Below are 248954 nucleotides of genomic sequence, written 5' to 3'. Positions count from 1 at the left end.
TCTGCAGCCTCTTTTCAGTTGTTTTTCTGTGACATCTTTGGTTGCATTTTTTTACCATGTATTGAATAAACCAGTGAGTGGCTTCCCAGCAGACGCCGCCTGAACAGTGGTTAGGTCACTTTTTTTTTTTTTTAACAGTTTCACATCTTTGGAAACCTTAAGTACCGTATTTTTTGGACTATAAGGCGCACATAAAAGCCTATGATTTTCTCAGAAATCGAAAGTGCGCCTTATAGTCCGGTGCGCCTTGTATATGAATACGAGCGAGCAATATGCCTCCTGTTAAGAGACATGCTTACTCACCTAAACCGGTCGCTCCGGTGTTGGTTGATCAGATGGGCCGCGCTGTTCTCTGGGACCGGCGTCTCCTCCTTCGGCCATTTTGCTCCTCCTCTGTCTTCTGAAGCTTGTGTGCATGACGTGTCCATGTCATACACACTCGCTGGCACGGAGGTCCTGAGCAGGCGCACTACAATACCGTACTTTGATCTGCCCTGTGCACGGCAGATCAAAGTGCGCCTGCGCAGGACCTCCGTGCCGGCGAGTGTGTATGACGTGGACGCGTCATGCACACAGGCTTCAGAAGACAGAGGAGGAGCAAGATGGCCAAAAGAGGAGGCGCCAGTCCCGGAGAACAGCGCCGCCCATCTGGCCAACCAACACCGGAGCGACCGATTTAGGTGAGTAAAGTGTTTTTTATGTTCTACAGTGTGGCCTGCGCTCTTATATACAGCATGTTAGAATACTGTACATAAGAGCAGCGTCGGACTGGCTACCGGAGGAAACTCCAGTAATGCCAGTCCTGGATTCAGGTACCTGCAGTGCACTCCGGAGCTCTCACCTGAGCTCCGGCGTGCAGCCTAGACTGTACCGTGAGTGGCGAGTGATTGAATCACCGGCGATTGCGGTTCAGTTCATGACAGCTGCAGATATCCCGGGCAGATCACCGGTGCTCTCACCTGAACTCCGGATTGCATCCCGGCCTTTTCGCAGCTGTCATGAACTAAATGCGCTGCGGCTTATAATCCGGTGCGCCTCATATATGAATCTAGGCGTCTTAGCAGGCTCTCATTGCTAATGCGCCTTATAATCCGGAGCGCCTCATATATGAATCTAGGCGTCTTAGCAGGCTCTCATTGCTAATGCGCCTTATAATCCGGAGCGCCTTATAGTCTGAAAAATACGGTAGTTTAAAGAGGCTTAAAAGAACGAACACATGAAAGACAAGCTGTTTTTGTATAGAAATTTACATGTGCGTTCTTTTGAGCGTTTGTTGCACACTTTCTCAGGCAAGTTTAAACGTGCTCACCTGAAAAAGGCATTTTGTGGACAACCCTTAAATTACTAATTAGTCTTTTTTTTTACTTTACAGATTATATAGCGTATATATTAGTAATTTACTGGTTAATTATGCACACAGAATTCCTGTTTGTTCTTACAAGGACTCAAGAAAGACTACTGTATTTTAAAGCACCACTCCACTGTCTTGTTTTGTTTTCACCTCTGGAGTGATTCTTTAAACCTAACTCCCTTACCCCCGGTATTATACTAACCCTCCAGCGTCATCATCCTATTTCAGCTCTGGTCCCGCAGCACCATCTTGAGTCCATAAATTCTGACTGGCCGGAAGTCAGAACTTATGTAAGTATGTATCTCTTCTGCTTGGTTTTCATCCCTTTCCCTTTAGGACCCTCCGGAGTTCCACACCATTTCAGCTCGTGTTACAGTGTCCAGGGGCTGTAAAAAATGCACATTAGTAAAAAAACATTATGATTATGCTTACCAGTCCCGCGACGCATCCTGCAGACACGCTCAGCCTGGTGTTTCCTGGCCACTTCTGCTTCCGATCATTAACTTCGGTGGTATTCACTGCACTGCTCCTCGGCAGTTTTTGCCTTTTTCAGCTGTGTTCGTGGTGACGTCAGGGTTCACCCGAATCCATGAGCCATGGACTCGATTGAACTTTGACTGTCACTGTGCGAGTCTCATATCAGTATCACGCTGCACGGCGCACACTCTCCTGACAGGAGCGGGTTGGCTGCATGTTTTTCTGTGCAGCTGAGGCGCTCCTGTCAGGAGAGTGTGCGCTGTGCTGAGTGATACCAATGCAAGACTCGCAGAAGTCATACGCAAGCCTCAGCTGTGCACTCGGGTGAAGTCTCTGACAGCTCTCAGCTGAGTCTGTGTGAGCACACCTGTGTTTGTCTTCTCGCACAGATGTAGCAGAGCTCAAGATGCTCACCTGCCTTGGGACTACGCCAGAGATTTTTTTTGGTGGTAATAAAGATGGAGTCCTAAATGACTTCTCTTTTATTTCTAATGAAATATTTTTTTCTGTGTTGTTTTATTTTACTTTTAACATAACAGACAATCACAGACGCTGTCAAAGGGTGGGCGTCTGTGATTAGATGCTGGAGTAACCTGAAACCAGCCCATACATTCTAGCATCTAGAATATATAGGCAGATTCCAGGTTACTCCAACAGCCAGTCACAGATGTCCATTCTGTGTGACAGTGTCTATGATTGGCTGTTGGGTCTCTGTAGTGTAAAAATAAATAAATCATTTAAAAAATGATGTAGCGCTCCGCAGTGTTTTTGATTCTCAGCGCAGATAAAGTTGACGGCTATGGGCTGCCACCCCCATCTGCCTGGATTTACCTTGGCTAGCAATCAAAAGACAGGGAAGCCCATTATTTTTTTTTTAAATTATTTAAAAAAATAATTAAAAATAAAATGCGTGGGCTCCCACCCTATTTTGATCACCAGTCAGGTAAAACCAGGCAGCTGGGGGCTGGGATTCTCCGCATCCGCCCCAGGAAATGGCGCATTGTTTCTTAGCACCATTTCCAGGTGCTTTACCCGGCTGGTCCAGCAGCCCTGATGGCGGTGGCACACTGGGTAATAAAGGGGTTAATACCAGCTTTGTATTCTCAGCTGGTACTGAGCCCAAAATTCATGGTGTGACGCCAAATTTTATATGGCCACCACGAATTTCTAGTAAAACGGTAAAAAGAAAAACACAACACATAGAAACAAATTTTTTTATTAGAAATAAAACAAAAAAAACATTTAGAGACTCCATCTTTATTAAACAAAAATCCTTTGTCCGACGTAGTCCACAGGGAGAGCAATGTCAGCTCTGCTTCTTTGCTCTGTACAGACAAACGTCTGTCTATACAGAGCAAGAAGCAAGCTGACAGTGACAGTCAAATTTCAGAAATTTCAATCCATGCCTAAGCCATGGACTTGGGTGAATGCTGGCGTCACTGCGAACACTGCCGAAAACAGCCGAAGACTGCCGAGTGACAAGCAGTGCAGTGAATACCCCTGGAAATTAATGATCGGACCTGGTAGCAGAAGCAGCTGGGAGACAGCGGCTGAGCGGGTCTTCAGGACGTGTCATGGGATTGGTAAGTTTAATGACAATGTTTCTTATTAACTATCTTCTATCTTCTTTATTTTACAAACCCCCACCCCCACCCCATCCCATAACTGTAAAGTCCAAGTTCGGGGTTCAGACGCAAGTTTGTGTTATCTCAGAACCCGAACTTCACAAAAGGTTTGGGCGAGTCTCCCAAACACGAACATCGGGGGGTTCGCCCATCACTAGTAATGGATAAAATGGGAGACGCTAAAACCTCTCGTAGTTTAACAATTCAACAAAATGGACTATGGTATTCTGTGACGTTTTCCTGCCCATATGAAATTCATTATGGGGAGATAAGGTATGCACACCAGTGACTATGTAAGGGGAATACATGGAATAGCAGAAACTGCTGTGTGAATACTGACTTGAAAAATCCAATAGCTATATGAAGAGTGAAAATGTGAAAAATGGAATCTGCATTACTGCCATGAACATATGAATCAAGAGAAATTTAGCTACTGAATTGATCAATGCAATAGAACCCCAACACTACGCCAAAGTATTTCTCTACGTTGGGGTCCCTAGCTTGTGTGTGTCCTCTCATGCAGTTAAAAAACTTACCGTGTATGGGAAGCTGAGACCCAGGCTATTTATGCGTATTATATGGATTGGCAATAGGTGTGGTGGGGAGGGTTCACAAACGAAAAACTACTAACAATGACGAATAACGTTTGGAACACCATTCTAAGTCTGAACTGGGTGCAAAAAACCTAAAAAAACATCACTATGGGGAGATAAGGTATGCACACCAGTGACTATGTAAGGGGAATACATGGAATAGCAGAAACTGCTGTGTGAATACTGACTTGAAAAATCCAATAGCTATATGAAGAGTGAAAATGTGAAAAATGGAATCTGCATTACTGCCATGAACATATGAATCAAGAGAAATTTAGCTACTGAATTGATCAATGCAATAGAGCCCCAACACTACGCCAAAGTATTTCTCTATTTCTCAATTCAGTAGCTAAATTTCTCTTGATTCATATGTTCATGGCAGTAATGCAGATTCCATTTTTCACATTTTCACTCTTCATATAGCTATTGGATTTTTCAAGTCAGTATTCACACAGCAGTTTCTGCTATTCCATGTATTCCCCTTACATAGTCACTGGTGTGCATACCTTATCTCCCCATAGTGATGTTTTTTTAGGTTTTTTGCACCCAGTTCAGACTTAGAATGGTGTTCCAAACGTTATTCGTCATTGTTAGTAGTTTTTCGTTTGTGAACCCTCCCCACCACACCTATTGCCAATCCATATAATACGCATAAATAGCCTGGGTCTCAGCTTCCCATACACGGTAAGTTTTTTAACTGCATGAGAGGACACACACAAGCTAGGGACCCCAACGTAGAGAAATACTTTGGCGTAGTGTTGGGGTTCTATTGCATTGATCAATTCAGTAGCTAAATTTCTCTTGATTCATATGTTCATGGCAGTAATGCAGATTCCATTTTTCACATTTTCACTCTTCATATAGCTATTGGATTTTTCAAGTCAGTATTCACACAGCAGTTTCTGCTATTCCATGTATTCCCCTTCCATAGTCACTGGTGTGCATACCTTATCTCCCCATAGTGATGTTTTTTTAGGTTTTTTGCACCCAGTTCAGACTTAGAATGGTGTTCCAAACGTTATTCGTCATCATATGAAATTCATGGCCGCTTGGAGTGATCACAAGTCTCTGAGTGTAAAGCGTATGGGTAGAGTTTTAATAAATATAATAGTTTTGGGAGAATAGACATTTTAATTGCTGAAATACGTCCGAATAGGGAACCGAATGGGTAGAGACATCTATCTCCTCAGGGGGGACCAGATTTCTTTATCGAGTTGAGTATGAGGACATAAGATTAATACTGAAATATTTGAGAGAAATGTCCTCACAGTGATACTTAAAGTTTGTACGAAGTTGATTCAGTTGGGATTCTGGTATATTTATGGGATGACTTCTGTTTTATTTGTATTTGTTCTGTAACCTGACAAGACACCAACGTGCTGATAGAAAATTAGAAGGGTTAAATGTTTAACAAAAAAAATATATCTTTAAAAAAATTATGCTGATGAAAATAAGACACATAATTAATGTTATTATTTATTTTGTGTGATATACCGTTTTAAGGGCATAAATATTCAAAGTTTGAAAATTGCAAACTTTTCTAATATGTTGTAACATTTTTGATATTTTCATAAATAAACAAACAAAAATAATATCAGCCAAAATTTAGGCTACTTTCACACATCCAGTTTTGCTCTGCGGCACAATACGGCGCTCTGCAGAAAAAACGCAACAGTTTTTTTGCCGCCGGTTGCGGGTTTTTTTTGCATAGACTTACATTAGTGCCGCATTGTGCCGCATGGGCTTGCGTTCAGTCCGGTTTTTGCCGCATGCGGCAGATTTAGCCGATGCCGCGGCCGGATGGAACGTTGCCTGGAACGTTTTTTGCTCCGGCAAAAAAAAACGCATCGCGCCGCATCCGGCCGCTGTGGCGCATTTTTCAATGCATGCCTATGGACGCCGGATGCGGCGCGATGCGGAAAAAAACGCATCCGGCCGCCGCATGCGGTTTCTTCCACTGCACATGCTCAGTAGCATGCCGCAAGTGGCAAAAACCGGACGGGCCGCATGTAAAAAACTTATGCAAAGGATGCGGTGTTTTCGCCGCATCCGTTGCATAGGTTTCACAGCCGGATTGAGCCACACTGCTCAAATCGGATGTGTGAAAGTAGCCTTACTATGAAGAACATAAAGGTGTCACATAAAAACAAAAACAAAACAATCTCAGAATCACTGGGATATAGGCTATGTGCACACACTAAATCAACCAAGAAAATGTCCCAAAAAAAAGAAGACAGAAAAGCGATTCATGCTAAAATATGTAATTGATTAAAAACATTTTTTTTGTTAAAAAACAGAGATATAATGCTCCTGAGATGGACCCAAAACAATTTCCCAGATGTTTACACAGAAGTACGGTACTCAAAAGGGGGGATACAGGGAAATAATTGATATAATAATTCAAAGAATAAATATAATAAATACCTCACATAAATACGGTATATAAATACTTTAGTAATCAAAACATTATCTGAATATATTTATATATTTATGTGAGGTATTTATTATATTTATTCTATGAATTATTGTATCAATTATTTCCCTGTATCCCCCCCTTTTGAGTACTTCTGTGTAAACATCTGGCTAATTGTTTTGGGTCCTTCTCAGGAGCATTATATCTCTTTTTAACAATTTTTTTTTTTTTAAAATCAATAAAATATCCATATTTTACCATGAGTCGCTTTTCTGTCTCCTTTTTTGGGACATTTTCTTGGTGGATTTATCACTGATTCTAGTGTCATGCACATATACACGGGTATGCAGTTGATTAAATATGTGCAGAAGCTGCAGAAATTTTCTGCATCAAATCTGCACTTTCTGGCAGGAAAACGCACCAAAAACTTCATCTGATTTTGGTCCAGTTTTGGTGGTGGGGGGTTTTCTGTACATTTTTTAGTGAAGTCAATGGCTGGAAGGGCAAAAAATGCAGTAAAAAACACCCCCAACAATTGACATGCTGAAGATTTTTTTTTTTGCATCAAAATCTGCAATAAAACATTAAGGAAAATAAACCCACAACGTTGGCACCGCACTTCAGAAATCTCATAGACTTTGCTGGCTTCAGAAGAGGAATGCAGATTTTGAAGAAAAACAAAACAAAAACCTGCATCAAAGTATATAAAAACAAATCGCAGCGTGTGCACAAGGCCAAAATTTGACACTGGTCAGAATTCTAAAACTTGGCCTGTTCAGGAAGGTGAAAATAGGCTTGGGAGTGAAGAGGTTAAATCTAGCCTTTGTTTCATAAGCTAGGTTTGCATACAATGCGCTTTTACATGCACACGATACACACCCATTTAGAATCCCAGTTTTATTATTTTGGCTTTATTGAGATAAGGATAATAATAGTCCGTCGGCTTAATACGTGTGTTATGGATGTTAAAGACGTGTTAGTTTACAAGAAAAGGCTTTATTAATATCAAATACAGGAATTTATCACCTCTTCATAGTGATTGCACCCAGATAATTACCATTTCTCAGGATAGTGATTTACATATGAGCATACACTAGATATATACAGTACATATCCAGAAAGATAATCTGGTATGTAAAACATATTACCGTATGTTCTATGAAAGAGGTGCGACTTAAAATATAATATAATTACTGGAGGCAATGTGAATTAAACACAACATTTTGACAATAGTGATATTTTCTGTTGAAGGCAAATATTTGATCTGTCTGAATTAATCTCAAAAACATTCCTGGTCAAGATGCCAATTTTTGTATTGAAAAATTTGTGAACTTGCAGCATCTTGTCCTCACAACGTCAGGTGGATATCCATTTCTGAATAGTAAGGTATTAGTCCTTGGTAGATTGCATCCATATTATATTGGAAAGAAGAAAAAAAGTGAGAAGGCCAGATAGCTCCGATCGAGTCCATTTATAGATCAGTGATAAAGATGTAAAATAACGTTAGTTTATTGGATGTTGGCCATTCGGATAATGTGCATCCTTTATTCTGCCAACTTTAGTTTCGGCTCCTAGGTGGCACTTTAGGAACATTTCTGTAGTCGGAGGTTGAGCGTGATCTAGAATGTTGAAAGACAATGTTGTTTTGTTACACCAAAGAACAAAAGTTTAACCAAATATAATAAGGTTTTGTGATCACCAGCATCACAGCTTCTGTTTATACAAGAGCCATGACAGCTATAATAGATCCATTAATAGATCCAAGTAAATCTTGACTAAAAGAAGGCCTATCACCTGTGCAAGGCTGTCCTTTATACAATTTAGGAAAACAATAGGCAGCCAGACACTAATGATTTTACTAAAATGACTAAAAAATAAAATATAACAAGCACTTTCTAAAGAACACGACTTTATAGCAGAAGTCCGGTCCGAATTACTGGTCTCTGGGATCCCTACATGTTGAGTTGGGATCTCACAACCTTCATTTTGGCAGCATTTTGTGTCAATAAAAGACCGCTTTTTTAAAAGGGTTGTCCACTACTTAGACAACCTCTTCTCATGTTTCCCTGTTATAAAATAACAACACCTATACTCCCCTCCAGACCTTGTTCTGTTCCAGCTCTCCCAGGGCTCACGTATCATTGTTTTGTCACCTGATCCCTGCAGCCAATCAGCTCTGGCTTTGTTCTTCCCTCCTTCAGACAAATGAAATATCCAGAGAAAGAGCTGTACCTTCCCCATCTTTCCCCCGGATGTCTGATTTGTCAGAAGTAGGGAAGAACGAAGCCAGAGCATATTGGCTGCAGGGATCAGGTGACAAAACAATGAGCTCCGGGACAACAAATGCCTACACCACTGAAACGGAGCCAGCTCTGAAGGGGACTATAGGCGTTATTATTTTATAAGGGGGAAAGATGGTGACAGAGATGGGGTTGTCCAAGTAGTGGATAACCCCTTTAAATAACAGCAGCACTGCATGCATCATTAACACAGCCATTACCAATTCCTAACATTATTACAGCTTTTTGCTAACTGCTGTGTTAATGGTACATACAGCACTAGTTTAGTGAAAAGCAATAACATTTTGCAGTAACACAAATTTTGACAAAAAGGGTTGATGTGGAGGGTTCAGGCCTGATATTTAGTCCTGATTTCTGATGTAAAGTGGTATCTTTAGGCACTATTAAAGGCAATCTGTCAGCAGGATTTCTCACCTCAAGCTAGTTATATGTGCATTTAGCTCTTTCAAAGACAAGTCCAGCAATACCTTTAAATGACCTGTCTCTTCCTCCATTACTGAGAAATTATAGATCAAAAGCAGCTCGATCCCCTGCCCGGTGCGGTTTCATTGACAGCTCCATTGCCTGAGGTCACATAACAGGAAGAGGCAGCACTAGGCAAGAAATTGTCACGGCTGTCTCTCTGCATTATGAGACTAGTGACAGATTCAGGGCTAGAGAGTAATTTCCATGCAAGGCTTTCAATATTAAATGTATTTCCTTTCTTTTGGCAGTCTTAGGGTTAATGTCAGTTTTCCTTGCCAGCAGCCTTCTCATTACCTTTTCAGGTGTTTTCAGTTTGGACCACTTCCAGTCCCTATATACCCTCTGCACCCTGTAGAGGGTGCCGATTATACTGAATCCTCAGTCTGAGAAGAACTGGAAAGAAGGAGCTGTTGGAACTTTTTCTGTCTGTTGTGGTGTAGGCTGCAACCTGGTGCCTGACTGCAGCCAAATAGTTGGAGTTTATCCTTTGGTGATTCCGCTCTTTGTCTTCCTTCCCTGGCGTGTTGTTTTAATGAAGAGGTGGGACTATTGATTCATACCTGTCCACTCACTAGCCAGGACGTTTGTAGGGTTTCTCAGGGCTTCAAGTTCCTGCTCGGAGACAGGTGAGGAACCTGTAAAGGAACTGGCTAGGAGTTCAGGGTACAGTTGCAGGTAAGTGGAGGGGGTGTCCATCTTCCCTCTCACTAGCGCTAGAGCCCACCATTGTTAAAGTGCCCCTGCTGTACCCCTTGTTTGTCATGGTTAAACCACTGTTTGTTGCATATTTTGCCTCACGCCTGACCTTTCCCAAGTCTGTGTGATAGAAACAGAGCTGGAGTGACAGAGGCTTTAGACCTACAATTAGCTGTTCAGCCTCATTTGGATATCAATTAAAATGCTGATTTCTCAGTAAAGTAGAAATGGACTAGTGATATAAAAGTATGGCTGGACTTGTCCTGGAAAGAGCTACATGTGCAAATAAATAGGAGTATGAAATATTACTGACAGATTTCTTTTGTAATAAGTCATACTTAGTAAAATTATTAGTTTGCGACTGCTCATTATTTTATATTAATAAAGGAAAAAAAAGGGCTACCATAGGTGATAGGGCCTAATTAAATAATGGCTTTTTCCCACTTTTCAGGTTCTGATATTCTAAATTTCATGAATTTTGTTGCTAGAGTTTACTTTAAAAAATACTAGAAACTCAAATGCCAAATGGAACACCAGTGTGAACATATCATAAGAGTTACGGTTACTCTTAACAGCAAGAACGGTGCTGTACTTAATGTAGAATATTTCAAAACACCCAAACAAATTGGACTAACTCCATTATAAATACGGTAAATGGGGCCATTAGCATTTTTATCCATTTACAAATAGATCCAGCATAGCTGTCAATAAATGTGAAATGAAGCTGTGATGTTTACGTGAGATTAGACTATACAGTGGGTGCGGAAAGTATTCAGACCCCTTTACATTTTTCATTCTTTGTTTCATTGCAGCCATTTGGTAAATGCAAAAAAGTTCATTTTTTCCCTCATTAATGTACTCTCTGCACCCATCTTGATAGAAAAAAAAACAGAAATGCAGAAATTCTTGCAATTTTTTTAAACAAGAAAAACTGAAATTCACAGGGTCATAAGTATTCAGACCTTTTGCTCAGTATTGAGCAGAGGCACCCTTTTGAGCTAGTACAACCATGTGTCTTCTTGGGAATGATGCAACACGTTTTTCACACCTTGATTTGTGTTTCCTCTGCCATTTTTCCTTGCAGATCTTCTCCAGTTCTGTTAGGTTGGATGGTGAACGTTGGTGGACAGCCATTTTCAGGTCTCTCCAGAGATGCTCAATTGGGTTTAGGTCAGGGCTCTGGCTGGGCCAGTCAAGAATGGTCACAGAGTTGTTCTGAAGCCACTCCTTTGTTATTTTAGCTGTGTGCTTAAGGTCATTGTCTTGTTGGAAGGTGAACCTTTGGCCAAGTCTGAGGTCCAGAGCACTCTGGAAGAGATTTTCTACCAGGATATCTCTGTACTTGGCCACATTCATCTTTCCTTCAATTGCAACCAGTCGTCCTGTCCCTGCAGATGATGCTGTCACTATCATGTTTCTATCTTCTGTTGGGATTGTATTGGCAGGTGATGAGCAGTGCCTGGTTTTCTTCAGACATACCACTTAGAATGATCACAAAAAAGTTCTATCTTCGTCTTATCAGACCATAGAATCTTATTTCTCATAGTCTGGGGATCCTTTGTGTGTTTTTTTGCAAACTCTATGCTGGCTTTCATATGTTTTGCACTGAGGAGAGGCTTCCGTTGGGCCACTCTGGCATAAAAGCCCAACTGGTGTAGGGCTGCAGTGATAGCTGACTTTGTTGAACTTTCTCCCACCTCCCTACTGTATCTCTGGAGCTCAGCCACAGTGATCTTGGGGTTCTTCTTTACCTCCCTCACCAAGGCTCTTCTCCCATGATTGTGCAGTTTGGCTGGGTGGCCAGGTCTTGGAAGAGTTCTGGCGGTCCCAAACTTCTTCCATTTAAGGATTAAGGAGGCCAATGTGCTCTTAGGAACCTTGAGTACTGCAGAATTATTTTTTTTTGTAACCTTGGCCAGATCTGTGCCTTGCCACAATTCTGTCTCTGAGCTCCTTGGGCAGTTCACTTTACGTCATTCTCATTTGGTCTGACCTGCGCTGTGAGGTCTTATATAGACAGATGTGTACCTTTCCAAATCAAGTCCTAACAGTTTAATTAAACACAGCTGGACTCCAATGAAGGAGAAGAACCATCTCAAGGAGCACCACAAGGAAATGGACAGCATGTGACTTACATATGAGTATCTGAGTAAAAAGTCTGAAGTTTAACTTGTTTAATAAATTCACAAAAATTTCTACATTTCTGTTTTTTTCTGTGAAGATGGGATGCAGAATGTACATTAATGAGAAAAAAAATAACTTTTTTGAATTTACCAAATGTCTGCAATGAAACAAACAGTGAAAACTTTAAAGGGGTCTGAATACATTCCGTACCCACTGTAAGAAGGAAAAATAACTGACAATGAAACCTAAAGAAAAATATAAAATAAATATATATGATAGCAGCCAAGGTGTGTAAGTGTGCTGGTTTCTGTGTATGGCACTCATACTTGATACTAAATAAATCCAGATGTTTTTAAAATTTTGTTTCCATTTTCAATCATTTGCATATCATCATGTCTATCCTGTGTTTTCAATAAATCTACCACTTTTCCTTTTGGTCTTGTAATTTCTATATTGAGAAGTCTATATCTATATTTATTTAAATACCGTATATACTCGAGTATAAGCCGACCCGAGTATAAGCCGAAGCCCCTAATTTTACCACAAAAAACGTGGGAAAACCTATTGACTCGAGTATAAGCCTAGGGTGGGAAATGCAGCAGCTACGGGTTAATTTAAAAAATAAAAATAGATACTAATAAAATGTAATGTCCCCATCCTTGCTTGCCCCTTGTAGCAATGTATCCCATCCTTGCTTGCCCCTTATAGCAATGTACCCCATCCTTGCTTGCCCCTTGTAGCAATGTACCCCATCCTTGCTTGCCCCTTGTAGCAATGTACCCCATCCTTGCTTGCCCCTTGTAGCAATGTATCCCATCCTTGCTTGCCCCTTGTAGCAATGTACTCCATCCTTGCATGTCCCTTGTAGAAATGTACCCCATCCTTGCTTGCCCCTTGTAACAATGTACCCCATCCTTGCATGCCCCTTGTAGCAATTTACCCCATTTTTGCTCTTCTTAGACCAGGGTCACATTTGCGGGTAACTCTCATATCACCCGGCACGGCACACACTCTCCTGAGAGGAGCGGGTCGGCTGCATGTATTTCTGTGCAGCTGAGACGTTGGTGTCTGGAGAGTGTGCGCCGTGCGGGGTGATGTGATGCGAGTGTGGCGCCCCTGACCTGGTCAGGCACCACAGAGTATTGCACCCATGCGGGAGCAATGCTTCCAGGTAATCTCCAAAGGCCAGGATGAGGCGCACACACAAACATATAGTGATCAGGCCTCCCACATCACCAGAGGGGACCCTTGGGTAGCCAGAAGGGGTTAACTTTCAATTCCCAGCTAGGGGTGTGTTCAGGGGCTAGTTGCTAGGAAGCAGGGCAGAGAGAGAGAAAAGAGGGGAGTCGAGAGGAAGAAGTTGAAGTGTGTGGAAGGGAGCAGAGGAGCTCTCGTGTCAGACAGGTCCTGAGGAGTGCAGTAGCTGAAAGCGGGGGAGAAAGGAGTACCGTGGGTCGGCCTGAAAACCATCCAGAGAGAAGGGTGGCTGAGTACGGAGATCCCGGTATCCGAGCACACAAGGGGAACTAGGTCCCCAGTACAGGCAGCAGATCATCCAGAGCTGCTTAACCTACAGGTGGAGGGGGTACTTCATGCCCTCACCACGACTACACAGAGCTTGAGCCAAGCAGCAATCACCAGGCCCATAAGGGGACAGGGCCAGAAGCCATCCCACCAAGGCCACGCTGCCGGCAGACGAGCCAGAGAGAGGGGAGCAGGGTGGTAACAGCTTCCCTGGAGGGGTCCTACCACGCTTCAAGCAAAGGATCCTCCTAAAACAGAAAGAGTGCAAGGAAGGCGAGTGGACAGCTACCCTCAGAACGGCCTCCTGGAATTCCTGGTTCAACCTGGTTATCACAGTGTCGCCCGGGCATCTCACCGTGACCTCCAAACAGTGAGTAAACACGTTGAAAGACTTCTTGGACTGTGTTTGAGTCATTCTGCGACCTGTGGTCCCACACACATACACCGGGGCCTGGGGCTTGCCTCACTCTCAGGGGGCTAATATACTGACTGCACCCACCATCAGCCCCAGGCATCCCTTAATCTGCAGTGGCGGTCCCCGCTGACCGCAATACTGAGAGTGGCGTCACGACAATAAAAGAAGAAGGTTCCCTACCTGTGACCAGATCCAGCTGCGTGGAGTCCCTGAAGGTAATGCACCGACAGCGTTTGCGGGGCTCCACATCTGGCGTCACGAACAGGATAAGGACTAGACCTGTTCAGACAGGTGACCGTGTGCCTCAGAGGTCCGACCGCAAAAATTGAACCGCCGCCATCTTGCCATCTTCAAAAGCGCGCGCTGCAGCCTGCGCGAGGGAGAAGAGCACCGCCCACGAAGAGGTGTGGCCGCCCCAGAATCCCCACAATTCAGAGAGCGTTCTGACCCAGGAAGTGGAAAAGGGGGCGCGCAGATTTTTGAAGAAAAGTGGACGCTGCAGGAGGTAATGCCCCTGGTCAGGGCGACGCAGCCCAAGCGATGCCAGCCCCCGTCGCGCTGGACGCAGCAGCGCCTGGTGCCGGTGCCGCGGTCGCAGCCGCGCCGGCTGAAATCTCCCCCATAATGCCAGTTTCCTTGCTGTATGTCCCAGGAGCGCAATGGCTGCCCCAATACGCCGGTAAAATAGACACGCTGACCGGGTTTAAGAAGAAGATCAACACCCTGCTAGACATGCACGCGATGACTGGTAAGCAGAGGGCCGCTGTGGTGCTGGGACAATTGACTGAAGCAGCAGAATTGGAAGCTGAGTCCTGGACCAATGATGACCGGAGCTCTGTTGAGACCATCTTTGCCAAACTAGCAGCTGCTTTTGAACACCGCACCGAGGGAGAGCTGAGGACGGACTTCTATAACTGCCGGCAGAAGCCCCAAGATAGCATAAGAGCCTATGCCCTCAGGCTGCAGGCTGCACTACGGGCTCTCAAGCTGGTGGACCCTGTCAGTGATCAGGAAGGAAACCGGATGATGAAGGAACAATTCTTGCGGGGCCTGCGCTCTCCTGAGGATGGGAAGCAGATGAAGCTGTGGTCCCTGGAACACCCTGACGTGGACTTTGCCATTCTGAAAGACAGGGCAGTGAAAGCACTCCAACCTCCTGTGGACACAGACCCCGTCGCACCAGCATGGCCTGCCAGTTCCACGGCTGCAGGAGCGGAATCCTCCTCGCAGACCCTAATAACTGCAAAAGGACTCAACGCGCCAGCAGAGACCATAAGTACGCTATCCTCCCAGGTGCAACAGCTCACTAAGGACGTCGCACAAATCCTGAAAGCAATGCAGTTGCCCTCAGAGACCAAAGTCCCTCATCGGATCCTGCTAGCTGACAACCCAGAGGACGTCCCTTGGATGCGGAGGAGAAGAGGTCCCCCAACCCGAGGCAGGAGCAGTGATCGCTATGACTCATCTGGACAACCCATCTGTCGTCGTTGCCAGGAGGCGGGACACTATGCAAGGGCCTGTCCTTTAAACGAGCCAAACCTGGGGCCGGGGGCCAGTCCTCAGGATTAAGAAGATCAGGCCCAGGTCGCTGCTGTGATCAGTACGTGGGTGGACGTCCTGTCCTGTCCATCGTCCTGGACGGGATCCCTACCCCGGCATTATTGGACACCGGCTCTCAGGTCACCACGATCCCGTATGTCCTTTATCGGAGGTTTTGGTCGGACGACGATCTCCGACCACCGGACCCCTCCCTCACCATCTATGCTGCCAACGGACAGCCTATAGACCAGATCGGGGTCAAAGAGGTAACCATAAAGGTGGGAAGGCAGGAAATGAAGGGACAAGGACTGATTGTTGTGGACACTGATATTAGAGAAAGGAACCCGCAAATGATTTTAGGCACTAATGTCATAGAAAATTGCTTAGGGGAAGTGTTGTTGTTGCTTCACCAGATTGTTGAGGGTGCTGAGGGCAGGTCGCAAAGAGCCTTGCAAAAGGAGATCCGAATCATTCTGAGGAAGCAACAGGTAAAACAGACTGGCGGTGAGATTGGTAGTGTACGGGTGATGGATGCTAACCCCATTGTGATACCCCCACGGAGTGAAATGATGATGTGGTGTAGAGCAGCGGTAGGTCTCAGAGGACAGGATTACCAGGCTGTACTAGAGCCCACTCATTCAGACCACTGGCCCACGATTCTGACAGCCAGGGGGGTAGTTGATGTACACAAGGGACGAGTGCCTGTACGAGTGTTGAACTGTGGGGAGGAGGAAGCCAGACTACCAAGGTACGCTACCATAGCCAAACTGTTTACATGCTCAGATGACGCCATAACACCTGTAGGTCCCCTGACACAAGCTGACTCAAAAGAGGGTGAGACCTCCCAAAAGCAGTTAGAGGATTGGTGCCAGAAACTACACGTGGGGACTGACTCTACACCCGACTACCAGAAACATGGGGTTTACAGGGTCGTGCAGGAATACGAGCAGGTCTTTAGTAAGAACCCACTAGACTTTGGTAGGATCAAAGGGGTGCAACATCACATACCCACAGGCAGTCATCCTCCCATTAAGGAAAGACATAGGCCTATTCCACCAGCCCATTACCAGCGCACAAAGGACATGCTGAAGGACATGAAGGAGGCAGGCGTCATAAGGGACAGTTGTAGCCCCTGGGCGGCTCCCCTGGTCCTGGTAAGAAAGAAGGATGGCACGATGAGGATGTGTGTGGATTACAGACGGATAAATCAGATAACACACAAGGATGCCTACCCTTTGCCAAGGATAGAGGAATCCCTCGCTGCCTTGAAAGCCTCTAACTACTTTTCTACCCTAGATCTTACTAGTGGCTACTGGCAAGTATCTGTAGCAGAAGAAGATCGGGAGAAGACGGCCTTCACCACCCCAATGGGCCTCTGTGAGTTCAACAGCATGCCATTTGGACTCTGCAATGCCCCCGGGACCTTCCAGAGGCTTATGGAATGCTGCCTAGGGCACCTCAACTTTGAAACCGTCCTGCTCTACCTGGATGATGTCATCGTGTACTCCAAGACCTACGAGGACCACCTGAAACACCTGGCTGAAGTGTTTGAAGCACTATCCCGATATGGAATGAAGCTGAAACCATCCAAGTGCCATTTACTGAAGCCAAAGGTCCAGTACCTAGGTCACGTGGTCAGTGCAGAAGGAGTAGCACCGGACCCGGAAAAGGTCACAGTCATTCAGGAATGGCCCACACCTACTACCGTCCGGGAGGTACGTCAGTTCCTTGGCTTGGTAGGCTACTACAGAAGGTTCATCAAGGGCTACACGAAAATGGCAGCGCCTTTGCAAGAGCTCCTGGTAGGCCACCCAAAGAAGAAAGGAAAGATCTCCGGCCCGCCATTTCACTGGGGAGAAGCAGAAGAACACTCCTTCAGACAAATGAAAGGGGCCTTGACGGGTGAAGAGATCCTAGCCTACCCTGACTACGGTCTGCCATTCGTACTGTACACCGATGCCAGTAATGTGGGACTGGGAGCAGTGCTTTCACAGGTGCAGGGAGGCAAAGAGCGTGTGATTGCTTACGCCAGCAGGAAGCTCAGGCCTACTGAAAGAAACCCAGAGAATTATAGCTCCTTCAAGCTAGAGTTCCTGGCCATGGTATGGGCTATCACAGAGCGGTTCAAGCACTACCTGGCAGCCACCAAATTCACTGTCTTCACGGACAACAACCCCCTGACCCACTTGGATACTGCTAAATTGGGTGCCATGGAGCAGCGTTGGGTAGCCCGACTGGCGAATTATGACTTTACTGTCAAGTATCGAGCTGGCCGCAAGAACGGCAATGCAGATGCTCTGTCCAGGATGCCTCACCTAGCAGACGAGGGTGAAGATGAAGATGATCTTGAAGAGATTGAGCTGCCAGCGTTCCATCGCCATGGAGCAAAACAGTGTCGGCAGTCGCGTGCCAACCGCCAAGAGGTGACCCTGAACCCACTACCTCACTACAACTGGAAGGAGACCCAGGAAAATGATCCAGCGGTAGGCTTGGTAAAGAAACTGATCAGCCAGCCTGGCGCCAGCCTTGACAAAGGAGCCCCACCTGAGGCACAGTACCTATGGAAGGAGAGGGGTCGATTATTCATCTATCAAGACAAACTTTACAGGAGCATCATTGACCCGAGGACGCATGAGAAGGTGTGGCAAGTGATTGTACCACAGAAGGATACGAGGATGGTGCTAGAAGCCTATCACAATGGTGCAGGCCACTTTGGTTGGAAGAAACTGGAGGCCCTACTTAAAGTAAGATTCTACTGGGTGGGTATGAGATCCGCCCTAGAGAAGTGGTGTCGAAACTGCGGGCCCTGCAATCTTAGAAGAAAAGACCAGCACAGCCAGAGAGCACCACTCCAGCCAATCCAAACTAAACGGCCTCTGGAGATCGTGGCCCTGGACCATGTAAAGTTGGCACCCAGCAGACAAGGCTACAACTACGCTCTCACTATGGTTGACCACTACTCCAGATTCCTGGTGGTAGTACCAGTCAAGGACTTGACAGGTCAAACTGCAGCCAAAGCTTTCCAAACACACTTCTGTCGACCACATGGCTATCCAGATCAAGTGCTCACTGACCAAGGACCAGCCTTTGAAGCTGAGGTGTTTAAGGAGTTTTGTAACCTATACGGCTGCCAGAAGATCCGTACTACGCCTTACCATCCCCAGACCAATGGCATGTGTGAGAAGATGAACCACATCATTCTCGACCTTCTGAAGACGCTCCCACTAGAAGAACGAAGTCAGTGGCCGGAAAAGCTGCCCGATCTAGTGGACATGTATAACAACATCCCTGTGAGTTCCACGAACTGCACACCGGCATACCTGATGAGGGCCAGACCAGGGAGATTGCCAGTAGATCTGGAAATGGGAGTTGAGACCCCTGAAGACCATCTACAAGGTGCTGATTGGGATTCCAACCGCCAAGCCCAATACAAGAAAGTACAAGAGTGTGTGGAGCGAAGCCTGACTCAGCAGCGTGAGAAACAAGAAAAGGCCTACAATCGAAAAGCACCTGCTGTTCCTTTGATGCCAGGAGATATAGTTCTCAAGAGAAAGAGAAGACATCATAAACTTGACAATCACTGGGAAGAAGAACCCTATACTGTGTTACCATCGACGCTTAGCAATGAAAAGACATGCCGTATCATCAAGGATGGAGGAAAAACAACAGCTGTCGTTTCTAGAGATCGCCTAAAGAAATGTCCTGAACAACTAAGAATCCCTGAAGAAAGTCCCAACCCTTTGCCAGTTCAAGAACCAAAAGAAAAAATGATCCATACTGTACTTGGAGATTTTCCAGCAAGTTGGCCTCAATACAATGGAGCAGTAGTTATTCCGGTTATTACATTCCCTCAATCGGGAGAAGTAAGAGACCCAGAAGAACCTGTTCAGAACCTGGAAGAGCCAAATGTAGCTGAAGCAGAAGACCATGCACTGGCATCAATACCTAGCACACCAATTATTCACATTGAGACACATACATCGGGTGGGAGGACACAACCTCAGACAGATGACAGTATGGTACTGCGTAGATCAACCCGCAGCAACTTTGGTCAGCTCCCATTACGCTATAGAGAAAGTACAGTTTAGTTCAAAGTGACGGTATGAAATGTAATGTTTAACCTGTTATAGTTAAGTAACGTTTAAGCGAAATGTGCCCACAAGGACTATTGTGAGACCTCCTTAAAATGTTAGACCACTGGTTATGAACTGGCTTTAACCACAAACTTTGCATTGTAAAAAGTTGCCTCCTGGGTATCAACCACAGAGTCTGCCTGTTGAGGGGCATGGCTCTGCACCAACAAGGGGGCACGCCTGTTTATGGGGCCTGCCCTCCAACACTCGGAAGCGGGTACGCCTGTTTATGGGGCCTACCTTACACCACTCTCCTCAGGAGAGGAAGATTGGAGGAAAGGTCTGGGGAATGTGATGGCCCAGCCCTGGTCACCAAAAGGACCGGCGACCTACCTCCTGGAGGTTTTTGGGTGGGGTTCGGACATGTGGGTGGTTGGTGGTGGAATGGTACCTGGCATGTTTAAATGTAAATAATTGCCCCTGTGTGGGAAAAATTTGTATTTACCTTTTTTCTTTCTCTTGTCTTTGCAGCCCGAGGACGTGCTGATGATAACTAAGGGGGAATGTGGCGCCCCTGACCTGGTCAGGCACCACAGAGTATTGCACCCATGCGGGAGCAATGCTTCCAGGTAATCTCCAAAGGCCAGGATGAGGCGCACACACAAACATATAGTGATCAGGCCTCCCACATCACCAGAGGGGACCCTTGGGTAGCCAGAAGGGGTTAACTTTCAATTCCCAGCTAGGGGTGTGTTCAGGGGCTAGTTGCTAGGAAGCAGGGCAGAGAGAGAGAAAAGAGGGGAGTCGAGAGGAAGAAGTTGAAGTGTGTGGAAGGGAGCAGAGGAGCTCTCGTGTCAGACAGGTCCTGAGGAGTGCAGTAGCTGAAAGCGGGGGAGAAAGGAGTACCGTGGGTCGGCCTGAAAACCATCCAGAGAGAAGGGTGGCTGAGTACGGAGATCCCGGTATCCGAGCACACAAGGGGAACTAGGTCCCCAGTACAGGCAGCAGATCATCCAGAGCTGCTTAACCTACAGGTGGAGGGGGTACTTCATGCCCTCACCACGACTACACAGAGCTTGAGCCAAGCAGCAATCACCAGGCCCATAAGGGGACAGGGCCAGAAGCCATCCCACCAAGGCCACGCTGCCGGCAGACGAGCCAGAGAGAGGGGAGCAGGGTGGTAACAGCTTCCCTGGAGGGGTCCTACCACGCTTCAAGCAAAGGATCCTCCTAAAACAGAAAGAGTGCAAGGAAGGCGAGTGGACAGCTACCCTCAGAACGGCCTCCTGGAATTCCTGGTTCAACCTGGTTATCACAGTGTCGCCCGGGCATCTCACCGTGACCTCCAAACAGTGAGTAAACACGTTGAAAGACTTCTTGGACTGTGTTTGAGTCATTCTGCGACCTGTGGTCCCACACACATACACCGGGGCCTGGGGCTTGCCTCACTCTCAGGGGGCTAATATACTGACTGCACCCACCATCAGCCCCAGGCATCCCTTAATCTGCAGTGGCGGTCCCCGCTGACCGCAATACTGAGAGTGGCGTCACGACAATAAAAGAAGAAGGTTCCCTACCTGTGACCAGATCCAGCTGCGTGGAGTCCCTGAAGGTAATGCACCGACACAGCGTTTGCGGGGCTCCACACGAGACTCCGGCCTTACCTGTTCTTGCTGACCACTGGCACACAGACCCTCTCTGTGATTGCTGCGGGTGCACGGAGCCATCACTGGCATCTGACATCATCGCTTTGCTGCAGTTGACTGCTTTGTGGCCACAAAGCAGTCAACTGCAGTAAAGCGATGATGGCAGACGGCAGGGTAGATGCTAGATGGGCTCCTTCCTGGTATGATGCATCGATTACGAAGGGGGTCTGTGTGCCTGTGGTCAGGAAGAAGCCGGTAAGGGACAGCGCAGGAACAAAGGACAGGTGAGAATTTTGTGGTGCTTTTTTTTTTTTTTTTTTTAACCTCACTCGTGTATAAGCCAAGGCGTTTTCAGCATTAAAAATGGTCTGAAAAACTCGGCTTATACTCTAGTATATACGGTATATTAAATTTATATGTACTGTATTACTGTATTATATATTGTACTGTATTTATATGTATATTCATTTCTAATTTTTTTTAGCTCCTTTCTTTCTATATACTAAATTTCCATGTATTCCTATATTTTATAAAACTTATCTTTATGTAAAGGTTTCAATTCACTTCAGTGATAAGTTATTTTTGAAATGCCTTAGTGTAACCCAATCTGCAATTTACATTTTTATTTTGTTCACACGATTATAAAGTTATTACCAAGTTTTACAATTTAGCATATTAGACGTAAGACGGATGCAGGTCCCATTGCAAGGATCCATGTCTATCTTCTAAGCATGTCCTGATCACACACCGATGTTACAAGAGAACTGACCAGTGAGGCGCCATTCACTCCGTTAACATCTCTACAACTAAAGGCTGCTTTACACGGTACGACCGATTGTGCAATTTCACAATCGATCGTACCTGCCCCCGTCCTTTTTGCGTCACGGGCAAATCGCTGCCCGTGTCGCACAAAGTCAGTAACCCCCGTCACACATACTTACCTCTCGTGCGACCACGCTGTGGGCGGCGAACGTCCACTTCCTGGAGTGGGAGGGACGTTCGGCGTCACAGCGACGTCACACGGCCGCCGGCCAATGGAAGCGGAGGGGCGGAGATGAGCGGGACGTAAACATCCCGCCCACCTCCTTCCTTCACATAGCCGTCGGCGGCCGCATGACGCAGGTGAGCTGCTGTTCATCGTTCCCGGGGTGTCACACGGAGAGACGTGTGCTACCCCGGAAACGATGAACAACTAAATTAAACGATATTATGGAACCTAGCGAGCAGTACACGACTCACGATTTGTGAGCGATACTGCGTCGCTAGGAGGTGTCACACAGGCCGGCATCGCCAGCGATGCCGGATGTGCGTCACAAAAACCGTGACCCCGACTACCTATCGCACGATAGATTGTCTGGTGTAAAGCAGCCTTAAGTGCGTATGCCAGAAGATGTGCCATCAATGTAAAAGATCACAATAACTATTTAATAGTAAAACTCATATAATTAACTTGTAATGGGTCCCTCTTTCATAGGCTCCTTATAAAAGAAAATCTGCAATAGATATCTTGTTTAGCCAAAAAATACTGTATATTTGGCCATGCAGAGCAATTATTCATGTCACGTGAGCTACACAAAAAAAGGTGGCTGGAACTCAAGACCACTGCAAACCCTTTTCTTTTTAATAATCGGGGACCAACGATTTATTGTCCAGAATTACCTAGTGCTTCTGTTTTGTATTCTGGGTGGTCTTGGTGGGGGGGTGTCTTCTGGCAAGGAATGCCTAGGCTTGTATCGCTGAGGATATTCTGGTGGCTCAGTATCCTATATCAATGGGGGGAAAAAATTATTATTTCATTTCAAGTCTCAACAGGGGTTAGGTGTGTAGCATACAGAGATATACAGTATATATAATATATACGTATATATACACATTGTAATATAATATCAAGTGCCTTGCGAAAGGCTCCGTGATCTTTTGGTTTTCTTTCCAATGCGAAGCAAACAACAAATAGCATGAAATAACTAAAAACGTCAGTGCATAACTATTCTTTACTTTGTATAGCCTCCTTTTGTGGCAATTACAGCTGCATGTCGCTTTGGATAAGTCTCTATGAGCTTTCCACATCTTGCCACCAGGATTTTTGCGCCCAAGCTCCTTCAGGTTAGATGGCTTCCTCTGATGAACAGCAATCTTCAAGTCTGACCACAGATTCTCCATTGGATTAAGGTGTGGGCTGTGACTGGGCCACTTCAATGCATTTACACTTTTCCCCATAACTCAAATGTTGCTTTAGTAGTATGCTATGGGTCATTGTCTTATTGGAAGGTGAACCTCTATCCCAGTCTCAAATCTCTGACAATGGGGAGATAAGGTATGCACACCAGTGACTATGTAAGGGGTGCTTCACACATAGCGAGATCGCTACCGAAATCGCTGCTACGGCACGGTTTTGGTGACGCAACAGTGACCTCATTAGCGATCTCGCTGTGTGTGACACTGAGCAGCGATCTGGCCCCTGCTGTGAGATCGCTGCTCGTTACACACAGCCCTGGTTCGTTTTCTTCAAAGGCGCTCTCCCGCTGTGACACACAGATCGCTGTGTGTGACAGCGAGAGAGCGACGAAATGAAGCGAGCAGGGAGCAGGAGCCGGCATCTGGCAGCCTGCGGTAAGCTGTAACCAGGGCAAACATCGGGTAACCAAGGTGGTTACCCGATATTTACCTTAGTTACCAGCCTCCGCAGCTCTCACGCTGCCTGTGCTGCCGGCTCCGGCTCTTTGCACATGTAGCTGCAGTACACATCGGGTTAATTAACCCGATGTGTACTGTAGCTAGGAGAGCAAGGAGCCAGCGCTAAGCAGTGTGTGCTGCTCCCTGCTCTCTGCACATGTAGCTGCAGTACACATCGGGTTAATTAACCTGATGTGTACTGTAGCTAGGAGAGCAAAGAGCCAGCGCTAAGCAGTGTGCGCGGCTCCCTGCTCTCGCGGTTATGATCGCTGCTTCGGCTGCTGTGTTTGACAGCTAAGCAGCGATCATAACAGCGACTTACAAGGTCGCTGTTACGTCACAGAAAATGGTGACGTAACAGCGATCTCGTTGTCGCTGTCGCTTAGTGTGAACCAGCCCTAAGGGGAATACATGAAATAGCAGAAACTGCTGTGTGAATACTGACTTGAAAAATGGTGTTCCAAACGTTATTCCTTATTTGTTAGTAGTTTTTCGTTTGTGAACCCTCCCCAACCACACCTATTGCCAATCCACATGATACGCATAAATAGCCTGGGTCTCAGCTTCCCATACACGGTAAGTTTTTTAACTGCATGAGAGGACACACACAAGCTAGGGACCCCAACGTAGAGAAATACTTTGGCGTAGTGTTGGGGCTCTATTGCATTGATCAATTCAGTAGCTACATTTCTCTTTATTCATATGTTCATGGCAGTAATGCAGATTCCATTTTTCACATTTTCACTCTTACATATAGCTATTGGATTTTTCAAGTCAGTATTCACACAGCAGTTTCTGCTATTTCATGTATTCCCCTTACATAGTCACTGGTGTGCATACCTTATCTCCCCATAGTGATGTTTTTTTAGGTTTTTGCACCCAGTTCAGACTTAGAATGGTGTTCCAAACGTTATTCCTTATTTGTTAGTAGTTTTTCGTTTGTGAACCCTCCCCAACCACACCTATTGCCAATCCATATCATACGCATAAATAGCCTGGGTCTCAGCTTCCCATACACGGTAAGTTTTTTAACTGCATGAGAGGACACACACAAGCTAGGGACCCCAACGTAGAGAAATACTTTGGCGTAGTGTTGGGGCTCTATTGCATTGATCAATTCAGTAGCTAAATTTCTCTTGATTCATATGTTCATGGCAGTAATGCAGATTCCATTTTTCACATTTCATTCTTACATATAGCTATTGGATTTTTCATGTCAGTATTCACACAGCAGTTTCTGCTATTTCATGTATTCCCCTTACATAGTCACTGGTGTGCATACCTTATCTCCCCATAGTGATGTTTTTTTAGGTTTTTGCACCCAGTTCAGACTTAGAATGGTGTTCCAAACGTTATTCCTTATTTTTCAAATCTCTGACAGACTGAAACAGATTTTGCTCAAGAATATCCCTGTATTTCACACCATCCATCTTATCTTCCACTCAGACCATTTTCTTTGTCCCCGCTCTTGAAAGCGATAAGCGGTGCTGTTACTAGTGTCACTGCTCATCACAGTAATAAGCGATGATGTTACTGACATCCCCGATCATCACAGTCGCCAGGTCTTGTAGAGTGCAGCGGGAACCGAGAGTGGCTGCTGCTCTAAGCCTATAGAGCCTAATTCTAAGCGGCAATTTGAGGCTCCATAGCCTTTGATCTACGTAATTGAGGAATGTCGTGGGACCCACTGGACTACGTCAGATCTGGGAATTTTCTTGCTAATAAATTTGTAAATGAGGGAACCTCCTTTTTATTTCTTTTTTTTATGTTTTTTACAGGTTTCCATTTGCAGACTACGTTGGATTCACTGGAATATGTTTGGCCTGCTCGGGATTTTTTTTTTAGTAAATTAGTAAACCAGGGAAAGAGTCAAGGAGTGTTTTTTAACAAAATATGTTTGAGTGTGATGTTTTGTTTTTTTTACTTACTGGGTTAGTAATGGGGGTGTCTGTTAGACACTTCTCCATTACTAACACAAGGGGATTGATGCCAGCTGTTACTACGCAGTTTAGATGAACCACGACTACTATTACCCTAATTGCCAATACACCAGGGCAATTGGGAAGAGCCCAAGGGTCAGATCTCGCGGGCGACAGCTTCCACAGCAAAGACACCGGCAGTGGACTTTTCCCGTTCCATGCGGACTAGTCAACACACGAGACTCCAAACTAGAGTGCAGGAGGAAGGGCCCCTGTTCTGTTCACCGGTGTGCGGGACCCGAGCACACCCCTCCGGAGGCTACCGGTATCCGGCACTTGGTTTACAACTGGACTCTGTGTGAATTATTCAACAACCGTGAGTACACCGGTATCATCCGGTCCAGCCTGCAGACTGTGTCTCAGCACTCTACTCCACTTACACCTGGGCCCCGGGACAACACTTCCCCTACCCGTGGAGGGGATACCATCCTGGTGCTCCACTCCATCAGCCCTGGGTGTCCCATACCAAGGCAGCGGCGGTGTCACCAACTATCACCGCAACCCACGGGTGGCGTCACTGACAAACTCTCCCCTGTAAATAACCCCTTTATTCAGTTGTCGGCGACGGGCTGCTGCAAGTGCCCCGGATCCGGCTGCCACTCGAGTTACAGCCACGATCCCGGATCCGAGCGTTTCGAGTAGCTTCCTCCTGGCCATGGCCTGCTTCCCCACCCGCGTTAGACAGAGTTAATCTTCCAGACAACTGGCAAAGATGTAGTAGATTTTATCCAAACTACACCAAGAAAGCTTGAAAGGGTATGTTCACACACATTTTAGATTAGGATTATATTTGTGTGAAAACCCCACACTTTAAAAAAAATAAAGAAAAAAAAAAATCAGAGAGTTTGTTTTTGTTTTTTTTTGTATTGGGGCAAAAATGACTCAAAAATTGCCATGATGATTCTTTTTCTACACGGAGAAATCATCGTTGAATTAGACAGCACAAGGGGAATGAGAAATGTTTTGACATTGAAATTTTTAGGGGTTTATTCAAGAGTATTTGAAGACGTGCACCATCACAAATATTAACAAGTTTTAGCTCATCATTAGGATACATCATCAATGAAGCACTTTGATCTACGGTGACACCCTCATATTCTTACCTTGCACACGGCCAATCCTGTGTAGGGATATGCTAAAAATGCCATTAGGAATACCTCTTTAAGATTTTAACAACCTTCCAAAATGATGTCCACCAAAATAGATTCTAGTGTAATCTGTTTTCCTATAGTTCTAATTACCTCATTGTCTCCTTCCATGCCACTACTCATGCTCTGAGTGCTTCGGGTACTGGATCGGTTGCTTGCGCTACCTAAGTTGTATAAAATATTGAAGACAATGAGAAAGCAAGAAAAATATTGCAGATCTTATAGTGTTTTTAGCTGGAAACTAAGACATAAACCAAAAGTATAGACAAGAAAATGCCTTGTAGTAGATCTTTTCCCTGTGTTTTAAAGGGAATCTGTCACCCCCTTTGACCGTTTTAAGCTATTACTATGGGCATTCAGGTAATAGGATTTTGAAAGTAATCTTATCTGTATGCCTCATAGTAGATGCCTTGTTCCACAAATATTACTTTAGATCGCTATACGCAAATTAGCCTACCAGGCTACTGGGCGTTGTGCTTCGGCTACTGGGCAGTTGCTTCCCTGTAAGAAATTCCCACCTCTGTGCTGCATCATCCTTCCTGTCACCTCTCAGCGTCACAGTGACAGCGTCACAGCTGGCAATTCTCGCGCGTGCGCAGTAAAGTGTTCTTCAGCCTGCATTCATTCACCCCCCATTGAATGTACTGCCCATGCACTGGAGAGCCACCTCCACTTCCGTTATCAGTGCGCTGTTCTAAGTTGTCCTTCCAACTTCCTGCCTGTGGGCGGGTAGACAGGCATACACACTCACACATACCTGGGCGATTTTGAAGGCAGGAAGTCAGGAGGACAACTTAGAACAATGCACCAATAATGTGAGTGGAGGGGACTCACCAACGCATGTGCAGTAGGTTCAATTGGGGGGTGAATGAACACAGGCTGAAGAACACTCTACTGTGCACGTGCAGAATTTGCCAGCTGTGACTGTGATGCTGAGAGGAGGTGACAGGAAGGATAATGCAGCACGGAGGCGAGGATTTCTTACAGGAAAGCAACCACCCAGTGGCCGAAGCACAACACCCAGAAGCCTGGGAGGCTAATTTGCATATGGCGATCAATAGTAATATTTGTGGAACAAGGAATCTACTATGAGGCATACAGGTAAGATTACTTTCACCATCTTATTACCTGTATGCCCATAGTAATAACTTCAAAGAGGCAAAGGGGTGACAGATTCCCTTTAGGCCCTGTGCACACACTGCGGTTTTTTTCTGTGGTTTTGCCGTGGTTTTTGCTGAAGAAGAGGTGCGGTTTTTGTTCATAACCATTCTGCAGTCCTTCTCCAGCAAAATCTATGAGAAAACCAAAATGCTGTGCGCACAATGCATTTTTGTTCCTATAGGTTTTGCTGCAGAATTTCTGCAGCAAAAAGAATGAGCATGTCACTTCTTTTCCGCATGCACCTGCAGTTTTTGCCATAGATAATGGTAAAAAAACTGCAGTGACCAACCCGCGGAAAAAACGCTGCAAAACCGTGTGCGCTGTTTTACCACGGTTTTTGCCACGGGTGCGGAATTCTGCCAGAGGCGCACATGGTCTTAAAGATGAAAAAGTGTTTGCACAGAATTAATGAGCCCAGCCTATAGGTCTATATAATTACACATGCACAGATATGAAGGATTTATCTAGAAAAAAAGGCATTAAAGAGTAAACATTTCAAGTATAAAGACTATTTACCATAGTGCAAAAATACAGTAACACTTTAGTTTTAGTCACATGTTTTACTGAGGAGGAATCTGTCATTGTGGAGGAATTCTATGAGCTGACTGTTCCCGTATACTGTTAAGGGCTACCTACTCGCAGTGCTGGAGGTGCTATCCGTCTTCCAGTTTCCACGTTTGATTTCCATTTTTGTTGGAAGTACAGGAGAGGAAGAGGTTGAGTTGTAAATACCAAATTCATACTTTACTTCTACATTCTGTCCACGTTGAATGGGCTTCGTGATATCTAAATCTAAGGGAAAAAATGTATATAATATGATAAAGTAACATTTACTTTTTATTTGCTTGTTAATGTGAATGGTTAGAATCTATTTAGATTTGTATTGAATAAACTACACTATAATTCCACGTGCACACGCTCAGTATTTGGTTAGTATTTTACATCCGTATTTGTAACCAAAACCAGGAGTGGAAAAACCAGAGGAAAAGTATAACAGAAACACGGGCACCACTTCTGTATTTTCTGTCCATTCCTGGTTTTGGCTTATAAATACTGAGGTAGAAACTTTACCATATACTCAACATGTGAATGAGGCCTAAGGATTTATTCTGAATTAGGCCACGTGCACACGTTAAGTATTTGGTGAGTTTTTACCTCAGTATTTATAAGGCTGAGTTCACATGTCCTGTAATCATCCTCTAGAACAGCTCCTGAAGAGATCCATTGGCAAAAAGATGTCTCCCCGATCCAGTTTTTAATATGTGAGTCTATGTTAATGGATTGCTATTTACCTTGCATTTGAAATGGATCTTGTATGAAACAAATGGATATATTACAAAGAATAACGGATACCCTTTAACCCCTTCATGACCTTGGACATACATATACGTCCTAGAAAGGGAGTATTTACAGACCTATAACGTATATGTACGTCCTGGCAATCGCACAGGCGACTGGGGCGTCCGCTTTCCCAACAGCCGAGCCCCGGGTCTCAGAGTTAAGGATGCTGCCCGCACCATCCCTGACTGTCTAACTCCCTAAATTTCACGATCGATATCGATTGTTGCACTTGGAGGATTGGGAGAGGGATCACGCTCCCTCTTCCCTCTGATCGGTGCCCTGGTGATGTAATCGTGAGGGACCAATCGTCACCATGGTGACCCAAGGTCGCCATGATGACCTTCAGGTCATCAGACCATGGGAAACCTCAGTGATCATGCCTGCAGCATGACCACTGAAGCTTCTTATAGTGCTGCTCTGATAGCTGTACTGTATTGCAATGATTAAGCATTGCAGTACAGTGCAGCTGCGATCATTGCACTGTAAGGTAATGTCCCATATGGGAACTAAGTAAATAAAATCATAAAAAAATGTAAAAATAAAAAAATTCATAAAATAAAGAATAAAAAAAATAAAAAATTATTCCAATAAATACTTACCATATATACTCGAGTAAAAGCTGACCCGAGTATAAGCTAAGGCACCTCATTTTACCACAAAAAACTGGGAAATGTTACTGACTCGAGTATAAGCCTAGGGTGGGAGATGCATCAGCTACTGGTAAATTTAAAAAATGAAAATAGATACCAATAAAAAGTAATGTGCCCATCCTTGTCCCCTTTAGTAATGTGCCCATATTTTCCTTGTAGTAAAATCCACATATTGTCCCTGTAGTAATATGCCTATATTGTCCCCTGTAGTAATGTGCCTATATTGTGCCTTGTAGCAATGTGCCCATATTGTCCCTTGTAGTAATGTGCCCATATTGTCCCTTGTAGTAATGTGCCCATATTGTCTCCTGTAGTAATGTGCCCGTATTGGCTCTTGTAGTATGTGCCCATATTGTCCCCTGCAGTAAAGTGCCCATAATGTGTCCTGCAGTAATGTGCCCACATTGTGCCCTGTAGTAATGTGCCCACATTGTGCCCTGTAGTAATGTGCCCATCCTTTAGTATTGTCTTCATTCCAGTCCCTTCTTGTCCCCTATTATGCCGTTTACACACACAAAAAAAATGATTCAACGCATTCAACTGAAGTAAAACGCTGGCGACAAAAGCGGCGGCCCCCTGCACCGGCGGCAATCATCGAGGGGTCTATGTGCCTGCGGTCCGCAAGAAGCAGGTAAGAGGACACCACGGGAAAAGACAGGTGAGAATAATTATTTTGTGGGACCCTCACTCGAGTGTAAGCTGAGGGGGGAGTTTTCAGCATAAAGAAATGTGCTGAAAAACGTAGCAAAATGTCTTTTCATCACACAGCTGGAAAAAAAAAGTGGAATAAAACGCGATACAAAACTCATATATAAATAAAAATGCTGCAAAAACTAAAACGAAATATATAAATGTGGTATCGCTGTAATCGTACTGACCCAAAGAATAAACCTCTTATCGCGTTCACAACATGGTGAAAGGCGTAAAAAAACAAACATAAATCAATTCCTCAATTGCTGTTTCTTCTTGATACTGATTCACAAAAAGCGGAAATAAAAAGCAACCAAAAGGTATTATGTGGCCCAAAAATGGTACCAATAAAAATTCCAACTCATCCCACAAAAAACAAGCCGTCACATGACTGTTGGCAGAAAAATTAAAAAAAAACTATAGCTTCAAAATTCAATGATCAAAAAATCTTAATTTTGTAAAAAAAAAACAAACAAAACATTTTTAGCGTGATAGTAGATAAACCTAAAAAACCCCAATATAAACCTAATATCGCTGTAATCGTACTGACCAGAGGAATAAAGGCGCCTAATCATTTATACCGCACCGTGAACGGCATAAAAATCCAAATGCCCCCCTCCCTTCTGAGCACTACAATGTGCCTAAACCACAGTTAGCATCCACATGTTTGGCACTGTTGCAGTGAGGAGAGCCCACTTAAATGTATGGGGTGCAGGTTTACAGAAGCGCAAGCTGGGCACAATGTACGAGCACTACAATATACTGGGCATGACAAGGACTTATTTGCAATTTTTAATTTTGCCACATTTACTGCATTTGACACCATACAGTAGGTGTTTTCCAGAGAGTAAATCATCCCTGTATCCACAGATTAATTGTCAGAGGGGTGTAATTTCCAAAATTCGGTCACTTGAGGGGATTTCTTCAGTTTTGGCACTTAAATGCCCTGTAAATGAAGTCCGCAAACTATTCTAGGAAAATCCATGCTCCAAAAATCAAATGACGCTTCTTCCCTCCCGAGCCCTGCGGTGTGGTCAAACGGTACTATACAGTCACATGTGGGGTATTTCCATTTTCAGGAGAAATTGTGTAACACATTATGGGGCATTTTTTACCTATTCCTCTTGTGAAAATTGGAAATCTAGGGTTAAAACAACATTTTAGTGGTAAAAATGAACTTTTAACTTTTTTTGTTCACCGCCCAATAATATAAAATTTTGTGACACACCTGTAGTGTCAATATGTTCACTGAACCTCTGGATGAATTAATTGATTAGGCCAGTTTGTAAAGTTGGGTCACTTCTGGGGGGTTTCTGCTGTTATGGTACCTCAGGGGCTCTGCCAATGTGACATGGCACCTACAAAGCATTACAATCAAATCTGAACTAAAATATGGCTCTTGTTCCCTTCTTCACTTTGTACTGTGCCTCAGAAGTAGTGTTTGAGGAGATATGGAGTATTGGCATACTCAGAAGAAATTGCATAACAAATTGAATGGTCTGTTATCTCCTGTTACCCTTATGAAATTGAAAAATTTGGAGTTAAAGCAACATTTGTGTAGCTAAAAATGTATTTTTTCATTTTCATGGCTTAAAGTTATAAAATTCTGTGAAGCACCTGGGTATTCAAGGTGCTCACAAAACATCTAGATAAATTATATGAAGGGTCTAATTTCCTAAATTGCGTCACTTGTGGGGGAGCTCCATTGCTTAGGTACCTCAGGGGCTCTGCCAATGTAACATGGCAAATAAAAACCATTCCAACTAAATTTGAACTCAAATATGGCGCTCCTTCACTTGTTCATTTTACACTGTGCATCAAAAGTAGTTTTTGATCACATATGGGGTACTGGCATGCTAAGGAGAAATTGCACAACAAATTGTATGGTGCATTTTCGCCTTTTACCCTTGTAAAAATGAAAGATTTGGGGTTAAAGCAACATTTTTGTGGTAAAAATGTTTTTTTCAATTTTCACGGCTCAATGTTATGAAATTCTGTGAAGCCTCGGGGGGGTTCAAGTTGCTCACCAAACATCTATATATATTTCTTGAGGGGTTTAGTTTCAAAAATGGGGTCACTTGTGGGGGAGCTCCGCTGTTTGAGCATTTACAGACAATTGTGCACTGTAAAATTCAAATGGCGCTCCTTCCCTTCCGAACCCTGTTGTGCGCCCAAAAAATAATTTTCCACCACATATGGGGTATCGGTGCATTTTCTTTTGTTATCCTTGTCAAAAGGCAAAATTTGGGGTTAAAGTAACATTTTTATTGGAAGTAGTAAAATTTTCATTTTTTCCTTCCACTTTGCTTTAATTGCTGTGAAGCTCCTAAATGGTTAATAAGCTTCTTGGATGTGGCTTTCACCAGTTTGAGAAAAGTTTACTTTTGGGTATTTTCTGTCACCTCGGCCTCGCAAAGTCACTTCAAATGTGATGTGGTCCCAAAAAAAAAAATGTTTTTGTCAATTCTGTTGAGAAAATTAGAAATCGCTGATAAACTTTGAACACTTCTAACTTCCTAACAAAATAAAATTATGTTTCAAAATTGTGCTGATGTAGAGTAAACAAGTGGGAAATGTTATATAATAACTATTTTATGTGATATATTTTTCTGGTTTAATGGTGTAAAGATTCAAAATTTGAAAATTGTGAACACTTTTGCAAAATGTCCAATTTTTCCACAAGTAAACACAAAAAATATCGTCCTATATTTACCACTAACATGACGCCCAATATGTCATGAAAAAACATCTCAATCACTGGGATCCCTTGAAGCGTTCCAGAGTTATAATCGCAAAGTGACCCTGGTCAGAATTGAAAAAATTGGACCGGTCATGAAGGTGAAAAAAGGCTGGGTCGTAAAGGGGTTAAAGGAAATCTGGTAGCAGATTTTTGATAACTCATCTGAGAGCAGCATGATGTAGGCTGATAGTCTCTGAATCCAACTATGTATCACTTAGTTTACTGAATGCAGTGATTCTAGCACGCACAATGTTTTTAGATTTAGCATGTAGCAGGCCTGAGAAAGCTGCCCCCGCCCACATCAGGCTCTGCATGTACAATGTCTTCAAACAGTGAGCTGCTTATCACGGGGGGGATGTCAGCTGCTGTAGCTGATGTAGGCCAAACAGTGCTAAAACAATCATTGCAGGTAAACAACAGCACGGAGCATGATATGAGACACATCACTGAAATCTGTGTGTTAACCCTTACAGCATGATATTTTTGGATTACATAGCAAACTATTGGGTTAGTTCCTTGACATCTGAAACACAATTACCTGTAGTTTTTCCTATTTTATTTTCATTACGTCTTCGGTTTATACTATCGCGTAACTTTTTTAAGTTTTCCTAAAAGAAAATAAGAATAAATGTTATTTTTTTCCTTCTAGCTTTATATTACATACAACAGAAATATGGAGATTACAATTACAACCCCACAACATAAGCTTTCAATGCTGCTTCTGTCCTCAGTAAAAGTGCTTCATACCTAAAGTATCATTTATGTAATGCTTACTGACTGAGCAATCAACAAAACCCTCCCGGTAGGCTGCTTCTGCCTATCCTCTTAGATACCAGCCATGGATATCATGACTTATCCATGTACTTGTAGATGATAACACATTGTATGTCATTCCTTATAGATATTTTCATAAAAGTAAGTGCACCTGCTACATGGGACATAAAGTCTGTATAAGCAGGCTGCCAAAATAAACCTTCACTTGCAATGAACTATTTAGGTAAGACTTTGGGAATATAGTAGACTGGAAGTTTAGCTTTTGAGCATCTCTTAAAGGGAATCTGTCACCAGGTTTTTGCTACCTATTCTGATAGCAGCATAATGTAGGGGCAAACCCCCTGATTTCCAGAGCTGGGCGTTGGCTGTTTCACAACCACTGTTCCTCAGTCCTGCAGGAGTTAATTCCTGCTGACCTGGGTAATTCTGCTGAGAGCTCAGGTTGCTAATTACCAATCACAGCCTTTTCCTTCCTATATAAGACCCGCAACACACATCCGTTTAATTTGTACGTGTGTGGTACGTATTTGCACGTACCGGAGACACGTACACACGGAGACCCATGTTGTTCTATGGTAGATGGCACACACACGTAAAATCGCACGGAACGTGTGTCCGTGAGGTAAGTACGTGTGTGCGCTTTTCTACACGGACAACATGTCCGTTTTTGGCCGGCAGCACGCAGGCACGGACCGGCTTTAGTCTATGTCCGTGTTCAGCACGTTTCGTGCGTGTGCGTTTTTACACTAGCGATCTTATTTTTTGGTTTTTTTTTTAATTAAATTCAGTATACTTACCTTTTTTTCTGCTGTTCTCAGTCATACTTACATTGGCGCTCGGTTTTTTTCTTCCCCCAGCTCATACCGCTCCCAGATCACAAGCGCGGCGAGGAACAGCTGTGCAGAGAATGCGCGGCAGCAATTACTTTGAATATGCCGGCCGCTCATTAATCAATCTCGTATTCCCTGCTTTCCCCACCCACAGACGCCTGTGATTGGTTGCAGCTGAGCTGTCACTGAGGTTACTCGCGGCCAACGCTGAATACAGCTGATCGCGCTATTGCCTTCATTAGCTGCGTGGAGGTGACAGGAGCGGCGGTGTCTTCTGCAGCTCCGGTCACCTCCATGCAGTAGAGCTGGAAGCGACGCTGGAGCATCCTGGATTACGCCGGACATGAAGGGCTTTTTCGGGCTTATTAAAGTGGTGAACCAGGGTATATGTTTGTGTTTTTTATTTCTAATAAAGGATTTTTTCGGGTGTGTGTGTGTTTATTTACTGTCACATACAGATTAATCATGGAAGGTATCTCGGGGAGACGCCTGACATGATTAATCTAGGACTTATTGGCAGCTATGAGCTGCCAATAACTCCTTATTACCCCGATTTGCCAACGCACCAGGGCAAATCGGGAAGAGCCGGGTACAGTCCCAGAACTGTCGCATATAATGTATGCGGCAATTCTGGGCGGCTGCTGACTGATATTGTTAGGCTGGGGGGCTCCCCATAACGTGGGGCTCCCCATCCTAAGAATACCAGCCTTCAGCCATATGGCTTTATCTAGCTGGTATTAAAATGGGGGGGGACCGCACACCGGTTTTTTTAATTATTTATTTATTTCTTTTACTGCACAGTATAGACACGCCCACCGGCTGCTGTGATTGGGTGCAGTGAGACAGCTGTCACTCAGCATGGGGGGCGTGTCTGACTGCAACCAATCACAGGCGTCTGTGGGTGGGGAAAGTAGGGAATACGAGATTGATTAATGAGCGGCCGGCATATTCAAAGTAATTGTTGCCGCGTATTCTCTGCACAGCTGTTCCTCGCCGCGCTGGTGATCGGGGAGCAGTAAGTATGAGAGAGGGCTGCTCACTTCAGTCACTCGGGGGATTAGCGGTCACTGGTGAATCCTTCACAGGTGACCGCTAATCAGTACGCGGCACACAGACAGAGCCGCGGCATGACAATGAAGTCAGGTGAAGTTCACCCAAGTTCATTCTCATCGCGCAACTCTGTCTGCTGTCAGCCGACATGTATCAACGACATTGTGCAACACACAAACCGACATTCCACACGGACATTCCACGTACACATACACGGGCATTTTACACACAAACACGGACATTTTACACGTACACACGGCTCGCATACGTCATGACACGGATGCCATACGTACCGGAGAAACGCCCCAAAAAAACGGAACACGGACCCGAAAAAACGGACCGTCTCACAAGCACTTTTTTTTGCGTACGTGTGTTTTAGGCCTAAGGTACTGAATCCTGGTGCTCAGTGCCGATAATAGCTCCAGCTTGTGCAGCGATTTTCGTCTTATTGTAGTGATGCAATATTTTGATGATCAGTGGTGTGCTACACTGTGTGGTGCAGAAGTTTCCCAGTTGTTAGTTTACGTCCTCTCTTTTACATTAGTTTCCTTGTGCATGCTTTGTGGCTCCTTTGTGTTTGTTTGCCATGTGAATGCGTTTTGGTTCTTCCCCTCTTCATATTTAGTTGTGGGGTTTGTGACTATGGTCCTGGCTTACCCCTGGGGGCAGGGGAGTTACACCAGGGCTTGAACAGGAGTCAGGGTCATGTTGGTGGCTCAGATGTCGCTACCATCAAGCGTACCTCTGAGTTAAGGGACAGCGCAGGGTCCCCAGTCTGAGGGCCAGCCTAGGTGTCCATGTCTAGTCATTCCATTCCCATGACAACCTGCTGCAATGTGGTCCTCCATATTTTAGAGCTCTGTGTCAGGCCCCCTTCACACGTTCCTGAAAACCACGCACGTGTTTCACGGACACGTCAAAGGTGCGTTTTACCCTCTGTTAGCCGTGTTTATGGCTATGTGTGTTCTCCGTGTGTTATCTGTGATAACACACGGAGAACGAGAACTTTCAACTCACCTGTCCCTGGCGTCGCTGTCCGTGGTGCTGAACTTCGGTCTCCAGCCCTGCTGACTCCCCGCTGCTGCCGCTTCCGGCCGCAGTGAAGTGAATATTAAATGAGCATAATGAGCGGCGGTCAGCAGCAAGTGACAGCAGCGCAGAGACAGGAGGGCTGGAGAAGGTGACTATAAAGATTTATTTTTTTCTCTGACACGTGAGTTTTCTCCGGCGCGTGTCACACGGGGCCGCATCCACACTACATCCGTGTGGTCCGTATGCGGGCCGTGTGACACCCGTGCTGCCGGAGAAAAACGGACATGCCTTCGTATGGAGCACACGGGCACACGTGTGCTCCACATGGAGGCAAGGGCCAATGGCTGAACAAGTGCGTGCACATAAACCCATCGATTTTAATGGGTTTACGTGTGCCTGTGTCTCCGGTACATGCGGGCACGGACCTAGCACGTACCGGAGACACGTGCGTGTGAAGGGGGCCTGATGCTGTGGATTGTCATCTTTCTGCCTATGCACAGTGTGCACAAACAGCTGCCAATCAGTGGTGTGGGCAGGGTTATACAGAGCTCAGCATTCAGAGAACTGGTAGATCTGCAGCAGAGAAAACAGTGAGTTATCAAAAATACACAGTTCATAAAATTATACATCACTGGAATCAGGATCTCTGCCCTACATCATGCTTCTCTCAGGTGGGGTAGCAAATACCTGGTGAAAGATTCCCTTTAAAATATAATTCTACCTTTTATATGTTATGTAATGTATATTTACGGTAAATACATGTATTCATTATGTTAATTAATTTTACTTTTGTATGAGAAAGACCCTAATTATACAAGTTAGCTGTCTCTCAGAACAAAATAAACTATATTGCAAGTTCTACCGAGGAGAGGTATCTAGCCTATAAATCATTGTGTGACACTTGAACCCACTGTCTTTGCAGCCAATTTTCGCTTTTATATTTGCATTTTTACCACCTCTTTATCTAAAGGGCGCTTTACATGCTGCAACATCACTAGCGATCGCACACGCCCCTGTTGTTTGTGCGTCACGTGCAAATCGTTGCCCGTGGCGAACAATATTGCTTGGACGCGTCGCACATACTTACCTTTCTAGCGACGTCACTGTGGGTGGCGAACAACCTCTTTTTTAAGGGGGAGGTTCGTGCGTCGTCACAGCGACGTCACACAGCGGCCCGCCAATAGAAGTGGAGGGGCGGAGACGAGCCACATTAACGACACACCCACCTCGTATTTTTGATCGTTAGAGGACGCTCGTACGTGTCACACGCAACGACGTCGCTAACAAGGCCGGATGTGTTTCACGAATTCTGTGACCCCAACGACATCTCGTTAGCGATGTCGTTGCGTGTAAAGTGGCCTTAAAGGCTACGAGCGTCCGCTAACGATCAAAAATACTCACCTAATCGTTGACACGTCGTTCATTTACAAAATATCGTTGCTGGTGCTGGACGCAGGTTGTTCGTCGTTCCTGAGGCAGCAGACATCGCTACGTGTGACACCCTGGGAACGACTAACAACAGCATTCCTGCGTCCTCCGGCAACAAGGTGGGCGTGTCGTTAATGCGGCTGGTCTCCGCCCCTCCGCTTCTATTGGCAGGTCGCTGTTTGACATCACTGTGACGGCGCACGATCCTCCCCCTTAAAAAAGAGGTTGTTCGCTGCCCACAGCGACGTCGCTAGTAAGGTAAGTATGGGTGACGTGTCCTAGCGATATTGTTCAGCATGGGCAATGATTTGCCCATGACGCACAAACGACGGGGGCGGGTGCTATCGCTAGCGACATCGCTAGCGATGTCGCAGTGTGTAAAGCGCCCTTTAGAGTAATGACTTTTTTATTTTTTGGTTAATGTAGTTGTAAAATTCAGAAGTTTGTAAAATAAAAAAGTTGGTTTGTGTAGTTATTTTCCATCAAAAGAGCTATGTTTGCATGCGGTATGCGGTCACAATTCTGTCGTTTTGGTTTTAGTTCATTTTATATAATTTACTGGATGGGTTAATTAACCATACTGTATTTTGATAGACCATACTTTTGTAGATGTGGCAATACCAAATATTTAATTTTTGGGTTCCTTTTTTTAATGGGAGAAATGAAGCAGTGATTCAAATTTCAATCTCTATCTTTTTTATATACATGTTTTGTTTTTGTTTTCTTAGGAGTATTGAACCTGTGATAATCTGATCGATAAGGAGTACCAAGAACTTATCGCTACTCTCCTATCAGTTACCAGAGACAGATTTGAGCAATGTAACACAGCCATCATCTACCACGTGTGGATGGAGCTCAGATGCTGAGCCCCCTCTACACAGACCCCACCTCTTACACACACATATCAATTTCTACTAAATCGTTAACAAGCATTGCAACATGATGAGGAATAAATTCCAAAAAACTCATCTATGCCCCTTTAATATGTTTGTGTTTCTGGTACGAGTGACATTTGTTTTTACATGTACCGTAAACACGAACACACGTAGACCCATTAAAATCAATGTGTCTCTTTGCACATGTCCGTTTTTCTCTGGTAGCACGGGTGTCACACGGCCCGCACACTGATGTGATCCATGTGACATCAGTGTGAAATGTACCAGAGAAAACATGAGTCTTTGAAATTAAATGATTTGCTATACTCACCTGATTCCATCGCTACTGTCTTCCGTGCTGCTGTCACTTGCTTCCAGGCCCGCTCATTATGCTCATGAATATTCACTGCACCGCGGACCCTGAAGCAGCAGCAGCACCAGGGACAGGTAAGTATACCAGCTCATGCTGTCCATGTGATATGTGGATGTTCCACGGATAGCACACTGACAGTACATGCTGAACACACACACATGGACACAGGCACCCACATGCGCACCTACACCACGGACCATGCAAAACGCGGGTGTTTTGCACGGACATGTGAAAGAGGCCTTGCTCGTATTTGTGAGTTTTCTTCATTCTCTGAGAAAAATAGTCTACCTGTCAGACTCCATACTAAGCAAGTTTCTTTAAGGTGAACTAATACCTCCCTTGTAAGACAATAAAAATGTCACAACACTGTCTATATGCTTTATCAGAGTTTTTGAATATCATATAAGACAAAGCCACTACAAAAACACTTTGGGCCGATCCATTAAGATTGGAGTAGCGCAAGCGCACACTACACAAGTCTTGGTGGAGTAGAAGAGACACTGAATTCATTCTGAGCGATGAGTGCGTCTAGTCAGGCACTGGAGTAGCATTTCTGGGGTAAATAACACTGCTATTTTCATGAATCGGGTGGATGTGACCATGCCCAGTGCCCCTCTGGCTCTTACTCCCATGTTGGCTATGCTGATCCAAAGTGACATGAAAACGCCAAATACCGAAGATTTTTCGTGTTCCACAAAAATATTGTGACTTTACAATGCTTTATGCCACTTTTGTAGTTTTTATTTTCCAGGGGACCTAGCACAGCAGATGTAGCTTCCACTGATAACAGCTCATTCTATGCGTTAGAAAAGCTAGACCTGCTGAACATGTTACAAGCTTTATTTTAATAAAAGATTATCTTTGTCAATACCGGGAACAATAAACACTATAATATATCAAATTAGTTCTTATTGGTTTAGTTCCCAACTGCTGGTATAAAAGGAAGGGTTCAGATGATTCGGGTGGTAGATATATATATTTTGACACTTTATATACCCCCAAACTATACCCCCACACAGAATGTATAAACTTACATACTGCATAGATTGCATTCTGTATTTATTGAGGTTAATAATCTCTGTTTTAAATAATTTATCTCTTGCAGTAGCTGACATTGAAGCAGCAGAGGATTATGGAAAAGTAGAGCCTTGCAGGCAATTCTCTAAAATAAATACATTACATTATGTACCTTGATGAGAAATGTAAAGGCTATGGATACCTTTGACATGGCAGCATGATTTTACATATGTTAAGATCACTTAATATGCAGTTTTAAGTCTGCTCCTTGTTTCAAACCTTTTCTTATGGGAGAATCCTTCTCAGTAGTATAGAATGGTTGTGAGGTCTGGGTATATCCAGGGTGCTGCCAGGATTAAAGTAATAAATTGGAGAACACGGGCATGTGTGTTATGATCCCGAACCATGGAAGATCACAATAGATCATTGGCAAAAAGGTGACAAGAGCATTGGCAACTAATCTGGCTGCCATCCCCTTACTAACTATCAACACTAGAAGTAGCTGAGAGGTGAACTAACATCCTATGCACCGTGAACCCAGCCGGAGAACTAGCTATCCTAAAGGAAGGAAGGATGAATAGCTCTCTGCCTCAGAAATAGACCGCAAAGGTATAGCAAGCCCCCCACATTCAAAGACTACAGTGATATAGGAAAACACAATACACAGATGGATGATAGGATTAGCAAAGGTGAAGCCCCATTGACTAAATAGGAAAGGATAGGAAAGGGGCTGATGGTGGCCAGAGAAAAACCCTACAAAAATCCAAATACCTGATAGTACAAAAAGTCCTCAGATCGCATGATCTGAACTCCGTCCTATATCAGGCGCTCTTGTCAAACCAATGAACAGAAAGCAGGAACAATTACAAATTCAAGAAGCAACAAACACATGGACGTATAGGAGCAATACTCCAAACATAGCTGCAGGGAGCTTCCCAGCTAAGCACAGTGAGGGAAGATTCCTGCAAGCTAATGAACTGACAATAACCACAGTAAATGACAAACCCAGATAAGAACAAAAGAACAAAACAACATAAGAAAGAACCAAGCACTTATCTGGGGTAGATGTGGTCTGGAGCAAGATGAGAAGGCTGGTAAACTAAAGAACAAATGACAACCGGCTGAGCCTGCTAGCACACCAAGGTTTAAATAGGCAGAGAGTTAGCAATGCAAACGCCCATTGCTCCAGCACACCTGGTCTCTGTCCAAACCATTCCTGGCCACAAGAGGGAGCCTCACAGCAGCTAAAGCATAACTGACATTCACAACACATGTGGGTGACTCTTTATTCAAATAAACTTTTCCCACTTGTGTGTTTGACTTTTTTAAAGCTATATTTGCTGGGTTAGTTTAGACACCTCTCCATTACTAACCCCTGTGCTTGATGTCAGCTATCAATTCACAGCTGACAACAGTCACTAGGACAATTGGGAAGAGCCGGGTAAAGTGCCAAAATTGGCGCATCTAACGGGTGTGCCACTTCCGGAGCGGCTGTAGGCTGCCATCTTCAGGTTGGGAGGGGCCAAATAAGCATGGCCTTTCCTACCCTGATAATACCAATAGAGATCAGTAGACTTTTGGAAGTTCGGTTCGGTGGATTACAGACGGACTTTCTTAAAGTTCAGTTCTGGAGTCCGATTGAGCTGAACTTCACTGTCACTGTCAGTCACTGATTGGCAGTCTGGGTCTCCATCCACATGCAGCCAGCCATAAATGAAATATTTCCGGGGGTGGGCAGCCATTATCTGTGTGGTGCACACTATATATGATCACGCTGTTAAACCCAGTGCAAGCCGGTCAAAGACTGCAAACGGCTCGCACTGGGCCGCGCACTGAGCAACTCCAAGCACAGCGCTGGGTATTTTTGATACCCAGCCAAGGTAAAACAAATTGCTGAGGGTTGGAGCCTGCAGCTCTCTCTTTTACCTGTGCTGGTTATCAAAAACAGATAGTAGCCTATGACTTATTTTTGTCATTATTTCATATCCACATGTTTGCAGGGAAACTGCCCCATTTTGCTTCCTTTTGCAGCCCCCTAGTCCTTACTACGACCAATTAACAGCACAGACGTTTGGGTCTCTATTGACTTACATGGGGTTTGGAGTCAAGTATGGGTACCGAACCAAATTTTTAACTAAAGCTCGACTAAACCTGGAGAACCTAAAGTTCCATGGCTCCGCTCATCTCTAATAAAAACATATTTTTCTTTTAATACTTATTTTTTCTCATAACTATATTGGAAAAGCCTCAAATTACTATTCAATTGTATATTGGAGTGAGTCCAAAATTAAAGCTTCATTTTAATGGCTGAAGGAAATACATTCTATCCATATTTTTCTAATCCAAATTAGCTGGTATTTTTCCTGTCCCAGATAAGTGATTTCGCTTTCCTCTATATGGTATAATGCAGAGTACTTGCCTGCTGGAATTTGAATGAGTCCGATCTTCTCTTTTGATTCATCTGCCATTCTTTAAACTCCAGTACAGCTTCCTCCACACTTTTAACTCCTAGTTTCACATGATTTTGTAATGTGATTAATTCTCGCTGGCCTGGGGTTTTCATCCCAACAAATGGGTCATAGACGCTCGACTGCTGCCGGTCTCTTGTCAGACTGCCACGTGCTTCTTGAAATATAAAAAACATTATAGAACTGTTAAAGAAAAAATATTATTATATGGTTTAAGAAATATATCTCTGTGGGATAGAAGTTTGATTTACTCCTTTTACTAAAGAAAAAGCAGCTTTTATTGTAGTATACGTCAGGTATCACGTGAGTTGTGTTTTTTTCCATTGCATGTCTTGTTTCAGACGTCAGTGATTCTGGGACGTTTGTGCTTTTATTTTTATACGTACCAGAATCACTGACACACGCAGACCCATTATAATCAATGGCGAACACGCGTGTCCGTGATTGCCGCACAGAGACAAGTCCGTTTTTTTCTGGCATCACTGATGTCCCATGGACCACACTATGGTGTGATCCATGAAACACGTACCAGAAAAACACGGACATTTAAAATAATAAACATTTTCAGCTCACCTTTCCAGCGACGCTCGGTGCAGCCTGTGCTCTCTGCAGCTTCCTGGCCGGCTCATGCATATTCATGAATGTAGCCAGAGCCGACCCGGAAGTAGCTGCAGAGAGCGATGGGCGGATGCTACAGAACTTTAGACTTCAGCACCATGGACAGCAGGAGCGGGGACAGGTGAGCATACGTCCATATGCAATCACGGAGTACGGATCACTTATCACGGATTGCACATGGACAACCACCGTGTGTCGTGAATCACGGAACACGGAGGGACATAGGCGTTTTTTACATGTCAGTAAAGAACATCTGTGTTTTTTACTGACGTGTGAAACAGGCCTTAGTGTGGTTTTTTTTTACGTGTTTTTATGGCATTTTTTTCACCGGCAGTTTTTGTTAATTTTTATGTCATGTTTTAAATAAAACTGCTTTGTTTTGGAAACTTCATGTTACTTGAATTTGATAAAACGTGATAAAAATTTGATAGTCATTTACAAGCATTTTTAGGGCATTTCCACGCTAAAAACACATTTGTTTATCTGCAGTTTATGGGGAAAACCCGCAAATGAAAAACACTTACCGCAAAAGAAATTTATATTTTGCAGATTTAAAAAAAAAAAAAAAAACAAAAACAGTTTACGCGGAGTAAAAAAACACAGTATGCATAAGAGGGATATAAATCCCATCCACTTTGTAGGATATATAGCGAAAATACTCACTTTGGCAACTCAGCCTAGGTGGTCCTGATGGCGCTTTCACAACAGAATTAGTCATTTTTCTAGCAAATAAAATTTAGAAAAACCTGACTGAACTGTCTTCGGTTTAGGTCAGTTGCAGAACAAAATACATCTTACAAAAGTATGAATCCCATTATAGAAACCAAAAGAGCGGTGGAAGGCAAAATATTTATATACATCAATAGTCATGTACAAATTAAAACATTTATTAAACCTCTTTAAGGACTGGGTGATTTTTCAGTTTAGCCCTTTTTTTCCCCTTATTCCAAGAGCCATAACTTTTTTTATTTTTCTTCCACTATAGCTGTGTGAGAGTTTGTTTTTTTGAGGTGGAGGAGTTGTAGTTTTGAATAACACTATCCATTTTATTATATGAGGTAATGGTAAGTAGGAAAAAAATTTGATATGTGGCAAAATCGCTAGAAAACGTGAAATTCTACAATTGTTATTTTGTAGTTTTAGCTCACAGCTTTTATTTTACCATAAAACTGACCAGGCAGTGTGATTCTCCCGGTCAGTACGATTACGTAGATACCAATCATGTATAGTTTTTGTTTTACTCAAAGAGTGAAAAACAATTCTGACGTTTTAAAGTCCAGCATTGAGGTCCCACGCAGGCGTACTCCAATACTTTGATCTGCCCTGCTCAGGGCAGATCAAAGTGCGCCTGCACAGGACATCAATGCCGGATAGTGTGCATGACATAGGACGTGTCATGCACCGCAGTTTCAGAAGAAGGAGGACAAAGATGGCCGAAAGAGGAGGCAGTGGACTCAGAGAACGGAGACACCCAATTGACCAGTCTGCACCACAACGACCGTTAGGTGAGTATTATAAAGTGATTTTTACGCTCTACACAGCGGCCTGGGCTCCTATATACAGCATGTTAGAATGCTGTATATAAGAGCCCACTGGTGGTGGCCACAGCTTATAGGTCCCAAATCTGCTGACAGGTTCTCTTTAATAGTCCCATTAGGGGACCTGAACCTAGAATAGTCTGACCACTTATACTGTATACGGAATGCCCCAGAATTGCTGTATATAGCAGAAATCACAGTCTTCTATAAATGCTGGCCACGGGCTGACGTTCATAGGCGCACTATGACATGACAGACTATGAGATGACAGACGTTCGTCCAGAATCTGACTAAACTGTTTCCGGCAAGTGCAAGTGTAACCTGCAAGGGCAGAAACATTCTGTCCAAGAGCCTGGATATCACATACTCAGTCATGTGATCCCCATTCCTGGCTCTGACACCGGAGAATCCTCACAGCGCACAGTGCCTGCAATATGAGGATTCACAAGTCCGCAGCCACATAGAGTGACACATGGGGGAACTGCAGACTTGTGGATTTAGACCGGACAAACTCTCTAAGGACATGAGTCTGTATTTGCTTCATTACACTGATAATGACTCTGACATTATCTAATAGGTATTGAATCTATGGTAGACCTGGGGCCTCTTTTTAAGGTCCCTGACCACTATGATAACCCATCCAAACTCTGCTCCCCTGGATGAAAGCATGTCAGACTGCAATGGTTGCTTTTGAAAGGTTAAAAGGCTGATATCAAAGTTTACAGCTGAAGTCCGGCTGGATATTGAAGAGGGGCCAAACGTCAAGATATTTCATTGTATTGCAACAAAGGTGAAATTAGAAAGTATCTCTGTTCAGATTCATCAATGGATTTATCATGGAGCAATTTGCAAAAACTCCAAATTAAGGCCTTGCAGATGTTCAGTTATTTTACCAACAGGTTAGAATATTTTGGAGTTAAAAGCTATGAATTTTAAGCTATTGCATCTTTACTTAAAGGGAACACACATTTGAAAGCTGGTAAAAAGTATAATGCATCAAGGTATTCAGCAGATTACACAATGGGCTCATGCTATCAAAAGGTGGCAGTGTTGCCTGTAGGAATCACAGATCACTTTCATTTCTATTTCTGGCTGGTTGTTTTGAACATCATTGGAACCTTTTGCAAGACCAGTTTTTATGCAAGAGGCCAAATGTAATTTCAAAATGTCCAGAATTGCTGTTTAACGGGAATGTGTCATCAGCAAATGACTTATTATTTAAATCATTTTTTTTGTTAATATTAAGTTAGTAATCTTACAATTTTCTATTTTACAGTCATACTTCCTGTCTTTTCATGAAGAGTTTACAGGAGTTTTATTATTAGAGGCAGTGTTACAATCAATGACAGATACCAAATAGTGATGACTGAGCTAGCGTGCTCGATGCTCGATTGAGCATCGGGGAGTATGCTTGTTCTTACTTGGCCAAGTGCTGAGGGTGCTTGAGCACCATGCGCATGTTTTGCGGCTGTTAAGGTGGCTTTACACGCTACGAGATCGCTAAAGCAATCTCGTTGGGATCACGGAATTTGTGACGCACATCCGGCCGCGTTGTCGTTGTGTGTGACACCTATGAGCGATTTTGAATCATAGCAAAAACGTTCAAAATCGCTAATCGGTGACATGCCCCCCTATTCCCAATTATCGTTGCTGCTGCAGTAACAATGTTGTTCCTCGTTTCTGCGGCAGCACACATCGCTACTGTTACGTCCGGGTGGTGGAAGCACTGGACCGTACACCGATGTCCCCTGAAGAGGCAGCCAGGCCGGTCACCCCGCCAGAGGGTCCTGATGCACGGCAGCCGAAGCACTATAGGTAGCTGGACAGTCCGTAGAGGAAAGGTGGATGATGCTGAACCCACGGAGTTCTGGACGGTAGTCCGGGTGACGAGGCTCAGGGTCCGAGGCCGGGTTGTAGGGTCAGGCGGAATCCGGAACCTGCTGAGCGATGGAACGGGTCACCGAACGGAGCCAGGGACTGGAGACTGGCGGAGCTGCAGAGGTGGTGGGGCATCCGCCGAAGTCACCGTCAGGGTCCAGGGATGGACTTGGTTTGGAGCGACTGGCGTGGCAGGACAGGCTCTACGAGACAGGACAGGGTTAATGCAAGGTAAAGCACAAGGCAAAGCAACACGGGGACCTGAACACTAGCTTGCTAAACACGTAGAACAGGCCCCGCCCACCAGGAAAGAGAAACCTTATATACCCTGTACCTGTCTATGCAATATCCTCTTTCTGGGTGCTGGCCCTTTAAGAAAGGGTCAATGACCGCGCGCGCGCCCTAATGCGCATGCGCGAGGCCCGTGTGCCAGAAGCCAGTCCAGGAAGCGGTGAGGAGGAAGCAGGAGCGCCCGACTGGGAGTTCCACGTCGCAGAGGAGCGCCGGGAGCGGGGAGCTGGACGCATGGAGGCTGCAGGCGGGGACGAGGAGGCCGGGACCGGAGTGGTGAGCAGGGGACGCCGCCGGGGAGTGGGCCACGGGGACCGGAGAACGGGACCAGGGGACCGGGAAGCGTGACAGTACCCCCTCCCCCACGCCCCCCCCCCTGCAAGCGGGACAGGAAGGCACGAATCAGAGGAGTGCCAACATTCTCCCGGGGCTCCCAGGACCGATCCTCGGGACCATAACCCGCCCAGTCTACCAGGAAGTATTGCCGACCTCGCACGGTCTTCATGGCCACGATATCCCTTACCGCATAGATGTCATCGTCAGCAATAGGAGGGGGAGCAGTACCGACCTCAGCGGAGAAGGGACCAAGGACAACAGGCTTGAGCAAGGAGACATGGAAAGAGTTGGGTATCCGCATCGTGGCCAGAAGCTGCAGTTTGTAGGAGACTGCATTGATCCTGCTGATGATCTTAAACGGCCCGATGTAGCGAGGACCCAACTTGTACGAGGGTAACTTCAATCGGACATATCTGGATGCAAGCCAGACCAGATCACCTGGGGAGAAACACGGGGGATCCAGGCGCCTCTTGTCCGCATGTCTCTTCATCCGCAATGAAGCACGTTCTAGGGACGACTTGACAGAGTTCCATATGGCTGAAAAGTCCCGAACCAGAGAATCTGCTGCGGGGACGTCGGAAGCCGAGGATACTGGCAACGGGACAGAAGGCTGCAGTCCGTAAACGACCTGGAAGGGAGAGCTGGAGGTGGACTCACTGATGTGCTGGTTATGGGAGAACTCAGCCCAAGGTAGGAGCGTGGACCAATCGTCATGATGGATGTTGACGTAGTGGCGCAGGAAGGAGGTCAGGATCTGATTGACCCGTTCCACTTGGCCATTCGACTGAGGATGGTAGGCCGAAGAAAAGTCCAAGGACACTCCCAGATGTTTGCAGAGAGCCCTCCAGAAGCGCGAGGTAAACTGAGTTCCTCTGTCAGACACAATGTGTGCGGGGAAGCCATGCAAGCGGAATATGTGCTGTATGAAGGAGTCAGCTAGCTCCTGGGCAGAGGGCAGCCCTGCCATGGGAACGAAGTGGGCCATCTTTGAGAAGCGATCCACCACAACCCATATGACCGTGTGTCCGGAGGATATGGGTAAGTCCGTAATGAAGTCCATTGCGATATGTTGCCACGGAACGGAAGGAATGGGCAAAGGCAGAAGACGTCCATAGGGTAGGTGCTTGGGTGTCTTGTTCCGGGCACAGGATGGACAGGCTGAGACGAAGGTTGCGACGTCTTTACGGAGGGACGGCCACCAGTAGTGACGGACAATCGTACTCCAAGTCTTCTTCTGACCAGCATGGCCGGCGATCTTAGAAGCATGGCCCCAGTGCAGGACTCTCTGTCTGTCAGTATCTGAGACATAGGTTTTCCCAGGGGGTATCTGCGTTAGAGCGACAGGAGTCACACGGAATGACTTTACTGGGGTTGATGATGGGCTGGAACGTCTCCTCCTCCAACTCCACAGGCACGAAGGATCTGGACAGAGCGTCTGCCCGCACGTTCTTATCCGCAGGCCGGAAATGGAGTTGGAAATCAAATCGAGCAAAGAACAGGGACCAGCGGGATTGTCGTGGATTCAGTCTTTGGGCAGACCGCAGGTACTCCAGATTCTTGTGGTCCGTGTATATGATTACAGGGTATACAGCTCCCTCCAAGAGGTAGCGCCATTCCTCCAAGGCCAGCTTCACGGCCAGTAGCTCCCGATCCCCAATGGTGTAGTTGCGTTCGGGTGCCGAAAAGCTCTTGGAGAAGAATCCACAAGTGACCATCTTTCCGGAGGGGGAGTTCTGCATCAACACTGCCCCGGCTCCTGAGGAGGAGGCATCCACCTCTAAGGTGAACTGTCGGTTCAATTCAGGGCGATGGAGAACCGGGGAAGAAGCAAATGCCTGTTTCAAGGAGCAGAACGCGGCATCGGCCGCCGGGGACCAGTCCTTAGGATTAGCTCCTTTCTTAGTCAAGGCAGAGAGAGGTGCAGTCAAGGCAGAGAAATGCGGGATGAATTGACGGTAGTAGTTCGCAAAGCCGAGAAAGCATTGGATAGCCTTCAGTCCGGAAGGAGGAGGCCAGTTGATGATGGCAGACACTTTCTCTGGGTCCATCTGCAGGCCAGTGTCCGAGATTACATAACCCAGGAAGGGAAGAGACGACTTTTCAAAGATGCATTTCTCGTACTTGGCGTACAGACGATTCTCTCTAAGCCTCTGGAGGACTAGCTGCACGTTCTCTCGGTGGGTTTGTAGATCCGGAGAGAAGACCAGGATGTCGTCCATATACACCACCACACAGACATAGAGGAGATCTCTGAACACGTCGTTCACCAGTTCTTGGAAGACTGCCGGAGCATTACACAGACCAAAGGGCATGACACAATACTCGTAGTGCCCATCCCGAGTGTTGAATGCGGTTTTCCATTCGTCTCCAGAGCGAATGCGAACCAGGTTATAGGCCCCACGGAGGTCCAACTTGGTGAATACACGGGCTCCTCGGAGCCGATCGAATAGTTCGGGGATAAGCGGCAGAGGGTATTTATTCTTTACGGTGATCTGGTTTAATCCCCGGTAGTCAATGCAAGGGCGCAGGTCACCTTCCTTCTTTTTGACGAAGAAAAACCCTGCTCCGGCAAGGGACGAGGACCTCCGAATGAACCCCTTAGCTAGGCTCTCGGTGATATCGGCAGACATAGCTCGTGTTTCAGCAGGGGACAAGGGGTATATCCGTCCTCGAGGAGGCGTAGTTCCTGTCAGTAACTCGATGGCACAGTCGTAGGGACGATGAGGCGGTAGTACCTCTGACTCCTTTTTATCAAACACGTCCGTGAAGGACCAGTAGGCAGAAGGCAGTCCTGGTAGAGACTCTGGAACCGGAGGGTGTCGGACGGGCTGGATGGATTTCAGACATCTCTCGTGACACGAGGAGCTCCATCGGGTGATTTCACCTGTACTCCAGCTGACCGATGGTTCGTGTGTCCGTAACCATGGAAGTCCCAGCAGGATCTGATGAGACATGCGCGGGAGGACGTAGAAGGTGATCTTCTCGGTGTGCAGAGCACCGATCCGTACTTCCACAGGCTTGGTGATCAGTGAGACGGTGTCAGAGAGGGGTTTCCCATCAACAGAGGCGATCACCAGCGGTTTTTCTAGTGGAAGGACAGGCACCTGGTACTTATCCACCGTGGCCTGCTGGATGAAGTTGCCTGCTGCTCCGGAATCGAGGTACGCCTCTGCCGTGAACCGGGTCTCTTCTGTAGTGACTTGAATAGTCCAGGTAACGGAGTCTGAGAGAGTCCCAGCACCTAGGGTGGCCTCTCCTACCAAGCCTAGGCTTTGGAGTTTCCCGGCTTCTCGGGACAAGAGCGTAGCAGGTGTGTGCCATCACCGCAGTAGAAGCAGAGACCCTTTGCTAGTCGTTCTGCTCGGCGTTGTTCTGACTGCTTCAGGCGGTCAATCTGCATGGGCTCGGAGGTAGACACGCCAGGTGACGCCAACTGGGGAGCGATGAACTTCTGTGGTGGGGAGGAGTGCCGTATCGGACGCCTCTCGCGGGACACTTCTTTGGATCGTTCCTAGAAGCGAAGATCCACTCGAGTCGCTAGGGCAATCAGGGCATCCAGGGTGGACGGCACGTCACGACCAGCCAGCTCATCTTTAATACGACCCGAGAGTCCCTCCCAGAAGGCGGCGGTTAGGGCCTCATTGTTCCACCCGAGTTCCGAAGCCAAGGTGCGAAAACGAATGGCATATTGGCCCACCGTCAGAGTCCCCTGACGTAGCCGGAGGAGAGATGAGGCAGACGCGGAGGCGCGTCCGGGCTCGTCAAAGGTGCCACGAAATGCCTGCAGGAATTCCTGGATGTTGGTGGTTACCGGATCCTCCTTCTCCCACAAGGGGTTCATCCAGGCCAGTGCCTCTCCCTCTAGATGGGACATCATGAACGCGACCTTGGCTTGGTCAGAGGCAAAAAGGTGCAGCAGCAGCTTGAAATGGAGAGAGCATTGGTTGATGAATCCCCTGCAGGTCTTGGGATCTCCGGCGTATCGGGGTGGTGAGGCCAAACGAAGTTTGGAAGTATCCGAGGAGGCTGCCACGGGAGCTGTGGCCGTGGATTGTACAGTGGAAACCTGAGATGCCAAGGATGTGGCCGTCGCTTGTAGCGTGTTCAGGCGGGTATCCACAGAAGACATGAAGTTCAGCATGCGGGTCTGGGTCTCGCGCTGGCGTGTGAGTTCTTGCTGCAAGGCCGCTAGTGCTTCGGCGGGATCCATGGCCTGTTCTAGCTGTTACGTCCGGGTGGTGGAAGCACTGGACCGTACACCGATGTCCCCTGAGGAGGCAGCCAGGCCGGTCACCCCGCCAGAGGGTCCTGATGCACGGCAGCCGAAGCACTATAGGTAGCTGGACAGTCCGTAGAGGAGCAGGAAAGGTGGATGATGCTGAACCCACGGAGTTCTGGACGGTAGTCCGGGTGACGAGGCTCAGGGTCCGAGGCCGGGTTGTAGGGTCAGGCGGAATCCGGAACCTGCTGAGCGATGGAACGGGTCACCGAACGGAGCCAGGGACTGGAGACTGGCGGAGCTGCAGAGGTGGTGGGGCATCCGCCGAAGTCACCGTCAGGGTCCAGGGATGGACTTGGTTCGGAGCGACTGGCGTGGCAGGACAGGCTCTACGAGACAGGACAGGGTTAATGCAAGGTAAAGCACAAGGCAAAGCAACACGGGGACCTGAACACTAGCTTGCTAAACACGTAGAACAGGCCCCGCCCACCAGGAAAGAGAAACCTTATATACCCTGTACCTGTCTATGCAATATCCTGTTTCTGGGTGCTGGCCCTTTAAGAAAGGGTCAATGACCGCGCGCGCGCCCTAATGCGCATGCGCGAGGCCCGTGTGCCAGAAGCCAGTCCAGGAAGCGGTGAGGAGGAAGCAGGAGCGCCCGGCTGGGAGTCCCACATCGCAGAGGAGCGCCGGGAGTGGGGAGCTGGACGCATGGAGGCTGCAGGCGGGGACGAGGAGGCCGGGACTGGAGTGGTGAGCAGGGGACGCCGCCGGGGAGCGGGGAGCAGGCCACAGGGACCGGAGAATGGGACCAGGGGACCGGAAAGCGTGACAGCTACGTGTGACACCGCAGGAACGAGGAAGCTCTCCTTACCTGCGTCCCGCCAGCAATGAGGAAGGAAGGAGGTGGGCGGGATGTTCGTCCCGCTCATCTCCACCTCTCCGCTTTGATTGGGCGGTCACTTAGTGACGTCGCTGTGATGCTGAACGAACCGCCCCCTTAGAAAGGAGGCGGTTTGCCGGTTACAGCGACGTCGCAGAGCAGGTATGTGCGTGTGACGATGCCGTAGCGATAATGTTCGCTACGGCAGCGATCACCACATATCGGCCGTACGATAGGGGCGGGTGCTATCACGCTCGACATCGCAAGCATCAGCTAGCGATGTTGCAGCATGTAAAGCGGCCTTTAGACGGTTAATCATCATGTGAGGGTTGTAAGCCTCAATGGGGACCGTTTCGCTAATGTATGTAAAGTGCTGTGTAATTAATGGCGCTATATAAATGAATAAATATTATTACCATATTTTTTGGATTTTAAGACGTACTTTTCCTCCCAAACATTTTGGAGGAAAATGAGGGGTGAGTCTTAAAATCCGAATACAGCTTATCGGGATGTGGAAAATTGGCGCGGGAGGCTGTCTGTGCGGGCAGCCGCTGTGTGGGTGGCTCTCTGTGCGTCTGTCTGTGCGGCCGGCCGGGTGCCTCTCTGTGCGGGCGGCCAGGTGCTTCTCTGTGCGGGCGGCCAGCTGCCTCTCTGTGCGGGCGGCCTGCTGCCTCTCTGTGCGGGCGGCCTGCTGCCTCGCTGTGTGGGCGTGTGGCCAGCTGGTTGTGCGAGCTGTGGTGGCTGGCAGCGGAAGCTTCGGTGGCTGTGCAGCGGGTGTCCCAGATGCTCTGTCGGCAGTCCAGGCTTTAAATGATGGCGCCGGGAGTCAGTGCGTGCACAGATGGAGCTCTCAGCTGAGAGCTACATCTGCACACGAGCCGCTCCGGGCGCCATTTCTTTGAAGCCTGGACCACTAACAGAGCATCTGGGACACCCGCTGCAGCGGCCTGCTCCACACAGCTACAGCAGCTTCCGCTGCCAGCACAGACCCACCACTGCCAGCACAGACCCCACCGCTGCCAGCACAGACCCCACCAGGATCGCCCCTGCCTCCTGTGACACCACTCCACCACCGCTGCCGTCCCCCCTTCGGTAAGACAACTCCGGAATATAAGACGGACCCATTTTTTTTACCTTTTTTTCTCTAAATTTGGGGTGCGTCTTATAATTCGGTGCGTATTATAACACGAAATATACTGTATGTTATATTAGACCTGCGGGTGCAATGCTCGGCACATTATCACCTGGAAGCAGTTCTGGGAGAGTTGATCTAGGAGGCAGAGCTTAGATTAGAGCAGGCATTTGGGCAGGGTTTGTACACTTCCACCCTTTAATGCCGTTTATGTGGCACTAAAGGGTGTTTATAGCCTAATTTAACCTAATAAATAAATAAACTATTTTAAAACATGGCACAGTGGCAATTGGAATAATATTTTTAGGGCTTGATGTTAGCTGTGTAATTTCAACTGACATCAAGCCCAGGGGTTAGTAATTGAGAGGTGTCTAGCACACTAACCCAGTAATTCCCCCCAAAAAAACACAGACACAGCAAGAAATAGTTTATTTGAATAAAGACTCCCCCATACTATCCCTCGTTCACCAATTTATTATCAAAAATAATCCCACAAAGCTAAACAGTCTTAGTCCCCAATCCCTGAATGCAGCTCCAGCGACTGAATAGCAGTAGGGTACAGCTATTCATAGAAACCAGGTAGCCACGACAACTCATCAGGATAGCTGGGTCTCACGGAGTGCAGTGTTGAGCTGGCGGCACTGATGAGAGTTTTTGTCACTTCCCTGCGCCTGTGATTAGCTGTTCTTTACTGCTATTCATAGTCACTGGAGATGCATTCATGGAATGTGGATTAAGGTGGAGGAGCTTTGTGGGAACATTTTTGATAAGAAATTGGTGAACGAGAGATAAGGCCCCGTTACACGCAACGACATCGCTAACGAGATGTCATTGTGGTCATGGAATTCGTGACGCACATCCGGCCTCGTTAGCGATGTCGTTGCGTGTGACACGTACGAGCGACCGCTAACGATGCAAAATACTTACCAAATCGTTGGTTGTTGACACGTCCATTTCCCAAATGTCGTTGCTCGTTTAGGACGCAGGTTGTTCGTTATTTCTGGGGCAGCACACATCGCTACGTGTGACACCCCAGGAACGACGAACAACACTGTACCTGCGTCCTCCGGCAACGAGATGGGCGTGACTTTCATGCGACTGCTGTCTGCCCCTCCGCTTCTATTGGACGCCTGCCATGTGACGTCGCTGTGACGCCGCACGAACCGCCCCCTTAGAAAAGAGGCTGTTCACCAGGCACAGCGACGTCGCTAAGAAGGTAAGTACGTGTAACGGGTACTAGCGATATTGTGCGCCACGGGCAGCGATTTGCCCTTGACGCACAAACGACGGGGGCGGGTGCTTTCACGAGCGACATCGCTAGCGATGTCTCTGCATGTAAAGCCCCCTATAGAGCGGAGGAGCCTTTATTCAAATAAACAATTTTTTCCTGTGTGTGTGGTTACTAACATCAGTGCTTTATGCCAGCTGGCATTACACAATTGACAACAACCGCCAAAAATATTACCCCTATTCCCACTGCCCCAGGGCAATTGGGAAGATCTGGGCAATACGCCAAAATTGGCGAGCCTAATGAGATGTGCCACTTCTGGGGCAGCTTTGGGCTGGTATTTTTAGGTTGGGAAGGACAAATAACCTTGGATATTCCCAGCCTGATATTATAGGGGGGACCCCATGTCATTTTTTATTTCCCAGCAGCGACCTGGCAGTCAGAGATGCATCCAGGTATTTTCCCCATGCTGTTTCCATCAATTTCAGCATTTTTTCCAGCCTCCCTAACATTCCTGGGGGGTCTTCTGGAAGAATGCTGGCATTTCCCATTGACTTCCATCATGCTCATTACTAAAATTATTATTATTATTATTATTATTATTTATTTATAGAGCACCATTAATTCCATGGTGCTGTACATGAGAAGGGGGGTTACATACAAAATACGTATACAAGTTACAGTAGACAGACTAGTACAGAGGGAAGAGGGCCCTACCCTTGCGGGCTTACATTCTATAGGATTATGGGGAGGAGACAATAGGTGGGGTGTAGGTCAGGCGGCGGCTCCGCACGGTAGTCGGGCGGCAGCTCCGCACGGTGGTCGGGCGGCAGCTCCGCACGGTGGTCGGGCGGCAGCTCCGCACGGTGGTCGGGCGGCAGCTCCGCACGGTGGTCGGGCGGCAGCTCCGCACGGTGGTCGGGCGGCAGCTCCGCACGGTGGTCGGGCGGCAGCTCCGCACGGTGGTCGGGCGGCAGCGAGTTCATTGTAGATTGTAGGCATTTCTGAACAGGTGCGATTTCAGGTTCCGTTTGAAGTTTGCAAGGGTAGGGGATAGTCTGACGTGTTGAGGCAGCGAGTTCCAGGAGACTGGGGATGCTCGGGAGAAGTCTTGGAGTCGGTTGCGTGAGGAGCGAATGAGAGCGGAGGAGAGGAGGAGATCTTGGGAGGACCGGAGGTGACGTGTTGGAGTGTAGTGGGAGAGTAGTTCGGAGATGTACGGAGGGGAAAGATTATGCACAGCTTTGTAGGTCAGTGTTAGAAGTTTGAATTGGATACGGTGGAGGATTGGAAGCCAGTGGAGGGACATGCAGAGGGGAGAAGCGGGGTGGTATTGAGGAGAGAGGTGGATAAGTCGGGCAGCAGAGTTAAGGATGGACTGGAGAGGGGCGAGCGTGTTGGCAGGGAGGCCACAGAGGAGGATGTTACAGTAGTCGAGGCGGGAGATTATGAGGGCATGCACTAGCATTTTAGTAGATTGCAAATTGAGGAAAGGGCGGATTCTGGAAATATTTTTGAGTTGAAGACGGCAGGAGGTGGTGAGGGATTGGATGTGTGGTATGAAGGATAAGGCAGAGTCAAAGGTCACTCCGAGGCAGCGAACTTTGGGTACTGGCGAGAGCGTGGTGTTATTTATTGTAATAGATAGATCAGGTGGAGAGTGTAGGTGAGACGGAGGAAAGATGATTAGTTCAGTTTTGGCCACATTGAGCTTTAGGAAGCAAGAGGAGAAGAAGGAGGATATAGCAGATAGACATTTCGGGATTTTGGACAGCAGAGATGTGGCATCTGGGACAGAGAGGTAGATCTGGGTGTCGTCGGCATATAGGTGGTATTGGAAGCCATGGGACTTTATGAGTTGTCCCAGGCCAAATGTGTAGATAGAGAAAAGTAGGGGTCCTAGGACAGAGCCTTGAGGGACGCCAACAGAGAGATGGTGGGATGAAGAGGTTGTGTGGGAGTGGGAGACACTGAAAGTGCGATTTGAGAGGTATGAAGAGATCCAAGAGAGGGCAAGATCTCTGACACCAAGGGAAGAGAGGGTCTGTAATAGGAGGGAGTGGTCAACGGTATCGAAGGCTGAGGACAGGTCTAGGAGTAGGAGTATAGAGAAGTGCTTGTTCGCTTTGGCAGTAAGCAAGTCATTTGTGATTTTAGTCAGGGCAGTTTCGGTAGAGTGATGTGGACGGAAGCCGGACTGTAGGTTGTCAAAGAGAGCGTTAGAGGAGAGGTGGGAGGAAAGTTCAGCATGGACATGCTGTTCCAGGAGTTTTGAGGCAAGTGGGAGTAGTGATATGGGGCGATAGCTGGTAGTAGAGGTTGGATCGAGGGAAGGTTTCTTTAGGATAGGTGTGACTGTTGCATGTTTAAAGGCAGAGGGGAAGGTTCCAGTCGTTAAAGATAGGTTGAAGAGGTGGGTTAAGGCTGGAATAAGGATGGTGGTGAGGTTGGGAAGGAGGTGGGATGGCATGGGGTCAAGTGCGCAGGTGGTGAGGTGTGCTTTTGAGAGAAGACGTGCAAGCTCTCCTTCGGTGATGGTGGGGAGGAAGTTTATGGGAGAGGGGCAGTGGTCAGCTACATGAAGGGGTTGTGGTGGCTGAGCAGAGAAGACTTGCCTTATTAGGTCGATTTTTTCTTGGAAATAGGTGGCAAAGTCTTCTGCAGAAATGAGGGAGGTTGGAGGGGGCAGTGGCGGGCGAAGGAGGGAGTTGAAAGTGTTGAATAACTGTTTGGGGTTGTGTGTTAGAGAGGATATGAGGTTTCTGAAGTAATCGTGTTTAGCGGAGGTGAGGACTGAACGAAATGTGTGAATTGCATTTTTGAATGTGGTGAAAATCAAACCTGCCTGAGCGTCAGACCTGCTCGATTCAAACATTAAAGTTCTCACTCATCATTAGTACCAATTATATACACAGTTATTAAAACAGGATCCATCAGCCACATTAGGTCATTTCACATCTCCTCCTCCCTTCACAATCAACTTTGCAATTGCTCATTTGTTGAGTCAACACAAAAGATAGATGTACAGTCTGTGCATGGAGGCCAATGTACATGTGTTTCCTGTTACAACAAAAAATTAGTAAAAAAAATCGTCAGTAGCCAGTGTAAAAATTACAAGATATCTATTTTTTTCTTTTTAATAAAAATTGTGATATGGGAAAAAAATGCCAAAATTAAGAAAATATTTTTTAAACAAAAAAACTGATTTAAACAATGATCATTTCTGATGGTACATTTCAATTAAATTATCTAATAAAAGACCAATGTAGTGAAGAAACCATTCCTCACTTACTTTTAATGGCGTGCTGCTCTATTATTAATTTAAGGAACTAACTATAATTTTAAGTTCTGCTTCTGCTTCTGAACATCCATAAAGTGCTCATCCAAAGCCTATAAATCCCCGTGTTATATATATACATTATGAGTTGTAAATCATTCTCATTCACAAATACACTCACCTTTCGAAGGATCTGAAGACTCCACATAAACGTTCTCTTCCCTGGTTGGTCTTATACAAACTAGAATAGAAAAGAAAGAATTTTAATGATTGCCTTTATTTTTTAAAAGGAACACTCCAGGGAAAAAAACCCCGACACATTGCAGGGTCTTTAGGAGTGATGCCTAGTTCTAGCTTAGATATTTTTGTAGTCAATACCCCTCTGGCCCTGCACTAGGCAAAACCCACAGGTATCAGTATTTCTGCATATCTGGGAACATTTTGTACATTGTTTCTCAAACGATATACATTAACCATGTGTTATTACTTTCTGAAAACCATTGGTTTTCCAATATTTGTTTCCTAAAAATGTGCAATGTTCAAAGTAGTAGCCCAATTATCTGGCAAAAATATCCCATGATACTTTGACTTCAAATTCTACAGTTTTTAGAAGACAAAAATCACCAATGTGATTGATCACCTATGGTGCAAATGATGATAAATTCTATTCCTCCTTTTGTCTACCGCCAAAATGATTGATATTTCTACAGCCTGACATTACCGGAGCATTCTATAGATTCCCTTCTAGATACACCACGGCTGGGGAGATACAGGTATGACTGAAAGTGTTGACATCATTTAAATTGTTCCAGTAAATGGCATATTTGTCCCTGAAAATTATTATTATTTTGTCTTGTTTTGTGATACACATTTTTATTTCCTTTGTGTGTATTGAAACAAAACACTGAAAAAAGGCAGATTGGACATAATTTCACACAAACTCCCCAAAATGGGCCAGATATTGGCAGCTTTCCAAAATTGTGGGTGGACAACTTTGTTTCAGGCAAGAAATCCTCGTTCAAACTCATCTATCGCAAGTAACAGACATGGGCAATCTGAAAATCACACCTGAAACCAAGTAAAAAGGGGAGAAGTTGACTTAATCTTTGCATTGTGTGTCTGTATGGGCCACACTAAGTATGGAGAACAGAAAGAGGAGAATAGAACTGCCCGAGGACTTGAGAAACAAAATTGTTGAAAAATATCAACAATTTGAAAGTTACAAGTCCATCTCCAGAGAGATGCTCCTTGATGTTTCTCTTTCCACAGTGCTTACAGCAAAGATGGAACCACAGCTGTATATTGCCCAGGCCAAAAGACTACTACTCCAGCAGGATACAGCTAAACCCCCACTAAGGGGAGGCATCACAGGTGCAGGAGGAGCAAATCACACACACTTCCAAACATGGAGGAGACGATTGCTAGATGGTAAAACTACACACTGATGGCTTGCATAGAGCCCTGTTCACACTAGAAGATGCACAGTCACAAACCCGCAGCCTATTAGGCAACGGCAATACTATTAGATCAGGCGGCGTGCCAAGCCATACCCCAAATGCGTACTACATAGGGATAGGAACTCTAATAGCAAGGCCTAACAGAAAGGGGCCTGGCTATATCCTGTAAATAAAAATATGAGGTTTTTTGTTAGCATTATGGACATAAGATGGAAGCCTACAACCCTCGTCATGGGAACCTCATGCTTGTAGGTCCGTACAGAATAAATAATATAAAAAAGCAAAAAAGAGGAATAAATATCATTACTTACAGCAAAGATGCAACTGCAGCTGTATATTGCCCAGGCCAAAAGACTACTACTCCAGCAGGATACAGCTAAACTTCCACTAAGTGGAGGCATCACAGGTGCAGGAGGAGCAAATCACACACAGTGTGCAACATAATCAAGAAGTTAAAAACCCTATATATATATATAGAGAGATAGATATATATATATATATATATATATATATATATATATATATACCGTAGTTGCCAGGAAACCAAAGAGGACCACAAGTGAAGAATATGGTGTAGTTGTATGACCCCAAACATACTTCAAGAAGAAGCGAAAAATGGAAAATGAAAGCTCTAAAGAGATCTGAAGTGGCAGCAATGAGTCCAGATATAAATCCCATTAAACACCTGTGGAGAAATCATAAAATTGCTGTTGGGAGCAGGTGCCCTTCAATTATGAGAGACCTGGAGCAGTTTGCAAAAGAACAGTGGTCCAAAATTCCAATTGAGATATACAGTATAAGAAGCTTGTTCATAGTTATAAGAAGCGATTGATTACAGTTATTTATTCCAAAGGGTGGGCTACCAAATAATCTGTTGAGAGTGCCAACATTTCTATTCAGCCAATTTTTGGAGTTTTATGTGAAATTATGTCCAATTTGCCTTTTTTTCTTTTTTTTTGTGTTGTTCCAATAAACACAAAGGAAGTAAAACAAAACATGTGTGATTGCAATACTTTTCTGGAAGAAATGCTTCATTTTCTGGAACAATTTCAAGGGTGCCAGCACTTTTGACCATGACTGTATGTGTGTATGCATTATACATTTTCTTTCTCCACCTAGCCACATTTGTCGGCAATTAGGTATTCTTTTGCTATATTATTTTTTGCCATTGATGTTATATTTTTTGTTGTCTTTTGCCCTTTATTTTGCAGTGGCCATATCTATATTAACACAGTTATTATGATATTTGAATATATATTGCATTATTTAGTATCTAGGTAGTGACGGTAGGTCTAGCTTAGGGCTTCTTGTCATGGTTTGCCCTGATGCTGTGGTCCTTGGTTCAAATCCCACCAAGGACAACATCTGCCAAGAACTTGTTTCTCCCTGTGTTTGTTGCACTTTCGCAGCGTGTGACACCAATGAGCGATGATCAACGAGCGCAAAAACGTGAAAAATCATTGCTCGTTGACACGTCGTTCATTTCCTTAATATCGTTTCTGCTGCAGGTACGATGTTGTTCGTCGTTCCTGCGGCATCACACATCGCTATGTGTGACACCGCAGGAACGACGGTCATCTCCTTACCTGCGTCCACCGGCAATGAGGAAGAAAGGATGTGGGCGGCATGTTCCAGCTGCTCATCTCTGCCCCTCCTCTGCTATTGGACGGCTGCCGCTGTGACGCTGCACGAACCGCCTTCTTAGAAAGGAGGCGGATCGCTAGCCAGAGCGACATCACAGAGAAGGTAAGTCCGTGTGACGGGTGTAATCAATGTTGTGCGCCACGGGCAGCGATTTGCCCCGTGACGCACAACCGACGGGGGCGGGTACGCTCACTAGCGATATCGGTACCGATATTGCAGCGTGTAAAGTACCCTTTACTCTGGTTTACGCTCTCATTCCAAAGGCATACTCATAGGGACAAGGAATTCTAGCAATGTCTGTTAGGCCCCCTTCACACGTCCGTGAAAAACACGCACGTGTGTTACGGGCCGTTTTTCGGGTCCGTGTCCCGTTTTTGTGTCCGTTTTTATGGTCCGTGTGGCACCTGTGTGAATTGCGTATGCTAGCCGTGTTTGTGTGCAGAACGTCCGTGTGTGCGTGTGGAATTAACGTGTATGTGTACGTGGAATGTCCGTGTGGAATGTCCGTGTGTGTGATGCACAATGTCGTTTATAAATGTCGGCTGACGGCAGACAGAGTTGCGCGATGAGAATGAACTCGGGTGAACTTCACCCGACTTCATCCTCATACCGCGGCTCTGTCTGTGTCGAGTACTGATTAGCGGTCACCTGTGAAGGATTCACCGGTGACCGCTAATCCCCCGAGTGACTGAAGTTTCCCCCCCTCTCTCATACTCACCGTTCCTCGATCTCCGGCGCAGCGCTGCACGGCATTCACACGGCTGCGGCGGCTTTTACTATTTTGAAAAAGCCGGCCGCTCATTAAACAATCTCGTATTCCCTGCTTTCCCCGCCCACCGGCGCCTATGATTGGTTGCAGTGAGACACGCCCCCACGCTGAGTGACAGGTTTCACACTGCACCCAACCACAGCAGCCGGTGGGCGTGTCTATACTGTGCAGTAAAATAAATAAATAAATAATTAAAAAAAAACGGCGTGCGGTTCCCCCCAATTTTAATGCCAGCCAGATAAAGCCATACGGCTGAAGGCTGGTATTCTCAGGATGGGGAGCTCCACGTTATGGGGAGCCCCCCACCCTAACAATATCAGTCAGCAGCCGCCCAGAATTGCCGCATACATTATATGCGACAGTTCTGGGGCTGTACCCGGCTCTTCCCGATTTGCCCTGGTGCTTTGGCAAATCGGGGTAATAAGGAGTTATTGGCAGCCCATAGCTGCCAATAAGTCCTAGATTAATCATGTCAGGCGTCTATGAGACACCCTCCATGATTAATCTGTAAATTACAGTAAATAAACACACACACACCAGAAAAAATCCTTTATTAGAAATAAAAACACACACATATACCCTGGTTCACCACTTTAATCAGCCCCGAAAAAGCCCTCCATGTCCGGCGTACTCCAGGATGGTCCAGCGTCGCATCCAGCGCTGCTGCATGGAGGTGACAGGAGCTGCAGCAGACACAGCCGCTCCGGTCACCTCCACACAGCAACTGAAGACAGCCGCGCGATCAGCTGCTGTCACTGAGGTTACCCGCTGTCACTGGATCCAGTGACAGCGGGTAACCTCAGTCACAGCTCAGCTGATCGCACGGCTGTCTTCATTAGCTGCGTGGAGGTGACCGGAGCGGCTGTGTCTGCTGCAGCTCCTGTCACCTCCATGCAGCAGCGCTGGATGCGACGCTGGACCATCCTGGAGTACGCCGGACATGGAGGGCTTTTTCGGGGCTGATTAAAGTGGTGAACCAGGGTATATGTGTGTGTTTTTATTTCTAATAAAGGATTTTTTCTGGTGTGTGTGTGTTTATTTACTGTAATTTACAGATTAATCATGGAGGGTGTCTCATAGACGCCTGACATGATTAATCTAGGACTTATTGGCAGCTATGGGCTGCCAATAACTCCTTATTACCCCGATTTGCCAAAGCACCAGGGCAAATCGGGAAGAGCCGGGTACAGTCCCAGAACTGTCGCATCTAATGTATGCGGCAATTCTGGGCGGCTGTTGGCTGATATTGTTAGGGTGGGGGGCTCCCCATAACGTGGAGCTCCCCATCCTGAGAATACCAGCCTTCAGCCGTATGGCTTTATCTGGCTGGCATTAAAATTGGGGGAACCGCACGCCGTTTTTTTTTAATTATTTATTTATTTATTTTACTGCACAGTATAGACACGCCCACCGGCTGCTGTGATTGGGTGCAGTGTGACACCTGTCACTCAGCGTGGGGGCGTGTCTCACTGCAACCAATCATAGGCGCCGGTGGGCGGGGAAAGCAGGGAATAGGAGATTGTTTAATGAGCGGCCGGCTTTTTCAAAATAGTAAAAGCCGCCGCAGCCGTGTGAATGCCGTGCAGCGCTGCGCCGGAGATCGGGGAACGGTAAGTATGAGAGAGGGGGGAAACTGACCGACAGACTGTGAGAGAGGGACAGACAGACAGAGAGACCGACAGAGAGACAGAGAGACTGACCGACGGACTCAGGGAGATGACCGACATACACAGAAATAGAAAGAATAGCCGACATCACTAGAAATAAAAACACCAAACGGACACGGACTATAGGTAGATGCATACATGTTTACTAACGTGTGTGCACATACCCATAGACTTTCATTGTGTCCACGTGTGTGTGCTCCGTGCAGATAACGGACATGCATCCGTGCAAAACGCAAACACATACGGATCACGGACACGCACACACGAACATAATGAAATAACGGACGTGTGACCACAATCATAGATTAACATTGGTGCACGTTTGGCCGTGTCTCCGGTATATATACGGAAACGGAACAAACACGCACGTGTATCACGGACGTGTGAAGGGGGCCTTAAAGGAATTATAGCAATGTCATGTCCCTAAACACCATCAACCTGCAGATATAGGGTTAGTCTGCAGGTTAATAATGTTACAATGCTGTCTGGGGTTTTACTGAAAGGGTGGCTACCAGGAGAAAATAAGCTTTATTCCTCCTGGGAGCAACTGTCTTTCAGTCATAAAGGCATGCCTGCAGCTTCTACACTCTCCGCACAGTACACAGTGAGCAGCAGTTGTAAGAACCACCCCTGCACTTTGATTGACAGCATGGTCTGCAGTGCAACTGTGAGGGAAGAGCTGTCAATCGGAGAGCCAGGGTACCCTTACAGTCACATCTCACTGTGTACTGAGCAATGACTACCCGCTCCAGGCATGCCTTTATGATGAAAACCGGCAGCTACTGGGATGGATAAAGTTCATTTCATCCTGGTAGCTGTGCTTTCAGTAAGGCATCTGACAGCATTGAAATGCTATTAAGATTAGAGGGTGCTTTACACGCTACGACATCGCTAACGATATATCGTCGGGGTCACGTCGTTAATGAGGCACATCCGGCGCCGTTAGCGACATCGCAGCATGTGACACCAATGAGCGACGATCAACGTGCACAAAAACATGAAAAATCATTACTCGTTGACACGTCGTTCATTTCCTTAATATCGTTGCTGCTGCAGGTACGATGTTCGTTGTTCCTGCGGCAGCATACATCGCTGTGTGTGACACCGCAGGAGCGACTAACATCTCCTTACCTGCGTCCACCGGTAATGAGAAAGGAAGGAGGTCGGCGGCGTGCTCCGGCAGCTCATCTCCGCCCCTCCTCTGCTATTGGACGGCTGCCGTGTGATGTCGCTGTGACGCCACACGAACCGCCCCCTTAGAATGGAGGCGGATCGCCGGCCAGAGCGACGTCGCAGGGAGGGTAAGTCCGTGTGACGGGTGTAAGCGATGTTGTGCGCCACGGGCAGCGTTTTGCCCGTGTCACACAACCGATGGGGGCGATATTGGTACCGATATCGCAACGTGTAAAGTACCCTTAACACTATATCTGCAGTTTAATAGCATTTGGTTATATGACACGTTTCCTATAAGTTCTGGTGCTTTTTATGTGCTTTAGTACAACATTGCTGAATGTGAATCTGTGATTTATTAAAGGGAATCTGTCACCAGGTTTTTGCTGCCCCATCTGAGAGCAGCATGATGTAGTAAAAGAGACACTGATTCCAGGGATGTGTCACTTAGTTTACTGGGTGCTGCAAATGTGACACAATCAGAATTCTTAGATGTAGCAGAACTCAAAAAACTAAAGGCCACGTCTCACTAAGCGACATCGCTAGCGACATTGCTGCTGAGTCACGTTTTTTGTGACGCAACAGCGATCTTGCTAGCGATGTCACTGTGTGGGACATCCAGCAACAACCTGGCCCCTGCTTTGAGGTCACCGGTCGTTGCTGAATGTCCTGGACCATTTTCTGGTCGTTGCTCTCCCACTGTGAAGCACACATCGCTGTGTTTGACAGCGAGAGAGCAACGATCTGAATGTGCAGGGAGCAGGGAGCCGGCTTCTATGGACGCTGGTAACCATGGTACACATTGGGTAACCAAGCAAAGGCTTATCTTGGTTACTCGATATTTACCTTGGTTACCAGCGTCCATAGCTTCTTGAAGCCGGCTCGCTGCTCTCTGCACACGTAGCCAAGGTAAACATCGGGTAACTATAAGCAAAGCGCTCTGCTTAGTAACCAGATGTGTACTATGGTTACCAAGCACAGCGTCATTACACGGGTCGCTGGTGGCTGATCTCTGATCGCTGTGGAGATCTGCCTGCACAGCTCACCAGCGACCATGTAGCGACGCTCCAGCGATCCCTGCCAGGTCAGATCGCTGGTGGGATCCCTGGAGCGTCACTAAGTGTGATGGTACCTTAACTCCATCGACACCACAGATCTCTGTGTACTATTGACAGTGAGATGCTAATCAGAGGAAGGGCATGGTTGGTCTAGCAGTCCTGGGAGCTGTGATAATCACCTGGTGATAAAACATTAATTTTAAGTAAACTACAGTACACAGTCTGATAAGTGATAGATCGCTGAATTTAATGTTTTTTTAACTTCTACCTTATGCTGTCCTCAGATTACATAATAAAAAATGTAGAAAAATTCCCTTTTAAGAAATGTTTTGCACTCTTTATATAAAGTTAAAACCAGAAGTTTACATACACTTTCTAAAAAGACACATCTGCAGGTTTTTCTCACTCTGACATGAAATCAGAATAAACCTTTCCTATTTTAGGTCAATTAGGAAAAAAAATATATATTTGCCAAATGACAGAATAATGAGAGAGAATGTTTTAAGGCATTTTTATTAGTTTCTGCAAAGTCAAAAGTTTACATACATTTCATTAGTAGTTGGTTCCATTGTCCTTACACTGTATGACTTTGGTCAAACGTTTTGGATCTCCTTCACCAAGCTTCAAACAATAGTTGGTAGGAATTTGGACTAATTCCTCCTGACAGACTTGGTGTAACTGAGCCATGTTTGTAGGTCACTTTGCTCTCATCAGCCTTTTCAGCTTTGCTCATAAATTTTCAAAAAAATTGAGATAAGGGTTTTCTGATGGCCACTCCAAAACATTGACTTTGTTATCCTTAATCCACTTTATAACTAGTTTGGCAGTATGCTTTGGGTCATTGTCCATTTGGAGAGATCCATTTCCACCCAAGCTTTAAGTTCCTGGTTGATGTCTTGAGATATTGCTTCAGTATTGCCCCATAATCTTCTTTCCTCATGTTGCCATCTATTTTGTGAAGTGCACCAGTCCCTCCTGCAGCAACACAACCCTACACATGATGCTGCCACCCCCGTGTTTCACAGTTGGGATGGTGTTCTTAGGCTTCTTGTAACGCCTGCCTGGATCAACAGACTCAGGTGGGATGTAATGGACAGACTAGATGGAAGCCACTCACCAAGCAGGACCCCCAGAACCCTGAAACCCTTTAACCCCTATACAGGGATTTGGAATTACACAGGGCCCTGGAGATCACTACCTGTGGAAGGCTGCAGTCCAATGAGAGTAGTCGTCAGGCAGGGTCAAACCAGGAATAGCAGAACAGGGACAGAATCGGCAGACAAGGACGTAATCAGAAAACGTAGCAGAGGTCAAATCCAGATCGGGCAGCGAGGTACAAAAACAGCAGGCAGAAGGGTAGTCAGAAAACACGCAGAAGTCAGCACACAGGAATCACAAAACAGAATAGGGCAGACCAGGAGCCAGGAAATCAGAACTATCTCTGGCAGAGGTGAGCAGACAGGAGGGGAGCTAAGAAGGGTGTGGTGTCTTCCCATTGGCTGTAGCTGAACGCTGGCAACTTCAGCTGGAAGACACACGCCACCCGCAGTCAGCCAGTGGTACTGCAGATCCCAAGATAACCCAGCCCAGTGGATGATCAGAGCCTGCGCCCACCGGTGCCACTGGCATCGACTCCTCTCCAATCACCAGCACCGTTCACGGCAGGAACATGGCGTTGCCTGGCGATCGGAGCAGAAGTCGCTGGAGCGGACCTCGGTGGTGACGTAACACTTCTCTCTTTTTCCTCCAAATGTAATGATGGTCATTATGGCCAAACAGTTCAATATTATTTTCGACAGACAACAGGACATGTGTCCAAAAATGAAGGTCTTTGTTCCTGTGTGCATTTGCAAACATTGATCTGGCTTTTTATGTCTTTTTTGGAGTAATTTCTTCTTCCTGGCATAGTGGCCTTTCTGCCAATGTTGATATAGTACTCATTTCACTGTGAATAATGGCACAAGCTTGCCAGCTTCAGCCAGCATCTTCACAAGGTCTCTTGCTTTTGTCTTTGTTTTGTCACTGGCTAGTGAAATGGCCATTGGCCATTGGGAGACATTAGCCCCACCAATGTAATAATAAACAGGCAGAGAAAGGTAGGCAGACAGGGGGATACGACACAACACAAACTTGATAGCTGCAAAAGCACGACTCCAACAACTGGAAAGGCAGTAGAAGTCCAGGAGCTCCTAGAGATGTGCAGTCACGTAGGACAGGGCCAGGTCCATGTTTTTGTGGGCCCTGGGCGAAAGAGTCTCAGTGGGCCCCATCCATAAATAGACATGCACAGATACATACACATACAGGCGTACATTCACATACCGTATTTTTCGGACTATAAGACGCACCTGACCATAAGATGCACCCTGGTTTTAGAGGAGGAAAATAGGAAAATAAAATTTTAACAAAAAAATGTGGTCATGACACACTGTTATGGGGCGAGGATCTGCTGCTGACACTATTATGGGGGTAATGTCACCAAATTCTCTACTAAGGTACCCCATTCTGTTAACGATCCTCCTGCCTTGTATATGATCCTGCTCATATACCCCCATCCTGCTCATATACCCCCATCCATCCTGCTATATACCCCCCATCCTACTCATATACCCCCATCCATCCTGCTATATACCCCCATCCTGCTCATATACCCCCATCCATCCTGCTATATACCCCCCATCCTGGTCATATACCCCTATCCATCCTGCTCATGTAGCATACAGCCCCATATAGCACAGTACAGGCCCAGATAGTATTAGGCACCTTCATGTAGTATACAGCCCGTATATAGCACAGTGCAGACCCACATAGCATTAGGCACCTTCATGTAGTATACAGCCCCATATAGCACAGTGCAGAGCCAGATAGCATTAGGCACCTTCATGTAGAATACAGCCCCATGGTCGTCTGGCCACAGTGATGAAATACATACACACTTCTCTTCGTTCCCCCGCTGCTCCGGTCTCCTCGGCGCGTCCACTGCTGTCACTCGATCTGACCTCACTGCAGGCACGCAGTGATGACGTCACCGCGCTCCGCTGCAGTCCTGTCAGAGCACGGACACTCCAGACACAGTGGGGAGAATGATGAGAGAGGGAGTGCACCGCTCCGTCTCTCATCATTGCTTTCCATTGTATCGGCAACTGCAATGCCGATACAATTGAAAGCGCGATCCTCGGCGGGGGAGAGGCCGGTGACAGTACGGCCACCGGGCCCACCTGAGTAGCAGTGCCCCACTCCTCCTCCCACCGCGAGTGGGCCCCCCCGGCAGCCCAGGGCCACGGCATTTGACTGGGTTTGCCAGGTGCTGACGCTGGCCTTGACCTTGGTGGTCAGTAACATAAGATTCTATTTCCGGCGGAAGCTCAAGGATGGATGCGGCTACTTAAAGAAGATAAGAGGGGTAACACACCAGTTGAAACACTCCATATAAGAGGCTAGGGAGCTCAGGTATCAGCTTGATGTGAGTCCAGGAGGTGTCCCCTCACCTCTCTCACTAGCTGCAGGGCCCACCGTTGTAATAGTGCTCCATTGTCCCTCTTGTTTGTTGTGTGTTGTGAAGTACACCAGACTTCCGTGGGTCTGAGCGCAGATGTCACGCAGTGTATTTAGACACAGACTACTCTGAGCGTGACATTACAGTATTTGTGGCCCAATAATGACTGAAGCTCAGATCACAGGACCGTCACACATCTTTCAACCGCGAAAGATACTTGTGATCAAAAATGCGTACGAAAAAGTACACATACAAGGAGTACTATATTCAAATATATATATTTTTTTATTATTTTATTTTGCAAAAAGTCAAATATACAAGCAAACATATAAAAACACAATCATGTAACATGAAAATGACGGTATTTTGCGGGGGACTCCTATAAGATGGGAGTAATCAAGTGTCCAGCATTAAATGTCTAGATGGTAGTTATAAACGACCATCATATATAATATGGTGTGACAGTAAGTATCAATAGGTGGAATAGTCCAAATTATGACATCATGTGCCTTTGGGCGATTCATCAGGTATTAGTGACCAGAATAATAAAGGATTGTAGTATCCTACCTATAGAAACGCACATAAGCACAGTGAGTGATATCAGAAGTAAAGACTAGTTGAATGAACTGCAGCATATTCAGAACAAGTCATCAGGTACTGATAGGTAGTAAAAGGATTAAGTATCTACACAAACAAGTGGTGTCAGAGGTAAAGACTAGTTCAATACACTGCAGCATGTTTAGGGCGAGTCATCAGATACCAATAGGTAGTAAAAGGATTAAGTATCCTGCATAAGGTGACTCACCCATAGAAGAAAAATCAGATGGTCAGAATGCTGGGCACAATGACAGATAAGCCGACCCGTCCTGTACGCGCGTATCGCGTAGGCAGCTTCTTCAGCAGAATAGGGAAGGTCAAGATACTCGTGACATACTCTTAAGGGTGCTTTACACGCTGCGATAGCTAGCAATGTCATGCGCGATAGCACCCGCCCCTGTCGTTCGTGCGACATTTGGTGATCGCTGCCATATCGAACATTATCGCTACGGCAGCGTCGCACGCACATACCTTTTCAGCGACGTCGCTGTGACCGCCAAACAATCCCTCTTTCAAGGGGAGGTGCGTTCGGCATCATAGCGACGTCACTGCGGCTTCACTAAGCGGCCGCCCAATAGCAGAGGAGGGGCGGAGATGAGCAGCCGCAATATGCCGCCCACCTCCTTCCTTCCTCATTGCCAGTGGACGCAGGTAAGGAGATGTTCGTCGTTCCTGCGGTGTCTCACATAGCGATGTGTGATGCCGCAGGAACGATGAACGACATCGTACCTGCAGCAGCAACGATATTATGAAAAGGAGCGACGTGTCAACGATCAACGATTTTTTCTGTTTTTGCAATTGTTGATCGTCGCTCCTTGGTGTCACACGCTGCGATGTCGCTACCGGCGCCGGATGTGCGTCACTAACGGTGTGACCCCGACTATATATCGTTAGCGATGTCACAGCGTGTAAAGCATCCTTTAGTGTATGTAAACTTTTCACTTTGCAGAAAGTAATAAAAATGCCTTAAAACATTCTCTCTCTCATTACTCTGCATTTGGCAAATATAAATAATTTTGGTTCCTAATTGACCTAAAACGGGAAAGGTTTTTTCTGATTTCATGTCAGATAGTGAGAAAAACCTGCAGATGGGTCTTTTTAGATAGTATATGTAAACTTCTGGGTTCAACTGTACTTGCATGTCCACAACTTTGTTCATACAACCTCTATTTCTGATGATTCCTCTTGTTATCATTTATAGTGAAACTAATTATAATAAGAGCTATACATTCTCAATGAAGATCAGAGGCTTTTTCTGAACGTTTGAACTTAAAAAAAATTCAGCAGTTCAAAAAATACACGCATGTCCTAATTCTTAAGAAAAATGTATTTTTTTAAAAAAAATAAATGTATAGTATTTGACAGTAAATATTAAGCAATATAACTGTTATGGCTTAAATAGGAATACTGCTTTAACTTTATACTGTAGCATATGTTATGTTAAGGCCCAGTCAGACACAACGACTTACCAGCAATCCCAAAAACGATGCAACCTGGGTGGCACGGTGGCTCAGTGGTTAGCACTGCAGCCTTGCAGCGCTGGGGTCCTGGGTTCAAATCCTACCAAGGACACCATCTGCAAGGAGTTTGTATGTTCTCCCCGTGTTTGCGTGGGTTTCCTCCGGGCACTCCGGTTTCCTCCCACACTCCAAAGACATACAGATAGGGACTCTAGATTGTGAGCCCCAATGGGGACAGTGTTGCCAATGTATGTAAAGCGCTGTGGAATTAATAGCGCTATATAAATGAATAAAATTAATTAATTAATTAACCTGATAGGGATCGCAGGTAAGTCGCTGGGAGGTCGCAGGTGAGATGTCACACAGTCAGATCTTACCAGCGATGCAGGAACAATACAGGTCGCAGTAGCGACCTGTATAACGATCTCAGCAGTCACTGTGACCCTGTCACACAGTGTCAAACACAGTGATGCGTCCTGCCCAGCAGAACATCGCCTTTGAAGAAAATGGCCTGGACCATTCTGCAACGACTAGCGATCTCAAAGCAGGGGCCTGATCGCTGGTAGGTGTTACACATAACAAAATCACTAACGGGATCGCTACTGCGTCACAGAAACTGAGACTATGTGTGACGGTACCTTTACTGTCTGCATTGCAAACAATGGGAGGGGGATTTGTGAATATCAGCAGCATTTGCGGTGCCTGTTATGTGAAATAGTCCCCTGGCTACTTATTCTGGAGCAAAGGTAGCATGCCACTGTAGAACATTGCTTTGTATCCATTTTTATGACATGTCAAGCTAGCCTCATTATCTCTACATACACTCTGGTTGTTTAAGCTGCTTTCTCTACTAATAGGATTAAAGGGGGCTTTACACGGTACAATATCGTTAATGTTTTGTCGTCGGGGTCACGTTGTTAGTGACGCACATCCGGCGTCATTAACGATATCGCAGCGTGTGACACTGACCAGCGACCTTAAACGACCTCAAAAATGGTGAAAATCGTTCACCATGGAGAGGTCGTCCCAAACTCAAAAATCGGTAAGGGTTGTTTATCCAGGTGGTTCATCGCTCATGCGGCAGCACACATCGCTATGTGTGACACCGCAGGAGCGAGGAACGTCTCCTTACCTGCCGCCGGCCACAATGAGGAAGGAAGAAGGTGGGCGGGATGTTACGTCCTGCTCATCTCCGCCCCTCCGCTTTGATTGGCCGGCCACTTAGTGACGTTGCGGTGACGTCGCTGTGATGCCGAACGTCCCTCCCTCTTGAAGGAGGGATTGTTCGGCAGTCACAGCTACGACGACGACCAGGTAAATATGTGTGACGCTGCCGTAGCGATAATGTTCGCTACGGCAGTGATCACAAACAATCGCATGCGCGACGGGGGCGGGTACTTACACCCTCGCTATCGCTACAAATTGCTAGCGATATCGCTACCGTGTAAAGCCCCCTTAAGTTTAAGTATTCTTAAAATTGCCTGTTCTTGTCAGTGAACTTATTAGTTGTGTGTGCTCTTCTTTATCACAAGCAAAGAGAATGATAAGGAAAAGATCGAAAGTTTCTTTTAAAGTAAACAAACATTTTCATGCTTCTCTTTTTTGTAAAGTAGGCAAATAAAAATTGCCAGTTTTGTATTAAAATGAGGAAGTGTGTGTGTGAATATAAGCTTTCGCTGTCACTAACCTTGCCTATGCTTTTTGGGAAGTATGTGGAATTACTTTTTATACCATTATTTTCACATTTTTCATTTATAATGTATAGAAGTATAAGCAGGAGACATTTGTAGTGGATCATACATGTAACTGATTTAAAGTGTACATGTCCTCTTAAACAAATCTAGAGTAAAAGCATGGTCTGTGATCTTATTACATTGCTTTAGCTACAAATACCTCTAATTTGGTATGTCCAGGAACGGTCCTGGTTGACTTGCCATTCATTCTTTTTCAGTGGGTGGTTCCTCTTTACAGAAGAGAATGGCATCACATAGTCGGAACCGGCCAGCAGCTCTCTTGACAGGAGCATGTCAGCTGCATAGAAATACATGCAGCTGACATCCTCCTGTCAGAAGATCCATCCACCAGTCTGGGTGTTGCAATGTGACCTCCAGCTTTATTCTGCATATATACATTGAACAATACCTCCTCACCTATCCTGTTTACTTGGTGTACAGGTACAGGTACTGAAAATTACACCCAGTATATAGGACAGTACTGTCTCAATACTGTTAAGTATCTATCTATCTATACATACATACACTGCACAGTACCACTTTTCCTGTCCTGTATACTGGCTGTAATTCTCAGTATTGATTATTCTGTATATACAGTATACACACTGCACTGTACCACTTCTCCTGTCCTATATACTGGGTGTAATTTTCAGTACCTGTATTATTCTGTATATATACTACACAGTACCACTTCTCCTGTCCTGTATACTGGGTGTAAAGGGGGCTTTACACGCAGTGACATCGCTAGCGATGTCGCTGGTGAAAGCACCCGCCCCCGTCGGTTGTGCGTCACGGGCAAATCGCTGCCCGTAGCGCACGACATTGTTAGGACCCGTCACACGGGACTTACCTGCCTAGCAACGTCGCTTTCTAAGGGGGCAGTTCGTGTGGCGTCACAGCGGCGTCACTAAGCAAGCGCCCAATAGAAGCGGAGGGGCGTAGATGAGCTGGTGTAACATCCCGCCCACCTCATTCCTTCCTCATTGTGGGTGGCCGCAGGTACGGTGATGTTCCTCGTTCCTGCGGTGTCACACGTAGCGATGTGTGCTGCCGCAGGAACATCGAACAACCAGCGTCCTGCAACGGCAACGATTTTATGAAAATGAACGACGTGTCAACGATCAACGATAAGGTGAGTATTTTTGATCGTTAACACTCACTCGGAGCTGTTACACACAACGATGTCGCTAACGACGCCGGATGTGTGTCACGGAATACGTGACCCCGGCGATATATCGTTAGATACGTTGTTGCGTGTAACGGGGCCTTAATTCTCAGTATCTGTATTATTCTGTATATATACACTGCACAGTACCACTTCTGTCTTGTATACTGGGTGTAATCCTCAGGATCTGTATTATTCTGTATATATAAACTGCACAGTACCACGTTCCCTGTCCTGCTGTCGTAGAAATAACATTGGATTTCAGAAAGATGATTATTGGTTAATTATTCTTTACATTCTTATGGTCAAATAAAAATATATTTTGAAAAACCAAATGGGTTATCACACACTTGGAAGTTATCCCCTATCTTCTGGATACGGGATAACCTTCCAGTTGCTGGGAATCTGACCAATGGGACCTGCCAAGGAATGTAGCCCTGAAGAGCACCATGTAAATGGAGCTGTGGTTGATCATGCGCACTGATGCACCATTCACGCTTGGAACTTCAAATATCTCCTTTAAGGCCCCCTTCACACGTCCGTGAAACACGTGCGTGTTTGTTCCGTTTCCGTATATACCGGAGACACGGACAAACATGCACCAATGTTAATCTATGATTGTGGTCACACGTGCATTATTTCATTATGTCCGTGTGTGCGTGTCCGTGATCCGTATGTGTTTGCGTTTTGCACGGATGCATGTCCGTTATCTGCACGGAGCACGCACACGTGGACACAATGAAAGTCTATGGGTATGTGCACACACGTTAGTAAACACGTATGCATCTACCTATAGTCCGTGTCCGTTTGGTGTTTTTATTTCTAGTGATGTCGGCTATTCTTTCTATTTCTGTGTATGTCGGTCAATGTCCCTGAGTCCGTCGGTCGGTCTCTGTCTCTCTGTCGGTCTCTCTGTCTGTCTGTCCCTCTCTCACAGTGTGTCGGTCAGTTTCCCCCCCTCTCTCATACTCACCGTTCCCCAATCCCCGGCGCGGCGCTGCACGGCATTCACACTGCTGCGGCGGCTTTTACTATTTTGAAAAAGCCGGCCGCTCATTAAACAATCTCGTATTCCCTGCTTTACCCGCCCAGAGGCGCCTATGATTGGTTGCAGTGAGACACGCCCCCACGGTGAGTGACAGGTGTCTCACTGCACCCAATCACAGCAGCCGGTGGGCGTGTCTATACTGTGCAGTAAAATAAATAAATAATTAAAAAAAACGGCGTGCGGTCCCCCCCAATTTCAATACCAGCCAGATAAAGCCATACGGCTGAAGGCTGGTATTCTCAGGATGGGGAGCTCCACGTTATGGGGAGCCCCCCACCCTAACAATATCAGTCAGCAGCCGCCCAGAATTGCCGCATACATTAGATGCGACAGTTCTGGAACTGTACCCGGCTCTTCCCGATTTGCCCTGGTGCGTTGGCAAATCGGGGTAATAAGGAGATAATGGCAGCCCATAGCTGCCAATAAGTCCTAGATTAATCATGTCAGGCGTCTCCCCGAGATACCTTCCATGATTAATCTGTAAATTACAGTAAATAAACACACACACACCAGAAAAATCCTTTATTAGAAATGAAAAACACAAACATATACCCTGGTTCAACAATTTAATCAGCCCGAAAAAGCCCTCCATGTCCGGCGTCACCCAGGGAAGTCCAGCGTCGCTTCCAGCTCTGCTGCATGGAGGTGACAGGAGCTGCAGCACACACCGCCGCTCCTGTCAGCTCCATGCAGCAACTGAGGTGAGTATCGCGATCAGCTGAGCTGTCACTGAGGTTACCCGCGGCCACCGCTGGATCCAGTGACAGCGGGTAACCTCAGTGACAGCTCAGCTGATCGCGCGGCACTCTTCATTTGCTGCGTGGAGGTGACAGGAGCGGCGGTGTCTTCTGCTGCTCCGGTCACCTTCATGCAGCAGAGCTGGAAGCGACGCTGGACCATCCTGGATGACGCCGGACATGGAGGGCTTTTTCGGGCTGATTAAATTGTTGAACCAGGGTATATGTTTGTGTTTTTTATTTCTAATAAAGGATTTTTTCTGGTGTGTGTGTGTTTATTTACTGTAATTTACAGATTAATCATGGAAGGTATCTCGTGGAGACGCCTGACATGATTAATCTAGGATTTAGTGGCAGCTATGGGCTGCCATTAACTCCTTATTACCCCGATTTGCCAACGCACCAGGGCAAATCGGGAAGAGCCGGGTACAGTCCCAGAACTGTCGCATCTAATGTATGCGGCAATTCTGGGCGGCTGCTGACTGATATTGTTAGGGTGGGGGGCTCCCCATAATGTGGAGCTCCCCATCCTGAGAATACCAGCCTTCAGCCGTATGGCTTTATCTGGCTGGCAATAAAATTGGGGGGGACCGCACGCCGTTTTTTTTAATTATTTATTTATTTATTTTACTGCACAGTATAGACACGCCCACCGGCTGCTGTGATTGGGTGCAGTGAGACACCTGTCACTCACCGTGGGGGCGTGTCTCACTGCAACCAATCATAGGCGCCGGTGGGCGGGGAAAGCAGGGAATACGAGATTGCTTAATGAGCGGCCGGCTTTTTCAAAATAGTAAAAGCCGCCGCAGCAGTGTGAATGCCGTGCAGCGCCGCGCCGGGGATCGAGGAACGGTGAGTATGAGAGAGGGGGGGAAACTTCAGTCACTCGGGGGATTAGCAGTCACCGGTGAATCCTTCACAGGTGACCGCTAATCAGTACTCGACACAGACAGAGCCGCGGTATGAGGATGAAGTCGGGTGAAGTTCACCCGAGTTCATTCTCATCGCGCAACTCTGTCTGCTGTCAGCCGACATTTATAAACGACATTGTGCATCACACACACGGACATTCCACGTACACATACACGTTAATTCCACACGCACACACGGACGTTCTACACACAAACACGGCTAGCATACGCAATTCACACAGATGCCACACGGACCATAAAAACGGACACAAAAACGGGACACGGACCCGAAAAACGGCCCGTAACACACGTGCGTGTTTTTCACGGACGTGTGAAGGGGACCTAAGAGAGTTGTGAGGGGCATGACAAAATAAAGCAAAATTCACTGATCAGGGGTGATGGGTGTTATAGTATGTGGGCTGGGGGGGTTTGTATGACAGGGCTGCTTTTTTGTCTCAGTCCACCCCTGCTCCCAAGCCACAGATTGGGGTTTGCTGCTATAGACAATGGCACAGTGTGGATTGCCATCAACTGGGTCAAGGCAAATATTTTGTGCCCTCTAACCCATGTACCAGTAGAACGCTTTGAATCCTTTCCCCAGTCCAGTATTGGATCCCCTATCCCCAATGCACATGTACTGATGTAATCATAGCTTGCCTTTTAATGCGTTTACAATTTTTTGCTTTTTGCTGAAATCTGAAAGTTATATACTGTTATCTTTTAACTTTTTTAATTACATTTTTCTGCTTTTTTATGTTACACATTTATTACCCTAACCCTAGAACCATCAGTAACCTAGCCCTAACCCTAAAGCGGGCTTTACACGCTGCGATCTCGCTAGCGATCATACACACCCCCGTCGGTTGTGCATCACAGGCAAACCGCTGCCCGTGCTGCAGAACCTCGCTTAACCCCGTCACACGCACTTACCTGTCCTGCTACGTCGCTTTGGCCGGCGAACCGCTTCCTTTCTAAGGGGGCGGTTTGTGCGGCGTCACAGCGATGTCACACAGCAGGCGTCCAATAGAAGCGGAGGGGCGGAGATGAGCGGGACGTAACATCCTGCCCACCTCCTTCCTTCCACATTGCCGGTGGCGGCAGGTAAGGAGATGTTCGTCGCTCCTGCGGTGTGACACACAGCGATGTGTGCTGCCGCAGGAACGACGAACAACATCGCTAATAAGCAGAAAACGATTTTTGGATTCAGGACGACCTCTCCGCGGCAAACGATTTTGACCGCTTTTGCGATCGTTTAAGGTCGCTCATAAGTGTCACACACTGCGATATCGTTAATGACGCCGGATGTGCGTCACAAACAACGTGACCCTGACGATAATTCATTAACGATATTGTAGCGTGTAAAGCCCGCTTAAGGCTGTGTCTCCGTGATGAGTATTTTTTTCCAGATTTTAACACTAAATTTTTGCTGCATCACAAACGCGCCATCTTATAATTCCAACAAAGTGGATGGTATTTAAAGAAATCTCACGTTAACTGCGCCTTTTTTTTACGCTGTGTAAACTGACCTGCGGTGCTTGTTTCAAATCTGCAACTTGACAATTTTTCTTGCGAGTATGCTGAGTTCTAGGTTCAAATTTTCCTCATACAATTGCATTAAATGCACAAATCCGCAAATAAAAAAACACATGTGGTTTTTGAGCTTTTCCGCTGCAGAAATGCACTATAAACGCATGTAATCCGCACATGACATTTTGTCAAGGACACATGTGAGGAAGCATCAAAAACAATGCAGCTTAAGGCTACTTTCACACTTGCGTTGGATGGCTTCCGTAGCATTGCGTTGTGTGACGGATGCAACGGATGCGTTGCATATAGTGGCACAACGGATGCTACGGATCGTACAAAACAACGGAAAGCTTTTTTTTTTATTTATTTTTTTTTCTTCTTTACACTTTTACTGGCAGCAGACTATTGTGAACGATAGCTGATCGCTCTCAATAGCCGGCTGCTGGGCGCTCAGCTGAGCGCTCTCACATGTCGGCGGCCGGGCACTCAACTGAGCGCTCTCACATGCCGGCGGCCGGTCGATCAGCTGAGCGCTCTCACATGCCGGCGGCCGGGCGCTCAGCTGATCGTTCGGCCGCCGAGAATGTGTGCGGGGGGCGGAGTGAGGAGTGGGTGGAGCCGAGCGGGCCATGGCGCTGAAGACAGGTGAGTATGCGTGTGTGTATGTATATGTGTGTGTGTGTGTGTGTGTGTGTACATACATGCGGAGTGGAGTGTGGGAGGGGGCGGAGCCAAGCGGGAAAGTGTTGGGCTCCCTGCACACGTAGCGAGGATAAATATCGGCAAAGCACTTTGCTTGGTTACCCGATATTTACCTTGGTTACGGGTGCAGGGAGCCAGAGAGAGCATGCGCAGTGAAATCCTACTGATTGCGCTGCTCAAAAAAAGTTACATGCTGCTTTCCTCCCGCCGGCGCAGTGTCAAAATAACGACGCTGCATCGTACAGCTGATGCAACGCTGACACTTGCGTTACAGTGTGCAAGTCTATGGAGAATAGCGCAGTGCGTTAACGGACTGCGCTATTCTCCATAGTGACGGACTCCGTTGAACGCAAGTGTGAAAGTACCCTTATTCAAAACCTGATGTACCAAAAAGATATAAATAACGCAGTGTGAAAAACACAAGTAAAGAAATGCACTCAAAGTAACCTAATTTCCTCAATAAGTGTAGAAATTCTGCAGAAAATCTGCAACATCAAAAACTCTTGCCTAGCTCGTGAAATGTCTCTAGCCCCAGCCCTAATTATATCCATAGCTTTATTCCTAATTCTAACCTTAGACTTAGCCCTAACTCTATTCCTAATGCTCTAGCCTAGATTCTTAGTCCTAAATCTAACCTTAGCCCTAACTCTATCTCGGGATGGCAAAAGTAAGTAACAAAAATTAAAGTTTATTATAATGTTATTGATTGTTTCTCGAATTAGGTCTCTGTCTATTCTGTCACAAACTTTCAAATGAGAGGGAAGGCAGGGAGCTCCGAGAGAGCACAATGCGGTCTTTATCATTTCAGTCACTGCATGTGCAGAGCGCATCAATGGAGGTGAATTTTTCATCGGGTGCTGCACTCTAGTTAGGCAACAACTGGAATGACAAAGCTCACTTTATCATATCGAGAGCTTTGTCATCAGCCGCTGTCTATTGTAAGATGGTGATCGGCCTCATTGTGAATGGTAGGTGTGTACCAAGGAAGTGGTGTACACCTGAAAGTCCGACCTGGTACAAGTAGGGCCACATTTTGCTAAAATGTTCATTGGGACAGGTTTACAGGTAACCAGAGACATGGGTAGGTCTGGTTACCTACATACCCCTGCCCATGGGTGTGTCTGAGGTGTCACTCCTGACATGTAATATGGAGTCTGTTGTTTGGCCCATGTCAGAGTGTGTGAGATTGCAGCCAGTTTTAAAAGTGCTGGGCTGTGGGAAGGAGCCTTTTTGAGAAGTGCCTTGTAGACAGTGGCAAGAGTCAGTGTGTAGAGGCTGCCATACCTGCGCGGACTATACGGACCAAAAATCCCAGTGTCTGAGGAGCAACTTCTAAAAGAGGAAAAGAGGCTGCTAGACTCTGAATAGAGGTGAGGAAGCCTCTCCGAAGGGACTCTTTGAAAGAGAGTGTTCGCATTAGCTGAACGGGGTCAGTGGGATTCTCCTGAGGAAAGTGATATCCAAACCTGTGCCGTTGTACCGTGTGTGTCACAGACTGTCATCCGTGTGTGATATGCACTACAAATGCAGTTTAGGCTGTGTCTTTTAATAAACTGATGAACTTTTAAAAGAACTGTGTTCCTTTAGGCTACCTTGGAGCGAGTGAGTACCCCCCTAATGATGAAGAGAGTAAACTGTGTGTTACGTCACACTATGCAGAGTGCACCATACAGTGACAAACTCATCTTGACTTCTCCATTCTACACAGAAATCTGTAACACTGACAGACTTCAAAGCAAATCTTGACTCTTATAGTAAACTAGCTCACCATCCACCCGGTGGGAACTCACTATGCCCCAATAAGAGATAGCAGCTGGGGCAAAGAGCACAATTTTGCACACACCACCCCCTAAAATTTGGGGCCTGGGTCAACCACTCCAGTGGTCTCCCCTTCACTATGCCACTGATTTTAAAAGTTGAAAATTTATTTTCCTTTCCAAGGATGCACTGAGCCTATGAGCATCCAATTTCTTGCCTGCCTTAACTGAAACCTGCCCCGCTCTATTATGTCTACAGTATGTGGTTTGAAAAGACAGGAGAACAAGAGCAGAGGCACAAACACCCTTCCCTATATCCTGTAATCTATCCGCTACAGACAGACAGTTAGCAGAAGCAAGACACCTTGTGCCTGGCACCTTGGAGTAATCTTTTGGGGGTAAGAGAACTCTGCAGTGTTCAGAATACTATCTCTCAAAGTCGAAAAGTTTTTTCAAACTACTGTGAATATTTGAAAGGAATTTGTCGCAAAAAAATAATGTTATGAAATATTAAACTATTGTTTTTTTGTATTTAGTTTTACACTGTTTAGACTGTGCAATGATAATTGGCATAGATCACACATTTCTAAAATACTGTAACAATAATTGGCTGGAAAAAATAAAGGAAAAACCAAAAGATTAATTAATATTTTTTTTTTCTCACTTATGTTCATAACTTGTTCCGCCATTAAATCGGTGTTAATACAGTACATATTTACCAACATTAGTTAATGTAGAAATAAAATAACCTTAAACTGCAATTTAAACTTACACTGTGCAATGTACGGCTTTGTATCTAGTAGTTGCGTCGGTCTTGGAACAGGTACAGGAGGACGATTATTTGCTGCTCCTGAGTATTTTTCTGTATCATGAACGATTTGATAAAATGATTCCCCAACACATGTGTCATATAAATCTTTTCCTTCACCATCATCATCAAAATCATATTCACCAGCTGCACTGCTTCCTGGAGACAAATAATATGCAAAAAATAGAAAAAACTACTTAACACAAGATTAATATCTTACTACTTTCCGAACTTAATACATAGGTTCAATTAGTCTACTACCCTGTCTCTACTGAACATATAAAGATAATTCATGTTATACTGTGCTAGCACTTGTAACAGATCTCTAAACTTGCACCCATATCTGTCACAATGACTTTGGGATATCGGAGAACCGGGGGCCTCTCAGTAGTCCCTCAAACTAGGGGACCCTATGCTATCCCTAATCTTAGGGATACTCCTAAGGATGGTGATGCCTGAGTCTCCTTCCTGGCCCTGCTTCTGACCAGTCCCAGGGAGGGACGGAACAGGAGTGTGTAGAAATCCCACAGATAAAGACAGACAAGGGAAAACCAAAACTCTATCACACAGCAAGCACACACAAAGGTAAAAATAATAAGATATTCAGGAGGAAAAACAAGAGCAGGAAGGAAGCACGAAACAACAGGGGTACACTCCACAACCGCTCCAAGCAATAGGCACAAATTAAGTACAACTTTCACCATAGAGTCTGGGACACCACACTTCACAGACCAACTATAGCTGGCATAAATAGGAATAGCATAAATAGGAAGAAAGCAGATGTGATAGGTCTCTCCACAACAGTAATTAAAGGAACACGCAGACTAGCAGAGATTAACTCTTGCTAGCCTGTCTATGAATCAGCACACAGCAGGTCGACATCTATGTCTGGCTGTGATGATCCCAGACACCAGAGAAACCAATGTGCAGAGTGTCAGAATTTGCAATCTGAACAGAGCACAATGCCGCAATGACAGTCGGTGAAGTTTGTACAAAACTCTGAGTCACAGTATCTTAGCTTGCTGGGCATGATGGATTGACACAATGGTCAAGGGTTGGAATTCTGGGATTTACTGCAGTCAAAGCTGCATTTATAGGTGTAACGCCTGCCTGGATCAACAGACTCAGATGGGATGTAATGGACAGGCTAGAGGGAAGCCACTCAACAAGCAGGACCCCCAGAACCCTGAAACCCTTTAACCGCTATACAGGGATTTGGAATTACACAGGGCCCTGGAGATCACTACCTGTGGAAGGCTGAGAGTAGTCGTCAGGCAGGGTCAAACCAGGAATAGCAGAACAGGGACAGAATTGGCAGGCAAAGACGTAATCAGAAAACGTAGCAGATGTCAAATCCGGATCGGGCAGCAAGGTACAAAAACAGCAGGCAGAAGGGTAGTCAGAAAACATGCAGAAGTCAACACATAGGAATCACTAAACAGAATAGGCGGACCAGGAGCCAGGAAATCAGAACTATCTCTGGCAGAGGTCAGCAGACAGGAGGGGAACTAAGAAGGGTGTGGTGTCTTCCCATTGGCTGTAGCTGAATGCTGGCAACTTCAGCTGGAAGACACATGCCACCCACAGTCAGCCAGCAGTACTGCAGATCCCAAGATAACCCAGTCCAGTGGATGATTGGAGCCTGCGCCCACTGGTGCCGCCGGCATCGACTCCTCTCCCATCACCAGCACCATCAACGGCAGGAACACGGCGTCGCCTGGCGATTGGAGCAGAAGTCGCTGGAGCGGACACCGGTGGTGATGTAACAATAAGTAAGGGGACCTATGCCTTAACAAGGGGCCATCCATGGGAATATATAGAAAATAAAGAAAACTGCATACTTACATTTTCTGACATATTTCAACAATATATGGAGTCATAACAGAAAACAAAAACCTGAAACTCTATAAGTTAAAGGGTCAACCCCAGTTATCCTCTATCCATAACTGGGAAACCCAGCAATTTCAAGAATAGGTATCTAAAATGGAGTGGAGGTGTGCATGATCCCCTTACGCTCCATGGACTGTATTTGGAAAAGCCCGAGAAAACAGCACATAACACTTTACTATTTATGAATCTGGAGCCTTGACTTCTGGGAAGATGTACTTATTATTTCATATTACTGATGATAAGGAAGTAGATAGCAATAGGTAAAGTTAAAAAAAATTACAACTTACCTTCTAGGATTCTGCGTATCATTGAGTCTTTCTCACTAGGAACTTGGCTAACTGATGATAGAGCACCTTTAACTTGGGTCATATCAATATCTATAAGGATTTAAAAGAATAATAATCAGTTATTGTTTCCTTTGTTTTGTCGTCATTTCTTCTCCTTTGATTCTATTCTATACCATAACACATTTAAAAATAAGTCTAATATTATATAATGTATATATGTATGTGTGAGTTTCACAGCATATTGTTTAATCCATAACATGAAAATAAGGTCAAAATTATAACTTTCATTATAAAATCTTCAGTTTTTCTTAAATTAGTTGATGCAAAAATGAATTAATTCTCTTATAAAATACTAGATATAATAGTTTTGAAATGACCTTTGTGATTTTTAAATACAGCGCCAAGTCTTCTAGAGGTGATATTAACAAGTTTGGAACAAATTGCAGCATCTCTCTTTTTTCCATTTTTCCAAGAGCAACCTCTTTTAGAGTCTGGATTCTGGATGGAGAGTGATGACAAACTGTCTCTTCAGAATTTTCCATAGATCTACCAAGGGCACAGAGTGATGGCAGCATCTTCTCTAGAGCAGGATATCAGTGAATTCATTAAGAAATGTAGCTCCCAGACACCAGGAGCACTCATGCAGCCCGACATAGAACGTTGCCACCACCATGTTTCACTGTAGGTGCCATACTGTCCAATTATAAGTGTGCTTTTTTTGTGTAGGGACTTTAGCAGAACCTTTCTTTGCGGACGACATCCATGCATGCCATTCCTCTGCAGAGTGTGCTGAATTGTGTTATGGTAATCACTCACTTTATTAATAGTCATTAAAATCTACAACCTTTGTGCAAAATATTTCAAAAGGGAAAAATAAAGGGAGGAGAGTAAGATGCTCGCCCTTTACAATAGCCCTCCCTCCTGTCCACTACCTACCGCGGGGGTCGGCACCCTGATACCTGCGAAAAATGGCGCCCCCACTCAGCGGTGGCTGTCCCTGATATGACCCTCAATGAACCCTCAGCAAAGTGATGAAGAATAGATAGGGTTAAAAACTCATACACGGGGTACAAACATTCACAGTGGACAGAAAAAATGGAACAGCTGCACATGAACCTCAGGTTTTAGACCAACATCAAATATCACTGGTAGTTCTAGGGGCAATAGTACAGACCGATGGACAAATCCAATGTACTGAGTATAAGGTACCACTTGTGCCTCCAAGAGCAAAAGTACAATGGATATGTGGCCCTATATAGCCCCAAACACCCTTGGATACCACAAATCAATTATATACATCTGATATCCAAGACCACTCCTTGGTACGCCTAATAAGTGAAAGACAGAATGTGGTGTATAGTGAAAAAACAATGTGCAAGCTTATGAGCAGGTTCTGGCCTCAGATGCCATCATACTAAACAGCCAGTCTGCCCATATAAAGAATAAATCATACCAAGTGTGATATCATGAATCAACCAGTATTGGTCATACAGGTTAGTCAATGACTTATCTGTAAGGTGGGTTCATGTGCGCTTCCCAGATTAGCCCCAATAACGCCTCAACGCGTTTCTCCAGACTTGGATCATCAGGAGGCTTGATGTAAGGCTTGCCAGTTGGTTTCAGGACAGCATGCGAAGAGATTATGTATATATATATATATATATATATATATATATATATATATATATATACTAGAAGGTGGCCCGATTCTACGCATCGGGTATTCTAGAATTTACGTATTGTGTAGTTCATGTATGATTTTTGTTATATATATATATAGATGTTGTTGTGTGTAGTTACCAAGTGTTTGTGTAGGCGCTGTACATGTTCTGGGTGTTGTCTGGGTGTGATGGGGGGTGAGAGCGGTGTTGTTTGTGTGTTGCGTTGTTTGTGGAGCGCTGTGTGTCTGTAGCGTTGTGTGTGTGTTGCGCAGTTTGTGTGTGTGTGGTGTGTTTTGGGGGGAGGTATGTTTTGTGCAATGTGCGTGTTGTGCGGTATGTGCATATATTTGTGTGTGCAGCGTTGTCTGTGTGTGTGGGTGTCTGTGTAGGGCAGTTGTTTGTGGTTCCCAGTGTGTGTGTGTGGTGTGGTGTGTTGTGCAGTGCGCGCACGCGCGTATGTGTGTGTGTGTGTTGGGGGGAGGTGTGCACTTCCCATCGTGCTCCATCCCCCATGCAGCGCACTCCCCATCGTGCTCCATCCCGTATGCTGCGCACCCCCCATCGTGCTCCATCTCCCATCCTGCGCACTCCCAAACGTGCTCCATCCGCTATGCTGCGCACTCCCAAACGTGCTCCATCCGCCATGCTGCGCACTCCCAAACGTGCTCCATCCGCCATGCTGCGCACTCCCTATCGTGCTCCATCCCCCATGCTGCGCACTCCCAAACGTGCTCCATCCGCCATGCTGCGCACTCCCCATCGTGCTCCATCTCCCATGCTGCGCACTCCCAAACGTGCTCCAATCCGCCATGCTGCGCACTCCCAAACGTGCTCCATCCGCCATGCTGAGCACTCCCAAACGTGCTCCATCCGCCATACTCCGCACTCCCCATCGTGCTCCATCCCCCATGCAGCGCACTCCCCATCGTGCTCCATCCCCTATGCTGCGCACCCCCCATCGTGCTCCATCTCCCATGCTGCGCACTCCGAAACGTGCTCCATCAGCCATGCTGCGCACTCCCAAACGTGGTCCATCCGCCATGCTGCGCACTCCCAAACGTGCTCCATCCGCCATACTCCGCACTCCCCATCGTGCTGCATCCCCCATGCTGCGCACTCCCAAACGTGCTCCATCCGCCATGCTGCGCACTCCCAAACGTGCTCCATCCCCTATGCTGCGCACCCCCCATCGTGCTCCATCTCCCATCCTGCGCACTCCCAAACGTGCTCCATTCGCCATGCTGCGCACTCCCAAACGTGCTCCATTCGCCATGCTGTGCACTCCCAAACGTGCTCCATCCGCCATGCTGCGCACTCCCAAACGTGCTCCATCCGCCATGCTGCGCACTCCCCATCGTGCTCCATCCCCCATGCTGCGCACTCCCAAACGTGCTCCATCCGCCATGCTGCGGACTCCCCATCGTGCTCCATCTCCCATGCTGCGCACTCCCTAACGTGCTCCATCCGCCATACTCCGCACTCCCCATCGTGCTGCATCCCCCATGCTGCGCACTCCCAAACGTGCTCCATCCGCCATACTCCGCACTCCCCATCGTGCTGCATCCCCCATGCTGCGCACTCCCAAACGTGCTCCATCCGCCATGCTGCGCATTTCCAAACGTGCTCCATCCGCCATGCTGCGCACTCCCAAACGTGGTCCATCCGCCATGCTGCGCACTCCCAAACGTGCTCCATCCGCCATACTCCGCACTCCCCATCGTGCTGCATCCCCCATGCTGCGCACTCCCAAACGTGCTCCATCCGCCATACTCCGCACTCCCCATCGTGCTGCATCCCCCATGCTGCGCACTCCCAAACGTGCTCCATCCGCCATGCTGCGCATTTCCAAACGTGCTCCATCCGCCATGCTGCGCACTCCCAAACGTGCTCCATCCGCCATGCTGCGCACTCCCAAACGTGCTCCATCCGCCATGCTGCGCACTCCCAAACGTGCTCCATCCGCCATGCTGCGCACTCCCAAACGTGCTCCATCCGCCATGCTGCGCACTGCCAAACGTGCTCCATCCGCCATGCTGCGCACTCCCAAAGGTGCTCCATCCGCCATGCTGCGCACTCCCAAACGTGCTCCATCCGCCATGCTGCGCACTCCCAAACGTGCTCCATCCGCCATGCTGCGCACTCCCAAAGGTGCTCCATCCGCCATGCTGCGCACTCCCAAACGTGCTCCATCCGCCATGCTGCGCCAGCATCAGCCTCTCTACCTGCAGCATCAGCCTCTCTCCTCCCAGCATCAGCCTCTCTGTCCCCAGCATCAGCCTCTCTGTCCCCAGCCTCCATATCCCAGCCTTCCCCAGGATCAGCCTCTCTCCTCTCAGCCTCCTCCAGCACGCCGTGCTCCTCTGCCGACACTCACAGATCCGATCGCATACACTCACACACACCCACACACACCCACCCGATCGCATACACTCACACCCACCCGATCGCATACACTCACACACACCCGATCGCATACACTCACACACACCCGATCGCATACACTCACACACACCCGATCGCATACACTCACACACACCCGATCGCATACACTCACACACACCCGATCGCATACACTCACACACAAAGACACACAGACACTGACGTATATTGCACATACGCGCTGATACTCACAACATCCGGGGATATCACATGCTTCTTGCCATGTGATCCCCCGGCAGGTCCTGGAAGCTCACAACAGCACAGTATCGCCGCCGAGAAGCAAGCGATATCCCAGGATGTTGTGAGTATTTGGATGCGATGTGATGTGTGAGGTGTGTGTGAGTGTGATCTGATTTGTGTGTATGTGTGTGTGTGTGTGCTGTTATGTGTGTGTATGTTCCGCAGCTGCAGGACCTTGATGTGTGGATGCGATGTGATGTGTGTGTGATGTGTGTGTGAGAGTGAGTGGGAGCCGGTGTACACTGGTAACTATGATACACATCGGGTAACTAAGGGACCTTAGTTACCCGATGTTTATAATGGTTACCAGCTTTCACGGCCTCCGTCAAGATCCCAGCATCGCAAGGTTATGTCTGGCGCTGCCGGGATCCTGACGGAGCCGGTGTAGAAGCAAGCGATATCCCAGCATGTTGTGATGTGTGAGGTGTGTGTGAGAGTGAGTGTGAGAGTGAGTGTGATCTGATGTGTGTGTGTGTACTCACCTGGGAATCGGGGCTCCGTGTCAGTTGGGCCAGAGCGAGCGTGCATTGCGTGAGGGGGGCGGGGCCTGCAGAGAGCCGGGGCGAGAGGCCAATCCGTGTGGGGGGGCGGGGCCATGGCGAGCCCAGCGGCCAATCAGCTTTGTGTCACCGTAAGGACACAATTTCGGAGCATGACAGACAGACAGACAGATAGACAGACAGACAGAGAATAAGGCAATTATATATATAGATATATATATATACACACACACATATACATACATACATGCATATACATACATACATACATATATATATATATATATATATATATATATACACTGTAAACAAAGCAAGCTATCAGTCACTGATTCACTGATGGGACCTCCTACTAGACTTAAAATCCCATAAACGGCAGAGGTTTAAATGATTAGAACTTAGGTTATACTGAATCTTTTCTCACAATATTCTATCAATCTACTCAGCTCCCCCTGCTCTAAAACATGGTGTTTGCAAGCTGGACTGTATTTTCATGGTGACAAGTTCCCCTTAACAGGATGCACTTATTTAGCAGCTATTATATAGTCCAAAATATAGAATGAAGAGCTAGATTTAAGAGATAAAGGGATTAACCAAACCATTTACCAAACTAATAGCAAGAACTGTGGGTCCTCGTTATGCTCCCAAAAAGAAATGGAGCAGACTGACCACAGACATCTAGAGATCTAAGGAGGGCAACATCTAATTATGTACAGATCCATCACTAAGTATCTAGACTAACAGCTAATCAGTTATACCTGGTATAGAACTTAGGGTACGAGTCCTACACCTCAACAATAGCAATAATTGTCATTACCCTGTATAATTGACGTGTTGATTTTATCCGGAGGTCGACATTCACAGCAATACATTTCTCCGTTATTTTTTATAGTTATCTATATTCTGAGGCTTATCACTTCTTTATTTTTCCACATATAGAGCAGTGAGGGGATCTTTGTGGGACAATCTGTAGTTTTTACTTGTGCCACTTTTGGGTAGATAAAACTTTTTTATCACTTTTATTCCATTTGTTTGTAGGAATGATGGACAGAAAACAGAAATTGTGCCATTGTTTATTGTATATTTTTTTAAGTTGTTCACCACACGGGATAAATTATGATTTAGCTTCATAGTATGTGTCGATATGATTATAGTCATGCCCAATTTACAAGTGAATCTTGTTGACTGCAGTGTATTATCCCAGCCTCTAAAGGCCCCGTCACACTAAGCAACATCGCTAGCAACATCGCTGGTAACGAACAACTTTTGTGACGTTGCTAGCGATGTTGCTGTGTGTGACATCCAGCAACAACCTGGCCCCTGCTGTGAGGTCGTTGGTTGTTGCTGAATGTCCTGGGCCATTTTTTAGTTGTTGCTGTCCCGCTGTGAAGCACAGATCGCTGTGTGTGACAGCGAGACAGCAACAACTAATGTGCAGTGAGCAGGGAGCCGGCTTCTGCTGAGGCTGGTAACTAATGTAAACATCGGGTAACCAAGAAGCCCTGTCCTTGGTTACCCGATATTTACCTTTGATACCAGCCTCCTCCGCTCTCACTGCCTGTGCTGCCGGCTCCAGCTCTGTGCACATGTAGCTGCAGCACACATCAGGTAATTAACCCGATGTGTGCTGTAACTAGGAGAGCAAGGAGCCAGCACTAAGCAGTGTGCGCTGCTCCCTGCTCTGTGCACATTTAGCTGCAGCACACATCAGGCAATTAACCCGATGTGTGCTGTAACTAGGAGAGCAGGGAGCCAGCGCTAAGCATTGTGCGCTGCTCCCTGCTCTGTGCACATTTAGCTGCAGCACACATCGGGTTAATTAACCTGATGTGTGCTGTAACTAGGAGACTGGGGGCTGGTCACTGGTTGCTGGTGAGCTCACCAGCAACTCGTGTAGCCACGCTCCAGCGATCCCTGCCAGGTCAGGTTGCTGGTGGGATCGCTGGAGCGTCGCAGTGTGACAGCTCACCAGCAACCTCCTAGCAACTTACCAGCGATCCCTATCGTTGTTGGGATCGCTGGTAAGTTGCTTAGTGTGACTGGACCTTAAGTGTGCAGCAGGATCAGATAGACTTTGGTCTGTGCAGATGTAGAGGCCTTGGTTAGGCCTTTGGTTACCCTAGGAACTTATTGCTCCCTGCGACTCAGATGGGGTAACAAAGGGAGATCCCTTCCACTGTCAAAACACCTTGCATAATGGAATTGATATTGACAGTGGCATGTAAGAAGTTACTCCAGACGCAGGCATGCTCCCTGTTGTGTCCTTGATTGTAGATGGAGGGAACAGGGTACTTTACACACTGCGACATCGCTAGCGATCTCGTTAGCGATGTGAAATTCTAGATCGCAAGTGCGATCTTTTGAGATCGCACATGCGTAAAATGACCTATGTGCGATCTCTAAAGATCGCACTTACGATCTAGAATTTCACATCGCTAACGAGATCGCTAGCGATGTCGCAGTGTGTAAAGTACCCTTAAAGGATCCCTGGGATCACAATCTGGGAGAAGATAGGACTGCTTTTTATGTCTAATTGTAAACCAGCATGTCCCATTAGCTTGTGAATAGACAGTGCAGATGTGAAGCCCCGCCGGTACTGTATCGGTGCATACCTTCAGGGACTCCACGTAGCTGGATCTGGTCACAGGTAGGGAATCTTCGGTTTTGATCGTGACGCCACTCTCAGATTTGCGGTCAGAGGGGACCGCCACTGCAGATTAGGAGGCACCTGGGGCCGATGGTGGGTGCAGTCGGGTGTAGTAGCCTCCTGAGAGTGAGGCAAGCCCCAGGGCCCTTTGTAAAGCTGTAGTACCACAAGTCGCAGAATGACCACACACAGGCAGAGTGTCTTTCAGGGTTTTTACTCACTTCAGGTGGCAGGGTGAGTAACCCGGGCGTAGCTGGGATGAACCAGGTGGGAACCAGGTATCCTTCCGGCTGACTGTATGAGGGTGACTACAAACTCGCCTTCCTTAGCCCTTGGTGGTTTGGGGTGACCCCGACTTTGAGTCCCTATGGGGGTCACCCAGGGAAGATGCTCCAAGCCTCTCTCCCCTTCTTGTTTTGCCGTGTGCTTGTTCCCCGGGCCAGGCCACTCCAGCCTCTTGCCTCCTGTGACCTATGGGCCCTACTTGCGGTTACGTGGCTGCGGCTTTTAGTTGTTGTGGTGTGGGCTGTAAGAGCCCCACACCGGCAGGTTTAGCAGGGAAAGGTGAATCTATCCTCGCTTCGGGATCTGCCGCCCGGTTGGGCCTGGTGCTCTCTAGAAGTCTCCGTACTTCCCACTCCGTGCACTCTCTAGCTGAAGCTGGCTTTCAGGCAGCACTTCTAGTTGACCGTTCTCCCCCGTCTGTAGTCACTGCGCGGGCGCTGTTAGACAGCATCAGCCCCACAGGTCTGCTCCTCACTGAGCCCTCTGGAGTTCTCCTCTAACTGACTCACTGCTCCTCCTCTCCTGTTCTTGCCTACGCCACCTAGCAACCAGACTCTCCACCACACCCCTTGAGAGGAGATGGAGGCTTTTAACCCCCTACCACTGTTCCAGTGGAGGTATAGGCTTTGCCCCCTCCTGGGATCCCCAGGGGTCCTCTCATGGGTACATGTGTGAGACCTGATCACTATGCGCCTGTGTTCCACACCCCTGTCAGCCTTCTGGATTACCTGTATTGTACTGTCCCCAGCATGGGTGCAGTACACAGTGGTGCCTGACCAGGTCAGGGGCGCCACATTCCCCCTTAGTTATCACCAGCACGTCCTCGGGCTGCAAGACAACATTTTAAAATGCATAAAACATTAAAACATGTAAAACATTTTTAAAACCACCAGGTATCAGACATCACCACCCTCCACCCACAAGTCCGTTAACCCACCCAAAACCCTCTCAGGAGGTAGGTCACCGGTCCTGTTGGTAACCAGGTCTGGGCCATCCGTTTCTCCAGACCTTTCCTCCAATCTTCCTCTCCCGTTGGCCGCGACTTCAGCCACTTCTGGCAGGATGTAGAGGCGGCTTACATGGGCTGGTGGTTTCAGGGTATACCTGGCCTGGTGGATCCGCGCCGTCAGCCTCTTCTGGCAGGATGCAGAGGCGGCCTCCACAGTTGGTGCTGACCAGGTACCCTCTTTGTGGTGGTGAGCCAAGGCCCCATAAACAGGCGTGCTCTCTGGTCGCAGGTGAGCCAAGGCCCTTTTCTACGGACGGGCCCCCTGGTTGCAGACGAGCCAAGCCCCTAAACAGGCTGGCCCTGGTGGTGGTGCCACTGGTGTAACTATTTACACTGCGAGAGTTTGTGGCTATAGCAAGTTCATAGCCTTAAGTTTATTTCTCACAATAGTTTTTGTGGGCGCATTTCTTTAACGTTGCAAACAAAACTTTTCAAAACTGGTCAAAACAGTAACTTCTTACTTTACTCTACTTTACTTTTTACTCCTCTTTTTCACTAGGGCGAGGGCACGTTGGGCACTGGCACCTGTGACTTTCTTGCTCTTTGTCTCTTTCTTCATCTGTGGTTGCCTCATCTATAGGTTCTGTGTCTTTCCTTTCTTGGTCTGCATCTGATTCCTTTTCTGTATCTGTTTCTTTATCTCTGTCTTGTCTTTCTTGTCTTTCTTGTCTTTCTTGTCTTTCTTGTCTTTCTTGTCTTTCTTGTGGCATGGGATGGCTGTAGGGTTTGTTGGGACATAGCGTTACGCCCAGAGCATACAATCCTCTTTCGCCTTGATGCAGGGTGAACTGAACGGAATCTCCCATCTTTAGATTTCTGCAAGGGTGTCCTCTTGGCAGATGAGCGTTCACATCTCTGCGGTTTACAAATATCCCTTCTTTTATTCCTGGTGCTACAATGAAGCCATAACCACTTTTCAAGTTGAAATCTTCCACTACGCCATAACACAGGGGTCCTCTAGCCTGGGCTTTGGACTCTCTCAACAAACGCTTCTCCTTTAGGTCTCTGGCGGTGACTGCTCTCTGTTCAGGAGACTGTGGTGCTGGAGCAAACTGTGTTCTTCTGCGCCGTGTCTTGCGGGCTGGATCCATGCCTGTGGGCTCCCAGGTGAAGCTCTTAGGCAGCTCTTCTTCTGCAGAGGGGGTCAGGTCCTCCTCGTCCCAGCGGGAGTATGGCAGCATTTCCGGCTCTGAATACACATCTGCTACTGGTGACACTGGAGTCGGAGTCAACCCTTCTGCTTCCTGGCCTCCTCTCCCCCTTAGTTCTTCCTGGCACTCCAGCTGTGGCAGTGCCGGGGATGGCTGCTCTTCGGCCGGCCCAGGTGAGGGACTCCTTGGTGTAGCTGCTGCAGGAGTTAGCAGGAGACTCTTTGGGGTATGCGGAGGGGGTATGTACTGGCTCACCAACCATTGTGGAAATTTGGCCTCCAGGTCAGCCTTCATCTGCCAATATGCAGGGTCTTCACCCACCGTGGGCTGCCTATCAGGGACCTCTGTGGACCGGGGAGCGGTATCTGCTCTGGCCTTACAGGCCGGGGTAAATGCTGAGGTAGTCTTTTCTTGGCGGGCCGCGCCTTGGATGGCGGCGGCCTGGTCTTGGCGGGCCGCGCCCTGTATGGCGGCGGCCTGGTCTTGGCGGGCCGCGCCCTGTATGGCGGCGGCCTGGTCTTGGCGGGCCGCGCCCGGGATGGCGGCGGCCTGGATCAGTGTCGCTGTTGCAGGAGGCTCTGTGCAGGCTGGGCTGGACGTCGCTGCAGCAGTCTGGGCTTGGCGGGCCGCGCCCTGTATGGCGGCGGCCTGGTCTTGGCGGGCCGCGCCCAGGATGGCGGCGGCCTGGTCCTGGCGGGCCGGGCAGGGCATCGCTGCAGGGACTGGGTCTTGATGGGCCGAGCAGGGCATCGCTGCAGCCGCTGGGGCTTGGAGGGCCGCACCTGGCGTGGCTGCGGCCTGCTTCAGCGTCGCCGCATCGGACGCCTCTTCAGGGACCGCGGACGTGGCAGCAGGGGTCGGGGCACTTGCGCGGGCCGGGGCATCATTCGACTCACCCGTTGTTGGTAGCACTGGGGTCTGCGTCGTCGCCGTCCCGCCTGACACCCGGCATGCAGCTCTCCCTTCATAGGCCCGAACCGCCGCGGTCAGCTCCTGCAGTTCCATCCGTTCCTCCCGAATCTGCTCCACGACCCGGGTCTCCAGCCGGTTGCAAAACTGGGCCAGCTCTCGGTACCACCAGGCAGCGGAGCCTGGTTCTGGGTTCCTGCGGTCAGACGCCATTTCTTCTGCGCCGTCTTCTGCACGGTCTCCCAGCAGTGGACTCTTCGCTGCCTCCTGTAACAAGCTGTCCAGTTTCTGCTCTGCCTCTTTCAGCAGCTCCTCTCCCAGCAGCAGGCTTGTGGCTCCCTTTCTGTTCCGCCGTTTCTCGACGCTTCCACTCTCATAGCTGGCAAGGTCAGAACTCTGCAGGGGATCTCTGGGTAGCCACACCTCTTCGTGGGCGGTAACTTCTTCCAGCGCGGGCTGCTGTTGTTTTTCAGCGCGCTTTTCATGGTGGCAATATGGCGGCGCTTCCAATTTTTCAAGCGGACCGCCCAGGCACATGGTCACCTGTCTGAACAGGTCTAGTCCTTATCCTGTTCGTGACGCCAGATGTGAAGCCCCGCCGGTACTGTATCGGTGCATACCTTCAGGGACTCCACGTAGCTGGATCTGGTCACAGGTAGGGAATCTTCGGTTTTGATCGTGACGCCACTCTCAGATTTGCGGTCAGAGGGGACCGCCACTGCAGATTAGGAGGCACCTGGGGCCGATGGTGGGTGCAGTCGGGTGTAGTAGCCTCCTGAGAGTGAGGCAAGCCCCAGGGCCCTTTGTAAAGCTGTAGTACCACAAGTCGCAGAATGACCACACACAGGCAGAGTGTCTTTCAGGGTTTTTACTCACTTCAGGTGGCAGGGTGAGTAACCCGGGCGTAGCTGGGATGAACCAGGTGGGAACCAGGTATCCTTCCGGCTGACTGTATGAGGGTGACTACAAACTCGCCTTCCTTAGCCCTTGGTGGTTTGGGGTGACCCCGACTTTGAGTCCCTATGGGGGTCACCCAGGGAAGATGCTCCAAGCCTCTCTCCCCTTCTTGTTTTGCCGTGTGCTTGTTCCCCGGGCCAGGCCACTCCAGCCTCTTGCCTCCTGTGACCTATGGGCCCTACTTGCGGTTACGTGGCTGCGGCTTTTAGTTGTTGTGGTGTGGGCTGTAAGAGCCCCACACCGGCAGGTTTAGCAGGGAAAGGTGAATCTATCCTCGCTTCGGGATCTGCCGCCCGGTTGGGCCTGTTGCTCTCTAGAAGTCTCCGTACTTCCCACTCCGTGCACTCTCTAGCTGAAGCTGGCTTTCAGGCAGCACTTCTAGTTGACCGTTCTCCCCCGTCTGTAGTCACTGCGCGGGCGCTGTTAGACAGCATCAGCCCCACAGGTCTGCTCCTCACTGAGCCCTCTGGAGTTCTCCTCTAACTGACTCACTGCTCCTCCTCTCCTGTTCTTGCCTACGCCACCTAGCAACCAGACTCTCCACCACACCCCTTGAGAGGAGATGGAGGCTTTTAACCCCCTACCACTGTTCCAGTGGAGGTATAGGCTTTGCCCCCTCCTGGGATCCCCAGGGGTCCTCTCATGGGTACATGTGTGAGACCTGATCACTATGCGCCTGTGTTCCACACCCCTGTCAGCCTTCTGGATTACCTGTATTGTACTGTCCCCAGCATGGGTGCAGTACACAGTGGTGCCTGACCAGGTCAGGGGCGCCACACAATGGCAGGAAGCAGTGATAGACACAGACAGAAGGGGGCCCTGCGCATTCCAATAGCTCATCATAAAGCCCACTTCCACCTGCTATGAAGGTAGAAGTGGGTTCCCTTACCTTGTGGGCCCCTGTGTGGCTGCACAGGTTGCACTGATGTTATGTCCGCCTATCGCGTGAACGGGTTAGCCTATAAATACCACAATTTAATAACTAAAAACTTCATTATTTGTTAAGAATGCTAAAAATCACTCAGCGCTTGCAAGTTCTTTTTTATAGAGGTTCTAATCGCTGCTCTGAAGCTGCCACTCAATGTTGCAAATGGAAAGTTGCATCAACTTGCAGCATTGGAGAGTGCACTGTTCAGACCAGCAGCGCAACAATGCTGCAGGTCCAAAATGCCAACCATGTCAGAGTTTACTGTCCATCAGAAGGAAGCCGGGAGGCAGGGGAGTGTTTTGCTCTTGTAAATAGATACAGTGCCTTGTGAAAGTATTCGGCTCCCTTGAATTTTTCAACCTTTTCCCACACTTCAGGCTTCAAACAGAAAGATAAAAATTTTAATGTTATGGTGAAGAATCAACAAGTGGGACACAATTGTGAAGGTGAACGAAATTTATTGCTTATTTTAAACGTTTTTAAAAAATAATTAACTGAAAAGTGCAATATTTTAATGGTCCCGTATTTGGCTCCATCCATCTTTCCATCAATTTTAACCATCTTCCCTGTCCCTGCTGAAAAAAGCAGGCCCAAACCATGATGCTACCATCACCATGTTTGACAGTGGGGATGGTGTGCCCAAATAGTTCGATTTTGGTTTCATCTGACCAGAGCACCTTCTTCCACATGTTTGGTGTGTCTCCCAGGTGGCTTGTGGCAAACTTTAAACAACACTTTTTATGGATATCTTTGAGAAATGTCTCTCCTTGCCACTCTTCCATAAAGGCCAGATTTGTACAGTGTAAGACTGATTGTTGTCCTATGGACAGACTCTCCCACCTCAGCTGTAGATCTCTGCAGTTCATCCAGAGTGATCATGGGCCTCTTGGCTGCATCTCTGATCAGTCTTCTCCTTGTTTGAGATGAAAGTTTGGATGGGCGGCCAGGTCTTTGTAGATTTGCAATGGTATGATACCCCTTCCATTTCAATATGAGCGCTTGCACAGTGCTTCTTGGGATGTTTAAAGTTTTGGAAATCTTTTTGTAACCAAATCCGGCTTTAAACTTCTCCACAACAGTATCACGGACCTGCCTGTTGTGTTCCTTGGACTTCATGATGCTCTCTTCGCTTTAAACAGAACACTGAGACTGTCACAGAGCAGGTGCATTTATACGGAGACTTGATTACACACAGGTGGATTATATTTATCATCATCAGTAATTTAAGACAACATTGGATCATTCAGAGATCCTCAATGAACTTCTGGAGTGAGTTTGCTGCACTGAAAGTAAAGGGGATGAATAATATTGCACGCTCCACTTTTCAGTTATTTATTTTTTAAAAAAGTTTAAAATAAGCAAGAAATTTCATTCAACTTCACAATTGTGTCCCACTTGTTTTTGATTCTTCACCATAACATTAAAAATGTTATTGTTATGTTTGAAGCCTGAAATGTCGGAAAAGGTAGAAAAATTCAAGGGAGCCGAATACTTTCGCAAGGCACTGTAATAACAATCCTTTTTAGACACTAAAGATGTCTTAAAAATTTGGATTTTCAGCTTTTATAACAGATTTGCATATGAACATTCTTTCCTGCAACTGACAAAAAGGTAAAAAATGTTGTTGTGCTCGTCCTAAAGGAAGCTAGCGATGTCGCTGGTGAAAGCACCTGACCCCGTCGGTTGTGCGTGACGGGCAAATTGCTGCTCGTGGCGCACAACATCGCTAACACCCATCACACATAGTTACCTGCCTAGCCTATCTAAGGGGGCGGTTCGTGTGGCGTCACAGCGGCGTCACCAAGCGGCCGCTTAATAGAAGCGTAGGGGCAGAGATGAGCGGCCGTAACATCCCGCCCACCTCCTTCCTTCCTTCCTCATTGGCGGCGGTCGCAGGTACGATGTGGTTCCTCGCTCCTGTGCTGTCACACATAGCGATGTGCGATGAGGTTTCCTTCTCTATGATACCACCTACAACTCTTCTTTACATATCTCCTTCAGGTATTACTGTACTACGGTGCACAGCAAAAACACTGCTGATACACCACTAGGACCGTCCTCAAAACACAAAAATGGGACTTTGAAGAGCCCTTTGTGAATGGAGTGGAGGCTGAACATGCTCATCTCTGTGCCCTTCTTTTTCTATGGGATACTCAGCTACTCCCAGCAGTCTCTCAGGGAACAAATGGAGCAGAAGTCCTCATGCTCAGCCTCCAGTCCATTCGGATGGGGCTCTTTACAGCAGCATTCTTAGAATGGGCAAGAGTCCCAACGGTCAGGCCCCCCAGTGATCGGTAAATTATTCCTTATTGTATTGATATCGGATAACATCCAAACTTGGTATAACCCCTTAAAGGAAACCAGTCAGCAGGTTTTTGTTACCTTATCTGAAAGCAGCATGATGTAGGCAAAGAGATTGTGAATCTAAAGCTGTATCACTTAGATGCAGCCGTTCTGACACAGAGAAATATTTTATTTTTTATATGTAGAAGAGCTCTGGAAACTGCTTCCACTTACACCAGGCTTTCAGTGTACATTTCCATTGACAGAAGCTGCTAATCACAGAGGGTGGCAGAGTCGGACTACAACTCACATGCTGCTGAGACCCACTAATGGTAAAGCTAAGAGGCTTAAACTAACATTGCAGGTAAACAAAAGCAGACACTGAGATAAGAGATGGCTGGCTGGAAACTTCATATTAACTCTTACAGCATGCTGGCTTCAGATTGCATATCAAAAACATCCTGACAGAGTGCCTTTAATATAGAATCTGTCAGCAGGTTTTTGCTACCTCATCTGAGAGCAGCATGGTGTAGCTAAAGAGATCCTGAATCTAAAGATGTAGCACTTTGATTACTGGCTAACACATTTTTAGATTTAGTTATGTAGCAGAGCTTAGAGGGCTATTCTGTACACACCAGACTCTCAATGGAGATTGTACATTGCCAGTGAGGTGTCAATCGGAAGAGGGATGTGCTGTACTGCTGTGCGCATATAGTCTGAACAATGGTAAGGGCCCTGCTGCTTAAACAAATATAGAAAATAAATAACGGTTCGGACTGTGACAGCCACCCCTGATTTTTCTTTAACCCTTGCAGCATTCTGGCTTCAGCTTACATAGCAAAAATCTGCCCACAGATTCCCTTTAAATTCTATATATTAAAAAGTATAGAAACAGGTTTGACCATCTATGATTCATTGCCATTTTTTTTTATATATATATATATATATATGTTTTAAAATGCGAAAAGCACTTACAAGTTGAGTCAGTGTCACATGGACTCACAACACCTTTCATAGGTAGATATATCTCTGTATCTGGCTGCATCGTATACTTCATCAGCAGATCAGCAGACAAGTTTGCCATCGACTCATATGTATTGTCATCTTCATTATCATGCCTTAGTTCCTCCTTAATATGAGATCTCAACAAGTCTGCAGTTTCCTTTAATACATAAAAATAATTAAATATTAACATACAATAAATGACCTTATCAAATTGCTTGACATTGATATTTGCTTACAGAAGTTAGGCTTTATCACATCTGCAGCTTTTGTAAGGCAGGGAATACACAAGCGAACAATATTACTAACACTCCCACCCCGCCTTATCAGCCTTTATATATTTCCCTGCGGCTGATCATGTGCGGTCTACTCTTATGACTGCTACAGCCAATCGCTGGCTTTTCTGCTGCACATACTGTACATTAGTACGGAGAGCAGAAATAAAATTAAAAGATTTTTACCAAAAATGTAAAAATAACCACATTTTGGTACATCATGTTTGCATTCATAGTAACGGATGGTAAACCACCTCCTTCTTATTTATAGAACATGCTGATAAAGTGAAAGAATATTGTCAATTTCTGAGAATCTAACAAAAAGTGACAAAAATATTGTTAAACATAACATACTTTGGGTATTACTCAACAATCTAAGTGAGTATAAAATAATTATTTGATACAATGTATTTTATGTGAAAATCCCCTAAATGGGAATCACACGTGTAACATTTGTGACAGTATTTATTGCAGTTTTTGTTGCCAAAGTCAGGAGCAGTTTAACCCCTTAAAAGGAATATATCAGCAGGTTTTTACTATGTAATCTGAAGACAGCATGTTGTCAGGGCTAACATACAAATTTCAGAGACACATCTCTCGCACTATGTGCTGTTTACCTGAAATGTTTGTTTTAGCTTCAGGAGATTATCATTGCTAGACTAGGTCAACTAGTGTTTCGGTTAGTTCAGCTAATGATTAGCAGCATGCTTTCCATATACATTGTATATAGAGAGCCTGATGTGGACAGGGTGAACTTTCTCAGCTCTGCTGAATGCTATAGCTAAAAAGTATGATTGTGTCAGAACAGCTGTGCCCAGTAAAACAAGTGATACAGCAGTGGATTCAGGGTCTCTTTTCCTACATTATGCTGCTCTCAGATGAGGTAGCACAAACCTGCTGACAGATTCCCTTTAATGCTCCATGACATGCCATTATGTTACAGAGCGAGTCAGGGACTTTGGAGAGGCTTCAGAGGCAGAGCCCACTCAGATACTGGCAGTAATATATTATATAGTATATAACGCTAACATTTGCCTCTGTTAGGGTATGTGCGCACGTTGCTTTTTACCTGCTTTTTACCTGCTTTTTTGCTGCTTTTTCTTCTGCGCTGTTTAATGCCAAAATGGATGTGTTCTTCTATTCAAACAAAGTCTATGGGAATTTGGGTTTCTTGTTCACACTATGTTGTTCAAAATGCTGCCTTTTTGTGGCAGAACTTTGGTCAAAAACTCAGCTTTGCAGTGCAAAACCCAAATGGCAAAAACAATTGCCATGTTGCTTCTTTGAAAAGCTGAGTTTTTGACCAAAGTTCTGGCACAAAAAGGCAGCATTTTGAACAACATAGTGTGAACAAGAAACCCAAATTCCCATAGACTTTGCTTGAATAGAAGAACACATCCATTTTGGCATTAAACAGCGCAGAAGAAAAAGCAGCAAAAAAGCAGGTAAAAAGCAGGTAAAAAGCAACGTGCGCACATACCCTTAGGAGTGATTGGTGGTTGCTTCGAATGTTTCTGCTAACCTCCTAAATGCCACTGTCAATCACGGTCAGCAACATTCAAGTACCGCAATACAGTCCAGATATTAGTTCAGGCGCCCATCACCTCCCTCCCACCGACTTGATCGCAGGGAGCCGATGGATTGCTATTACAGCTGGAATATATAAACATAATACATAAACTACCCTTAAAACTATGAATTTTATTATCAAAGTTTAAAGAGGACACCAATATACCAAAATGTATCATACACATAAAAACACTAGTGCACAGGTATTGGGAGAGGGAATTAAAGATGACACCCTACAATAGAACCTCCCTCCTGTACACTACCTATCTGCAGAGGTCGACACCCTAATAGATACGAATTGCGCCCTCACTATCCGTCAACTATCCCTTATCTGCCCTAGCTCACCCTACCAAAAAAAGAGGAAAAAGTGCTTGTGCCTAACGATGTGCAAGAAGTGCTATTAAATGGGCAGAAAAATCATCAAGGGAAGTCGCTAATAGAAAAAACTCATCGTTTTGATGCTATGCATATGAGCCGCTGCCTCGACGCGTTTCCCCTAAGGTTTTGATGTTATGCGTATGAGCCCCTGCATCGGCGCGTTTCCCCTAAGGTTTTGATGTTATGCGTATGAGCCCCTGCATCGGCGCGTTTCCCCTAAGGTTTTGATGTTATGCGTATGAGCCCCTGCATCGGCGCGTTTCCCCTAAGGTTTTGATGTTATGCGTATGAGCCCCTGCATCGGCGCGTTTCCCCTAAGGTTTTGATGTTATGCGTATGAGCCCCTGCATCGGCGCGTTTCCCCTAAGGTTTTGATGTTATGCGTATGAGCCCCTGCATCGGCGCGTTTCCCCTAAGGTTTTGATGTTATGCGTATGAGCCCCTGCATCGGCGCGTTTCCCCTAAGGTTTTGATGTTATGCGTATGAGCCCCTGCATCGGCGCGTTTCCCCTAAGGTTTTGATGTTATGCGTATGAGCCCCTGCATCGGCGCGTTTCCCCTAAGGTTTTGATGTTATGCGTATGAGCCCCTGCATCGGCGCGTTTCCCCTAAGGTTTTGATGTTATGCGTATGAGCCCCTGCATCGGCGCGTTTCCCCTAAGGTTTTGATGTTATGCGTATGAGCCCCTGCATCGGCGCGTTTCCCCTAAGGTTTTGATGTTATGCGTATGAGCCCCTGTATTGGCGCGTTTCCCCTAAGGTTTTGATGTTATGCGTATGAGCCCCTGCATCGGCGCGTTTCCCCTAAGGTTTTGATGTTATGCGTATGAGCCCCTGCATCGGCGCGTTTCCCCTAAGGTTTTGATGTTATGCGTATGAGCCCCTGCATCGGCGCGTTTCCCCTAAGGTTTTGATGTTATGCGTATGAGCCCCTGCATCGGCGCGTTTCCCCTAAGGTTTTGATGTTATGCGTATGAGCCCCTGCATCGCCGCGTTTCCCCTAAGGTTTTGATGCTATGCGTATGAGCCCCTGCCTCGACGCAATTCCACTAAGGTTCATCAGGAGGCAGATCAAAATGCGTGCTATGTAGATACCATAATGGATACATGAAGGTTGGGAGCCAGTTGACGGACCATGCCTGTCATGTGATGTCGTCATCTCTACTGTATATTGCTGTATATAGTAGAAACGATCAAGAAGCAAGTTCAAGTATCCTAGGTACAAAAGTAGAGTAACAAAAAGTAGATAAAAAAACGCACAAAATTTCTCCCCAGTTAACAATAAAAAAATGTAAAATAAATAAAAATAAAAAATATACACATATCAGATATTGTTGCGTCGAGAAAAGTACAATCTATCAAAATTTTAAATTAATTAAACCAATCTGTAAACATTGTAATCAGAATAAAAAAATCAAAACACTAAAACTGTGCTTTTTTAGTCACCAGTAATGATAAAAAGGTCAATCATACTATAGTATGCAATCCAAAATTATATAAATCAAAATACCAGCTCGCCACACAAAAAAAATATATGTAATGATGAGTATAGGCATATTTATGAAGCTAAGAGTCTATATTCCCTGTTCTGATTTTCAGCAGACATCTCATTCTCATCAGAGGCAGGGTTATAATTCAAGATAACGCCTCTATACAGTGCCTTAAAAAGTATTCATACCCTGTGAACTTTACCACATTTTTTCATGTTACACCCACAAACTTTAATTAAATTTATTAGGATTTTATGTGATCTAACAACACAAACTAGCCAGTATATGTGAAGTGTAAAGGAAATAATACATGATTTTCTAAAAAGTTTAAAAATATAAATTTGAAAATTGTGATGTGCATTTTTATTCAGCCCCCGAGTCAGTACTTTGTGGGACCAACTTTCACTGCAATTACTGCTGCAAGTCTTTGGGCTATGTCTCTACCAGACATCTAGAGACTGAATTTTTTTGCCCATTCTTATATGCAAATTACTCTAGTGAGATTGGATATGAACATTCCTTTATGTAAACCATTCTATTATACCTCTGGCAGTATGTTTAGGGGTGTTGTCCTACTGGAAAGTGAATCTGCACCCCAAACTGAAGACCTTTTTTTGCAGCATCTAACAGGTTTTCCTCCATCTTCCCATTAAATCTGACCAACTTCCCTGTCCTTGCTAAAGAAAAACATTTCCGCAGCATGGTGCTGCCACCACCATGTTTGACGGTGTGCATGGCATTTTGCATTTGGCCCCAAAAGTTCTACTTTGGTCTCGTGATCAGCACACCTTCTACCACATGCCACGTAGGCAGAGTAGACCTGACTCAAGTAAAATTTCTGGCACAGCCCACAGAGGTGCACGCCACTCGTCAGATGTTACAGATTCATGAAGAGTTATGTACCTCTTTATGAATCAGGAGCATCTGACTCCAGCACGCCCCCTCATCAAGGCCGGCATGAACAATGCCGGTCTTGATGAATCAAGCGCAATGGGTTTACATCTGGTTGCCCCTAATAGTTATAACAATTGACAAGAGCCGGAGCAAACATAGGAGCTGCTTTGCTATACCTGGCAACGAGTGTTTCATATTTAATGAAGTTGCTCATTGTATGTGACAGCTGATCAGTTAGGCTATCAGGTGTCAGACCACCACGATCTGATATTGATGACCTATCCTAAAGATAAGTCATCAACATCTTTAACTAAACTTTTATATATTTTAAAGGTAACCTGACGGCTGTGGAAGCATGTATCAGGCGCTGGCTCTATTACCCCAGCCAGGTATGTTTGACTCTGAAACGCTGCGGTGTTGCAGAGAAACACATACTGTACTTTAATAGGTACCAGAGACCGAGCTGCACTGTAGACTATTAATATAGGCGGGTCCTGGCTGCCAGTGACTGATAGGTCTCTGATTTCATGCGTATATAAGCAGACACCTGTCAGTCCAGGGAAGCTGGGGGGAGGAGAAGCTGCCAGGACCCCCTGTATAACTAATCTACAGTGAAGTGTAACGCCTGCCTGGATCCACAGACTCAGATGAGCTGTAATGGGGAGGCTAGAGGGAAGCCACTCACCAAGCAGGACACCCAGAACCCTGAAACCCTTTAACCCCTATACAGGGATTTGGCATTACACAGGGCCCTGGAGATCACTACCTGTGAAGGCTGCAGTCCGATGAGAGTAGTAGTCAGGCAGGGTTAAACCAGGAATTGCGGAACAGGGACAGAATCGGCAGGCAATGACGTACTCAGCAAACGTAGCAGATGTCAAATCTGGATCGGGCAGCGAGGTACAAAAACAGTAGGCAGGAGGGTAGTCAGAAAACACACAGAAGTCAACACACAGGAATCACCAAACAGAATAGGACGTAACAGGAGCCAGGAAAATCAGAACTATCTCTGGCAGTGGTCATGTGACAGGAGGGGGAATAAGAAGGGTGTGGTGTCTTCCCATTGGCTGTAGCTGAACGCTGGCAACTTCAGCTGGAAGACACATGCTACCCACAGTCAGCCAGCGGTACTGCAGATCCCAAGCTAACCTAGCCCAGTGAATGATCAGAGCCTGCGCCCACCGGTGCCGCTGGCATCAACTCCTCTCCCATCACCAGCACCGTTCACGGCAGGAACACGGCGTCACCTGGCGATCGGAGCAGAAGTTGCTGGAGCAGACTCCGGCGGTGACGTAACATGAAGCCACTTACATGCAGTTCTCTTAATTAGGTAATTTGTAAAGTTTCATAACTTTCTATGCAGGAAATAATTCTCATAATATATAAAAGTTTTGTTACTCCTTAAAGATATTAATGACTTATGTTTAGGATAGGTCATCAATATCAGATCATTAGGTCTGACACCTGATAACCTAATCGATCACCTGTCGTCATCCAAATGAGCATTTACTGAATCAATAGTAACTGTGGTTTATGAAATCAATTTCAATCAATAGTCACCTGACTTATACACAGACAATACCCAAACAAATCACCGTCATAAATATACAATATATCCTCTTTCTGCACGTTCATATAACAGCCAACATAATCACTCATTACTAGCATCAGTAGCTTGTTATTTCATGACACTTCCTGATACATTGTAACCAGGTACTTAAACTCTTTGTTTGCCTGACTATAAAATGTGTGACATAATAATGTGCACTTGACGTTAGTAATGAGTTCTTTTGTTGATTACTATGTCAATATGTTCATTCAGTAGAAGATTAAATGAAACATTTCCCTTTTAGCAGCGACAGCACGCAAGAGAAATGTAATCATAGATTATGTGTCATGTTTCGGGTCCGCTCTGGTGACCTTTTGCTGCGTGGTCAGTATCCTTCCATGCTGAGCCACAGTTTGCCCAAATGCTGCGGGATGATTTATCTTTGCTTTTCCTCCTTTGGTTTGCTGTTGTCAGGTGTTTCCACTTGCTTGACCTGCAATCCAACAGTCCAGCAGCAGCTACAACTTCCACTGATGGCAGCAGGGGAGCCCCCAGTGTGACCTCAGGTGGCCTGACTGTTGGACTGCTGGTCATGCCCGTGTCCCGTAGTCCAGCAGTCAAGTCACCTGAGGTAACACCGTGGGAACGCGGATCTGACAGTGAACTAAGTGACCCCTTTGGCTGTCCGTGATTCCCGGAGCCCGCGAAAAGAGGACATGCAGCCTCTGAATGTAGCAGAGCGGAGGATCATCATGTGACTTTGTATGGATTACGTCAGATCTGCATGGGTATTTTGGGGGATAAAGGGGTGAAAGAGGGGGTGTGTATTTTATAACGTTTTTTTCGCTGTTTTGTTTTATTTCTTTTCCCTTACAGGATTACTAATGAGGGAGTCTCATACTCCTCCCATTACTAATCCAGGTCTTGATGGCAGCTGCCATTTTTTGACAAATCACACCTGTCATTAACCCCTTATATTATCCCGATTGCCATCACCCCTGAGCAAATGGGATGAGCCGGGTAAAGCACCAGGATTGACACATCTAATGTGATGTGCCAATTCTGGGCAGCTAAGGGTTGGTATGTTTAGGCTGTGGGGGGCCAATATCCATGGATCCTCCCATCCTGATAATACCAGCCCCCACTTGTCTGCTTTACCATGGTTGGTTATTTAAAGTGGGGGGGACCCTACGGCTTTTTTTAATTACTTATTTCAATAATTTTTTTAAAAAATGTCATAGGATCCCCTTTATTTTGATATCCAGCCATTGAAAAACTCACAGCTGGGGGCTGCAGCCTGTAGCTGTTGTTTTATGTGTGCTGGCTATTCAAAATATGGCAGGAGCCCGTGTCATTATTTTTACATTTCTTTCTTTCTTTTTACATTACCATACAGCAAACGGACTGAAACAAATCACAGATGCGAACACAGGGTGTGTATAGCAGTCTGCAACCAATCATAGACACTAACACAGAAGGTGGGCGAGGGAAACAATGAATATTGATGAACCTTAAATATTGGGCCCGGAAAAGAGTCTGACTACAATGTGAACCTCCAGGAAACACCAGTATGTATAACTATCCTGCTCTTACTACCATTTAATTGTTGCTCCCTAGCGCCCACTACAGCCATTTTACAGAAAATTCTCATCCCCAGTTACTTGTCTGGGGTTCAGTGTCCGGGACCAAGTTTGGGGTCAAGTTCTGCTACTGAATCTGATATTTTTTGTTAATCCGTGCTGGATTAGCGAACTCAAATATCCACAGGTTTGTGCATCACTAGTAACAACCCTTTCTCTGGTTCCTCAGGAGGTGCGTGAAACAACTTGATGGCCTTTCAGACAGACAGGTCCGAATTGTGGGTTTCAAGTTGTGCATCTAGGCATTTTCTAGTCTGTGCAGAAACCATTAGGGTGTTGGGTAGCTAGGGATACTAATCTGTACATGAACTAGTAGGATGTTGGTTTTGCTGCAATTTGATAGGCTTTATTAACCCTTGACCTATGTTGCAACACGTACGTTCATAACAATATGATAGCATAGATACCAGTCAAACAACAGACAGAGATCCTAAAGCCTGCTTTACACGCTACAAGACTACAAGATATCTTACGATGTGTTGGCGGGTTCACGTCGTAAGTGACGCACATCCGGGAATCGTAAGGTATGTTGTAGCGTGTGACAGCGACGTGCAATTGCGATTGAACGAAAAACCGTTCATCGCATGCACGTCATTCATTCCTGACGAATTGAACGTCAGATTGTTCATCGTACCCGGGGTAGCGCACATCGCAGTGTGTGACACCCCGGGAACGATGAACAGATCTCACCTGCCTCCTGCGGCTCCCGGCCCACAATGCGGAAGGAAGGAGGTGGGTGGGATGTTTACGTCCCACTCAGCTCCGCCCCTCCGCTTCTATTGGCCAGCTGCCGCGTGACGTCGATGTGACGCCAAACGTCCCTCCTACTCCAGGAAGTGGACGTTCGCCGCTCACATCGAAGTCGTATGGAAGGTAAGTATGTGTGATGGGGGTTAATCGTTTGTGCGGCACGTTCAACAAATTGAACGTGCTGCACATACGATGGGGGTGTTGCAAATCGCATACGATATCGTATGCGAAATTGCAACGTGTAAAGCGGGCTTTACATACAGCTTTTTAAACGATGTTACATTTGATACTGTATGGCGCCTATTCTACATTGCTATTACCATCAAAGCTAAAAAAGAAAAATAAAGAGATTATTATTATTATTTATTATTATAGCGCCATTTATTCCATGGCGCTTTACAAGTGAAAGAGGGTATACGTACAACAATCATTAACAGTACAAAACAGACTGGTATAGGAGGAGAGAGTAAAATTTATTAGCTGTAATCTTACTTAACTGATTATTCCCAACTGGGCAAGTTAGCACCTATCTGACCAGGGGGACTTTGCAGATCCTGAACTTACTTCATTTCTTGTCTATGGGACTGCTGGAGACAGCCAAGTAATATACTTGGCTCTAAGGCCCCCTTCACACGTCAGTGATTTTGGTATGTATGTTACTGTTTTTATACATACTAGAATCACGAACATGTGCAGACCCATTAAAATCAATGGGTCTGCGTACACATCAGTGATTTCTCACTGACGTGTCTCCATGCAGAGCACATGTGTGCCCGTATGTTCCATACGGACACAGGTCTGTTTTTTTCTGGCATCACTGATGTCCTATGGACCACACTATGGTGTGATCCATAATACACGTACCAGAAAAACAAGTACATTTAAAATAAAAAGCTTTTTAAACTCACCCGTCTCCAGCGACACTGTCTTTAGCTGCTGCTGTCTCTGCTTGCAGGACGGATAATTATGCTAATGCATATGCACTGCACAGCTGACCCAGAAGTAGCTGCAGAGGGGAGATAGCAACGGCCAGACACAGGATCCGGGGGATATCCGCACCACGGAGAGCAGCGGCATCGACAGGTGAGTATAAGTGCCTGATCTCCCAGTGTTATCACGGAAAGAACATGGAGATCACACGTCAGTGAAAAACGTGTGTTTTTCTCTGACGTGTGAAAGAGGCCTAAGCAGTTGTCCTATTTTAATGAATGAATGAATGAATGAATGAATGAATGAAGTGGTGGAGTTCCAAACTGTCTGAATTCCAACAGTCAGTAAATTGAGAATAACCATTAATTAATAGTAACAGAATCTATGGTAATAGTTATGGGATTTGGTAAGTGACTTTTCACACCGTACATTATGCATCAGACTATTACAGGACATCTGCCCTGGCAACATATGTATGTCCCAAACTGTGCACAAATTTAGAATTATTTTCAGTATTAAATAATAAATCAGTATCTACTTAGGAAAGAATAAATTATATTCATCTGACTCCTGCATAATAATGTCTCATCAATGCCAAGTTGTTAAAGTCATGCTGCATCCGCCATCTGATTTAGCTCGATAACTATAAATGCGACTTGACATTCTTAAAATTAATTAATAATTTAAAACCCCTTATGCTCAGAAGTAAAGGCTACTCACCACATATTCATCTATGAATTGCCGCAGGTCCATGTAGCCATATTTTTCTGCAATCTTGTTTGGAAAGTCGCCATTTTTATTAGCTACGCTGTAAGCTTGCAAAGCTCCAGGGCAAGTGAGTAGGAGAGCTGTCAAATTTTTTAAGCCATATTTTGCAGCAAAGTGCAAAAGTGTTGGCAATTCTTCATCTCGTTGGTCTGAGAAAAAAAAAAAGTTTGTTATTTTTTTTTATCTGTGGCAGTCTGTAGTCCACAAACAGCCTACTAGCTAATGGTTTGCTTTGGAGGACTAGGGACCAATGGTTCCCATTCAACTTATTTTGACATAACGTCTTTGGCCAACAACTATCTCTTTCGACTTCCTGATACATATGCAAGAGTGCATATGTAATTGTTCACTTACACTGCACAACCGCAGACACCGCTAACAAGCATTGAGAAATGAATATAGTATCAATTGATCCAGGTCCCTGAAACTAGCAAAACCCGAATGATTGTTAATACGATCGTTCTGACCCCATAAAGGTAGGAAAATTGGATTGTTAGTCAAATTGGGGACAGGAACTGAGGTGAATAGTGATCATTTTTGGACAAATCTGCAGATTATGCTTGTTATGTAAACAATGAGATAAATGAAACACAGCCTACATTGTCATAAAGCAGCGTGTGTTTCATTTGCATTGTACTGTATTTGGCCACAATAAAAGAAAAATCTTCCTGGTAAATTACGCAGTATATATATATATATATATATATATATATATATATATAGATATATATATATATATATATATATAGATATATAGATATATATATATATATATATATATATATATATATATATATATCTATATATCTAGATGTATATATATATATATATATATATACACAGTATATAAATATATATTTCTGAACTCTTCTGGCCTCTTCTTACTAGAGGGCAGTCAATTCTGGCACCTGAGATAAAACATTGATAGCAACCGATCTGACGACAGGGTGGAGTTCAAATGCAACAATCATTAGAAAATTACATATATTGCTATGAAGTGTCTGCTACAAAAGCTTTTATGCAGTATTAATCTGTGAAATCTTGAAAGTAGAAATGAGCTTTAAGATGTGATAAACACTACTACATGTAAATGTGTAGTTAAAGTTAAGTAAGAATTGACACTTGAAATTAATTTGCACACATCAAAATTCGGAATAAAATATATAATATTTTTTTTAAATAGTGCATAAAGATCATCATGCATATTGAACACCTCCATCTGTCATATAATCCATGCAGACACTAGCAATATTAAATGTCATATTGCTCTAAGCAGCGCTAGAAATTAATGTGGAAGAGAAAAAAGAAAGGGCTGTGAAATGTGCTCTCCTATCATTTCATGATTATATATATATATACATACATTTCATATAGTAACAGTACATGATGATACTGTAAGGATAACGGAAAAAAAGTGTCCAAGCTCAGATTAGCCTCTACGATGCCTGTAATTTATTATTCTAATTTCTACTAATTTAAGTTATAGATGTACATTTTATTCTATATGGATTTTTCAGTGTTTAGGTTACAATTTACTCTTTTATAATGCAAAACTACAGTCCACTTTAAAGGGGTTGTCCAGTACTGGACAGCGCCTTCTTAAAGGTAATCTGTCAGCAGATTTTTGCTATAGAATCTGAGGACAGCAGGAGATAAGGGTTAAAACACAGAATTCTACAATGTCTCACTTATCAAGTTCAAGCTATTGTTTACTTATAATTAGAGTTGAGCGCGGTTCGTGGTTCGAGGTTCTCCAGTTCTAAGCTCGAGTGATTTTGGGGGCTGTTCGAGATCGAACTAGAACTCGAGCTTTTTGCAAAAGCTCGATAGTTCTAGATACGTTCGAGAACGGTTCTAGCAGCAAAAAGCAGGGCTTTTTACAGCTACAGTGTGCAGGAGCCATCGCTGGCAGCCTGCCAGAAGCTGGTAACCAAGATAAACATCGGGTATCCAAGCAAAGCGCTTTGGTTAGTAACCCGATGTTTATCTTAGTTACGTGCAGGAAGCCCACACTTCCCCGCTCAGCTCGCTCTGCCCCCTCCTGCCCGCGGCATGTACACATACATACACACACACACACACACACACACGCACACACACACACACACACACACACACACACACACATGGTCCCGCTCGGCTTACCTGCGGTGATGAAGTCCCGCCATCCTGACCTCAGCGCTGTCACTGTCCTCCATGGCCGCCGCTTGTCACATCACCTTCTCTCGCTTCCGACCCGAGACTGACTAGCGGTGACGTCACGGGCCTCTCGCGATATTTGGCTGTGAAGGCGGCGGTCATTGAACTCAGTGACAGGGGCTGTCAGTGTGCTGGAGATCAGCGCAGGTAATGTACCTCGCTGACAGCAGCACTTGTCATCCCCTGCAGTGACCTGGGCTGACCCATTGATGTTAGCTCAGGTCACTGCACTGCTCTCCCAGCCAATGGGGAACATTCTGCTCTTCATTGACTGGGACAGTGTGGATCGTCATGGCAACCCCTTGGATTACACCAGACCTGGATTTGTTTTTCATTCTAATAAATTGGTTAAAGAGGGAATGTTTTGGGGAGTGTTTTTTCAAATAAAAATGTGGTTGTCGTCTATTTTTTTTTTATTACTGACTGGGTTGGTGATGTCGGGTATCTGATAGACGCCTGACCTCACCAACCCCAGGGCTTGATGCCAGGTGACATTACGCATCTGGTATTAACCCCATATATTACCCCGTTTGCCACCGCACCAGGGCGCGGGATGAGCTGGGGCGAAGCACCAGGATTGGCGCATCTAATGGATGCGCCACTTCTGGGGCGGCTGCGGCCTGCTATTTTTAGGCTGGGGAGAGTCCAATAACCATGGACCTCCCTAGTCTGAGAATATCAGGCCCCAGCTGTCTGCTTTACCTTGGCTGGTGATCCAATTTTGGGGGACCCCTACGTGTTTTTTTTTTTAATTATTTATTTAATTTAAAATAACAGCGTGGGGTGCCCTCAGTTTTGGATTACCAGCCAAGGTGAGGTTGCCAGCTGTGGTCTGCAGGCTGCAGCCGTCTGCTTTACCCTAGCTGGCTACAAAACTAGGGGGAACCCTACGTCATTTTTTTTTTTCATTTTTTTTGGCTAAATACAAAGCTAAGCACCCCTTAGTGCCACATGAAAGGCACCAAAGGGTGCTCCACTTTTTCTCCATTTTTTCTCCACTTTTTCTCCATTTTTTTTCTCCACTTTTTCTACATTTTTTTCTCCACTTTTTCTCCACTTTTTCTCCACCTTTTCTCCATTTTTTTCTCCATTTTTTCTCCACTTTTTCTACATTTTTTTCTCCACTTTTTCTCCACTTTTTCTCCACTTTTTTTCCACTTTTTCTCCATTTTTTTCTCCACTTTTTCTCCACTTTTTCTCCACTTTTTCTCCACTTTTTTCTCCACTTTTTCTACATTTTTTTCTCCACTTTTTCTCCACTTTTTCTCCACTTTTTCTCCACTTTTTCTCCACTTTTTTCTCCACTTTTTTTTCCACCTTTTCTCCACTTTTTCTCCATTTTTTTCTCCACTTTTTCTCCATTTTTTTCTCCACTTTTTCTCCACTTTTTCTCCACTTTTTCTCCACTTTTTTCTCCACTTTTTTCTCCACTTTTTCTCCATTTTTTTCTCCACTTTTTCTCCACTTTTTCTCCACTTTTTCTCCACTTTTTCTCCATTTTTTTCTCCACTTTTTCTCCACTTTTTCTCCACTTTTTCTCCACTTTTTCTCCATTTTTTTCTCCACTTTTTCTACATTTTTTTCTCCACTTATTCTCCACTTTTTCTCCACTTTTTCTCCACTTTTTCTCCATTTTTTTCTCCACTTTTTTTCCACCTTTTCTCCACTTTTTCTCCATTTTTTCTCCACTTTTTCTCCATTTTTTTCTCCACTTTTTCTCCACTTTTTCTCCACTTTTTTCTCCACTTTTTCTCCACTTTTTCTCCACTTTTTCTCCATTTTTTTCTCCACTTTTTCTCCACTTTTTCTCCACTTTTTCTCCATTTTTTTCTCCACTTTTTCTCCACTTTTTCTCCACTTTTTCTCCACTTTTTCTCCATTTTTTTCTCCACTTTTTCTCCACTTTTTCTCCACTTTTTCTCCATTTTTTTCTCCACTTTTTCTACATTTTTTTCTCCACTTATTCTCCACTTTTTCTCCATTTTTTTCTCCACTTTTTCTCCACTTTTTCTCTATTTATTCTCCACTTTTTCTCCACTTTTTCTCCATTTTTTTCTCCACTTTTTCTCCACTTTTTCTCTATTTATTCTCTACTTTTTCTCCACTTTTTCTCCATTTTTTTCTCCACTTTTTCTCCACTTTTTCTCTATTTATTCTCTACTTTTTCTCCACTTTTTCTCCATTTTTTTCTCCACTTTTTCTCCACTTATTCTCCACTTATTCTCCACTTTTTCTACATTTTTTCTCCACTTTTTCTCCACTTATTTTTTTTTCTCCACTTTTTCTACATTTTTTTCTCCACTTATTCTCCACTTTTTCTCCATTTTTTTCTCCACTTTTTCTACATTTATTCTCCACTTTTTCTCCATTTTTTTCTCCACTTTTTCTCAGCTTTTTCTCCACTTTTTCTCCATTTTTTTCTCCACCTTTTTCTCCACTTATTCTCCACTTTTTCTCCACTTTTTCTCCATTTTTTTCTCCACTTTTTCTCCACTTTTTCTCCATTTATTCTCCATTTTTTTCTCCACTTTTTCTCCATTTATTCTCCACTTTTTCTCCACTTTTTATCCACTTTTTCTCCATTTTTTTCTCCACTTTTTCTACATTTTTTTCTCCACTTATTCTCCACTTTTTTCTCCATTTTTTTCTCCACTTTTTCTCCACTTTTTCTCTATTTATTCTCCACTTTTTCTCAGCTTTTTCTCCACTTTTTCTCCATTTTTTTCTCCACTTTTTCTCCACTTTTTCTCCACTTTTTTCTCCACTTTTTCTCCACTTTTTCTCCACTTTTTCTCCATTTTTTTCTCCACTTTTTCTCCAATTTTTCTCCACTTTTTCTCCACTTTTTCTCCACTTTTTCTCCATTTTTTTCTCCACTTTTTCTCCATTTTTTTTCTCCACTTTTTCTACATTTCTTTCTCCACTTATTCTCCACTTTTTCTCCATTTTTTTCTCCACTTTTTCTACATTTATTCTCCACTTTTTCTCCACTTTTTCTCCATTTTTTTCTCCACTTTTTCTCCACTTTTTCTCCACTTTTTCTCCATTTTTTTCTCCACCTTTTTCTCCACTTATTCTCCACTTTTTCTCCACTTTTTCTCCATTTTTTTCTCCACTTTTTCTCCACTTTTTCTCCATTTATTCTCCATTTTTTTCCTCCACTTTTTCTCCACTTTTTCTCCATTTATTCTCCACTTTTTTCTCCACTTTTTCTCCACTTTTTCTCCACTTTTTCTCCACTTTTTTCTCCACTTTTTCTCCACTTTTTCTCCATTTTTTTCTCCACTTTTTCTGCACTTTTTCTCCACTTTTTCTCCATTTTTTTCTCCACTTATTCTCCACTTTTTCTCCGTTCTTTTTCTATGGTCGGTCTACCCATTAGCTCTGCCATGCATACTGTAGCTCTACACCTACTGCACATGTTACTTTATGATTGACATCTCTTTCGTACCAGAGCTGTCTAAGTCTACTCTGACCCCATATTTGTCATTACTATATTGTCCTTGTACTGTATTATGACATTTGTATCATGTGTTTCATTTCTTGCTGTGTTGCAATTTTTTTGCTGCATCCCAATTGTACCTCTACATTGTTCGAGTTTATGTTATTGTTCTCTCACTCTTATGTGATACTGATTATTGTCATTTTTCATTATTACATGCAGATAAGTCCAATCTGACGAAGGCTCAGGCCGAAACGTCATTTGTAACTTGTTTTGGACAAAAACATATATGCTTATGAAAAAAAAATTTTTCTTAATACGGACCCTACGTCATTTTTTTTTTTCATTTTTTTTGGCTAAATACAAAGCTAAGCACCCCTTAGTGCCACATGAAAGGCACCAAAGGGTGCTCCACTTTTTCTCCATTTTTTCTCCACTTTTTCTCCATTTTTTTTCTCCACTTTTTCTACATTTTTTTCTCCACTTTTTCTCCACTTTTTCTCACTTTTTCTCCACCTTTTCTCCATTTTTTTCTCCATTTTTTCTCCACTTTTTCTACATTTTTTTCTCCACTTTTTCTCCACTTTTTTTCCACTTTTTCTCCATTTTTTTCTCCACTTTTTCTCCACTTTTTCTCCATTTTTTTCTCCACTTTTTCTACATTATTTTCTCCACTTATTCTCCACCTTTTCTCCACTTTTTCTCCATTTTTTTCTCCACTTTTTCTCCACTTATTCTCCACTTATTCTCCACTTTTTCTACATTTTTTTCTCCACTTTTTCTCCACTTTTTCTCCACTTTTTCTCCACTTTTTCTCCACTTTTTCTACATTTTTTTCTCCACTTTTTCTCCACTTTTTCTCCACTTTTTCTCTATTTTTTTCTCCACTTTTTCTACATTTTTTTCTCCACTTTTTCTCCACTTTTTCTCCACTTTTTCTCCACTTTTTCTCCATTTTTTTCTCCACTTTTTCTCAGCTTTTTCTCCACTTTTTCCCCATTTTTTTTCCACTTTTTTTCCACTTTTTCTCCATTTTTTTCTCCACTTTTTCTCCACTTTTTCTCCACTTTTTTCTCCACTTTTTCTCCACTTTTTCTCCACTTTTTCTCCATTTTTTTCTCCACTTTTTCTCCACTTTTTCTCCACTTTTTCTCCATTTTTTCTCCACTTTTTCTCCAATTTTTCTCCACTTTTTCTCCACTTTTTCTCCATTTTTTTCTCCACTTTTTCTCCACTTTTTCTCCACTTTTCTCCACTTATTCTCCACTTTTTCTACATTTTTTTCTCCACTTTTTCTCCACTTTTTCTCCACTTTTTCTCCACTTTTTCTCCACTTTTTCTACATTTTTTTCTCCACTTTTTCTCCACTTTTTCTCCACTTTTTCTCTATTTTTTTCTCCACTTTTTCTACATTTTTTTCTCCACTTTTTCTCCACTTTTTCTCCACTTTTTCTCCACTTTTTCTCCATTTTTTTCTCCACTTTTTCTCAGCTTTTTCTCCACTTTTTCCCCATTTTTTTTCCACTTTTTTTCCACTTTTTCTCCATTTTTTTCTCCACTTTTTCTCCACTTTTTCTCCACTTTTTTCTCCACTTTTTCTCCACTTTTTCTCCACTTTTTCTCCATTTTTTTCTCCACTTTTTCTCCACTTTTTCTCCACTTTTTCTCCATTTTTTCTCCACTTTTTCTCCAATTTTTCTCCACTTTTTCTCCACTTTTTCTCCATTTTTTTCTCCACTTTTTCTCCACTTTTTCTCCATTTTTTTTTCTCCACTTTTTCTACATTTTTTTCTCCACTTATTCTCCACTTTTTCTCCATTTTTTTCTCCACTTTTTCTACATTTATTCTCCACTTTTTCTCCACTTTTTCTCCATTTTTTTCTCCACTTTTTCTCAGCTTTTTCTCCACTTTTTCTCCATTTTTTTCTCCACCTTTTTCTCCACTTATTCTCCACTTTTTCTCCACTTTTTCTCCATTTTTTTCTCCACTTTTTCTCCACTTTTTCTCCATTTATTCTCCATTTTTTTCTCCACTTTTTCTCCACTTTTTCTCCATTTATTCTCCACTTTTTCTCCACTTTTTATCCACTTTTTCTCCATTTTTTTCTCCACTTTTTCTACATTTTTTTCTCCACTTATTCTCCACTTTTTCTCCATTTTTTTCTCCACTTTTTCTCCACTTTTTCTCTATTTATTCTCCACTTTTTCTCCACTTTTTCTCCATTTTTTTCTCCACTTTTTCTCCACTTTTTCTCTATTTATTCTCCACTTTTTCTCCACTTTTTCTACATTTTTTCTCCACTTTTTCTCCACTTTTTCTCTATTTATTCTCCACTTTTTCTCCACTTTTTCTACATTTTTTCTCCACTTTTTCTACATTTTTTTCTCCACTTTTTCTCCACTTTTTCTCCATTTTTTTCTCCACTTTTTCTACATTTTTTTCTCCACTTTTTCTCCACTGTTTCTCCACTTTTTCTCCATTTTTTTCTCCACTTTTTCTCAGCTTTTTCTCCACTTTTTCTCCATTTTTTTCTCCACTTTTTCTCCATTTTTTCTCCACTTTTTCTACATTTTTTTCTCCACTTTTTCTCCACTTTTTCTCCACTTTTTCTCCATTTTTTTCTCCACTTTTTTCCACTTTTTTTCCACTTTTTCTCCATTTTTTTCTCCACTTTTTCTCCACTTTTTCTCCATTTTTTTTCTCCACTTTTTCTCCACTTTTTCTCCACTTTTTTCTCCACTTTTTCTCCACTTTTTCTCCACTTTTTCTCCACTTTTTCTCCACTTTTTCTCCATTTTTTTCTCCACTTTTTTCTCCACTTTTTCTCCAATTTTTCTCCACTTTTTCTCCACTTTTTCTCCATTTTTTTCTCCACTTTTTCTCCACTTTTTCTCCATTTTTTTTCTATACTTTTTCTACATTTCTTTCTCCACTTATTCTCCACTTTTTCTCCATTTTTTTCTCCACTTTTTCTACATTTATTCTCCACTTTTTCTCCACTTTTTCTCCATTTTTTTCTCCACTTTTTCTCCACTTTTTCTCCACTTTTTCTCCATTTTTTTCTCCACCTTTTTCTCCACTTTTTCTCCACTTTTTCTCCATTTTTTTCTCCACCTTTTTCTCCACTTATTCTCCACTTTTTCTCCACTTTTTCTCCATTTTTTTCTCCACTTTTTCTCCACTTTTTCTCCATTTATTCTCCATTTTTTTCTCCACTTTTTCTCCACTTTTTCTCCATTTATTCTCCACTTTTTCTCCACTTTTTCTCCACTTTTTTCTCCACTTTTTTTCCACTTTTTCTCCACTTTTTCTCCATTTTTTCTCCACTTTTTCTCCATTTTTTTCTCCACTTTTTCTCCACTTTTTCTCCACTTTTTCTCCATTTTTTTCTCCACTTATTCTCCACTTTTTCTCCGTTCTTTTTCTATGGTCGGTCTACCCATTAGCTCTGCCATGCATACTGTAGCTCTACACCTACTGCACATGTTACTTTATGATTGACATCTCTTTCGTACCAGAGCTGTCTAAGTCTACTCTGACCCCATATTTGTCATTACTATATTGTCCTTGTACTGTATTATGACATTTGTATCATGTGTTTCATTTCTTGCTGTGTTGCAATTTTTTTGCTGCATCCCAATTGTACCTCTACATTGTTCGAGTTTATGTTATTGTTCTCTCACTCTTATGTGATACTGATTATTGTCATTTTTCATGATTACATGCAGATAAGTCCAATCTGACGAAGGCTCAGGCCGAAACGTCATTTGTAACTTGTTTTGGACAAAAACATATATGCTTATGAAAAAAAAAATTTTCTTAATACGGACCAATAAAGAGTGATTTTGCATTACTATCCATTGTGACTTACTGACTTAGTCTGGGAGATTTAGAGTGCCGAGGTTACTCACTAATTTTATCTATTATTACCTCTGAGCACCTATATACCAGTGAGCAGAGCTTCCTCTACAGTAGTTCTCCTGATTAGGCATGCCCTTACCTCATGAGCAGGGCATTGCAGCTTTGGTAGCAACCATTACGACATGGACTCTGCTGCTGTGGACCCGGGGAGAGTGAGTGCAGATTCATTGCACCCACACTCCTCACATGAAGGGTCCGCACTCCTAGAAAATGGGGGATACGTTCCCTGAGTGTCTCCCCCCCATATTCTAGACGGTCCAGAGTCGTCGTGGGACCCCTTTATTTTTTTTCTTACAATAAATTGGTGAAAGAGGAAATGTTTTGGGGACTGTTTTTTCAAATAAATTTCTTTTGTCGATTTTTTGTTTTTGTTAGTACTGACAGTTTATGATGTTGGGTATCTAATAGACGCCATGACATCACAAACTGCTGGGCTTGATCTCAGGTGACTTTACAGCTAGTATCAACCCGATTTATTACCCCGTTTGCCACTGCACCAGGGCACGGGATGAGCTGGGGTGAAGCGCCAGGATTGGCGCATCTAGTGGATGCGCCACGTCTGGGGTGCCTGCGGCCTGCTATTTTTAGGCTGTGAAGGCCCAATAACTATGGACCTTCCCACCCTGAGAATACCAGACCACAGCTGTCCGCTTTACCTTGGCTAGTGATCCAATTTGGGGGGGACCCTACTTTTATTGTGTAATTATTAATATTTATAAAATAATTATAAAAAAGAGCCTGAGGGGACCTCCACATTGGATCCCCAACCACGGTAAAGCTGCCAGCTGTGGTTTTCAGGCTACAGCCGTCTGCTTTACCCTAGCTGGCTATCAAAAATGGGGGGACCCAACGTCATTTTTTTTTTTAACTATTTTTTAAATAGAAAAAATTAATGGGCTTCCCTGTATTTTGATTGCCAACCAAGGTAACGGCAGGCAGATGGGGGTGGCAACCCATAGCTGTCTGCTTTATCTGCGCTGAGAATCAAAAATACCGCGGCGCGCTACGTCATTTTTTTAAAGATTTATTTTTACAGCACTGTGATGTCCAGCAATCAAAATACAGGGAAGCCCATTTTATTTTTAGTTATTTAAATAAATAATTAAAAAAAATAAATATGGGCTCCCGCTGCATTTTTTGTATTGCTAGCTAAGGGTAATCCAAGCAGCTACTGGCTGCTAACCCCCACTGCTTGGTGTTACCTTCACTGGCAATGGAAAATCCAGGGAAGCATTTTTTATTTTTTTTGCCAAAAAACTACAAAAAAAGGACGTGAGCTTCGCCATATTTTTGTATGCTAGCCAGGTATAGCAGGCAGGTGCTGGAAGAGTTGGATACAGCGCCAGAAGATGGCGCTTCTATGAAAATGCCATTTTCTGAGGCGGCTGCAGACTGCAATTCGCAGCAGTGGGGCCCAGAAAGCTCAGGCCAACCAGTGGTGCGGATTCCAATCCCCAGCTGCCTAGTTGTACCTGGCTGGACACAAAAATGGGGCGAAGCCTACGTCATTTGTTTTCTAATTATTTCATGAAATTCATGAAATAATAAAAAAGGGCTTCCCTTTATTTTTGGTTCCCAGCCGAGTACAAATAGGCAACTGGGGGTTGGGGGCAGCCGTACCTGCCTGCTGTACCTGGCTAGCATACAAAAATATGGCGAAGCCCACATAATTTTTTCAGCAAAAAACTTCTGCATACAGTCCTGGATGGAGTATGCTGAGTATGCTGAGCCTTGTAGTTCTGCAGCTGCTGTGTGTCTGTATGGAGAAGAGAAGACAGCAGCTGCAGAACTACAAGGCTCAGCATACTCCATCCAGGACTGTATGCAGAAGTTTTTTGCCCACCAAAAAAATTACGTGGGCTTCGCCATATTTTTGTATGCTAGCCAGGTACAGCATGCAGCTACGGGCTGCCTCCAACCCCCAGTTGCCTATTTGCACCCGGCTGGGAACCAAAAATATAGGGAAGCCCGGTTTTTTTTAATTATTTCACTTATTTCATGAAATAATTAAAAAACAAATGACGTGGGCTTCGCTCCCATTTTTGTGTCCAGCCGGGTACAACTAGGCAGCTGGGGATTGGAATCCGCAGCACAGGTAAGCCCGAGGTTTCTGGGCGCCTCTGCTGCGGATTTCAGTCCGCAGCCGTCCCAGAAAATGGCGCTCTCATAGAAGCGCCATCATCTGGCGCTGTATCCAACTCTTCCAACAGCCCTGGAGCCGGGTGGCTTGTTGGGTAATCATGAGTTAATACTGGCTTTGTTTTACTAGCCAGTATTAAGCCAGAGATTCTTAATGTCAGGCACGTTTGACCCGGCCATTAAGAATCTCCAATAAAGGGTTAAAAAAAACACCACACAGAGAAAAAATACTTTAATAGAAATAAATACACAGACACATTAGAGACTCCATCTTTATTACCCCCTGTCAGCCCTCCACGATCCTGCTCTTCTGTCTTCTTTCTTTCTAGTGTAGTAGTAGTGACGATTGTAGTGAGGAAGGATGAGGTTCACCAGCTCATCACTTGGGGCTGGGGAACCTCATCCTCACTACAATCATCACTACAATCGGGAAGCAGCGTGCAGCCTTCACTCCGTGAGTGATCAGTGCTGGCTGCTAGCGGTAACAGCGGTAACGCTGACAGACGCGTTACCATAGCAACGGTGCTCTCGGAGCCGCGGTTAGCGGTGACGTCACCTCTAACTGCGTTGCTATGGCAACGGTGATCTCCGTTAATGACCGGCTGTGTCAGCCGGTCCCTAACGGAACGGGGAGTCGACCGTGTGCTAGAGCATGTCGCCGGTACACGGCGATACACATATGTGCACCGTGTACCGGAGAGATGCACTCGCAGGTCCTACATGACGTGTCATAGTCATGTGACCAGTCTGTAGCCAATGAGATAATAGCCACGTGACTGGTCACATGGCTATTTTGACGTCACGATAGGTCCTGCATCTCTGCTGGCAGTGCAGGTCACCGGGAGGATTCAGCGATCATCGGATGGAATAGCGGCAGGAGACAGAGTGCAGAAGGGATCGCGGGGGACCGGTAAGTGTTATGGCAATGTTTATTAACTGTTTGTGTACATTTATCATGCATTTTTATGTGTTTGTGATTGCCTCCCATTATAGCCTATACGTTCGAGTTTGGTTCGTCGAACGTTCGACGAACCGAACTCGAACGGGACCCCCGTTCGGCGAACCGGCCTCGAGCCGAACCGGGACCGGTTCGCTCATCTCTACTTATAATTAAGGTTTTACCACCAGGATATTATCATTGCCCTGACTAGAGGCCACGTCTCACTAAGTGACATCGCTAGCAACATCGCTGCTGAGTCACGTTTTTTGTGACAGCGAGAGAGCAACAATCTGAATGTGCAGGGAGCAGGGAGCCGGCTTCTGACAGCCTGCGGTAAGCTGTAACCAAGGTAAATATCGGGTAACCAAGCAAAGCGCTTTGCTTAGTTACCCGATATTTACCTTGGTTACTAGCGTCCGCCGCTCTTAGGCTGTCAGTGCCGGCTTCCTGCTCCCTGCACTCGTAGCAAGAGTACACATCGGTTTGCTTATTAACCCAATGTGTACTCTGGCTACGAGTGCAGGGAGCCAGCGCTAAGCGGTGTGCGCTGGTAACCAAGGTAACCAACGTAAATATCGGGTAACCAAGCGCTTAGTTACCCGATATTTACTTTAGTTACCAAGCGCAGCATCGCTTCCACGCATCGCTGATGGCTGGGGGCTTGTCACTGGTCGCTGGTGAGATCTGCCTGTTTGACAGCTCACCAGCGACCATGTAGTGACGCTCCAGCGATCCCTGCCAGGTCAGATCGCTGGTGGGATCGCTGGAGCGTCGCTTAGTGTGACCTTTACTCTCAAGGGACTGATAATGTTAGCGCCGTCTCCTTTGATAAGCAGTTCACTGTCAATAGACAATGTACATAGATGCCTGGTGTGGGTGTGGTTAACTTTCTCAGCTCTGCTACATGTTACATCTAAGAACTCTGATTGTCACAACTGCTGCACCCAGTAAACTACGAGCATACATTAGAATTAGCGTCCCTTTTTCTACATTATGCTGGTATAAGATGTGTTAGCAAAAATCTGGTGAAAGATTGCCTTTAAATGCTAAACGTTCCCTAGATATAAAAAAAACAAAAATCTATACATTACTGGGAGAAAACTGGTCTAGGGCTTAAGCATGTTGGGTTTTTTTGTTTGTTTTTATTTGGAGCACTTCAGTATTCAGAGGTGTTGCCCAATTTTTTTTATGTACTATTTGCCTGTTAGATATATATATATATATATATATATATATATATATATATATATATATATATATATATATATGCATATATATATATATATATATATATATATATATATATATATATATAAACAATCTCAAAAATCAAAACCTACCAGTACGTCACAATCGGGGGGTAACAAGTGGGGGTCACCCCTCCTTTATACCTCCCGACCGACAGACAGAGCACGTGACGCACTCTCTAGCGCCCCTCTTATAGTCAGGCCAATTATGGAATTGCCCGACAATAAGCAAGGAGGCCGCTATACTACTTATGCCGATTATTGAAGGGTCCCCGGTGAGAGTAAGGTATATATTCCCCCGACCTCCGCGGGCGGAATATATAAAATCTCCCCGAATCTCACTGGCCTCCCCCCAATAATCCTTGGCACAATTCGCTGCCACCAACCGATTTACGGTAACTATTAGCCGAACACACAGACGTGGGATTCAAGATCGAGATAACAGAACAGCCCAAGATTAATTATATAATTTAATCAGCCTAAAGCACACTAGAAACTACAATATATACAATAGGGAATCTACAGAATATACATATGTCAGAGTACAGTTACAGATAAAGCATGGTTTACAACAGGTATGCAATTCAATCAGTTACCTTGTGCGTCTGGCCACAGGGGGGCGCTGTAGACCAGGTTTCTAGGAACTCTCGCAGATGTTTCCTGCACGTGCCCCCAGCGAAAGAACCCTGGAAAATGGCCGAAGTAGGGTTATCAACCTGGGCAAATCCAGGTCCCCTCCTACCTTAGTGACCTGAGAGGAAGCACTGCTCCACCCCTGGCTGGAGTTATGGACAATATCCACAACATGGAATATGGGCCATAACTTTGCCTGGGAGCGTCGTAGGCGGACGCCAACGCTCTCATTGTGACAGTTATGAATTTAGCTACAGAACGAGGGGACTCATGACCTGCCTGCCAGTTCCCCATTGGCTGATATCACGCCTGGGGCATTTCCCGATGTCCTGCTCCCATAAAAAGGGTGTGCCGGCATCGTCCGCATGCAGAGACACCATTTTTATGGTTGCCATATTTATCGGAAATATGGCTTGCGAGATATGAACCATTTTTTACTGGAGTCGTTCTGTCTGGCTATTTCCATAGCCTTGCTAATGAGATACAGCTCTTGTTACAGGGTGACGGCAGGGAGTCATCCTGTGTCCTTTGTTCCCACACCACCTCATCTCCATATCACAGGACATGGCCATGGAGGTGTAAGTGGAACACTGAGGACAAGAAGGGAGGGGGCACTGCCAGGGAGTGATGAGGGATTATGACTGGAGTCATAATTCACCTTCATATCCCGGGATTTGCCTCACACCTCCCCCCTTTTGAGGGCGCTAGGGGGCAGCACACTCCGGTGTTCCCCCGTGCGCCCGTCCGCGACCTCTCCTTGTCGGGACAGCCTGTCTGCGTTACCGTGGTCACGGCCCCTTTTGTGGCGAATGGTGAAGTTGTATTGCTGGAGCGCAAGGCTCCATCGCAACAATCGCCCATTCGTCCCAGAGACGGTGTGCAACCAGCTGAGGGGATTGTGGTCCGTCTCCACGATGAAGTGGCGCCCGTATAGATAGGGTTGCAGACGCTGCAGGGCCCACACTATGGCCAGGCACTCCTTCTCCATCGTGGAATAGGCAACTTCCCTTGGTAACAGCTTCCTGCTCAGGTACAAGACTGGGTGCTCTTGGCTCGCAGAGTCCACCTGGCTGAGCACCGCACCGAGGCCGAAGTCACTGGCGTCGGTCTGTACTACAAACGGCCGCGTGAAGTCGGCTGCCTGTAGCACGGGCGGGCTGGACAGGGCGTCCTTTAGGGCCCGGAAGGCTGTCTCGCAGTCCATTGTCCAATCGACTGCAGAGGGCAGCTTCTTCTTGGTGAGGTCCGTCAAGGGCTTTGCCAGGCTACTATAGCATGGAACAAACCTCCTATAGTACCCAGCGGTCCCCAAGAAGGACATCACCTGCTTCTTGGTCCTGGGGGTGGGCCAGGATGCGATGGCTTCCACTTTCTCAGGCTCGGGCTTCAGTGTTCTCCCACCTACCCGGTGACCGAGGTACTGGACCTCGCTCATGGCCAGCTGACACTTCCCCGGCTTGATGGTCAAACCTGCCCGGTGGATCCGCCTGAGCACCTGTGCTAGATGCTCTAGGTGGTCCTCCCAGGTGGGACTGAAGACGGCAATGTCATCCAGGTACGCGGCCGCGTACCCTTCAAGTCCCTTGAGCAGGGTGTTGACCATCCGCTGGAAAGTGGCAGGGGCATTCCTCATCCCGAATGGCATCACCGTGGACTCGTACAGTCCAAATGGGGTAATAAAGGCAGAGCGTTCCCTGGCCTTGCGAGTCAGGGGGATCTGCCAATATCCCCGGCTCAGATCCATGATGGTCAGGTACTGAGCCCCGGCCAACTGATCGAGCAGGTCATCGATGCGTGGCATTGGGTACGCATCGGCGACCGTGACCGTATTGAGCCCCCTGTAGTCCACGCAGAACCGAGTGGTTCGGTCCTTCTTAGGGACGAGGACTACAGGCGAGGCCCAAGCGCTGTTGGATGCCTGGATCACCCCCAGCTTCAGCATCTCGTCAATCTCCTGGCGCATGTGTTGCTGCACCTCCAGGGAGACCCGATATGCTGAACGCCGGATCGGGGGATGATCCCCAGTGTCCACGTGATGGACAGCCAAGTCAGTCCTTCCGGGCTGGTTGGTAAACAACCCCCGGAAGGGGAGGAGGGTGGCCCACAGCTGGGACCGTTGGTCTTCCAAGAGCTGGTGGCCAACCTCCACATCCTCAATGGATCCGCCTGCCCTAACCTGGGCTAGCATATCCAAGAGGGTTTCCGCTTCTCCCTCCTCGGGCAGGTTGCACACGGGGAGCGCACATGCCTCCCGCTCATGATGTGCCTTCATCATGTTCACATGGAAGGGCTTCCGCCTTCCACGGGCAGGGTCCAGGGTGACCAGGTACGTTACGGGGTTGAGCTGCTGGTACACGAGGTATGGGCCTTCCCAGGCTGCCTGAAGCTTGTCCTGTGGTACGGGGACCAGTACCCACACCTTTTGACCCACTTGGTAGGTCCTCTCACAAGCGTTCTGGTCGTACCAACGCTTCTGATCGGCCTGGGCTTGAGCCATATTGTCGTGTACCAGTTGCGTCAAGGCCTGCATTTTGTCCCGGAAGCGCATGACATACTCGATAACCGACACTCCAGGGGTGGCCAAATCCCCTTCCCAAGCCTCTTTCACCAGAGCCAGGGGGCCCCGCACACGTCGCCCGTACAGGAGCTCAAACGGTGAGAATCCTGTTGAGGCCTGTGGAACCTCCCGGTAAGCAAATAACAGGTGTGGGAGATACCGCTCCCAGTCACGCCCGTGGGAGTCGACCAACATCTTAAGCATCTGCTTTAAGGTGCCATTGAACCGCTCGCACAGGCCATTAGTCTGTGGATGGTACGGGCTGGCCACCAGATGTCGCACCTGGACTTGCTTACAGAGGGCCTCCATCAGCTGGGACATGAATTGGGTCCCCCGGTCAGTGAGCATTTCCTGGGGAAAACCCACTCGGGAGAAAATCTCCAGCAATGCGGTGGCCACCTTGTCAGCCCGAATGGACGACAAGGCCACTGCTTCTGGGTACCGGGTGGCATAGTCCACTACCGTCAGTATGAAGCGTTTCCCGGAGCTGCTGGGGATGGCCAGCGGGCCGACCAGATCCACAGCCACCCTCCTGAAAGGCTCATCGATGATTGGCAGAGATACTAGTGGGGCTTTGGGGCGTGGCCCCGCCTTCCCCACTCTCTGACAGGTTTCACACGAACGGCAGTAGGCAGCCACATCGGCCCCCATTTTTGGCCAGTAGAAATGCTGGTTTAACCTGGCCTTGGTCTTAGCGATCCCTAGGTGTCCGGCCATCGGAATCTCATGTGCGATCCGCAACAACTCCGTCCGGAACGGATAGGGTACCACCAACTGTCGGTCCCTGGGCCACGCCTCCGGTGAACCCTGCTGGACCGTGGCCCGGTACAGCCGTCCTTGGTCCCAGACCACTCGCTCCGGGTCCGAGTCCGAGGGAGGCTGTGCCGCCTGCTCCTTAAGAGCTTTCAGGCTGTCGTCAGCTTCTAACGCTGCCTGAAACCCCTGACTAGATGTGGCCAGAATCGACGAGACTGTCACATCTTCAGTCAGTACCCCGGGTCCTGTGTCCTGGCCTCCACCTGACTCGGCTGCCACTTGGTCAGAAGGGGAAGAGCTATCGGACCTCCGGGAGGCCCCTTGGCTTCCAGCACTCCCACTGCGGGTGACAGCGGCCACAGCCGCTGCGACCGTGGGTCGTGCCTGCTCCTCCTCCGTTCCTGACCAAGTCGCCGGTTCAGGCAGACCTACCTGGCTTCCTGACACCCCGGTTGTGGGGGAACCATGCACCGAGATCTTACCTGGGAGCACTTCCGCTCCTGGACCGGCCCCAATCTCACCTGCCTGTTCCCCTCCTGCAGCAACAGAACCCCGCTGTGAAATCTCTGGGGACCCCACATTTGCTGTGGTAGCCCCCACCCCACACACTGGTCCTCCCCCTGCAGCACCCTGCTCTCTGCTTATCCCTGCAGAGGGCAGCAGATCCCAGCTCACAGGCTGGTTACTTGTAGAGGCATTGTCACACCTTTCTCTGACCCCCTCCCCTCCTGTCACAGCTGCAGCTGCGTGTGTGTCTATGGTGTCTGTGCAAGCAGAAATATCAGAGTTCACTCCCTCCTCCCTTACATCATTCATAGATAACACATTAACATTGTCAGGAGTGATGTCAGTACTGGCTGAAGGTTCAGCCCTTGGGGGGGGCCCAAACTGGGAGGTTATCTGCCCCAAATCTGTCCCAAGTAGCACGTTTGCAGGGATCCGATCAGTTACCCCCACCTCCCTCACCCCCCGCCCTGCGCCCCAGTCCACATAAATGTCAGCAACAGGCAGCGCCGGGTCAGTGCCTCCAATCCCGGAGAGGGATTTTCCAGGGATCAAGTCTTGGGGGGACACCATCTCAGGCCGCACCAGAGTCACCTCCGAGGCGCTGTCTCGCAGTCCTATGGTCACAGACCGGCCGACGGTGACAGGTTGGAAGCTGTCCAGGGACCTACCACCACCCCCACCCACACAATACACCTTGGGCGGCCCTTGGGACGGGGACGGAGCCGGGGCCTTGGGACGCTGAGGGCACATGGCCTTGAAGTGTCCAGGTAGGTTGCACTGGTGGCACCGTCTTGGCTCTGCCACGGGCCTGGAGAGGGGAGTTGAGGGGGACACCCCCTGCAGTCTAGGGGCAGGTGGGGCAGTCGCAGAATTCATCTTACCCCCTCTCCAGGTGCTGCTGGTGGCCGCTCTCCTGGCCTCAGGGGCCCGGTTGTTGGTGTAGTCATCGGCCAGGGCAGCTGTAGCCGTGGACCCCTTTGGCTTCTGGTCTCGGATGAACTGGCGGAGATCCTCAGGGCAGTTCCACAAGAGTTGCTCTGTGATGACCAAGTCCAGGATCTCCGGTCCGGTGGAAAGCTGCAGGCCTTGGGTCCAGTGGTCGGCAGCTCGGGCAAGTGCCCGCCGGTGGTCAGCCCAGGAGTCCTTTGGTCCCTTCTGCAGGGTCCGGAACTTCTTGTGGTAGGACTCCGGAGTGAGGTTGTACTGTTGGATCAGGGCCCGCTTGATTGTGTCGTAGCCCTGATCTGCCTCAGTAGGCAAGTCCCCAAGGATTTCCAGGGCCTTACCCCTTAAACGGGGGGTCAAGTATTTGGCCCACTGGTCCTTGTCCAGATGGTGCTGCAGGCAAGTCCGTTCAAAAGCAGTCAGGAAAGAGTCCAAGTCTCCATCCTTCTCCAGCACTGGGAAGTCCTCAACACGGACCTTTGGAAGTTTGGTGTCTTGAAGGTCACGTGTGGCTGATGAGGGCCGGAGCTGAGCTAGCTGCAGCTGGTGGTCACGCTCTGCCTGTTGCTGTCGCTCTTCACGTGCTGCTTGCCGCTCCGCAGCCTCAGCGTCACGCGCTGCCTGTCGCTCACGCTCGGCCATGAGTATCTCGTAGGTATCCCGGTCTCCAGCCATAAGCCTGGCCAAGGCAGCTTGAAGGAGGGCCTCTGCACCTCTCAGGCCGGAGGGATTGGCAAGTGGTGATCTGCGGCACGCTGCAGAGCCAGGTGATTCACTGTCCATTTCAGAGCGGAGGACTGGCATCTGGCTCGTTGAGGACCCTTGGGCGAGCTCCTCCTCATTTTGTCCAGCAGTGCCAGGTTGTGCGATGTCCTCTGCAGAGCTGTTCTCTGGCGTCGGGCTCTTGGAGGGCTCGTGGACAACCTCCTCATCGTCTCTGGCCTGAGCATCGGCCATTCCTTTGGCTTTGCTCCTGGTGCTCTCAGCCATTCCTGCAGACTTTTGGTCACTGACACAGAACTGACACCTGATGCCTCCACACACCTTACAGTATCTGCACTCTGACACTCTAGTGTTGAGCTAGTCTGAAGACCCCAGCAGCCACAGCTGCTGCAGGCAGTCTTTAGTGTCTGGGAGTATGGGTCTCACACTCACACACACTATTATCTCGATCCCACCGCTATGCCACCAATATGTCACAAACCACCGGGGGGGTCACTCTTGAAATCCCCCGCGCTGGCTACCAGTACGTCACAATCGGGGGGTAACAAGTGGGGGTCACCCCTCCTTTATACCTCCCGACCGACAGACAGAGCACGTGACGCGCTCTCTAGCGCCCCTCTTATAGTCAGGCCAATTATGGAATTGCCCGACAATAAGCAAGGAGGCCGCTATACTACTTATGCCGATTATTGAAGGGTCCCCGGTGAGAGTAAGGTATATATTCCCCCGACCTCCGCGGGCGGAATATATAAAATCTCCCCGAATCTCACTGGCCTCCCCCCAATAATCCTTGGCACAATTCGCTGCCACCAACCGATTTACGGTAACTATTAGCCGAACACACAGACGTGGGATTCAAGATCGAGATAACAGAACAGCCCAAGATTAATTATATAATTTAATCAGCCTAAAGCACACTAGAAACTACAATATATACAATAGGGAATCTACAGAATATACATATGTCAGAGTACAGTTACAGATAAAGCATGGTTTACAACAGGTATGCAATTCAATCAGTTACCTTGTGCGTCTGGCCACAGGGGGGCGCTGTAGACCAGGTTTCTAGGAACTCCCGCAGATGTTTCCTGCACGTGCCCCCAGCGAAAGAACCCTGGAAAATGGCCGAAGTAGGGTTATCAACCTGGGCAAATCCAGGTCCCCTCCTACCTTAGTGACCTCAGAGGGAGCACTGCTCCACCCCTGGCTGGAGTTATGGACAATATCCACAACATGGAATATGGGCCATAACTTTGCCTGGGAGCGTCGTAGGCGGACGCCAACGCTCTCATTGTGACAGTTATGAATTTAGCTACAGAACGAGGGGACTCATGACCTGCCTGCCAGTTCCCCATTGGCTGATATCACGCCTGGGGCATTTCCCGATGTCCTGCTCCCATAAAAAGGGTGTGCCGGCATCGTCCGCATGCAGAGACACCATTTTTATGGTTGCCATATTTATCGGAAATATGGCTTGCGAGATATGAACCATTTTTTACTGGAGTCGTTCTGTCTGGCTATTTCCATAGCCTTGCTAATGAGATACAGCTCTTGTTACAGGGTGACGGCAGGGAGTCATCCTGTGTCCTTTGTTCCCACACCACCTCATCTCCATATCACAGGACATGGCCATGGAGGTGTAAGTGGAACACTGAGGACAAGAAGGGAGGGGGCACTGCCAGGGAGTGATGAGGGATTATGACTGGAGTCATAATTCACCTTCATATCCCGGGATTTGCCTCACATATATATATATATATATATATATATGCATATATATATATATATATATATATATATATATATATATATATAAACAATCTCAAAAATCAAAACCTAGACCAGCTCACCTGTTGAAGCTCTGGAAAAACTGAATCCTCCTGGTTACTTCTGTAGTACACGGATCCGGACTGGGAGACCATCCAATAATTTGTGTAGACAAAGAAATGGATCAAGCAATAAAGTCCAGGTGGCAGTAAAAAAATTTTTTTCCTTTTATTAAATATTAAAAAAAATTTTCAGAGCTCCTGTCATATTAAAGTGCAGGACACATACAGAAACGGACGACGCGTTAGATGCCTTCCTCACGGTCCAAGCCAAAACCCATATATATATATATATATACATATATATATATATATGATACTGTAAATAATAGAAATAATACAGGACACTACACTTTGTATTATATGCATGCCACTATTTTAGCTTTAGGTATGTAGTGATCAATAAGGCTAAAGGGGCAAAAATAGGAAAAACGTTCAATCTCGGCTCCTTATGAGTTGATTGAGTCCACAAGTCCTATTACCTGGTGGTATCAGAATATCTGGACACTCAGGATTACTTTAGAGGCATTACATAATACAGTAAATGTTTACTCACTTGCATCAACATTCTCTTCTTCTATCTGATTAATTCCAAATAGGTGTAGGCCACTGGCAGGAATGTTGTTCTTTAGTGATTCTGTCAATGTTTTGTCAAGTAAATTTCTGTCATATGGCATAATTTTAAATGCCTGTAAAAACATATGCTGTATATAGTATTAAAAAAAAAGACTCAATGTGGATAAAAAGACAATAAAAAGCATCTGCTTAACTAATAACATAGAGATTGTATGTTTCTAACGACACTTGGAGAGAAGCCTAAAGAATTTCTGTTCTCATTAGCTAACCCTTTACACTGATTCATGTCCACTCAAAAAGTGATAAAAACTAGATAATATTCCTGGGAAAGTGTCTGACTGTAATTCTGTAAAAAAAAAAAAAAAAGATTCCTCTACTTGCAGAATCTGGGATCGCACAGTTCAGGCTAGCGGTCTTACAATGCCAATGACCAGCGGTCTTACAATGCCAATGACCCAAGCAATCAATCCTCTAGAGAACTCTGTCACCGGGAAGGAAGAGGTCGGGAGGTGGGGAGCAGGGCATTCTTGAATCCAAAAAGGGGACAACCCCTTTAAGTGCCTTCAAGATCAGATTTCATTTCACCTTAACATTAAAGAGGTTGTCCACTAGTTTTACACTGATGCCTATCTTTAGGATAGGTCGTCAATCTCTGATCTCCTGAGGTCCATCACCCTGCACCCTCAGGGTGTGCTTGGTTATGCTCGGTGCTGCCAGATGTCGGAAATGTTCAGTTCAGTTCTGGAACTGCAGCCGCCGGGTACTGCACATCTGCCTCCGATTGATTTGAATGGGAGGTGGATGTGCCGTACCGTGCTGCAGCCACTGTCAGTTAACAGGCCAGCTCCGGAACTGAGCATTTCCGGCCTCCTGCTGCCGCCAGCCCCAGGAACAGCTGATCAGCGGGGGTGCCGGGTGTCAGATCAGGCATTGATGACCTATCCTAAAGATAGCCCATCAGTGTAAAAGTAGTGGACAATCCCTTTAAGAACCTATTCTTACTATGTTCACATGCAAGTACTGTTCGAGTGTAGAGTAGGCAAACACTGATCCATTAAGTCAATAGCCCATTTCACATGTGTGATATTTCCATAGGCCATCTGTCCACGGACAGAAAATTGCAGAATGCACTACTTTGGTACACTTCTCAGACTAGTCTCATCCATTAAACGTTAATAGGTTTGAGAATAATGGACAGTACGTGGACACAAAAAGAATTATATTTGGATAGAAAATGTTTTGCTTTTCACAATTGAGTTTTACATTGTTCCTCTGTGTAGTTCCATGACATACATTTACATTAATACTTTCATTAATGTGAATAAACATTTAAAAAAATGCTAGTCTTTCTACAATTCCAAAATAATATGCAAAACACATGATAAAGCTACAAAAAGGCTCAAGTATATTGTCCACCCGTTTATCAGTCTGAAATCAGTTTCAGCTTCACATTTATTATTTTATCAATTATTTTCTCACCTGACACATAAATTCAACAGGATTAGATGCGCTGTCGAGTAAATTACTAATTTCTTCCATGTCAGTGAAGTAAGATATTTTGGTTTCACACAAAACTAGATCTCCAGAAAAAACTTTCAAAAATACCAATCCAGATGGTAGATCTATGAAGAACAATAGTACATTTCTTAAAAATCAAGAATACATTATTAGCTTTGCTAGAACGTGGTTTCATATAAACTTATTGATAAACGTCAGTAATACGGAAATGCGATATGGATAGAATATTGCATTAGTATAGCAGATCAGTAATGATGGTGGACGGTCTTTTCAGGTGGAAATTAAACTAATTATGTAATACGGACATACAACATACTTCAATGGGGGTTTTCCATATGCACGCATTAATATTTATTTATAGAGCACCATTAAGTCCATGGTGCGGTATATGAGAAGGGGTTACAAACAGAATACATATCCAAGTTACAATAGACAGACTGGTGCAGAGGGAAGAGGACCCTGTCCTTGCGAGCTTACATTCCGTAGGATTTTGGGGAGAAGACAATAGTTAGGGTGTTGATTGGGCGGCGGCTCTGCACGGTGGTGAGGCGGCGGCGGCTCCGCAAGGTGGTGAAGCGGCGGCGGCTCCGCACGGTGGTGAGGCGGCAGCGGCTCCGCACGGTGGTGAGGCGGCAGTGGCTCCGCACGGTGGTGAGACGGCGGCGGCTCCGCACGGTGGTGAGGCAGTAGCTGTGGTGGTGGTGAAGCAGTGGGGTCATTGAAGATTATAGGCATTCCTCAACAGATAAGTTTTCAAGTTCCGTTTGAAGCTTGCAACTGTAGCAGTATAATCTGACGTGTTGAGGCAGCGAATTCCAGAGGACAGGGGATGCCCGGGGGAAGTCTTGGAGGCTTTTGCATGAGGAGCGAATGAGAGAGGAGGAGAGAAGGAGATCTTGGGAGGACCGGACATTATGTTTTGGAGTGTAGCGGGAGATTAGTTCAGCTTTAAGTTATGCCCACAATTTATATGCCCATGTGAATATTAAATTATGGATCTATTTACTTAGTGCACCCAATATGCGAATTTTTATGGTCTTTACCAAGGGGGCGTGGTAATAATGCAGCACAGACTAAAGACATGCCACAGAGACTCCTGTAAGCGCTGCCCCCTTAGAAAAGATCCCACTAAATAAAGAGAGCCATAGCCTGGTAACAATTTAAAAAAGGAAAAAATGGAAGGATAGCAGTAGGAAAAAATGAGCAAAAGCAGGGCCTGTTTCACTTGGTGTGACAGGTCCCCTTTAAGGCTTCTAAGAAGGGTGTAAGCAGTATAGAAGCCTTTGTGGATAAAGTTCTAAGGACATTTTGGGTCTATGCTTGTCCTCATGTTACCAGGTGATGATCATCTTACAATGATACCACTTTGTTCCGTCCAATAATAGGTGAAATAAATGGTTAACAGCAGGCCTGTTCCTCCAACGCTTTCAAGGTGATGTAATGGGATGAACTAATTCCCAGACATTTTAATTTCTGCTTTTAGGCTAGGCCCTCTCTGTTTGTACAGTTTTGTGGAGTAGGACACTGGAAATAACAACTGTGTGTAAGCTTTCCGTGAAATTCTGACCCTATGAGAAGAACATTTAACCTCTTCCTTTTTCCAGTTCTCTAGTATTTCTCAAAGGTGAATACGTTTTCTCACCATTGAATAATAAAAAGTAGTTGAGTGTTCACAGACTTTGCCATTTAACAGAAGATAAATGTTGACAGATCAGTGTGAAATCCAATGTATGTGAGGCATTCCCAATTAATTTCCTCATACGTAATCTCATATTCTGCAGAGACATGTATGTATTGAGTAGGTCAGAGGACATCGCTTCCAGCAAAACAAGTGTTTGGGCACTATAAATATTAGGGCAGATTTACTAGTGTGATTAAATTCCAATTTTGGCAGAAACGATGTCGTCCTTTGGTGAATTTTGGCACAAATTATTGCATTTAATACTGTTTGCGCTTCACTGAACAAATGGAATGAAGCCTTGCTGCGAAGGGTGTAGCTTAGCTGAAAAGGGGCATGACGGAGAAAAAAATGGTCTGAAATAAGTTAAAGGGGTTGCCCAGCCTTGGGGCTCAAGTCTATGGTCACTCTATGTTATCCTAAATCCTTACAGCATTCACAGTCAGGATTCTCCAGTGCTGGGAGTGGGCACTCATAAGACCAAAAGTATACAACTTGCATACTTCTGGACACATTTCAACCAAACGTGTCTGGCCGTACTCAATTCACTTGTATTGAGCGAAGAGGTATACGTCTAGTTGTCACATGACCACATGTATGTCACGTGCCCATGTGGAGCCCCATTACCTTCAGGTCGCCTCAGGGTCTCCAGGGACTTCACGTGCTAGTGATCTTCTGGCCACTGGTAGGTCAGGTTAACTTCATTGGGAATCGTGACGCCACTCTTGGTAAATCGTGACCGCCACTGCAGTTTAGGGAGCGCCTGGGGCTGATGGTAGATGCAGTCAGTTGTTGTGGCCTCCCGAGAGTGAGGCTGGCCCCAGGGCCCAGTGTAAGTGTGTAGTACCACAGGTCGCAGAAGAACTCACACACAGGCAGCAATGTCTTTCAGGGTTTTTACTCACTTTCAGATGGTAGCTGTAAGTCAACCCGGGCGATGCTATGATGAACCAGGTGGAACCAGGTATCCCTCCGGCTGATATAGGGGTGGCTGCTGACTCGCCTTCCTAGCCCTTCTTGTTTGGAGTGACTACTTACTTGTAGTACTGCGGGAGTCACCCAGGGAAGTCACAACTGCCGTTCTCCCCTTTCTGGCCCGTTTGCTGGCAGCGTGGACCAAGGTTAAGATGGCTCCAGGCTCAATCCTCCTTATGGGCCCTCTAGTTGCTGCTGATGCTGCGGACTCTGTGTGGTTCGGGGAGGTACATCCAGTACCCTCACCAGCAGGTTTGACAGGCCGAGTAGATGGGTTCCTGCTCTAGGGACCTGTTTTCCCGTGCGGGCTTGGCCTACCGGTAGTCTTCTTACTCAGCCACCTCTTCACTAGGTGGATTTCAGGCAGCACCACTGGGTAGCCGCTCTCCCCCACCAGCAGCCACTACAGGTGCAGGGTCTTAGCGTGTCCTGCTCTTCTGCTCTACACCTCAGACGCGGCTGCTTCACTCCTACTCCTCTGACTGCCACTGCACAACTCCTCGTCTCCAGTCCCACTACCCACCACTAGCTGTGATGCGAGGGCTACGAACCCTCCCTGGGTCTGCCCACGGGTCCTCTCTAAGCTGTGTGTGTGTCCTGGTTACTTAGTGTCTGTGTGTCCACACCCTAGTCAGCCTTTGGGATTACCTGTTTTGTACTGACCCAGCATGGGTGCAATACTCAGTGGTGCCTGACCAGGTCAGGGGCGCTACACCCGCCTGCTCCCGGCACCGGCATTAGAAAATCTTGACTGCGTGCTGTGAGGATTAATAGGTCTGAAGTCACATAGAGTGACAGCAGACTTTAACCCCAATCCTGGGGTTAAAATGAAGGAAACAGTCAAATCAAGCATGCAAAATTAATTCAAACCTAGAACTTATTGTCTTAAAGGGTTTGTCCTACAAAATACAATTTAATGTTCCTGTGCTGAGATAATCTTATAAATGTGCCATTGTTATGTACTGTGTAGCGGCTGTGTCTGACAGTGCAGGAACATGGTCCGATGATACCACAATTCCTGAGAAGTAAAAATATATAAAGACAGGACAAGATGGGATCGCAGTTGATTCTTTCTTTGAGGTTAAACATTTTCCTGTCTGTTTTTAAACATGCTTTACCTCACAGAAAGCAACACCTGCAATCCCATGGTGTAACGTCTTTATACTCTCTTTTGTTTCCTCCCCTGCTTAGTGGAATGTTCAGACCATGTTCCTATTACACAGAGCAGGGGCACATAAAAAAAATGTTCCTGTTCTGAGATAATTTTATATAACACATCCAATTGTGGAACTTATTATTATTCCAAGATCTATTGATTAAAATAAATTCTGTTTGCAGGTAGAACCCTTTAAGTTAAAAACATGTAACTAGTGATATTCCACAAACAGGAGATGTGAATAGTACACGTTTTGTGCACAACTGGTGCTTAACTATAGTATGTGACCAACCAACTGCAGGTTTGCTGTATCTTCCTCTTTGAGTTCGCTTACAAGTGCGTATAAATACGACAAGTGCAAGCCAATAAAAAATCGGATTGCACTCGCACCAATGTTATTCAATGAGTCAGTGCTGACCTGTCATTTTATTCCTCATGCCTGAAAAAAATCGCAGCATGCTGAGTATAGTTTCCTAAAATGGTAAAGACTTGCAACACAAGTCAATGGCTGCGAGAAAAAAAAAACAGACATCACACGGACCATCCATATACCGTCCAACATGTTTACAAAAAATAAAATAAAGAAATCGCACACTCACATGACATATGGAACACCAGCGGTCTAAAGATCCTATATAATATGCTAATGAGCGCAGGGACTAGTCACAAGGGCATTAGTTCCTGCGCTCATTCCGCTCTCTTAGCATGTAAACACACCCACAGGGGCGTGCTAACATGCTATTCAATGCAGCATCACCAGCAATGATGCGCGTACCTGTGTCTGCTGTGATCTAAATGCTTGGCACTTCCATTCATGCGCAGTATGAAGCCAGGTGTACGCGTCCCGGCTTCAGAGAGGTCTAGTGCACATGACTGGAAGTGGCGGGACTTCTGATCAGCAGTTACAGTGCACACACGTACGCACATCACCGCTGGTGATGCTGCATTGACTAGCATATTAGCACATCCCTGTGAGTATGCGACCATGCTAAGAGGGCAAAAAGAGCGCAGGAACGTACGCCCTTAAGACTAGTCCCTGCACTCATTAGCATATGATAAAAGATCTTTAGAAATACTTTTTCTAAAGATCCCTTTATCTATGCTAGTGTATACAGGGACGGTTAGACAGGGATTAGCACTATGCACCCAGAACTGCTCGTGGCTCTGGATACATATAGGACCTGACAGGTTCCCTTTAACTAGTTTATATAGACAGTTAAAAAAAACCCGATGCCAGTGCAAGAAAAACACCACCAGCATTTTCCTAAAGTGTTTTCTGCTTAAAAAACTTGACAGCTATGCCAGTGTCTAAAATACATTGTGCACCTATCCTTGGACAATCATCTAAACATGGTCAACTTGATCATGTAGCATGAACCACTGCGGTGAATCTGGCATACATTCAGACTTTCTAGTACAAACTGGGATACATTAGCAGGGCAATAAATCTGCCCCATTATGTATATGGCCAGTTTCTTAGCTGACTGTAAGATTAGACAAAGACTGAAAACATTAGAAAATACAAATAAATAACGACATTAGGCTATGTGCGCACGCAGGAAAGAATTGACATGTCCATTTTTTTTTCAAGCTCAAAAACGCAGCTTTAAAAAAAAGTTGTGTGCAGACAGCAAAAATGAAAACTCATAGACTTTGCTGGGGAAGCAAAGTCATGCAGTTTTGAGGCCAAAAACGCACCCGAAAAACGCGCAAAAACGCCGCGAAAAACGCACTGTGCGCACATAGCCTTAGAGATGAGCGGATTAGTATTTGCCAGCCCATGGTACTGGTCAGTGGACTGGCAAAACTTCCGTCTCTCTGGGCTCCCAGACTCGGCGTATAATTTGTTGGCTGGTGCTTCGTTATCTGTGCACCATATGGCGCAATGACGGTCATGTAGGATCGTCCAAATTAAGGTACACCATGTTTTGGTGGGATGGCTTTTACGCTTTTTTGATCAAAAGCAGTGTTACTAAGTACCCTATGTTATTTCTATGTGGTATTACTATTTACTCACTTACTGTAGGGTATATAAACTGATTGAGTTTCTATCTTGTCTTGTCAGTAATAGACAATCTAAATATATCAGTTTTGATGAGATATTAACTACTTATCACCTCCGTTTCCTCTTCCTGTCAATATTTTGCTATAGACAAGGTACGGTACATTTTCTCAGGGGTCTTATACAAAAATGCTCCAATTGCAACACCAGCATCATTTTTTCTGCACAGTATATACAAGTAAATACAACTTTACCCAAGTTTTATAACATTTTTAGTAATTGTTAAAAGTAAAATATTGTTAAAAATAACATTAATAATGTAATACTTACATATTAATCTGCCCCTAAAACTTTAAAGTGGTCATAGCAGAAATAACAATCACCCCTTGCTTACTCTTAAATGTGATGAATTTTACGGGGATCTCCACTATAGGACAATCCCTTCTCATTCCCCATGTTTGGCCCCATCAAAATAACAACACGAATATGTACTTCCGCTGCCTGCGCCATTCCAGTGATCTCGGTACTCGCTGTCCCGGGGCTCACATGAGCTTGTTACATCACACGAGTCCCGAGCCCAATGACCACCAGCTTTTTTCTCCCCACCTTTGGACATATAAGCGATCAATGGGAAGTGAGCGTCAGCCGCAGCTATGACTTCCTCTTGATTACTTATACATCCGAAGGCGGGGAGAAAGAAGCCGGTGGTGATTGGGCGCGGGGCTCGTGTGATGTAACAACCTGACATTAGCCCCGCAAGAGCAAGTGAGGGCACCAGTCGAGTGGCACCGGTAAGGAGGGGAGTATAAGATTTTTTATTTTAATAGGTTCAAACATGGGGAATACAGTCATATGAAAAAGTTTAGGCACCCCTATTAATGTTAACCTTTTTTCTTTATAACAATTTGGGTTTTTGCAACAGCTATTTCTGTTTCATATATCTAATAACTGATGGACTGAGTAATATTTCTGGATTGAAATGAGGTTTATTGTACTAACAGAAAATGTGCAATCCGCATTTAAACAAAATTTGACTGGTGCAAAAGTATGGGCACCCTTATCAATTTCTTGATTTGAACACTCCTAACTACTTTTTACTGACTTACTAAAGCACTAAATTGGTTTTGTAACCTCATTGAGCTTTGAACTTCATAGGCAGGTGTATCCAATCATGAGAAAAGGTATTTAAGGTGGCCACTTGCAAGTTGTTCTCCTATTTGAATCTCCTATGAAGAGTGGCATCATGGGCTCCTCAAAACAACTCTCAAATGATCTGAAAACAAAGATTATTCAACATAGTTGTTCAGGGGAAGGATACAAAAAGTTGTCTCAGAGATTTAAACTGTCAGTTTCCACTGTGAGGAACATAGTAAGGAAATGGAAGAACACAGGTACAGTTCTTGTTAAGCCCAGAAGTGGCAGGCCAAGAAAAATATCTGAAAGGCAGAGAAGAAGAATGGTGAGAACAGTCAAGGACAATCCACAGACCACCTCCAAAGACCTGCAGCTTCATCTTGCTGCAGATGGTGTCACTGTGCATCGGTCAACAATACAGCGCACGTTGCACAAGGAGAAGCTGTATAGGAGAGTGATGTGAAAGAAGCCATTTCTGCAAGCACGCCACAAACAGAGTCGCCTGAGGTATGCAAAAGCACATTTGGACAAGCCAGTTACATTTTGGAAGAAGGTCCTGTGGACTCATGAAACAAAGATTGAGTTGTTTGGTCATACAAAAAGGCGTTATGCCTGGAGGCAAAAAAACACGGCATTCCAAGAAAAGCACTTGCTACCCACAGTAAAATTTGGTGGAGGTTCCATCATGCTTTGGGGCTGTGTGGCCAATGCCGGCACCAGGAATCTTGTTCAAGTTGAGGGTTGCATGGATTCAACTCTGTATCAGCAGATTCTTGACAATAATGTGCAAGAATCAGTGACGAAGTAGAAGTTACGCAGGGGATGGATATTTCAGCAAGACAATGATCCAAAACACCACTCCAAATCTACTCAGGCATTCATGCAGAGGAACAATTACAATGTTCTGGAATGGCCATCCCAGTCCCCAGACCTGAATATCATTGAACATCTGTGGGATGATTTGAAGTGTGCTGTCCATGCTCGGCGACCATCAAACTTAACTGAACTGGATTTTTTTTTTTTAAACAGGAATGGTCAAATATACCTTCATCCAGGATCCAGGAACTCATTAAAAGCTACAGGAAGCGACTAGAGGCTATTTTTGCAAAAAGAGGATCTACAAAATATTAATGTCACTTTTATGTTGAGGTGCCCATACTTTTGCACCGGTCAAATTTTGTTTAAATGCGGATTGCACATTTTCTGTTAGTACAATAAACCTCATTTCAATCCAGAAATATTACTCAGTCCATCAGTTATTAGATATATGAAACTGAAATAGCTGTTGCAAAAACTCAAATTGTTATAAAGAAAAAAGGTTAACATTAATAGGGGTGCCCAAACGTTTTCATATGACTGTATATTAAAAGCTTTCCTTTATTCTTCCATAAGTTAAAACTGATGACATGATTTAGAATGTTTTTGTTCAAAACGCGTAGCAAAGTTTTTAATATACTATCTGCAGATGATAGTGGGCTTCTTCTAATCTGGATATGTTCTCTGCACCCTCGTGATTATTACCCATGTAATTGCCTACTTATATGGCCTGGTGGGCAAACATCTTTGTTTCTGTCATATTCTAAGGAAACATCTAGAATAAGTTATCATCTTCACATGATACATGTGCAAGTAGTTTAGAAAAAAATGCATACGTTCTAATGACTGAGCATTAAAGGTAACCTGTCACCAGATATTTGCCTATTAGGCTAAAAGAATCCCCTTCTGCAGCTCCTGGGCTCTATGAAGGTGCACCTTGGCCCTGACTCCCCTTCCAGACCCTAAAAATAACTTTATAAAACTTGGCCCTTAGGTATGCTAATTACCTGTGTTGGCCAGATGGACGGGCTCATTTTCTGCTCCTTTCCCCCCTCCTGACGATGATCGCCATCCTCTTGTCTTGATTGACAGGATGACGCCCTCTGTCATCCTCCTCGTCGCATTTTCAAATCTCGCGCCTGTGCAGTTATGTCGGCTCGCACAGGCTCAGTTCGTTCTGCCATATCGCGGGCAGAGCGGAAAACATAGCTGCCCTAGCTCGCACCGGTGAGCTAAATGCGCAGGCGCGAGATTATGGGCAGGTACGAGCATGGCGCTGGTGAGGTCATGCACAGTGCCGACCTCACCAGCACCATGCTCGTATGGCCTATAATCTCGCGCTTGCGCATTTAGCGCACCGGCTAGGGCAGCTATGTTTTCTGCTCTGCCCACGATATGGCAGAGCGAACTGCGCCTGTGCGAGCCGACTTAACTGCACAGGCGCGAGATTTGAAAATGCGACGAGGAGGATGACGGAGGGCGTCATCCCGTCAATCAAGACAGGAGGACGGAGATCAGTGGCAGGAGGGGGGAAAGGAGCAGAAAATGAGCTCGCCCATCTTGCCAACATAGGTAATTAGCATACCTAAGGGCCAAGTATTATGAAGTTATTTTTGGGGTCTGGAAGGGGAGTCAGGGTCAAGGTGCACCTTCATAGTATGCAGCCCAGGAGCTGCAGAAGGGGATTCTTTTAGTTTAATAGGGAAAATTCTGGTGACAGGTTCCCTTTTATCAAATGATTATATTAATCATCTTTAAGTACTGAAGCATCTCTTTAAGATAAGAGTTAAGTTAGCCTTACCTGGGGCATCCACTGATAACATGTATTCATTTTGCAACGTTGCAGGCAGACGAGTAGAAGGACCATTCATGGGGACAAAATAAACCTCATTTTTAATCCGACTGTCCAATTTGCACTTAAATATTAGGTATATTTGTGTCTTTACCTGTAACACACATTTACCAAGATTATAAGTGAAATGGAAAAGTACAAGTTGTTGCTTTATGATCATTTTATGTTCATTCTCTTGTATCATTATTGAAATGGTGGCTGTTGTATCAGTAACCTGAAAGAGAACCTGTCACTTGCTCCAAAAATTTTAGTTAAATACCTTATAAAAATCGCAGAGTTCCCTTTTCTATTTTGCGCTATGCAGCTTCATTGTTGTGATACACAATTTTGTTGCTTTTGCAGTACAGTATGTGAAATCTCTGCTTGCAGTCCAACTGGGCATTTCTTCACAGCATTTACTGGGGGCGTACACTTTTAGGCCTGAAATGGTGATTGGGAGCATCTGTTAGGGAGGGGTGAAAGTGCACGGCCCAGATAAGATTCGGAAGAAATTCCCAGTTGCACTACAAGCAGAGATTTCACATACTACTCTCCAAAAACACTAACTTTGAATATCTCTGAAATGGAGAAATGCAGCGCAAAAAAACCCATAAAAAACACAACTGAATTAGCGGAGCTCAGCAATTTTTAGAAGGCATTTCACTCTAAGTGACAAGTCCTCTTTACTTTTATTCAATAGCAAATGCAATGACGGACCACATTACAAAGTACTTTTTCTACCCAGAGATATGTTTTCAGCCGGAAAGATCACTGCAAATTGACAACCATAAGGTCCGTTGATTTTTTGTCTTACTTGTTGCTCACTGTCAGGTGTTAAGTGTAATATTTCTCTAGCCAGCTCTCCTGTCTGTCAAACTGCCAAACTAATTGGCATAACAGAGAGATAGCTTTCAATCCAAAGCAGGCAAGTCAATGATATTTACAGGAGCAAAGCATGTTGGGAAGTGAGGGAAAAGGAAGTTCCAGCACCTGTAATTCTGGCAAGAAACTGCTTACATAAAAATAGTGGGTGAGCAAAAGAAATATGACACACTAGATATACAGTGACAAGCAAAAGGGTAACATTTTTTTGAACTTTTGATTTTCAGGCTCCATATTTCATCATCCCCTACATTTTTGAGCGTGAGAATACCTTCATTTTATAGACAATCATCTTGGCTACCTCATACATAATTTTGACTTGCAACTCTTTAGCATGTGATTAGTTATGCAGTTTCTTGTCATGTCACTGCAATGTTACTGTTTTGCTCCTGGTGTTTGAAAAAATCTTTTTCTTCCAGTATACTACAAATTGCAACCTGTTCTCACAATCCCTAACAGCTCAGTGTGTTATTAGGTTGATTCCCAAGGGAAAGGTCACTGGTTCGAATCGAGGAGCAGCAAAGAATATTTCCCAAGAAAAGAGGAACAGCATCATCCATCTCATCAATAGCTGTCTCTCGGCCAAGAAAATTGCTAAACTGCATCACGTGAGCACCATGATGGTTGGAAGGAGATAAAATTAAGTCCTTTCATCTATTTAAAAGCCAAGAGATGGACATCCAGGCAAAATATTGGAGTCATCAAGTCAGCTCATCAAAAGGTCTCTTAGTTCTGGCTTGACAAACATAACACTGAAGGTGGCTTGTATGCTTTGTAATAGTGAGATCACAGACGTCCATGCAAGTAAAGGTGCTGATTGGCTTCCACTGTCCCCAGACCTCAACCCAATTGAACACTTGCGGGTAGAGTTGAAGAAAAAGCTGTATGCATAGCAAAGTGAGTTGACCAGTATGCACCAACATTGGGAACGTGTATAGGAGACCTGGGATCAGATTTCGGTTGAAACATGAATCTGATTGACAGCCCAGAAGGATTCAGGAAGTGTTGAAAGCCAAAGGTGAATTTACAAAATACTAACAAAATAATAAAACTAAAATTTATATTTTTAGAAGCAAAACGGTAACAATGCAGTGACATGACAAAAATCTGCATAACTAATCATATGCTAAATAGGTAAAAAATTGTTTAAAAGAACTGAAGTCCTCAGTGGTTGATACCTTTTAATGGCTAACTGAAAAGATGGTAATAATAGCAAGCTTTCGAGACTACTCAGGTCTCTTCATCAGGCATGGTATAACACGAAATCTGAAGAGTCATATATTTATACATAAGAGGACATAGAATAGTGCAGTAAAAAAAAAACAAAAAAAACCCCAAGTTATATGAAACAGAACTCTTACTATGGCAGGGGGGAAAACTGTTGTGGCCATAAATATTGCTGCAATTCACTGTGAAGGTTTTATTGTCCTCTGATTAGGGTCTGGTCCAGGGCTGTGACACGCTCGGATGGTCAGAGGAGCACATCTCTTAACTGATGTAAAAAGACATGAATCCATGAGACACATTCATTCCTGCTCTGAACGTGTCAAAGGTCATCATAAGTTTGTACTCCCATAGTCTCCTATCTCTCTGGGACTTAAAGTTTCCTTTCAATACCAGCAATTTCATGTCCATGATGCTGTGGTCGGGGTTACAAAAATGTTTGACCACAGGTAGATCTATTCTTTTTTCCTTAATTGTGTGGCGGTGAGAATTCATCTTTGTCCTGAGCTGTTGTCCTGGCTCCCCTACATACAGACCCCCAGTTTGACAGTTGGTACATATAATTAAGTACACCACATTGGTTGTGCTAAATAGTTGCAAGTCAAATTCATATATGAGATAGCCAAGATGATTATCTAGGTCTTCTCACGCTCAAAGCTGTAGTGGAAGGTGTGATATGGAGCCTGAAAGTCAAAAGTTCAAAATATGTTATCCTTTTGCTTGTCAGTGTAATAGACCATATGCCCACTGTGAGGCATCCCGGGATATGAAGATGAATTATGACTCCAGTCATAATCCCTCATCACTCCCTGGCAGTGCCCCCTCCCTTCTTGTTCTCAGTGTTCCACTTACACCTCCATGGCCATCTCCTGTGATATGGAGATGAGGTGGTGTGGGAACAATGGACACAGGATGACTCCCTGCCGTCACCCTGTAACAAGAGTTGTATCTCATTAGCAAGGCTATGGAACTAGCTAGACAGAACGACTCCAGTAAAAAATGGTTCATATCTCGCAAGCCATATTTCCGATAAATACGGCAACCATAAAAATGGTGTCTCCGCATGCGGACGATGCCGGCACACCCTTTTTATGGGAGCAGGACATTGGGAAATGCCCCAGGCGTGATATCAGCCAATGGGGAACTGGCAGGCAGGTCATGAGTCCCCTCGTTCTGTAGCTAAATTCATAACTGTCACAATGAGAGCATTGGCGTCCGCCTACGACGCTCCCAGGCAAAGTTATGGCCCATATTCCATGTTGTGGATTGTCCATAACTCAAGCCAGGGGTGGAGCAGTGCTCCCTCTGAGGTCACGAAGGTAGGAGGGGACCTGGATTTGTCCAGGTTGATAACCCTACTTCGGCCATTTTCCAGTGTTCTTTCGCTGGGGGTCACGTGTAGGAAACATCTGTGGGAGTTCCTGGAAACCTGGTCTACAGCGCCCCCCTGTGGCCAGACGCACAAGGTAACTGATTGACTTGCATACCTGTTTGTAAACCATGCTTTATCTGTAACTGTACTCTGACATATGTATATTCTGTAGATTCCCTATTGTATATATTGTAGTTTCTAGTGTGCTTTAGGCTGATTAAATTATATAATTAATCTTGGGCTGTTCTGTTATCTCGATCTTGAATCCCACGTCTGTGTGTTCGGCTAATAGTTACCGTAAATCGGTTGGTGGCAGCGAATTGTGCCAAGGATTATTGTGGGGAGGCCAGTGAGATTCGGGGAGATTTTATATATTCCGCCCGCGGAGGTCGGGGGAATATATACCTTACTCTCACCGGGGACCCTTCAATAATCGGCATAAGTAGTATAGCGGCCTCCTTGCTTATGGTCGGGCAATTCCATAATTGGCCTGACTATAAGAGGGGCGCTAGAGAGCGCGTCACGTGCTCTGTCTGTCGGTCGGGAGGTATAAAGGAGGGGTGACCCCCACTTGTTACCCCCCGATTGTGACGTACTGGTAGCCAGCGCGGGGGATTTCTGAGTGACCCCCCCGGTGGTTTGTGACATATTGGTGGCATAGCGGTGGGATCGAGATAATAGTGTGTGTGAGTGTGAGACCCATACTCCCAGACACTAAAGACTGCCTGCAGCAGCTGTGGCTGCTGGGGTCTTCAGACCAGACCAACACTAGAGTGTCAGAGTGCAGATACTGTAAGGTGTGTGGGTGCATCAGGTGTCAGTTCTGTGTCAGTGACCAAAAGTCTGCAAGAATGGCTGATGGCACCAGGAGCAGAGCTATGCAACTGGCCAATGCTAAGGCAGGAGCCGAAGAGAGGGAGGACGGTGCTGTGGACAGCAATGAGGAGGTTGCCCACGAGTCCTCCAGGAGCTCGACGCCAGAAAACCGTTCTGCCGAGGACATTGCGCAACCTGGCACTGCTGGACAAGATGAGGAGGAGCTCACCCAAGGTTCCTCAACGAGCCAGATGCCAGCCCTCCGCTCTGAAAGGGACAGTGAATCGCCTAGCTCTGCAGCGTGCCGCAGATCACCACGTGCCATTCCACCGAGCCTGGGAGGCTCGGATAGCCTTCTTCAAATGGCTATGGCCCTTCTCCAGGCTGGAGACCAGAAGGGCTACAAGGAACTCCTGGCAGAGCGCAGGGCAGAGCGGCAGGCAGCGCGTGACGCTGAGGCTGCGGAGCGGCACGCAGAGCGTGAGGCTGCGGAGCGAGAGCGGCAGGCAGCGCGTGAAGAGCGAGAGCGACAGGCAGACCGTGACTACCAGCTGCAGCTAGCTCAGCTCCGGCCCTCATCAGCCACATGTGACCTTCGAGACACCAAAGTTCCAAAGGTCCGTGTTGAGGACTTCCCAGTGCTGGAGAAGGATGGAGACTTGGACTCTTTCTTGACTGCTTTTGAACGGACTTGCTTGCAGCACCATCTGGACAAGGACCAGTGGGCCAAATACCTGACCCCCCGTTTAAGGGGTAAGGCCCTGGATATCCTTGGGGACTTGCCTGCTGAGGCAGATCAGGGCTACGACACCATCAAGCGGGCCCTGATCCAACAGTACAACCTCACTCCAGAGTCCTACCGCAAGAAGTTCCGGAGCCTACAGAAGGGACCAAAGGACTCCTGGGCTGACCACCAGCGGGCACTTGCCCGAGCTGCCGACCACTGGACCCAAGGCCTGCAGCTTTCCACCGGACCGGAGATCCTGGACTTGTTCATCACGGAGCAACTCTTGTGGAACTGCCCTGAGGATCTCCGCCAGTTCATCCGAGACCAGAAGCCAAAGGGGTCCACGGCTACAGCTGCCCTTGCCGATGACTACACCAACAACCGGGCCCCTGAGGCCAGGAGAGCGGCCACCAGCAGCACCTGGAGAGGGGGTAAGATGAATTCGGCGACTGCCCCACCTGCCCCTAGACTGCAGGGGGTGTCCCCCTCAACTCCCCTCTCCAGGCCCGTGGCGGAACCAAGACGGTGCCACCAGTGCAACCTACCTGGACACTTCAAGGCCATGTGCCCTCAGCGTCCCAAGGCCCCGGCTCCGTCCCCGTCCCAAGGGCCGCCCAAGGTGTATTGTGTGGGTGGGGGTGGTGGTAGGTCCCTGGACAGCTTCCAACCTGTCACCGTCGGCCGGTCTGTGACCATAGGACTGCGAGACAGCGCCTCGGAGGTGACTCTGGTGCGGCCTGAGATGGTGTCCCCCCAAGACTTGATCCCTGGAAAAACCCTCGCTGTCTCCGGGATTGGAGGCACTGACCCGGCGCTGCCTGTTGCTGACATTTATGTGGACTGGGGCGCAGGGCGGGGGGTGAGGGAGGTGGGGGTAACTGATCGGATCCCTGCAAACGTGCTACTTGGGACAGATTTGGGGCAGATAACCTCCCAGTTTGGGCCCCCCCCAAGGGCTGAACCTTCAGCCAGTACTGACATGCCTCCGGACAATGTTAATGTGTTATCTATGAATGATGTAAGGGAGGAGGGAGTGAACTCTGATATTTCTGCTTGCATAGACACCATAGACACACACTCAGCTGCAGCTGTGACAGGGGAGGGGGTCAGAGAAAGGTGTGACAATGCCTCTACAAGTAATCAGCCTGTGAGCTGGGATCTGCTGCCCTCTGCAGGGATAAGCAGAGAGCAGGGTGCTGCAGGGGGAGGACCAGTGTGTGGGGTGGGGGCTACCACAGCAAATGTGGGGTCCCCAGAGATTTCACAGCGGGGTTCTGTTGCTGCAGGAGGGGAACAGGCAGGTGAGATTGGGGCCGGTCCAGGAGCGGAAGTGCTCCCAGGTAAGATCTCGGTGCATGGTTCCCCCACAACCGGGGTGTCAGGAAGCCAGGTAGGTCTGCCTGAACCGGCGACTTGGTCAGGAACGGAGGAGGAGCAGGCACGACCCACGGTCGCAGCGGCTGTGGCCGCTGTCACCCGCAGTGGGAGTGCTGGAAGCCAAGGGGCCTCCCGGAGGTCCGATAGCTCTTCCCCTTCTGACCAAGTGGCAGCCGAGTCAGGTGGAGGCCAGGACACAGGTCCCGGGGTACTGACTGAAGATGTGACAGTCTCGTCGATTCTGGCCACATCTAGTCAGGGGTTTCAGGCAGCGTTAGAAGCTGACGACAGCCTGAAAGCTCTTAAGGAGCAGGCGGCACAGCCTCCCTCGGACTCGGACCCGGAGCGAGTGGTCTGGGACCAAGGACGGCTGTACCGGGCCACGGTCCAGCAGGGTTCACCGGAGGCGTGGCCCAGGGACCGACAGTTGGTGGTACCCTATCCGTTCCGGACGGAGTTGTTGCGGATCGCACATGAGATTCCGATGGCCGGACACCTAGGGATCGCTAAGACCAAGGCCAGGTTAAACCAGCATTTCTACTGGCCAAAAATGGGGGCCGATGTGGCTGCCTACTGCCGTTCGTGTGAAACCTGTCAGAGAGTGGGGAAGGCGGGGCCACACCCCAAAGCCCCACTAGTATCTCTGCCAATCATCGATGAGCCTTTCAGGAGGGTGGCTGTGGATCTGGTCGGCCCGCTGGCCATCCCCAGCAGCTCCGGGAAACGCTTCATACTGACGGTAGTGGACTATGCCACCCGGTACCCAGAAGCAGTGGCCTTGTCGTCCATTCGGGCTGACAAGGTGGCCACCGCATTGCTGGAGATTTTCTCCCGAGTGGGTTTTCCCCAGGAAATGCTCACTGACCGGGGGACCCAATTCATGTCCCAGCTGATGGAGGCCCTCTGTAAGCAGGTCCAGGTGCGACATCTGGTGGCCAGCCCGTACCATCCACAGACTAATGGCCTGTGCGAGCGGTTCAATGGCACCTTAAAGCAGATGCTTAAGATGTTGGTCGACTCCCATGGGCGTGACTGGGAGCGGTATCTCCCACACCTGTTATTTGCTTACCGGGAGGTTCCACAGGCCTCAACAGGATTCTCACCGTTTGAGCTCCTGTACGGGCGACGTGTGCGGGGCCCCCTGGCTCTGGTGAAAGAGGCTTGGGAAGGGGATTTGGCCACCCCTGGAGTGTCGGTTATCGAGTATGTCATGCGCCTCCGGGACAAAATGCAGGCCTTGACGCAACTGGTACACGACAATATGGCTCAAGCCCAGGCCGATCAGAAGCGTTGGTACGACCAGAACGCTTGTGAGAGGACCTACCAAGTGGGTCAAAAGGTGTGGGTACTGGTCCCCGTACCACAGGACAAGCTTCAGGCAGCCTGGGAAGGCCCATACCTCGTGTACCAGCAGCTCAACCCTGTAACGTACCTGGTCACCCTGGACCCTGCCCGTGGAAGGCGGAAGCCCTTCCATGTGAACATGATGAAGGCACATCATGAGCGGGAGGCATGTGCGCTCCCCGTGTGCAACCTGCCCGAGGAGGGAGAAGCGGAAACCCTCTTGGATATGCTAGCCCAGGTTAGGGCAGGCGGATCCATTGAGGATGTGGAGGTTGGCCACCAGCTCTTGGAAGACCAACGGTCCCAGCTGTGGGCCACCCTCCTCCCCTTCCGGGGGTTGTTTACCAACCAGCCCGGAAGGACTGACTTGGCTGTCCATCACGTGGACACTGGGGATCATCCCCCGATCCGGCGTTCAGCATATCGGGTCTCCCTGGAGGTGCAGCAACACATGCGCCAGGAGATTGACGAGATGCTGAAGCTGGGGGTGATCCAGGCATCCAACAGCGCTTGGGCCTCGCCTGTAGTCCTCGTCCCTAAGAAGGACCGAACCACTCGGTTCTGCGTGGACTACAGGGGGCTCAATGCGGTCACGGTCGCCGATGCGTACCCAATGCCACGCATCGATGACCTGCTCGATCAGTTGGCCGGGGCTCAGTACCTGACCATCATGGATCTGAGCCGGGGATATTGGCAGATCCCCCTGACTCGCAAGGCCAGGGAACGCTCTGCCTTTATTACCCCATTTGGACTGTACGAGTCCACGGTGATGCCATTCGGGATGAGGAATGCCCCTGCCACTTTCCAGCGGATGGTCAACACCCTGCTCAAGGGACTTGAAGGGTACGCGGCCGCGTACCTGGATGACATTGCCGTCTTCAGTCCCACCTGGGAGGACCACCTAGAGCATCTAGCACAGGTGCTCAGGCGGATCCACCGGGCAGGTTTGACCATCAAGCCGGGAAAGTGTCAGCTGGCCATGAGCGAGGTCCAGTACCTCGGTCACCGGGTAGGTGGGAGAACACTGAAGCCCGAGCCTGAGAAAGTGGAAGCCATCGCATCCTGGCCCACCCCCAGGACCAAGAAGCAGGTGATGTCCTTCTTGGGGACCGCTGGGTACTATAGGAGGTTTGTTCCATGCTATAGTAGCCTGGCAAAGCCCTTGACGGACCTCACCAAGAAGAAGCTGCCCTCTGCAGTCGATTGGACAATGGACTGCGAGACAGCCTTCCGGGCCCTAAAGGACGCCCTGTCCAGCCCGCCCGTGCTACAGGCAGCCGACTTCACGCGGCCGTTTGTAGTACAGACCGACGCCAGTGACTTCGGCCTCGGTGCGGTGCTCAGCCAGGTGGACTCTGCGAGCCAAGAGCACCCAGTCTTGTACCTGAGCCGGAAGCTGTTACCGAGGGAAGTGGCCTATTCCACAATGGAGAAGGAGTGCCTGGCCATAGTGTGGGCCCTGCAGCGTCTGCAACCCTATCTATACGGGCGCCACTTCATCGTGGAGACGGACCACAATCCCCTCAGCTGGTTGCACACCGTCTCTGGGACGAATGGGCGATTGTTGCGATGGAGCCTTGCGCTCCAGCAATACAACTTCACCATTCGCCACAAAAGGGGCCGTGACCACGGTAACGCAGACGGGCTGTCCCGACAAGGAGAGGTCGCGGACGGGCGCACGGGGGAACACCGGAGTGTGCTGCCCCCTAGCGCCCTCAAAAGGGGGGAGGTGTGAGGCAAATCCCGGGATATGAAGATGAATTATGACTCCAGTCATAATCCCTCATCACTCCCTGGCAGTGCCCCCTCCCTTCTTGTTCTCAGTGTTCCACTTACACCTCCATGGCCATCTCCTGTGATATGGAGATGAGGTGGTGTGGGAACAATGGACACAGGATGACTCCCTGCCGTCACCCTGTAACAAGAGTTGTATCTCATTAGCAAGGCTATGGAACTAGCTAGACAGAACGACTCCAGTAAAAAATGGTTCATATCTCGCAAGCCATATTTCCGATAAATACGGCAACCATAAAAATGGTGTCTCCGCATGCGGACGATGCCGGCACACCCTTTTTATGGGAGCAGGACATTGGGAAATGCCCCAGGCGTGATATCAGCCAATGGGGAACTGGCAGGCAGGTCATGAGTCCCCTCGTTCTGTAGCTAAATTCATAACTGTCACAATGAGAGCATTGGCGTCCGCCTACGACGCTCCCAGGCAAAGTTATGGCCCATATTCCATGTTGTGGATTGTCCATAACTCAAGCCAGGGGTGGAGCAGTGCTCCCTCTGAGGTCACGAAGGTAGGAGGGGACCTGGATTTGTCCAGGTTGATAACCCTACTTCGGCCATTTTCCAGTGTTCTTTCGCTGGGGGTCACGTGTAGGAAACATCTGTGGGAGTTCCTGGAAACCTGGTCTACAGCGCCCCCCTGTGGCCAGACGCACAAGGTAACTGATTGACTTGCATACCTGTTTGTAAACCATGCTTTATCTGTAACTGTACTCTGACATATGTATATTCTGTAGATTCCCTATTGTATATATTGTAGTTTCTAGTGTGCTTTAGGCTGATTAAATTATATAATTAATCTTGGGCTGTTCTGTTATCTCGATCTTGAATCCCACGTCTGTGTGTTCGGCTAATAGTTACCGTAAATCGGTTGGTGGCAGCGAATTGTGCCAAGGATTATTGTGGGGAGGCCAGTGAGATTCGGGGAGATTTTATATATTCCGCCCGCGGAGGTCGGGGGAATATATACCTTACTCTCACCGGGGACCCTTCAATAATCGGCATAAGTAGTATAGCGGCCTCCTTGCTTATGGTCGGGCAATTCCATAATTGGCCTGACTATAAGAGGGGCGCTAGAGAGCGCGTCACGTGCTCTGTCTGTCGGTCGGGAGGTATAAAGGAGGGGTGACCCCCACTTGTTACCCCCCGATTGTGACGTACTGGTAGCCAGCGCGGGGGATTTCTGAGTGACCCCCCCGGTGGTTTGTGACACCCACCATTTTCATTTATTTGGAGGAGATGACGACTTCAAGACCTTGCATTTAATCTGGTTTTGGGTACAATAATCAGTTCAATTTAACTGCCCATTATTTATTCAGTAAATATTGGGAAAGTGGTCTAATTACAAATCCTTAAAGGAAACCAATCACCAGGATTTTCGTATATAACCTAAAGCCAGTTCTATACTGTACACTATGATGCTGATTCTATACATACCTTTAGTGGTCAGCTTGGATGTATAGGTTTTGAAATCCAAGAAATTAAAGTTTACAAGATTAGCTGCTTATTCATGTATTATACAATCGACCTAGCAGGACCTGTGGTGAGGTCATACCCATGTGACCAGAAGGGGCGGGCCACAGCTAACAAAGCTGGATAGCAGGTCACATGGGTATGACCTCACACAGGTCCTGCTAGGTCGATTGTATAATATTTATGCCAATTCTAACAGGGGGAGGGGATAACTGTGATGCCTGCCTGCAGCCACGGACTCAGGATCGGTGAAACAGGTGAATAGAGGCAACCGTCCACAAAGCAGGAACCCAAACCCCGCAACCCTTTTTCCCCTATACAGGGATTTGGAATTACGACAGGGCCCAGGTGATCGCTGCCCGCAGAAGACTGCGGTCCTGAGAAGAGCAGTAACCAGGCAGGGTCAAATCCAGAAGGTAGAACAGGGACAAAAATCGTCAGGCGGGAGAGTGGTCAGATATCAGGCTAAGGGTCAAAACCGGAACTAGCAGCAAAGTACAGAAACGGCAGGCAGAGGAGTGGTCGGGCAAACAAGATAAAGGTCAAAACCAGAGCTAGCAGCGAAGTACAGGAACGGCAGGCGGAAGAGTGGTCAGGTAGTCAAGCTAAAGTTAATACACGGAAATACAAACAAACAGCAAGGAACCAGAGTCTAGCAGGGAATTACAGAACTATATCTGGCACCTGCTAGCAGAAGAGAGAAAGCATAAGAGGGGTGTGGTGCCTTCCCATTGGCCCCAGCTGAAAGGTAGCTACTCCAGCCGGAAGGCATACACAACCACAGTCAACCAGTGTTACTGCAGGTCCTAGTGATACCCAGCCTAATAGAAGAGCGGAGCCTGCTCCCAGCAGAGCCACTGACTGCTCACTGAATACCTCCCCCCAGATATTACCTGATCCTCAGCTGCTGTCACTCAACACGCAGCTAATTTTATAAACTTTACTTTCTTGGATTTCAAAACCTAAACATCTGAGCTGACCACTACAGGTATGTAAAGAATGAGCCTGATAGTGCCAGTATAGCACTGACTTTAGGTTTTATATGAAAATCCTGGTGATTGGTTCCTTTTAATACATTTTTATTAGTAAAATTTATCCTATAAACTGCAAAAAGCATCCAACAATAACATTCACAGCTAATAAGGTGAATAAAATCCATGTTTTAAATATCCTTTTAGTGTTTGATTTATAAAAAAAAACCTTTTTAAAATGTAATACAAAGAAGCAACTAGTACAAACCCCACAGCGTATCCGATCCGGCTGTACAGTCAATAATTTTTCTGTAATCGAAGGTTGAGGCAACTGTTCTTTATCACTTTCAGCATCTGTATCGCTGACAGAGCCACATCCAGAATCTGAAAGATTCATGCAAATATGATGAGCACTTATAGACTGTATGACTATTAGCATGAGAAATATAGGATACCATAGTCTCATATTTTTAGACTTAGCCTACCTAGTTCATGATATATAAACTATGTAGTGAGCAGTGACTTAAGCCGCTCCGGACACACCATTATAACTGAATGCTGGCGGTTACTGGGAGGAATAAAGTTAATTTCATCCCAGTAGCTGGGTTTTCAGTACAGCAGTCGCACATCTTTGGAACTCTATTAAACTGCAGATTAACTCCATATTTGGAGGTTAATAGTGTATGGGGACATGACACATTCCCTTTACGGAGGGGTATGCTGGAGGAAGATGTGCCTAATTCATTATGAAGTGCAAGTCACTTAATGAATTAAGCACACCTGAAAACTGCTGTGAGCCTCTGCCAGAAATGTTATTCCACTCATGGACTAGGGTAAAATTGGCTTAACTTTTCAGAAATTAGCCCCATCCAAGCTTTTCACATTTTGGCTAAGACTAACATGAAAACACTAAACTTTGCCCAATTTTTACGTAAATTCTAAGCTGCACAAAGATGTTGTTTCTTGGTAAGGTGCATTACATCAGAATTGTGACATATACACTTGGCTGACTAGACCGAGGTCGGTCCCTGGGAGGTTCTCCCAAATCCGCTCCCTTAGGCCTCTTGCACACGTCCGTGAAAATCACGCACGTTTTTCACGGACGTGTCAAAAGTGTGTTTTGCCCATCTTGAGCCGTGTTTATGACACATGTGTGTTCTCCGTGTGTTATCCATGATAACACACGGAGAACGGGAACTTTCTACTCACCTGTCCCTGGCGTCGCTGTCCGTGGTGCTGATCTTCGGTCTCCGGTCCTGCCGACTCCCCGCTGCTGCTGCTTCCGGCCGCAGTGAAGTGAATATGCAATGAGCATAATGAGCGGCGGTCGGAAGCAAGTGACAGCAACGGCAGAGACAGCAGGGCTGGAGAAGGTGAGTAAAGTTTGTTTTTTTTTCTCGCAGACACATGTGTTTTCTCCGGTGCGTGTCACACGGAACACATCTGTGTGGTCCGTTTGCGTTCCGTGTGACACCCGTGATGCCGGAGAAAAACGGACATGTCTACGTGTGGAGCACACGGGCACACGTATGCTTCACACGTACACACGGTCCATGGCAGAATATGCACGTGAGCGCAGACCCAATGATTTTAATGGGTCTACGTGTGCCCGTGTATCCGGTACGTGAGGAAATGGACCAAACACGTACCGGAGACATGGACATTTGAAGGAAGCCTTAGGGGTACTTTGCACGCTGCGACATCGCAAGCCGATTGCTGCGATGCCGAGCGCGATAGTACCCGCCCCCGTCACAGCAGCGATATCTTGTGTTAGCTGCCGTAGCGAACATTATCGCTACGGCAGCTTCACATGCACTTACCTGCCCTGCGACGTCGCTCTGGCCGGCGACCCGCCTCCTTTCTAAGGGGGCGGGTCGTGCGGCGTCACAGCGACGTCACACGGCAGGCAGCCAATAGAAGCGGAGGGGCGGAGATGAGCGGGACGTAAACATCCCGCCCACCTCCGTCCTTCCGCATAGCCACCGTGAGCCGCAGGACGCAGATATGCTGATGTTCCTCGCTCCTGCGGCTTCTCACACAGCGATGTGTGCTGCCGCAGGGGAACGAGGAACAACATCGTACCGTCGCTGCAGCTAAATTATGAAAATGTCGGACACTACACCGATGATACGATTACGACGCTTTTGCGCTCGTTAATCGTATCAAAAAGGATTTACACACTCCGATATCGACAGCGACGCCGAATGTGCGTCACTTTCGATTTGACCCCACCGACATCGCACCTGCGAGGTCGTAGTGTGAAAAGTACCCCTTAGACCTGCAACACACATCCGTTTAATTTGTACATGTGCGGTACGTATTTGCACGTACCGGAGACACGTACACACGGAGACCCATGTTATTCAATGGTAGATGGCACACACACGTAAAATCACACGGAACGTGTGACCGTGTGGTAAGTACGTGTGTGCGCTTTTCTACACGGACGACATGTCCGTTTTTGGCCGGCAGCACGCAGGCACGGACCCGCTTTAGTCTATGGGTCCGTGCCTGCACGTACCACACACGGAGTATGTCCGTGTTCAGCACGTTTCGTGTGTGTGCGTTTTTACACTAGCGATCTTATTTTTTGGTTCTTTTTAAATTAAAGTCAGTATACTTACTTTTTTTTCTACTGTTCTCAGTCATACTTACATTGGCGCTCGGTTTTTTTTCTTCCCCCGGCTCATACCGCTCCCCGATCACCAGCGCGGCGAGGAACAGCTGTGCAGAGAATACGCGGCAACAATTACTTTTGAATATGCCGGCCGCTCATTAATCAATCTCGTATTCCCTGCTTTCCCCAGCTGTATTCAGCGTTGGCTGCGGGTAACCTCAGTGACAGCTCAGCTGATCGCGCTATTCCCTTCATTAGCTGCGTGGAGCTGACAGGAGCGGCGGTGTCTTCTGCAGCTCCGGTCACCTTCATGCAGCAGAGCTGGAAGCGACGCTGGACCATCCTGGAGTACGCCGGACATGGAGGGCTTTTTCGGGCTTATTAAATTGGTGAACAAGGCAATTTGTTAGTGTTTTTTTTTTCTAATAAAGGATTGTTCGGGTGTGTGTGTTTATTTACTGTAATTTACAGATTAATCATGGAAGGTATCTCGGGGAGACGCCTGACATGATTAATCTAGGATTTATTGGCAGCTATGGGCGCCAAAAACTCCTTATTACCCCGATTTGCCAACGCACCAGGGCAAATCGGGAAGAGCAAGGTACAGTCCCAGAACTGTCGCATATAATGTATGCGGCAATTCTGGGCGGCTGCTGACTGATATTGTTAGGCTGGGGGGCTCCCCATAACGTGGGGCTCCCCATCCTGAGAATACCAGCCTTCAGCCGTATGGCTTTATCTGGCTGGTATTAAAATTGGGGGGACCGCACGCCGTTTTTTTTTTTAATTATTCATTTATTTATTTTACTGCACAGTATAGACACGCCCACCGGCTGCTGTGATTGGGTGCAGTGAGACACCTGTCACTCAGCGTGGGGGGCGTGTCTGACTGCAACCAATCACAGGCGTCTGTGGGTGGGGAAAGCAGGGAATACGAGATTGATTAATGAGCGGCCGGCATATTCAAAGTAATTGTTGCCGCGTATTCTCTGCACAGCTGTTCCTCGCCGTGCTGGTGATCGGGGAGCGGTAAGTATGAGAGAGGGCTGCTCACTTCAGTCACTCGGGGGATTAGCGGTCACTGGTAAATCCTTCACAGGTGACCGCTAATCAGTACGCGGCACACAGACAGAGCCACGGCATGACAATGAAGTTGGGTGAAGTTCACCCGAGTTCATTCTCATCGCGCAACTCTGTCTGCTGTCAGCCGACATGTATCAACGACATTGTGCAACACACAAACGGACATTCCACACGGACATTCCACGTACACATACACGGGCATTTTACACACAAACACGGACATTTTACACGTACACACGGCTCGCATACGCCATCACACAGATGCCATACGTATCGGAGAAATGTCCCAAAAAAACGGAACACGGACCGTGTCACACGGACTTTTTTTTGCGGAAGTGTGTTTTAGGCCTTAGATTGACAGGTCTCTCCCTATACATATGTGACACCTGCTTTGGGAGCGATCTATAGTGTTCCACCCACATTCACCTCTACAGATGCTGCTTCTTTGGTTGAACTGGAGAATACTACAATTCCCAAGGTGACTTGCAAATCTGGGGGAGGAGGAAACAGGACAGAGGGGTGGAAGGAAGCTGAATCATCTTGGAGGCGGGAAGCTGCAACTCTGGGTGAGGAGAGACTGTCTAAGAAAGTGACAGGAGGCACCATTAGTAGGAGCTGCGGCCTTACAGGTTTACCACACCGAAGAAGGATTTTGCCTGCTGTACCAACTCTCTCCCAGACATTGAATCCAGACGCCCCAGTGTGGAATAGTCTGAGAGAACAGACCTGCTGCAGACAGAAGTGAGTAGGACATTGCTGTGACTTGTAGTTCTACAGTTTGAGAAGTGTGCTGGAGCAAATTACAAGGCCTTGCTAGAGAGGACTTTTGACTGCACTAACTGGGAGTTTGTATAGGACCAGCCCTGGGGAAATACTGCCTTCATTACTTTAAGTGCACCAACGTACTGCAAGCGCGCCAACGTACTGCAAGCGCGTCGACATCCGCGGCAACTGGGGCCCCAATTTGGGACTGTGTCAATTGTGAGGCTGCAGCTGTTAGTTGGTAGATTGTAAGTAGTCAGCAGAGTGTGTGGTGTAGGTTAAAGAGGAAGCATTACCCCGAACCTTCAGGTCTATTTCAATGAGCCCCTTCTGCATTTTTGTAGAATACTGCATAACACTACCTGTCGTTTCACTGTTATTTGCTTTTTCCCTGCAATTACCATTGTCATCCTCCTGCAAATAAACCTGTTAAGATTTCTAACCTCAGTTATTGTGAGTGTGTACGGAGCGTGGGTAGGGGTTTCCCGAGTCGACCCCTAGCAGAAGACAAAGACCCTTCTGCATTCAACTGGCGCTCCTAGCAAGATTCGGGTGGAGGCACTGCGTCATATCAAGATGAGAACTACCGAACACCCTGCCCCAGCGGCAAATTAAAGGGGTGTTACACATACATGACTACAATACTGCAGTGATTCATGTGGCATATGATTTGGATAGCAGGAATCTCATGTCAGGTTCCACTTAAAAATGTTAAGAGAAATTATTTAGTCAAATGACACTGATGTTCTGTACATTTAAGAGGTCATCAATATCAGATTTTGGGGGTCTGATACTCATCACCTCCACTTATCAGCTATATCATCCACTGCACTTCTGCTCCAACTCAAGAAAGCTGTTAACAAGTGATTGTTCAGGGTGCCAGGTATCAGACCCCACCAATCTGATACTGATGATCTATCCTAAGGACATGTCATTGAAAGCTGAAGGGAAAAGAGCGCCAATAGGGGCTTACCACATATTATATGGAGATGTACATAAAGAGACACTCACAAACCTATCTACTGTAAAAATCTACATTTTATGTCAACATAATTTAATGCTCAATGTAAAATAAAAAAAAAACCTTACACTGATTTTTCATTTCACACTGGCTTCAGTCACAATATAATCATAGTAAAGAATTCCAATGAAAGATAGTACCTCTATTATAAAACTGAAGGCTGATATGACATTGACAGTGGGTGAGAGCGACAGCTCAGTTCCTCCCACCCAGCCCAGTGACATTTACATGTCAGAGCATACTGCCTACTAAACTCTCCTGTGGAAGTTAGGCTGCTTTCACACTTACGTTGTTTTGCATCCGTGACAATGCGTTGTGTGATGGATGTGACTGATGCGTTATAAATAGTGTGACAATAAAGGTGACGGATTGCTGTGAAAAAACGTTTTCCATTTGTGTTTTTTTTTTTCTATTTCCTGTAGTAGGGAAAGAAGAGAGAGAGAGGGAGAGCGAAAGCGAGTGAGGGTGAGAGAGAGGGGGAGAGAGTGAGAGGGTGGGAGAGAGAGGGAGAGAGAGAGAGAGGGGAGAGAGGGAGAGAGAAAGCGAGTGAGGGTGAGAGAGAGGGAGCGAGAGAGAGAGAGGGGGGAGAGAGAGGGAGAGGGAGAGAGAGAGGAAGTACTCAGCAGCGAGGGCCTCCCACTTCCAGAAGTTTACCACTCATACCCCCGAATTTCCATCCATGGACGAGGAGAGGAAACATTGCATCCTACTGGGAGAAGACGAATCAATGGTGGAGATCGCTGCCCAATATGTCACCACTTGTCATAAGCTGAGGGGTACTAAAGACCTCCAAATGGACCATCATTCCTCAAATTGTGGCCCCAACACCTCATCCCCACAACCCTACCCCACTCCCCGGTCACATTTCTTCTCTTGCTTTGGCAATACTGATTGTATTTTGGTCCTGCCAATAAAGCCTATTTGATTTGATTTGAGTGAGTGAGAGAGAGAGCGAGAGAGAGGGGGAGGGAAAGAGAGAAAGAGAGAGGGGGGATAGAAGAGAAAGAGAGGGGGAGGGAGAGAGAGAGATGGAGAGAGAGGGAGAGAAAGGGAGGGAGAGAGAGAGAGAGGGAGAGAGAAGGAGGCAGAGACTAGGGCGGAGAGAGGGAGGGGAGAGAGAGAGAGAGGGGGGTAGAGAGAGGGACAGAGAGAGAGAGGGGGAGAGGGAGGGAGAGAAAGAGAGAGAGAGAGAGGGAGAAGGAGTGCTTTTACACGATAGAGAACGTTCTGCTGGATATGCTTAGTAGAACGTGACAGCAACAGAAAACGTTACATTCTGCGTTCCTCCCGCCCGACGGTCAGTCACAAAACGACTGATGCGCCTCAGGGCGGATGCAACGCAAGACCTTCAGTTGCAATCCGCCCTTAATAGAAGTCTATGAGGAATAAACAGATTCCTGCAAAATATTTTGCCGGTTACCGTAATTCCTCAAGGTGACGGATTGCAACTGATGCAAAACAATGCAAGTGTGAAAGCAGCCTTAGTCGTTTTTCTATTAGATAAATTGATGCAGCAAGAAGGAGAAGTACAAGTTCTTTTTTAATATTTCCTGTAAATAACATCAAATCAGCTCTTAGTACTATTCAACAGTCAGGCTTTGTGCTGCCCATGCTTTTCTGTTCATCGTTCCCGGGGTGTCACACACTGCGATGTGTGCTGCCTCGGGAACATTGAACAACCTCACGTTCAATTCATGAGGAATGAACGACGTGCATGCGATGAACGGATTTTCATTCAATCGCAATCTCACGTAGCTGTCACACACTGCAATGTACCTTACAATGTCGGATGTGCGTCACTTACGACGTGACCCCGCCGACACATTGTAAGATACATTGCAGCATGTAAAGCGGGCTTTAGACACACGGCATGAAAATCGGAGCCTATATGCCATTTTGTCGCGGGCGGCGGGGCGCTGCGCTCACTACGCTCGGGTCCGGCGCTGCTGCTGCTGCTGCTCGGTGGCTCGAGCGGTGGGCCGGATCCGGGGACTCGAGCGGCGCTCCTCGCCCGTGAGTGAAAAGGGAAGGGTAGTCCGGTTTGGGGATTTGGTCCGTGACGCCACCCACGGGTTGTGGTGAGGTTGGGCACCACCGCTGCTATTGACGGGGATCCCGGGAGCGATGGCAGGGAGCAGCTGGGATGTTTCTCTCCCCTCCATGGGTAGGGGGTTGGTGGTCCCGGGGCCCGGTGAGGTGACGCGGAGGCAGGGTTGGCAAGGTGCATGGTCGCTTGGACTGCGCAGCGCGGTGCCGGATGGCACGGTAGTACTCACTCAGCCACAAATGGATGCAAAGTCTCTGGTAACCCGCTCCCCAGCATGTATATGTGACGGAGGAGCCCTTTTGCCCGCAGGCTCTGGCCCTGGGAACCCTAGCTGTGGCGTTAGCTGTATTTCCCTTTTGCTGGTTGGACGGTTGCCTTCAATCGGGTCTTGGCTGTTAGGAAACCCCTGGGGTTCCGGTCACTAACGGATTTGACCTGTTTAACGGCGACTCCAAGCCTGGTCGGGCTCCGCAGGCCCTGCCGGTTTGTGCTGTCTTCACTTCGCTCCCTGGTTCGGTACCGGCGGGCCACCGCCCGTCCCCGGTCCTACGGTTCCGCATTGATCTGCCTCTCCTGCAGACGGCCACCACCGTCTGCCAACCTTGCTCTCGGTGCCCGGGCCACGTACCCGGACACAGTCAGTTTGCTCCTCTACTACCACTTCCCTAACTGCACTCAAGCTCTGCCCGAGCTGAACTCACTTCCTTTCCCGCCTCCAGGACTGTGAACTCCTAGGTGGGTGGGGCCAACCGCCTGGCTCCACCCCGCCTGGTGTGGACATCAGCCCCTGGAGGGGGGGCAACAAGGATTTGTGTCTGACTGATGTGTCTATCTTGGGGTGGGGGTGTTGTGTTGTAGTCCCTGTGACGACCTGGCTAGTCCAGGGCGCCACACCAGCACCCATGAGCGATTATTTTCTCAGCCCTAATTGGACCGAGAAAACAATCGCAGCATGCTGCGAGTGTAATGTGATCCTTGTTTCCAGCACCCATTCAAGTCTATGGGGAGAGAAAAATCGCACTGCCCTCGCAGTACACCGGTGTACCGCGAGTACAGGACGAGAATGGCAATAGCCGGCAACAGAGGAGAGAGGGAGATAAATTCCTCCTTCCCCTCCTCAGCGCCTGCCCGCCCCTCCTCAGAGCAGGCCTGACCCTCACAGCTGTGGTCTGATCGCACGATCGGACCTCAGTCGCAGTGACACTCGCAGGACATTTGGCTTGCACTGTGCTGCCAGCTTGAGCCGAATTTATGCGAGGATTGCATTAGTCCCCCGTGTGGCCCCGGCCTTATTGATCTCATTTGAAAAATCAAAACTGGGGGAACTACATACTACGATCCAGGACATTTAAACCTCACTGAAATTATCTGACACTGTCGTCAAGGAGCTGAATGTTAAAATTGATAACAATCTTAATAAGCTGGAAGCTTCATTCACTCAGGTCAAACAGTCCAAGTTTATACCGGATTTACAGGACAAGACTGACACTGTATATACTGTAATCCAGAACTCACAGACCAAAGTCCATCCTGAAGAAAATTCATTGTAATCAGAGGCAGAATACCTCACGTGTGAGCTTCAGCTCCACAGACATGGACTCTTCTGACACATACTTCACTATCGGTCTGCAATGCAATTGCTGGTGATTATTTTATTAGATCTTCCCAATGGAACAAAAACAAAAAATCCAAAAGTTCCAAGACCATCAGGAGGTAAGGAAGAAAACATAAAAAGAGTCCCCTGATATCCAAAACGGACTCACAAATTAATGATTTTACAGTCATTAATTTTGTCTGCTAAAATTTTTGTCCCAATATCAAATTGATGTGTTGTCATGACAGGTTCGCTTTAAGGCCTTGTTCCAGATTGGTTATCCACAATCTATGTGATAACTTATTACCGTATTTTTCGGACTATATGACGCACCTTTTCCCCCCCAAATGTTGGGGGAAAATGGGGGGTGCGTGTTACAGTCTGAATGTAGCGTATGGCTACGGGGAATGAGGGTTCTGCAGTGGACAGGGTCATTAACGGCATGCGCAGGCTGTAGCAGCGCCTGCCGTGACCACATGGGCCCGCTCATTTCATATGCATGTGTGACGCCCTGGACTAGCCAGGTAGTCACAAACACAACATCACACCCCCCCCCTCCCCTGGATAGTCTACATCAGTCAAACAAAATCCTTAGAAGAAGATTCCATAAGACCATACTCAAACAATTCCCCTGGGTTCTGTACCTACAGAAATCCCTCGGGTGGCACAAACTCATGAGCATAATGATTTAAGACAAAGATTCTGAGTTTTTAAAGTGCAAGTGTACATATTTTATTTCACAATTGGTGACAATTTCAATAAAAACTTTTTTTCTAAAAGTCAAAACGCCAGGACTGAGCCAGAAAGGTTATTATTGGTATATGTATAAGACAAAGTCTCCCGAGGTTCACAAGGCACATATATAGATCAATGGTACATAACCACAATATCAGGGAGCAGACCACCAGAACAGACCTACAGGTTAATATAATTAATTTTGTGCAAAAGACATATGAGCACAGATACATTAAAGGACAGTCAATAGCATAATTTAGCAAAAGTGTGCAAAAATTATTAGTCCAAAATGCAAGAGAGTCCTGAAAGATCCACTGCATAAAGTGTTTTACTCCACAAGATAGTGCTTGTTGCGTGCCTAGTAACAAGCCCCATAGAGACCCGTAGGGTAGAAGGTACATTGGACAATCCAGGCGTTTGGGAAGGCCCCCATTACGCCCTACGTACGTTTCAATTCTTTAGATTGTAGAGAATCTTCCTCAGGGGTCAAGGTGCCGTAGTGAGGGGTCCTCAATCAGCCGGGTTTAAATAACACCGCTCCATAATGGTGAACCCGGAAGTCACGTAGTCGGCGCATGCGCGGATCGCTCCGGGTGATCTCGCGCGATTCACCGCCGTCAGGCCATCTCGCGCATGCGCGGGAGCAGGGACGCGTCACCATAGCTCCCGCGCATGCGCGCGGCAATTCAGACGGCGGTTACCATCGCGCTGATCAGCCGGGACCAACGCACGCGCACATGTGAGTCGGGCCATCAAAAATGATACATATTAGTATGTTACAAGAAGTAATTTTCATGTATATTCCACAGCGGTAGTCCAAGTCTTCAATATTAATATTGTAAAGATGCAAAATTGCCTAGAGAGGGACAATCAAAAAATACCCGGCATTAATGATGGAGCCAAAGTTAAAATAGTGATATTAAAAGTAACACTGAAATATACAGCGAAGCAGAGGTAGTCAAGCGGAGGTACAGATATATAGGGGGGTGGTTCAAAGAAACGGGACATAACTAATGGACTCATTAAGTCCCCTAGGGACCAAGGTGTCCAATGTAAGGATCCATTTGGCCTCACATTGTGCCAAGCGCTTTTTAAGATCACCACCCCTGATCCCTCCCTCTATCACATCAATGCCTCTAATTTTCAATTTAGAGGGGTCACAGGAGTGGTGGATCTTAAAATGCCTTGGCAAGGTTTTCAGGAGGGTGATGTCGGTCACCGCTTCGGCCGCAACAATGTCCCTAACATGCTCCCTGACTCTAATGTGGAGCTCACGTGAGGTGAGCCCCACATATGTCAGGGAGCAGGTACACGTGGCAAAGTACACAACATGTGTAGTATCACATGTGATGTATGATTTGATGTTGTAATTACTTTTGCCATCAGATGAATAGAAGGTTGTGCTACGTAGGACATTGCTGCAGGCCAAACAATGACCACAGGGAAAGCATCCCTGTAAAGGACCCCGTGAGCCAAATATATATGTCCTTGGAGGGACATAATGGCTTTTCACTAATAGGTCCTTCAAATTCCCGTCGTTTGGGAGCATAGGTAACTATTCGGATCTGCTCCTCAAATACCAACTTTGAAGCACAATCGTCCGATCTCAGGAGCCGTTTTCTGGATAGGGGTTACAGCAAGAGGTGTATAAAATCTGGCTATAATAGGGCTAAAGGAACACCTAGGACACAACTACTTACCTATGCTCCCAAACGACGGGAACCCTTTGACCCGGTGATTAGATTCATTGGCACTTACAATGAGGAGTGGGGGAGGATGCGGGACATAATGAAACAACATTGGTCAGTCTTGTTAACCGACCCGGTTCTGGCTGAACAATTACCACAATTTCCATCCATGACTTCCAGGAGGGCTAGGAATTTGAAGGACCTATTAGTGAAAAGCCATTATGTCCCTCCAAGGACATATATATTTGGCTCACGGGGTCCTTTACAGGGATGCTTTCCCTGTGGTCATTGTTTGGCCTGCAGCAATGTCCTACGTAGCACAACCTTCTATTCATCTGATGGCAAAAGTAATTACAACATCAAATCATACATCACATGTGATACTACACATGTTGTGTACTTTGCCACGTGTACCTGCTCCCTGACATATGTGGGGCTCACCTCACGTGAGCTCCGCATTAGAGTCAGGGAGCATGTTAGGGACATTGTTGCGGCCGAAGCGGTGACCGACATCACCCTCCTGAAAACCTTGCCAAGGCATTTTAAGATCCACCACTCCTGTGACCCCTCTAAATTGAAAATTAGAGGCATTGATGTGATAGAGGGAGGGATCAGGGGTGGTGATCTTAAAAAGCGCTTGGCACAATGTGAGGCCAAATGGATCCTTACATTGGACACCTTGGTCCCTAGGGGACTTAATGAGTCCATTAGTTATGTCCCGTTTCTTTGAACCACCCCCCTATATATCTGTACCTCCGCTTGACTACCTCTGCTTCGCTGTATATTTCAGTGTTACTTTTAATATCACTATTTTAACTTTGGCTCCATCATTAATGCCGGGTATTTTTTGATTGTCCCTCTCTAGGCAATTTTGCATCTTTACAATATTAATATTGAAGACTTGGACTACCGCTGTGGAATATACATGAAAATTACTTCTTGTAACATACTAATATGTATCATTTTTGATGGCCCGACTCACATGTGCGCGTGCGTTGGTCCCGGCTGATCAGCGCGATGGTAACCGCCGTCTGAATTGCCGCGCGCATGCGCGGGAGCTATGGTGACGCGTCCCTGCTCCCGCGCATGCGCGAGATGGCCTGACGGCGGTGAATCGCGCGAGATCACCCGGAGCGATCCGCGCATGCGCCGACTACGTGACTTCCGGGTTCACCATTATGGAGCGGTGTTATTTAAACCCGGCTGATTGAGGACCCCTCACTACGGCACCTTGACCCCTGAGGAAGATTCTCTACAATCTAAAGAATTGAAACGTACGTAGGGCGTAATGGGGGCCTTCCCAAACGCCTGGATTGTCCAATGTACCTTCTACCATACGGGTCTCTATGGGGCTTGTTACTAGGCACGCAACAAGCACTATCTTGTGGAGTAAAAACCACTTTATGCAGTGGATCTTTCAGGACTCTCTTGCATTTTGGACTAATAATTTTTGCACACTTTTGCTAAATTATGCTATTGACTGTCCTTTAATGTATCTGTGCTCATATGTCTTTTGCACAAAATTAATTATATTAACCTGTAGGTCTGTTCTGGTGGTCTGCTCCCTGATATTGTGGTTATGTACCATTGATCTATATATGTGCCTTGTGAACCTCGGGAGACTTTGTCTTATACATATACCAATAATAACCTTTCTGGCTCAGTCCTGGCGTTTTGACTTTTAGAAAAAAAGTTTTTATTGAAATTGTCACCAATTGTGAAATAAAATATGTACACTTGCACTCACAAACAAAATCCTTGTTGCCTCCTCCAGGGTCTGATGTCCACACCAGGTGGGGCGGAGCCAGGCGGTTGGCCCCACCCGCCGAGGAGTTCACAGGCCTGGAGGCGGGAAAAAGCAGTAGTTTTAGTTTGGAGTTGAAAGTGAGAAGACAGACACTGATAGTGTCTGGGTCAGAGCCCAGGCACTGTCAGCAAGGTCGGCAGACGGTGGTGGCCGTATGCAGGAGGTGGTGCAAGGCAGCGGAACCGTAGGACCGGGGACGGGCGGTGGCCCGCCGGTACGAGCCGGGGAGCAGATTTGTACCAAGCACAAAGGCAGGGCCATTGGACCCCGACCAGGCTGGGAGCCGCCGACAACGGTCAAATCCGAGAGTGACCGGAACCCCAGGGGTTCCCTAACACCCAAGACCCGACAGAAGTCAGCAGTCCACACAGTGAGGATAAAAATCCACCGCCATAGGCTAGAGATCCAAGGGCCAGCGCCTGCAGGCAAAACGGGCTCCTTCGGTACATATACGCCGGGGAGCGGACTACCGTTGGGAAACCATCGTAGTCAAGACATTCTACAAAGGTGCAGGGAAAGACAGCCACCATCAACCTGTCCGGGGAGAGCAAAGAAACTGCAGCCGGCTGCGGGACCCGTCCATCCAGCCGTTTGGTTTACCAGAGACTCTGTGAATCTGTGCCTGAGTGAGTACAACAGTGCCATCCGACACCGCGCCGCGCTGCCTCCGCAACCCTGCACCCCAGCTACCCTGCCTCCCCGTATCACCACCGGCCCCGGAACCACTAACCCCCACCCACGGAGGTGGAACCAACATCCTAGCTGCTCCCTGCCATCGCTGCCGGGATCCCCGTCACCAGCAGCGGTGGTGCCCATTATCACCACGACCCGTGGGTGGCGTCACGGACTATCTCCCCAAACAAACCACCCCCCTCTTCACTCGTGGGCGAGGAGCGCTGCTTGACTTCCCGGGTCCGGCCCACCGCTCGAGCCACCGAGCAGCAGCAGCAGCCGCGGACCCGAGCGTAGCGAGCGCGGCCCCTCCGCCCGTGACAACTTGGTATCACGAACAGGATTAGAACCAATCTACCTGCCGGTAGAAGTGCCCCTTGCAGTCCCCGCCATCGGCGTCCGGCCGAAAAACTTGAAGATCTGCCATCTTGGGCGCGAAGATTTCCCGCTCGAGTGTCTTCCCCGAGCAGGGAGGTTGCAAAAGTGAGGCCCCACCCCCAGAAGAAGGAAGTGCTGGAAAGAACCAAGGGGGGCGGGTGCAGGTGTACCTGATGTAACCAAAGGTATAAAGAGCAGGGACGCCAGGACTCTGCTACACATCCGGTTCCTGGAAGCACAAGCGCCAGTATGTCCACCCCATCTGGAAGCCCCGAGTCCCCGGAGCCTGCGCCCAGGACGGCGGCGTGGCTGAATGCCCAAGTGATGTTGCTGTGCTGTTGCAACCGGGCCCAGACGCGTGACCTGCTGGATCGCTGGACCGCTGAAGTGGAGGAGCTGGCTGCGGTCGTGCGGGCGCATGAAATAGGGGCCATGCTGCAGGAGCTGGTGAGTGACCCATGCTCTTATGTCCCCGAGGGACCGGCCGCTGCGGCTGAAGGACCCGGTCTATCCCCGGACCCTGCAGGGCCTGCTCCATCGCCCGTGCTGGCCGCCCTGACTGCCCCACTCAGCCCACCGCCCCCGATGGGGACGGCGGAGTCCGTGCTGATGCCCCGCCAGGGCCCGGAGGCCCGAGAGGATGCCGACCAACCAAATACTGGAGCAGTTAACTCATAAAACCGATGGCAGTCCTCGATGCACCGACTGACGACGAATCGCCTGCCACTGAGGAGCCACAGGTTTGGGCTCAGCTGGAAACCGTACCTGTCCTACCATCAGCCCCCTGGAGTCAGATGACAGCGGCTCAGGGGCTGACACAGAGCCTGTTTTATAGGAAGAAGGAGTCTTCGGCTTGTATGATATGGAGGCCACCTACATCCCTCGGAGTGGAAATAATGGATGCCGGGCGGCCCTTCCCCGTCGCGCCTGCCGTGTGCTGGAAGGGATGGAGCCTGTATTTCTTTGCCTGGAGCCAGGCGAGGAGTACGGAAATGAACAATAAAGGCAACGGTCCTCCGTTGCAACCCAGTTGTCCCCGTTGGCACCATCAGCACCTTGTTCTTGTTTTAAGTTTTATCTGAATGAATGAACACCAATTATCTGAATATGTCACCTGATTACCGTCCGAAAAAGAAGAAAGTTGTCCCCGTAGGGACTTTATGTGTTTCCACTAACTCCCCCTTCAAGAGACAAGGCCGAGAACTTGCGGGCCAACCACAAACTTGTGGTCTTGTAAATAATTTGCTGGGCCATGTTCCATTACCGCCTCCGGAGAGGCAGATTGGAGGAAGGACCCGCAGCAGAGCAGGCTGGGGTCCGGCCACCACCAGGACCGGTGGCCATCCTTCGGGGGTCAGGGGTCCCCCTGGACGTGGGGTCCCCTGGAATGACAGCTGGGTGTGAGACACCATACCCGTTCCCGCTTGGGTGACCTGGAACCGAGTTCCTGCTTCCGGACTGGGGAAGAGGGGTGCTGCCCGTTTCTTAGGGGCAGCATCAAGGTGTAGGTTGCTTGGGTGGGGAAGCGGAAGAACATGAACCCATCCGCTATTAATAAAAATGTTTATACCGTTAAGTAACGTTTAAGAGAAAAGCCTCCCGTAAGGGAAGAATTAAACAGTATGCTTATTGTTATCTGTTTTTCTATGTTAACTTATATTTTTCAGAAATAAAATCGGTGATGGACGGGCAGCCCGCGGACGGTCTGCATTTCACCAAGGGGGAATGTGACGCCCTGGACTAGCCAGGTAGTCACAAACACAACATCACACACACCCCCTCCCCTGGATAGTCTACATCAGTCAAACAAAATCCTTGTTGCCTCCTCCAGGGTCTGATGTCCACACCAGGTGGGGCGGAATCAGGCGGTTGGCACCACCCGCCGAGGAGTTCACAAGCCTGGAGGCGGGAAAAAGCAGTAGTTTTAGTTTGGAGTTGAAAGTGAGAAGACAGACATTGCTAGTGTCTGGGTCAGAGCCCAGGCACTGTCAGCAAGGTCGACAGACGGTGGTGGCCGTATGCAGGAGGTGGTGCAAGGCAGCAGAACCGTAGGACCGGGGACGGGCGGTGGCCCGCCGATACGAGCCGGGGAGCAGATTTGTACCAAGCACAAAGGCAGGGCCATTGGACCCCGACCAGGCTGGGAGCCGCCGACAACGGTCAAATCCGAGAGTGACCGGAACCCCAGGGGTTCCCTAACACCCAAGACCTGACAGAAGGCAACAGTCCACACAGTGAGGATAAAATGCCACCGCCATAGGCTAGAGATCCAAGGGCCAGCGCCTGCAGGCAAAACGGGCTCCTTCAGTACATACACGCCGGGGAGCGGACTACCGTTGGGAAACTATTGGAGTCAAGACATTCTACAAAAGGTGCAGGGAAAGACAGCCACCATCAACCTGTCCGGGGAGAGCAAAGACACTGCAGCCGGCTGCGGGACCCGTCCATCCAGCCGTTTGGTTTACCAGAGACTCTGTGAATCTGTGCCTGAGTGAGTACAACAGTGCCATCCGGCACCGCGCCGCGCTGCCTCCGCAACCCTGCACCCCAGCTACCCTGCCTCCCCATATCACCACCGGCCCCGGGACCACCAACCCCTACCCACGGAAGGGGAACCAACATCCTAGCTGCTCCCTGCCATCGCTCCCGGGATCCCCGTCACCAGCAGTGGTGGTGCCCATTATCACCACGACCCGTGGGTGACGTCACGGACTATCTCCCCAAACAAACCACCCCCCTTTTCACTCGTGGGTGAGGAGCGCTGCTCGAGACCCCGGGTCCAGCCCACCACTCAAGCCACCGAGCAGCAGCAGCAGCCGCGGAACCAAGCGTAGAGAGCGCGGCCACTCCGCCCGCGACACATGCATCCTCCCGCCCATCATCTCTCAGCGCTGAAGCCGGAGCTGAAAGGTGGGCGGGATGATGTGCGTGGGAGCCGGCCCGTGTGATCACCCCTGGCAATTAAAGCCTGGAGTGATCATGTGCAGCTTTATTCACTGCCCCCCGCGTATCATCATCAGCGCAGGGGGCAGTGAATAAGTACGGTATACTCACCGGTCACTGTTCCCTGCAGCATTGCGATGTCCTCCTGTCTGCTGGCAGGCTGATGTGTGTGGAGAGTGCACACAGCGATGACGTCATCCCTGTGCTCACCGCTCTCTACACAGAGCAGCGGGCAGGCAGACAGGAGGTCATCGCGATGCAGGAGGGAACGGTGACCGGCTCCACACAGGTCAGCGGCACTGCTGCTGACACAGACAGGAGGACGAGAGATGCTGCTGGAGTGAGGAAAGGTGAGTGTAAATGTTTATTTTTTTGTGTGCCACAGGATACAGGCCATATACAAGGATGGGGGTATATAGCAGGATAGGGGTATTTATCAGGATGGGGTTATATAGCAGATTGGGGGTATATAGCAGGATGGGGGTATTTATCAGGATGGGGGTATATAGCAGGATGGGGGTATATAGCAGGATGGGGATATTTATCAGGATGGGGGTATTTATCAGGATGGGGGTATTTATCAGGTTGGGGGTATATAGCAGGATTGGGGTATTTATCAGGACGGGGGTATTTATCAGGACAGGGGTATTTATCAGGATGGGGGTATATAGCAGTATGGGGGCTATACCAGGATGAGGGACATATATACAAGAATGGGGATCATATACAAGGCAGAAGGATCATTACCAGGATGGGGTACCTTAGTAGAGAATTTGGGAACATTAACCCCATAACAGTGTCAGCAGCAGATCCTCGCCCCAGAACAGTGTGTCATGACCACATTTTTTGCTTAAAATTTTATTTTCCTATTTTCCTCCTCTAAAACCAGAGTGCGTCTTATGGTCCGGTGCGTCTTATAGTCCAAAAAATACGATCACTTGGGGTCTGACTGCTGGCAGCCAAGCAACAGGATGTGAATAAAAAGTGCAAGGGTGCGCATACTCCATCCAGGTGGGGCTCTTTAGAACTCTGATTTTGGAATCGCTGGTGGTGCCAGCAGTTGGACCTCATGGATCAACTATTTCCTATTTTAAGCATAAGAAATAACTTGAAGTCTTAATACAAAATCCTTTAAAGTGAACGTGTCAGGTCCAATATGCACCCAGAACCATGAGCAGTTCTGGGTGCATATTGCAAATCCCTGTCTAACCGTCACTGTATACACTAGCATAGATAAAGGGATCTTTAGAAACATTGTATGCTAATGAGCTCGGGGACTAGTCTCAAGGTCGTTGCTTCTCTTGCTAGTCCGCCCCATTACCAAGTTAATACACCTCTGTGGGCATGCTAACATGCTAATGAATGCGCAGTGTGAGAGGAGATCTCACTCACCTCTCCGCCGCCATCGCCGACCGACGTTGGATTTCGGCTCAGTGAGCATGACCACGGAGTCGGTCATGCGCTCTATGAAGTCGGGTGTATGCGTCCTGGCTTCAAACTAAAGTAGTGCGAATGACCGAAACTTCGGGGTCATGTGCACTGATCCGAAACCAAGCGTCGGGCGTCGATGGCAGCAGAGAGGTGAGTGAGATCATGCTCTGATGCTGCGTATTCATTGCTATTCTAATGTTTTTTTCTATGTCCTGTCTGATGACAATTCACTTGAGAATCCAAGTGCATGCTAGGATACTCAAACAAAGAGTCATCAGGGGTCAGAGATAATGTCAGTGACTGCAGCCTCTGCCCCTACCTAAAACCAAACATCATCATGATGCTTGTTTCTAAGGCTGGCCTATTCCCCCCTGTGTCCCTCCCTGCTCTCTGTACACTCTTAGCACTTCCTCTATTATCGGTTCAGATCTGCAATAATCAGCTGGTAACAGAGCGGTGTCTACAGCCGGTATGAAGGAGACTACCACCACCCTCGCTGGAAACGTCACTTGTCTCCTGTATGCCGGGTATAGACATCACTCTGTTACCAGCTGATTCTTACAGATCTCAGCCAATAACAGAGCGGGCACTGTCACTGTGCAGATTGCACAGTGCACAGACTAGGGAGGGACACAGAGGAACAGACCAGCCCCTAAAACAAGTGTAATGATGACTCTTCATTTTAGGGAGGGGACAGAGGCTGCTGTTACTACCACAGAATCTGCTCCCTAATGACTCTTAGTTTGAGTATCCCAGTATGCACTGGGATTCTCAAACAATGCATCATCAGACAGGAAGTAGAAAAATAAAATAGAACAATGGTTATGTCGCGGGCGGCGGGGCGCCGCGCTCGCTAACGCTCGGGTCCGGCGCTGCGGCTGCTGCTAGGTGGCTCGAGCGGTGGGCCGGATCCGGGGACTCGAGCGGCGCTCCTCGCCCGTGAGTGAAAAGGGGGTGGTTTGTTTGGGGATTTAGTCCGTGACGCCACCCACGGGTTGTGGTGAAGATGGGTACCACCGCTGCTGGTGACGGGGATCCCGAGAGCGATGGTAGGGAGCAGCTGGGATGTTGTTTTCCCCCTCCGTGGGTAGGGGTTGGTGGTCCCGGGGCACGGTGGTGTGACGGGGAGGCAGGGTTGGTGAGGTGCAGGGATGCAGGGACAGCGCGGCGCGGTGCCGGATGGCACGGGTGTACTCACTCAGCAATAGATGCACAAAGTCTCCGGTAAACCAAACGGCTGGATGGACGGGTCCCGCAGTCGGCTGCAGTGTCTCTCCCCGGACAGGTGATGGTGGCTGTCTTTCCCTGTATCTTTGTGTACTGTGTTGACTCCAATGGCTTCCCAACGGTAGTACGCTCTCCGGTGTATAGATACCGGAGGAGCCCGTTTTGCCCGCAGGCACTGGCCCTCGGATTTCTAGCCGGTGGCGGTGGCTGTATATCCTCACGGTGTGAGCGGTTGCCTTCAATCGGGACTTGGTTGTTAGGGAACCCCGGGGGTTCCTGTCACATTTGGATTTGACTATTGACGGCGGCTCCAAGCCTGGTCGGGGTCCGATGGCCCTGCCTGTGTGCTTAGCTTCACTCCGTTCCCCGGTCCGGTACCGGTGGGCCACCGCCCAGCCTCGGTCCTTACGGCTCTGCGGAGTTCCTCCAACTCCTGCAGACGGCCACCACCGTCTGCCAACCTTGCTTTTAGTGCCTGGGCTCCGACCCAGACACTTGCAGTTTTGTGACCTCTCACTTTCACCTCCTGAACTGAACTCTCTGCTTTTCCCGCCTCCAGGCCTGTGAACTCCTCGGTGGGTGGGGCCAACCGCCTGGCTCCGCCCCACCTGGTGTGGACATCAGACCCTGGAGGAAAGTAACAAGGGTTTTTGTCTGACTAATGTAACTGTCTGGGGGGTGGGGGTGTGTGTGTGTTTTGTCTGTGGCTACCTGGCTAGTTCAGGGCGCCACATTCCCCCTTGGTAAAATGCAGACCGTCCGCGGGCTGCCCGTCCATCACCGGTTTTATTTTTCAAACTGAAAAGATAAATAACATTGGAAAAACGGTAAAACATGAAACATAAGCATACTTTAGGTCCTCTTAAATGTTACAACACATATAAACATTTTCAATAACGGACGGATGGACGTCTTCTGCTCTCCCACCCAAGCAACCTAGCCCTGATGCTGCCCCTAAGAAATGGGCAGAACCCCTTTACCCCAGTCCAGGTTCAGGCTGCCCGAGCGGGAACGGGTACGGTTACTCGCACCCTACTGTCACTTCAGGGGACCCCACGTCCAAGGGGGAACCCGTGACCCCCGGAGGATCGCCACCGGTTATGGTAGTGGCGGGCCTGGGCCATCACTTTCCTCAAGGCCCATCCTCCAAATCAGCCTCTCCGGAGGCGGCAACGGTATCCATCCCACAACATTATTTACAAGCCCACAAGTTCGTGGGTGGCCTGCAAGTTCTCGGCCATGTCCATGAGCAGTTTCTCATGTGGGCAGTAAACACATAGGGTCCCTCCGGGGACATCTTGCCGGCAACGGCCGGGGTAGTCACTGTAGATAATTAGATGAAAACTCGGTTGATTCGGATTGATTCACTGTGCTGAGGGTCCCAACGGGGGACAACAGGGTGCAACGGTGGACCGCTGCCTATTCCACTTCTTCCTCTGAGGTGGCCTCGCCCTCCGCCTCCAATATTGCGAACATACGGTGGCAGGCCTGGTGGGAGAGGGCCACCCGGTATCCGTTCCCACCGCTGCGCGGGACATAGAAAGCTACTGGTGCACTGCCGTTGGGAAGACTCTCACCCGCCTCCTCGGACTTCGAGACTAGTTCTGTATCAGGCCCGGAATCACTACCATCCGTTTCCGCGCCAGGTGGGTTGCAGCCAGCTACCGCGGTCTCTGGGTCTTCTTGCAGCGGCACTTCAGGTTCTGCTGTCGCTGCAGGGGGTCGCAAACCAGTCAGACCAGCAGTGGTGGGGCACACGGGCATTGGAGGAGGAGGCGGTGTGGGGGCCAGGGGTAGACCGGGCCCCTCAGCCGTAGCGGCCGGTCCCTCGGGGACATAGGGGCGTGGGTCACTCACCAGCTCCTCCATCATGTCCTCCATCCTGTTCACCCTGGCGATCGCAGATAACTCCTCCACCTCCGCGGTCCACTGCTCCATCAGGAGGCGTATCTAGTTCCGGTGGCGCTGACAGATCTCCATCGTTCGGGCTCTTATTCACGCCGCTGTCCCGGGCACCGGCTCCAAGCCCTCAGGTTGTGCAGGCGGAGTTGACATGGTGCTATGGCTTCGGGGTTTCAGTGACCGTGCATGCTGCAGAGTCCTGGCATCCCTGCTTTTATGACCTCGGCTACATTAGGCAGGCTTCCACCCACCCCCCCCCTTGGTTCTTTCTAGCACTTCCGCTTGTTGGGGGCGGGACTTTGCTTTCGTGCCTTCCCTGCTCGGGGAAGACGCTCGAGTGGGAAATCTTTGCGCCAAAGATGGCGGCGCTTCAAATTATTCGGCCGGACGCCGCCGGCGGAGACCACAAGGCGCACTTCTACTGGTAAGTAGATCGGTTCGATCCTGTTTGTGACGCCAAGTTGTCGCAGGCGGCGGGCGCCGCGCTCGCTAACGCTCGGGTCCGGCGCTGCGGCTGCTCCTCGGTGGCTTGAGCGGTGGGCCGGATCCGGGGACTCGAGCGGCGCTTCTCGCCCGTGAGTGAAAAGGGGGTGGTTTGTTTGGGGATTTAGTCCGTGACGCCACCCACGGGTTGTGGTGAAGATGGGCACCACCGCTGCTGGTGATGGGGATCCCGGGAGCGATGGTAGGGAGCAGCTGGGATATTGTTTTCCCCCTCCATGGGTAGGGGTTGGTGGTCCCGGGGCCTAGTGGTGTGACGGGGAGGCAGGGTTGATGAGGTGCAGGGTTGCAGGGACAGCGCGGCGCGGTGCCAGATGGCACGGGTGTACTCACTCAGCAATAGATGCACAAAGTCTCCGGTAAACCAAACGGCTGGATGGACGGGTCCCGCAGACGGCTGCAGTGTCTCTCCCTGGACAGGTGATGGTGGCTGTCTTTCCCTGCACCTTTGTGTACTGTGTTGACTCCAATGGCTTCCCAACGGTAGTTCGCTCCCCGGTGTATAGATACCGGAGGAGCCCGTTTTGCCCGCAGGCGCTGGCCCTCGGATTTCTAGCCAGTGGCGGTGGCTTTATATCCTCACGGTGTGAGCGGTTGCCTTCAATCGGGACTTGGTTGTTAGGGAACCCCGGGGGTTCCTGTCACATTCGGATTTGACTATTGACGGTGGCTCCAAGCTTGGTCAGGGTCCGATGGCCCTGCCTGTGTGCTTAGCTTCACTCTGTTCCCCGGTCCGGTACCGGTGGGCCACCGCCCAGCCCTGGTCCTTATGGCTCTGCGGAGTTCCACCAACTCCTGCAGACGGCCACCACCGTCTGCCAACCTTGCTCTCAGTGCCTGGGCTCCAACCCAGACACTTGCAGTTTTGTGACCTCTCACTTTCACCTCCTGAACTGAACTCTCTGCTTTTCCCGCCTCCAGGCCTGTGAACTCCTCGGTGGGTGGGGCCAACCGTCTGGCTCCGCCCCAACTGGTGTGGACATCAGACCCTGGAGGAAGGTAACAAGGGTTTTTGTCTGACTAATGTAACTGTCTGGGGGGTGGGGGTGTGTGTGTGTGTTTTGTCTGTGGCTACCTGGCTAGTCCAGGGCGCCACAGTTAGATAGTTTAGATAGCGAATGGTAGGAAATTTTAATACAGGTATATTAGAAAATAGCTTAGATTATAGCATCAAATAGATAGGGATTGAAATTAAAGTTCCTTTTGCCTTTGGTCTATCCCTTTAAACAAAATGAAGTATGATTAATAACTTTCCCCATTCCTTGCTTATGCAGCTCTTGATAGGGCTCATAAAACTTTTTTATAAACAGCCTCTATAACTGTATGAATGTTTCAAGGCCCAAGCAGGTCTGAGAATCTATAGTACACATCTTAAATAAAAAAGAAAAAAATTACAGTTTTTGTGCCAATTCAAAGGTAGGTCAAGCCTGAAGAAGAATTAGTTATTCCTTTACAGTATATGGCCCATTCCTTTCAAATCAACTCCTAACTATAGCTTAAATATTATTGGAACATTTATTAAAAAAAATCTGTGTGAAATCAATCTTAGGGCTCATTCACAAGTCTGATTTTCATGTACAAGTGTTATCCATGTTTTTCACAGATAGCACTCGTACCTGTGATAGCCTTTGAGGCCATTCACATGCCCGTTATTTTTCGTAGACTGAAAGGTCCACGGAAACATGTAATTTTGATCCAAGGGTCAGGCCAAAATTGACTATGCAAGTCTATCGGTTCATGAAAATATCGGACCGCACTCGGATGACATCTGAGTACAATCCGATTTTCACAGACTGACAGTTTAAAGGGAATCAGGAGATTCATGCTGCATGATCTACAGGCAGCATGAATCAGATGCTGTATTATTGAAGCTGTGTATGTATTCCTCTAACATGCTTTTCCCTGCTCCGCTAGCAAAACCAACGGCTGAGGTGTCTGCACGAACTGAAGCTACCACCGCCACAAATTCACTGGAAAGTGACCCTCAAGGACCAAAGGGATAGAGCTTCACGCTACCCCACGGGGTTCACGGGCACTGATACAGGGTTAAGTGAGCGAAGTCACAAGGCAAGAGGCTGAAGCAAGCGCAGAGACTACCAGGAAAGAGACACTTAAGAAAGGTGCACCGGACTTGACCTCTGAACTACTCAGGATTGGCTGGAGCCCATCACGGTGAATCCCGGCACTCCAAAGGTGGTCCCTGGCGTGTGTAACTGGCTACAGTGAGTAAAAACCTTGAGACTACATTCCTGTGTTGCTCCGTTATTTGCCTGTGCCCGCCTCCATAGACTACTACTACCACCCCCATCCACCCTGGGGCCCAGCTCTACCTGTGGAGAGCTACACCATCTAGGCTGCATGACCATCTGCCCCGGGGAGCCCTAACTTGCCACACACCACAGGTGGCGTCACAAATAAACTATCATCCCCATCCTTTTTATTAAACGACAGCGCCGGGGTCACGGAACCGGGCCACACCACCGCGGCGCCCCAGAGCCAGAACCGCCGCCTGGTAACGAGTCACTCCAGGCCCCAGTGGGCACGTCAGAAATAAAACTCAGACACACTGCAAACTCATAGGAACAAACAGTAAAAGACTAAGGAGAAAAGCAAGAGAAGTAAGACAGCAACAAAAAGACTGCAAGAGTTACCACCACAACTGATCAGAGCAATTAAGTACGAAACCAACAGTAAGTCTGCATCACAACACTTCACCAGACCAGTATAAACTAGCTATAGCTGGCATTAATGGAATTGTCCAGGCAGCATATATAGGAGGGGAGGGAATGTCACTGGCTCCCCCACAGCATGTAATCAAAGGAGATTAACAAGCAGCCCAGCAGGGAATAAGGTTTGCTAGCCTGCCAATAAACTACAAGTCTGTGGTTCAAATCATCCCACAAAAACAAGCCTTCACATGTTTTAATCAGCAGAAAAATGACAAAATTATCGCTCTCAAAGTATGGTGATGTAAAATTTGTTTTAACTGTTGTTTAAGTGTATGATAGTAGCCAAACATAAAAACCCGATATAAACTTGGTATCACTGTAATTGAACCGACCCAAAGAATAAAACTGTCTTATCAATTATAATGCACCATGAAGGGCATAAATTCTTGATCTGATGTTGATTTGTTTATACTGCTTCCAAAAATCGTAGTAAGGCTCAGCTCAGATTTATTTTGCGCTCTATGCTGAGCACTTACAACGTGGTTTACCTGTAAATCTCTGAAATACGTGAGACAACACCCCTGATGGAAAATTCAGCATAATGAGGCAGAGAGAGATACTGGACTCTCTCTGGCTGAAATTCCAGTGGTGTCTGTCTTTTTAAGTGTTAAAAAAGCAGGGTCAGACACAGTTTTGTGCACGTCTGGAAAGACGGACACTGCTGAACCAGAGGCCAGAAGGAGTCCACAGAAACTCTGCTGCCTCATCACCGTCATTCGGAGATTTAGATGTAAGCCCCAACGTAAGTGCTCAGCATAGAGCACAAGATAAATATGATCCAAAATGTCATATAAAATGTTCCCAATAAAATTTTCAACTCATTTCACATAAAGAGAATCAAGCCTCCACTCAGGAGGAAAGAAAGGGGGCTTCGACATTACTGGTAACGCAAACACTTTGAAAACCGCCATGGCTTCCTCCAAAAACATTCCAGCAACATCTGCACTCACAAATCATCCTTCTGAGCCCCACAGTGCGCCTAAACCACATCTAGCATCCACATGTCTTGCATTTCTGTATTGAGGAGAGTCCGCTTAATTTACCAGGTGCATGTCTCCAGAAGCATGAGCTGGGCACTATCTTTGGGCACTACAACATACAGATACTACAATGAAAGCTTTGCAGTTTTCACTCAGCAACAACCATTGCTGCTTGTTTCTGAAAAATACTCATGAAGTCAAAATAGCCACTACACCTGTGGATAAATTCACAGACTGTGTCATTTTCAAAATGGGGCTGCTTGAGGTGTGGGGGTGATTCTGCTCTTCTGGCACTTAGTGGCTCTGTATGTGGAGTCTGCAAATTATTCTAGCAAAATCTGTGCTCCAAGGGCCAAATAGCACTCCTTCTCTCCTTTGCAAGTTTCAACATAGAGCTAAGCAGGGCTACATATGGGCTATTGCCACATTCAGCAGAAATGGTGTGACTCATTTTGGTGTCATTTATACTCATTTTCCTGTGTTAAAATGTAAAATCTGGGGTTAAAACAAATTTTTGTGGTAAAAAGGTTATTGTTTCTTCACCGCTCAATGGTATAAAAGTCTGTGACACTCCTCTGGTGTCAATATAATCACTGCACCTCTAGATGACTTCATTGAGAGGAATAGTTTGTAAGGTGGACTCACTTATGGGGGAGTTTCCTGTTCTGGCACCTCAGGAGCTCTACCAATGTTACATGGCATATACAAGCCATAACAACAAAATCTGTGCATCCCTAGATGAATTCATTGAGGCGTGTAGTTTATAAAATGTGGTCACTAATGGGGAGTCTGCTTTTTTTAGCACCACAGCAACTCTGCCAATGTGACATGGCACCTTCACACTATTCCAGCAAAATCTGCACTGCAATATGGCACTTCTTTCTGAGCTTTGCACTGTGCCTTAAAATTAGTTCTCAACCACTAATGGGGTATTGGTGTAAAATTCTGTAACAAATTGTACCATTCATTTTAACTTATTTCCCTTTTGAAAATTAAATGTTTCCAGCCAAAGCAACATTTTATTGGAAAAATGGGAAATTTTAATTTACTCAGCCCAATGTTATACAACTTTGTGAATCACCTGAGGGTAAAAAATGCTCAATACACCCCTAGATAAATTCCTTGAGAGGTGTAGTTTCCAAAATGAGGTTACTGGTGGGGGTTTCTGCTGTTTTAGCATGTCAGGTATTCTTCATCTATGAAATAGCATCTGCAATTTATTCCACCCAAGATGACGCACCAAAATTCAAATGGCGCTTTTTCCCTTCTGAACATTGCAGTGCGCCCAAAAAGTGTTCTACCATATATGGGGTATCGATGTATGCAGGAGAAATGCACAACTTGTATGGTCCCTATTATTCTGTTCTTTGTGGAAATTAAAAATTTGGGGCAAATGTAACATGTTTGTGGGGAAAATGTATTTTTTTCATTTTCACAGATTCCAGACAATTTTGTGCTCCAAAAGTCAAATAGTGTTCCTTCCCTGCCATGACAGCAAATTGTCCTGTTACCCTTATGAAAATGCAGAATATGAGGCTAAAGTAAAGTAATATTTTTGTGGGAAAATTTTTTTCTTCTACCTTGCTTTAATTTCTGTGAAGCACCTAAAGGGTTAAACTCCTTTGATGTCCTGATGAAGGAGACGGATGTCTCTGAAATGCGTCGACCTGTACAAACAATAAAGGAATTATATTAATTTTAGATTCCGTGGTGTTAGCGCGGCATATACTTGATTTCTTCTTCTACTGAATATATGGATGGGGTTTTGCACAGTTTGAGGGGTGCAGTTTTTAGAATGGTGTCACTGTTGGGTACTTTCTGTCACCTAGACCCCTCAAAGTCACTACAAATATGATGTGGCCCCTAAAAAAAAAAATTGGTCTTGTAAATTTTGTTGCAAAAATGAGAAATTACTGATAAATTTTTAACCCTTCTAACTTCCTAACAAAAAATGTTATGTTTCAAAAATTGTGCTCATGTAAAACAGACGTGTGGGAAATGTTATTTATTAATTATTTTGTGTGATATAACTTTCTGGTTTAAAGACATAAAAAGTAAAGTTCCTAAAATTGCAAAAAAAATAAACTTAAATTTACAAATAAAATGAAAATGCGTCATGAAAAAACAATCTCAGAATCACTAGGAAGCATCTCAGAGTTATTACCACGCAAAGTGAGACTGGTCAGAATTGTGAAACTCGGCCTTATCAGAGATGTACTGTTGTAAACTTTAATTTTCGTTCATTTGTAAAGTTTTGTTATTATTTCTTTTATGAAAATCAGAATGTGAGACCAATTTATACAGCGGATGGATTCGTACTGCTGAATAATATTGTGCCATTAAGTGCGATATAATGTATATTATTGTTTATTTTTTTCCCGACTGTTTTAGGTTGAATAAAAATGATCTGATTTAAAAAAAGAAAAGGTGAAAACAGGCTTCGTCGGTAAATGTTATAATACTGTTTTCGGTCTTCATGCGATTTTAAAAACTTTTGGAATAAAGAATATGATGATTTTATCTTAAACAAGGAATTTGTGCCGGATCCTATTCCCTTCTATGTTACTTATCTGCAGCTGGTTGGGACTTACCAGCGGATGCCGAGCACCCAGGATATCCAGCAGTCCGGGCTGCAGGTGAGCTGAAAAATCCTTTTTTCGTCGGTAAAGGGTTAATGTGGTTAAGGTCTGGAAACTGAGGAGATGGAGTGAATGGTGTCTGGATACAGAGGTATCTGGCCATGAGGCAAATGATTGTTACAGTCCATATGGTGAGGCCTTGGATGTAGATAGGATGGAGCGCATTGTGGTAGTCGTTCATGGAGTACGGGTGCGTTACAATTAATGTGGTGAGGGCCTGTCTGCTGGGGGAGCGATGGGTAGAGTGGTGTCTTACAGTATAAAGGGTGATCTGGCGTGAGGACAATATGTTTATTTAGAAATTCTGAAGAGAGCTCTGCATCCATTTTGGTGTGAACTGAAAGGAGGTTATATGTACTGGTGGTGTTTCATAAGCAGTAAGCCTTTTGAAATGAAGCGTTTAGCTATAATGGGGTTCACCAAAGTTTCCATGGTTTTGATGGGGTGAATAATGTCATATGCTGCACTATTTTTCCCATCGAATCTAAAAGAAATGCCGAGAAATGCTCCTAAGGCTTGTTTCACACATCAGTGAAAAACAGACATTTTTCACTGACTTGTTAAACATGCATATGTCCCTCCATATGCCGTGATTCACGGCACACGTGGGTTGTCCATGTGCAATCCGTGAGACGTGATCCGTCATCCGTAATTGCACATGGACATAAACTCACCTGCCCCCCGCTCCTGCTGTCCATGGTGCTGAAGAGTCCCACGGTGATGCATCCGGCCACCGCTATCTGACCTCTGCAGCTACTTCCAGGTTAGCTGTGTCATGCATAATGAATATGCATACCAGTAATAAGCCAGGCAGGACGCTGCAGAGATCAGAAGCCGAACAGAGCGTCGCTGGAAAAGGTGAGTTAAAAGGTGTTTTACTTTCAATATCTGTGTTTTTTTGGTACGTGTTTCATGGATCACACCATAGTTTGGTCCGTGGGACATCAATGATGCCAGAAAAAAACGGACATGTCTCCGTGCGCCAATTAATGACATGCATGTACGCCGCACTGAGACAGTCAGTGAAAAATCACTGATATGTGCGCAGGCCCATTGATTATAATTAATGATGAGCGAGTACTAAAAAGCTCGGGTGCTCGAAGCTCGGGCCGAGCCTCCCAAGATACTCGTGTACTCGGCCCGAGCAACGAGCCCAATGTTATCCTATGGGAGACCCGAGTATTTTTGTGAAATGACCACCGGCAGCATGTAGAAACCCTAAAAATGGCACAAAAGTCTCCGAAGAGTGCTCAAATGACATGGCAACAGCATGGGGAAGACCCCTTGAAGCATTTATCACTCAAAAGTCACAGCTGTGAACAATTTTGTCCGCGTTTTACGCCATTTTTACGGACTCACCAGAAAACCTTCCAAAATGACACCAAAATGATTTTTCATGGCGGAAATGTTAAGGGCACATACCCAATAGTGAGATAGAGCTAATGTATGTTACTTTTTGAGATCAATACATGAAAGATTTTACGTAAAACATTGTGTGGCACTTCGATGTCCCTGAGAAGAGACGTACATAAAGGCCTCTGAGTCTAATGTGCCCATTTTGAGGAACTGAGTCTTTGTAGTATTTTCCTTTGCCAGGGCAGTCCAAAATTGTGAGGTTCACCAATGCCCCTGCATACAGACGTGCATGATGGCCTGTAAACCTGAAGTGCCCATTGTAAGGAAGTGGGTCTATTGTAGTATAGCCCTTAGGCAGGGCAGCCAAAAATTGGGAGGCTCCACGTTGTCCCTGGATAGAGACGTGCATGAGGGCCTCAAAACATTAAGTGTCCATTGTCAGGAAGTGGGTGTATTATAGTATAGCCCTTAGGCAGGGCAGCCAAAAATTGGGAGGCTCCACGTTGTCCCTGGATAGAGACGTGCATGAGGGCCTGTTAACCTGAAGTGCCCATTGGAAGGAAGTGGGTCTTTTGTAGTATAGCCCTTTGGCAGGGCAGCCAAAAATTGGGAGGCTCCACGTTGTCCCTGGATAGAGACGTGCATGAGGGCCTGTTAACCTGAAGTGCCCATTGGAAGGAAGTGGGTCTTTTGTAGTATAGCCCTTTGGCAGGGCAGCCAAAAATTGGGAGGCTCCACGTTGTCCCTGCATAGAGACGTGCATGAGGGCCTGTTAACCTGAAGTGCCCATTGGAAGGAAGTGGGTCTTTTGTAGTATAGCCCTTTGGCAGGGCAGCCAAAAATTGGGAGGCTCCACGTTGTCCCTGGATAGAGACGTGCATGAGGGCCTGTTAACCTGAAGTGCCCATTGGAAGGAAGTGGGTCTTTTGTAGTATAGCCCTTTGGCAGGGCAGCCAAAAATTGGAAGGCTCCACGTTGTCCCTGGATAGAGACGTGCATGAGGGCCTGTTAACCTGAAGTGCCCATTGGAAGGAAGTGGGTCTTTTGTAGTATAGCCCTTTGGCAGGGCAGCCAAAAATTGGGAGGCTCCACGTTGTCCCTGGGTAGAGACGTGCATGAGGGCCTCAAAACATTGTTCCCATTGCAAAGGAGCGGGTCTCCTGTCGTTGTAATGTCCATTCTGCAAAGAATGGGCGAAAAAATTTACCACTGGGGTATACCTGAAACAAAGGCCTAACTCTTGTAACGGTCATCATGGTGGCGCATGAGGAGAAGGAGGAGCAGTCCAGCGATTATCCAAAGTCCAGAAGTGTGTACCCATGGGTGACTGGAGGTACATGGCAAATTCCCGTTACAAACTTTAAATTCCGCTCTCATTTGCTGGTGGTGTGGTGAAGTCTGGCCCAATCCAACCCTTGTTCATCTTGATCAGAGTCAGCCTGTCAGCATTTTCAGTTGACAGGCGGGTGCGTTTATCTGTAATGATTCCACCTGCGGCACTAAAAACACGCTCTGACAAAACGCTAGCGGCAGGGCAGGCCAGGACTTCCAAGGCGTAGAGAGCCAATTCATGCCACGTGTCCACCTTGGATACCCAATAATTGTAAGGCACAGAGGAATGTCGGAGTACAGTTGTTCGATCTGCAAGGTACTCCTTGAGCATCTGGGCAAACTTAGGATTTCTTGTGGCACTACCCCGCACCTCAGGGGCTGTGGTACGTGAGGGGCTGAGAAAACTGTCCCACATCTTAAAGACTGTTCCCCTACCTCTGGCGGATTGGACTTGTGCCTCTCTCGGCTGTACGCCTTGGTTGTCCACTGATTCCTGACCTATGCCGCTAGCGTTTTGTGAGGGGAATGCTTTGCCTACTTCCGTGACTATGGCCTTCCGGAACTGCTGCATTTTGGTTGACCTCTCCGCCTCGGGAATAAGAGACATAAAGTTCTCCTTGTAGCGTGGGTCTAACAGTGTTACCAACCAGTAATGATTGTCGGCCAAGATGTTCTTAACGCGAGGGTCACGAGACAGGCAGCTTACCATAAAGTCAGCCATGTGCGCCAGACTCTTAACAGCCAGGACTTCAGTAGCCTGACCAACACGTTGACTGAACATGCTGTCCTCCTCCTCCTCCTCCTCCTCCTCCTCATCTACCCTGTCCTCTGGCCAGCCACGCTGAACCGAGGATATGACTGGTGTGCATGTCATATCCTCAATTTGGCCGGAGATTTGCTCCATGTCTTCATCCTCCTCCTCGTCATAGTCCTCCACTGCACGTTGTGATGAGACGAGGCTGGGCTGTGTGTTATCACCCACACCCACTACTGTTTCTTGCTGCAACTCATCGCGCTCCGCCTGCAATGCATCATGTTTGGTTTTGAGCAGAGACCGTTTTAGAAGGCAGAGTAGCGGTATGGTGACGCTAATAATGGCGTCATCACCACTCACCATCTTGGTGGAGTCCTCAAAGTTTTGGAGGATGGTACATAGGTCGGACATCCATCTCCACTCCTCAGGTGTTATGTGTGGAGTTTGACCCATTTCCCGACGGCTTAGGTGATGCAGGTACTCAACAACTGCCCTCTTCTGCTCACATATCCTGACCAGCATGTGCAGAGTTGAATTCCAACGCGTGGGGACATCACACACCAGTCTGTGAGCCGGAAGATGCAAACTGCGCTGAAAGCCGGCAAGGCCGGCTGAAGCAGTAGGTGACTTTCGAAAATGTGCAGACAGGCGGCGAACTTTTACCAGCAGATCAGACAGCTCTGGGTATGACTTTAGAAACCGCTGAACCACGAGGTTGAGCACATGGGCCACGCATGGAACATGTGTCAGCTGGCCTCACCTCAAAGCCGCCACCAGGTTCCGGCCATTGTCACACACGACCTTTCCTGGCTTTAGGTTCAGAGGTGTGAGCCAGTGATCTGCCTGCTGTTTCAGAGCTGTCCACAGCTCTTCTGCATTGTGGGGTTTGTCACCTATGCAGATTAGCTTCAGCACAGCCTGTTGCCGCTTCGCCGAGGCAGTGCTGCAGTGCTTCCAGCTTGGGACTGGTGTGGAGGGTACAGTGGATGAGGATGCGCAGGAGGAGGCTGAAGAGCATGACATTCCGGAGCTGTAGAGTGTGGGTGAAACACTGACTGAGGTAGGGCCTGCAAACCTTGGTGTGGGAAGGACGTGTTCCGTCCCTCGCTCAGACTGGGTCCCAGCTTCCACAATATTAACCCAGTGTGCCGTCAACGAGATGTAGCGGCCTTGCCCACAAGCACTTGTCCACGTGTCTGTGGTTAGGTGGACTTTGGGTGAAACAGCGTTGTTCAGGGCACGTGTGATGTTTTGTGACACGTGGTTATGCAACGCGGGGACGGCACACCAGGAGAAATAGTGGCGGCTGGGGACCGAGTAACGTGGGACAGCTGCCGCCATCAGGTCGCGGAATGCTTCTGTCTCCACCAGCCTAAAAGGCAACATTTCCAGCGCAAGCAGTCGCGAAATGTTAGCATTTAGAACTGTGGCATGTGGGGTGTTGGCAGTGTATTTGCGCCTGCGTTCAAAGGTTTGCTGAATGGATAACTGAACGCTGCGCTGGGACAAGGACGTGCTTGATGATGGTGTTATTTCTGCGTAGGCAACTGCAGGTGCAGGACCGGAGGAGGCTTGTTCGCAGGCAGCATGGACAGGGGATTGGCTCGCATGCACAACCAGCGAAGACGTAGCAGTGACATTAGCAAGCACTGCTCCTCGACTCTGTTGTACTTCCCACAAAGTCGGGTGCTTGGCTGACATGTGCCTGATCATGCTGGTGGTGGTCAGGCTGCTAGTTTTGGTACCCCTGCTGATGCTGGCACGGCAGGTGTTGCAAATGGCCTTTTTAGAATCATCTGGATCCAACTTAAAAAACTGCCAGACTCGGGAAGACCTAACATTTGTACAGGCACCTTGTGTCGTGTTGTTGTTCCGGGGAACGGTTGCCTGACTTCTGCCTGGAGCCACCACCCTGCTTCTTACTGCCTGTTGGGATGCTACGCCTCCCTCCCCCTGTGCACTGCTGTCCTCGCTCTGCATATCCTCCTGCCAGGTTGGGTCAGTTACTGGATCATCCACCACGTCGTCTTCCTCTTCCGCACCCTGCTCCTCCTCCTGACTTCCTGACAATTGTGTCTCATCATCGTCCACCCCTTGTTGAGACACGTTGCCAACTTCGTGAGAACGTGGCTGCTCAAATATTTGGCCATCTGTACATACGATCTCCTCATGACCCACTTCAACATGAGCTGGCGAGAGGCCAGAATGTGCGAATGGAAACGTGAACAGCTCTTCCGAGTGTCCAAGTGTGGGATCATTAATGTCCGAGGACGTGTACTCAGCCTTGTGGTAGGAAGGAGGATCAGGTTCTGAAATGTGCGGTGCAGTATCACGGCTACTGACACTTGACCGTGTGGAAGACAGAGTGTTTGTGGTGGTGCCAATCTGACTGGAAGCATTATCCGCTATCCAACTAACAACCTGTTGACACTGGTCTTGGTTCAAGAGCGGTGTACTGCTGCGGTCCCCAAGAATTTGGGACAGGACGTGCGAGCGACTAGATGTGGCCCTTTGTTGTGGCAAAATTAGAGCTTGCCCACGACCTCGGCCTCTGCCTGCACCACCATCACGTCCACTTCCTTGTTCCTTGCCAACGCCCTTGCGCATTTTGCAATGCTGTGCTGACGTGTATTCACTAGACTTGGGCGTTATATCAAAGTTTGTGCAAATCGTGCACCTGTACGCTGCCACCGACAGGCACACACGTGCGGTTTTTAAATGCAAGCACGGACGCACTAAGAACCTAACACAGGTTTTAGGAGCAAAAATTAAGAACTCTGACACTATCAGCCACTGCTGACTGACGTGTATTATACACTACACTTGTGCGTTATATAATAGTTTGGTAAAAACTAAAAACGCACACAAGTGCACCTGTACGCTGCCACCGACAGGCACACACGTGCGGTTTTTAAATGCAAGCACGGACGCACTAAGAACCTAACAGGTTTTAGGAGCGACAATTGCTGAGAAGTCTGACACTATCAGGACTGTTTTAGACTGTGTACACCAGCCCCAGATATGATGAAGGCTGGTATACGGTCACCACTAGGAATGGCTATATACCCTGCCTGCCTGTATACTGCTACAATAGTCCTGACAAGGACTCTTTTGGTCACTCACTAGCCTGTATTCCAACCTGGCTATACCCTGCCTGTATACAGCAACAATAGTCCTGAGAAGGACTCTGCTACTGTACTCCGACCTGGCTATACCCTGCCTGCCTGTATACAACTAGAATAGTCCTGAGAAGGACTTTTGGTCACACTGTTTGCAGCCCTGATACGGAAATAGCTATAAAGGGCCGCAAACCTTTCCCTGAAGCAGCGACACTCTCCCTGCACTGACTGTCTGGATAGCTGTGAGCAGAGCACAGCGCGCCCGCCGGTATAAAGGCTCGGTCACGCTGTGCAGGCCGGCCAATCACTGCAATTCCACAACTAACAGGGCTGTGGCATTGCAGTGGTCTGCCAGCCAATCCCTGCATGAGGGCTGGCTCTCAAAAGAGCGCCAACATGCAGGGATGAAGACCACGAGTACAGCACGAGTATCGCGAGATTACTCGGTCCCCGCCGAGTAGACCGAGTACAGTGATACTCGTGCGAGTACCGAGTAGTAACAAGCATGCTCGCTCATCACTAATTATAATGGGTCTGTGTATGTCCGTGATTCTAGTACATATAAAAACTAGCACAAACGTACCAAAATCACTGATGTCTGAAACGGGCTAACAGAGATCCTGGTGACAATGTGAGCCAAGCCTTTTTTTACTGATTGCATTCCTTCTATTGACACTAGTTCTACACCATCCTCCACAAATGTTAATGAAGCGCTGAAAAATTAAGCCATGAGGCCAAGTGTGTGTTGCACTTCTGGACTAATTTCCAAATGGAATCAAAGCTTATTTCCTCAGCGCTGGCACATCATAGTACCACAGAAGTTACTGTACATCATTTTTTCGTCCTAGGACCTATGCAGCACTACTACTAGTTTCATTAATAAAATCATCCGGGCAGGTTCAGTTTAACAAAATCCAAACGATTACTTGCATGTACTACATCATGATTAGTAACAGCTAATATTACCAATGAAGAGCTGAAGTATAAATACCCCAAAAAATGAATTTGTGAACTATAATGTCTGCCTGGACCCACAGTCTCAGGACGGATGTCACACACAGGCTAGAGGCTAGCTGCTCACTAAGCAGGATCCCGATAACCCCGAAACTCTTTAACCCCTATACAGGGATTGGAATTACTACAGTGCCCCGGAGATCGCTACCTGTGGAAGACTGCAATCCCAAGAACAGTAGTCATCAGGCAGGGTCAAACCAGTATATACAGAAAAGGGACAAAATCGGCAGACAAGAGGGTGTATATGAAATCAGGTTAAGGTCAAAAATGGAGTTGGCAGTGAGGTACAAAAACGGCAGGCAGGTGAGTAGTCAGAGAGCAGGTGTACCGCCCTGAGAGGGGCCCGGCCGCTTCTCCGCGGCTCGGGCCGAGCCGCTCGAGGTCCGGGCTCGGGTTGTCGGTGGCACGAGCGCCTCCGGACCGGGGCCACGTCGCTCTCTTAAGGGGAGGCTGTGGGGTGGTGGTGGTGATGTGGGACGAGGTCCGCAGCCGGGGGCCGCGTTGTCGTCAGACGGGTCGTGACGCCACCCACGGGTCATGGTGACAGGGTGCACCACCGCTGCGGCTGGAGTGGAGGGTATTCCCGGGATCGGTGTTGCGGCCGCAGCCTAGATGCTAGCCCCTCCGTGGGTAGGGGCGGTGTGTCCCGGGGCCCGGTTGGGAGGGACTGGCGACGGTGTTGTTGTCGGGGTGCAAAGTGCCGTGCTGTGGTGCAGTGTCGTGCCCGGATGGCACTGGTGTACTCACGATTAATTCACACTCAGAGTCACTGGTAAACCAAAGTTCGGGTCTGGTCGGGTCCCGCAGCCGGCTGCTTGTGTTGGGCCCTGGGCAAGCCAGGGGCCACAGAGAACAACACCCACACACTCCACACTCCCAGCAGGCACACCGAAGTCAGAACACAAAACCCTTGTTGCCTTCCTCCAGGGGCTGATGTCCACACCAGGGGGTGGGCCAGGCGGTTGGTCCCGCCCACCGAGGAGTTCACAGTCCTGGAGGCGGGAAAACAGACAGATTAGTTTTGGAGGTGAAAGTGGAAGGAGGTGAAGTGGTAGTGGAGCAACTAACTGACAGCGTCCGGGTGTGTACAGCAAGGTTGGCAAACGGTGGTGACCGTCAGCAGGAGTGACCGATTGGAGTCTACCGTAAGGACCGTGGACGGACGGTGGCCCGGCGGTACCGGACCGGTACACAAAGAGAAGTCAGCACCATCTGGCAGGGGCTTACGGACCCCGGCAAGGCTAGGAGTCGCCGTGAATTTGCCAAATTCGTTAGTGAAGGGAACCTACTGGGTTTCCCAACAGCCAAGTCCCGACAGAAGGCAACAGTCCAACCAAGTGAGGGAGACACCGCCACCGCCAAGGCAACCGTTTCTCAGGGCCAGCGCCTGCGGGCAAAAGGGGCTCCTCCGGCCTATATCCAAACCGGGGAGCAGGTAACCGGTGGGAACCCATTGGAACCATCTACCGTACATAGGTGCAGGGAAAGGCAGTCACCATCAACCTGCCGGGAGAAACAACACCACAGCCGTCTGTGGGACCCGACCATCCAGCCGTGTGTTTTACCGAGAACTGTGTCCTCATCATTGGCTGAGTGAGTACCACTGTGCCGTGCGGCACAGCGCTGCCCCCGTGACCCTGCACCTCACCAGGCCCTGTAACCCACCTGCCATCCATCCCTACCCCATCACCGGGCCCCAGGACAACCAACCCCCTACCCACGGAGGGGAGAAATAACAACAAAGCTGCTCCCTGTCACCGCTCCCGGGATCCCCGTCCAGAGCAGCGGTGGTGTCACCAAAATCACCACAACCGTGGGTGGCGTCACAGACAATAATCAAAAACCCCCACAATCAAAAATCCCCCTTTTCACTCACGAGCGAGGAACGCCGCTCGAGTCCACGGGATCCGGCCCACCGCTCGAGCTACCACCGAGCAGCAGCAGCCGCAGCAGTGGCAGCCAGACCCGAGCAGTGGGAGAGTGCAGCATCCCCTCCTCCGCCCGCGACACTTGTGTCCCTTGTGAGGCTGATGGTGGCCCCTTTCCCTTGCACCCCTTGTTTGACTGTTGGCTCCCCTGCCTGGACAGTGGTAGCCCGCTCCCCGGCGTTTGAGCTGCCGGAGGAGCCCTCGGTTGCCCGCAGGCACTGGCCCGTCGGATGTTTGGCCCTTGGCGGTGGCTCTCACCCGGTATCGGTGGGCTTTTGCCTTCTTTCGGGACTTTGGGTGAGGATGAACCCGTGAGGTCCAGACTGCAATCAGTTAATTTGCCTATACTAAGTGGCTTCTAAGCTAGGATGGGGTCTGAGTACTCGGTTTCTGGTGCTCCGGTAAACTGTTGACTCCCCGGTTCAGGGCCGGCGGGCTCCAACCCTGGCCCGGTCCGTACGGTTCCGCCGGTTGCTGTACCGGTACTCCTGCAGGTGGTCACAACCGTCCGCCTGCCTGACGTTACGGGGATCCCAGGCTCCAACCCGGGTCCCTGACAGCTCTGCTCCTCCACACCTCCTGTCACTGTCACTGTACAACTTCATCTCTCTGTATTTCCTGCCTCAGGGCAGTAGTCTCCTCGGTGGGCGTGCCTTTCCGCCTGACTCCACCCACCTGGTGTGCTCTACTGGCCCTGAGGAAGGCATCAGGTCTCCCTTTCGGGTGACTGGTGTGTCCTCACAAGGGATGGGGGTGTGTGTGTAATGTGGTAGGTGTTGTTAGCTGTGACCCCTGGGGTCCAGGGCGTCACACAGGTAGGGATTAAAATGCAGAGATCAATATACAGAGCAGGGCGAGAACCAGAGACAAGCAGGATAAACTAGACTCTGCATCAGCAGACGGGAGGAGGAATAAGAAGGGTGTGGTGTCTTCCCATTGGCTAAAATGTGGTAACTTCAGCTGGAAGGCACACTGGAAACCCAGCTTAGTGGATGGGCGGAGCCTGCGCCCACCAGAGCCACTGATACCAACTCCTCCCCTATCACCAGAACCACCCTCAGTGGGACTACAGCGGCGCCTGGTGAGAACTTTACCATATCCAGATGATAAAATTGCCTAAGATAAATGTTCTAGTCGAGTATTGTGTGTCATACCAAAGATGTAAACACAAATACTCAGTAAAGTAAAACCTCAGTTTCGAGAAGTTCTGTACTTCCCAGTTTTATTGTTCCCATGCATCAATATGTTATAGGTTAACAGGTCGTCACAAGGGTGCCGTGCAATCTGCCCTTCTGCATGGTACCCGCTCCTCCTTGGTTACGGGTCCTGTCACTTTGGTGTTGCTACCAACAGGTGTACACAAATCCTGAGGAACACTCTGCACCACACCCACCAAACACCCATTGGCAGCCTGAGGGGAATAGGGCTACCCAGATGGAGGGCTGGTAGAAGGAGGGCAGAGGTGTCAGGGAAGAGAGTGAGTTGGAGAGAGTGGAGGTGAAAGGAGAGACAGCGGTGACAGTCCAAGTCACGCTGTGGAGCTGGGCTCCTGTACCCGTCCTAGGTGCTAGACGTTGGCCGGGCCAGAAGGGGCTGGAACCCCGGTCGCAGGGGGTAGTGGCAGGGAGTACGGTGCTGTCACTTTGGTGTTGCTACCAACAGGTGTACACAAATCCTGAGGAACACTCTGCACCACACCCACCAAACACCCATTGGCAGCCTGAGGGGAATAGGGCTACCCAGATGGAGGGCTGGTAGAAGGAGGGCAGAGGTGTCAGGGAAGAGAGTGAGTTGGAGAGAGTGGAGGTGGAAGGAGAGACAGCGGTGACAGTCCAAGTCACGCTGTGGAGCTGGGCTCCTGTACCCGTCCTAGGTGCTAGACGTTGGCCGGGCCAGAAGGGGCTGGAACCCCGGTCGCAGGGGGTAGTGGCAGGGAGTACGGTGCTGTTACAGAGAGCAGGCCGGCTGCCTTGTGCTACAACCGGGCAGGGACCAGGGCACAACGGGGTACGCGGACCCTAGGCTGGGAAGTAGCTTCACGCACCCCAGTAATTCAGCCGACGGGAACGCAATCTTCAGGAACCGTTCCCCACCGGCTCCAGAATCGGAGTACTAGTGCAACGAGGGGGATAGGACTTCCCACAACCGTCCAGAAAATCCCAAGCGTGAACCCTGAGAGCAAGCTTACCCTGCTAGCCACGCAGGTGAGCGGGATCTAAAACGCTTCAAGTGTAAGGGATCCACATGTAGGACACACAGTGCCAAGGGACAAGGCTTCAGGTCAACAAGCAGCACCAAGAGGACACGGACCCAGCGTGCCCGTACAAGGACCATAGAGTGCTCAAGAGTTTGGTTTAGCTGGTGTCAGCGTCAATGACTTTGGACTGTGTGAGTACACGCTACCCGCCTTGCACCCGACGGGTTCCCCACGCTATCCATCACCGGGCCCCGGGACACCACTCCCCTGCCCACGGAGGGGTTAACAACTTCAGCTGCCACGCACCAGTGTTCCAGGGCTCCCCAAATGGGCAGCAGTGGTCCCTCACGTTACCACACACCGTGGGTGGCATCAGGATCACTATCCCAAAAACACAAAAACTCCCCCTTTTTATTTCGAGAGGCCGCGCGACCCCGCCTCGGGTCCAGAGACCCCTTGAGCCACTGCGGATCCGGGTCTGAGCAGCCCGTCGGCTGTAGCGGAGGCGGCACACTAACCCTACTATTTCATTTTTGATTTTTGTTTTTTTTCTAAAATCCACCATATGGTTCCAGAGATATAGGCTCTTTATTCTGTGCTAATGTTACTGGCCTTTACAAGGGGGTATAGCTCACAGTTCCCCTGGGGGCGTGTCCATGGGCTTCTCTGTATTGTTACCCTGTGAGACACATCCCCTTAGTAAAGCCCATCAAAATCAGCGCTAACTAAAAAGGCTCATCTCTGTAGACCTATATGACAGATTCTAGAAACACGAAAAATCAAACTCTTAGGGGAGCAGTGGAAATATAAGAGCAAAAACTGGACACTTTTGACCAGTTGAAAGGTCCTCTTTAAAGTGCATTAATGGTTTTCACACTTCAGACTATGCATTCAGTATGTCATAATTAGTTTGATCGCTGCAGATACTTCCTCTGGAACCTGCACTTGTCTTGACAGCAGGCCTGTCTCATGCCACCAACATTAGTATTGACTGCTATGGGAATTCTGAAAATTTCCAGTAATGCTCAATGCGGCAGATATCTGTCATAAGTAGGGGTTAATTCCTACTCCTTGAGATATGTATATATATATATATATATATATATATATATATATATATATATACATTAAGGCCAGAAATATTAGTACAGTGACACAATTTTCGCGAGTTGGGCTCTGCATGCCACCACATTGGATTTGAAATGAAACCTCTACAACAGAATTCAAGTACAGATTGTAACGTTTAATTTGAAGGTTTGAACAAAAATATCTGATAGAAATTGTAGGAATTGTACACATTTCTTAACAAAAACTCCACATTTTAGGAGGTCAAAAGTAATTGGACAAATAAACCAAACCCAAACAAAATATTTTTATTTTCAATATTTTGTTGCGAATCCTTTGGAGGCAATCACTGCCTTAAGTCTGGAACCCATGGACATCACCAAACGCTGGGTTTCCTCCTTCTTAATGCTTTGCCAGGCCTTTACAGCCGCAGCCTTCAGGTCTTGCTTGTTTGTGGGTCTTTCCGTCTTAAGTCTGGATTTGAGCAAGTGAAATGCATGCTCAATTGGGTTAAGATCTGGTGATTGACTTGGCCATTGCAGAATGTTCCACTTTTTTGCACTCATGAACTCCTGGGTAGCTTTGGCTGTATGCTTGGGGTCATTGTCCATCTGTACTATGAAGCGCCGTCCGATCAACTTTGCGGCATTTGGCTGAATCTGGGCTGAAAGTATATCCCGGTACACTTCAGAATTCATCTACTATCTGCTACTCTTGTCTGCTGTTATGTCATCAATAAACACAAGTGACCCAGTGCCATTGAAAGCCGTGCATGCCCATGCCATCACGTTGCCTCCACCATGTTTTACAGAGGATGTGGTGTACCTTGGATCATGTGCCGTTCCCTTTCTTCTCCAAACTTTTTTCTTCCCATCATTCTGGTACAGGTTGATCTTTGTCTCATCTGTCCATAGAATACTTTTCCAGAACTGAGCTGGCTTCATGAGGTGTTTTTCAGCAAATTTAACTCTGGCCTGTCTATTTTTGGAATTGATGAATGGTTTGCATCTAGATGTGAACCCTTTATATTTACTTTCATGGAGTCTTCTCTTTACTGTTGACTTAGAGACAGATACACCTACTTCACTGAGAGTGTTCTGGACTTCAGTTGATGTTGTGAACGGGTTCTTCTTCACCAAAGAAAGTATGCGGCGATCATCCACCACTGTTGTCATCCGTGGACGCCCAGGCCTTTTTGAGTTCCCAAGCTCACCAGTCAATTCCTTTTTTCTCAGAATGTACCCGACTGTTGATTTTGCTACTCCAAGCATGTCTGCTATCTCTCTGATGGATTTTTTCTTTTTTTTCAGCCTCAGGATGTTCTGCTTCACCTCAATTGAGAGTTCCTTAGACCGCATGTTGTCTGGTCACAGCAACAGCTTCCAAATGCAAAACCACACACCTGTAATCAACCCCAGACCTTTTAACTACTTCATTGATTACAGGTTAACGAGGGAGACGCCTTCAGAGTTAATTGCAGCCCTTAGTGTCCCTTGTCCAATTACTTTTCGTCCCTTGAAAAAGAGGAGGCTATGCATTACAGAGCTATGATTCCTAAACCCTTTCTCCGATTTGGATGTGAAAACTCTCATATTGCAGCTGGGAGTGTGCACTTTCAGCCCATATTATATATATATAATTGTATTTCTGAACATGTTTTTGTAAACAGCTAAAATAACAAAACTTGTGTCACTGTCCAAATATTTCTGGACCTAACTGTATATATATATATATATATAGATATATATACACACACGCACACACACACACACACATACATACATACATACATACATACATACATACATACACACACATACATACATACACACACATACATACATACATACATACATACATACATATATATATGTATATATATATATATATATATATATATATATATACACAGTATATATAAATATATATATGTATTAGCCAATTACACTGAAGAGTGGGAGGGACGTGGTTCAGGTGGGTGGGGTTTCCTTGGCCAAACATTGGAATTTTACGCCCAGTGAGAGCCACTGAGAGAATTTAGTGTTTCTCACTGGGGTGCCGGCTTCCGTCGTTCACAGCAAGTAGCCAGATCTTTGTCCATTAATAACAGATGAACCCTTTGGATGGTATAGGCAAAAGCAAATGAGGCATTTAAGTGGTAAGGCAGTTAGAAAACAGCTTTGTCAGCTTACTGGCCATAGACAACCCCCCCAAAAGAAATATACTGTATCTACCAATAATGGAGAAATGAAACAATTTATAGCTATAGAAATGCAGTAATAAAACCAATGGCTGTTTTCAAGGCCCAACATGGCTGAATACTGAGAAGAGTTAATAATGTGATATCCATGGTGAGATAACATAGTAACATGGTTTATAGGGTGGAGGGAAGACCTTATGTCTAGAGTTGAGCGTATGGGCTATAATCCGGGTCCGACGGATCCGGATTGGGTTGCCGCCGAAGTCCGGATCCGATCCGGAATCCGCGGCTATTTAATGAATGGGAGTCGGATCCGGGACACGAGAGAGAGAGAGAGAAGAGAGAGGAGAGAGAGAGAAAAAAAAACGGATCCGGATCGTGCACCCCGGATCCCGAGTATTGGTCAGACTCGGATCGGAACCTCGAACCGTGCGGATCCGGATTTTTAAGATCCGGGTCCGCTTAACACTACTTATGTCCATCTGGTTCAGCCTATTTTTAGTGCAGCTGTTCTGCAGTGTTGAACCAGGGGGAGGTAAAACCTACAGAGTAGGAGCCAATTTTCTTCATAGGGAAAAATATTCTTTCCTGACTCCTAATCTGGGTTAACTATCTACCTGCAATATTATGTTATTCATAACCTTCTATACTGTTGCTTTCAAGAAAAGCATCCATTCCTCTCTTAAATTCATTCAGTGAGTTGGCCATCACCACTTCCCCAAGAAGAGAGTTCCAGAGCCTTACTGCTCTTACCGTGAAGAACCCTCTTCTATGCTGATGTAGAAATTTTCTTTCCTCCAATCAAAGAGAATGCCCCCTTGTTTTTGTCACAGTCCTTGGTACAAACAGCTCATGGGAGAGATCTCTGTATGGTCCTCTGATATACTTGTACATATTTATTAGGTCTCCTCTAAATCTTCTCTTTTCTAGAGTAAATAGACCTAATTTTGATAACCTTTCCGTGTATTGTAATGCACCCACTCCACTTATTATTTTAGTTGCCCGCCTCTGAACCCTTTCAAGTTCAGTAATGTCTTTCTTGAGTACCGGCGCCCAAAATTGCACACAATACTCCAAGTGTGGTCTGACGAGTGATTTGTACAGAGGGAGAATGATGTTTTCATCTCGTGCCCCCAGACCTCTTCTAATGCATCCCATCAACCTATTTGCTTTGGTGGCAGCTGCCTGACACTGGGCACTTCAATTTAGCTTCTTATTGACTAAGATGCCTAAGTCTTTTTCCATGTCTGATTTCCCCAGCAGTTTCCCATTTAGTAAGTAATCATAGCATCTGTTTCTCCTTCCCATGTGCATAACCTTACACTTACCAGTGTTAAACCTCATTTGCCATTTTTCAGCACAATTCTCCAATTTACTCAAATCCATCTGTAGTTGCAAACTGTCCTCCTTTGTGTTAACTACCTTACATAGTTTTGTATCATCTGCAAATACTGATATTTTACTCTGTAAGCCATCCACCAGATCATTAATAAATATATTAAAAGTAGGGGGCCCAATACAGACCCCTGTGGCACTCCACTAGTAACCCTGGCCCAATCTGAGTATGTGCCATTAATAACCACTCTTTGTTTTCTATTACTAAGCCAGCTACCTACCCATCTACACACATTTTCCCCGAGCCCAAGCTTTCTCATTTTACTTATCAATCTTTTATGTGGGACAGTGTCAAATGCTTTACGGAAGTCAAGATAAATGACATCCAATGATTCTCCTCTGTCCATTTGAGAGCTTACATCCTCAATTGTCTACATAAGATTGTCTACAGGCTGCACTGATGACAGATGTCTACTGGAGGGACATAATCACATATTTTCTGCACACATACTGTATATGAACATTGCTGACAGCGGTGGTTTCAATCTGCACACACAGTCCATCACATCCGTGCAAGTGAGAAAAAAAATAAGGAAATATCATTGAAATCTTTGAGGAAGAGACTGAGCAGTTTCCGGATTTTCTTGTAGAGTCCTTTGAAAATTTCTCTTTTTTTTTGTTGGATAGCCTCAAAAAAAACCACATGTGTGAATAGCCCCCTATTATGAAAAACAAAACCATGTACGTGATAGAAGCCTGTAAGGGGAGGAATAATCAATGTACTTTCCAAAATCTGCACCACTTTTGTCAATAGGGTCTAGTTTTGATGATCAATCCTATTTTTGAAATGGAGTTGGGCTGCAATACCGGACGGTGCCCAACATAGTTTTATTCCCCGCTCCGGGAGAAGCTCAGAAAACTCCTATATGGGAACTACAATGACTCCATAAAGGAGTATGATCTTTATAACCACAGCAGGAGTGGAGCTCTCTGACCGAGGCTAGCGTGCGCACAAGAGTGAAGAAAACAGTTCATCCACTGGCAGTATAATTAGAATTTCTAATACCCACAGCCCTTTTTCACATCTATTGTTAGAAATCCGCTGATGAGAAATTCTAACCAAAATGTGGGTTTTTCGTTTTTCTTTTTACATATTAAAGCAACGGCCTTAACTAAAAAAAATTAAAAAAAATTAAAAACAAACAAAAATAAGACTTTGTTTTCAAAGCCATTTGATTTCTCCACATTTTTGAGTTTTCTGTCCCATGGACTTTCACAGAACAGGTTAGGCTGGTTTCACACTACGTCTTTTTAACATCCGTTGAAAACGTTTTTTTTAGCGGAAGTACGGATCCAGTGCAAATGCGTTTTCATTTCAATGCATTTGCAATGGACTCGCGTCCACCTGCGTTCACCTGCGTTTGCGTGCGTTATAGTGCGGATCCGGTGACTTGCAGTTTTTTAACATGTTTCAAAAACGCTACTTGTAGCGTTTTTGAGCTGCGTCAAAATACTGCAAGTCACCGGATCCGCACTATAACGCACGCGAACGCAGGTGAACGCTGGCGTGCTGATAGACAGGATCCTGCTTTTGTACTGAGCATGCCCAGAAAGTACTGAGCATGCCCAGAACCAGTCTCGCGTGATCTGTCTCTCTCTCCTCCTCCCTCCCTCACCCTCTCTCTCTCTATCTGTCTTTCCCCCTTCCTCCCTCCCTCCCTCTCCCCCACCTGAGAGCTGCGGACACTCGTAACCAAGGTAAATATCGCGTAACCACTTCTCTTAGTTACCCGATGTTTACGTTGGTTACGCGTGCAGGCAGCCCTGCTCCTAGCAGCTGCAGACACTCGTAACCAAGATAAATATCGGGTATCCAAGGCCGATGTTTACCTTGGTTACCAGCGTCTGCAGCTGTCAGAAGCCTCCTCCCAGTCTAGTTCCCCTCACTCCCGATCACATGACTCCAATGCCCGCCCCTAAACATCCAGTGCAGGATCCTGCAAAATAACCTATGCGTTTGCATACGTTATTTGCTGTAAAAGCAGGATCCGTACTTCCGCTAAAAAAACGTTTTCAGCTGATGTTAAAAAGACGTAGTGTGAAACCAGCCTTACATAATTACAGGGCAGGCAGCCTGGTCTGGACAGCAGAGAGCAGAGTCCAAAGGATGGCGTGAAATGTTTAGATAAGTAATTTATTATTTTAAAATGGTTTATGTAAAATATAAGGGAAACTGTCATTTGAAAATAACGATATTACCCTACAGATATAGGGTTAATCTGCAGGTTACTATTGTCTTGAATGTGCCCGGTGTCGGCACTTAGAGCCCTTCTGCTATATTCCTCCCGGCAGTATTTGGCTTTCAGTCATCAGGGCGTTGCCGGTGTGGGATCAGTCACCGCTATGTGTATTGTGAGGAGCTGTAACTGCGGCCCCTGCACTGACAGTATTAGAGCCAGCTGTCAGTCACTGCGGGGTGCACTGTTACAACCGCCACTCACTTTTTACTGAGCAGTGACTCAACCCACACCTGCGCCACCCCTATCACTGGAAGCTCAATGCTGCCGGGAGGAATAATGTTCATTTCCTCCCAGCAGCGGGGCTCCAAATGCAGGCGCTGGACAGGTTCAGAACACTATTAACCTGCAGATTAACCCCGTATCTACAGTTTAATAGTGTTTTTTTCACATGACCTTTAAGGTTTATAAGTGCCAAACATGCTTTAATTCCCATTTATTTCACTAACATAACTTACAATTCATTGACTCATTATGAAAAATAATACAATTGGCTGTTATTACGGAATAAGCACAAATGGCCACATACCTTCTGATATGGAATCCAAAACAGCGGTAATGTACAAGTCAGGGTCATCGTCAGAGGAAAGAGATTTCCATTTTGGCCAGTCTTGAAAAAACAAAGTAAAATAGTCTTTGTCTATTACTCCGCAGAATAAGACAATCACTTTGGTTGGTGGCGTTAAAACTTTCCTTAGACTTTCTAAAATTCCTGGATCGTCAAAAGTACTCTCTAAATCTCCAGATAGAAGGATGAGAATACATCTACAAGTCTGAAATGTTTTCTGGCTTCTCTTTGATATAGGACAATCCTCAGAGAGTTCATAAGATCCAACAGCAAGATGCGGGATGTGATGATTTGTTTCAAAGAGGCTGACAAGATACTGGCACCACTCTGCGGCATCAGGTCCATGAAGTATTAGTAAGTCACAGATCTCTGTAAAATACCAATAGAAACTGTTTATACGTGTAGTGATCAAATATTTTTAGGTTAACACCATCTATCCACTTCTTAATCCCTTCACGCCATTGAAATTTTCTGTATTTGCGCTTTCATTTTTTCCTCCATATGAGGGTTTGCTTTTTGTGGGACATGTACTTTTGAATGACACCATTCATTTTACCATGTAGTGTTCTGGAAAAGGGAATAAAAAATTCCAAGTGTTGTGAAATAGTACCATGTTCACTATATGATAAAACTAACCTGGCCATAAGATATTCCAGGTCAGTACGAGATACAAAACAATAGTAATTTTTAGTTGTAACCCCTTCACACCCCAGCCTGTTTTCACCTTCACTATCAAGCCAATTTTATAAATTCTGACTAGTGTCACTTTATGAGTTAATAACTCTGGAACACTTCTGTGGATCCCAGTAATTCGAATGTTTTTCCATGACACATTGTACTTCATGTTAATGGTAAATTTAGAGTGAATTTTTAGCGTTTATTTATAAAAATATTAGAAATTGGGCAATTTTCAAAATTGTACTTTTTAAGCATTTAAACTAGAGAGTTATGTAACAAAATAATAGTTAATAAATAACATTTCCCACGTCTACTTTACTTCAGCACAATGTTTGAAACATCATTTTTTTGTTAAGAAGTTAGAAGGGTTAAAAGTTTATCAGCAATTTATCATTTCTTCCAACAACATTAACAAAAAAAATTTTTTGTAGGGACCATAACACATTTCAAGTGACTTTGAAAGGTTTATTTGACAGAAATTACCCAAAAGTAACACCATTCTAAAAACTGCACCCCTCAAACTGCTCAAAACCCCATTTAAAAAGTTTATAAACCCTTTAGGTGCATCACTAGAAAAAATGAAGATTTTACTTTTTCCCACAAAAATGTTACTTCAGCCCCAAATTTTGCCTTTTCACTGGGTAACAGGAGAATATAGACCATACAATTTGTTGTTCAATTTCTCCTGAGTGGGCCAATACTCTATATGTGATGGAAAACTACTGTTTGGGAGCACGGCAAGACTCAGAAGAGAAGGAGCCCCAATTGAATTTTAGAGCTTAAAATTGCCTGAAGCCAGCCGGAGACACGCAGCCCGTAATTTAAGCGGGCCTTCCTCAGTACAATAAAGGCAAATATGTCCATGTTAACTGTGGCTTAGGCACATTGTGGGTCTCAGAAGGGAGGGGGGGCACTTGGATTTGAGAATTCATATGTTGCTGGATTTCTTTTGGGGGAAGCCATAGCGCTTGTCCAAATCGTTTGTGCTACCAATAACATGTAAATCTCCTATATTTCCTTTAACAGATGACGGACCTGAGTGCAGACTTATGTTTGAATGGTTTGAGTTGAATGCTATTTGGTGGAAATTTGGGGTACAGAACATTTTGGATCTGTAACTATTTAGCATGTGCTCTATGCTGAGCACTTAGATTAGGGTTTTCACCTACATCTCCAAAAGACGGGATTCAGGTGAAACCCCCAATGAATCCAATCACTATAATGAGGCAGCAGAGATACTCTGGACTATATTTAGCAGTGTCCGTCTTTTCAAAGATGCACATAACTGTTGTTGACCTCACTTTTGTGCATGACTAAAACTACATGTAAAAAAATGGACACTGTCAAGACACAGGCCAGACAGGAGTTCAAAGTGACTCCCTCTGCCTCATTACAGTGATTTTTTTTTATGGGAATTTTATCTAAATCACATTTTTCAGAGATTTACATGTAATCCCCAGTGTAAGCGCTTGGTGTAGAGTGTAGGATAAATGTGAGCCACGCCGCACTGCGATGTTTGGGAGGCAGAATTAACATGTCAGATCAAGAATTGGCTTTATTACTATTTTTTACACCATTCACTTTGCGATATAAGTGATAGGGCGGTTTTCTTGCTCAGGTCAGTACGATTACAGCGATACCAGATTTATATATTTTTTTTTAGGTTTGGTTACTAACACACTAAAAAATGCTTTTTTACAAAATAAAGGTTTTTTTGTATCGTATTTTGAAGACTATAGTTTTTTTTTATTTTTCTGCTGCAGAGTCATATGCAGCCTTCTTTTTTTGGAATGAGTTGGTGTTTTTATTGGTTCCATTTTGGACAACGTAATATTTTTTGATCGCTTTCTATTTTGCTTTTTGTGAAACAGAATCAAGGAGAAACAGCAATTCAAAAATTGTTTGTTTTGTTTGTTTGCTTATTATTCAGTTCAACTTGTTGTAAAAGTGATAAGTTAGCTTTATTCTGCGAGTGAGTACGAATACAGTGATATCACATTTATATTGGGTTATTTTATGTTTTGCCGCTTTTACAGATCAAATAGAGAACTTTGGCACTCAAAATGTGATGCAAGGTGAGTATTTTCAAGACAGGTGTAGAGTGTACAACACGTGACATTTTGGTATCAACATCTTTATTAAACGTACACTGTCAGGAGCATTGGTGTGAACCAATTTTATACAGTAATGATCTACATAAAGGGCCAGGCTAGTTGCTGCACAAGTAGTGCAGGGTGGGAGCCACAGGAGGGTATAGTGAGCAATAGCGTAGGTGGCCGATGAGCAGTCTAGTGGTGGCAGTGCTGTGAGCTGACACTTTTACTGATATCATTTTGTGGTAGATATGATGTTTTGATTTATTGCAATGTTGCACAGACTCTAAAAAACGTAATTCTGGCATTTTGTTGTTTTTTTTTCATTACGCTGTTTACAGATCAGATTAATTTATTTCATATTTTCCTAAATTGGACATTTCTGAACTCGACAATACCAAATATATTGTTGTTTTTTTCATGTTTTGCTTTCACGAGCAGCTCTTGGTTGCCTCTCTGGGGGAGTCCGGTGCACGGTCCCATGAATCCACCTCCAGGACGTTACATATATATATATAAAAATTGTGTGGTTTTTTTTTTCCTATATTCAAATGAGCATTTCCAGGTTAAGGGCCGGACACTGATCTGCATGGGAATCTTCTTCCAGAGCTCATTTGAAATGAAAGGAGGCTTTACCAGTGTGAGACTTGTAATGACTGACAGAACTAACAGTACCATTACAAAAAACATTAGCAGCTGGGAGTCCTCTAATAGTGCTTCATCTGCCATTTTGCAGGCAGTCAGTGAGGGGAAAGTACAGCAATCTGACAAATGTGAGAAGACAACTGCAAATATGCTTGTGTTTGTACTTAGACACAGTTCAACTCTGCTGTACTGTGTTAAAGAGAACCTGTAAGCACAATTTTATCATGTTCTGTATTGTTGTTAACCTATGCCGTGATGAGCTGCTACTTAGGACACAGCTCAACTGTATTTTTCTGATTGACTGATTGCTTTTCTGATTATAGTGTACAAAACTTCCCCAACATAGAATGTTAGTTACAGCTTACTGTATTTTTCAGCATATTTGCCTTTATTTTAACTTTTTTCTAGTTCTGATTTACCAGTTTGGTGGCTTTGGATACTAATTCTAAAGGTTAAAAAAAATTAACTTAAAATTATTGACTTAGAATGAATTAATTTTGTTTCTTATTATTTCAGAATGAACAGATTATAGCTTATTAACATTTTATTTCCAGCAGAAGACATGCACACGCACGGTACCTTGTATGCGCTGAAGGCAGTACTGTGGTCTTTCATATAACACCTTTGCTGTTATTAAACATTTACCATTTGGAGGAGATTGCATGTAGAACAGGATGCAATGGGGGTGGGTAGCTATGTGTGATAAATCTTTTGACTTTTTCAACATTTAGGCTACCTTCCCAAGGTGAGTTTTTGGCGTTGTGTAGTTTTGCTGCAACAAAAACTGTAGTGTTTTCCAGTTCCAGCAAAGTGGATGGGATCTATAGGAATCTTGTGCTCACTTTTTTTATGTAGCATAAATTGCCCTGCGGTGCTTGTCTCAAATCTACAACTTGGTAAATTCTCTTGTAAGTACGTTGTGTTTTGTTGTCCCTATAGAATTCCATTAGATCCTTAAAAAAAGCAGGTAAAAAAAGCATGTGTATTATAGTGAGTTTCTGCTTTTGAAAAGCACTAAACGCATCTAATCTGAACATGACTGTATCAAAGTTTTGTCAAAGCCAAATACAAGGAAGTATCAAAAACAAAGCAGCTTTATTTAAAGCACGACACACCAAGAAGAGACAAACTGCAGCAACAAAAATAAGTAACAAAATGCAAGTAACCGAGTTAACATAATAGATGCAGAAAATCTGTAACATCAAAAACTCATCGTTGGAACATAGCCTAAATATTAACTGCCTCAAAGTACGTAGACCCAGTACTAACTCCCAGAAACAATTATTTTGTCAAATCAAATGCTTCATTACAATTCAAGATCTATCACTCACCCATCATCACCTGTGAAGGAGAGTAGGGAAGTCCCAATACACATTAGATGGTTGACAGATCCTGCCAATATTGATTGGCTCGACCAACTTTTATCTAATGTGTATGTGGACAAATCAGAACCATATTACTGATAGTTAACACTACAGTAAAAATCATTATACTTGCTGATCTTGGCCATTAATCCAATGCCTATCGGCTACATGCCAGCCGATCAGCGGTTGTTTATTAGCTTGTTTAGACAGGCCAAATACACTTCCATGAATGATTGCTATTACGATTTGTTTCTGTGTGCATAGAATATCATTGTTCTCGGCAGCACATCACCTGTGTACACAGGACAATGTGCTGTCGAGGACGATGATGTAAGAAAGCTTTAAAATAATGAGCATTTTGCTTTTTCGTGGGGAGATCAGCAGCCTATTTAAACAGGCCGATAATCAGAAATAAGCACTCTTACCAAAGCTTGTTCCTGATTATCAGCCAATATAAATGCTCATTTAAGGAAACCTGACATTTCTATATAAAGCTGACCTCAGGGTGCTTTTGTCAATGTACTGTGCATAACAATTATGTTTTTCAATTTTGATTTAGTTCAGATGTGGTATAAATGCACATATAAAAAAGCTTACTGGTATGCAAATCTGTTGCTTCAAGTCACTTGGGTGGCACGGCATCCTTTGCGAATACTAGAGTCATCCTATTGAACCCGCACATGTATTTGAATTCAATGCGCCATGGGTCGGTGACCTCAAGTTGCCTTTAAGTTATATGTTTGATATATTTATCCTTTTTAATATACTTGTCACTGTTAATACAAAATGCGATCAATACCATCTGTGATATCCGGTAGTGACTCGAGCTGTAATAGGTGACAGCCCTCAGTTTTGCAGCGAGTGCATGCTATGCCACTCACTATACAGCACTCCACAGTGAGAATGTCCTATAGTCAAATACAATAAGAAGGGAAAGCTTGGGAAGAGGAAAACACTTTAACCCAGAAATCTGAAAGTTATTATTTTAACCGCATATACCAGAAATGGCACATAATTCTTATCCTTCACATTCATGACGAGAATGAATGACAGAACTTTAGGTACACTGATTTGTGCAATCTATAGTGGGAAAATGAGAATAGTGAAACTGTCAAAACTGAAACTTCACCAGGGGAAATCCCAGCATGAATCTCTCCCCACGAACCCTCTATTCCAGCTAAATAGAAAGTATGCTTGTTATATTAGCTCAACATCAAATATACTGAATAAAGTGTAAACCAAGACCATTATGTTAGTGAACCATGACAATGTATGAAATTAATTTGAACAATATAGTTTGATGTAAAGAGGGGATGGTATAAGGTAGTGCCTCTCTACTGAAATATTACCTTCAAAGTTCGAACATTAGTACTTACAGTAAATAGGTTATCCACTACTTTTACATTGATGGCCTATCTTGAGGATTGGTCAATAATATCTGATCGGCCAGGGTCCGATACTCGTCACTCCCACCGATCAGCTGTTCTCGGAGCTGGCAGCGGCAGCAACAGACGGAAATGGTCAGTACCGGAGCTGCTCCATCTTCTTATGCCGGCTGCAGTCGGATAATGCACATCTGCTTCCTGTTGATTTGAATGGGAGGCGGATGTGCAGTACCTGGCCGTGGCCACTATCAGTTGAAGGGGCAGCTCCGGAACTGAGCATTTCCAGCTGCCTACTGCTGCCGCCGCCGGTAGCAACAAGAGCTGATCAGACATGTTTGACCTGTCCTAAGGATGGTCCATCAATGTTAAAGTAGTGGACAACCTCTATAAATGGGTTGCATCCTTGAACAAAATCTTCAGCAACAGCTACAGTGTACAATAGCAAAATGCACTTTACTCTCTGTCCCTGCCTTAGTCTTGTCTCAATTCACTTCTATTGAGAGAAGTTGAATGAATCTAGTTGGCCTTTGACCGCAAGTATGTAAAACGCTTACATGTGTCATTTACCTCCCTCCAGGGCCAGCCACTGCTTTTTTTGACCATTTCACCACCTGGCTACTACACTTCCTTTCCACCGACATCCCCACCATCATCATGGGTGATTTCAACATCCCCATTGACACTTCCCACTTATCTGACTCTAAACTTCTAACACTCACTTCCTACTTTGGCCTCACCCAATAGTCTTCTGCAGCTACTCACAAAGATGGCCACATGCTGGACCTCATCTTCACTCGCCTCTGTTCCCTATCTAACCTCTCTAACTCACCTCTCCCCCTGTCTGACCACAAGCTACTCACATTCTCTTCACTCTCTTCTCCAAGTACTCAACATTCCCTCCACAAACGTTCACACCCTCGCAGAAATATCAAACACCTTGATTTACATGCACTTTCTCAGTCCCTTCTCCCTCTCACAGACATTGCTTCTTTACACGATGCAGATGCTGCTGCAACTTTATACAACACCACCATCTCTGCAGCTCTCGAATCATCTGCCCCCCTCACACACAGCAAAACTCGCACAATCAACAGGCAAACCTGGCACACGAGTCAGACTAAACAAATGAGACGGCTTCCAGAATTGTTGAGCGCAGATGGAAGTAGTCTCATTCCAGAGCACTTCATTGCATATAAAGAGTCCCTCACCACTTTCAAGTCCACACTCACTGCTGCAAAACAAACCTACTTCTCATCCCTCATATCCTCTCTCTCTCACAGCCCTAAACAGCTATTCAACACTTTCAATTCTCTCCTCCGTCCTCCAGCACCACCTCCCTCTCCTCTCATCTCAGCTGAAGACTTTGCCTCTTTCTTCAAGAAGAAGATTGACAACATCAGAGCAAGCTTTGACCCACAATCTCCACAGCCCCTCATTATAGCTACTCAGCCCTCTTCCTCCAAATCCAGCTTCTCCACCATGACAGAATACAATCTTTTCACTCTACTCTCAAGATCACATCTAACCACCTGTGCACTTGACCCGCTCCCGTCGCACCTCATCCCCAACATCACCACAGTCCTCATCCCAGCCCTAGCCTATCTCTTCAACCTATCACGAACAAGTGGTGTATTCCCTTCATGCTTTAAACATGCCTCCATTACACCCATCCTCAAAAAGCCCTTCCTTCCAAAACTACTGTAACAGCATGTCTATCTTGAATTGAACCTCTCCTCCTGCTCCCTCTGACCAGCTACAATCTGGCTTCCGACTGCATCACTCTACTGAAACTGCCCTAACCAAAGTCACCAATTACCTACTAACTGCCAAAGCCAAGCGGCACTAGTCTGTCCACCTCCTCCTGGACCTGTCCCCTGCCTTTGACACAGTAGACCACTCCCTCCTACTACAGATTCTCTCATCTCTGTGCATCACAGACTTGGCCCTATCTTGGATATCCTCATACCTAACCGACCGAACTTTCAGCGCCTCCCATTCTCACAGCACTTCCTCATCTCGCCCCCTATCTGTCGGTGTCCCCCAAGATTCAGTTCTTGGACCCCTGCTGTTCTCCATCAACACCTTCGTCCTGTGACAGCTCATAGAGTCCCACGGCTTTCAGTATCATCTCTATGCCGATGACACACAGATCTACCTCTCTGGTCCTGACATTACCTCTCTACTGACCAAAATTCCACAATGTCTGTCTGCTATTTCATCCTTTTTCTCTGCACGATTCCTAAAGCTTAACATGGACAAAACAGAATTAATTGTCTTTCCTCCTCCTCACTCAACTCCGCCAACAAGCCTTTCAATCAAACTTGATGGCTGCTCACTCTCCCCAGTCTCACAAGCCCGTTGCCTTGGAGTAAGCCTCGACTCTGCTCTATCCGTCAAGCCACACATCCAAGCCCTCTTCACCTCATGCAGACTACAACTTAAAAATATCTCCCAGATCCGTGCTTTCCTTAACCAAGAATAAGCAAAAACTTTAGTGCATGCCCTCATCATCTCCCGCATTGACTACTGCAACCTCCAGCTCTCTGGCCTCCCTTCCAACACTCTTGCACCCCTCCAATCTATCCTAAACTCTGTGGCCCGCTTAATCCACCTCTCCCCTTGCTATTCTCCAGCCTTGCCACTCTGCCAATCCCTTCACTGGCTTCCCATTGCCCAACGACTCCAGTTCAAAACATTAACCATGACATACAAAGCCATCCACAACCTGTCTCCTCCTTACATCTGTGACCTAGTCTCCCAGTACCTACCTGCACGCAACCTCAGATCCTCACAAGATCTCCTTCTCTACTCCTCTCTTATCTCCTCTTCCCACAATCGCGTACAAGATTTCTCACGTGCCTCCCCCATACTCTGGAACGCTCTACCTCAGCATATCAGACTCTCCCCTACCGTGGAAAGCTTCAAAAGGGACCTGAAGACCCATCTCTTCCAACAAGCCTACAACCTACAATAACCCTCAGTCCGGTACACCATTGCGCAACCAGCTCTGTCCTCACCTATTGTACCATCACCCATTCCCTGTAGACTGTGAGCCCTCACGGGCAGGGTCCTCTCTCCTCCTATACCAGTCTGTTTTGTATTGTTATTGATTGTTGTACATACAGTGCCTACAAGTAGTATTCAACCCCCTGCAGATTTAGCAGGTTTACACATTCGGAATTAACTTGGCATTGTGACATTTGGACTGTAGATCAGCCTGGAAGTGTGAAATGCACTGCAGCAAAACAGAATGTTATTTCTTTTTTTATTTTTTTTTTTTAAATTGTGAAAAGTTTATTCAGAGGGTCATTTATTATTCAACCCCTCAAACCACAAGAATTCTGTTTGGTTCCCCTAAAGTATTAAGAAGTATTTCAGGCACAAAGAACAATGAGCTTCACATGTTTGGATTAATTATCTCTTTTTCCAGCCTTTTCTGACTAATTAAGACCCTCCCCAAACTTGTGAACAGCACTCATACTTGGTCAACATGGGAAAGACAAAGGATGCCAAGGCCATCAGAGACAAGATCGTGGAGGGTCACAAGGCTGGCAAGGGGTACAAAACCCTTTCCAAGGAGTTGGGCCTACCTGTCTCCACTGTTGGGAGCATCATCCGTAAGTGGAAGGCTTATGGAACTACTGTTAGCCTTCCACAGCCTGGACAGCCTTTGAAAGTTTCCACCCGTGCTGAGGCCAGGCTTGTCCGAAGAGTCAAGGCTAACCCAAGGACAACAAGGAAGGAGCTCCGGGAAGATCTCATGGCAGTGGGGACATTGGTTTCAGTCAATACCATAAGTAACGTACTCCACCGCAATGGTCTCCGTTCCATACGAGCCCGTAAGGTACCTTTACTTTCAAAGCGTCATGTCAAGGCTCGTCTACAGTTTGCTCATGATCACTTGGAGGACTCTGAGACAGACTGGTTCAAGGTTCTCTGGTCTGATGAGACCAAGATCGAGATCTTTGGTGCCAACCACACACGTGACGTTTGGAGACTGGATGGCACTGCATACGACCCCAAGAATACCATCCCTACAGTCAAGCATGGTGGTGGCAGCATCATGCTGTGGGGCTGTTTCTCAGCCAAGGGGCCTGGCCATCTGGTCCGCATCCATGGGAAGATGGATAGCACGGCCTACCTGGAGATTTTGGCCAAGAACCTCCGCTCCTCCATCAAGGATCTTAAGATGGGTCGTCATTTCATCTTCCAACAAGACAACGACCCAAAGCACACAGCCAAGAAAACCAAGGCCTGGTTCAAGAGGGAAAAAATCAAGGTGTAGCAGTGGCCTAGTCAGTCTCCTGACCTTAACCCAATTGAAAACTTGTGGAAGGAGCTCAAGATTAAAGTCCACATGAGACACCCAAAGAACCTAGATAACTTGGAGAAGATCTGCATGGAGGAGTGGGCCAAGATAACTCCAGAGACCTGTGCCGGCCTGATCAGGTCTTATAAAAGACGATTATTAGCTGTAATTGCAAACAAGGGTTATTCCACAAAATATTAAACCTAGGGGTTGAATAATAATTGACCCACACTTTTATGTTGAAAATTTATTAAAATTTAACTGAGCAACATAACTTGTTGGTTTGTAAGATTTATGCATCTGTTAATAAATCCTGCTCTTGTTTGAACTTATTTGCATCTTATCAAACCTGCTAAATCTGCAGGGGGTTGAATACTACTTGTAGGCACTGTATACCCTTTTTCACATGTAAAGCGCCATGGAATAAATGACACTATAATAATAAATAATAATAATAATAAGACCAGCTGGTTTTCACTGTGAGTACCAATGAATTGTGAGTGTGACAGCATGTGCACTGCACACTTTCACAATTCAGCCGACTATAGTCCTAGAGTGATTGCATACTTTTGTCTCACACATGGACAATCTCTTTAAAAAAATTCTGGTCACTAGGATTATTAATATATTCACACTTCCTGTTCTTTACAGAAAACATTTCAGCTGTCTCATTATCATCATAGGGAGGATTACACTAAAAGTTAACCCTCAATATACAGTAGACAACACAAGCCTCTCTGTACAATATCCCCCCCACACACTGCCTATCATGGAAGTGTCAGGGTAACTGGAGCAGGGACCCCTTAACTGGCCCTCAGACTATGGACTCTGTACTGTTCCTTATGCCAGAGGTAGTCTTGATGATAGCCAGGTCTGGACAGCCAGCTTTACCCTAACTCCTGTCCGAACCCTGATCTAACACTCCCTCTACCCCACCCAAGAAGTGGAGATGCAAACCCCACAAATACCTCAGACAGGGGAAAAAACCAAAACTCATACATACTGTACACAAACACAAAGGATAGAAAAATGATGTCACAGGCCACCACTTCCCTCTTCACAATGACCTTTGCCTAGATCTGGGCATGAATATAATAACCTCCTATTAAAGTAAATAGGGTCAGAGTCAGTCTATAGCTATTTATCTCCATGTGGCAAATATGAGTCTAATATTAGTTGATATATTTTAGTAAAAAAAAATTCAATATGACAAATTGAAAAATAAAAGCTTGAAGAAAAAATACACTTAAGATTTAAACAATAATTAACCCCCTTTCGACAAGTACTGTTCATGTAAATCACACATCGGATGCTGGTGAATGGAGCAGGCACAGGAGCTGAGCCTGTACCATACCTGGCAGAAGCTGGTTGTATTATACACCATCTTCCTGTAACATCGGCAATTGGAACTAGCTCTGATTGCTGCTGTTAATTCCATAATTCATGCTGTCTATCTCTGACAGCAGCATTTTAGGCATGATCAGAGAGGCAAAAACAATTTGGTCACTCACAGTACCTCCTGTGACATAATTGCCCTCATGGCTACCATATTTGTACTCCCATGAAGCACAGCTACAGGCTGTACTTCATTTAAGGCCAGCAAGTTACCTACAAAAAAAAATAAAAAACATTATAAAAATTTTGAATTATCCCTCAATACCATTATCAAACTTAATACCACTGCACAGGGACACCATCAGGCCATTACTGCCCTTACTGGTGTATTACTTCGGGCTGGCACCTGGGGCAGTGCACTACACATCATCCTCTCCCAACATGCAGCAGTGAGGTGAGGTCACCACGCTGCAAACTCCTCACACTGCTGCTGGAGGTGGCAAGGAATGGTAAGCCCTCGCTTACTACAAGGGCACATTGTAGGGCAATGAGGGGAAATAATTATTAGTATTGCAAGTAGCAGTGTGTGCTTATATTATACAGAGGGGCAGTGTGTGTGGGGGGATATTATACAGAGGGGCAGTTTGTGAGGTTATATTATACAGAGGGGCAGTGTGTGTGGGGGATATTAAACAGAGGGGCAGTGTGTGTGGAATATTATACAGAGGATCAGTGTGTGAGGTTATATTATACAGCGGGGCAGTGTGTGGGGATATTATACAAGTGGGCAGTGTGTGGGTGATATTATACAGAGAGGCAGGGTGTGGGGGATATTATGCAGAGGGGCATTGTCTGTATGGGATATTATACAGAGAGACAGGGTCAAGCGGTGTTCAGGTCCACACTCGCAGGGTGCCACGGTGGCATTGGACTGTGTTCACATTGCAGAGTTCGACAAGCAAACTGATCTTTCCTAGTTGCTCAGCCTCAGTTGGCGTCGGCTGAGTCTTTACCACTGCCTTTCAGTCTGGCAGGCATTCTTTCCTGTGGAGTGATGTGTGGCTCCTTGAGACTCAGGATACCAATTCTTATTCAGCTGTATCTTCCCTATTTAAGGTTTGGGAGTCTGTTTGTTGCTGTGGATGATAGCTTCAGCTTATGCTCCTGCAATTCAGATCTTTGTGGCCAACCTATTTTAGGTGACTTTTAGTTTCCTATTTGAATGGTGTGAAAGTTTCCCCTTTGTATGTTTACTTCCTTATATTTTATTCCTTCCCGCACACATATAGTCTCTCCTTTATATTTGTGTGCAGTGTGTACGAGTTGTTTTTTTCCCCTGTCTGAGGTATTTGTGGGGTTTGCATCTCCACTCCCTAGCTGGGGTAGAGGGGGTGTTAAGGGTGCTTTACACGCTGCGACATCGCTAGTGATATATCGTCGGGGTCACAGTCGCAAGTGATGCACATCCGGCACCGTTAGCGAAATTGCAGCATGTGACACCAAGGAGCGACGCTCAACAATCGCAAAAACGTCAAAAAATCGTTGATCGTTGACACCTCCTTTTCATAATATCGTTGGTGGCGCATGCCGCTGGTTGTTCCTCGTTTCTGCGGCATCACACATCGCTATGTGTGACACCACAGGAACAACGAACATCTCCTTACCTGCGTCCACCGCCAATGAGGAAGGAAGGAGGTAAGCGGCATGTTCCAGCGGCTCATCTCCGCCCCTCCTCTGCTATTGGACGGCTGCCGTGTGACGTCGCTGTGACACTGCACGAACCGCCCCCTTAGAAAGGAGGCGGATCGACAGCCACAGCGACCTCGTAGGGAAGGTAAGTCCGTGTGACGGGTGTAAGCGATGTTGTGCACCACGGGCAGCGATTTGCCTGTGACGCACAATCGACGGGGGTGGGTATGCTCGCTAACGATATCGGTACCGATATCGCAGCCTGTAAAGTGCCCTTAAGATCAGGGTTCGGACAGGAGTTAGGGTAAAGCTGGCGGTTCAGACCTGGCTACCATCAAGACTACCTCTGGGATAAGGGACAGTACAGGGTCCATAGTCTGAGGGCCAGTTAAAGGGTCCCTGCTCCTGTTAGCCTGACACCTCTGTGTGTGTAGGAGATACTGTACAGAGAGGCAGTGTGTGGGGGGATACTGTACAAAGAGGCAGTGTGTGTGGGGGGATATTGTGCAAAGAGGTAGTGTGTGTGGGGGTATATTGTACAGAGAGGTAATGTGTGTGTGTGGGATATTGTACAGAGGGGTGGTGTGTGGAGGGATATTGTGCAGGGAGGCAGTGTGTGAAGTTATATTATACAGAGGGGTAGTGTGTGGGGGAATATTGTACAGAGAAGCAGTTTGTGGGGGTATATTATACAGAGGGGCAGTGTGTTTGGGGCGATATTATAGAGAGGGGCAATGTGTGGGGGAAATTATACAGAGAGGCAGTGTGGGGGTGTATTACACAGTGTTGAGGTGTGTGGGTGAATATTGTACAGAGAGACACCGTGGTTTGTATGATACAGAGGGGCAGTGTGTGTGTGCGGGGGATATTATACAGAGGGGCAGTTTCATTTTCTACAATAATTTCTATGGTGCCAACACTTTCAGCCATGAGTGTGTGTGTGTGTGTGTGTGTGTGTGTGTACATATATATATATATATATATATAAAATATATATACAGTAGATCCATATATACATGCAGCCAGCTGATGGTATTTGATGGGACCTCTTGATGTGTGATTGGTGAAGATGTGGTGCAGAAGTGGAGTTTTTCCAAGTGTGGAGGTGGGACGGGGGAAGGTTTGAGGGGTGGAGGCAAAGCTGGGGTTAAGCCTGGGTGGCGTATCAAGGGGGCCCAAAAATATTGCCAGTATGGGCTCCTGAAATTCCTGATGGCAGCCCTGCCACTGCATGCATAAAAGTCTTTGCTTTCAAAATATATATATTTTTAACCTGTGTTGTAAATACTGTAAAGAAAAAGACTTGAAACGCCACTCATTAAACTTCTTCCCACAAAATGTAATAAAAATCCATCAACGGATCGTATGAACATCAAAGTGGTATGAAGGAGAAAGAAAATCATTCCGAATTTCAGAAAATGTTTTGTTTTCATAAATTTCAGAATTATTTACTGCTTCATTAAAAAAGTAATAATAATAATAATAATAACCTTTACAAAATTGGTATCACTGTATTTGTAATGACCTGGAGAATCATGTTAACAAGTCATTTCTATCTTACAATGAAGGCTGTAAAAACTTGTTGTTGCTTCTTCACCATAACATTAAAATTTTTATCTTTATGTTTGAAGCCTGAAATGTGGGAAAAGGGTGAAAAATTCAAGGGAGCTGAATACTTTCGCAAGGCACTGTACGTTTAAAAAGCCATTAATAGTGCATGAGAAATAATTAATTCTTTATGTAAAGCTCGATAGATCTACTTATCTTTAGTATTTTAGCAATTTAATTTGATCTAATTTCTGGTAAATGTGGATTTATGTTTCCATCCATATCTATTTTCTGTTGTATAAAGATTTAGTATGTAAATGAAGAGCTGATAATGTAATGTGCTAAAATAAATCAAATTACTTCCTTTCTTCTTTCAACTAAAATAATAAAATCATTACTAGCTTATCTTTTATAGTCAGATAGCGCAATGAGTGAATGTCCTTGACACGTGGAATTTGCATATGATTTGCTTTAGTAAATCCACAAATACTTCTTGTGGAAGATTATTTGCATTATATAAACTTCAGTGCTACAAACTTTACTCAGTATCCACAGCTTAATATTTTAAGTATTAGCCAATTATTGTATTACTAACCTTAATAACAATATTTTCACTTAATTGATTACATGAATGTGGCCTGCCACTTATTCAAGGAAGCCTGTCGCGCCATTCATGCTGCCCATGCCACAGGCAGCAGGAATCAGACCCTGGCTACACGATTGTGGCCAGATAAATTTTTATCTGAGTTCCCCTATGCACAGTCAACTAGAGTGGTGCTGGGAAAAAGTCATGATGTGACTTCAGGATAGCGAGAGACAGGGGGCTCTTATATTGTCCCTCATGCTAGGGGATCCTAGCTTATCCCTAACCTCAGGGTTTACCCCTAATGGTGGAGATGCCCAAGTGCCATGGTTGGCTATTCTCCTTACTAGAGCTAATCTGTCCGCCCTTCCCAGGGAAGAAAGGGGCATGAGTCTGATGGCAACACAGAATTAGACAGACAGGGAAAAACCAAAACTCAGACACATCGTAAACTTACAGGAACAGACAGTAAGAAACTAAGGAGAAAAGTAAGAGAAGTAAGGCAGCAACAAAAAGACAACAAGGGTTAACAACACAGCTGCTCACATCAAAAACACACTACAACCACCAGTAAGTCTGGATCAAACCACTTCTCCAGACCAGTATAGATAAACTATAGCTGGCACTAATGGATAGGAGGGAGAGAATGTAACTGGCTCTCCCAGAGCATGTGACCAAAGGAGGTTAACAAGCAGCCCAGCAGAGATTAAAGGGAACCTGTCAGATGCAATATGCTTCAAGAACCACGAGCAGTTCTGGGTGCATATTGCTAATCCCTGCCTAACCGTCCCTGTATACACTAGCATAGATAAAGGATCATAGAAAAAGTATTTCTAAAGATATTTTATCTTATGCTAATGAGCACAGGGACTAGTCCCAAGGGTGTTATATTCCACAACTACTCCGCCATCTTAGCATGAGAGCATGCTCACAGGAACGTATTAACATGCTATTCAACGCAGCGTCATGAGCGGCGCCACGTGTACCTGTGTTCGCTGTGACCACGCTTCTGAATGCCGGTCACTTCCAGTCATGTGCAGTACACCTCTCTGAAGCCGGGATTCATACACCCAGCTTCATATTACGCATGGCCAGAAGTGCCCAGCATTCAGAAGCGCGGTCACAGCGAACACAGGTATGCGTGGCACCACTTGTGATTCTGCATTGAATAGTATGTTAGTACACCCCTGTGGGCATGCTAAGAGGGCGGGCTAGTTGGGGGATATAACGCCCTTGGGACTAGTCCCCGCGCTCATTAGCATAAGATAAAAGATCTTTAGAAATACTTTTTTCTAAAGATCTCTTTATCTATGCTAGTGTATACAGGGACGGTTAGACAGGGATTAGCAATTTGCACCCAGAACTGCTCGTGGTTCTCGGTGCATATTGTACCTGACAGGTTCCCTTGCGCACCTGCCGATGAACTACTACTCTATTGGGTCGACGCTGATCACAGATATGAGAGAGGTTAGCAGGCAGAGTGTAAGAATCTGTAGTTTCCACAGATCCTGATGCCATCATGACAGTCGGCAATGCTTGCAAAAACCTCCTTATGATAGAGATGCCGGCTGAGGGCTGTTCCAGACTAGTCACCTCACTACCTATAGTCCCTGAACGACAATTTAAACATACCTGGCTGTAACTGTTCAGCCATGGTCTGATTCATGCTGCCTGTGGTTTGACGGTTCCATTTTAAGCTATCTAGGTAAAAAAAAGGCCAGAATTTAGAAAGGATAGACTGCCCCTAACCTTATAATTGGGAATTTTTTTCTATTTCCTCACTGTTTTCAGAAATAGTAATGACGATCCCTGTTTCAGGGATTAATGAGAAGAGGTCATTGTCTAATGTCTATTCATTCATGGCACATTGTGAAAGAAAGCATTGTATTCTTGGTGGTAATATAATATTTACCTGCAAGTCACGATACTTAAATCAAAAGGGGAATAACATAAAAGCTAAACTAAACACCGCAATTGGAAGGTATATATCAAGACAGCACTCTAAATAGACTGTCACAAGAATTTTTCTTTTTAGAATCACTTGGGGTATCTCCAAATGCAGCTTTTTTTCCTTCTTATTCCTTCACGGAAAATGCAGGTTATAAAAACTGGAGTTGAAATTCCACACTTTTTATGTATTTTTAGTCATTTTGATCTAAATGGGGAATAATTACAGTAAAACCCCTAAAAATAGAGGACAAATTGCGTTTTAAAAAAAATGCACCACAGGTAAAAAAAAAAAATGCAAAGGAAAAAATGCTAATATTTCTTAGCATATGCAGATTTTACATTGATCAAATTAAAGTATAATAATGTGAACTGTATTTATGTATATAATGTGTTCCTGCCTAGAGTGTAAGTGTGGCCGTCTAGTGGCCGGTTTGTGGTACTGCTCCCTGGTGAAAAGGTTAGGTGCTGCCTAGGGGCAGGGAGAGTATAGGCAGTGAATAGTTAAACTCGGTGGCAAGCCCATAGGAGGAGGAGCCAGCTACCGGGTACAGCCTGACTCCATCCGAGTTTAGTCAGTTAGAAATAGACAGTAGAAAGCTGTACTTGTGGGAACTATAGAGAGGAGAAAAGTGCAAGGAAGTCAGATACCTAAGGTTGAAGAAAGTGGGTACTTGAGGCAATCTTAATTGGACCTGACCCTTAGGGTCACCCTGAGAATAGAGCATGCAGGAATGACTCCAGCCAGGCACAGGTAGAGGGTCTCCTCTGTCCTACTCTTGTGAGTACCAAACGCAAACTATAGAGAAGATTCCCGGGTTGCGACTGACTCCAGCGGTACAAGTCCTTAAGTGGGGGTTTGGCATAATCCTGACGAACAGGTCGGCACGGAATCACTGATATATGAGCCTTGTCTGATAGTGGTCAAAACCATTATACAGAACAGGTTCCTGTGGGTGGGAAGAAACCATGGCCATGTGGGACTCAATGACTTTATTGTGTGAAACCGTGGTTCCAGACAGTGAGAAGGAAGATGTGCAAATACCAGCAGTAGTACCAGAACTTTGGAGCGGCCTGCAGTAAAATTATGCTTTAAAATTAAATGCTGACTACTGTGAATGCTCAAGTGTTGTGCCCCCAGTAATGATGTGTCAGAAATACTGTGTGTAAAGGCTGCTTTACACCTTACGATATCACATACGATATCGTATGCGATCGTACCCGCCCCCATCGTATGTGCGGCACGTTCAATTTGTTGACCGTGTTGCACAAATGATTGTTTCCCGTCTCACGTACTTACCCTTCCATACGACCTTGATGTGGGTGGCGAACATCCACTTCCTTGAGTGGGAGGGACGTTCGGCGTCACAGCGACGTCACGCGGCAGCCGGCCAATAGAAGCAGAGGGGCAGAGATGAGCGGAACGTAAACATCCCGCCCACCTCCTTCCTTCCACATTGCCGGCAAGAGTCGCGGGACGCAGGTAAGAACTGTTCATCGTTCCCAGGGTGTCACACACTGCGATGTGTGGTACCTCGGGAACATTGAACAACCCGACGTGCAATTTTAAGGAAATGAACGGTTTTACGTTCAATCGCAATCGCACGTAGCTGTCACACGCTACAACAACACTAACGATGCCAGATGTGCGTTACTTACGACGTGATATCCCGCCGACACATCGTTAGATTTGTTGTAGCATGTAAAGCCCGCTTAACTCTTAGTAAAAGTCTGTTGAGAAAGAAACCAGAATCTGTGTCTGTGAAGCTTCAGAGGGAAAATCTTGGTTGGCACTATGGCCTAGCTACAGATATGGTTTGCACACACAAAGACCATGCACCCATCCAGGAACAACACAACCATTCCCTTTCCCCTCTCTCTGTGGAGGTGGCGAGGGCTCGGATCATTGAAGGAGAACTGCCGAGAAGCAGAACGAGCACCTCACCCGCGACTACTGCCACGTGTCACTCCTACACAAACACGGATGTCCCCTTAGGAACTATACCATTATTATGTAAATAAATAAAAGGTACATATGCTATTACTTGTATAGCTGTATAGGCGCACGTCCCACAATAAAGTCTTTTCTGTAGAGAGCTGATGTACCAGTCATTAGAAATCTAGTCTAAAAGCTAAAGATGATCTGAATCTTTTGTAATTTGAACTTTTCAGCTTCTGCAAATTCTTCCAAAAGAATTGCCCCAAAGAGATATGTATAAAACTCTGAGGTCTCCTAAGAATGTATCCAAACTCTTTCAAGATCATTAACACACAGTTTTAGTAATGTCATAGTGACCTCCACATATATGGCTATGGGTAACAGATGGTAACCATTCTTCACTGCTGTTTTGTCACACAAGGGATCTGTACATTATATTCAGAGGTTTTTTTTTCTTTTCCTCCCTATTTCTATTGCTAAGCTGGGAGTTGTGATGGTTGCTTTATTCCCTGTCTCAGCTTTTATACAGGCTATAAATAGGCTGTACTATACTATGTAATGTGCTGTCCTATTTACTGGCTGGGATACATATATGCTATAGTATGTGATGTCCTATACATTGTAAAGTGATAGCTGAAAGGCATTATGGGGAAGCCTGCCCAGTCATGCCTGAGGTTGTGTGAGCCTTCTCTGGCTGATGCCATCTTCTGCATTGTGTAAGATAGCAGAGATCATTTTTGTGAACTCAGGAGAGTGAAATCTCATATTTTCAAATTTGTTGATACTTGCTAATTTCAGAATATTCAACTCAAAATTGATTTGCAGCAGCTTGATTCGATCATCTCTAGTAGAAGACATATAGAAATCAGGCTGTAGGTGCACTGGGGGCATGTCAATACACTTGGACTGCTATTACTAAAAGCATTGATACACCCATAGCACTGGAGATGGTGGGAATCGATTTGCAGGACCTGATCCAGCGACCAGGTTACTATTCTGTGGCTGTCAGATGGAAGCCCTGAGACCACCTTCCTACTTCCTGGCATTCGTGGCTCTTCTTTTGATCTTTTTATTATCCAGCCTTACGCTACGTCATCATTGCTGCATGATGAGCATGTGGCATCATGTTAGGCCGGCCAATCAAAAGAAGAGCTGTGGATGCCAAGAGGTAGGATGCTGTTTTAGGGGCTGTTGTCTAACTGACAAAGATTACTCATGAGGCTCCCGGGCTGGGATCAGGTCCTGCAAATAAATTTACACCAACCCTACCAAGCTTTCTCATGACTGACAGATTGGATTTCCGCATAAACGGCATGCTTGTTAAGTGACCACTGCCAAGTACTGCAGTTTATCTACTATTCAAGTGCATGGGAAATAAACTGCAGTACTTGACAACTAACACTATTAACAATGTATGTGGCATTTGTGCTCTACTCCATACATTGCGTATCCTATGACTAGATCATCAATATGTCAGCCCCTAACAATCCTTTTAAGTATTTCTTTTATATACTGCACCATCATGGCATCTGAGTGCTGTCCCAGATTTTTTTCTCAGAACCATAGACTTGCATAGCCAATTTTGATCTGACAGACATTTGAACAGCCCCATAGGCTATCACAGGTATGAGTTCCATCCATGAAAAACACAGAGAGCACTCATCCACAAATACCGGACATCTAAATGAGCCCTGAGAAGCAGGTGTCATCTGCACGTGGAGGTTTTGGCTCCTGAGTCGGCGTTTGCACATAATATCTACCATCGTGGATGTTGTGAAGCTGTTATAAGTAGGGATGATCGAATAGCTCAAATATTCGGCAACACCCATATTCGCCGAATAGGTCGCCGCTATTCGACTACAGTACTTGCGAATATTCGATGTGCAATGTAAGTCTATGGGAAACCCTAATAGTTGCTGAATAGCAACTATTTGGGCTTCCCATAGACTTACATTGCGCATCGAATATACACATAGCGGCGACCTATTCATCGAATATTCGCTAAGCTGAATATTGCCGAATATCTGTGATATTCGATCATCCCTAGTTATAAGCCATCATACTCCAAATATGATTACTTTACCACTCCTCTTTTATTACTACTCAGCTTCTCTTCTAGACTATGCACTTCCTGATCTGAACAGACGGCATGTGAACGCTGCAGCCAATCATTGGTTGGGAAGGTGATGGAAGTACGATGACTGGTTGGGTACCCATGCAGCACTGGAATAGGAGCAGCAATGATTGTATACTGATGGTTTTTAACATAAGACTGGTCAGCAGAATCAGATGATAAAGACTTTCTAAAACACTGAATTCTATGTGAACCTGCATCAGGAAACGAAAGAAATAAGTCTGGCTAACATTCACATTGTACGCTGTGCCCCGTGTGTGGAATTTCTACCAGTAATGAATACACTTCATACATATCTTCATACTTCCTCTTTCGCAGTCTTTACCTATTCTTTCTTTTCATGATGGGTGCCCTTACTGGTTTAACCAGACCTGCATTTCACACATGACACTTTCAAAAAGACAATTCATCTCATAGACCAACAAAAAACTATGTTGTCTATTTTCATAAAGGACCTTCAGTTGATGGTGATTAGGTGCTGCCAAAAAAGATGTCCAAGTTATCCAAAACATTAAGGAATTGTCCTGCGACATAAAAAGTATTTTGATTGTTTTCCATTTTTGGATCCTAATGTTTCACTGTCAGTGAGGTGTATGAAGCGGCTGTCTGACGGACACACTTTAATTGCCAGCCCCCATTTCTGTATCTGCATCAGAGGTGGTGGAGAAGGGGCTGGCATTGCTGATCTCTAAACTATTTCTTACAGACTAATTTTTGTGACATGTTGCTTTATGAAAATTAATAGATAGGACAACATCTACAAGGAGTTTGTATGTTCTCCCTGTGTTTGTGTGGGTTTCCTCCAGGTTCTCCATTTCATCCCACTCCAAAGACATAGTGATTGGGAATTTAGACTGTGAGTCCCAATGGGGAAAGTGATGAAGATGATGTTTGTAAAGTGTTTTAATGGTGCTATATAAGCGAGTAAAATCAATTAATCTAGGGCCTCATTCAGATGTCTTTTTTTCGGATGAGTGCTATCCATGTTTTTCACACATAGCACTCGTACCTATGATAGGCTATGGGTCTGTTCACATGTTTGTTTTTTCCCACGAACCGAGTGGACCATGCAGAATTATGAAGACGTCTGAGGCTATGTGCCCACGGTGCGTTCTGTCCCTGCAGAAATTTCTACAGCGATTTGAACAGCACACGTGCGCTTCAAATCGCTGCAGAAACAGTGCGTACTGATAAGCCGATTTCATGCGCTCTGGATGCAGCCCTCACCATAGACAGAGCGGGGGCTGCATGCAGAGTGCACAAAAGAAGTGACATGTCACTTCTTAGAACGCAGCGCTTCGGCAGTAGCTAAAGCACTGCGTTCTAATACGCCACGTGGGCATGGATTAGGCACAATCTTCATAGATTGTGCTGGGGACGCAGGACGCATGCAGTTACGCTGCGGTGCAGATCGCAGCGTAACTGCATGAAAATACGCTACGTGGGCACCTAGCCTGATAGTGATCAAAGTGTCAAATCAAAATAGCCAATACACGTCTTTGCGCTAATCTGAGCATTCAGATGCCATCCCTGGACAAACTTTTTTTTTTCATCAGTGAAAAAAATGCTAAAACTCTGACATTCTGATGAAAATCATTGCGAAAACTCAGTTAGTTTCCCTCATACAGGGAAAAAAAGTGATGTCTAGATGAGGCCTGAATTTTATTATAGCAATAGATGAGTATATAGCCTACTTATTTTCCATTTCCTACAGGTTAGAAATAGTGATGGGAGAATAGTAACTATTCGTGTTCGGATTATTCGTAACGATTCCTAAAGTCCTATTCCGATATTCCTCACGAATAACGAACCTAATGCAAGTCAATGGGGAACCCGAGCATTTCTCTTGTGACAAATACTGGAATAGTACTCGGTATTTGGTAAGTATCATCCGAACACGAATAGTTACTATTTACCCATCACTAGTTAGTAGATGTCATTTTTCTGTGAACACTAGGCCTCTGGCCTATTTTCGTGGATTGTCTCATGTTGTATAACTTTTTCAGCTACAGGTAAAGGTGTCTCAACCCTGAACTGCAACAGATTGTGAGAGTCTGAATTCCTATAGGACACAAAGTAGCAATGTGACCGTTATGTCTTATGGCACGTCTATTCTGCACATTCTTATCACAGAGCTCATGGTATGCTTCAGATTTAATTTGTCAGAATGCAAAAGTATTGAACAAGATATAATATTGAGTAGGTGAAGAGGGCAGTTATAAGTCAATCAGATATTTAGGATTGTCCTTTTGGCACCAATCAACTTCAAAGCATACTGTTTTTATGTAAATGACAATTTTTTTGTTATATAATGAAAAGTCATATTCCTTAATATTCTTTCCTGTTTTCTCTAATATTGTACGTGACGCAAAAGGATTTACACGAGTGTGACAGTAAAGCTGCCAGCCTGACATCTGTAACCAGCATATTCTGGCTCCTGCCTGACAAACAGAACTGGTAACAATGATTTATTAGATTAGAACATTGGAATTGCTTTTTTTAACCCTTTAATGAACGACAGTAAGCGTTTTTACTGACCTGAGAAATATAAAACTAACCTCCCCACCCCTGATGGATTAAAATGCAGCAGGTGTCAGCTGTATACCTATACTGTACACTGTATACTGCATTAGCCATGATCAATCTTAGGCTGTGGTCACATTTGCCTGTGACTCGCGCAAGGATCGCATCGCACCATGCGGACTGACCGGTGGCTCTCCAGGCAAGGGCGTGTCAGCTCCATGTATTTCTATGCAGTTGCACACTCCTATCAGGAGAGCCGCCGACCGGCCCGGGTGATGTGATGCGATCCTCGTGCGAGTCACACGCAAGTGTAACTCTAGCCTTAGTAGCAATTATAGCTGTTTAACCCCTTAGTTGCTGCTGTCAATAGCGATAGCTACAGAAAGTGGGCTTCCTCTTTAAACCTATCGGCAGCCCATGTGGTCTTTATGGTTATAATAGCATCCCGAGGCTTCTGGGTCTGACAGCTATGATGGCCTGCTAGGATATTAGCAACGTTTTAGTGGGAAAAAATGTAAGTTTTCATTCAGTGCATTCTAGTTTGCTTTCATTCCTGTGAAGACTCCTGACAGTAGTTGTGAATACTTTGAGATGCGCTGTTTTTAAAATGGTATCAGTTTGTTATTTTTGGCATTTTATAGGCTTCCCTATACTTCAAAACTGATTAGGTCTCTAAAAAATAAGCTTTGTAAATTTCCTAGAATAATAAAAAATTAAAAAAACGCTGCTAAACTTTTAACCCTATTAACATCTGAACTAAATATCAGAATGATTGGGTACTAGAAGGTGGCCCAATTCTAACGCATCGGGTATTCTAGAATTTATTGTGTAGTTAATGTATGATTTTTGTTATATATATAGAAGTTGTTGTGTGTAGTTGCCAAGTGTTTGTGTAGGGCGCTGTAAATGTTCTGGGTGTTGTCTGGGTGGGGGGTGTGTGAGAGCGGTGTTGTTTGTGTGTTGCGTTGTGTGTGTTGCGTTGTTTGTGGAGCACTGTGTGTCTATAGCGTTGTGTGTGTTTGGTGCTGTGTGTGTTGCGCGGTTTGTGTGGGTGGGTGTGTGTTTTGGGAGGAGGTATGTTTTGTGCAGTGTGTGTCTTGGAGGAGTAGTCCTGGGGAGAGAGGAGGATATTAGGGGGAGTAGTCCAGGAGGGAGAGAAGTATAATAGGAGGAGTATTCCTGGGGAGAGAAGGAGTATAATAGGAGGAGTAGTCCTGGGGGGAGAGGAGTATAATAGGAGGAGAATTCCTGGGGAGAGAGGAGTATAATAGGAGTAGTCCTGGGGGGAGAGGAGTATAATAGGGGGAGTAGTCCTGGGGGGAGAGGAGGATAATAGGAGGAGTAGTCCTGGGGGGAGAGGAGTATAATAGGAGGAGTATTCCTAGGGAGAGAGGAGTATAATAGGAGTAGTCCTGGGGGAGAGGAGTATAATAGGGGGAGTAGTCCTGGGGGGAGAGGAGGATAATAGGAGGAGTAGTCCTGGGGGGTGAGGAGTATAATAGGAAGAGTAGTCCTGGGGGGAGAGGAGTATAATAGGAGGAGTATTCCTGGGGAGAGAGGAGTATAATAGGAGTAGTCCTGGGGTGAGAGGAGTATAATAGGGGGAGTAGTCCTGGGGGGAGAGGAGGATAATAGGAGGAGTAGTCCTGGAGGTGAGGAGTATAATAGGAGGAGTAGTCCTGGGGGGAGAGGAGTATAATAGGAGGAGTATTCCTGGGGGGAGAGGAGTATTATAGGGGGAGTAGTCCTGGGGAGAGAGGAGTATAATAGGAGGAGTAGTTCTGGGGGGAGAGGAGTATAATAGGGGGAGTAGTCCTGGGGAGAGAGGAGTATAATAGGAGGAGTAGTCCTGGGGGGAGAGGAGTATAATAGGAGGTATAGTCCTGTGGAGAGAGGAGTATAATTGGAGGAGTAGTCCTGGGGGGAGAGGAGTATAATAGGGGGAGTAGTCCTGGGGGAAGAGGAGTATAATAGGAGGAGTAGTTCTGGGGTGAGAGGAGTATAATAGGAGGAGTAGTCCTGGAGGTGAGGAGTATAATAGGAGGAGTAATCCTGGGGGGAGGGGAGTATAATAGGAGGAGTAGTCCTGGGGGGAGAGGAGTATAATAGGAGGAGTAGTCCTGGTGGGAGAGGAGTATAATAGGAGGAGTAGTCCTGGGGGGAGAGGAGTATAATAGGAGGAGTATTCCTGGGGAGAGAGGAGTATAATAGGAGTAGTCCTGGGGGGAGAGGAGTATAATAGGGGGAGTAGTCCTGGGGGGAGAGGAGGATAATAGGAGGAGTAGTCCTGGGGGGTGAGGAGTATAATAGGAGGAGTAGTCCTGGGGGGAGAGGAGTATAATAGGGGGAGTAGTCATGGGGAGAGAAGAGTATAATAGGAGGAGTAGTTCTGGGGGGAGAGGAGTATAATAGGGGGAGTAGTCCTGGGGAGAGAGGAGTATAATAGGAGGAGTAGTCCTGGGGGGAGAGGAGTATAATAGGAGGAGTAGTCCTGGGGAGAGAGTAGTATAATAGGAGGAGTAGTCCTGGGGGGAGAGGAGTATAATAGGGGGAGTAGTCCTGGGGGAAGAGGAGTATAATAGGAGGAGTAGTTCTGGGGTGAGAGGAGTATAATAGGAGGAGTAGTCCTGGAGGTGAGGAGTATAATAGGAGGAGTAATCCTGGGGGGAGTATAATAGGAGGAGTAGTCCTGGGGGGAGAGGAGTATAATAGGGGGAGTAGTCCTGGGGGAAGAGGAGTATAATAGGAGGAGTAGTTCTGGGGTGAGAGGAGTATAATAGGAGGAGTAGTCCTGGAGGTGAGGAGTATAATAGGAGGAGTAATCCTGGGGGGAGGGGAGTATAATAGGAGGAGTAGTCCTGGGGGGAGAGGAGTATAATAGGGGGAGTAGTCCTGGGGGGAGAGGAGTATAATAGGAGGAGTAGTCCTGGGGGGAGAGGAGTATAATAGGAGGAGTAGTCCTGGGGAGAGAGGAGTATAATAGGAGGAGTAGTCCTGGGGAGAGAGGAGTATAATAGGAGGAGTAGTCCTGGGGAGAGAGGAGGATAATAGGAGGAGTAGTCCTGGGAGAGAGGAGTATAATAGAAGGAGTAGTCCTGGGGAGAGAGGAGTATAATAGGAGGAGTAGTCCTGGGGGGAGAGGAGTCTAATAGGAGGAATAGTCATGGGGGAGGAGTCTAATAGGAGGAGTAGTCCAGGGGTAGGTGTCTAATAGGTGGAGTAGTCCTGGTGGGAGGTGTCTAATAGGTGGAGTAGTCCTGGGGGGAGGTGTCTAATAGGTGGAGTAGTCCTGGGAGGAGGAGTCTAATAGGTGGAGTAGTCCTGAGGGGGAAGGTGTCTAATAGGTGGAGTAGTCCTGGGGAAAGAGGAGGATAATAGGAGGAGTAGTCCTGGGGAGAGAGGAGGATAATAGGAGGAGTAGTCCTTGGGGGATAGGAGTCTAATAGGAGGAGTAGTCCTGGGGGAGGTGTCTAATAGGTGGAGTAGTCCTGGGGGGAGGTGTCTAATAGGTGGAGAAGTCCTGGGAGGAGGAGTCTAATAGGTGGAGTAGTCCTGAGTGGGAAGGTGTCTAATAGGTGGAGTAGTCCTGGGGAAAGAGGAGGATAATAGGAGGAGTAGTCCTGGGGAGAGAGGAGGATAATAGGAGGAGTAGTCCTGGGGGGAGAGGCGTCTAATAGGAGGAGTAGTCCTGGGGGGAGAGGAGTATAATAGGAGGAGTATTCCTGGGAGGAGTCTAATAGGAGGAGTAGTCCTGGGGGGGAAAGGAGTATAATAGGAGGAGTATTCCTGGGAGGAGGAATCTAATAGGAGGAATAGTCCTGGGGGAGGAGTCTAATAGGAGGAGTAGTCCTGGGAGAGGAGTCTAAAAGGAGGAGTAGTCCTGGGAGAGGAGTCTAATAGGAGGAGTAGTCCTGGGGGAGAGGAGTCTAATAGGAGGAGTAGTCCTGGGGGGAGAGGAGTCTAATAGGAGGAGTAGTCCTGGGGAGAGAGGAGTCTAATAGGTGGAGTAGTCCTGGGGGGGAGGTGTCTAATAGGTGGAGTAGTCCTGGGGGGAGGTGTCTAATAGGTGGAGTAGTCCTGGGGGGAGGTGTCTAATAGGTGGAGTAGTCCTGGGGGGAGGAGTCTAATAGGTGGAGTAGTCCTGGGGGGAAGGTGTCTAATAGGTGGAGTAGTCCTGGGGGGAGGTGTCTAATAGTCGGAGTAGTCCTGTGGGGGAGGTGTATAGGTGCCCAATGTGTGCGGGGGGCGTGGCCGAGCAGGCACAGTGTGCGGGGGGCGTGGCCGAGCGGGCACAGTGTGCGGGGAGCGTGGCCGAGCAGGCACAGTGTGCAGGGGGGCGTGGCCGAGCGGGCACAGTGTGCGGGGAGCGTGGCCAAGCAGGCACAGTGTGCGGGGGGGCATGGCCGAGCAGGCACAGTGTGCGGGGGGGGCGTGGCCGAGCGGGCACAGTGTGCGGGGGGCGTGGCCGAGTGGGCACAGTGTGCGGGGAGCGTGGCCAGGCCGAGCGGAGCGGCCAATGCGTGCGGGGTCGGAGCCGGACCGAGCAGAGCAGCCAATGCGACGGTTGTCACTGTAATGACGTCATTTTGGAGCAAGACAGACAGACAGACAGGCAATTATATATATAGATGGTGAAACATTCCACACTTATTATCACATAAACTGACACGTTAGGTTAGAAAAATTGGGCATTGCCATTAAGGGGTTAATGAATAAATACATTTTAAGACATAGTTACACCAGTGAACAAAGAAAGAATGCATTGAACAAATATAAAACATATTAAAGAGGAGTTTACAGAGTGTTGAATAGCCCTAAACAAGCAAAAACTGCATGCTATAGAATAAAAGCCTATGTTAGAATTAAATATTAGAGAATTGCATGATTACTTTTTTAATAAATGTTGTTAGTTGATAAACCCATTCATGTATTTAATTAATAGGTAATAAGTAGGGATCAGCGAACTTAACCTCAAACGCCATAAAAGTCAATGGGGACACAAACTTTTAGGCTGTAAAATGGTCGTAGTATGGGCTAGAGGGCTGCATATAGAAGCAAAATGGGGTTAAGAGCAGGAAAACTGTCCTGCAAACAAATGTGGATAGGGAAGTGACTTAAAATAATATAGAATAAAAATAAATAAATAAAATAAAATACAAAACGAGGCAGAGGTCCAAGTGGGGGAGAGGGAGGTAGCCACACTGTTTTTTTTGTTTGTTTGTTTGTTTTTTATTTGGGGAGGCCACAAAACATTGGAAATGGCAAATAGAACAAACAAACGTGTGATGGAGTATAACAATGGCTGGGTGCGGCTGGTATACTTCTCTAGTTAGCTAAAGGCCCCGTCACACTAAGCAACATCGCTAGCAACATCGCTGCTAACGAACAACCTTTGTGACGTTGCTAGCGATGTTGCTGTGTGTGACATCCAGCAACAACCTGGCCCCTGCTGTGAGGTTGTTGGTTGTTGCTGAATGTCCTGGGCCATTTTTTAGTTGTTGCTGTCCCGCTGTGAAGCACAGATCGCTGTGTGTGACAGCGAGACAGCAACAACTAAATGTGCAGGCAGCAGGAGCCGGCTTCTGCGGAAGCTGGTAACCAATGTAAACATCGGGTAACCAAGAAGCCCTGTCCTTGGTTACCCGATATTTACCTTTGTTACCAGCCTCCGCTGCTCTCACTGTCAGTGCCGGCTCCTGCTCTGTGCACATGTAGCTGCAGGACACATCGGGTTAATTAACCCGATGTGTGCTGTAACTAGGAGAGCAAGGAGCCAGCGCTAAGCATTGTGCGCTGCTCCCTGCTCTGTGCACATTTAGCTGCAGTACACATCGGGTAATTAACCCGGTGTGTGCTGTAGCTAGGAGAGCAAGGAGCCAGCGCTAAGCCGTGTGCGCTGCTCCCTGCTCTGTGCACATTTAGCTGCAGCACACATCGGGTAATTAACCCGATGTGTGCTGTAACTAGGAGAGCAGGGAGCCAGCGCTCAGTGTGCGCTGCTCCCTGTTCTCTGCACGTGTAGCTCCGTGCACTGGTAACCAAGGTAAATATCGGGTTGGTTACCCGATATTTACCTTAGTTACCAAGCGCAGCATCTTGCACGCGGCGCTGGGGGCTGGTCACTGGTTGCTGGTGAGCTCACCAGCAACTCGTGTAGCGACGCTCCAGCGATCCCTGCCAGGTCAGGTTGCTGGTGGGATCGCTGGAGCGTCGCAGTGTGACATCTCACCAGCAACCTCCTAGCAACTTACCAGCTATCCCTATCATTGTTGGGATCGCTGGTAAGTTGCTTAGTGTGACTGGACCTTAAAGGTAAGGACAAGTCCTGTGGGATCCACGCCTGGTTCATTTTAATGCATATGAGCGTTCCCACGTTGAACGTGGACATGCGGATGCACCTGTCTGTGGTCACACACGTTCTGACGCAGGGCAAGCCAGAAACTTCATGGCATAAATGGCAAGCTCAGGCCATGTGTCCAATTTGTCAACATGTTAAATGGGGCATACCCATCACTTAGTACGTGGAGACACGTGGACACATACTCTTCCACATGTTGTTGAAATGTTAGCCTCCTGCTAATGCAGACAGTATCAGATGGTGTTGCCGGATGTTGTGGCGTGACAAGGAAGGTTTTCCCCAATTTCCGCCAGGCTAACCCTTCCTTCTGTCGTTGTGACGGTGGCCCAGTTGCATTGGCAACTTCTTCCTCCACCTCTGCCTTGTGCTTCCACTGAACCCCCCTTGTCAGTAGTGCGTATACCAGCATGCGCTTGTACTCCTGAATTTTCCGATCACACTTCAGTGACAGAAGTAAGGATGGCACACTGTCCTTGTAGAGAGTATCGAGCAGGGTGGACACCCAGTAATCAGCACTGGTAAAAATTCTTGGTACTCGGCGGTCATTGCGCAGGCACAGCAGCATTTATTCGCTCATGTGTGCCAAGCTGTCCTCAGTGGGAAGTGTATCAATTGAATCCTCTGTATTCCCCCCAGCCACGCTTTAGTGATGCCCATGAGCTACTTTGAGTGCCACCCTGCTGCTAACACGGTTCCTCCTTGTTCTCAAAAACTGAAACCTGGCTGGACAGTTGTGTACCTGGCCGCTGGCCATTTTTGTGGAGTACTTGAAGCCGGGCAACATGACAAAGACATCCTACATGGAGGCCCTCTCGATGGTTGCAGAGCAACTCATCCGTGAAGGCTGCAGCTGAAACTCCACAATTGACTGCTGCTGCTAGCGCAGTCTCTTCAGCATATGCAAAGTGGAGTTCCAGCTTGTGGGTATGTTGCACGTGAGAGGGTGAGCGGGAAGGCAGATATTAAGTTATGCAGCACAGATAGCCAAGCAGCAGCAGGGTGAGAACGCCAAAAGCATGCACAAACTGCACACACTTTCTGCATCAGCACATGTGCCAGGCAAGGGATGTGTGTCAAATTAGCTAGGCCCAGAGCTGCAACAAGATTTTGCCGTTATCACACACCATCAGTCCAAGCTTGGGTTTCAGGGGCACCAACCACTCATTGGTCTGCTGTTTGATAGCCATCCACAGGTCATGCAGGCTTTGTGATTTTTTTCCCCCAAACAGATGAGTGTTAGAACAGACTTCTGTTATTTCCCCCTGGCTGTTCTGAAGTTAGAGGTGCAGGTGTTACATTGCCTGGATGAGAAGGTGGAGAAAATTGGAATAGGAGAGAAGGCAACACGGACCGAGAAATGTCCAACAATTCTTGGTGGTGGTAGAACGCCTTCCGCCTCAGGCCCAGGTGCCACTACATTTACCCAGTGAGCATGAAGGGAGTCGTCCCTCCTATGGTTACTGGTGTATGTATCGGTGGCTAGTTGGACTAGCTGGTCGCTAGGGGCTTACTTTCTCTTTCTCTCCAGTTTTTTGGGGATGGACAGCTACACACATTCATGGGATAGTGTGGAGATGCTCGGTGACACTGTTGGTGGAGGTACTGACACATCATCGCTTTGCAGGGAGCTAAGTAGCCCTGTAGGAAGAGGCCGAGATTGCAGCAGAAGAGAAGCAGGAAGAGTCTCAAATCTTTCCTAGATTTTCAGGTGTCTACTCCACTGCTGCTCATGCTTTGCATTCGTTATGTAAGTGGTGCTCAGGTTTAGAACAATTATGCCACACTTTAGGCTCTGACGGCACAGCATAGAAACCAACCATGTCTTGTTGTCAGTACATTGGCTGAAGAAATGCCAGGCAAGGGAGCTCCTTTGATCTAGCTTTTATGCTTAGTTCGTCGGCGCACTGGGTATTACCAGCTGAAGTAGTGCAAGATAAGGGCCGGCAGCAGCGCTTTTGCACCCTGCTCCCTCTTTTGCTGAGGCTAGGGTAGCGTGACCACCTCCCCTTCTTCCGAACTGTGGACGGCACTCCGATAGCCTTCAGTCCATGTGGAGTGCTGCTTATTATCTTTATAAATGACAACAGAATTATTGGGAGCTCATAAAATCTGCAGATGATACTAAGATAGGAGGAGTAGCCAACACTAGAGAGGAGAGAAAGCGTATGCAAAAGGATCTAGACACACTCGAACAATGGGCTGAGGCAAACAGAATGATGTTTAACAAAGACAAATGCAAAGTCCTACATCTGGGTAAAAGAAATGTAAAAAGCATATATAGTATGGGAGAAAAAACTAGATGAAAGCATCGGGGAAAAGGACTTGGTGCCGCAGCTAAAAAGGCCAACCAAATTCTGGGATGTATCAAGACAAGCATTGAATCTAGATCAAGAGAGGTACCCACCTGGAATACTGTGTACCATTCTGGGAGCCCAAATTCAAGAAAGACATTGATATATTGGAGCAAATCCAGAGAAGAGCAACCAAGATAGTAGAAGGTCTACAAACCATGTCATATGAAGACCAGCTAAAAGAACTAGGAATGTTTAGTTTGCAAAAGAGAAGGCTGAGAGGAGACAATAGCGGTCTACAAATATATGAAAGGTAGTCACAGTGCAGAGGGAACTACCCTATTGTTGCCATTAGCACAAGGAAGTACAAGAAGCAATGGGAAGAAACTAATAGAAAGGAGATTCAGATTAGACATGAGGAAAAACTTTCTAACAGTGAGGGCAGTCAGAGAGTAAAACAGGCTACCATGGGACGTGGTGAGCTCTCCATCAATGGAAATCTTCAAGCGGAAGCTGGATAAACATATAGCTGGGATGATTTTGAAAAACCTGCACTTGCAGGGGGTTGGACCTGATGGCCCTTGAGGTCCCTTCCAACTCTACCATTCTATGATTCTAGGACCTCATTATCCCCAAATCATCTTCCTCCCAATCCTCACCCCTGCCCACCTTGCCTGCACACTGCTGAAAACCAAAGCAGTTGGCACCTTTGTTTTGTCATCATCAGAGATGAGCTGCGGTGGTTTGCCGAGCATGTGCACTAGCCCTCCCACATACCCATCCTAAAAAATCTGACAAGCTGGGCAGTGGGGATAGCCACGGAATCCCAGTCTGCAGTCTGCAGAGTCATCAAAAAGCTGAAGTGACTGCTGCATGACTTGGGCTCAGAGTGCTTGGCTGATTTGCAAGGGGGTGAGGTGGAAGACAAATGACCATGGGCCACAGGTGGAAACTCTGCCCTTTCAGCAGGGGCTGGGTGGAAGACAAGATGAAGGAATTGGAGGCATGCTCAGCCATTCAATATAAAACTGCCTCTACTTGTTCTGGCCTGACCATTTGTGCAGCAGTACTGGGGCCTATGAAATTACATAGAACGTCCTGTCCCCTGCGTGCACCAGGGGAAGGTGCTTCATTTGACCATATAGAAGGCACAGATCATAAGACAAAACAGATCCCCAGTACAAAATCCTCTTTATTAAAAATGTTTCTAAAACAGCACATATAGTGCAACAAACATATCACACCAGCAAATAGTAGAAAATAGTAGTAAATTCAGTGCAATCCTATATACCAATTACATGGATGAAACCCAACCCATTGAAACCAGCCTTCATCGTATACCAAAACATATCAAAGCATCCAGAGGGATTTAAATACCATGGTTACACTGATCCAATGTATACAAAAGGTGGGGTTGAATAGTTAAAGGATCCGCACCATGTTGGCAATATTCACAAGAAAACCGTAATTGTACAATTATTAATAAGAATCCCTCTGGATGCTTTGATATGTTTTGGTATACGATGCAGGCTGGTTTCAATGGGTTGGGTTTCATCCATGTAATTGGTATATAGGATTGCACTGAATTTTCTACTATTTTCTACTATTTGCTGGTGTGATATGTTTGTTGCACTATATGTGCTCTTTTTAAAAATGTTGTTAATAAAGAGGATTTTGTACTGGGAATCTGTTTTGTCTTATGAAAATATATTCCCTTTTGCATATTTGAACTCCCTGCAGCAGCTACACCACCATCACCAGCAGCACCCCGGCCATGTCCATATCTCCTATTTGAAGCTCTCCTCATTCTTTGCACCCCAAGAAGTGCACAGTAGAGAAGAGAAAGTAAGGGCACTCTGCACCAGGCTCTATTAGGGCACTCTGCACCAGGCTCTATGAGGGTACTGTGCACCCGGCTCTGTTAGGGTACTATGCACCAGGCTCTCTTATGGTACTGTGCACCAGGCTTTGTTAGGGGACTCTGCACCAGGCTCTGTTAGGGTATTGTGCACCAGGCACAATTAGGGTACTGTGCAACAGTCTCTATTAGGTTATTGTGCACAAGACTGTGTTAGGTCCTCCCTGACGAAGGTACGCCGAAACGCGCGTAGGGTTAGGGATCTGGCGTCGGCACAGCTGTTACAGTCATGGCCTCAGGTAATTACTTTTGTCTGACCCAATGATCCTAATATACCATCTATATACAGACCTTGGAATGATGATCTTTATGCATTATATTGAACATGGATCATCTATGGGATAGTATGTACAATCAGATTTTGGCAGCTACTAGGTTTATATGAAATAACTATTTATTAACAGTTCAGCTATTTATTATTTCACTGGTGCACTTTAATTCAGCGATATTTGCACATGAAGTGCACTTTAATTTAAGCTGCTAGTATTACACATTTTTTGTATTCTCTATTGCACATTGTTGCCATTATAATCAATACTATTTTGCACTTTATATTATAATAATCTATAATAATCATGTGTAGCTGCTAATTTTTATCACATTGATACATATTTATTCCTATTGCACCTCAAATGACTAATTTTGATATGCATTTATAATCTTATTTGTTTTTTTTTATGCTAAATTGCTGTGTCTAGACACATTCCCCTTGTTGTTATTTTCCTTGCTGTTATTTATGTTTTTTAATGATTAATTAATAAAATTATGAATTGTATCATTGTCTGTGGCTATTCAATGTGAATCAGGTTTTTTGCAATAATTATAATAGCCCACTTTCATGTGTATGGGGTCGCTTGTATATTTATAGTGATAGTCTATTGTGGACACACTATATATACCTCTGGTTGGCATAAATCGGTTTAAAAATGTACAGTACAAGCATAGTGGATGGGATTTATGGAAATCCCGTGCCCACTGTGTTTTTTTTTCGCACAAAGGCTTACCTGCGGTGTGACTTTCCATGCTGCAGCATTTCAATTGTTTGCTGCGGAGTCGCAAGCATTTTCCACAGGGAGAAGAGAAGAGAGAGACTGCAGCACCCCGAGCCCGGATTGTGGACACGAGCAGCTACGGTCTCCTGTGTTCTTCTACGGAGGAGACTCACGGCCCCTCAGGTCGGGACCCACCACATCCAGGACGCAGCAGGTCCAGATCGTAGGCACGTACCCTTAAGGCTGCTTTACACCAGACAATCTATGGTGCGATAGATCGTCGGGGTCACGGTTTTTGTGACGCACATCCGGCATCGCTGGCGATGCCGGGCTGTGTGACACCTCCTAGCGACGCAGTATCGCTCACAAATCGTGAGTCGTGTACTGCTCGCTAGGTTCCATAATATCGTTTATTTTAGTTGACCATCGTTTCCGTGGTAGCACACGCCGCTCCGTGTGACACCCCGGGAACGATGAACAGCTCACCTGCCTCCCGCGGCCGCCGCCGGCTCTATGTGGAAGGAAGGAGGTGGGCGGGATGTTTACGTCCCGCTCATCTCCGCCCCTCCGCTTCTATTGGCCGGCGGCCGTGTGACGTCGCTGTGACGCCGAACGTCCCTCCCACTCCAGGAAGTGGACGTTCGCCGCCCACAGCGAGGTCGCACGAGAGGTAAGTATGTGTGACGGGGGTTACTGACTTTGTGCGACACGGGCAGCGATTTGCCCGTGACGCAAAAAGGACGGGGGCGGGTACGATCGATTGTGAAATCGCACAATCGGTCGTACCATGTAAAGCAGGCTTTAGGGTCCTGTGCATCAGGCTTGTTAGGGTGCTGTGACCCAGTCTCAATTAGGGCACTCTGCACCAGGGTCAATTAGGGTACTGTGCACTAGTGATGTGTGGGTCGCGAACGATCCGACACAAAGATCCGGCTCCCTGCAGTGACTGACAGGAGCCGGATCACTAGTGTGAGCCAATAAAATCTCTAAACGGCTCTTTTCGCCGCTGAAACCCCGCCCACCCGTGGCTAAACTCCACCTACTCAACAATCTAATTGGTCACTTGTAAGTGGGCGGGGTTTTGCCACGGGTGGGCGGGGTTTCAGCGGCGTCACTATAATCTTAAATATGTGTTCACCTGGGGTGAACACATATTTAATAAGGAGCCGAGAACGATCTGAAAGATCCGGCTCTTTTTGGTGAGCGGAGCCATGGAAACCGGATCACCAAAAAGAGCCGGACTGCCCATCACTACTGTGCACCAGGCTCTGTTAGGGCTCTCTACACCAGACTCTTTTACAGCACTACGCACTAGGCTCTGTTAGGGCACTCTGCCCAAGGCTCAATTAGCGTACTGTGCACCAAGCTCAATTAGATTACTCTGCACCAGGCTCTATTAGTGTACTGTGCACCAGACTCTATTACAGCACTAGGCTCTGTTAGGGCATTTTGCCCCAGGCACTGTGGGGGCATTCTACACCAGGCTCTATTAGGGCACTCTGCACCAAGCTTTATTAGGGTACTGTGCACCTGTCTCTATTAGGGTACTGTGCTCCAGTTTCTATTAGGGTACTGTGCACCAGTTTCTATTAGGGTACTGTGCACCAGGCTCAATTAGGGTACTGTGCACCAGGCTCTATTAGTGTACGGTGCACCAGGCTGTTAGGGCACTCTGCACCAGGCTCAGTTAGGGCACTCTGCACCAGGCTCTATTAGGGTACTGTGCACCAGGCTCTATTAGGGTACTGTGCACCAGGCTTAGTTAGGGCACTCTGCAACAGGCTCAGTTAGGGCACTCTGCACCAGGCTCTGTTAGGGCACTCTGCACCAGGCTCTATTAGGGTACTGTGCACAGGCTGTTAGGGCATTCTGCATCTGTCCCAGAAAATCCCTTTATTATGCTGCGAGTAGCCCCAACAAATCCTCAAACATTCCTAATTAAACTAAAATGTGTAGCTTTCTAAGTAAATGATCTTATATGTATACCTATTAGTAAACTCCCATTTTCAGACACAAGCATACATTTTAGTGCGACTTTGAGCTGAATGAAGAAAGAGGAACTTTTGAAGGAGGAAATATATGGGGGGTTTTTAGAGTCGGATATACGGTAAATGAAAAACAGTACATACCTCTGGATGTCATTTTGTAAATCGTCAATAATATATATATAATCCTTCAGTTTAGGTTTAGTGGTCTTCAAGGTAACATAATAATTATCCTCGACATGTCTCCAGCTTTTAACATTGTCATTCTGGATTTTCTCAAAGCTCATGAAATGCACCTCATTGTATGACCCCGGCCCAGTACAAAGCGTCGTCAACCAGAACCAGGAGCTGCAGAAGAGTCAGTAGAAGCTGGTACAGAAGTGACCAAGTGCAGACACCTGTTCCTCAGTGTGAGCAGACAGTGTACACTGTATTACAGTAACTATACTTCCTGATTTCACTCCTCCAATACTTCCTGTGTTAAAACTCAGGCAGTAACGACACACAAATTCTAAGCACAGCCCCTCGAGAGCTGGGGTTTCAGCTATTGTTGTTGGCCAAGTTTCATCGGTTCAGAAGAACAAACAATTAACAAGTATCATTACACTTTCCAGCTCAGTAAAAGCATGGATAAAGGTCATTTCCAAAAGGTATTCATTAGCATTGCTTCTGGCTAGAATATGGTGTCATAATGAAGCACCATATGGCAGCACATTATACAACGCTGTGTCAGGTTCTGTGCTTAGAGAAGCCCCTTCTACGATATCCCTCTTTAAACCTTCCCTTTCACTATGTTGTGGTGCCATTCCTGAGCCTGCAAAATTGTCTTATGATGAATATTTTTCATATATCTGGAGCTACTACTAGAGGGGAAAAAAAGAACAATATACAGTGGCATGCAAAAGTTTGGGCACCCTTGATCAAAATTACTGTTATTGTGAACAGTTAAGCAAGTTGAAGATGAAATGATCCCTAAAAAGGCAGAAAGTTAAAGATGACACATTTCCTTTGTTTTCAACTTTTACATTTTAAAATAAAATAAAAAAAAGGAAAATGGGTTGATGCAAAAGTTTGGGCACTGTACATAATTAGTACCTATTGGCATCCCATTTGGCAAGTATCACTGCTTGTAAACTCTTTTTGATTCCTCGATCTTTTTGTAGCCAGTCAAGAGCCTTTCAATTCTTGTTTGAGGGATTTTCATCCATTCTTCCTTGGAAAAGTCTTCCAGTTCTGTCAGATTCCTGGCTCGTCTTGCATGCACTGGTCTTTTGAGGTCTACAAAGGAACCTCAAATTCTAATAAAATTACAATCTTTATTCACAAATGTTATAATAGAATTATTTATCACACCCAGTGCTTGTGAACACAGAAAGGGGACAGTATGAGGGAACTATATATATGGGATCCCTATAGTGCCCTATGGGATCTTACTCCTGCCTGACAACGGACGGTATGACACCGTAACTTTTTTGAGTGCCCCCATTCCGCGTCGGCTGTCCCTCACTGTACCCTGTGAATAACAGTGAATTAAATAAATTTACATAAATAAAAGTGAGGGACAGCTGACGCATGTTCACAAGCACTGGGTGTGATAAATAATTCTTTTAGAACATTTTTGAATAAAGATTGTAATTTTATTAGAATTTGAAGTTCCTTTGTATACATTCAAGACTCAGTTCGTTCGCATTGCTTATAGACTCTCTTTTGAGGTCTAGCCACAGATTTTCAATGATGTTCAGATCAGGGGACTGTGAGGGCCATTGTAAAACCTTCTGCTTGCTCCTTTTGAGGTAGTCTATAGTGCATTTTGACATCTGTTTAAGATCATTACTCATTTGTAAAAGCTACTCTCTTTTCAACTTCAGCTCTTTTACAGATGGTGTTATGTTTGCATCAAGAATTTGTTGAAATTTCATTGACTCAATTTTTCCTTCTACCCGTGAAATGTTCACTGTGCATTTGGCTGCAATACAACCCCAAAACATGAATGATCCAGCCCCATGCTTAATAGTTGGCGACATGTTCTCTTCCTGAAATTCTGTGCCACTTTTTCTCCGTACATTCCTTTGATCATTGTAGCCAAGGAGTTGTATTTCAACCTCATCAGTCCACAGGACTTGTTGCCCAAATGCATCAGCCTTGTTTAGATATTGTTTTGCATACTTCTGACGCTGAATTTAATGGTGAGGATGCAGGAGAGGTTTTCTTCTGATGACTCTTCCATGACGGCCATATTTGTGCAGGTTTCTCTGAACAGTAGAACAATGTACCACTAGAGGTGAGGGAGTACCATAATATTCGTAATCGCTACACTCGTAATCATAACAAGTACTTTGTAATACTCGCATATTCATTCCGAATAGCGAGTACAATGCAAGTCAATGGCAAATGGGAGTGATTTTCTCCTGGACCCAACAAGGAGGTCTGGGGGCCTGAGGAAAAGGCTGAAATGGATGGGAAAGTGATGAAACTGAATGGGGAGAGCCTGGAGTATATGCTTGCATGCATTTCTGAATCACATATGGTTTCTGGGAATAAGACTGTCACAGCATTATGCCACTTTTACAGATGCACAAGAACACCTACCAAACCTAACCTAATTTGCCTTTTACAGGCGAAAAAGTTAAAGAAACAGTATTTCCGGCATAATCACTTGTATATAAGGCTAAATAAACTGGAGAAAAAAAAATATTTCTTTTAGCATTTGTTCACACATAGTGTTTTGACTTTTTTTTACTTTTACAATTGGGAGGGCCCTGACTTATACATTTTGTAGGTCCCTCTGCCATACATAATTTCTAGTTAGCTATTCCCCAGTACTTTACAAGGCCAGCTAGAATGCGCCCATTGGTATGTTGATCTTTCGCCTGAGGGGCCTCAAGTGGTCCTGTAACATACGTTTTGGAGGGACTGCTGTTACTTTGTGCGGTCCCTCCCTTATTGAGACTCAGATAGTGATATTCCATAGCAGTTTACAAAGTGCCCATTGTAGCGCTGGGATTTACCCTCCTCTTCCTCCTCCATGTCAGTCTGCAGCCCTCAATTCAAGTTATCAGAGGGCCTGCAAGTGTCAGGAAAGCTGAGTTTGGCGAGGGCCCTTAGGTGGCCCAGTAACACGTTTGGGAGGGACTGCTCTTACTTATACATTTGGGCGGTCTCTCCCTCATTGAGACTCACATAGTGCAATACATATTCCATACAAATTTAGAATTTGCCCATTGTGGCATTCGGCTTTACCCTCCTCCTCCTCCTCAAATTTCCCAGTCTGGAACGTATTTGTGTGTAAGCCAGAATAACGAAAGTAGATTCTGTCTTGTATGGCTGACAACAAGGTCTCTTCGCATTTCTCAAGCAGCAACAAATCTTCCATAGCCACACAGTGTACTGTGTATACACATAAGTCTGGCCCACCCAATCCTCAACCTGGTCCTCCATCCTCCCCCCATTATTAGTCACAGGAGACATATGACCCCAAGCTTGGTCACTCTGAGGATCTGTTTTGTACGTATTCTTTGGTTGCCTCTGCTCTCTCACCATGCAGCATTGCTAAAATGGGGAAACAAAAGGCGCAATAGGGTCTTACCCAGTATATAGCGTACAAGATGTAAGGATAGGTACACTCACCTGGTAGGGTTGTGACAGTCACAACTCCTTATTCAGCATGTGAGTGTCCGCGTGGTCCCAGCAGCGGCCCCATTCAGAAAACAGTGGAGAAAAAATCATATAGGAAAAAATGGGTTTAATGCCGCGCTAAAGGATCACTGGTAACAGTAAGATGAAAATCTCTTTTTTATTTTAGTCAATTCAACGCGTTTCAGAGACAAGGACCGTCTCCTTCTTCAGGGAAAAAAGAAATCAATGATCAATGATTTCTTTTTTCCCTGAAGAAGGAGATGGTCCTTGTCTCTAAAACGCGTTGTATTGACTAAAATAAAAAAGAGATTTTCATCTTACTGTTACCAGTGATCCTTTAGCGCGGCATAACCTGTTTTTTCCTATATGATTTTTTCTTCACCATGCAGCATTGAAAAGGGACGTGAGGAGGTGACGTGCATTGATGCACAAGTATTTGAGGACTTACCGCCAGAAGGAAGCCAGTTTGAGGAACCTGATTTACTGTCTCCAGAGGTGGAGGCTGATGATGATGAGACAAAGTTGCCATCAGGTCAGCCTACAATCTCAACTGGGAAGGAGGATAAGATGCAAGACGAGGCGGTCAATAAGTCCCCTGATCCAACCTGGACCGTTGATATGCATGGCCAGCACAACATCACAGAGGAAGATGGATGTAGCACCAACACAGGCATGAAGGGGTAGTGGTTTACCAAGAGTGAGAACTGGGTCAACTGTTATGAAGAGCACCCCCTCTGTGGCCCAAGTCAGGGCAAGGGGGCGTTCAGCCGCTGTCTGGAAGTTTTTTTCTGAAAGTCTTTCAGAGAAAAACATTGCAATCTGTAGCATCTGTCATACCAAATTGAGCAGAGGCCAGGTCAAATGCATCCTGAGCACCACCAGTATGCGGAACCACATGGCAACCAAGCACCCCAGTAATAATAATAATTTTTATTTCTATACCGCCAACATATTACGTAGCGCTTTACAATTCAGAGGCTCATATAGAAGCAAGTGACAGTTATAGAAAATACAATAATTATAGCAAAAAAGACAACCCTGCCCATGAGAGCTTACATCTACAATGAGGTGGAGGGGGACAAGGTATAGGTGCACTGCTCATTTCCAATGACAATCCAGCCATCTCAAAGAAATGAGGGTGAGATGCAAGCAACAGGCGCCTGCAAGAGATTGTACAGTCATGGCCAAAAGTTTTGAGAATGCTACAAATATTAATTTTTACAAAGCCTACTGCTTAAGTTTTTCTAATGGCAATTTGCATATACTCCAGAATGTCATAAAGAGTAATCAGCTTAACAGCAATTACTTGCAAAGTCAATATTGGCTAAGAAAATGAACTTTAACCCCCAAAACACATTTCAACATCATTGCATTCCTGCCTTAAAAGGAGCAGCTAACATTGTTTTAGTGATTGTTCCATTAACACAGGTATGGGTGTTGATGAGGACAGGGCTGGCGATCAATCAGTCATGATTAAGTAAGAATGACACCACTGGACACTTTAAAAGCAGGCTGGTGCTTGGTATCATTGTTTCTCTTCAGTTAACCATGGTTATCTCTAAAGAAACATGTGCAGCCATCATTGCTCTGCACAAAAATGGCCTAACAGGGAAGAGTTTTGCAGCTACAAAGATTGCAGCTCAATCAACAATCTATCGCATCATCAAGAACTTCAAGGAGAGAGCTTCCATTGTTGCCAAAAAGGCTCCAGGGCGCCCAAGAAGGACCAGCAAACGCCAGGACCGTATCTTAAAACTGTTTCAGCTGCGGGATCGGACTACCAGCAGTGCCGAGCTAGCTCAGCAATGGCAGCAGGCTGGTGTGAGTGTTTCTACACGCACTGTGAAGCGGAGACTGCTTGAGCAAGGCCTGGTTTCAAGGAGGGCAGCAAAAAAGCCACTTCTCTCCAGAAAAAACATCAGGGACCGACTGATATTCTGCAAAAGGTACAGGTAGTGGACTGCTGAGGACTGGGGTAAAGTCATTTTCTCAGATTAATCCCCTTTTTGATTGTTTGGGACATTTGGAAAACAGCTTATTAGGAGAAGAAGAGGTGAGCGCTACCACCAGTCTTGTCTCATGCCAACTGTTAAGCATCCTGAAACGATTCATGTGTGGGGTTGCTTCTCAGCCAAGGGAATCGGCTCACTCACAGTCTTGCCTAAAAACACAGCCATGAATAAAGAATGTTACCAGAATGTCCTCCAAGAGCAACTTCTCCCAACTGTCCAAGAGCAGTTTGGCGCCCAACAATGCCTTTTCCAGCATGATGGAGCACCTTGCCATAAAGCAAAGGTGATCACTAAATGGCTCATGGAACAAAACATAGAGAATTTGGGTCCATGGCCTGGAAACTCCCCAGATCTTAATCCCATTGAGAACTTGTGGGCAATCATCAAGAGACAGGTGGACAAACAAAAACCAACAAATTCTGGCAAAATGCAAGCATTGCTTATGGAAGAATGGACAGCTATCAGTCAGGATTTGATCCAGAGTTGATTGAGAGCATGCCAGGGAGAATTGCAGAGGTCCTGAAGAAGAAGGGTCAACACTGAAAATATTGACTTGCTGCATTAACTCATTCTAACTGTCAATATAACCTTTTGGTACTCATAATATGATTGCAATTATATTTCTGTATGTGATGTAAACATCAGACAAACACAATTAAAAACCAGAGGGCAACAGATCATGTGAAAATATAATTTTGGTGTCATTCTCAAAACTTTTGGCCATGAGTTTATATAGGAGGTGAAGGAGAGATCGGTGTCGAGCATAACCTCCAGATAGTGAGTCTGCTGCGTTGGAGTTATTATCTTGGTACCACACACAGAGAGGGGAGGTTAGAAGATGGAGGGAATAAAAGTAGTTCAGTTTTGGAAAGTTACGTTTCAAATAGAGAGCAGACATGAGATTGGAAACTGCAGACAGACAGTAGGTGGGCAGAACACCAGGGTACCAAATTTGTGTCTGCGGGTCAAACCACTGCCATGTCAACAGTGCTATGTCCTTCCCAATCTGCTATCCAGGAAGCAGGCACTCATACATCTTGTCCACAAGCTGAGACTGCACAGAAACAAGAAACATCAACCACATCCACTTTCTTGTCCCAGCGAAGCGTCCAGTTGTCCGTGCCTGAGAGCTTGGAAAGGAAGCGTAAATACCCAGCCACACA

The 248954-nt window shown here is 46.5% G+C and overlaps 1 protein-coding gene across 2 annotated transcripts; it reads right to left on the bottom strand.

Moving 5' to 3' along the window:
• Positions 1–7015: 7015 nt before the first annotated feature.
• Positions 7016–242544, bottom strand: PIK3AP1 (phosphoinositide-3-kinase adaptor protein 1). Of its 2 annotated transcripts, XM_075347214.1 has the most exons (18): positions 242288–242544; positions 204389–204796; positions 184204–184290; positions 156775–156890; positions 144500–144644; positions 134899–135041; positions 133400–133532; positions 110960–111156; positions 100738–100924; positions 84754–84843; positions 82541–82735; positions 59052–59111; positions 43422–43627; positions 34162–34231; positions 28839–28994; positions 27135–27205; positions 22901–23004; positions 7016–8078 (listed from the first exon to the last, which is right to left on the bottom strand). In XM_075347214.1, exons 1-18 carry the CDS (start codon positions 242298–242300, stop codon positions 8018–8020), a joined length of 2442 nt encoding a protein of 813 aa, XP_075203329.1. In that variant the 5' UTR covers positions 242301–242544; the 3' UTR covers positions 7016–8017. The 2 variants fall into 2 exon arrangements, with proteins under 2 accessions (XP_075203329.1, XP_075203331.1); XM_075347216.1 differs by lacking the exon at positions 184204–184290.
• Positions 242545–248954: the final 6410 nt, after the last annotated feature.

Source organism: Anomaloglossus baeobatrachus, chromosome 5 (genome assembly GCF_048569485.1).
Source record: "Anomaloglossus baeobatrachus isolate aAnoBae1 chromosome 5, aAnoBae1.hap1, whole genome shotgun sequence".
Lineage (NCBI taxonomy): Eukaryota > Metazoa > Chordata > Amphibia > Anura > Aromobatidae > Anomaloglossus > Anomaloglossus baeobatrachus.
Note: the sequence above shows the minus strand (reverse complement) of the source record. Positions and strands in the feature narration are given on the sequence as shown.

Bases quoted from the DNA above. Each gene is read 5' to 3' on its own strand.
- PIK3AP1 (XM_075347214.1), bottom strand. The intron at 156,891-184,203 runs GTAGAAGAAAAA...TGAATCTTTCAG, and splicing joins TTCACAGAAATTAAAGCAAG to ATTCTGGATGTGGCTCTGTC. The intron at 144,645-156,774 runs GTTTGTACTAGT...TGTGTGTTACAG, and splicing joins CGGATCGGATACGCTGTGGG to GTAAAGACACAAATATACCT.